This window comes from Lichenostomus cassidix, chromosome 4 (assembly GCF_008360975.1).
Source record: "Lichenostomus cassidix isolate B80296 chromosome 4, HeHo_3.0, whole genome shotgun sequence".
In the NCBI taxonomy this organism is placed as follows: Eukaryota; Metazoa; Chordata; class Aves; order Passeriformes; family Meliphagidae; genus Lichenostomus; species Lichenostomus cassidix.
The window spans coordinates 6,256,745-6,509,212 of NC_139484.1; the positions used below are offsets into that span (position 1 = coordinate 6,256,745).

Below are 252,468 nucleotides of genomic sequence, written 5' to 3' on the forward strand. Positions count from 1 at the left end.
AATCCACAGCAAACTTTTCTTTTGAGTGGGTCAATATTATAAATAATTTTAAGGTACTTTTGTGTTCTATGAGATATAAAGCAATAGAGGAAAACAAAAATATTATTGATGTGAATAGTTTCATGTGCACAAACATAGTAAAGCTCTGAAAACAACAGTTTTCTCCACAAATAATATAGGGGCTAAAAGTAAAATGGATGTTTTCTCTTAGTCATCAACAGCATTTTCAGTCAATTACAACTAAAAATCAGTGAACTTCTAAAAAATAAACTATTTACTTTCTGCAAGTATATGATTTTTCTTCCCATAGATCGCTTTCCCCCTATGTATAGTACTTTTTTTTGATAAATCTTCAGTTTTCAGATTGCATACATCATAAAATTCCATCAAAACTGTACTTTTAGAAAGCATCACCACAAAGTCTCTTGCATTTTAGTCTAGGCATAAAAATGAATTGTCTCCTGAAAACACTTAGTATTGTAGATACCCATTTTGAATGTTGCCAATTTATACGATATACATGCTGCAATGAAAAGGAAAGAGTATTTAGTGTTTGTTTCTTAGGTTTCAGTTAAAGTTTTTAACCTCTAGCTGCAATCACCAGTATTTTGCTGTTGCTGACATTAAATTCTAACCCACAAAAATTTTTATTTGGCTCAAGTCAGAATTCCAAAAATGGCATCAAATAATAAATCATTACAATTGCAAAAGTAAATGCTTAGCAGATATTACTGAAATGCTCTGAAGAGGTTTCTTAGTCCTAAATTGTGTATAATCTATTTTGAACTGTCAAAAATGTATTTGTTTTCACCACAGTTATGTGAATCCCAGAGATGTGAACAAATTTTCTTTGCTGAGCATGCAAATTTTAGATGACTGAAGGTTACTTAACACATTAAGTAATTTTTCACTCCAGCATACAAGCCTTTATTAGCCAAAAGCCTGGGGGCTTCACACTCCACAAGCAAAGATGTGAAACACAAAAGCAAACATGATCAGTTATGGGATAAGTACATGCACAATATCCAGAGGCTGATGTCAGCTTTCAAACTCAAGGAAATTTGTACTGCAGATTGAACAGCAACTTGTTCATTTAGGCTTTTTTTCCCCCTAGTATTCGAATACACAAAGCAGTTGTCAAATACAGCTTCATAAACCCAGCACATTAAACTCTTCAGGCTTGTAATCCTAATTCCCTAATTACCTGCACTGGAATTGTCAGCAGTGTGAGATGTGTAGCATCCCTACTAGTCTGTACATATTGCTCCTGTTCCAAGTTGGACACTCCTGGAGTTCCTCCCATGGACCTCTGCACATGGAGCATAGGGTGAAATGGAAAAAGGGCTTGTGAGATGGTGCAGGAAATCCAATTAAACCACAGAAGCAGCAAAATTTTGAACAGATTGAAGTATTATTTCACATATTTCAGGAAAAAAAATGCATTGGTAGAACTCTACTAGTGTTTTGCACCTTGAAGTTTTGTTATTTGCTGTTTCAAAATTAGGACTCTAAAGTTTAATTGCCTTACAAAATCTCTCTAGCCACACTTGGAACAGCAACTACACTGAGGACTGGTCTGCTATAGCTCAATTTGTTTTAACTGCTGGAGCATCCTTCTATTTGTCTGACTATACATCGGTTCTTCTTTATGGAAGGATACCAAATCTGATTTCACCTTTCCAAATGAGACAAAATAATTTTTTTAGCATCTGTCCTCCAGGTGTCTGGTTTTAGAGCATGACACGAGGGATCAATATTCTTAGTTTTCCTGATGATTCAATTGAAACATAATGCATGAGTCACTGAAGATGTGTTCTATTAAGTAAGTGCCCCAAGGTGAAGCAGACAGGTCAGATCTTTGGAGGTTTTGGTAACTGTGTTCGTGGTATCAACATAGTTTAATAAAGCTCATGTTAATTGATATATTTTCTCTGTAATTATTCCTTCCAGTCATAGGACAAGCAGTTTACCCTCAGAGAGTGTCACACACTGGTATCAAAATAAAGTATTTTACCCACTACATAAATTAATTAGTAGCAACAAAAGCCATAGCCTATCTAGAATAAATGGCATTAGGTGTAATTACAAAGTAAACAAAGCTTGTCCCTAAATTCTTTGAGCCTATGTACACTTGCATTACAACAACTCTATTGGGCAGTAACCTATTTGCCTAGTAATTGTGACTCATGCAAGCACTATAACTACACTGATTAATTTTCCTTACAAGCTCTGTGGTAGGCTAATTAAATGATCCATTCTAAATAATGACAGCCTTTTACAAGTAGCCCTGCAGGAACTGAACTGTTACTTCAAAAGGCATGAGCCAAAGAGAAAGTAATGAAGGTGAACCATAGAAAAACCTCTTGGAAATATGTATTTATACAGAGAATACATAGAAACTCATTTTAATTTTTAAAATGTCATACTAGTAAGTATTTGCATGTGTTGGTTACTGATATACTGTCTCATGCAGTAAAACAGCTACCGAAACATTAAGGTCAAATGAAATGTGCCTGATATTCCATGGTAAAGCACCAAAAGGTTGTGGCACTGCAATATCTTGCTAAATAACTCAGTTTGCAATTGGGGAATTCATAAATGAACTTTAAGCAAGTTACCCAAACTCATCTCTATGTACTTCCTTGGCAAGGTGACTGCAAACTCAAATGCAAACACTCCTGCTTATGAACTGCTCTACAGCTTCTTTCTCTAACATTTGGCCCTTCAGACTCAGAGGCTCTTGATTTGCAAATAAGATTTTAAAAGTACTTTACTTCATCAAAATCACAAATACCTCAGCTAAAAGTGATTTAGAATAATACACATGAGATTGATTCATATTGCCAAACATTCTGCTGCTAGAGACAAAACATGAACTGGTAGACAGCTTAGGTAATAGGAAACAGGGTCAAGAGAAAAAATTTTGAAACCTCATTTGAGACCATCATTGTGAAAAAGTCAAGAGAAGGGTCAGTTTTAGTAAACTCTTCTTCAGTGCCAAATAAGAATATAGAAAGAAAAGAAAGAAAGAAAAGGGGAAGCTCTTAGGCAATGGTGAATCCAAGTGAATCAACTAGCAGTCAATAATGAGACCATGTCATCTTCAGGACGTACATGAGAGGTACCAAATGATCTTCTTCCTTTATTTCTACTGTCCTGTGATGTTGGCAATAAGGATAACTGAACATACAAAGGAGCATTTCACACTGAATAAAATACTTCCGTAGGTTGTTGGGAAATAGGTTGTTAGTCATGCACCCCTTGGCCATTATGAAAGGTATTTTTCAGATGACTCAGGACTGTGCTTCCTGAGGGTAGCTGAAGCCTCACACAGCCCCCATCAGAACATTCAAGATCCTGCTTTTCACTTATTTTCCCTGCAATGTGGAGTGACTGTGACGTTATCATGACGTAAACCAGATGCAGAGGTGAGGGCATGCACTCCATGACATCCAGCCTTCACCCCTCCATTGCTTTATTCTTATGATTTATGTGGGTGAAGTACATTTCACCCTCATCCAATAAAATTTGTATTCAACCTGAATAAAACCACCTGCTCAAATTTGTATGCATCTGGCTAACCATGGAAAGCATCTATCGAAGTTTGGTGCCTTCCACTTGATGAGTCCTACTGTCCAATGAGTGATCTCTGAATATTACTGAATTGTTATTTAAAATTTAAAAATCTAAAAACCATTCTAAACCACAGTTCCTTAAAATACTCTTGTGCCAGTCAGTGTTTTTGGCACACTAGGAAGTGTCATCATCCTCTGAAAAATCTCAAATATAGAAAAGTCTAATTAAGGTAACCCAATTCTTTACACAGTTTGAAAAGTTTCGAATATAGGAGCTGATACTGGAGACAGCAGTATGGAAAATGAAGATGAAACTTTTAAAATTTGAAAAGTTATTTCTCCAGTAGTTGAGATGTTATCAATGACTCTGTGAGCACACGTAATATAATTACATGAGAGCCAAACTAGCTTTATTCAAACAGATTTTAACTAGAACTTCTGCTATTGCAAGATATCTAGCTTCAATATGAGGATAATACAGATATATGAAGTAGCAGAACTTTACACACCTAACTGTGTAGAAAGAAATGGATTTGTATTTTATCAGTATTTAAATATTTTGGCTTGGCTTTTTTTTCCCCTATCAGGCTACAGCAGTTGAGTGTCTATTTTAATTTTCTATCTGAAATCTTTATTTGTCCCTTAGCTGATTTCTCGTTCTCCTTCTCTTCCAGATTAGTAGTTATGCAGTGAAGTATCATAAAATACTTGTTTCAGCCTAGCTCTTCTCTCATTGCTTTTTCTCTCTTACTTTTTTCACCACACAACTAATTTGGACTCAGAAAATTTCTACTGTTATTTCAGACTTATGAGAGTGATTAACTCCTACTCAACCCAAATGAGCAGTGAGAACCACGATATCATCTCATTTCCACCTGAGACAAACCACCATATCATCTCATTTCCACCTGGGACAGTCTTCAAAGGAAAACACGGGTAGTGTATATCCAGACAGAGAAAGGAAATTAATTAAAGAAATAGATAATTAAAGTGGCATTTGCTGTTCTGGCAATTGGCATTTTAGGGCTATGTAAAAAATAAATAACCGGAAACTACGTGCACTTATTACATTAATCAGATACTTTGGGAAATATATAGATATTGAATTTACTCTATCCAATCACAATATGCTAATTGAGAAAGTGTAAGAATCAGGGAACAGATACTAGAAAGCCTTCTGTAGCATTGCTTGTGACATGGATTTCCACAGAAGTCATATTGTATCCTCTGCGGGGAAAGGGTGAATGAATATCAGAATAAATTATATTCTTGTTTTCCCTAGCTACAAAAGCAATACAGACCTTTAAACCTCAGTGAAAACAGTGTTTTGACTTTTATGATGCAATTTCTTTGGTCTTATGTTAGACAAAATGTATATTATGTAGTCTCAACCCGAATGCAGTGTTAGCTGAGTACATGGGGGAATTCTGGGGGAATTTCATCTGAAACACAGGCATCTCCACACATCTAAAACTAAATTAAGTTATTCCTGTTAGTCAAAGAGAATTTCTATTCTAGAGCAAGCTTCCTGAGAAACATGTCCCTTGTTATACATTCATGTCACTCAAATACAGACACAAAAAATTCAACAGGCTTCTCACTTTCACCAGTTTTCTATCAGTTTTCATATTTGGACTAACTGCTACTAATTCAATTAACTGAAGATAAGAAAAAAAGAAAGCATAATGGGATTTAAAAGTAATTCCTTATTTACGATTAAGGTCTGGTATGATTCTGAGTGCTACACAAAGCTGAGCCCAAAGTTAGAAAGATGTCCTCTGTAAATGAAGGTATTTCAGTGACAAAAGCCTGCTGTGAGTAAATGGGATGATAGTCACACTCTTTCTGTGCCATCATTAGAGACCAGCACAGGTACTGACTGGCAAAGGAACTAGAAAACCAAAGCCAGAATAGAACATTTCTGACAGGTCAAAACCAAAACGTCCTGTCCTGGATTTTGATCTGAAAAATCATTTCATCTTTCCTTTTTCCTATGTATAAAAAATAAATAATCTCCAGTTATTTCTAACTGGGGCAGTGTTGATGCACCATCACTTTCAAATAGCACTCACCATCACAAATGGCTCAACTATGAGTGTGGGGAGACCTCATCCTTTCTAAACATGATTAGCCAAGGTCACTGTAGAAAAAACAGTATTGCTCTAAGGGCAAAGATGAGAGGAGTTTTAGTCTGAAAAAATTTAGTGCATGTTTTACTGCCATGGAAATCATGGAGCCACTGCTCCCCACTGTGCCATTCCGTGATTTAGAAATCCTTCAACCAGACAAAACCTGCCAAAAATATATCCATAGCTAAAACCCCCATGCCACATTTCCTGGACGCCAGGAAGAAAGAGAAGATCTGTTTACCATCCTTGCTGAAAGGGTAACATCTCGTTTATGTCCTGAAGTTTGCTATCTCAAAAGCCAACAATAATTGACCATGTGTGGGACTGAAATACAGAGCCTGTGTTGCTTGAGAGATCCCAGTGATGAATTATCAGCCCTTAAAAACTCTAGTGCAGGCCTTTACAGACAGCCTTCTGAACAGCAGAGATTTACCTTGAATTCTGGGTGTTAATTTTTAACATTTTTATAAAAAAAAAAAACAGTCTTCATTTTCATTCTATTTGTTTCTTTGTTATTGGAAAGATTTACATTTACCTTTCCTGTGGTGAAGGTCACAAATGATGGATTAAGCATTAAAAATAACCAGAAAGCATAGCTGAAAGACAGAAAACATATTGAAATAATGGATCTTTTTTGTGTTGATTTTAAGATGAACATTTTATATTCATGATGAGTATTTCTTAAAAAGTAAATTCAAAGTCACATCATTACACGCAAAGAGAGCATTTAAATGAAATTTGTGGTACTTTGGCTAATGTACTAGGTATTTATAATTCCAGGCAAAATAAATTTTTAAATATAAGTTTCTTGGACCACTATTTGAATGTAATAGTAGTTATCTGAAAAGAAAAACAGAAAAAAGAAAAGAAAAGAAATCAAACATATATCCATGGTATTTCCAAGTTAAGTTGTAAGCAAGGCCTTATTCACTTGGTCATATTCAGCTTGAGCAATATCAATTTATGCAATCAGTAGGGAAAAAGAAATTAATCATGTTTAGAGTGAAGGCAATAGGAAAAGAATTTACATTTTAGGTCATTATCAAAAAGGCTAGGTAAGCTCTGACTTTTTCAGAAGATTGGCAATCAGTAGCTCTCCTAAACCATCAGATTTTCAGTATGTAGAGTTAGGCACTTCTGCATGTAACACAAATTTCAAATCTTATTTGCCCCTTCCCATACATGCTCTATTTTAGCTGCACTTTTCATGCTCTGCTGGGTCAAACCAACAATTCCCTGTGGTGCATGCAAGAATGAAGACACAGGCATGATGCAAACAGGGCCTTGAGAGTGGCAGATACACTTGAACATCTCAAATATCTCATCCACAAATGAGATGTCATCCTCAAACAACAGTCCCTCAGCAAGAAAACAGTGCCCAGAGGGAGTCATGGTTGTCACCATGCTGAAAGAGTTTTTGGGCACTGTGGCCTCAACCAGCTGCTTCACCAAAACACTCCTGGAGAATGAGAGACAAGGCAAGGGAGCAGGAAAGGGGGGCATAGTAACAATAGTAACTGAAACATTGCTCATGGTTCCTAAAATATCTCAGAAATGGAGGGATAGGATGCACAGGAGGCAGGAGGAGATGGGGGTTGATGCCTAGGTAGCCAGCAGTGCTGATGCAGCACAGCAAGGGATGTAGCTCTGTGCACAGAGTGACCAAACAAGAGGTGGTTGGGGCTCAAGGGCAGCAGAGGCAAATACTTGTAGCTCCATGAACAGTGGCTGAAGGGCTTTCTGTCAGAAAAGCTTCCAATAAACAACTTATCTAATGTGCAGAAAAACATGATTCTGAATTCCTTTTCAGGCAAAGAATGTGTGAAAAGACATTCAGCTGTGAACAGTCCCTCCACCTCAGCTCTTTAATCGTGTCACTGTAGTGCCTCAGGTTAACCAAATTATATTGCATGCCTGTGTCACTGAGTACACTTCCAGTGCTGTTTCAAAATCCCCACACATACTTATCACTTCAATCATACATCCTCCCAATAAGCAAATAACCCTGAAAAAGTATTCTGTCTTCCTGTTTTTTTCTCCCAGCGATTTTTTCTTTCTTACTGATAATACCACTGCACAGCTGGAGCCCATTAAATTGAACAGCAACACAGCCATTTGCAGACACCTTAGAAGTCCTCCTGCAATAAACAAACAAAAAAATTATAAAGGTATAAAAGCACTTCCACATAATGAGATTATAATGGGAAAAGATGAATAAACTCACTTATTTTTGTTCCTCTGGAATTAGCCAAGAATTGTTCATTCATGAATATTTGAATGTGATGTGATCCATCCACTCTTTTGTACATAAAAAGTTTTGTTTCAATTCCCCCTAGCAGCTAATGTTTGAGAGATCCAAAGCTTCCTATTAATGCTTTGTTCCAATCATTTGAATTAAAACAGTGTGGGCAGCTTTTTAGCACCTAGCCATCCTAACTAAATGTTGACTTCATTGGGCTATCAAATACCAAATTCATCATTAGATGTTTAGTACTCAATAATGAGCACAAAGAGAAGAAAAACCTTTTGTTTTTACCTAATGTTCATTTATTCTATAGGTTACTTTCCTTATGTACTTCAAAATTCTGTTTCCAGCAATTTGCCAATGGTAGGATTATAGGAAAAAGAGCACTTTTTGAATTTCTTTTTGTAAAGATTTCAGGCAAGGAAAATTTTATAAGCAATTTGTGGTATTATCATTAGCTTGTAAATTCTTCAAGGTTTACTCTAATGGGATCCTGATTTAGAAGAAGCTTTGAAGTAGAGCATTTTTTGGAAAGAGACATATCAAAAAGCTTCAAAATTCTATAACATGTTGGTTTTTCAAATTACAGAAAGAAATAAGAAAATTGATCAACACAGGCTTTTTAAACACAGACTATTCAAAAGCTGATTGACAGGAGACAACTAAAGAAAACAAATCTATTCTCTCCCAGTCATTTCTTTTTAAAGTGGTATTGTTTTCTGCTTTAGCAACTGCTTTTCAGAGGCATGCTGAAAGAAGAAAACTCTGCATGACTTTCTCTATGTCCCTAGGAGTTTCACCCTTTCATACCCTTCTATCCTTCCACCCATCCAAATGATCCAAATCAGGGAGTTTCAAACTTGAAAAGGGTTGAAAGAGTTGATCTGGCTCTTTGAGCATCACTTATTATGATGAATGCTTAATGGAGGATGGTCACAAATTTGAAAATGTAACTGTGTCATAATACACACAAATTCTGCAAAATAACCTTACATTGCAAAGAGAGAGCTGATTCTGACCAGGCATATGGAGAAATTGTGGATAATGAGTTTATTTCATTTTCCACTGTTTTCTTACTGTTGAAGTCAACAGGTTTATAGCATTTCTGGTGTTATTTACCAAAAATACAAGAGATCAATCAGAATGCACTCAACATAGACTTTCCTGGACAGCCTTATTTCTCAGGGTCAGCTTAGGTCAAGAGGAGAAAAGGCCAGAAAAGAAAAGATCAGGAGTCAGATATAGAGCTGAACCAGGAATTCTCTTATGAGTGACTGTGGCTAACCTTAAATACCTCTGGTTCTAGCACTGTACTTCTAATAAAGATACACAATTTTCATTGACATTGACGCATTCATAACATTTAAAGTATAGAGTTCTTCTGAAAAAATTTCAGAAAGCACAAAGGCTCAATTTGATGGTCTTGTGCTATTAGATACAGTAACCACCAAAGGAAAAGGGGAAAAGAGATTAGAGTGTTTTGCTCATTAATCATATCAAATTTACTTTTATTATTTTCTCATTTGCATTTTATATGGACATGGAATCTCAACTGAGCTTTTCAAACTGCATTTACATTAAAGTATCAGTAACAACTCTGTAAAGGCAGTCCTGATTCAGATAGAAGTGAAAATTATGTGTTTCAAGTGCAGTTCCCAGATGCATGACAGTGTTTATAGCTTGTGGCTAAATTATCATGTAAATAATATTTTAGATTCTCTTATTTTCAATAGGTCTATGATTTTCCCAATTCTGGCACTGCAGTTATTAAATCTGCCATTGTTATAATAATTTTGTCTTTGCATAAGCTTCCATATTGCTAAGCAAGATGCTTTTGCCATCTTTGTGGCCAGTGATTTTCATTCCATATGCTAGGTAAATCATGGGTTTTCCCAGCTGATCTTCACTTGAAAGGAAAAACTGTAAAGTTGTAACAGTAGGAGTAAAAAATAATTCATTCTCCTTTAAAAAAGAGATGAAAACAAAATAACTGAATAATTTTTTCAAACTATGGGCAGTGTTACACAGGGAAATGGAGAGAGCCTTATAAAGAATAGGAGAAGAAATCTTTCAGAATTTAACATACAGAAAGCTCCTCCTTTGGTTATTTATCATAAATGCACTATTCCTTCTGGCTTCACTTTCCAACCAAACAGCAGTTTGTTGTCTGGAGAGATGTGCTTTTCAAGGAAAAAAATCACAAAATCCTCCACGATTAGTAAAACGTTTAAAAAACCCCATTAAAATAACACTAATAATGATGTAAGTTTATAACAGAAACCCTGGTATTCATAACTACTTCTCCAGTTGATTAAACAACTCATTGATTAGGTGTTTCTGCTGCATGTTGCTTCATTTAAAATCCTGAAAGGTAATCCATTCTTGTGCCTTGTTCAAAGCTGAAATCACTTATCCCTCCAGATAAAACATCCCAGCAGAAGTTCTGCTTGGATATTTTAAGGTTCATCTGTACAGCAATTAAATTATGAGGAAAATCACACCATATTTCAAGGTCCAAAACTCTCTAAAGATTTCTAGACCTAGAGGAGAGTCTCTAAAAGACTAGGAAACAAAACGAAATTCAGCAGTAATATTAAAATTAGAACTATAAATTTAAGCATCAGTTGAGAAAACTCTACCAAGTGCAAGACGCTAACTTAGGAATGATTTGACAAATACAAGTAGAGAAACCATAAATGTTGCAGTAATTAAAACAAAAATTCATTAAAATATGAATTACCATTTTTATTACTTTCTTTTTGTCACGGTGTTTGAAATTGTTTTTAAAAGTGTCAAACTGCAAGGGATTTGCTAAACATTCCCTCCACCACAAGTGAAGTTACAGGTGATATGGGACTGGGATTGATGCTTCTGTGCTCTCACCTGCCACTGTCACTCAGATGGTGATGAAAGACAGCAGGAGCAGGGAAGACATCGGGGAAGGGAGAAACTAAGCATGACAAAGTGTCACACTAAATGTGACATTCGGAGAGGCCAAGTTGATACAGCTTGATGAGGTGGTGCTTGATATCTCAGTCACCCATACCAGGGACTAGGTGAGGAGCTGCTGCAGCTCCTCTGTAGCCTGCATGCCCACAGCTTTCCTGTGTGGAGAAAAAAAAAGGAGGAAAAAAGTGGAATGATGTTTGTCACCAGCTTTCAGTATGGGACATTTGTTACCTGGGACATTCTGGCCACTGGGCAGAGTTCAGCCACAGCCAAAGGGCAGTGGGACTGGGATGTATCCCATTTTAACTGGAGACCACATGAGAAGTCCTGCAGTTTCACCTCACCATGGGACAGGCTGCTTTATCTGACCTATTTCATGAGTTCGCAAGACTGCAATCAAAAAGTTTGCAAAAAGAACCTCCATCAGTGTGAGAGGCACTGAGGTAAAGTTCCTGACCTATATTCCCATAAGAATGGAACACAACAGCTAGGTTGATGTGCTATAAAACCCTTTCAGCAAAAGCATGGAAGTGCAAGTTTTACTTTGGCAAAGTATTCTTGTGCTTCCTAATTATGATATAATTTTTTTCAGTTAGATCTTGCATGGGAAGCATATTAAGTTGCCATTATAGGCTACAATTTATCATGATTGTTAAAAATGAGATATTCAGATTGTGTTTGGTCATTAATCATGGTCAGTAGTATAACAAATAAATAGAGTGTAATGCATCTTGAGAATCTATGAAGAATAATTAATCTGAATTGCCAGAAAAAAAGTACAGATGAACAATTAAATAGAAAAGCAAAACATAAACAGATAAATACCATAAACCCTATGAAATATATTTCTGAAATATTGATTGATGTCGGTGTATCCTTGCTTTTGCCCAGAACATTTACAGATATATTATTGAAAACTCTCCCAAGAAAAGAATACCAAATAAGATATCTAACATTGCATTCAGGCATTTGTACTTGAATTCCTTGTGCAAATTTCACTGAAGGCTTATTTTATCTTCTCTAGACTTGAAATAAAAGTATGTGGTGTGTTTAAGTAATACTTATTAAAGTACTTTAACGTCTTCTGCTGAAAGACTGCAACAGGTTGGGCATGAAGACACTGAGCCTCTAGGTTGGCAGAATAGGTAAACGAGGATGTTACTGCTTCCTTAACATTTAACTGAACTATAAAGTGAGTAAGAAAACTTCCCACAACACTGAGGAAACCACTGGATTGGGAATATTGGGAAAGTTTCCTTGAAAATTTCTCAGCCTCCTCCTCTGGTAACTGGATAAGTAGAGAAGTTAGATATCCATATACTTACCTGGGGAAAGAGACAATGGAAGTAGGATTTACTCCATTTTGGCTAAAAAAAGGTTTCATCTTAAAAAGGAGACCAAACCCCAGTAAAAACACCTTTTTTCCATCTTCCAAGGAATCCAATCAGTGCCTGCAATAAAAACAATTCACCACAGCTTAAAAGAGCTCCTCCATGGTCTGAGGCAAAAATCCCAAGGGTCCCCACATTTTCCATGCCCACTAAATAGACATTCCACAAAAGCCTGGAGGACATCCAAGGTCTGACTGACAACATATTGATTATTGCAATGGGCTGAAGATCACAGGAGGAAACTTCCAGAATGCAGAGGACAGTGTGGTTATTTAAAGCTCAATATATTGGGAAGTAGAGGCTGATTCAAGAGGGTTCTCTTCTCTCATTTTGAAAATGAGAAAAACAGTAAATATTCTGAGGTTCAAATCTTCCTTCTCAAAGTTTGGTAGTTATTATCTCATCTAGAAAAAACTATGCTACTCCAATTTTAAACTTTAAGCACTGTTGCCTTTGGTAAAAGGTATATTTCCAAAGGCAGAGCCCATTCTCAGATGATTTTTACTATTGCACTGCAATATTTATAAAATAAAATTCTCAGGCAATCTGAAAAAAATCTGAGTAAAATGATCACTAAAGGAATGGGGGCCTCTTACAATTTTGTCTTCCATATTCATTTAAAGTAGGAGTATGCTGTACAAATTCCTGTTAGTTTTATTCAAGGGAGGAGGGAAGAGGCAGGGAAACATGGTGCTGAGAACAAAGAGGAACTACAGAATTTGTCACCTAAACTGCAGTTTATATATATGTGTGAGAAAAATTAATGGAATTGTTCACTTAGGGCTAATTCACTGCAAAATTCAGATTTCTCACATGTGTGCACGAGGCAAAATAAGAATTAGCAAAAACATATAGCTCTTATTTGTCTACAGCTTTGCCTATAGCTTGCTAAGGTTTAACTTTCTGTGAAAGCTCATTTCAAAAGACACAAAAAATACTATGCAGAATGATATATATATGTATATATATATGTACACACTATATATATATATAAAATATATGTACACACTATCTATAGCTCTTCAGTGTGCAAGGTTTTTTTTTAAACATATTCTCAATAACATGAAAACTGCTTACCCTTTGAAAACTGTAATTATCTTCCAAACAATTACTGAAACTTTGTTCAAAAGCCAGTGTTAACTGGTGACAGCTATTTCTTTGGACCAAGAGAAAAAGTTGCTATATACATCAAGGTTTTCTAGTCTATTTTTTGATATATACATTCTCATTTTGGTCCTCATTGCTAGAAAAAAAGCAAGCATAGGTGGGTCCCTTAAAACTCAAGGTTCTGGGGGTACTAGAAAAAACTCCAACCACCCAATATTTGTGAATAGTTGCAGACTACACTTTTGTGACCAATTTAAGTGAATGCAGCTACCGTGGGAAGTTGACATCTTGATTTAAAGAAATAACATAGCGCCTGAAAGTACAATTCCCTACAAAGGAAGCAAAGTCCATCCCTTTAAGAAGAGAATTTGCTCCAGACTTCTGTTTAGGAGATTTTGCACTGAAACATATTTTTGTAGCTACCATACAAGCACAAACATGAATCTGCTTTCTAAATGGTGATGAAATCTCTTTTTAAAGCATGTTTGTCTTTTTAAATTGTACCCAATGGGAAACAATGCCAGGTAGAAGAAAAGAGAAGAGGGCATCAGCTAAGTATCAGGTGTTAATAAGTGGTGCTTTGCAGCAGCAGCTGTACCCCCATGAAAAAGTTGATGATAAAATGGCCAGCATTTCCAGTGAGAGAGAAAAAAAAGTTATCACCCCTCCAAGAATTGGGGGCCAGATGCTCAAATGCAGCACAATGTTTTTATTTCAGAAGAGAGTGTTGTAAAAACTGCTAATCAGGTGGGCTTATGCAGTTTAGGTTGTGCTATTGACTGTTTTATTGATGGATGTTATTAGTATGAACTTGTTCCACTGTAAATAAAGTCAGCCTGATAAAGATCAATACCAAAGGAATGGCTATCAATACAGGGGGAAATTCTTAAAGGAAGTAGGAGGCTACTGTGAGTTTCACATTTATACAGCGTGTTATAAATATAGACTTAACAGGGAAGAAAACAAAGGGAAAAATTGTAATCCAGAATCAATATGGTTCCACGTATTCCCAGAACTCATTCTTTGAAAAATGTTTGGAGTTCATGGAGAGAAACATCCTGAAAGAACACAGAATCACCATAACCTGCACAAGCAACAGATGGGAGAAAATCCACCAAGTCAGCTTTGTACAGCAAGAGAAATCAAAAGGAATCCAAATTTAAGTGTGACTTTAATGAGTATCTGCAAACACAGCTCGGGGCAAGATTCAGAAGCCCCACATTCTCACTGGACATGAGAACAAGAGAAGCCACCTGGCACCCAAGCAATGCTCTTCTGCTCTCATTTCTCTTAAGAAAATTGCTTTGGGCAGAACTGATTGGGTTGGTCAGTAGTGGGAATATTCTGGACAAAAAGCAAGTTCCACTTGGTAGCCCAGACAAGAGAGTATAAATATGCAAAATCCATGTTCAGAAAAGGTAGGGCTAGCAGGGATGTGTGAAGGGATTGAGCACCCAGCCCAGGCAGCCCCTCCTTGTGGGACAACATGTTTTTAAGGTCACAGAGCCTGGGCAAGAATCTCACAGGGTTCCCTTCCACTCAGACTGTGATCAGTGACAGAAGCTTTCCAACACTTCAGTGCTGTTTTAGCCCAGCTCTTTCAGTCCAGCTCTATCCTTCACCTACACTCAGAAGTACTGATGTTAACACACGTGTTTGAAACGCCAGAACTTTTGACTGCAAGCGGTGAAAAGAAATATGAACTAACTCTAGTTTAAAACAAAAAGCAAAACACAATGAGCTTGAATGCATCATTCCTCCAAAATATCTTCAGAAAAACAGAGTTTAGGATGGATTTGTGTGCTTTACTTCTTCTGATTCCGGTTTATTTTTTTCCTTTTAACCTTGTGGTAACATTTGCCAAAGATATTCAAAGCAGATGATTTTACAGATGCTCCTGACAGAGCATAGGCCAACAAATAATATGGTTTACTGAAGCTACAAGCAGATACAGACATCTGTCATACACAGGACACTTTTCCTGCAACATTTTGCCAATAGCTGAAATATTGATTTTTCAGAAATATTCACCTATTCCCCCTCATATTTTGAAAGTGTCAGGGTGCTAGCAGCTGTTAAGATATTATTTTTAATATAAGCTGTGTCCTTGAACTGACAGATTCATTTGATAAGAACTCTTTCATTTCACTAGCTGATTTTTGCTATTAATGCTGTGAGAACAAAATGTTGGTGAATGAACAACAAAAACAGTAAAACTACCATCTGAACTAAACTATTCTTTGTCAGACATTCTGAGATATTGATCTGTCTGCCTTATAAGTAATTCATGCAGTTTAGTGCTGAACGAAATGTACAGTCTTAAGAAAATGTGCTGTAGGGCAGAACTTGCAGAATAATTAAAAACTTAAAATTACTTCCTTTAACACCTTCACTTTATCTTTAAAATAATGTTACATAACTTAATATTATCAAAACAAGAAATTTATATATAAAATTAGGAATGGGGACTTTTTGCATTAGAATTAGAACTGTGATAATTTCTCTTTATATCCTGAGTGATACTCTGCCTCTCCCTTTGACTTTCATATACAGCAGATAATTTAAAATAAGTAGACATAAAAGTAATAATGTAAAGACTGGTCCATTTCAATGTTCAAACACATCTGTGTTCAGAAAATGAGGACTCAGTTATTAATCTCATGAAATATGAGATTTTTCTATAAGCATGACATAGTCTGTTAAAAGTGTCCCTTTTCATACTAGCAGTCATTCAAATTCTTGTGTTGGATTTAAATATAACTGTAATCTCATCATTATGGACAGGAGGGGTGGAGCGGTCAAAGATGAAGATTGATGGAAAATTACCTTAGTGAGCTTTACAGATTGTTTAATCTCAGGAAAAAAATAGGTTAGAAGCTAAAGATCTGACAGAAATACATCTAATTTTTGGTTCAACCCCGCCCTTGACATTAACTTGGTTTTACCAATTCCTTAATTCTTCTGGTCTTCCAGTCAAAATACCTTTTAATTAAAAAACTATAAATGTGCCCTTTTGGCCATCTCTTAAATCTGCAATCCTCTTAGACTTCCCCTTAAAGGCCTAATCCCCTTAATTCCTTAGAGGAAAATGCTGTCTGGGAGAGCCTGTGGCGCAGTGCCCAGCAGAGCTGAGCTGCCTGCATGGACTCAGTGCCAGGTGGGCAGGAAGGAACTTTCTGATCCTTCCTCACCCAGGAGCAGCTGAGGGAAGCTGAAGGAGGTCCAGAATTCAGGAGCAGAAGCCTGGGCAGAGTGAGATTGCTGCTTTTTTGTGCAGCATGAGCAGCTCCTCTCCACCTTAGTGCAATTATTAAACACAGTTATGTGACTCAGGCAGGGGACAAGGATAGGTTGATCAATTGCTGGAGTATAAAACAACAGATCTTTTCTCTCATGCACCACCTTTTTAGTAACAATTATACCAGCTGGATCCTTCACACAGACAGACATATGAATCTCCAATAGCTGAGTCTTTGGATTTTAATTTTCATTACAAACTTTTAGTATCAATAGAAAACAAAAAGAGCCAAAAATCGTTGTTCAAAAGAACTGAGACAAAATATCTATGAGATATGCAAGACAAAACTGGATTTTCCTGAGAAGATTTCTTTTTTCCTGGCTTTGAAGAAAACACATTTGTACTTAACAGGGAGGGAAAAGGTTTTATACTGTGCCAAATAATTGTTCTTTCACAAAATTAAAAATCAAGATTACCAGCCAACCATATTTCTCAAACATGACATGTTCTCTACACCATATGCTCTGAAGAGAAATTCATTTAATTGTTTGGAACAAGGCCATATAGTTGTCAAATTCCAGAACTCCACCCAAAGTCATGTTATAGGTTTCTCCAAGGTGTGTGGCATTGCATTATGCTGTTTTCCATATTTGAATTACATTCCTTCTGCATCTCAGGATAGTCATTACCTAATCTCAGGAATCAATGAGAGCCAGAGAAGTGCTTCAGGGCTAAAAAAATGACAACACAGAATAAGGTCCTTAAATCATCCACATTAAATACTGAGAATTATTAAGAGGGTTGTTCACAATAGCCAGCCTGCTGGGATACCAAACCCAGCCAGAGTAAGGGAAATTATCTTTTAAAAGGTAATAGCTAAATTGCATGTTACAGAACACAAATAATTTCCTTGAGAATCCACATCCAAGCAGGGAGCCTGATGTCCAAAACTGAGCAACCACTTCTGAGCAAATCACCAGCCAATGAAGCAAAAATTTCTTTGCACTCTCAGAAGCATTCTAACCTGACCTTCTTGTTCCCAAGCAGCACAAGCATTTGGGACATACAGCAGACACCTAAACACTTGCCAAAGACACCTGAAGGAGCTTCAGCTTTTAAATGTGGACAGACAAAGCACAGTCAATGGGACAAAACAGAAGATAGTGGCCTCTGTGGAAATTCAGTTCACCTTTCACATGGCAGTCCAGGGATGCTGTCATGGCCATAGGTGCTAGGATACATTTATGAGTGATGGGAAAGGGCCTGTGGGCTTTTTTGCCCAGGCTGCTGACCGACTACTGCACAGTATCTGCCCGAAACAAGAACTTTCCCAGCTCTTTCAAGTGCTCACCATCTCTTTTTCTTCTCTTTTCACAATGACAATGAAATAACTATATTTTCAACCTTCAATCAAATGCTCACTAATCATCCTTTTGTCTTGTTGCCTTAGATAACAACCTTATTTGGATACAAGTGTGCTATTTAAAGAACAGAACAGCACTTTAAAAGCCTAGCAGCAATTCCTAGCACTCATGCTGCCTTTATCAAGGAATATCATGTACTAAGTTTTGCTCTGAGCTAGGCTGAAGTGAGATATATTTCAGTTCCAGACTTCTCTTTATATATTCAGGGATATTGCTGTCAGGGATACACTGCTGAAATTTAACAATATATATACTAAGTTAATTTACCTAGGCTTTAATTTGCTAGCACTATCTGCTAATGAAAAAATTCTCAAAAGAAACCCATGAATCTTTCAAAATATGTGCTTCTGCAAATCAACATACTGATAGTTACTGATATTTTTCTGAAAGAGAAGCTCAGGATTTAACTGTATGCCTTACATAATTGCTGCATAATTTGGCTCCTTTATCAAAACTCTATTTGTGTTGTAAAAAGTTTACACATAAACACATCAGAGGATATGTTTTCTCTGCCCAAATGACCTTTTGTGAATTACAGACCAGCACTATTCTTCTCTTCTCTGCTCATTGTATAGAAGCTTTTAAAAGCATTATAAATCATTAAAAGCTAATGGCTCCCATCAAGCTTTTTACCTTCAACACAGCTCTAAAAAAGGAAATTACACTATACTTTCTACTTATGATTGTCAGTTGAGATGCATTCATCTCTCTTTGTACCTTGTAGGTACTTCCAATAATTGCAACATCCAGCTTTCACTACCTTCAATATCTCTAAATATAATACATATTTGTGTTTATCTTAAAAATCTATGATTTTGAATGCTCATATTACCAAAACCAACTTCCTCACTGTACTCAGTACACCTCAAAGTAAGCCTACATAAATTCGGAGAAGGCAAGTTTCACTTGTAGCAACTGTGGGTCATTGCATCACAGCCACGAGATAGGCTCTTTACAAGAAAAGAGAAAAAGGGAATGGTGAGGACTAAGACAGGATAAAGATACATGATGTTACAGAGAAACTTTGCATTAAACAACACTGACAAGTTAACATTCCTTTACTGTCATAGAAGACTGTCCCTCTACTCTTGACTCCTTGCCAGCACTGTACATAAAGTCAATGACTGATGCCAGATAAATTACAGGTTTTCTAAGAAGAGACTGAATTCTGTTGTGTGTTTTCACAATTTCAAAAGGCTTCCAAAGAGTAGCTTTTCCTAGAGCTGTTGGTACTCTCAAGTACATACACATAAAAATACAAGAGTATATGTACTTCTGTGTATATACAAGAAATTTAGGAATGAAAGTGTCAATCACACCACTCATTTAAATTTGTATTCACATTTATACACATTGAACAGCATAATCAACCCTAAGACATTATTTTCCACTGTATTGAGTAACTCTCTTCTATGCTACAGCAATATAGAATTCTGTTCTCTGTCCAAAATGCCATGTTTTTTATAGGCAATTCCTGAAGAAATTCTGCATTAAGGATATCATTTGTGCTAATTCATTTACAATGACAACATCGAGAGAGAAGAGCAAGCTGGAAGGGAGATGTGCATCTTCAGCTGCCTATCAGCACAGCCACAGTTCTCTTTGGCATCACTACTGCTTTGATCACATGTAGGGATTTGTTTAGGCTCAAAACTGAAGAGAGAAAAACATTTTTGGCAGATTTAGTGTCTCTCCTCAGAGACAACGCAGCTACTATATATCACTGGCTAGAGGACCCATGTTATAATATTGATTTGGCTTAGGTAAATTAGTTATATTTGCATCAGAATGATCTGGATGAACACCTCTGTATTTTCTGGGGCTAAGAGATGTTAATTGCCATGAACTTCATAAACTGCAGTGCTCTTGGAGGTTGCACAGTCCAAACTATTTCCCTCCTCTCTCACTGTCCCAGAAATGCTCTCATTGAAACACTATTTCTAGGACAAAATACATTATAAATACAAACACATTTATCACTTAACATTAACTGCCTTAAATATGAATTCTAAAGGAACTGAAATACCGTGGAGATTTTAGTGTGTAGCTCTCTCTGCATGGGTCTCTGCTAGGAGGTTCTCAAGCCTTCCACTTTTTGCTCTTTGGGCTGGAAACACAGCACCTGATGCATAAACAGTGTCTGGGGCCATGAATTGTACCAAAAACTGATTAAAATATATAACAGCATGTCATGGCAGATCAGGGGCCTCTTAATTTCTTTTGATGTTCCAAGTCCCCAGAAAACATATGTGCTGGTGATTTGGACAACTGAAAGGATTCAAGGTTTAGAGGGTATCACAGAGGAAGAACAAGGAAGGGAACTAAATTTATGTATTTTAGGCAATAAGAGATTAAGGACACATAAAACTATATAAATAGTCTTCAAAGATCCAAGAAAATAATATCAAGGTAGGAAAAAAATGGGTACATTACCCAAGAGAGGTTAGCAAATATACTATCCCAAAACTATTAAGTCTAGGGTAGAGAGCAGAAAACAATGGCTAAATGAGATAGAAGAATGAAATACTCAAGTAGAGAAGACATGTAGCTGCACCAAAACCATAAGGAAAGAATGTAAAAAATTGCTTACAGATCCTCAATACAAATAAAATTTATATCAATACCAAGCTTTTATTCTCTTAAGGTGTTTAGGGTTGGGATCTTGTGGACCTAAGAAAGTTTTCCTGGCTTGCTGAGAGGTTCATATTCCTTATGTGAGATATGCAGAAGCCAGAAGTGCCAACAGTTATTTTTAATAATGTTTTCCTCTATCTTAAAGTTCCTGTATGTGACTACCTGGCAGCCTCTTTTGCTGGTTCACCTTTATGAGCAAATGTGGAAAATACTATCGAAGCATTTTAGAAGGAGGTGCAGAACAGAAATAAAATTAGAAAGGCAAAATCAAAATAATTTCACATTTGAATTCTGTGGTGATTGGACAGGTTAGAAGATGGGATTTTGTGGAAGATCCTCTGTAGGAGTGTGGTAGGAAGCTGGCTGCATCACAACTGAGTACAGAGAGGACATGAAACATGTGGGGAACTTAAAAGACAGAATGTATTTCATTGAAAACTGGGTCATGCATGAGACCAAAATTATTTCAATTCATTTCTGTTAGGTACTGAGACTCTATGTAAACTCTCTGGAGCCTGTTTTCTTTAATCTAGAACCTTCTAACCCACTTTAAAAAATTAAGGACCTGTATGATATTGATCTTTCTGTTTAGTTCTGTGATTTTACTAATACATCACAGAAGTGGCAACACTTCTATGATATGTTGGTGTCATACATCATAACTAGCACCACTGCTCTGGTGATGGATTATCCACACTGTGGCACGAACCAGAAAGATAAATGCTGATCTATGGACAGCAACACACACCTCTTGTGAAACAGGGATTAAGACAGATTAATTTATATGCAAGCTGCAATCCAGAAATAAACAAAATTTCTATCTGATACAGACAGCATACTACTTTGGGCAGGATGTATATATTTTTTTACAAAAGAAGACGCTAGAAAGTCATATATTTGCTTTGAAGTCAAAGATCCTGCAAATAAATCTTGATTCTGTGAGTGAAAAGAGCTCCAGCAAGAGGGTAAAGACTCAGCACCCTTCCCTCATGGACAGGAGAAGCAGAAGGATGGATCATTCCACATGGTTTTCAGTGTCTTGTCCCATTTTCAAGAAGCAATCCCTTATGCTGAAATGTTTTCAGGATTACCACATCCATGGTATCCACTGAAGTCCCTCTCTGCCACCTTTTTTTACCCATTGTACTGGTGCTAGTAGTTAATTTCTGTACAATGTGTTATACTCTTCTGCCTTTGATTTTCTTCTTCTCTCAGAAGAGCCTGAGTTGTTCTCTCATTCCTATCACAACAACCAAAGGCCATTATTTGCCTCTAAACATACTGGTTTTTTTCAGCTGCCTGACACATTAGCTGAGCTCCCTCACAGTCCTGCACAGAAGGGTATTTTGTGCAAGATGCCCTTTCCTTTCCAAGATACTCACTCAGGAGTATCCACTGATCACTCTAGTTTTCTGTGAAATAATTTTTATTCCCAGCATCCATAACCTCGAGTTTGGGAGATGCACTGTGCAGAGCAGCTATGGCTCACACTGGGATATCACAGAAGACCCCTAAACCCTACTGACCACCCCACCAGTGCCTGCAGTGGAGCTCCCTGCACAAAACCACCCCTTGACAGAGGCTTTGAACTATTACTGTCATTTTATCTGTTCCTTCTTTGTTTTGCAAAACAAACACAGGAATTGGGAAGGGAAGTATTCATCTTTATGACATTTGAGACTTATTTGTCAGATAAAATAACTGGAAAATGTTTCTCCTTTCCACCTGTATAAATAGAGTTGAATAGCTAAGCAAAGGCTGCAACAGACAATATTTAATTAGCTCAAAAACCACAGTGGTTATTCCAGATTCTGTTGTCTATGAGTGAATTGTATTAATTTGAGCAGGATGAATCAGCTCGGGACTAATGGACTTGACACCATGACCATCCTCTGAGCAGAGCGAAACCCAAAGCTTTTCTGGGGCTTAAATTCTTTGTTAGCTTTTATTAATTAATCAGTCAGGACTGGACATGAAAATAACTCTCGAAAGACTTTAATTTTTCTAAATTATTCAAAACTTAGTCACTACTGTAAGTAATGGTTATAGGACAAGAACATCAGTTCCTCTGAGATTTCAAGCCCGATTTTCTGCATTTATGCCTGAGGATAATTTTATTCTCTTGGCTTCTAGCTTGTCTCCTTACCGTGAAATCACACTTAGGAAATGCAAAAGAGAATCAGCTATGTGAAGGAAAAAAAAAAAAAAAGCCTGTACACAAACATATCCTTCAGCCAGCTCCTGACTACTGGAATATTAATATTTTGGAGTAAAACTAGTGCTAACAATTGATTTCTCAAAAGTCTGCATGCAGTATCTAATGCTAACAAGTTGGTCTGTCAAGTCTCTTGGCAACACTAAATCAGTCAGGCAGATGATAAGAGTGATAAGACAAGCCATATGATAATGGAATTTTCCAGATTTGCTACACTCGCTGGGTTTCATCTTCCTTTGTAGCACAACCCCTTCCTTCCTACATGACTAAAACAACACAGCCCCTGGCTACCTCCCCGTCTGGAAAAGGCTAAATACCTGCTTTTTTGCCCAGCAATTAGGAAGTGAAGATGGGCTGGAATACTGTAGATCGATTAACCAAGTGCCAACGGCAGACTTTGGTGGCTGCACATGTCTGTTGCAGATTTAACAGAGTGTGTGCTGGAAATATCTGCCAGGTGCTTTGCATGAAGCAATCAGCATGCACAAGTTGTAAGTTCTAATGCTTAATTACAGCAACTGTAGCATCAGCACAGGTTAAACACAGCGGCTTTCATTTCACAGTATTAATCAGAAGAAAACAATGAAACACTGTACAGTGTGCTTTCAATTCCCTGCCTTTGTATTGTGGTTTCATCATTTTCTTCTCTGAAAAGGTTTCATTCAGCCTCTGTCTTTTTGTATCAAGCCCTGTGAATCATCTGAAGTGAAATACAAACATGGTAATTTGTTATAAAGCTGAGACTGCATGTACATCATCAGTTCTGCTGCAAAATTATGTTGTAAAAGCAGCCAATGATGCTAGTTGCATTTGTTATTTTTTCTTTCTCTTTATGCTTTTGTATATCTGTCCCCAGAAAATCATAAAATTATTCTAATTAGGGATGTCAACTTCTGCCTGAGAAGCTGAGGGGGTAATTACATCATTTATATGCAAAATGGGTAATTTTCTCCCTGCTCTTCACCATTCCCTTCTTTCCATTTATTCCCGCATATCTCCACTCTTCAGAGCTGAGCTATTTAATTTTATTCTACTCCATCTGGAATATCTCTGCCTCTCTTCCATGGAGTGTCAGACACAAAAGTAGGAGTTACCTTTAGACAAAATCCTCACAGCTCTTTTTCTCCATGTACTCCTGACTGTATTTAATATTCTTAAGGAGTTTAAGGTCCATCACAGACAAAGTGAGTTCTGCCATTTTGTACATCAGTAACATTTTACTAAAGGAGAAAACATGCAGAAATGTGAAATTAATTAATTTTTCAGGTTTAAGGGAAGGCTTTCAATATGGGGGGAATTAGTTCCTAGTAAGAAACCAAAGACTCACTGGTATCCAGGACAATATAGCTAGACTAATAAAATATTCACTAACAATATTTGAGTTAAAACTATTACCATACCGTCACCCAACCCAAACTGCCAGTTTTCATACCCCAAATCTTACACTGCATCTAAGTAAGACACAAAAAGAGGCCTAACTCATCTGAAAAGTAATTCAACATGGACAAAAAGGATGATCATTTATTCTGAGGATTTTTTTTTCCAAAGAAGCGAAGGATGCCTATGGTAGAAGAAGATTTAGCCATTAGTCTGGATGCAAAAGCTTAGTTAAATCTTCAAGTTTGTTGGACCCTGGGGCATAATCCAAAGATGTGGAAGAAACATTGTAAAGCCACAACAGTAGACAGTAAATGGTGAAAGTCAGGACTGCATATGCATACATAAGAGTTAAATAAATCAGTTAAATAAAATCCTTATATTTACATGTTTTATCTTTATATAAATATTGACTTTGGCAAATGGTCTTGTTTGCACCTTAATTCAGGCAGAGGCATCTCTTTTAATAATTGGTTCCTAACAATCATTACCTCAGTCTTTATTTTCTTGACTTTTTATTTCAGTAAGCTGTGACAATAATTCACAATAAATACCTTTCACTTTAAGCTATTTCCAACGTTATTTAATCTGTTTTCATTTCTGCCTTATTAATTTTTGGCATATGTTTTAAAATCCATTTTCAACAAATATTGTACCTTAGGGGGCTATTACCCATTTTTTTTTTCTATATTTCCCTAACGGTGGTGGGCACTCACAAAAATTTCGGTAAGAGTTTTGAATAAGTGATTGAACAATGATATTTAGAGCCAATAGATACAATAGACAAATAGAAATAATAGACAAATTACTCCTTAATAGCATTCAATTCCTATATTAATTTTCTATGTTTTCCTAATGTTGAATGTAGAGTCTGTAATTTAAATTTAGTATTCATAACTTGGATCATTTGGGTATCTTGCTTAGTAATTCACTAAGATTTTCTTCAGGGAAGACATGTTTGTAAATATTACTAAGTGGTTGATGCTTTCTGCCCAGGCCTCACTGGAATTATATAGGGGTTTTATTTGGATCAATGAAAGACTGTGATGATAAAGAGAATTCTGACTTAAACAATGATGACTTCTGCATACATATGCAGATTTTTACTTTCTTTGTACTCACTGCTTTTTACTTTTCCACACATGAAAAATAAAACAATTTCTTTTGCCACATTGGTAAACCATTTAGAACTGGCTAAGGTATAGTTTAAAAATATCTTGAGTATAGCACTTCCTTCCTTCATTAGTTAATTCCTCTAAGTTATGTGTCTCTACTTTGCTTTTAAGACTGGAAGGAAAATCATAGGCCAAATATCCCTGACTGCCAGAAAAAAGAGAGATTGTGTTCTGATACTTTAGTATCTAGAGCTTCAGGCAATTTGGGAGGCCTGAACAATCTAGACAAGGTTACCATAAAAATGCAAAAACTATCACAATTGTTCCAGTTGGGCTGTGTGTGCTTTCTTTTTCTTCTTCTTTTCCCACTGCACCTTACTTTTTCTTCTATATCCAGAAAATTGAAGATATTATAGAGCAGATTGACTGCAGTGGGCCATAGTGTGCTAGAGGAGGAATTCTAGTTGCTTACTCAAAACAGCTTTATATTTTCACAACACCAGAGAGAATATCTACACTGTAATCTACTAAGGTGGTTTTGCAGTAGCACTTTTGTTTGCATTGTGCTGAATTCCTCACAGCGTTGGGAGGCCTCTTTCTCCTTTTCACTTGCACTGAACCCTTTCTCCTTTTCACTTGCACTGAGGGACATGAGCTTTGCTCATGTTGCTTTGACATGAGCAAATCTCATGTCCCTCAGAGGCAGCAGAACTGATAAAGCAGGGATTTTAGTGGTATATCTAATAACATCATAAATAATGGTATTTTGTTGCAGTTGTTACGCTCTATTCTTTACACGTTCTAGTTAGAGAAGCCTCTCATCAAGCTCAGATTTTAGAATCTTGCAGTATAATTTTTTGCCTATGTATATCTCAGAATACAGTGATGATGACACTTTTGGCAAATAAGGAAGAAAAGATGTTACATCCTATTTGCAGCCATTTTTTGGGTTTACTCGTGGTTTTCTAGAGTGACAAGAACTTTTCCTAATGTGATATAAATCAAGGGCATTATGTCTGTTTTTTTCAGCCTACAAGAGTGCTCTGATCTTCTGAAAGAAATGGATCACTCCAGACCTTGTCTTGCACTCTTTGCAATAGTGCTTCTGCTATCTATTTTAAATGGTGTGACCCATGACCCTAGTTATAGACTATCACTCTTTCTTTTGAGAACTTGTTTTTATTTCAGTCACTTTGAGCTCTTCATTTCTTGTTTTTCAGTGAAGGGGCACAGCTGATGGAATTGGTGTAATACATGACCTCCTGCACTTTGGAAGTCAGTGAATTCTTCACTGTTGAATCTTTTTTAAGAGGTATTTCCAGGGCTCATTTTAAATCTAATTTTGATTCTGTTAGCAGTCACCTCTGTGTGACAGTTTCATTTATTTCATATGCCATCAGATAACATGGCATCTTTTGCTGCCCCTGAATTCACAGCATTCATTTATTAGCTTTTCATTGCAACAAATGCAAAAATAGATTCACCTTATTGCAAAATTTTGCCATTTGCATTTCAGCCTCAACCAACAGTTTGGGGTGATACTACTCTTTTTTTTAAAGAGACCTATAATCTCTGGAAGTAATTATCATTGAGTCATTCAGGAACAATTTGGTTAAATGTTTGAGAACATTTAAAACAGTCTTCTGTTTTTGTGCTATGCATAATGTGACTTGCATGAAAACAACATCTGCATATTTTTGTGAGCAGTTTTTCAGAGTTTACACATCATTCTCCCTGTGCTGCATTAAAAGCAACATTAAGTGATGCTGTCATGAGAATAGCACGTCTGATGTCTGCTAGTCTTCAATACCTTATAAAAGCACTAATTATGATTCTCATCACTAGACATGGAAGTATTTTATAAGGAATCAAACCCCAAAATTGATCAGACATTTCTTATTGATCTATTTTCTGTTGATGGAGGGTGGTGGGGTGCACACATGTGGGCTGTTTTGGGAGGTTTGGGGTTTTTTTGGGTTTTGGGGTATTTTAATTTTGTTTGCAGGGTTTTTTGTGTGGGAGTGAACAAGCTACTTTCTTTCAGGCTAATGCAACCCTTTTTTTCCCCTTTATTTTTCTCCAAAGCCATACAGAGAAGTATTGTGCCTATAACACAGAATTGGCTTAAGTGAGCTGTGCAGATTGGTTCTCCCTTTTTCTTCACATCACTGTGGTGTTTTGCAAATTGAAATAGGTGATATTTGGTTGAAGATGTGCTTCATCTCTGGAGATCAACCCATCTATTAGGCTATATGAGAATGTGAGATGTTTAAACTCTGTGCCAAAGAGTAGTTCAAAGGATCATGTAAATATTTTCCCATTTCAAAGATAGGAGAGGCAAATTGTCTGCTGTTATGAATCAAGCCATTAATTGGCCTAGGACAAAAGTCACACCTCTTTAATCCCAAATGAGTGTTCTGACTATTCCACTTTCTCATTTTGCAGCATCAGGGAGAAGACTCACCGTAGATTTCCCTTTGGAACACAAATTAGCTAAACAAGCCATGATAAATTTTAGAAAAATATATCCTTCATTTCTCTCAGAACTTGGCTAGTGCTATATACAATTAATTGGAAAAGAGAGACAGAGAAATTATTAATATTGATAACTATTTGGCTGCTGATACCTCAGACATTCAGATGCCTTTTAGCAATGCAGATGCTGGAAACTATTTTGAAATTACTATTTCCGTAATTAAACTACTTTAAATTTATTGCATACTCTTTTGCCAACATGGTGCATGGTTCCAAAGGAAATATAATTTAATGACGCATCTGTAGAAATTTTGCTTTTACAAAATAGTAAAGTAACATAGTTCCATACAGTGATGAAAAGCACCTGCTTCTGTCACTATTGTCATCCTGCCAGACCTACTGAATATTTGGCACAGTGGTGCTTGCCTTGTAGCTGTTTGTTTAGTATCAGGAAGTTTTGGAATTACTCATGGATTTGAGAGGTCAATAAAACTAATTTTCAGGGAGATACTCCTAGTCATGTCTTTACCAGTGCCATGTCATCTTCAGTTGTCAGAGTTGTTAATATTTTAGAATTTTGCCCTAATTTTGTGTGTGTATCTCTGTATGCATGGCATAATGCTGGCAGCTGGGACAGAGTATATGTATCTGCAAAAACACTGGATGATTGCCAGTATGTACCAACAATTGTTGTTAGGTACTCTTTGTTTTTTCTCACCTACTGTGTTAACACTGTATGAAGGCTTAGGTATCAGCTAATGCTATAGGCTGTAACACTGTGCAGTAAGGAATAGGTGCTGAATATCATATTTTTGCATGAACCATGTTCCTCTTGAAATACACAAATTGTGAACCAAGGAAGAGAGCTGACACAGGGAATGGGATATCAGTAATTGACCTCAGTAGAGCAGAAACAGAGACCTTTATGAGAAACAGAAGGCTTTAAGAGAAACAAAGTCACATAGTAGCTTTTGAAATGTGAAAAAGCACTTTGATATTGGAAAGGTACTGGATCTGTGATATTGGATAGAAACAAACAAATAAATAGCAGCTATTTAGCTGCTATTAGTAGTAAGACCTACAGCTTTTGGGTACTGGCAACCATGGAGATTTCTCTACAGAAATGAAAATCTCCTCAGATCACACTGCTGCCCTGTCACTAGTGGGGCTGGGCAGGGCCTAACACTCTTCAAAATCTTCATAAATGGCTTGGACACAGGACTGGAAGGGATACTTGAGAAGGTTCACAGATGGTACAAAACTGGGAGGAGCTGTTGACTCCCTTGAAGAGACAGATGCCCTGTAGAGAAACCTCAGCAAATCAGAGGACTGAACAATCACCAACCAAATGAAGCTCAAAAAGGGAAAGGGTCAGATTCTGCACCTGGGATGGGCCATCCTGGATGTACTTACAGACTGGGGAATGAGAGGCTGGAGAGGAGTGCTGCAGAAAGGGACCTGCAGGCTCCTGATGGATGGCAATTTGAATGTGAGTTGGCAGCGTGCCCTGGCAGCGAGGAGGGCCAATTGTGTCCTGGGGAGTATCAGGCACAGCATTGCCAGCCAGGCAAAGGAGAAGATTGTGTCACCATGCTCTGCTCTGGTGCAGCCTCACCTGGAATATTTTGTGCACTTTGGGTCACTAAAATACAAGAAAGCTATTAAACAATTAGGTATTGTCCAGAGGAGGGCCATGAGGATGGTGAAAAGTCTGGAGGGGAAGGTGGGGCTGAGATCACCAGGTCTGCTCAGCCTGGAGAAGAGACGACTGAGGGGAGACCTCATTGCAGTTAAAACTTCCTCATGAGGCGAAGAGGAGGGGCAGGCACTGATCTCCTCTCTGGTGGCCTGTGAGAGGATCTGAGGGAATGGTCTACAGTTGTGTCAGGGGAAGTTTAGATTGGATATTGGGGAAAGGTTCTTCCCCAGGACATTGTCAGGGGCTGGAATGGTCTTCCCAGGGTAGTGGTCACAGCACCAAGCCTGACAGAGCTCAACAAGTGTTTGAACAATGCTCTTGGGCACATAGTGTGGCTCTTGGGGATGTCCTGTGCAGAGCCAGGAGCTGGACTCAGTGATCCATATGGATCACTTCCAACTCAGCAAATTCTGTGATTCTGTGAAAATGCTCCATAACAGTGATGTAGAAGACCTTGTGACACATCGAAAATTATGGCACTCTTAACAAATACTAGCTCTTAGTGGTAGATGGACAAGGAATACTACTGGAATCTGTCCAGAAATATTCCCAAGAGCTAGCTTATACAATACAAAGCAACACATTTTAAAAGTTATTTGCACACGTTTGCCTGGTGTACGTGGGAAGATTACATCTGAGATTTGATCTGTATTGCATCTGTTTTTTCACTCAAAGTAAGATTAAACCCCATCGGATAGTCTGATCCTAACAAAAGTCATTTTAAGAATAGAATCATTATTCCTTAAAAGTTTGCTATCTGTGTGGAAAGTTAATAAAACCTCCTTCACATATGCTCTATTTTATATACTGGCAGACTACTTTCTTTATCTGCAAGCTACTTTCTTGGAAATTAGGACTCTTGATTTAGAACTTGGACCCAGGAACATGAGGAACTTGATGCCATTTACATTTTTAAGTTCAGAAGTTTTACTTCTACAAAAGCAATAGCTTTCTCCTTTATATGAAAAGAAGTTTCAACAGCAGAGGTATTTCTCTTCATGTAGGCTGATATGAGGAGCTGATTTGCTTGAATATTACTTTTTTTTTTGCTTGATTGGTCTGTTTTTCAGCTGGATCTCTCCATCTCAGTGGATACTTATGCTGGCATAATAAAAGGGCTTGTGTGGAGCATGAGAGAATAGGAAAACAAGAACTGTGTTGCTTTGGCTGCCAGTGCCTAATTGTGCTCATAGAGGAGATAATGTGAAATCAGTTGTCTGCAGTGCTATTAAAACACAACTGCACATTGTAAGTTGTGTTTTCCTACAGTGACAAACTGTTGAGAGTCTTTTACTTTTCATTCTCAACCCCTTTATTTTTACAGAATCTAAAATGTAAATTCTACAATTACTAGTATGATTATTATGGCATTTAAGAGCTTAGAATTGTGAACATCCCCTTTGTGCTTACAGCCGTTATTGGAGAATGGAAGCACTAAGTGCAAATATAATCTGAAAACTTCGCTCTCTCAGCAAAAAGTCCCATGCTACACCATTTTCATACTCTGGATATTTAATGCTTGTTGTGGTTTAGGAATGGTATTCTTCAATTTAGTGCTCCCACTGAAACCACTCCAAACCATGCACTGCTCAATCATTCCCCTGCCTTCCTCCCCTCTGGCAGGGTGGAGAGAAGAACTGGAGACACGAAAGGTAAAGGTCACAGTTTGAGATAAGATCAATTTTCTGGAAACAGCAATGAAATAAGGAAATGAACAGTAAGCATATTCTTATTTATAAGAAACAAAAGCATACATGAGAGGTGAGCGATTCACTTGCAAATGCTTCCCACTATACCACAGGATCCCAACAACACCCAACCATCCATGCTGGCCACCCTGACCTGAAGGAACCATGCCCCAAATCCCATTAAATAACATAAGGTGGTTTAGAAAAACCTATGGATCTTAGCCATGTCGCCTCCTAGCTACTGCAAGAATTAACTAATTTGTAGTCAGAACCAGGACAATGTGATAAAAACCTAATTTAATATCATAAAAATACTGTAATTTAAAGTTATTATTCTTGTTTTGCTTTAGGCTATAGGCATGAATGGTGCTATAAGTGGAAAATGTGTGAGCTGCTGCTCTCCATCGGAGGAAGTCATTAAATTCACGGATAGGAAAAACATAGTTCTAGTTTCCCTTTGTTTTTATATTTGTCTGACTGCTTTATTTCTCAATCTCCATTAGGAACGCTTTTGAATAATTTGTAAATTAAGCCTGCTTTGTATGTATGTTAGGTGAACCTCAAGCACTTGTCATGTTAGTCATGGCATACAGCTATTAGCTGATCCTGATAACAGGCCTGTGAGTGTTCTGTGATGCCTGTAAGCATTCTGTTGAAAAGTTTAGATGTCCAAACTTACCAAATGCCTCAGCAGTGAAGGAGAAATACAGTTCAGCTTGCCAGCTCTCTCCTTGAGACCATGTCTCCAATGGGAATGATAGACTTGTATGCGATACTGAGATGTAATAGAACACGAAATACTTCAAAAAATGAAGCATGGCACAGCATCTCTCTTGCAACCTACAATAAATGTGAAATGGGAATATAAATAGAAATAAGATGGATTTTGTATGGTTTACCTTAGAGAAAGCCAAGTTGGATCTCCACGGAAATTCATTTGAATATGCAAAATATTTATATATAAACACTGAACTTTCTTTCAGCACCTTGTTCAAGCCCAGCTGCTTTGTCTCAGGCCTCCTAGCACTTGGAGTTGCATATATTTTCCTTTTTATCCAGATAGGTTTCCATGAGTGTCTTTCAAGCCTTCATTAGAAAACTCTGTAGGAAGCAAAAAGGAATTTTCAGATTATTTCCAAATAACTGTTAGCCAGAGAGCAATATTCTAGTCAGACAAAAAAACAAAAGAAAAAATGTTTAATCTCCTGCTGTTCCAGTAGATGCTACTGCTGTTTGCTATGAAGATGACAGAGAACTATTATTTTGCTAGCCACTTTTCATTTTGCAATTCTACTGAGCAATGAAGGAAAGTAAAGGTTGTCCCAAGTGCTTTTCTTTTTCCTTTTTAAAAAACAAAAATGCCTGTGCTCATTTAGATGGATTTCACGTCATAGTAGCAGCACTTACCTTTGACTATTTTACACCCTCTTGGGAGGATTGATGATGCTAGTGAAAACTGCTTAATTTATTTTTTTAAATTCAGAAATCAAGTGACAGGAGAGTGATCTTATTTGAAGAAAAAGATTACTGATATGTTCAAACTCAGAACTGATTTGAATATGATATAAAAATTGGCATATGCCTATCTCTGGAAGTGAGAATGCTGCTCTAAATTTTTGACAAAGTTCTCTGACTTTCTGAAGTTGACAGTAAATTTTTTTGTGGTTTTGATCTCCTGGGAATATCTTCTCAGTATTTCCCCTATGCGTCTAACTCAGAGTACTTCAAAAATCTCATAAGCCCTTTTAAGAAGCTTGTCAAGTCCATTTTTGGGGCTTACAGTCTGTCATTAGAACAGTAAGTGTAAACTCTGCACAAAGTCTGAGAAAGGGGAAGATGGTGACTCCAACCCCACATTAAGTTCTTCAGGGTGAAGAAGTATCAGAGGGATGTCACAGGATTCCATGTGGTGATGTCTTTGCCTAATCTCTCTCTTGCTCTCTTTCTCTTCCCCTGTCCCCACTCCTATTTTCCATATTTACTGTTAAATAAAATCCATACTTTTGACTTTGGCACATGGTCTCATTTGCACCCTAATTCAGGAAGAGGCATCTCTTAATAATTGGTTCCTAACATTGAGAAACAATAGAAAAGATGAAATGGACGACTGCATGTCTAAACTTCTCTCTCAGTTTTCCTCTCTCAGTTTTATCTTCTAGGTATTTATTAAGGTGATGAGTATTATAACAATTTCATTAAACTGCTCTCTGCTGAAATTGCAGCGAGATGTTGTTATTTTGTGGGATTCAAGTTCTGCGCTCTGGTGTTCCAGCTGGCTGCTTGTACAGAGCCATAACTAAGATTTGCACACTTTACAGCCTGTGGACTAAGGGACCAGGGTGTCTTGCTGATTTGCTTCACTTTTAAACAAAATATGGTAACCCTGTTGGCAAACTTGTCCAGGATTTTCTGATACTAGCCTTGCTGAGCTGATCTGGGCATGCTTGTACTCCCAGCTTCATGTCATTTACCTCTTTTTTCCTGCACTTCAGATTCAGAGAAAATATGTCTAATATTTCCATCAGCCCTGCCCTGAGTAATAAAAAAAACCTCTTATACTACTCAGCACAGATACTAATCATCCAGTCTCCAAGGTTAATTTCAATGTGGAGCTGTAAATAAAGTAGTACACTGTGTTCAAGTAAAGAAAACATTTACAGAAAAATCACCATATGGAGCCTATTTAGACAGATGATCTAATTATCATAATGGCCAACGAGCTGATGCAGGAAAAGTTTCAGAGCAGGATGCTTCTTTCTGGTGTTTGCCCTCCTGTCCACAGTAGAGGTGAAGTTGTTCTTTGAAACCCTGCAACTGATACCTTCTCGCTGTACACAACAAAGTTTGCCATTTGTAATAAGTAAGACATGTCCCTTAATTATAAATGAACTTTAAGTCCCAAGGAAAGTTGGATTAAACCACAAGAAATAGAAGATTGGTATTGTAGAATGAAGAGGCAATTTTTTGGAAGAAGCTGTTTTAAGAGAGAAGGAAGTGGAATGATTCTAATATTACAAGTGACAGCCAGATGTATGTCAATATGCCTGATTTTTAACTAATCACTTTAAATCTGTACCTAAATTGTGTTTGCACTTCTTTTCAGGCACTCTCACCCCTCTTTTTATTCTTACAAAATTTGCTTACAACTAACCTTCTTACCTGGACAACAAAAAATATATGACAGATACACAGTTATTTTTTGTGTGAGGCTAAATTATACAGCTCTCTAGGAAACATGATTTACAATCCTTGCAAAGCACAGAATCACAGAATTTTCTGAGATGGAAGGGATCAACAAGAACCATCAAGTCCAACTCTTAAGTTAATGACATTTTTAGCACCATTCTTTAACCAAGTAAAAAAGTTTTATCATCACAATGCACTGAATTATAAGAAACCCTGCTAGTGCAGCCAAACCCATAACCCTGATATACAGAAAATTAACGTGTAAACATTCACAGCGCCCTTAACCTTACCATCCCCAGTTCATTTCACCCCACAACATCTGTGCACAAGCATCTTCACCATCATTCAAGTGTAGTGACCCAGAGAGAGCCAAGATACAATCTGCCTAATAATCAGCTGTTTAATCCCTGTTATAGAGGGATTACCTCTATAACAGGGATTACCCTGTTACAGAGGGATTACACCTTACTCAGTGAGTATGCATACAGATAGAGCCCAGAGCTTCCTGCAGGGCTGTTCTCAACTGTAATTGAGGATTTCCTTTAGAAATCTCACTAAACTTAGTAATTGCTGGACTACCAAAGCACCATATCTGGAATATGTCAATTGTGAATGCAGTAACATTAGGTGAAGAGGAGAAATATCAGTTCAAATCCATAACTATCTTAAGTTACTTCCCTTTGCCAATGAGTGGCAAATTCAGAGTACAAGTTCTCAGCTAACTGGGTTTTTTGCCTTTTGACTCCAAATTCTCTGCTTTTATCGTGGATCACAGCCTTCAGCTAATACACTCAAGCACCCAAATATGCTGCTTTACAGAACATATCAGGATAAAGGACATGGAAGATTTTAAAGGCTATAAAATAGCTTTCAACAGCAACCAACACAAATTCTATCCATCACTGTAACCTCTCTGTTTTAGCAGTCCATTTTACTCTAAGACCTATGTAAGGTTATTTATTAACTATTAGCCAACAAACTGAGTTTCAGTCCAAAGGAGAACAGCCTTGATTTCAGGAGTACTTCTGAATATGAGTGATCTGTGGGTGGAACAATCTGTCTTCAGGAGATGAAGCTTTCAAGTTAGATAAGATTCTGCAGAGGTAATTAAATGAATCATCGAGAATACTCTCAGCTCTCACTTGGAATTGTCAAGATAAAGATGTAACATCAATATCCATTTTTTGTTCGTTGGAATTCTTTCCAGTCTTATTGGCAATCTTGGAAAGCAATCTGGGTCAACATTTGATGAAAAGTATACATTTTAGTAGATGTGTCCACCAAAAGTGAATGAAAGAAAGCAAGTAAAATTAATGATGGGAAGGGCACAGCTATCTTTTTTATACATGGAAACTATCTTAAGGATATTAACACATATGGCAAAAAGTAGTCTAATATCCACAAAATCACAAAAGGAGCAAAAGTTACTAGCATAATACAATAAAGCTTTTAGTACTGAAAAAGGGATTTTCCAGCACTGAGGAATTTTAGGCTATACAACCTTTGCCCTGGGTGGTCTTAGTTAGGTATGACAAATCAAAAAAATCTGCTTTCTCTATGCTTAAGAATTCTTAAACACTCTTTTCCTACTATATACAATTATGGAAGAAAAAATAACACATCTCTACAATTTTGTAACAATCCTGTTTCAAATCACTGCCTTTTTTTCTTTTTTGAAACATGTAAATATTAATGCTTCAGTAATAGCAGCTGTTATTGATAGATGAAAACATTTACAAGAAACATTCTTAAGCACGGTCAGTATATTACAGGCTATATCTCTAATTTGCATTTACTACTATAGTTTTTTTTTAAGGAAAACATTTAATTGGTTGGGCAAGTAATTTGTTTTTATAGCAACATAGAGAAGTGCTTTGAGATATTTGGATTTTATATTATAACTAAAAAGGGAATAAAACATTGGCAAGAGATGCACAAAATTGCTTTAATCTTTTATTTCCATATTTTCCAGCTTGCTGTGCCCTTTGCAGAGATCACAGTACCCAAATGCTATTTCTCATGTTGGGATGATTCACAGTAGGGAAGCACTTCCCTATATTATTTTCATCAAAAGAAGCTTACATCTGAATATTATCATTAGGCTGCTAATTTACACTTTGGTGAAAGGGTCAGAGGTATTTCATTTTTTTGATGATTTGATATTAGCTTGAAAGAGAATTTTTCATCGTTCTTGTAATTTACCACTGTAGTTTTGCCATCCAGTGCCACTAAATTATATATGTCTTATAAAACAAAACTCTGAAAGAATTAATTTTTCAAGGCATCAAGACTTTCAGATTTCAGAATAGCCTTTGTAACCATCACCAAAATGGAAAGTCTCATATCTCATATTGCATATCAAGCAATATCACCTTGGTATACTTGGCATTCAATGTTTATTCCAAATAGAAATGAAAGTAATCATACTTTCTATGTTAACATTCAAAAGCATTCAGTCTCTGTACCATAAAGGTAGCCTTCAGCCCTGTTCCTCCCTCCAAAATAAACTGAAATTCCTAACGGGGTGCATACCAGCAGTGGTTTTCCAAAAACCTGTAAAATATTACTGCTGAGAGCTACAAGTGACATAAGAATCATCATTCTGCTGAATTTTGACACTCTCTCATGAAGAAACCTATTCAATAAGGGGCTCTCATAAACTAAGGGTCAAATCCTTTTACTTGATGAATTGATTGATGATGGCAGCTGGTCATCCATGATCCAGCTCAAGCAAAGAGAGGATCTGAGTAAATATTTGCTGTGTGCTAAGGGAATTGTATCACACAAAAGTGCCATATGTGCTGACACTGAGCATAATGAGAATAAAGTATCATTTTACCCATCTAATTGACTTCAGGTCAAATCTCCCACCCTTGTAAATTGTCCTAGCTCTACTGGCTGTAAGAAAGGTATGGACAATGAGACCACTGCAGATAATCTGGTCCACAAATTCTCTAATACCGAAGAATGTTTATAGTCCAAATGGGGGTAATATCCTAATTGGGAATTTCAAGACTTTTGTTTGTTTCACTCAGGTAATTAATAATAGAAGAGAGGTAAGACAACAGTCTTTATAATCTGAACTTTTCAATATACTTTCACAGGTAAAGAGCTTAATGATATAGTTAAATATAACTGCTATTATGTCTAATACTCATTTATATTGCTAAGTGACATGAGAGATTGTCTGTTTAGAGTCCCCTAAGGTTTTACTAGGTTTGGGTGGATTCTGCCATGAGTTTTCTTTTTCCTCTTCTAAAACCAAGATGGAGTAAGAATGAGGATGAAAAGTGATATTTAATCAAAAATACAGGATTAATTCCCAGACAGATATCTTTCTTACTTACACAGTTATAGGAAGAGAAATGCAGTCAAACAAGAGAAAAAGCTCCTGAAGTACACAAAAGGTACTTCTGCTACCAGAAGCAAATATGACCCTCTGCTTAAACTGCAGGTAGCCCGAGCTTGGTACATTTCTCAAATGATCTTGCAAAGATTGTTTCAGCCCATGTCCTGTTAGCTCTCTTCCCACAAGGACCACATCTGGACTGAAGAGCCATGGGCCACTTGTCTTTTGGACGAGCATGTTTTTTCCTACCATATCTGGCTGATGTGAAGATGAACCCCTCACAGAGAACAGAAAGGGAGACAAAAGTGCCAAAGGATTTTATATTTTTCTTATTGTGAATGATTCAATATAAAAGAAAAAGAGCTGGCAAAGCCTCCGGGCTAGAATTCATGCTAGTTTTAAAACTGGTTTACCTCGCTTTTATTTTTTTTCTAAGTGGGAGATGTAGGGGGACATGGCTGGGTGTGCATATCTATGCCTGCCAATCATGACCATCATTCTTTTATCTCTGGGTCTTCCTTGGTTCATTTAAATGATCCCTTAGCTCAATCCCAGTGCTTCATTTCTTACAATCTCTGATTTCCTTCCTCCATTGCCTTCAATTTCTTCATCTTTCTTTCTGTAGCCTTGACCATGTGTTATTCTTCTTCCCTCACCTCCCACTCATCCCAAAATAAAGATTAACCCTATGACCCTAATCCTAGTGCCTGGCCCATGGAGAAAAGGTGGCATGTATTGACTGTTGGATATGTGTCATTTCTTTAATCTTGCCTTCAGGTCTGTACTTTTGCTGATGACATTGCAGTCCACTGTTAAGCCATTATATGTGATTAAAAAGCATATAATGCTGTGAGGGACAGCATTATTTGGATTTTCAGACAGTGGCTGCAGGTGCACTTTTTTCTTTCATTACACAGAATTGCTCAGTGCTGAAGTGGGACAATCAGCCAAGGAAAAGGGTACTTGTCTGGCTTGCCACTGTAAATAACATTGCAGCTCAAGGGGAAATCATACCAGTGAGAATGAGAGTATTCAGAAAGATAATTTTTGGGAGGAGTTCTAGGTGATAACTGGATCCCATAATTATATATTAAGGGATATGCACAAGCAAATTTAATCTCCTTTCTAGACATTAAAAAAATGCACTGCTTGCTTTTCATGTATTAAACTTGTCCCTCTGTTCACCTCCTCAGGAAGGCACAAGATAACCAGACATGCTTCTGGGTGCCAGAGACTGAAATGGCTATAGCTACGGTTCATGGCTTCAACATGCTTATGAAAGACTTTGTGACTACTGTGGCAAAACTGCAAGAAGAAGCTGTGACAACCTAAGCCCATGCATCCATCTATCCCCAAATATGGCTCCTGACTGGAACCTTGGATTGGGACTTAGGCCACCTGCCTGAGGCAGCTTGAGCCAAGAGCAAGGTGACACTGCTGAGATCAATTCCCTCAGGCCCAGGGACAAGGAAGCAAGGCTGAGGGAGAACAATGGATCCCCAAGCAAGCCGAGGGCAGCAGCTGTGCTGGAAATCAGCTCTGGCTGCCTTCAGGCTGGGGGAGGCCACAGCCCACAGCTCATCTGCTGAGGCCACGTTTGCTCACACTGCCCACAGCCAAGCAAGGGAGCAGCAGAGTTTGGGGCTGTGGGGAACCTCTGCTCAGAGGCACTGAACACCATCCTCCCTGACACCAACCGGCTCAGCTCCCAATGCCCCAGGCCAGGGAGGTCACATCCAGGGACATTGCCCTCAGGGGCAGCTGAGCAGAGTGACAATCCATCCCAGAGCCACATCCACAGGACATTGCCACCAGGGGCAGCTGAGCAGAGTGACAATCCATCCCAGAGCCACATCCAGGGGACATTGCCATCAGGGGCAGCTGAGCAGGGTGACAATCCATCCCAGAGCCCCAAAGCTGCCCACACTCTGCCAGGCCTTGCAGCAGAGCACTGCAGTGACACAAAGGGATGCAGCAGGTGACAGTCTGTGCTCAGAGCCTGTGGCCAGCTTGCTCCCTGCCAGGGGAGCTCCCTGGGCCTTCCCAGCTGCCCCAGTGGCTGTCACTGCACTGAGCTCCATGTTTGGGGGGACCTCAGCACCCTGAGGATCTGATGGAGAGAGAGAGAGCATCCATGGAACAGCACTGCGATCCTGCAGTACTGAGCTTTTCTACCTCATCTGTCCCTGTTACTGTCTTTCTCTCCCCCATCTCTTTATTTCTTTCTCTCTCTCCCTCTTTCTCTCTCTCTCTCTCTCTCTTTTATTGTTTAATAAAATCCATACCATTGACTTTCACTTATGGTCTTGTTTGCACCTTAATTGAGGCAGAGGCATTTCTATAAAAACAGTAATAGTTGGATCTTAACCCTGGGACACTGTAAATTCTGAAGAAAATGCAGACACATGCTTCATGTATCCAGAGCCTTGATTCATGGCAATGGCACTTCACCAGAATTGCCATATGTAAGATCAGAAATCTTTATGAATGTATCTGTGCCCTGTGTCAGAGAAGACTGGAAAAGCTTTTCCTTGGCCATAACAACCCAATGCAGAAACTCTTGCAAAAAAAAAAAAAGGCTTCTGGAAAATTTTAAGCTTGTTAAAGAGTATAGGATCTGGTTTAAGTGAGAGTTTAGTGACTATTTTGGAAGAAGTCAGTAAAGACTATGCTTGATGGCATGCATTAAAAAATATATTTGTATTTGTGCATTAAGATAAATAGCAGGAGAAAGATTTACAGGAATTTATACCCATAGGTTTAAATGACCCTGAGATTGTCTTATAGAACCAAAGACAACTGGAGCCAGAAAGACATTTGTCTATCTGATGTATGTGGTCATTTAAAACACCTATCATATTTGAAATGTTATATCTGACAAGTCTACTTGATCAAATGACTGTGTAAAAAAACTCACCTCAAATTGCTGACAGCATTCAAAATAAAGATGTCTGGATAAGGGTTAATAATAAACTGCTTCTTACCTGACATATAAGAAACTCTTTTTTAATATCCATCCTATTTGACAGGCTACAACTTTTCTGTCCCCTTACTCCCTAACTCTTCAAATTCCACTTTGTTCAAAAGCTAACACTGCTGCAATCACAGACTTGCTTTGTGTCTCTAGTGGTCAAATTCTTTTCCTTTATTGCATATTATGCCTGTTTCTTTACAGCATGAATTTGGCAGAGGATAATTTTGTTATCCAGTAGACAATCATGTTTCCTGAACATGCTCTCTGCAGTACAATATTACAAATATCCCTGTTAAGGAAAACCTTACACTCACCTTTGGTCCATTTTGTTAAATGAATTAAATAGGAATAAAGGCTCCAACTCCCCTCTGGAGAGCTATGATGGCTTTAACAGTTAGCAGTTAAAATATTTCATTAAACTAGTCTTGAACCTTTCAAGCTCATCTTAAAATAAGCCATTGTTATAAATACTAATTAAGTAATATATTTTGAGAGAAGGCTTTGGAAATGAGTATACAATTACCACAGAAGATAAATGGACAATTTACATTCAGCAGGAGGTGATGCTTGATGTTCCATTAAGAGACATTAAACTTCTTGGCTAATTGTGGGAATCAAGTGAAGGAAGAAAAATTTTTGTGAGCTCAATGGGACATTGATTAAGCCAAAATACTAAGATCTCCATTCCCAGTGTGGGTGAAGTATTTAATTTCAAGAAAAAGAGAGATTCTTTGCTTTATTCAGCTGGACTCCAATAGATTTAGCTGAATTTCAATAGATTAGAGTGAAAATATTCATTCTGATAAAGCTTCAAATTTAAATATAATTTCTTTTGTCCGTCTATATATTTTTAATAAATAGGAATAAAAAATACCCATAATCAGGAGCACTTTTTCTATTAAAAACTATGACATCAAACTTCTGCGCATGAGAGACATCATGTTGTTTTGTTTAATATAGAATCCTCTTTGTATTTTGTTGGTTGTATTTCTATACAAACACTTTACTGTAGTTTACTCTGAAGATATTTAGATACTAGAAATTCAATGCCTCTTTATACATGGCCACTGCATGAATGCTTCAAAATATATCTAGAAGACAGGACAATAGGAAATGTCCAGAAATGCCAATTTTCTAGTGTTTTCTTCTAACTGGGATATGTGAAATCAAGTATTCCAACCCCCAGAACATGGGGAATTGAATGAAAGGTAGAGCAGACATTATATCTTCAACTAGAAAAGAATATTTGTAGTGTCTTTAACTTCATCTGTCATTATATTTATACTTCGGGAAAACATTTTGTCTCCAAAATTTTAAGACCAGTTTCAAATTTAAGTCCTTAAATTGTTCTATTGTGGATGTTATGAGAAGCACGAATGAAAGTTTCATCTCCTTTGGAATGACTTTTCTTTCCACATCTTAAATAGTGGAAGAAAAACCAAACACTACAGAAAAGTACCTTGCTGAAAGGATGAGCAGAAAGCTTTTACAACTGGTAACAAAATGACTACAAGTTTGGTTTTTTGGATGAAATGTCAGAGAGGTCAAATTTATTTTGTAGAAGAAAGAGTGGATTGATGAAAAAGGAGTTCTTGCTTTCAACAAGTTTTCACCAAATGGATGCCCAAATGATACATTAGCATGACACCAGCAATAGTGGTGTCCATTTTAGAATAAGGTGTACATTAACTTTTTTTTTTGCCTTCTAGACTTCTCTTAAATTTCTGTGTGTGGGTAGATATATAACTCAAATATTTGAGCATGAAAAAGGCATCCAAGCATCATCCTTTTTTCTTAAATACATAGAGACAGAGCCCCACAAAATTTAGATTGTGAGTCAAGTAGAATGAGACATCAGAAACACCAGTCTTATTAGTACAATGCAAATTTTAGCTCCTTAAAATCAGGGAGGATCATTGGGTTTATTTCCCATACTAGGTACAGGAAACAGTCTGCAACTTGCAATTATAATAATGCCATAGCACCAATAGAAAAATAAAAAGACAGGAAAGGCCTGCACAGCCTGCACCTTTATTTTGACTTTCACTATCTGTGAAGATTGAAATTAGATGACCTCTTTCAAATCAAAAATCTCTCCTCTAGTGGGAATATTTTGCTCATTATATTGTTCTCATCATTTTTGAATTTCTGTATTTAACCAATACTGGTTGATGGCTGCCATAAATGTTACAAGAACTTCTTTTCATGTGAAATTTTACTTTCATCTTGAACGTGTTTAGATAATCCTTCCAAGAATCCCAGAAACACCCCAAATGGACACAAATATCAAAGACATAAATCTTCTTTGTCTCTAATTGAGGGAATATGCTGACCACAAACAAATCATATTCTGACAATCTATTAACTTGACAGAAATAATATTTTTTGAGGAAGATGTTCAAAACAGAATGACTTTGAAGATTCTGTCTCTGACCTCATTATATGAAAACAGCATATATTTCTCTGAGAGATTTTATCTTTCTGCCTGGTAATCATTCAGAATTACAATTTGCACTATCCACAGAAATGTAAATAGTGGAAAGCCTTGCTGCTCACAAAGCCAAGGATGTACAGTTTGACATTTTATTCCTTCTTAACTTGAAAAACTCCTGGAATATGACTTAGCAAGACTCACTTTTAAATGCTCAATACCTGAAACTTCCTGCAGTAGAAAATGCAGAGCTGGGAGAGCCTTTAACAGATCTATAGAGTGAAACAAGCTGTATGTCTTGGAGAAGCAAGAAAGATGGATTAATAATTACTTATTTTGGATACCTCACTGGTACAGAAAAGCAGAACTAAGACTGGAAGATTCTGGTGCTAATGGTGATGGTGGAAGCATTAATTGGTGTCAGTTGAGAGATGTAAATAAAGGATGCCAGAAAGAAATGCATTAGATTTGACTATTATCCTCATTTTAATTTATTAAATTGACTCAATTGTTGAGATTTTTGCCTTTTGAAGAAAACCCTAACAATAGCAATTTCCCTTTAAGGAGAGGAAAGCACTGCTATCACAATAAATGTTCATGTTACAGAAATAATGAGTTATAATATCTTTGTCTAAAATGCCTTCTTACTAACGAGTGACTGATCAAAAAAATATCTGAACCATGCTAGTTCCCTCTTTTGCTACTAAATTATTTGTTGCAGACATCATGTTCATTACAGAAGTTCTAATTTTTATAAAATCCTTCCCTAGGACATTCTCCTCATTACAGAAAACTCTTGTGGTAGCCATGTGGTTTAGTTATTTTTATGTTCTACAAAGACGAAGTATTTTCTCACACAAATATTTACTTTATTTATTTATTTTATTTTATTCATTTATTTACAAGTAAAGCAATTTATTTATATTCTATTTATTTTGGTTTTTTTTAGTTTCAATACACATAATTTCTTTCAAGAACATGAATTAATTACCCTTTCAAATCTCATTAAAATCCTTGTCGTGCCCAGTTTATGTACCAATAGTGGTTCTGTGGATTATATTCATAATGATTTACTAATTTTCTAAATACTTATATCACATGTGCTGCTGTAGATCTACTTCTATTTCTTTTTCAGGTACTTCTGTTTTAATCAGTGAATAAAAGACAGATTTTAAAACATGTCAATTTGGACACAAAACTATTATCAAAAAAATGGCAATTTCATTAATAGAAGAAAAAATAGCATTAAGGTTAAAGATACGTAAAATATACATAACAAATTTAAAATTAATTGCATATAAGATGTGAAATTATAGAATTTTTATTTTTTACCTAACAGATAAATGGTTTATTCCCATGAAAATTCAACATTGCAGCTTCCTTCTGAATGAAGAAGAGCAGCACTACAGCTTTTTTAAAAAAATATTTGGGACTCTTAAAATCAGTTAGCTATCATTACACAAGCAATTCAATTAAAGTAATCTTTTGAGATTTAATAACTATTTTCTGTAATGATCATAACTGTGAGAGAGGAAGACGCAAAGTGTTCAATTTTATTGCAGTGTTTACACTCCGGTTCACTCTGCTGCCCCATTAATTTATAAGCTGTATTTTCAAGACAGAAAAAAGGAAGCAAACTCAATTATAAACTATGCAGCACGAGGCATATTCTGTTTTATATTTATTCGGGTCTAATTTCAAATATAGAAAATGGGTTTTATATTCTTAAATATATCACACTAACCATTTAGGGTCAGAAAAAGCTATTTTATGTAAAGACTGAGATTAGATTTAGACCTATATTTCAACTACACTTCTTTGTGGACACTGTTGCAAGATCAGCACCCCAAGAAATCAGCTTGAGGAGAACCCATGTGTGAAAAGTATCCCCTGCAATCCTTAATACAGAGGTACAGAGCCTTTATGACAGACAAAGGTGGACTCTGGAGTAGTTCTGGCTCATTCTCCAGGAGGAAAGATGAAAATATTCATCTTATCTGTAGCAACTAATAGTTAGTGACCGGTTCATATGTCATCTAGTCCAGAGTCAACATCTTCCACGTGTTTGGGATGTATTTTTTCTCACAACTATATATGTAGAATAGCTACAGTTAGTAAAGAAAAATTTCCTTGCAGTCTCAATACTGTTCACAGCTTCCTATGAAGCACTGCTACCTGAATTTGCCTTTCCACCCCTCCTGCTATGCCCTTCTTTCCTCACCCTCTCGCTTTTCTTGTGCCTCCTTAAGCACAATACTCAAGTTCTCTACCATTTCTCTCTCCAGCCTTCACTTTCCCCCAGTGCTCTGTGCAGAGGTCAGATGGTGCTGATTGCTGAGGAGCCACTTGTGCTAAAGGTTATCCCAACCACACAAATCCACCCTCACTGGACACACAGCACCTGCTCTAGGCACTCTTGCAAGCAACTGCAGCAGCATCACAGGGCAAAGGCATCCCACAGACTGGCAGGCACCTCTGAGGCAGCCTCATCTTACTTTTGACAAACACCACAGTATGGACTAGACAGAGTCTGTGCTGCACAGAGACCTCTGGAACAGCATCATCCATCCCCAGAATGGTTTCAGGAAAGATGAGGAGGAAGGCTGATGAGAAGAACTGATAATTCATTCAGACAGGGAAAAAGCTCAAGAGGTTTGAATTCAGTAAAATATTTGAAAATCAGTTCCTACGCACTGGTCTGTGCAGCTGCAAGCTGGAACAGAGGGTCCAAAGCATGATGCACTCATATCAGGAAGCTCTGTGAGAGATCATCAATAAAAGCCTTTGATGTGATGCCTATTGCCAGGAGCTCACTTAAGTGACTCACTTTCATTCCAAATATCCAATAAAGGCTAGATTAGAGTTAGATGTAGATACAAGAAATTACAGCAATGATTTTTGAGTGCCTGCCAAACAAGAAATAACTGTAACTCAGAGAGGAGGCAACAGCAAAGAAATGTAAAATAAAGACTTCTCTCTATATTTTCTCATAGAAAAAATGGGAGGTGTGAAAAAACATGGTGTATGTTGAAAACAAACAAAACGAGCTGTTTCATCAGGCAGCATGTATTGCAGTGTAGAGCTCAATGCAGTTTTAGAAGCTGGCAGAGATTTAAAAAGCAGTTAGACAAACCAGCAGAACATTTCTCTAGAAAAGGGTGGTTAGGACAAAGCTGTCCTCTCTAGCTCCAGAAGCCTCAAAGAGGAGAGGCTATCCCATGAACATCATTGTGTGCTTGGCTTGTCCTTACAGGCTTCCTTAAACTTCTTGAACATTTGCTGTAGGAAACAGAATAGCCTAGAAGAAAGTCATTGATCCCATGTGCTGTTCTCGTGCTTTCAAAGTCAGTGAAATGAACTTCCTATGTTTTACACATTTGACAGTAACAACCTTATCATACAGCAAACAAGTCCAACAAGTAGTTAATAGCTCCTTGCCTATTTATATCACATTTTCTGAATGGACATTTTGGAGCACAGTGATATCCTGTGAGCAAATCACCCAGTTTAGCTGTCTGAGCTTATATAGTTTATGTAAAATCAGGGTTGATTTGGTGTCTTTATGGGACTGCTGATTTGCTTTTCATTTCAGAGCTATGATGGTACACAGTTTGCAAGGAAGGGAGACTCAAGACATCTTGTGCCTCATCCCTGCAGAAGAATGATCTGCAAAGGTAATAATAATCCTACCATCAAAAGAAAGGCAAAGGTACCAAAGAAGATCACAGGAGGATATCATCTTTATCACTAGGAAAAATATCTCATCTCCTATCATAGCAAGTGTAAGTCTAATACAATCCATGTGATTTCACTATCATTACCACAACAAAAACAAAACCAAGGAGTAGTAAGGAAATCTGATGTTTGCCAATTTTGCTAAAGTTGTCTTTCCCCCTAGACAACTCTTCAAACCTGTCAGCAAATAGCTAACAGCCCGTTTGAAGGACTCCAAATGCCTCACATGGGAGGGACTGGCAACCCCCTCAAAGCAGGCTGACTTCTATTGTATTGGCTTTCTTCACTTCTGAGAGAAAAAAAATGCAGCCTGTAGCCTTTGTAGAAATCAAAGGGGCATTGAATATCAGGGGTGCAACCCCAGCTAAATGGAAAGCAAAAGACATTGCATCTTGCCTTCTCAAACTAAGGGCAGGGAAGTCTTGCTCTTCTAATCATTATTTTCTAATAAGTCAACAATTTTTTGCTTGTTGACTTCTTTTAGAAGTTTCCTGAGTACCTCAGCTGGTTGTGTGAGCACTCACACAGTCCTTACAGACCCATGTGGCACATCAGGAAAGCAGATGAGAACCAAAATGGGCAGAAGATTGAGGCAAATCACCAGTAATGAATCTTGAGCATGCAATTTTACTTATCAAAGTTATCAAATCCTGGTGCTCCTGCATGGGGACAGAATGAAACAGTGCTCCTCACAATGGCAAAGGACATAAATGTGGCCTGGTGTGAGGCTTTGGGTTCTCTCAACAGTTACGTAGAATATCAGTGCCTCTAAGGAACCAATTATCAATCTTCTTAGTGTTCTTTAATGATTCATCTAAATAATATAATTTGTAATTTAATATTTCTTTTAATTTTGTGATCAAGTTACATAATGCACCCATCAAATCACAGTCAGGTGATTCTTCATTGATTTATGTACGTATTTTTCTATTCAAATTCTTGTTCATATGATAGCTCAATTAGTATATTTTAATATGAGGATGCATAAAACTCTGTTTTGCAAATTTTAGTTGTGAAGATCTATGTTTTGTTGATCCATTTTTTCTTTTAAGAGTTTCAATGGACTACAGCTTACAGGATGAGTTAACTGCTGACATTTTGCAAACCTTTATTTAACAGAATGCTTATTTCAGGATCTGGATGTCTCATGTTCTTGCTGAGCTGCATCTCTCACCAGCTGAACATACTTCACCAGGGGAGGTTTCCAGGACAAAGTTTCCTGTACTTTACCACACAAATGCATGCTCCAGATTAAATTGTATCTAGCTCTGATGAGGACAGACTTTGTAAAGCAAGACTGAGCTGAAAATTTAAACGCTAGCTCACAAATTCATAGATCACAAAATAGTTCTCATTAGAGCAGTTTCATTTTGTTCATTAGAAATGGATTCTACCATCCCTAAACCTGTAAAACCAAGAGAGATTTTACTTTTTGGTGCCTTTTTTCTTTTTTAATTTGTGGATGAGAATTTGTCTGTTAATGAAGACACTTTTTGCTTAGGGAACACATGAGACAGACCAACATGGTAGGAACAGCTACCAATACTTCAGTTCCATGTGCCATACAACTGGAAATAATTTCTTTCTCACATGACCTTTGTTTACACATAAGAAACTATTGCCTTTGCCCAGAACATGGAAAACAAAAAATCTGAAGTTGGAATGTCTTAACACCCCACACTCATCAGAAAGACCATTGCATCTGGTTCAGGACAAGCTTACATCTTCCAATTTTTAAGTAAATTATGAAGAATCACTGCAATAGAAAACTATGATTTCAAATGACAGTATCAATAGGTTTCAGGCACTTTCAGATTTCTGTAGTTTATTCATTTGGCTGAAATACTGATTCATAGTGTTCAAGAGATACTTTCTAAACTGTTGTCATGATCCAATTATTAAGGTTATTAGAAATGCCTCTGCCCAAATTCAGGTACAAACAAGGCCATATGCCAGTCAATAGCATGGGTTTTACTTGTTAGTAAATAAGAGAGAGAAAGAGGAGGGAGCAAAAAGAGAAGAGAGACAAAAGAAGAGAAAGAAATAGAAAACAGGTGGAGGGGACAGGAGAGTGAGAGACAGAATAAGGAAAATATCACCACTCCATGGATCCCAAAGATGTTCCCTTTATCCTCTCCAGCTGGTGTTATTGGTGGTCATGGTCCCCCCAAAAAGCATAAATCCCATAGGTTAATATACACTCAGGCCAGGTAGGAAAAACCCAGGCACCTCCCTGAGACACCCCCTCAGCTGCTCCTCACCTGAATGTGACCTTCTCTGGGCTGGGGTTTCTGTTTATATACTGTTTTATGTACATGGTGAAAAGCTGAATTTCTTAGAACAAATAGAAATGGCCTAATAGGAGCAAGCACTAGCAAGCACAAAGAGAAAAGGAGGATACTCCAAGAGGAAAATCCTCACTGTGTGACAAGTCTCCTTAGTAGAGATGATCTAATAAATAATTTCCAGAGGGAGGAACAGCTTCCACCTCTGAAGGAAGTCTGCAGAGCCTCAATTGGTACTTTATCAGATCAGAGAAAAGGCTCTGACTGACTTCTGTAACATATTTTGGAGTGCCTGTGGTTTTCTTTCCACATTCTAAATGAAGAGTCAGGAAATCTCTCTGCTTTTACCTTAACACTGGGACCAGACATGATCTCATGGAGACAGCACTTCTCTTTCTTGTGTGAGTACTATGCCTTGTATAATAGTGTAATTTAAAAAGGAAGCAAACTGTAAAATACCACCTTGCCTGTTCCTCCACCACGTCCCAAATCATCCTCATTCAGAGCCCCTGCAAGTGACTGCAGCTGGTTTGTGCATTTGGCAGACAACACTCTTACACAAGTCTCTGCACAGCCCTGCAGTGTACCTTCAGCTGGAACTGAACTTGGCTGTGACACTCACATGGGCTTATTCATATTTTGTAATTGTTCATATCAGTTGAACTGGGTAATTCAAAACTGCTAAACTTGTCAAGACAAAATCCTTTAAAAAATACATTGATATAAATTGTGCAGATATCTGTATGTATCTTCACAACATAGCTCTAGTTTCCAGTTCTACTAAATTCATCCCATTATTCTTTAGATAAAATTTATTACTGTCTTTTACTTTTGTTCAATAACCCTTGTGAGCAAAGTGTTTTCAAAACTGCTGAATTTTTACTCCACCCCAAAATCCTCATAATTGCAGAATATAAGAGAATAACCTAGAAACAAAGTCACAACACATGCTTACCCAAGCAAAGGTTCTGTCTTTTGACTTTGTTCTCTTAAACTCACGGTACTTCGAAATGCATCATAGAAATCTGAAACTAAAAGAATAAAAACGTAAGCCTTTTAAAGGTTGCCAATATCTTTGTGGTTCTATCTTTAAAACATATGCAATCTTTAAAGTGTCAGATTATCCTCCATCCCCCAGGCCCCAATTTATTTTATGCTTTTAACACAAGCTTCAAGAAGTGGATGATAACTCTTGTGTCAGTGCAAAAATCACATAGACAATTAGCAGGCAGATGACTTCACAACTTGTATCTTTTTTGGAGTTATTTTTAATTAGGTGATGCTCAGATGATGAAGTAGCACCATTTAATTAATTAGGCTTATATATCTTCCCCTAAACTATTTGTCTGCACGTCGAGAGAGCTATTAAGGCTCTTCAACAGCCCACCCCATCATTCCATGTTGAGGGGAGAAGGAGAGCAAGCCTTCCCGACAGAAGCAATTGGATGACGATATATTAAATGTAAATGGAATTCCATTTTTAGCACGCGGTCAGTGATGTATGAGCTCAGAACTCAACTCATGCTGCGTGAAAAACAGGAATGGCTGCAAATCAGCTGCACTACCAAATGGAAAATCTCAGAAGCAAGCACCACTACTGCTCGGCTCAGCTGATTTACATAAGGAAGAAAACACCTTTTCCTTTAGCAACTTGCATCTGTTTTGCTCAGCCTAACAGTAAAAATATTTCAACATTAAATATTTCAACCTTGGTGCCAAAGTCACTTGAAATAAAAACCACAGATGATGAAACAACAAAAGGAAATGGAAAGACTAAGGTCAAAAGAGGAGCCTACCCCATTTAAATAAATCAAACCACCATCTGGAAATAAAAGTCTCAGATAACACAGGGTTGATTTTAGAAAAGCTGAAAGGATAACTTATCTTGGTCAGAAAATTATAACCTAGATTCTGATCTTTAATAACTCAGCCTGAAAAAGTCATGTGCCCATATTTATTGTAATTTTTGTTCCAAATGGGCTAGAATCAGTTCATAACCTTTTTTTCTCTCAACAAATGAAGATTATTTTAAACCTTTAGGCAAAAGAATACTCATAATTCTTTATAATACTCAGTGTGAAGGCCTCCTTATTACCATTTCTCATTTTACTCTATGAAAGCTAATGATAATACCAAGTTTTCTCTTTTCTTTAAAGGTTACAAAACACAATGTCTAATGAATCCCCTTGGCTATTTTATATTTGACTATACCTAAATTTATCCCTATTTCAATGCAAAGCTTGAAAGATCCAAACGGAAATTCTCTCAAGTCAATTTTTAACTGAATTGCTGTCTTGCTTTTTCAGTGTAAAATGGATATCTTCACTCATCTTCAGAACAAAAAGTTTTTTCTCTCATCTTCTCCTAGTGCCTCCCCAAGATTCTACTAGAATCCAACCTCTAAATGAAGTTTATGGCCTTTGTATTTTCCTGTCATAAGTCATAATGTCCTATTTTTATTACTCTAATGTTGAATTACCTCACGACCTTTAATAGAGGGCATTGAGATGTCACATGGCCCATGAATAAGTATGAATTCAGAGTTTATTTTAGCACCTTGGAAAGGCAGAATGTCTCAAAATACTGGGCTGATGTAGGATATATGTCCCTGTGCAGTTCCCCAACAAGAAGATCATCACTTCCAGGCACTTGCAGTAATCAGTAACTTGCAGCACCAGTGATTGCTTAGTATTCAGAAGACATAATATGAGAGGAGCTAAAAGCCAACAATGGCAGCAATTGGAACATGAAAGTGCAAGTGAGACATTTTTTTTAGTATTTTCTAGGCTTTTACAAGGACTAGCTGTCATCTGGCACGATTTTCAAATTAAGTGATCAGGTTCTCTGTTGAAAATGCCACAGAGGAGGCAGACAATACTTGAAAATTGTTTTTTAAAGGAGCAGAAATAAGGTACCCACCTTTCAAAAATCTAGAAAGGAAAACGATTGAGGAAGGAGAACCCCCGTTGTACTGAGTGTTCTTACATCACTTTCTACAATTATATTGCAGCAGTCTGTTTCCATTACACCTCTTTTATGGGTTAAGGCACTGTGCAAACAAAAGCTTTATTGGAGGGCATCTATTTTAACATTTTTAAAGGGCTTTGCTATCTTTGTAGACCATCATTTTTGCTATCTGCACAGACTGAGAGCCCATTTTTCAGTTATACATGGTGCTTTCAATGTCATAAAAATGACTCATGCTGAGTCATGAGAAGTAACACAAAGAAATGTTGCACAGCAAAAAAAGGGGATACTAGAAAAAATGTTGATTTCTGAATTCTTACACTGCTTGACAAATAAAGCCCTATACTAAATGTAAGAAAGAAAAAAATTCTGTATTAAAATATCTTAAATTACTTAGGATAAATTGCTCGATGGAAAGTAGAAGTCAAATTTGAAGAAACTTTGTAAAAGCTGTGGAATATTCAGAACAAAATAGACTGTAATGGGTTGCATTCTGTTACATATAGGATTATCTAGAATTATTAGAAAATCAATTCTAAACTTGGTGAACAGCAAGAGATGGAGTCAGATCAAGAAAAATCTGAAATAGTTAAAGTTCTGATTTATTTAAAAATTATCCTTCCAATATCTGAATCAAATCTTTTATCTGTAAATTATAACATTAAAATAATCTCAGCTCAGACAGAATATTCTGTAACAGGAAGTTTTATATCTCCATAATTTATACTATATTTGTAGTTGTTGTGTACTTCATTTCACAAATTTAGTAGCTGTAGTTTCTCAGTTTTCATTTTTCTCTCCCTTTATATAATTTCACATTTTTTCCCCAGTTCAGTTCTCTGATCTGTGCCTTTCCATCCCTGCTTTCCTCTCTTCAATAATTAAATTCCTGCCTTCATGACTGAAGCATGACTATGCTTTTCATTAGTGCAACACTTTTAACTTTGCTTTTGTTGCAGATTCGTGAAATGCCTTTTGAAACCTCTCAAGATGACACACACTTGAAGAACAGATTAAAAGCAGAGGAAAATGAACAGTAATGAGCTCATTTTCAGAGAAAAGCTCTCATTAGCATGAGGTCTTTTTGATTTCTGAAAAAAACCCAAAGCAGTCCTGGCTGCAGCTCCTTCCCTTGCACTCAGGAAATGCCCTGGTTTTGGGGAGCAGCATGGAGACATGGGGAGGAAGAGGATCCAGTATTTTTTATTAGAATATCACTTTATCACTGAAAACCTCATTTAGCAGTGAATTAGGGAAAAGAGTTTTAGTGCTCCTGCTTTTCTTTGTTCCTTCCTGTTTTCAGAATTTGTTTTGAAGAATGGCATGGCAGAGGTTTGATTTTTGAGTTTGTTTTTTTTTTGAATCAACATTCACAGCAGGACAAAGAAGAGCTAATGTTTCTAGCCTGCTTGTGGAAAAGTCATGATCTCTCAAAAATTTCATTTGTGTGTTACTTCAGATCAGCCAAGGGTCTCATAGGTATTTTCCTTAATTTGGATGCAAGTGCAGTGCCTGCAGGATGTAGGTTGATTTTGGGTGCCTCCTTTATTTTTCATTTAGTTGAGAAATTATATCTTGGATTTAAAAAAAGCTTTCCAGTGAAAGCTGTTCCAAGACATACATTTTTATTATTTGGCAAAAAAAGAAGAAAAAGAAAACAAATAATATGGTGAAGTAGTTTTCACCCACATTTCCATTCAACCAGCTTTTCCAGACTTTGCATGGAAGATTATTCAGTTGTCTTTCAATATATGTCTAAAGACACGTATAAACTACATTCATAACATTTTAATGACAAAGAAAAGTGTTGAATCTTATCTCCCACTCATTTACATTGCTAAAACCCAGGAATTACCCCAGTTTGGGGAAAAAAATGTGACTGAAATGTCTCTTTAATTAAATTAATTAGATTACAGTTTTTCATTAAAAGATCATGTATATCATAAACAACAACAATGTGAAATTTTTCCCTGATTATGATTAAAATTATGATTCCTGGCATTGTGAACAAATTATGGACCACAGTATGAATTCATACAAGTTGAGAGGATTAGTCTCAAGCATATGAAAAGAAGCTGCCATATTTTCCTCTCAGCTTGCCTACACAATCCCTGTTAGACTGCTAATTATTGCAAAATTAGTGCATCACTCCTAAAACAGCCACCTAAAACTGCTGAAAAAGAATCACATCAGAAGTAAAATAACATTGACAAATGCACACTTTCCTTTTACCCACGTAGTAGCACATCCAAAAAATGCACTAATTTGCACTTTTGTGGGCTATTCTCTGAAATAATTATTGCATCTACCACTTTTTCTTCTATTATCCAAACTCACTGTCCTAAGAGGCAGTGAAGGTTGATTACCTTACTCTTATTCTTGTTTATTATCAAATAATTTACTGTTTGTTCATTATTATATGCTTCTTAAAAATACCACTGGATGTATAGTATACAACAAATAAAAACGTGCAATTTTTATTTTCTGAGAACACAAGTGGCAGACATTTGCAAAACTAGCTTTATTAGTCCCCAAAAAGTACTATTTTACAAATTCCAGTTATTTCTTATTAACATTGCTCTCAATATTTAACCATGCAACCAAAGCATGAAAATTCATAAAATAGAAAGTTAATGTAAAGGTCAGTAGGCTATCAGAAGAAAGAGTGACCTTTGATACTGGAAATCACTGGAGGTTTATCCTACTCTGCATAGATACATTATGCAGTGGTGTACTCAAGACATTTTAATTCTAAGTACGTGGGGGTTTTAAAAAAAGAGAAGGCACATGTGAAAGTACATATCCATATAAATCTTTTATATCATTGTGAAACTACTGAAATGAAACACACTGATGAACAAGACTAAATTTTCCAACAGAAGAAGGAATTGCAAAAATGAAGTTTAATGTTTTATGAAATATAGTGAATATTTTTCTACCATTTTATCAGTCTCCTATGGAAAGCTGACTTGAAGAAAGAGAATCTTCAGGATTTTGCCCCAAGCACAACATCTTCAAGAACCAAATGAAGAATAGGATTTTACTATATATCACTGCAAATATACACTTTGTTCACTTGTTAATTACTTCCCCTTATCTTCATTCTCACTTAAATTAAAATGAAACATTTTTATAAAGCACAAAATTGAAGTAACATCATGTGTTACTCAGTTGAGGTCAGTGTAATTTCCCACACCAGTTTATTACCAGTAGCTTCCCATTGCTTAGTCAAGAAGCAGAGATAGAATATATCATTTTGTGTCTCCACTGCCCCGATTTTGAAAGACAAGGTGACTAGGAAAACCTCCAGCTACATCACTAGGTATATCTAAATAGTTGTGTGTTGTCCGAAATCACAATTTTTTAGGAATCCTTGGTTTCTATGCATTTTTTTTTGTAATGTGTATTTTTACATTGTTATGATGGTACACATATTTAAAGAGGTTTCAAAATATGTTTTCAATTTTGACATATCATATAAATAGGGATTGCATATTACTAACTATTGCTGACAGTGACAGCACAGCAATCAAATTATGTTTTATGAAATGTTAAGATAAAAAGAGTATTGGGAAGATAAAAAGAGTATTGGTGAGATAAAAAGGGTATTGGTACAGTTTCTTTAAAAATACAAGTGAGTCCTTCAAACCTCCTACCTCATTCATTCCAAGCCATAGAAAGCAGAATTCAATTATTCAGATTTAGTCAACCCCTTTTTGGCTTTCAGCAGGTATGTGGAGTTTAGAAAACAAAGCAACTATGGATGGATATATAGGACAACAAAATACTCTTAGGAAGAGCAGAAAAAGATTTGCTCCCTCAGAAATGTTCATGCAACTTCTTTGTGGAAAATACAGTAAATCATCAAATTAACTTCCATTATCATCATAAGAACCAGCACTTCAATTTTTTCCTTAAGATTTTCAAAATGTGAATGAACTTGAAGGACAACATGAAAACCATGAATGGAGTGGCTGGAATAAAACTCATGCCAGTGCATCCTACAGTACCAAGGAGTCCTGACCTAACCTTTAATCTTTTATATAAAATGAACCTGATCATCAGTTGCCTTCAGTGAATAATTCACACATTCTGCAGTTCTTTCAGAGGAAGGAAAGGTTTTTCTCAGAAATTATTCTAACATGTAAAAATCAGTGAATTCAATTACAGAGCAATCAAGTCCTTTCAAAACTGCACTCAAAACTTCCGTGAAGAAACATGTCAGATCAATCTGCCCATGTTCAAACAAGGTCAAGAAATTCAGTATCACGAGACTGCTATTTCCTGACTGCTGGTTCAGGTTAAAAAAAAAAAAAAACATTTTACCAAAGCAGTGACACCAGGACTAGCCAGACTCAGGTTATGGAAACTGTTAGTTTGCTGGCCACTTTCACTATGCATTTTTGCTGCACCACATCAGTGAGTCTTCTTGGGTGCTGAACATATCACAAGGTCCATTTGTTTTACTCTGAGTGCTCTCTCCCTGTCCATCTTTTCTCAAATCTCTGCCATTTCTCCTGGTTCAATCAAATTTAGTACCTAAATGTGAGTGGGGGAATTTTGAAGATTTTACCATGCACGTATCAAAAATTTCATTCCTGCCTCATTTTAAGATATGAATACATATAAAAAAGATTTATTGCTGCCATTGACTTCAGTAGCATAAATTATGCATTGAAGCTTTAATCAGAAAAATTATTTGAGTGAAACCCTGGAAAATAATTTTTAAAAATCCTAACACATTTCAATGGGGGAATGTTTTTTTTTTTCTTTTTTTTTGTTTTTTTTTTACTCAATGGGTGTATTCATTTTGAATGGAAAAAACAAACAAACAAAAACACCAAACAAAAATAATCTATAGCACCAGACCCCAGCAGACCATTTTTCTCTTAAGGAAGGGAACATCCCTTTTGCAGGAAAAAAGAAATCCCAAGCACCCTATTTTGATTCCAAACCCAGAAACATCCTGTTAAATTCTTCTACCAGATCTTATGCCAGATGGATATTTTTTTCTCCAGGCTTTAGACATCAGACTGCAATCTTTTCTCTTACCAGCAGAGAGCAATGTAATTAAGCTGTTTATAAAAGGCTTTTCAAGGCAATTGCTGCCTAAGGTCCTCCAGAATGCCTCAAGTTTTGTTGCTGCTTTGGCCTTGGGTGCCCATGCTGACTGTTTTAATATTAAAACTCCTATTGATCTTATAAAGGTTCACACTGTTTATTTCTGTTTTACTGCCCAAAATGCATGGGTACATTCTCAATGCCTGAAAATATGCCTCTGGAAAAGCAAGACAAAACTCTCTTTGCTGCCATACCTTTCTTGGCCTCAGTCCCCTGTCTGAACATAAGTTTAGTTATGGTATGCCTCACACCCATTAAAAATCTGCACATTAATAAATAGTTTTAAAAAGAGTCTCAGAGGTACCTCTTGAATTAATGGGCAAATTGGAAGGAAATCAATTGAAAGTACATGATAAATGTAATTTAGTTCTCTTTATGGCTTTGCTATTCACTCACATTCATCTGTGCAGTCAGACACTCGCATGCATATGAAATGAAACCTCACTTTAGCAGTAACTGCAGGGAAAGCTGCACTGAGAACACACAGAAAACATTATTTTACAGTATGCAACTTTATGTGTCACGAGAGCCCCTTAAATGTTTGTACAGATTATCCCAACGATAAGGCAGCATGGTTTTATTTGCTGAAGTCTAGATAAATTCAGACACCTAGGAGTTTTTAGAAAGATAACCAAGGCTCAGAAGAACAGAACAGCCATCTGTCAGATTTCATAAAATCTCACAATACTACAAACTGTATTAGTTTCATAATTCATGAAGGAGCAATATCCCCTGCTGAGATTATAACCAGTCAAGACAACACCAAAACCAACTAGTAAATCTGTCAGTGGGAGTTCCCTCTCCTTCTTGACTGTAAGGAGAAAAAAGTACAAAACAGTTGGAAAATAAATTGAAAGTATGATCGGCACAGAATAAAAGATTCCATAAGCTGATTGCAAAAAAGTAGCTTTATTTATTTTTTGTCTCATTTACAAGAGTTACATGTGTATGGAAACAGTAAACACAAAGTGACAATTCATTTCTCTGCACCTATACACAGATTCCATAAAGGCAAGAAGAGGAGTCACGCCAAAAACAATTCATTGCAGTGCTAAAAGGGAAATATAAATGTTTGAGTCTCTTTTCCTCATTGTTTTTCTGGCAAAGCATTTGGTGTCTTCACTGTGTAGGAAATGGTAACAGCATTTTCTGTGCACCTGAATAGTTGTTGATGGTTTGGCCAGGAAGAGGAGATTGCAAGTTCTGCCATGAGTCAAATGTTCACAATAAAAGGCACTCCTTGCCTGCTTATTCTGCAGAGAAAAAGTAGCTTATGCCTTATTAATATATCCATAGCTATATGCAGATGTATATACTGTAATAAACAGAATTCACAGTTCAGCTGAGAGTTTTCAATGGTAGTGTAATATAACCAATAAACAGGAAAATACATCAGGAAACCAACATTATTAGAAAACAGAAAAACCTTTTGCACAAAAAGCATGTTTTCTAGTAGACTACAAAAATCCGAGGGTGAGCATACTGGTACATTACAGGACACATGAAACCACACAGGAAACAGCATCCTCTGTCTCTTTGCATTTCCAATTCATTTCCTCCTAAGCCTCAGGAGAAAGGCTTAGAAAGAAAAGACTGCTATCATCTGCTTCTGTTTCACTCCTTTGCAGCTCACAGAGTCTAACTTCCCCTTGCAACTAGAAAATAGCTTCTTTATTTCCACAGAAATAGCTATTATAGGAGGCAAGAATTCTTCCATACCCCTTTTATCTGTCATGTACTGCTGGCTTTTGTTCACAGGAAGTCAGAAAGGATCAGTTAACTTGGTACCTTAGAAGTTCATAGTGGGGAAAAAAATTCATTTTCTTTTACTGGAGAGTGACTGACAAGAAGACAAAATTACCAAAATGTTTATCAGAGTACCTCTATACAACAGGAGTAATGATGCCTGAGAGTTAAAAAGTTTTTGTCATTTGAGAAATAGTGAAGCACAGGATGGAATGGTTAAGTTTCTATTCTTGCAGGCTGTGTAAAGGTGCCACAGCTTAAACAAATAACTGAGAGAAAGAAAACCAAGATTGATTTAAATCATCCTTTTTGTGGACAAGAAGAAGAGCTTGTTCTATACAGGTCCAGTTATATCCCTCCCATAGATAAAATTCCCATAGATCTGTGTCTTCCAGCTGGATTCTTCCTAGGTGAGATGCTAATTGAATGAAAATTTTTGGTTTACTCCTGTTACTGGACTCACAGTTTCTTTCTTTCACATAGAAAAATATTCCAGGGTGGGACCTGAGACAGCAGCTTAGCCCAAATCAAGGCTGTTAATTTTCTGGAAATGCAGTAATAGTTCAGACTTTGGATACAACCGTGTTCAGGCAGCAGAGCCTCACATTTTTAAGTGTCATTTCTTTACGAAATAGGACCAATTATTTTTTAGACAAAATATTTTAGATTTCAGTGGACTTGACCCTTTTGTATCTAACATTTACTCTATGCTATCAGATGCTGTAAAAACTAGTGTTAAATTTGGTTTTGTAATACACAGGCTCCACATAGAGATGATTAATGACTTCTGCTCATGTGGCATTGCCAAAACTCCACTTTTCTGTGCAGTGCAGCAGCAAAACAATGATATATTGCAAGGAGTTCAGAGTTCAGAGAATGCCATCTAAATTAATTACCACTTTGGAGGGACTGATTCATCAAAAAAATTAGAAATAATTACATGTGTACAGCTTTGCCTAAACAAGAACTACTACAAGAGGATATGTGAACAATCAAACACATATAAACATTTTAGCATTTATAAAGTGATTCCAATTAAAAAGTCGATGCTTGCATATCTTGACCACATCGATTGTGACGTGATTACAGTGGGATCCAACTGCAGCTAAAGGCTAGAGCTATACAGAAATGGGCTGAAAAAACATCATTTTAGCATTAAAGAAATGCTGGTGTGGTTCTGACTGGTAGCAACTTGGAGCTGTTCAGCATCAACAGTCACACAGCATCTGCCTGTGCTTGCAAAAAGCAATGGCTTCAGCTGAATTTCAGAAACATTAGGAACAAAATTCTCTCTCCCTTCCCACAAAGCAGCACGGGGTATGTTTTAAAAAGTCATCCATTTTCAACATTTTAAAAAACACTTTGTATAACAAGGTAGAAAATTCACCAGCAATTTAGTGTGGAAATGGGCAAAACCAAAAATATACCTCAAGGTGGATGCCAAAAAAACACCCAAACTCCAAACTTTAAAGAGCTACTTAAAGGTAACTTTTTTCTCCAGGTATGAAACGCTGCTCCAAACTCAGAAATACAACAGATGATGAAAACATTTTTGCTTTTATATTCAGTGATTTGCTTTTTTTGGGTTTTTTTTTCCCTGAAATAAAGTTTCAGATATTCCTGCTACAGTTTACTTTTTATTGGCCTTAAAAAGTCACCTATTTGTACACTGACCCAGTATGAGACCTTACATCTGATAAAACCATCAATAACAGTAATAAGAACTAAATACACACCCAGACCCATCCTTTTGGTACCACAGGAAACCATCCAACAGCATCCAAGACAATTAAGTGTTTATCTGATTTGCTGCTTCATTGCATTTTTTTTCCCTTCCTGACATAAAATGTTTTTTACTCATGTTCATTTAAGTGATCCAGAAAACATCATTCTGTTTTCTGCTCCCAAAATGACCTAGGTAACTAGTGATTTTGTTTCATCAAAACCATTTATTTCAGAGCAGTAGGTTTTGTATAGTTTCCAGTTAAACCCATCATTGCATTTGATGTCCATAAATTTTCATTTTAAAGGAGCACAAGTTGATAATTTTTTCATGTTTTAACTAATTAATGTAACGTGCTGAAATTTTATGGTTTGTGGTTTTTTGCATAAAACAAGTTTGGGTTTTTTGAAGAAAGTTCTATCCTAAGTATTATAGAGACATATAGAAACAAGAATACTACTGTAGTTTTGAACAGAAACTTGAATAGGATTTTGAATATTAGAGTAGCAAGATTTGGCTGCCTAATTACAGAGGTACAGGGTAGCACTGAAGTATTTAATCAGGAACGTTATATGACTTATTTTAGAGGATAACTGATGTAACCCCAGCTGTCTAAAGCAGTATCAAGTTATTCAGGTGTCCAGATATATTGTTCCAATATATCCCCCATGGCATTGTTCATAATTGTTAATGCATTACCTAGAGAGAAAATAAACTCTATGTTTCATATATGTGTGCACAAAGACATGGAATGCCACCTGCTGACAGCAAGAGTTTGAACTCAACAATCATAAACATCAGGAGCTTTTACTCATTTGCCCAAGTGTTCTCCAAAATGCCTGATAAGAGACACCTTTTAAACAGCATTCATCTCCCTCCTAAAATAATAAAGCTTTGTTTCCCTCTCAAACAATTTTGATATTTATAGAATGCAGTTCATGCTGTGAATTTCCCTTCTGCATCAATTATCCACTGGAATGAAACAATCTACTGGAGGGAAAGAAAAGAACACACTTCAGAGTATTCTCCCACCATCTGGTCTTTCATAGAGATGCTGTCAAATCACCTCCACTGAAGTACTGAGATAAACAGCAAAAGTAGTTGTTTTTTTTTTTAATCTTCACCTAGATTAGAATGAGGAAATCACAGAGGGTTCATCAATGGATAACTCATCTCACAGAACTCCTTTGAGTGCATGGGTTTTCTTTTCTTTTCCCACAACTGAAGAATGGTTTATTTGTTGAGATCATTGTCCTCATGACAGTTACATGACTGAAACTCATAACACCACTTAAATAATAACAGTAGTGCTTTGGCTGTAATTCTGTTAAACACCCAGAATATGGAGAACTGGGCCAGAGCAGGAAAAGCAAAAATTGCTCTTAAAGATTAAGACTACAAAATGTCATTGTTTTAATGTGTTTCCAAATGGACAGTTAATTAAGTATCTCTCATAAAGGCCAGAAAAATATTGGGAAGACAGGAAATCTGAGGAAGAACAACTGCTGACAGTACAAAATCATTCAGAATGCTGAAGACAAGGCAATATTATATGAAACACTCTGAGACAATGTCGTTGTAAGCTGCAAGAATTAAATAAAATGTAGAACAAACAAGTACAAGGCAAGGAACACCTACAGAACTATTCCAGCTGTTTCAACACATTAAATTAGGTGAAGCAACTGCCTATGGCACATGGAACAAAATGGTACTTTATTAACAATCAATGAGTGTTATCTACCAAGTAACAACAGGATTCCACTAAATGGTCAAATTCATATCCAAATTATAATTCTCTAAATCTGGGGTGAACTTCATAAATCAAATAACCCCTATAATTGTGATTATATTTAATTGAGTCACAATTGACCATAAGCATTTAATCAGCACTGATAGCTGCTTGCCAACATACAGCAAGAGTTATAGTGGATAATAAGGTGATTCAAATGTTACTGAGAAGAGATTAGGGACATGAATGCACCAATTAAATTAATTTTACGTGCCACATCCATTAATTACTATAACTGAAAAGACAATTGTACAGGACATTAATTTTTTGGGGGACCTTTAGCTGTTATTTTTGGAATTGCAAAAACATGGTATTGCTACCATTCTTAAGGAGGCTTGGTAGCAAATACATTAACTTTGGCAATAAAATCTACAGGGGACAGGAAGAAGAGGAGTTCAAGGAAATCTTCCCACTCCAAAAATTACTTTCCAAGCTCCCCACTCAAAACCAATAGTCAAATACGTAATTCTGCCTTATTCAGTGTTTCTCTTTTGATTGCCACACATCTTTTCTCTCCTAGGTAGGAAAACCCATAAGTGGATTCCAGACCATCACATTCCAGTAACTCTGTCACACAGCCACTTATCATTTCACAGCCTGCTTTGGCATTAAAGTTCCATTCTTATTTCTGTGACAGAAACTGTAAGAAGAAGACGATTGGTAAACCAGGAAACTGTTATGATGGTGATTATAATGAGGAAGGCAAAAAAAAAAAAAAAGCAGCAATTTTCCCCTATTCTTATACTCTAAAAATTACACTTGTGCTCCTGCACTGAAATCAGTGATGTGGGTAAGAAGCAGAAATGTCTCAGAATAATAATTTATAAAACTATCAGACTTCTCTTGAACAGATATACGTATGCAACCAAACTGATTTTTAATTAACACATTATATCAGAACTCATCAGAACAGTCAAAGTGTTAGTAATGTTAAACTTTCTCCAAGGAAAATTCAAAGCAAAGCATCATCTGTGAAAATGTTGCAATGGAGCAGAAACAGGTTGGGTATTTTCTCCTCAGTGCAATTTTCTGCCTTAGTGAAGAAGCACACATTAAAAGCTGGTTCATAGCATTCCAATATCCTTTGTAATATTGTAAGATCTTTTAAAGTTGGTGTGATAGTTCTTATGTCTTTTTTTCCAGTGTTAACAGAAATTATTTTCAGCCAAAATGGCAATTTGATATTATCTCTGTCCTGTGGCTTTTCACTTGAACTAGTGGGCTAAGACAACATACTAACAAAAATCAACTTGTAAGAGAATCAAAGAAGCATGTGTGATAACCAACTTTGTTACAAGTTGGACCACCTCATGTAGCATGGAGTTTTCCCTCTGTTAATGAACAACGAACCATTTTCACTCAACGCATCTGATTTCCTTGGCGGTTCTTTCTCACTTTTTCAGTTTATAGAACTCCATACACTGCAGTTCCTCCCTTGAAACAGCGCAGTGGATCAAATCAAGCGTGACTAAGTGTTTTCTAAATTTAAGAAACAGATCGTGAACACCTGAATTACCAGCAAAGCAGTTTCATTCACTTATTGTCAAAAGTTAGAAACATCCATTCTCCGTCAGGTAATTAGCAGCATGAGGATCAGAGAGCTGTCAGCTGCACTTCAAAAATGCAACCACCCCTTTAGGTATCTGCAGGAGCCTGTGAGCCTCGTGAAATGGGAGATGTACATAAAAACTTTACAAAACACCAAATACAATTACCACCTTTTCATTAATTACCATAGGCAGGTTATTTTATACTTCTCTTGCCAGATTCCTGAAAAGGATTCAAAAGAGCAGGAGTCATCAGAGAATCCAGCTCAGCAACATGGAGAAGGTCAAGATGCATTGCTCATGCATTAAAGCCCTGTGTTCTGAAGGAGGATGCCTACAGCACTGATTCTGTTCATGCAACTCCAGTTTGTGCCTGAATTCTGCTGGGTTTCCTGAATTAAAAGCTGTTCTCCCTAGGAGCTTGATCAAACACATACCTCTGTAACCCATCTCCACCACTCCACAGAAACAGAATCATCTAAAAAGGGGTTTGAGCTAATCTCTGCCCACCTCCATAGCTTTGCTGCTGATTTCTCAGATGATGGATATAAGTGTACCCTGAAGTCTGGATACACCAGATCCCATGTCTGCAGGAGGCATCCTATTTCCTACCAAAGATCTAAGGCAGAGAGTCTGCAAGTAGAGCCTGCACAGAATTATTAAAACACATGGAAATCTGGGAATAAATTTGGGTTGTTTTCATCTGAGGCCATGGGATTAGTTAACACTGTTGACAAACCACGCAAAAAAATTAAGACATAAAAAAATAATGTCTGGGTTTTACCTTCATGCCATATTACCAAATTAAATAATTTGACTCTGTGGTATCACAAGTTGGAAGAAGGTTTTTTTTTTAATATTGAAATGATCCATTAGATATCTCCTAAAACTTCCAAAACTGTTATATTAACTACTCGCACCTTTTTTTTTCATTGTCAATGCATAATACTTCTTGCTAAAACAGACAGAGAAAAAAAACCAGTGGTTTCAAAACATTAACTCTGAAAGAGCCTCCAAAGTTTTTGAATTCTGTCACCCTCCCTCAATGGCCTAGAGCAATTTATTTTGAACATGGCATCTGTAAGAAGTGTGAGAAAAAACAGAATGGATTCCACTGGCCTTATTTTGGAAATTACAACAATAGAGCAGTGGGGAAACTTTGAAAGTGTTCTAAATGATATTTAAGATGGATGATCACATTTTTACCCTCTTGTCTCTTTATTTTCCCTTCCTCAGGTATATTCCCCAGAGCTTTTTTGAAAGTCCAGACACAGAGCATGCAATATTTCATCCCAGTATCTACCATAAAAATGAATTTTTTTTTAATTTTATTATACATTATGATCTGTTGTGTGTACAACATGAAAGTCTTTTAGAACAGATTTTACCTCTCCTGAAGTTACATGTTACCTCTCTTAACCTTAGTAAAGTTATATGCATGTATCTCAGAGCAACTCAGAATATATGACTTTGGAAGCACTGTAATTAGAAAATTACAGTATTTTTAAACCCAGAGGCACTATAACTAATTACTGTTCTCTACATGTTTGAAAGTTGTATTAACTTTTTGGTTAAAAGTGAATAAATGCATGGGTTTTACCATTTCAAAGCTATATGAAAGTATCTTAATTTTTGAATAATTAGTTATCTTACCCAGAAATGGCAAAATTTTCTAGGATAAACATACTTTGTGCAGGTGTATGATAAAAGTGAACCTTAAATATTTCAGTTCAGATGGAGACTGAGGGAAAGATATTTGAAAAAAGATATACTTCACATGGAAGATCAGCAACGTTTTGCAGTGCTTGTTTACAGAGAAATAATTTTTCCATTATATAATGCTAATGAGGTTAATAACTGGCTTATTATATATAGATTTTTATTTCTTGCTATATTTTTCATTAGAGTGTGATTTTCAAGGGTTATAGGAAAACATAAGCCTTGCAGAAGCTCTCCTGAAACCTGAGTTGTGTTACACCTAGAGACAAGAAGAAAGCAAAATAAATGCCAGAAAGTAGGTTTCCCACTCTTCTGTATACTGAGCTATTTGATTCTAAGGACTTTCAGTAAGAAGACAAAATTTCATTGAATGGAGCAAGTAATTAACCAATGAAGATATATTACCAGAAAACTTCTGTATCTTCACAAATGCTGTTTCACACTAGTCTGCCAATTTGGTGCTCTGCAATTATTTAAATTAAAAAAAGAAGTGATTAAAACTGGTTTGGTGGGTGAGCTGAAGCACTAAGGAGGAATACATCTGTCAGACCTGTTGCTTCTAAGGCTTTTTGACCAATATCAGATATCAAGATTGCAAATACTGGCCCTCCTCTAAATATAATTCTTTTTCAGTACACTATTCAATCAAATAAACACAGGCTTTAATTCTTCTTCTTGTCTCAGGAGAGTTAGAAAATTGAGATATAGAAATTTAAATCAGAAGTTTAATTGAACTTTCAAGTTTACATTGGCATTTTAATATTCACCTCAGTGCATCTCCATGTCAAGACAAATGGGAATTTTCACCTACTACACCACTTTACTGGTGTGTTTTTAACCCTTTCCCATGCTTGATATGCCTCAGCCTTTTCCATTCACATGACTTCTACAAGATTTTAAAAATAAGTATTGCAATTCAGAGATAAAACTGTCCTAGAGAAAAAGGACAGAACTTGACAGACTGCTGGACAAAGATACTTTTCTACAAGTATATTCTGAATGTAAGAAAAATCCAAAATAAAAATGATCTGTTTATTGCTGAAAAAAATGTTTTATAAAAAAATATAAAATATTTATAAAATCTTTTCTTATGCTGAGACACTTAGAATATTACCAGATGGTCATGACCTCTTCTAGTCCCCTCTCAGCTGTAAAAAGAACCACTCAGAGAAAATAAGTGGATGCTGGATGAAAAGTTTTTCAGTTAATGAGCCTAACTTCCAAAACTGAGTATCATGGCCTCCTTGCAAATAAATTAGTAAATTATTTAAGAATTTTTTCAAGGCAAGGCATGGAAAAGAACAATTGCATAATTCAAATAATTATTCAAATTGCATTTAATCTTATTTTCATTTGGGAGCACAAACAGAACAAGTCCTATTTCATAAAAGGCTGCAGGGCAAATCAGTGGGATATTTAGAAAATCATATCAGGGAAAAAGATTTTATATGTTGCTCTTTTAGCTTCTGAGTAACAACAACATTACAATATTTATTTTGTAAAATAGATGAACCAGGATGGGCATTAGAATGCCTGCTGACACCCAGTCTTACTGAGAAAGAAAAATCCAGGTATATCTTTCCTTTATTATGGGCGTTATTTCAATATTTCTTTTACATGCACCTTTGGTTAGAGAGAGAAATATCCTGTGAGTTTATAGGCTTTACAAAGAGCCAGACAATATCCTCAGGTGGTTCTAAAAAATACATAGCAACTCAATCAACAGTATTTTTCTCCTAAAAGGCTAAGTAAATAGAAAAATTTATCCAAACAGACAGACACAAATTCACATTTGAGAATGAAGGTTTTACTTGACAAGGGAAAAAAGAAACTTTTCAAGTACTTACTACTCTGACTTCTCTCTGAAGCATATTGGTTTATCAGAAATTTTACCCACAAGGTATTTTTAATGAGCTACTCAGAAGATTTTTGTGCAAGAGAAGTTTAAGACAAATGCAATTTGTCTTAGAAATTCACATCTGTTTTCTATACACTAAGACTGCATTCACTTAAATATTTATGCGTCTTTTATATTTCCTTCTGGCTAGAAATAAAGTGGGTTAAACTTATGTAAAATGCAACTTTACTCAAAATCTGGGTTAAAACTCTACAAAAATTTCCTCTTTCAATATCTGTTCAGAAATGGTTGCCTAACTTAAGGGTTGTGTCCCTCGCTGTGAGGGAGCATATAAAAGATAAATTTAAAAAATAATAGTGGAATCAAGACAAGGGGACAAAATGCAGTAGGAAAATCAGCCCAGAAGATATTTCTGGCTCCCAGAACACTGTTGAGCAGATTCTCAAAGAAAACACTTAAATTTTTAATATTAATGCAGATGCAGAAATGGGGCCATCTGGAGTAAAAGCAGGAAGTAAAAGGATGTGATCTTTATTTTTTCACTGTAGAGCTTGTAAGACAGAATGAGTAAAAACATATATACTGACCAACAGAGAAGCTTGTTATTTTATCCTGTTCTTTTGCCAAAAAGTTTGAGACAAAAAAGGCACACTGAGGCAATTTAACATCTTTCTATTGCTCTGGTATTGCTCTGATCAAGATCAATTGGCTATAACACCACAGAGCATTTCAGAGAACCATAGGAGACAACTGAATTTGCTTCTGTTTTCAGCTGAGAATAATTCACAGGACTCTGACCAGCATAAAAAGAAAAGATTTGCCTAAATATTATCAGAAAGAAGCCTCCTTCAGTAGACATAGGGATCTACTGCACATAAAACTAAAAAAGAAAAACCATCAAGCTCATGGCATTAGAAGAATATTTCGGAAGCATTATTTATCAAGCAGTAAAGTGCATATTAAGCAAATTTACCAAGCTGTAAAAATTAAGAAAAAAACCCCAGATCATGCTGATTCATTAAGCTTTGTGAATGTCCATGACAATTTAATTATGAGAGACTGAAGGAAGTTGTCATACTAAAACAAAACAAGTCATACAGATAAATTGCTATCAAATTAACATGTATAAACACATTTAGAATTTATTCTATAGGCTCATTCAGTTTCAAGTTTACCCAAGGGAAACTCTTGAAATTTTGAAGCCTGAAGAGAAGATAACAATTTTCAATGCATGTGCACTGTGAAATTTTCAAAGATAAGGTGTTAGTTTTGCTTCAAGCTTTGCTTTATTTTGTGTTTTGGAATTTAAAAGACAAAAAGTAATTTGTCTTTAAAATTCAGTAATCCATAAACATGAATGGCCTAATGTTTGCCGTGCTAAGAGGAAAAAGCCTGCAGTTCATCTTTCAACAAAACTTGCAATAATAGTCAATCAGCAGGATTAGTTTTGCATGCAAGATTATTTTAGGAAACTAAAAAAGTTTAATTAAAATTCTTAAACTCTACTAGATAAAACTGGTAACATTACTGAGGTATAATCAAGATACATCATTTAATAAAGAGCCAACGGGAAATGTATTTTTTCCTTATTTTTTAACAAATAATAATTTATCCTCTGCAGTTTTTCAAGTTTAGAACATGTGGACACCACAAAAAGTAGAAATAAAATCAATCTTTATATGTTGGATTTTTGTAGTAAATAGAAACAACCAGAAACATGATGTATAATCCTATATTTTGGGTCTGATAAAGTACTCAGCGTTTCATTTGAGCAGCATGGATTTGAAAATATTACTAAAATTTTACAGATTAACACATTAACAAAGTGTCTTTATAAACCATTACCACAACCACAACATCTGAAACTCCTTAAAATGACAAAAATTATTATGACCATATGCAGGCAGGCAATGTATTCTAGAAAAAAGCATTCCAGGGAGTATGAGAACATCATCTCTGGTAAACAGAGGACTAGAAGTATGTGCAAAAGCACATCCACAGATGTGTTTGAAATTACTAATTTGCCAAGAAGCTGATTATCATGAAGAATGAAATGAACTGAACCCAGTGCTAATCAGTTAGATACTCCAATTATATGACAACAATACCCCAGAAAAGCAGACCCATAATGAAAGACTTTTTAAAAAGATGCACTGCTAAAAAGACTACAGCCTGTGCAAGAAAGCGTACTTGACCCAGGTAAAGAATGTCAAAGATACTGAAAGGTTTTAAGGGAATTATAAAAGATCTGCCAAATGCCACAGGAAAAAGCCAACTTCTAGCTGTGCATCAACACCACCTAATTTTGAAGGTGGTGGCAGACATGTAAAAATTCTACCTGCAACCCTTCATGTTAATATCAGTATCCAAATAACCCAGACCCTTTGCAGTCTGCCCACAAGCTGACATTTGATATTTATACCCCCAGATCCAATCTTGTAAAATAATACATATGTTTCATCCACACATTTTAATGTAAATAAAAGTAATAAATATCTTACAGTGAAGAAAATAATAAACTAAGCTAAATCCCTATGGATTAGCAATAAAGATATAATTTTCATCTCTGGAGAGAGATGTTAAGATATTTATGGCATTTAGAATGCAACTGACTGTGCACTCAAGTACCCCAAACCAACCTGATCAAGCTGCTCTATTGATTTTTTTTTTCTCATCTTCAGATAAGGTTTGCTTCACTGACTTTGTTCCATGTCATTAAAAATTATTGGGCGATAGAATGGTTTTTTTCATCATCATGGTTATCAGCCAGCAGTTCCACCGAGCTGGGATCAATCAATACCCCAGTTTCTATTAGATCCTGAAGTAGGTTACTGTTCCCAGCTAGAGCTAGAGCTGGGCTTACATACCTCAGAGACCTTCCTAATGCACATCTAATGAAAATAGTGCTGCTCACAATTTTAGCCTTGCGATGCTCATTGGTGCTGATGAAGCCAAGAGCAGATGATATTCCTGAACTCGAGCCAGAGAGCTAACACAGCCCTTTGCTTCCTCTGACCCATGGGCTGGCTTAGCAAAATGCATCAAACAATTCTTTTATTGACTTTATCTGTATGATTTGAGACTTCACCAACTCTGTCTCTTCACTACCTTGCAGTGCACATATCTTTGTCTTATCTTCTCCTTTTCTGACCCTTTGAACATTTGATAAAGAAATACTACATTATTTTCCTTTTTTTTTTCCAATAAGGCACCACCTTCTTTTGCTGCTTTTCCTACCTACTGCAAGGTCTTGACTAAGCTTAACACACCTCTCTCACCAGCTCTAGGATGTGACCATTTTATCAGCCTTGGAACTCTCTGAACCCAACACATTCACAAAGAGAAATTACCTAGAATTGGCTTCAACCTCTTTTGTAACTCATAAGCTCTACACTGGAATTATCTACTAGGTCGTATTTCTCTCAGGCATTGTGTATCAGCAGGGCAAAAAGCACTTTACATTGTGTTTAACACTTGTGCTCCTTTTAACACAAGTTTTTGTGATCAGTAGAATGCAATTAACTGTCCATGCAGCATTTGAAACTGAAAAATTCACTATGCAGAAGCTAATTGGTAGATATAATGTGACCTTGTAGCTAGTGCAGACTAGATTGCTGAACTAACAAATTAACCAACTTTGCTTTACAGACCACTTTATCTGCCAACTGCAAACTGCTGGTTTGAGTTTTGCTCATGTCCATGGAGATTATTGACTTCCAGTGTCAATTTCCAGCCTACAAGTGATATGAGTTTGCTTATTAACATGTATCACCTTGACTAGCTAACACCTTAAGTACATGTTGAGGACTAGGAAGGACTGTTTTTTTACTCACTTTCTCAATGCAGACAGACTGCTATGTGAATAAGCTATCTCTTCCAACTCTCTTCTAGTAATACATGGCACAGTATATTGTATTTTCTCCACTATTTAAAAATTTTGGTGTTTTCACTGTCCTTTGCTTATATGAGTGCAACACCTTTAAAAGATGGAACTTCTGTAAAATTAGCTGCAGCTGAGCCCTGCTTTCAGTTCCACTGTACTCACCATACAGTAAGCACACAAGGTAACAAAAATCCTGAAGCTTGATACGTTTCCACAGATCATAAATCAGAGTCTGGGGAGGTTTAGGTTGTTTATCAGGAAACGTGTTTTCACCCAGAGGGGTCCAAATTCCTGGGGCCCAAAACACAGTACAGGAGAGTCTGTGTGCAGTAAAAGACAGAAAAAGTTTCTTTCTCCCTCTACACCAAATGCCTTAGAAATGTGAATGTGGTATCTACTCTTTTTGAATCGAGCTGATGGCTTGATAGTCAGAAGCATTCCTCTAACTGATACAAACAAATCAGACAAAAAACTGATCTTGCATGTAGATCTTTTACCCTGAAGCATAATTAAAGATGATCACAATGAAACTGGATGTCCCCCTCTGCTTCTGATGCTCTCTTCTTGGATGAACCATTGCAATTCTTTGGCAAAAAGCAGTAGTGGAACCCAAGCATATTTATCCAGCACCTCTCACAAGCATTACAGACATTCAAAACATAGGTCAGTATCTCTGCTTTTCAAGAAATGTATCTTATGCAATAGGTTTTTTATTATGCCATTTCTTGTTCTTATTATCACAGCAAATGGAATATTTAGCTCACAATTTATGTAAACTGGTACTGAAAAATTAAATACTACATGACTAAAGTCTTTTCTTTCAGGCTATCTCAATTTACAGTAGAAGAACTGAAAAGTGAGAAAAAATAAAACATAGTGTCATCCACAAAGTGGAAACAAAACACAAGACTAATATAAACATTAGAATACTCATGACTTCAATAGCTAGCAGTTTACTGAAGCCTTCATTTCACCAGAGCTGGCAGTTGATTCTAAAGCAAATTTTTATTCACATTTTGTTTCCATTGCTTATCTTACAAGATACTTTTGGTAAATATCGCAAAGGCATTGAAGCAGTTCTGAATTCTTCACTGTATTGTTTACTGGTTTTGGTAACAAAAGTTTAAAGATAAAAACACCCCTAATGCTAGGCTCAAGGTCAACAGCATTATACTCCATAGGAAACATGTGTAAGAGAAAATTTCAATTATTCTCTGTCATCTGACAAAATATACAAGAATGACAATAGATTTTTCAATCTCTCAGTCTCAAACAGATGGAAATGTTGAAGCATTTCCCATTGCATGGGCATTTCTCTATGCTACAGATGAAAATAGCTCTTTGCCTCCCTCACAGAGATTAGATCCTTTAAGAATGATAAACTTGAAGAGATGCACAGAGACTGAATACAGATTGTACTTCTCAAGTCTTATAGTTTAATTTATACTTAGTCCTAAATTTAAAAATTATATGAATCACACCTTGCAAACATAGTAAATATTAAACCATAACTTAAGTGAAAGAAGTAATGATTAATTAGTTGGTCAGATATAATTTCTACCAAAGAGAAGAACAAATGATATGGGAGAAGTTTTCATTCATTCATTATGTGTTTCCTTTCAAAAACCTCACATCAGTTATTGACTTCAGCAAACAAAACTATCTGACTGACACTTTGAAAATAAAAAGAGTCATTCCTTAGGAAACTGTAATTTTAAGGAAGATTTTAAACTTGACAAAATCTAAAGCTAATGAGAATTACTACAACAGAAACATGAATACTGGGAAAGCTGATGAGTGTCCATGCTTCCCACTGCAAAATAATTTAATGTCCTTCCTTCTAATTTAGTGGGCCATTTTCTCAAAGTTTGTACTATTAATTACAACCAGTCTTCTCCAAACATCCCCACACCAGTCTATATTTGTTAGCACTGTGTTTTAACCCAAAATTATTCTCTGTTTTTCATTTAAAAGAAATACTTATGCTGATTTCAAAAAACTGAACAGATATGGAAGCCCATTTCACGATCACTGAATAGCTATGTTATTTCTCTCTTGAAGGAACACAAAGAAATTTACAACCTTTGCCCTTTGCCTGTTCTTCATGGATCCCAGCATGCTGTGAATTCAGCTGTACATTTATTGTGAAATACAAAAGTCTTCTGCAGTATTGCTTCCAGGCATCTTTCAATAACTGAAGGATTTTTCTGGAGAGGCACTGTGCCACAAACAGTCCTATCCCTTCCCCTTATTACTTAAATTATGCTTTTCAACCTTAACCTATATGAAGTTTGGTTTAATGCTAAAGATATACATGAGCTCTAAGGAAATAATTGTCCTAAGAGAAACAAGATTTCATTTTAAGAGTTAGTATCTATGCGAGTTTTATAAACAAAATCAAACTTACTAGCTAAACACTGCGCTGTTCTAAGAATGGGGTGGCAACACAGACCTCTGAATTCCTTTCCAAATATCGACAATGGTCCCATCAAACATACTTTATACTAGCTAAGTAGTTGAAATTAAAAAATATATTACCATTTCTCTATCTTATAAAAGTATTGTGAAGTTTCCCTGATTGATACTTACATAGAAATTATTTCCAATGACCATTTTCTAGCATCTTAACGTAGAGAACTTCATTCATAATTTATGTTCATTCCTATTCTTCCAATAGGAGTTTTAGTGCCATTTATAGGTATGTTTTATTTTAAACACTATTAATAAATACAACCATACAGAAATATTTTTTTCAGAAGCCAAAAAAAAAGTTATTAAGATTATTTTAGACTTATTTTTTCCTTAACATTCTGCAGTACAGTAATTAAAGTTCTTCAATCTCTAGTTATAGCTACAGCCATTCTGGACAGCTGGAATGAATTTTGGGAACTTTTAAGAGAAAATATATAGATGTTGTACCTCTAAATCACTATGAAAAAGGTCATTCCATACAATGTATCCTATCATGTATCTACACAATGCATCCTATAATGTAAGGGAGGGTTTTGGACAGGGATGGGTGAGAGGTGTCAAACCTTTCCCATAATTTGTTTTTCTTTGAGATGTTCCCACTGACTGGTTTCTACTTTACAGTAGGTACTCTGAGAGATGTTCTTTGTAAGCTCTATTCCCTAACTGGAAGTTAGACATCCAGAAACAAAACTAATTCAGTGAAACACCCCATTCATCTCTCTGTTTTTAACATACTGATGCTTAAGATTTGTTTGGTTGGTTTTAAGTTTTGGGTTTACAACTGGATGTTCAAAAACCCCCACATCTCAATGGTAGGGTTTTTTCATGGACACATAAGAAAAAGCACAGAATGTGTTTACCACTTCTAGTCAAGATGCATTACAGTGTTTATGTTATTAGAGGCTTAATTGGGACTTTTCTATCCTAATCCTAAATAGATTGTATGACATTTCTAGGGTGATGAAGGTGGAGACAGATACTTGGCTATATGGCTGTATGTATCTTACAACTGCATTTTTTTTAAATTGTCTATAATACCTAGAAATAAAATATTTAATATTACTAGAAAAAAATATTTGTGAATATATGTTTCAAAATAACAAAGTTTCAGAAGAAATACTTTCAGACAAACCACAGAAGAAAACTGTGTCAAATCAACACATAGAGTCCATTAGACAAAAAAGTTAATGATACACTTTCTGACTTGCCGCAAATATCTGACCAGATAGATCTATGATACACTAAGTTATAAATTTAAAGCCAGAATAGACCTTCAGCTGAAGATACCACTTTGCTAAAGGCATCAAAACAACATAACTGGCAGAAAGATTTGAAGGGGAGATTTTTTTTTTTTTTTGTGGAGAGACTGTTCTTTTGATTTTTTATCCTGCTAATAGCATCTTCATGTAGTGAACTATGACTTTGTTTATTTGTACCAAATGTCTATCTGGTGTCACATTTGACCTCAAATTTATTGCAAATTGTACCTACTAGTTTTTAATCTTTAAAATGAAAAGCTACAAAAGGTTCATTTTTTAAAGCTGGATTTGTACATCAGAAGTTATTGAAACTATTGGTAAGGAAAAATGAAAACTTCTTATCAACGTAGCCTTCCGCTGTCATCACAAACCCAAGGAGGGTGTTTAGATTATTCAGAGCAAAACAGAACTCTCAGAATATATATTGATTTCTTCCTCTTTAATGCTCCCATAAATCATAATCATCAAGTGCCATGCCTATGTGCCCTTGATTCTGCCAGCCATAATCTAATCTTAGAACTCAAGCTCCCCAGAAAAGAACATTTTTCTTATATTTTTTTCTTCTTACATATGCATTTTCCTGCCGCTCTCCAGGAATATAGCTGATTGGAGTCAGGGTGATAGGGTCATTTCAAGGTCATCCAAGTGGGTTGATAAATAGCAGGATTTGTGTGAACTCGGGTGCCTATATGTGTATTCACGGGACTTTTAAAAAAGGTGGTTAGAAATACTTTTTTAAAAGATGATTTTTTTTTAATTAACCTACTAAAGTCTTTGCACCCTTTAGAGTGAACAAGCCAATTAACAATCTGCACCTCGGACTATTGAACATTATTTCTTATAGCCTGCACCTAACATGTTTCAACTACACAACTCCACAAGAGAGATTTCTTCTTCTTTTGTTTCAATATATTCCATTGTTTTGACATGGATGGCGATTGGAACTCTTTCAGCAATACCATGACCTTCCTCATGTTCCTTGCCTAAAGAGAAGCTCAAAACAGAAGTGCTCTATTGAGAAAATCTGACTCTCAGTAAGGTGGGGGCTAGACTATTTAGCAGCCTTACTGCAGAGAAGGTTTTTATATTGTATATTTAGGAGTACAAAAAAGAGAAAAGCAGGACAAGCTTAACCAAGAACAGACCACGAGTGTGACTTCTTGAATGAGTACTTTTCTGACCACCTAGCTCACTTTCCCCCAAAAAATATTTATGCTAAAATTTCTTTCTTTCACTTACATGCTCAACTCCTTCCCAAGAGCTACTGCAATCACTTCCTCTTCATCAGCCACCAGCAGCAGATCTTGCATTTGGAGTAAATGGAATCACAGTTTACTCTGACTGCAGGTACTCTGGACAAACAGCTTTGCCCCTGGATCCTGCACCTTACTTTATTCACTAACCCCCCTTAGAGTGCTTGAGGAATCTGCCAAACCACAGGCTCATTGCTGTAACTCATCTCCACTGAATTTCATCAACAGCTTGACACATTTCCTCTCACCGACTTTGAATTCTTTAATGGAAATATCATGACATTATTCAAAAAGCATTCGCTAGCTGAGCTGAATGAAATAGATGGAAGCCAAAGACAGCAACCCCACAGGAATTTGAACAGAGTAAAGGCTTCTAATTTATGCAGAGATTAAAGCATGACTTGCTAGCAAGTCAAATTCACCAAAACAATTAGGATTTGATTTTATTCTACTCTGCAGTGGTACCATTACCTTTCCATCAGGCTACAGAGATGTTCAGCAGAGAATTGCTTTTTATTTTCCCTCAGAATAACAATTGTTGCATTATGAGTTGCTTAAATATTCATTGAGGTTCAAGAGGTAGGAAAAGTTCCCAGACTTAAAATACAATCTGATGAGGCTCCTTTCATTTTTGTGGCAGGGTAATCAAAGATGTAGAAAGAAAAAAAATAACAACCTGACTGCTAAAGAAGGGCTAAGCCAACACTGTGAGCTGACACAGATCCATAAGCTGAAAAAACAGAAATAGGGATGGAATGAAAAATAATCTCTGACTTGTTCATATCATTGCTTCATTTTCAAAAAATGCTGAAACAATTATGTGTCTCTAGTTTTCCTATTAATTATAGAACATTAAACTAAATGGTGTATTTTCTACTGTCCTATGTTTAGAAACTTTATATTTACTGTTGAAATGTACCTTTTCTTGAAGACTAAGGAGGCATGCTTCTGAAATACATTTAGTATTTCAGGTTTGAGTCTCCCATTGCCTAATATTTTCTGTGGCTGATCGCTTCAGCTGAGCCTAATATTATTCAGATTCAGTAACATTTTCAGCTTGCTCTCCACTGCTAAAAAACTCCACTCAAGAACCTGCACAAGACTTACCGAAAAGAGAATGAGAATGCTTATGAACAAAAAAAAACCCCAAATTGTTCTGACAATAAAAATCCAGGTCACACATTTAGAAATATTTCATTCTTGGTGTGCATGAGAGATCTCTAACACTGAAGTGGTTTAAGGATGAAACCAGTTTCTGTGCACATTTAGCTCCGTCTGGCAATTTTTCCCATGATGTACTCCAACTTGTACAAAAGGTATTTGCACAGACAAGAAACATGATGAGTTACAGAGGGAATTCAAAGCAGCCATCTATGTCACACCCTTTCTCAGGTTTATCTCATCACAGCTACTGACAGGACAAAAAAAGCAATTCCAGAACAACACTAAGCACACCAGAACACCTGAAAGGAGTAGCAATCTACACAGTTATGGTGCCAGTGAGGAAAATTACACTCTTGATTTTCCCTCTATTCCTTTTTTATTCTTTTTCCTTCCCCCACATCCAAAGGGCAAAGGGGAAGGGGAAGAGGAAGAAGTAAAACTGATTGCAAGGAAGAGAAAGCATGTAAGCAGGATTAGTCTCCAGGCTGAAAGGACTGGAAAATTTTCTCTTTCTTCCACTCACATTCTCTTCCTTTTCTTCTTCCCTGAGTTTTCCTTTGCTCCTCTTTCCCCTTCACTCAATCCAGTTCCAGTATACATCACTAACACTGTCAGCTCCCATTACCTCCCTTTTTGCCTCAGTAACACTTCCCTCATCAATTTTCATTTCTATCATCTTTATCTCAGGAACAGAGAAATGGAACAGCACACAGCTGGAGTACAGTCTCACCCAAGTGAGGAGGCTCCCTAAAAATCAAAACTAAACTAGCAGATAAACATCTTCACATGATATTCTCAGAACCATTTAAAACAGGGCTGGGGTAGAGCACCTCATGCCATCTATGAAAGACAACAGATTAAATCACTGCTTTGCTTTGAATAATTTGAGGTTTGATTGGTCCCATTATACTTAGCAATTAGGAAAGTTATAAACTAAAGAAATATAACATGGATAGATCAATCAAAATTCAGGATGTAAACAAAGTGGGAGTACTTAGGCTATAATTTACAGAGTATTCAGGACATTATAATGTTGACAATTCATTCAAATGGCGAGGAATATAACAAAATGTGAAAACAGCAAAACATCAATCAAGTTTCTTGAAAAGACTGCAGCTGAATAAAGGGAAACCCATTAATTTAATCTCATTTGGCCAGTTTTCTGCTCTCTGAAGGAAAACCAGAGATCTACTCAATGACTTCACAGGACACAGCAGTTGAAAGAGAAAGAGGGAATTAGCCAAAATAAGCCTCCCAGAGAATCTTTGAAATAGATGATTCCATTTGATTCCTTAATTTCTTCAAATTAAGCATGGTACACCTCAGTATCTGGGGATACTTTTAAAAACCGAGAATATTTAAAAGGGAAGATCAGATAGCAGTATTCCTTTTTTACACCAAAAATTAAAGACAGCCTTATAGATCCAACCAGGTGTTTACACAGACATGATGTCAAGGCTAGAAACAGAGCCCACATCTTTTTTCACAATATGAGCTAAAATACATGAGCTAAAATGCACTGGTGACATTTTTTTCATCTAAAATCTTCAGCACAAAAAATTGTCTCAAGTAAACTTCTAAAAAAGTATCCATATAAAGTTTGGAAATCAAAGATTGTTAATTCAGGAAACAGGAGAACTGATGTTGGCAGTTTCTCTGTGTTTCCATCTGTATTTTATGATTTTAAATGAACAATTTGTACTATTTTTGCTCCTCAGTCGTGACTGTGTTTGAGATGTAGAACTTAATCAGTACCTACTCACAAGGTGGAGCAGATGTTCTTTTTGAAAAAAGTCTGTTATAATATGAAATGAAACAAATATAAAGTACACTTAAAATTATTGCTGGAAGTAACTCGAAGGTCTGCATCACCACCCTGAGATACAGAGGAGAATGGAGGCTTCTGGGAATTAGTGTCATCACAAAATTCAAGATTGTACTCAAGAGCTTTTTTGTCTGGTTTGCACAAGTTTCTTTGGTCTGGTTTGTGTAGGTCAGCCAGAAATTTTCCTTAATTAATACACCACACTTTGATATCAATTACCCCTACCTGGATGAAGATTTTTCTGGGAAACCACTAAAGAAACTTTGGCTCTGAAGTCACTCTTAAGACAATGCCATTAACAAGCAATTAAAAGCTTTCAAGTGATTTTTGTCAACCAGGATAAAATAACTTCCTCAGTTTTCACTTTTGCCTCACTATTTTAGCATCAGAATACTCTATGGTCTTTCACATGATTTTATTGATGCTTAAGCACTTATGCCTGTGGAGCATCCCAAACACAAGTGTGTAACTCAGCCTAAGAAGAACTCAATTTATTTGAAGTGAGATTTCTAAAGTCACAAGCATTTTATCCAGCTAACACTCCCTTCACCTCCACTTTTTAGCCATGAAATTTTACCCTGGAGCTACAAAGATGGCAACTAATTACAGCTCTATTGTGAGGTTTGACTTGGGAGAACTTACTACCCTTTGGCATAATTTCTCATATATTTCAGGTGGCTATAAGAGCTTTTTAAGGCATAAGGGATATCTAATTTCAATGGAAACTGATGCCAGATGAGGAATTTTCACTGATTCTCAAACATTGTTGCTAATAGAAAGGATAGCAGTGCTACCATGGCTATTCCTGAAGGATGAAAATTAAAGGTTAGGCAAAACTAACTGAGCTTATCATATGCAATTATATTCTTCCCCATTTCTGCACCTTTTAAATGGATCAACCAGATCACTGGCCCTGTGTGCCAGCAGAGAGTCCTGCCCAGGAGAGCCTGACTGGGCAAAACAAACCTCATCAGCTGTGCAACTACTACTCACTAATTCTGCAGAAAGTCAGAAATCATCCCTTTGCTCTTGCAATATTAAAAGAGATCATTCATTGCATCCACTTAACATTAATGAACTAGCTGCCATAATGTTCATATGTTTGAAAAGAATTTCCAAATTATTTTCCTCAATAATAATATTATTCCTTATACTTAAATTTTTTACATGACACTTATTTTCTTATGGGTTCAAATAAGAACTGAGAGCTTAGGAGTATGTGAGTTTAGAAGAATTCTTTTAACAGAGGAGCAGATGACCCTGCTGTGGTATCAGATGCACAGTAAGACACTTGCAGTGGTGTCTGTGTAAAAGGTATTTTACTATATTCTTGGAGTTACAGGGTTTCATAGAATAAACACTGACCCACTGTGGATTTCAACATTTTGTTCTCATTGAACTTCTTAAAAATTTGCAAGCATTTAAAGTACTACAGGAGACTTAGCTGAATTAAATGCAAACGACACTGCTATTTCATTTCCTAGTTCTGAAAACCAACATTGGGTTTGCAGCATTTTTATCATTTTCCTGTTGACTGGCACTGGGAAACACCCACTTCTTTCCTAGCAGCTTCACTCACTGAATCATTTTCAACTGAGTTGAAGAAAAGTGCAGTGCAAGTCCATAGATGAAAAATCTTATCTGACTACTGTGTGACTCTTTTTTCTTTTTTCCTGTTCTTTTTTTAACAATTTTTTTAATCCATTTCCTGCACTTCTGTCAGACTCAGACGGAATGGTTTTTTAAGCAGAATGTGCAATCTCTTTCTAGTAATAATTGTGAAATGTATAAGGTAATTTCAATGTAGTTTGATTTCTATTCTAAGAACAATTCTTAGTGTGCCAATCTACATGCAAAAACCTACATGTTCATAGTTTTCATTGTCTAAACTCATACTTTAAAGTAAACTAGAAATGAAGTGGCTTTCTGCAACAGATTTTTTTTTTAATAGCAAATGCAACATATGCCAAACCCTCAACAAACACAATTATCCAAAATTGTTACATTCAATGTTACTTTTCCATACTCAGTGCCAGAAATATGTTTGGATTTTTCTCTCCACATTTGTGTATATATAAAGCATGGGAAAAGAAATGTTTTCGCTGCTCAGAAATTTTTATCTGATTTTAGTTCAGTCTTTACATCCTAGTTTCAGAAATCATTATAAATAATGATTAGTTTGAGTGTGCATTCTTTGTGCTTTGTGATCGTGAGAGTTAATGGGAGTTGGAGTTATTTAGTTCCTATTATCTTGCTTATCCTAGATGTTTCTGTCCTCAGGCAATCCCGATAAAGAGCTATTTTGGTGCTCAGATGGCATTGCTCCTGCAAAAAGGAAGCTGTCAGTGATGAGATGATATGGCAAACATGCACACAACCCCTCTCACCATGGCTGGGCCTGGTTTTCAAAACTTCAAACGCAAACACTGTGTTTTCACATTTGAAGCCTGACTAACAGCTTTACTCCTTCACTTTGGCGTTACCTTTGGATAATTATCATCAATATTCCTTATGAGTGAAAACAGAGACAAACTCATTGAGCCTTTCCTGTGGGGATTTGCCAAGAAATGGTGTTGGACATGTTATATTCTGAGTGCTGAACAACAGCCAGCATGGAAAGATTAAAAAAAAGATGAAAGAGATGCTTGCCATTTTCTTCTGATGGCAGTCAGAAGACTAGTTGATGTGTAACATTAAGCTTCAGACTAATCTACATGTTTAAGCCACAGAGATGCTCTTTTACAGATTGTGTCTGCCAGAGAAAACCATCAGCAGATGTGGAACAAAGCCACATTTCAGAACTGCAATATTTTTGACTAGGTGATAGTAAAAGAGAAGAAATAAATCTCTTTTTGCAATAACTGATGTCCTTAAGTTTCTTCACCACAGTGACAAGTTTCTCTTGTTTTATAAAACTTTGCCAGCCATTTCAAATATTGCTCTTTGGCAATTAACACATGTTCTTGTTCATCAAAGGTTAATTTAAAATGAGAAAAATACCATGAATAACAAATATCTGAAAGTCATTGGGCATGGCTTAATCCTAGCAATCAATTATATCTCAATAACTCCTAAAGTAATAGCTTAAAGAAAATAAGGAATAACATGTTTGGACAAGCTGGAAAAGAATTGAAGCCTTTACACACAAACAAGAAAAACTGTCCATTATTAACCAGTCATCTATGTATCCATGCATTTGAGCAAAATACATCCCATGAGAACTGCACAAGAGAAGGAAAAATATAACTTCAAAGAACACAAAGCTGGTAGTTATAGTGCTGTCCAATTTTCCCTCTGAGAGCTACAGGAGAAGCTCTCATTTATTGGTTTTCAGCCTTGTCCCTTCAGCACACACCCTCTTCCCATACAACCTGTCTTCCCTTTGAAGCCATTTCTGATATCTCAGCTTCTCTGGGATACCTGCAAGATGGTGCCAATACATTACAACAAAACACTCTTAACTGATTTTTAAGCCTTCTTTTTTCCAAGATACAAAACTTGTGCTGGATGGATACACTCTTGATCAAGGGAGCATTTTGATGGTACTGTATTTAGTTACATATATACATAGTTCATGTACTAAAACACTGAATCTGCCCTTCCAAGCCCTTTCCAAACTAACAATTTCTTTTTTTTTGTTTTAATATTAAGAGCAGCATCTGACCAAAGAATACATTGTCAGTTTACATGGGTGTCCCAGGAAACTGGAGAAAATTTATTCCTATGACATTTCTCACAAACATTTTATCTGCCTTTCCAATTACTGTTGTTTTCACAACACTGGCACTACGGCTGCTTCTGTCTAGTATAAACATCATGGAACAGGGAGTAGATATTAATGGTATCAAAACCAATCAAAGTGAAATAATTTGCCAGGTTTTAGAGCTGCATTAGAATGTATAATAGACTTTTTAATAACACAAAATGAGACCGATTTAGAAATCTCTAGAATGACATCTGAGAAGAACCTAGAGAAGCTGGTAAAACAAATGACAACTAATGTATCTTTCACAGTGGCTGTGGCAGTGATTTAGTATATTGTCTGCAATGCTAAATATACATCATAAATCCCTCCAGCAGAAGGGTTATTATATTCATCCATCTCTACCCTATGAGCCAATAATTTCTTCTTTCATAAGCTTTATTGTATAAAAAGGAACTCATTATAGAAAATAAAATGTAGGCTACAGCCAGTGATCTTACATTAACCTAATGAGGATTTTATCTCAAGAAAGCATCCTGGACAGACCCTGTGGTCATGTTTTACAGTTAAAGACTATTTATTGAGTGACAGTGGGCAAGCTCTTTTGTGGAAGATAAAATGATGGAGCAGTCTTTATAAGCCTACATCAAATGATCACTTTTCTCCTTCAGCATAAGCTACTGCATACAGTTTATTAGCAACATGAATTGGAAACAAAGCCCTCAACAGTTTGTAAAGAAACACAGCTACAAGGAGCCATCATTTGACTGCTTGAGACTATATGAAATAACTGAAAGAGAAAAGGAAATCTTAACAGAAAATTAGTGCCGTGTGAAGAGGGTCTCCTTCCAGTCAGCTGACGATGAAAATTCAGACAATTGGAACAATTTGGTGTTCTTGAATCGCCTAGTCCACTGTTGAGCACCTTGGCAATGGCAATAAAGGACCACGGTGGGGTCATAAAGCACCATGGTGGGGTCATGCTCTCTACCTGTATCTTCACATGACTTCAGGATTTAGCCTGAGAATAATTCACAGGGCGAAGCACTACCCTGAGGATCAGTATGAAGAATGCTACATATCTGAAAAATACAACTGTCCATCACAAGAGTAAAAGTCAGTGGGCAAGATTCAAAGTTTATAGCTTCATATGTGGTGGGGTTTTTTTTCTTGACAGTCATGGTATTTGAATCTAGTTATTTAATGATTAGCAGCCACTGAAATGTCTCTGTACTTATGGAGATGTTTAAGAAACTGTCATGATAAAGAGTACAACTAAAAGAGGCAAAATTCCAGGTTTTGAGGGATTTGCAAAGCCAGCTTTAACAAAAAACAGGGCATTCCCCATGAAAAGCTTTACAGTGGAGATAAAACACCATTTTCTAATGAGAAATTTGAAACTTTTACTCAGCTTTACTGACATCTGGTAGAAAACGTTTTAGAATAGCTGTTAAACCATCCTTGTTTCAAGTACATAAGTTAGAAATGAAGAAATAAAAAACTGTTAGACAGCTGGAGGGAATGAAAGTTTTGCAATTCTGTATTTCACTTATTCAATTAACAATGTATTGTGATTTATCTTTTGTAGCAGATATATAGACACCTTTGAATGCACTTTAAGATTATATAATTTATCAACACTTAGTTATTTGAATAACAAAGCCAACTGATTGGTTTCAGTAGAACATCGATTATATGTCACTCCCAAAATCTGAGTTTTGAGAAATGTTGTCTTCTATTCCAAAGCATGAGCATGTCTTTGATTTCATGATCATTTCTTTGGCAAGATCAATGAACCTGGGAAAGCCTACAGAATGTTGGTACTGAAGGAAAGTCCACCTTACGTCATTTTGCAAGAGTTAATCATCAATTCAAGACAAGCACCTTTCTGTGCCAGAGGAACACATATTTCCTACATGGTAGTGGCATGGGCAGCTGTCTTCACAAGGGTTTTCAGAATGATTTCTATTATTTTCAGAATGATTTTTTCTATTTCAGCTGATGGTATGTGTGTTTACTGTTGTCACACAATTCTGCGCAATGTCACACAACACACCTCAAAAATAAGGACAAGAGGTTTTGCTTACGTGATTCCCACTAAAAACTTACAGACCATCAGACTTCTTACCATCAGACTTGTTTAGATGATCCTTTACACCACAGAAGTCAGCTAAAAACCAGCAAGGTTCTCCACATTTTGTGCCTTCTGTTTACTGAAGAATTGTTTTTATCATTCAGTCAGATGACCTGAGTGTCAGGGATCCCCACACCTGCATGATTTTAATTTTCAGAGTAGCAGCTTGCATTAGCAGGACATGGGGGAATTCTCCAAGATTTAGACCAGAGTACCTGAGACTACTCTCACTGTTACACACCTCTGTTTTGGGACCATAGCAGTGAAATTCTGCAAAGAACAGGAAGGAATTTGGCAGCCAAAGCGAATTCCAAACTAATTACAACCACCCGCTATGTGGGAACTTTGCTCATGTACTAAGAGAGGTGAAAAAATGTGCTGTCTTTTTGAATACAGTCAGCAATAATGGGATTTTACTTGCTGGCCTGTACTAATAAATTGACAAAAGCAAGTTTTTGGGGATTTTTTTTTGATAGAGAAAAAGAAAACTAACATTGCTCACATGAAAAAAAAATCCTTAAGAAAATCAATGCAATAAATTAAATTAATGCCAATGAAGTAAAGATTTTGCATCAGAAAAGAGAAAAAGTAAAAAGGTTAAGAATGCAAGCCAGCAGCACAAAAAAAAATTTAAAAAAATCCTGAAACAGCAGTGCACAAGCTCAGCTTCTTTAAATCATGTAGAAAGGCTTCTATTTCATGTTTGCAATGCTGATGGCCAAGCTTTTTCACTCATGCTCTGGCTGTGCATTCCAGTATTTAGCTGCTACATTACTTCACCCCAAAGCTGTTAAAAGCATGTAGACATCTGTGTGGTCCTGCAGACACCTTGGCAGATTTCCAGAATAATTAGAATCAAAAAAACATAATTTGGAGAAAGAAACACGAACATTGCAGCTATTCATTTTAGGTCTTGCCTCATGCATGTTGGAATATACAACAGAACAGGTTATTATGACATGAAAGCAGAAAGTGGAAGTTTGTAAAACAAACCACACTAATTTGGGTTCAGTGAACAGGCTGTACACACCACAGTCCGTCAGCTGTCGGTCAGACAGTCAAGTTACACCAAACAAATCCCTCTTGCTTTGCAAGGTGATGCTCCTGCCATTTCCTCAGTGGGATCCCTCTCTGCATGACTGGAGCTGTCTCCTAAGCCCACAGCCATGAGTGACCCTGCAAAAAGCTCGACAAAAAGATGATACAAATATCAACTGAGGCTAAGGCATTTTGAGAAACCCCTGGGGCATCAAATTAGGCAACATATTTGGAGTTTCAAGACGTTTTCACTGTGATGCCCTGTAGAGTAGTGGATTCCACAACAAAACCTCAGAAATGTTGATATATCTGAAAGATATAGATGCAGAAATTACACCCTTTTGCATCTATTTTTTCTCTCCTTTTTCACTGTAATATATGAGTTCAAAACAAATGATTACACTAACCAAAGAACAAGTGCATTAAACAGATGCACACTGAAATCTCCATATTTTATAATATTTGTAGAATAAAGAATTTTTTAACAACACAAGAAATATCCCATTAAGAACACTGGTTTATCAAGACAAGAGTTCTGACAGAAGCCATAGAAGAGTCTGTTTAGGAATAGTGCACATTCTCAGCTGCTTTCTCTCCCTTTGTACTTTCCTGGTATCCACAGCTGCTGGATTTGGGATGCAACAGGGTTTGGAGGTACCTATTGACCTTAGTATCTGCTGAATACGAATTTGCAAAATCCCCTTTTAAACCTCCTCATTCATTGAACCTCCTCATTCCTGCTTTAAAATTTACTGACTCTAAATACATATCTCTCAGAATAACCTGATATATATTGCTTTTAAAAATGGTATTTAATTCTACAGATGAAGATCAAACTTTGTTTTAATGAATTCCTTCATGGTTAGTGAGAAAAAAGTATTACCCCACCCAAGTATTAGAAATTTAAAGCTAGAAATGAAGGGTGAGGTCTTTCTTAAGCATTCATAATCTTTGGGAAATAAAATGTAAATGGCCATTCCATTCCAGTCTCTTCTGGTTAATTTAAGGTTGGGTTTTTTTTCAGATTAATTTTAATACATTCATTCAAACAGATTTTACTCCATTCACTTTGTACCAAAAATGGGTAAGCCTATGTTTGATTTTCAATGAGGAGAAATTTGTTAGCTATTTTTCATGGAGGGCTGTGACTAATTTTATATTATAGCCTTGGCTAATAGATAATTAAGTGTTTCACTCAAATTAGCTCTACGCAGCTTGAGGCAAAGTGGGAGGAAGCAAAAAGTTGGATTTTGCTATAAATTTTGTACTACCAGCTTCTGAACACCTCTGTGAAGCAGCTGATAGGAAATGCTATACTGGACATGCATAACCTACCTTTGCATTTTGTTATAGCAGTCTCAGAAGCTTAATTAAAAACATAAGAGAAGCTTAATTAAAAAAAAAGAAAGGCAGAGAAGGAGAGTCTTCTGTAGAGATCACTGACGCTGTACAGGTTTTAACACAAATTTCCTGGGTCAGGTAATTCCTCAGGTTTACACTCTGCTGTGTTGCTGTCATGACTTTACCAAAATCCCCCACAAGCCAGCAGTGTAACCTGTGCCTTGCCCCAGTCCTTCTCCCTCGAGATCAGCGGAATTCTAGTATATAATTTCATATTCATGCAGAAGATTATATATTGTGCTTATTTATAGTGCATTTTCTGTCACAGCCTAGTAGCTTCTTCACTAATTCTTTACTGGTCTTCTGCAACTCATTATTCTTTTCTTATAATGGTTAAAGTGAAAATGTGGTTTGTTTCCTAGTAAATACAATAGATATTTTAAAATTGAATAGGAAATCAATACATAAAAAAAAGACACAGAAAGAACACAAAGTAAAACAGAGGCAAATAATCATCAAGTGTACACTAATACCTAATTGGGAGAGACAGACATGAGGAATGTGAAACTATATGTGTTTCACTCAGTTTTGGCAACCTGGTAATGTCTGCCTGCTCGAAAGGGCAGCAATAGCACAGAAGCCTCTCTTCCACAATAGGTGTTGCTCCAGGTACAGAATTCGCAAAACAGTCAGTATATTATGGAAATTGCTGTAAAGTTTCTATGTGGTCAAGGTCAGAGTCGTGTCTGTATTTAACCAGCAAAATGTTTTCCGAATCTCTTTTTGCTTTCTGTACTTTTATTTGCAGTAAGGAGGTTCCCATTTTGCAAATGCCTCTTTGTCAGCTCTGTTCATGTGTATTCCTCTTCCACCTTATCCTGCTTTGCTCATTTGCAGAGCCAGAAATTTTCTATCAGAAATATCTCAAAACTTACAGCAATGCCATCATTCACTGCATGCAACACTAATGCTGTGGGAAAAGTGCTTCTCTTTGAATTGTGCATTATACAAGACAGAATAAGAAATCTCAGCTGTCCAATGTATGTGTCCAACGTTGGTATTGTGATCACTTATTGCCACTGATCCCACAGGGTGTAGCCTGAAGGGACTTTAATCAGGAAAACACAGTTTTCTAGCAAGCCCACTGAAGTCAACCTGACCATACTTTTTTTCTCAGCTACAATTATTACACAAAATGAAAAATATCAAAGTATTAAACTCCCATTAGTATGAATAATAACAACAGGATTTTAAAAGCTTTCTGTTATGTTTTACCAGAACTCTGTATGTTAAACTGTAAATGTTCAGTGCAAGATTAGTTTATGTTGAAAAGCCATATAATGCTCAGATTCTGAACATTCAGATATAATAAACACAGGAAGGACCACAAGTAATTTAAGGGGAATCACCTGAAATCACATGTTAGCTTCGTTAAAGATGAGCATTGACTCACACACTCAACTGGGCATGAAGAAACACACTTCAGTGAATAAGCCCAAAAGTGCTTTCTCTGTTTTCTGTTACACCATTGAACTACCAGCTGCAATAAAATGCAGCAGTACTAAGGAAGGATAACAGAATCTTGGAGGGCCTCAGGTTGGAAGGGACCTAATCCAGCCCCACTGCTCAAATCAGGGCCAGCTCAAGCAGGCTTCCTCAGGATCATGTCCAGGGATGTTCTGAATCTTCAAGGAGGAAACTCCCCAGCCAGCCTGGCAATGTTGCTTCAGTGTCTGACAGCCCTCACAGGAATTTTTCTAAGTTTAAACGGCTTTTATATCTCAGTTTGTGGACTTTGCCCCTTTTTGTCCTTTTCCTGGATACCACTCTTCTAACTCCAACATTTTAGCAGTTGTTACGAGAATTAAGGAGATGTGATTTCACATGCACAATCATTTATTTACAGTGTGAGAAAGAACTGAGAATATTAACCTAGAAAATGATCTTTATCACGTCCATAGAGCTGAGTCAAAAATCTCACAATATACACAGAGAACACTGCTGGGCTGATGTGAGCAAACACTATCATCGTTCTCATTAACAATAAATGTATAAGGAAAGTGCATTGAGGGATCTATTCAGTAAGAGCCTGACAAATTAATGGCATGAAATTCAACCATAAGCAACCAGAGAATTTGATTAGACTCCTCATATATATTGCTTCTTGTGTCACCATAATTAAGCTTAAAGCAGTTGCATCTATGAGCTTTAATAATTTCTCTGAGATATATAAAAATGGATAAAATACACTGCAGTTAGAATTTTCAATTCCATACATAGATGAAGTGAATCCAAACCACAATACCAGGATTTGTATTATTTCACAGACATTTCAGGACTATCAGCCTGCCTTGATGAAAGAACCTTAAGATCTGCATTTGGGTAGTGCATGAAAATGCCATTTGTATTCTAAGCATGGACTTTGACCAGAAACACACAAAGAGCTGTCTCCAGATGCCAACTGGCACAATCAAGAACCACTAGCAACCTGTGGAGACTTCAATCATTGAAGCAATTGACAGGTTAGCTGGATTCTGACTGTTTCTGAAGCTAGTATAAATTTTTGCAGCTTAAAATGAAAGATGCTGGTATTTTTAAAAAGAAAAAACTATCTAGATAGAATTAGGAAATTGTTCATATTTATCCAGGAATCATTCCTAATTAATAGGGTGACATCAGACTGGTGACCTGTCATTAGTGGGGTTCCACAGAACTCCACCTCAGGCCTTTTGCTCTTCACCATGTGCATAAATGACTCAGACTGAAAGGGACACTGAGCAAGTTTGCAGGTGATACAAAAATGGGAGGAGATGCTGACTCCCTCGAAGGCAGGGAGACCTTGACAAATTAGAGGACTGAACAATCACCAAACAAATGAAGTCCGACAAGGGAAAATGCTGAATTCTATGACTGGGATGGGACAACCCTGGGGAATTACAGACTGGGGAATGAGAGGCTGGAGAGCAGCTGTGGAAAGGGAGCTGGGGCTCCTGGTCCATGGCAAGTTGGACATGAGTCAGCAGTGCCCTGGAGCCAGGAGGGGACAGCTGTGTCCTGGGGGGCATCAGGCACAGCATGGCCAGCCAGGCAAGGGAGAGATTGTCCTGCTCTGCTCTGCACTGGGGCAGCCTCACCTTGAATATTGTGTGTAGTTTTGGGTGCCACAATATAAGAAAGGCATTAAAGTGTCCAAAGGAGGGCAAGGAACATTGTGAAGGGCCTTGAGGGCAAGTGGTCAACACAAACAACCTGATTGAGGTACTTATTTCTCTAACCAATGCTCTTGATACTGCTACTGCATTCATCCCTGAGGCTCAGATTTTTTCACCTTCCAGCTCTAAGTTTTCTGCTCTCATTGAGCTAAAGAGGAAAATCCAAGAATTGCTCCCAGACAAAAGCTGCCAGGAAAAGAAGCCTGGCTGGCCTTTACCTGCCCTGGGCAGCCTCTCCTCTGCACCTGAAACACTGGGGCTTTCCTTCCTATGGAAAAGAACTGCCATTCTCTTCCAGCAGCCCACTGTCAAAATGTGGATTGCAACTCAAAAATTCCACACATCCAAAGATTGTTCCCAGACAGAAGATGCCAGGGCAGACTCCTGAAGGAAGGAAAGCACACGGCCCCGGTGTTTGAGGTGCAGGTGAGAGGCATCCATGTGATTTCACAAGAAACATACTTGCAACTTTGAAAGAAGCCTGAGCACAACTCTGTGATCACACACAAGACTGAAGAAGCAGTTCCACTTCTTTTACCAAGTCATTAGAGCTCCTTCAAGCCTTTTTGTAGTTGAGCTATCTCTCATTAAAACTTAGTGTCCTCTCAAAAATGACTGATAGATGCAGACCATGGAGGAATATACTTGACAAACAGAAGTACAGTCTCAGCAAATCCGTAAGAACATAGATGTGCCATGAGGAGTAATAGCAAAAATGGGAATCCAATTATCCATCTTGTCTGCAATTTTCTTTTCAGTTTTCCAAACCACCAGATTAAAGTACCACAAAAAGAAATTAGTGATGAGAAAAATCTTATTAGATCATATTCTATTTGTCCTTGGCAATATAAAATTGCTCCCTACAACAGGTATCTCAGTGCTTAATTCTGAATGACCAAGGAGAAAGATGTTACTGATCTACTGTGAAAGAAAAAAAAATTATTTAAATAAAAGAAAGAGTTGTGACTTTATATGTCATCTAATATTTCCTTTGCTCAGTTTAATCCTATCTTTCACATCTCCTCTGACCTTCCAAAATATTAGTCTTGCTTTTGGCTGGCATTTATCTGAAACAAATAGTTCTCATCCGACCCTCTTATCAGATGAAAGAATTGAATAATTAAGCATGGAAGGGGGCGCTTTTTTTTGGGTATCTTTTGGTTTTTAGGCACAGATGGATCTGCAGTAAGTATAACGGCAAATGCAATTTTTTCTATTATCTTAACATTTTAACAGGGGACAAGTTATTAATTTGGAATTAATACCCACCAATACCTGTGAGAATTATAATTTCCTCAATATGCGTTTGACTTTTTTGTGATCACATCGCAGTGGTGATTCACAGTCATTTTCATCCAAGCCTCTATTTTCCTAAGGTACTGATTGCATTCAGTCAAGCCCACAGAATGTTATCTGATCTTCCTTCAAGTTATTATTTTTCCATTAAAAATCACTTCTTTAGGCTTGCATAATACTAAAATCAGACCACCAAGCATGCAGTTACTGAAACCTCATTGATTCTTTCATAGACTTAAAAAGGTTAGCAACATGGACAGTATTTTTACAGTTTGAAGTTGTCAGATTTTTTAAGGTGGTTTTTAATTCTACAATTAAAATATAGATCATGTTATGAACACAAAGTAAGGCTGGCAAATTTTTATAATGACCACATAAATCATATGCATAATCACATTATGTTTCTATAACTAGTATATAATTACTTTTTTACATAAATTTCCACTGGTTGCAAACCATTTACTGAAATAGTTCTTGAATTTTAACAATCCAATAAAACACACAGATTTTATTGCTCATCCAATTTTACCCTAGAGAAGCTTGGCTCAAGGAAAATACGTTATTTCCTCAAAGCAGAAATATTTTCCCGGTGAGCACTATTTTTAAGATGGGGCAATACGATCAACCTGCTTTTAAAAAGAACCATTAGCCTGTGACTATCCTTATGGCGAAGGGTTTTCCCTTCTGAATCCTCAAAATGAAGGTTAACTGAGATGATTTTTTGGCAGTGATCACCTAAGTCCCCATCAGATGCTGGATAAAGCATTTTTAACCCCAGTCCCCCAGAAGGGTGTGTCTAAATCCCTTGCACAGATTTTGTCTCCCAACTGCATGTCCAGGTCAAAGACAGCAAGAGAATTTTATATTGAGCATGTCTTTCATCTGTCCTTCATTAAAGAGCTTTATCCTGGTCTTAAACACCAATTAAGAGGTTTTTTCCTGTAATATTTATAAGTGGAATGAAAGATTTTTAATGGCATGCTGTTGAAACTAAGAATACTCAGTACTTTGAATACTATTTAAAAGAAAAGTCATTCGAATTACAGAAATATCAGTAATATTGATGAATTGCCTACATTTTATAGCCAAATAAACAAACTGTAGAAGCTGAATAACAGTTCTTTAAGCACCAGTGCAATTAACAATTTTTGTAGTTATTTTCCTGACTAAGATTGCTTCTGTTTTCCAATTTTACATGAAGTTAGGCTAAGAGAAGCATTAGGGAAGTAAGAGAATTCTAAGAACTCTGTAGGACAAAAGTTGTACATTCTTGGAACAGCTGGATTCTAGTGGAAATAATTGTGCCACTATCTACACAAGTATATCTTCAGTCTGACCTGCTTCTCCCATGTCCTGGGTGTTCTGCAATATAAAATATCTTCCATTTGCTCACACAACATTGTCTGACATTTTAGGTAATATGAAACTTGGCATACATACACCAAACCCTACTTTGTGTCTCCTGCCTATATCCAAGCTGCCTCTGACAAATCTGACCTGTGGGAAGTTTTAGCTATCATCCAAATAATAGAGAAAGAAAATAAAAAGAGTCTATTGGAAAAAAAAAAGGAAAATTTTTTCTTCCCTCTTCAAATACGGAAACACCATTCTACACAACTATGGCAAGAATAGGCATCACTTTGCCAGCATTCTCCCATTACCTGGGAAAAGACAAAAAATTTCCCATCATGGAATATGGGAGGTCTTTCATCCTGAGAAAGAGTAACCTAATTCAACTGTGACACAGCTTCTGTCTTCATGAAAATCTCACATCAGAGCACTCAGCTGGACAACCCTCGAAAACAGATACAACTCTCACCAGCAATCTGCCAATAACATGATCACTCTGACAATTTTTACAACAGTAAATATACAGTATAAAACCACAAAATTATTTGGAGGCTTTACTAAAGCATCAGTTCCATGAGATCCATGTTTTGTGAGGCCCTTAGCTTATATTTTCATGCTAAGTTTTCATATCTCACAACTCACAGAGTGAAAACCAGAAGGGACCGATATAATCATTTGTACTTCTCACATATCGTTATAGGATTTCCCTTCCTTTAGTCAAACTTGAACCTGAGAATTATTTTTGAAGTGAAAATTTCTGTGATAAAAATTCCATCACTGCACAATTTCAGAGACAAGGTTGAGAAGATTGAGTTCATCTGCCCAATTAAGAAATAACAAAACTAAAGATGAACATGCAATTTCAAAAAACAGAGGGCTTTTTAATTTTTCATATATATTTTTGGTTTCAGACGTATATATATTTAGGGAGATTTTATTCATAATTTCTTAATGTTGCTAATGTTTTGGGGTGAGAACAGTATGCCAGTAAAGTTTTAAGCAACATATACAAAAGTTTGCCCTGTGTATTTGTTCCTTTCACTAATATAGGTAAGAGGTGTAGAAAAAATAAAGATTTGTTTGAAGTCACAATCTTTTGTCACCTTTCTGCTTTTATGGATTATCACATTGGCTACTCCGGTATTAAAAAGCAAGTATTTGATTAATGAAATTATTTCCAGATGATTGACAGAAAATGGAAGAAATTTTAGAAAGCATAATTTAGTTTTCCTCATTCAAATCTAACAGGTTATGATAATGAAGAAATACTTTCTACACAGGTATATGTGTTAAAAGCTTAAAAGTAATTGACAAATATTTGTTAAGTAAAGATTTTGCAAACTATTTTTGCAGCTTCATTTCAGGTTAAAGGAAGAGATGTTAAAAGAAATCAAAACTTGCATGTAATTAAATTCTTGCATGACTTCACATGCTTCAGAGTTCTCATTGACTTCTGGCATGAATGAGATTCAGGGAAAATTTTCTCTTCCTCTTGGTGCAAAATATGCTTGATGGATTTATTATATATATTTTTAACTCCCCTTCTTCTAGTTACTGAAAAACAGTTGACACCAGGGTTGACACACGGCATGTGCAGACAGGTATTTATAATCTTTAACGTGCAGAGACATTTTAGGTTTATCAACATCACTGGTTTATCATTATTCTACACTAAGGTTGAGTCAATAAATGGGTTATTTGATGTGAGCTTATCTAAAGACAGGAAAACACAAATGAAGCATTTGGTTTTTTCTCTATATTTTGATCAATATTAGGACTATGCCAAAGCCTTACTTAACAATTCTCAAACTGATCCAAGGATCTAGAACACTAAACAGTTTCTTGATAACTTTAGATCTCTTCCTATATAGGTTCCAATCTGTTTTTTGGTCTGAACTATTGTATATAAGTCTAGAAGTGTTCTTAGACTGGCAACTCGGGGAGCTTCCTGACTAACTGCCTTGTTTTCTGGGATGACAGCAGATTAGATTCTAAAACACCTTTTTATCTCCACCAGTCCAATCTCATTAATGCAGACAGCAGTATTGGGATAATGAAGGTCCTATTTTTAATGGCTACTGAAGAAGATTTTTTTTTCCAGTTTGTAATTAACTGTGAACAAATGTTGGTATGGATTACCCTTTCCTGCATAATTTGTCATTCATTTGTAGCAGGTTTTCCTTACACCATACTTTTCATCGCAAACTCTGACAATCCTTCAAAGCACAAAATCTTCATGCACTGAAAATCCTTTGGATATTTTACCCAATACAATCTTTCCCTCTGTGTTCTGGGCATCCTTCTCAATAGACTAACCTGAAATTAAAATTAATGCTGTACAGGTACATGAAAATGCTGTTCAAACAGAAGGCAATGGTTGTTTTGCCAGATTACAGCAAAGGTAGGATTTCAACTTGTGTAAGTACTGCAGGGCTAAAAGGTAACTCACTGATTTCTGGTACTGATAACCTCTCACATTTAGAGTTAAATTAAGAAGAAACCACAAGAGGAAAATATATATTTTCCCTGTTAATTTTGTAACTACTCAAACATGAAAAATGACTTTTCGTCACACTAGACTTTACTATATCAGCTCCTTCCAATTTGTGCTCATTAAAAAGATACAATTTAGTATTTAACAGCACATTCCACTCCCTTCTTTGACACAAAACCTTTTGTAAAAATAGGAGGACAAAAATTTGAAGATAATAAGGTGATGCATCAGGTGTTTCTCTCTTGGAGAGAACAGGATGCAATTCTTCACATACACTGGACACTTCCAATATCTAAAAGCTTCAGAAAGTGGTGTTTCATACAAGAAAATGTGAGTAATTTAAGCAAGTAATAATCCATTTCAATTAACAAGAACTTTAAATAATATTTAATAAAGTCCACACCCTTGATGGCTTAACTAGGTCTTCTGCACCTTTTCTGTAACAATTAGTTTGCCATGACAGTGATTAGAGTACCAGCAGTTCTGTTCTTCTGCTATATAATTGTAAGGCATTTGTGAAAGTCGTGCTCCTCAAATGTATAATCTAAGGGCACATAATTTAATTAAAAGTCAGATTTAGGCTGAAGGAACAACTTAACACACAAGCCAAGCAAACTGTGCAATATCTGCAAATGTCATGTAAATATTAAGAATTATTGATCTCGGCTTTCCTTGTGAAGTATTTTCTACGTATAATGTTTCATTCAAAGGTATTAGGAGAATTACACCTTCCTAAAGGCACACATAACCACTGACTTTGTTTCCATGTTGTCACTCCACTTTTCCTCTGATAAAAAAATAGTACTCTTCAGATCAAAATGACTGAAAAGGGCTTCATGCTACAGGCTGGTTTTTAGGCTTTTAAGTCACTGGAATTATGTCTAGTTCGTTAAAAAGCAGTTTCCGTAATTTGTTCTGTAGAGCTCTGTTATATACACACAGCATATACTGTCCCATGTTTCTTGCTTTTTGTTTTTCCTTCATTCCTGAAATTTGATCGAAATAATATAAAACAAGTCCTCTTTATTCACCTGAATGCAGGAATACCCGAAGTATTGAATAGGACATTGTTTTCTTTATTCCATAAAATCACAGAGCTCCATCATCAGTCAACAGTCTCAAATAAAACAGCTACTTCTCCTCACTCTGAAAAGAATGTCTGAAAAAAAAACAGTGTTTGATGCTAACACCTTTCATCTCGAACCATGGGCTGCTGGGAAAACAAAACTTACAGCAGTTTCCTTGAATCCCTTAACGCAGATTCTCTTAAGTCTAAAGGAATTCTCCTGCTCCTCCTTTCAGCATTACGAGCTTTAACGATGCCTAGCACAGCGGTGTAATTAACAGTGCCATTGATAGATCACAATTCCAGGCTTTCCAGGGGCAGAAACAGAAGGCTAATGCCAGATTGCTTATTAAAGGTACACCCAGCTGCAAAAGTGCACCAGATGAAACAAACCCCAGCAGCCATGTAATGAGGTAAAGACATCTGTAAGATTATTTTGGAACTCTGAACGTGAAGATTAAAATCTGGTGATGCTGCAGATGTTTTTAGCATCTTTCCTGCAGCCGTTCTCACTGAAAATAGATCAGCCCTCCAATGAGGCTGGGATGCAAATGGCTCAAACCTTGTTTTTTCCTGAAATGCCTTAGTGCATGGCCATTCCTAAATTACTCAAAGAAGTTCAGACTAAGATAATAGAAAATAAAACATTTTGCGAAACCATTCAGAAATGTTTTAGACCTGAAAAATCTGCTAGAAGTGAGCATTTTTGGCTGTGTTTCTTTCTGGCAGTATCAAACCTTAATGTATTGGCAGAGGAAGAGAAGAATCTATTTCTCATTTGAAAAATAATAAAATAATAATAAAAATAAAACTGACACCTTGTGTCAGTTGTGGTAGAATAACTTCTGCCCTCCTTCAGACCTCTTTATATTGGCACTGTGATGTAAAGTAGTCACAATGGAAGCACGGAACAGGGATAAAAAAAATGTTAGGCAGGAAGGTAGGGAAGTTTTACAGGAATGTATAGAAAGCCAAACAGTATCTGACAAAAAATGAAGTTCCTGAATTCCTGAAGTTCCTGATTCTGTGCTCTCAATTCCTTCTCACACAGGTGAGGTAGTTTTCAGCTAAATGAAGTGTTGACTCTTTAATACTGTAATGAAACATAAGAAACAAGATCTTTTCTAAGGAAACCACTGAACTCTTTTCATCCTGCACAAAGACAAAAATGGACCTTGTTTGCAGTCCAGCCCCTTCACATTATTTCCTCTGATTGCATATCCCACGTGCATCAGCTGAAAGTAATGAAACAGCCTCAGATAGTTAAAAGCAGGAAAACACTTGTGATTGCCTTGAGCTACTCCTTTGTTGAGGCATGAGCAAAGAGACCCTTCAATTGCCAGTGCCAGGAGCAATCTGAACAATCACACCATAAATTTAGGGGCTTTCACTTGGTAACCCATTGTGCATGCTAGCCCAGGCACTACTTTGAGTGATTCAGGACTTAATTCCTGAGACAGTTAAAATGTTTAACTCTATTTTAAGGTTTGCTCAATGCAGAGAATTACTTGTTGGACATGAAATGAGGTGAGCTGGGGAATCTCACCTCCTCCTGGCAGCATCTCCTGGCCACCTGAGGGAGATTTGGTTGAAGTTGCTGGAGTTTCATGCAATTTTGCTATTACCCTCTAATTGATTCTTTTAGTCAGGCCAAACTCTGTGTGATGTAATTAACGTAAAATGAATATCAGCTGATTGAGAAAATAATCCCAAAGCCAATGGTAAGACTACAACATGGTTATCTAAACGTCTTTATTAGGAATATATTGTTTTCACACTAACAAAAATATTTTGTGAATATTTATAAAAGAAAACCTTTTCATGACAGTCCCTACAAAAGGACTCTAATAAAAGTTTTATCATCTCAAACATGAAAATTTGGAAGAAACAACTCTAACAAACCCCCAACCTAGCAGGATACTGTTTTAAATAACTAAGATATGGTCCTTCATAGAAGCAGCTGCTTTGTTTTTTTAAGGGGAAGGGGAGAGAACAGCAATTTATTACCTTCTATAAAATACTAAAATTGTTACCTAACTCTGATATTTTCCCTGTAATTATTTTTGCATTACACCCATCTCCTATAGTATCTTCTCATCTGTATTCACAATCTTTCAATTACTTTGACAGAATTTTCTCCTCCAGTGCAAATTTCAGTTTGCAGAAGAAAAATATAAAAAGTATTCAAAGTGGTACTGTATCAATGTTTCTGTATTTTCAGGGGACTGCTTCCTCATAAAAATTTTCAAAATTGTCCATATATTACAAGTTTTGCACAGAACATTACATAATGAAATAAATAAAAGCCACCAAAAAAAAATCAATATAAGCTTGCTGTTGTTCATCTCCATCCTGGATGTTACATTTTATTTGTTAATGTTCTGAGACCTGATCAAACCTCATCATTTTTTACAGCTGGGGAAATCATGTGGCTTGAATATTTCCTTATTCCTCAACAAAAGAGCAATAATGCAAGTGAAACTCAAAATACAATCCACTTTCTTGAAATAAAACATTCTAAAAGTTCTATATTGATTTTCTGAGAGAGACATTTTCCGTCTGTAAACATGCTGAAATATTTTTGTCTAAATCTACAATTATATTTTACCTTTTGTAAGAGTATCCCCTCTCAAGAGGGAAAGATAAGCAGTAAAACTCAAAAACAAGTTGGCAAATGAGTAGAATCCCATATGGCTACACACTGCAACATTCACCAGGGAGTTATATTTTGGTGTCAGAGGAAGAGAAAATGATCAGATAGCCTACCCCACATTTCAGTGCTGTGAAATTCTTGCTTCTGGAACAACCACAATGAAATACTTTCTTATTTCATCGGGACTAGATCAGGTCTAACCACACCACCAAGACACATTTACTTATACCTCCTGGCCCACACATCAGTCTTGGTTTATTTAGATCTAACTAGCACAGCAAATAAAATAAACTCTAGAGAAAGGAATTTTCCTAAGCTGGACTGAGGACTCAAGTTCAAAAGAGTTTCACAAAGTCTTTCTCACAAAGTCCTTAATATATTTATTTCTTCTATAGTTTATTGTTCAGTCAAGAAATTTCTTTGATGCAAAGTCCTATATGGAAAAAATGAATATCAATGTTCATAACTCATTTCCTATATGGAAAACACAAGCATCAACATTCATATACAGCATTCTGAGTGTTCACAGAATTCATCAGTACCCTTGAGGACACCCCATTTCCATCTGATCTATTGTTGCACTAGGAATAAACCTGTAAGACTAAAAAGCCAAGCTAGAGAAGTGACTGTGATAAACAGATTTCCCTTTGCAAAGGATTTGAGGTTTTAGGGTTTTTTCTATTGTCATGTGTGGTTTTTTTTTAATAAAGAAACACTCTTACAGGGCCAGATGTCATGGGATTGATGCAGGAATTGAGAAGGAAAGTAATTTGGCATGTTCTAAATATGAGGTCAAACCAAACAAAATGGTTCTCTCTACACTTAAAACATGTGGGCGAAGCACTTTTAAAATTTATATTATTATTTGATAAAAAAAAAATCTTTAAATAGGTATGTATTTCACAGTCATTATTTTCTTTTTATCTCCATCTCCTCTGACTCCTTATCCCCAGTACCCATTTGGTATGTTTTGCCTTTTAGACAACAAGCTGTGTGAAGCAGAGCTGTCGTGTTTTACAAGAGGGGCTGATCTAGTTAACTCCCAATCAACAGAGCAACACAGATGTCAAATAATTATCAAAGGACTGTTTTAAATCTCACCACGCTGTCCAGCTCACTTTGAAACCCTGTTGCAAGACAAGGGTACATCTCTTTTACAGAAGACAAAGCCAAGAAAACCCCCCTGAGTTGTCCGTGTGTCAGAGACTGGACTTTCATGGGTTAATGACACAAAACATTCTCAGTTTTGTCAGGTGTCAGGATGCTTTGCTGGAGCTGTGTTTGGAGGTGAGCTTTTTCATATCATTATTCTAATATAGATAATAATGAAAATGGCTGCATACCTGTTTTTCTTTGCAACCAAATTATTCTAAAACAAATCCTATATACATGTATTTACACACAGCAATCATTCACTGTCGTTTCCCCCTAATCCACACCAAGGGATCTATTAATAAGAACCTGGGCTCTTCTCAGTTTGGAATGCTGTGCTTGGGAAAACCTGATGTTAGACATGGATAAAGCTCACAAGGAATGAGGTAGAGATTTATAAACATGGTCCTTCCACTTTGCTCAAACTCAGCTGCACTGAAACCAAACTTCGATTTCAGGTGTTTTTATTCAAAGCAATTAAAGCTCTACTGCACTTCTGAGAGCAAACACGTACATATCAAAATACTTACAACTGGAAAGAAAACTTTTCACAATAGCAATCACTTTTAAATTGCTTTGCCATTTAATGCTATCTCAGTTGCACACAGAAATTAAGAAACCTGCTTTCAGACATCCTTGTTATTTTCCATAACAATCCCAAAGTTGTCTCAGTGAAACTAGATTTAAAGCATGTTAAGTGCTTTACAGGAAACCTGTTCCCAAACACACAGTCCAATTAAGTGCCAAATGATGCCTTCTGCTCTCACCCATGTAAATCATAAAAGGCCATGGAGATTTTTGCAGTTGAAATTTAATTTTATTGTGGGATTAAACAGACAGAAAAATATCAAGTCATTCCAAAACAAGGTGTGCTCTAGATTCAGAATGCCTTTCCTGAGACTTCATTTTGTGTCTCTGTCAGCTACTGTTTTGATAAATTTCCTTAACACATCCAGATTTAGATACAAACACAGCAAGAGTGGTATTGTGCCTCTAGTTTTTTAATTCATCAGGGATTCTTAAATATTTGCTGCCCACAGAACCAGTATTGAATTAGAGAACGCAACAGAATTTCTGCTTAAATGTTGAGTGATCATCAAATAAAGATTGTGCACAATAAAAGTTACATTCTAAAATGCTAAAACCCAGCAAACTAGAGCTTCCTAGTCATCCTCTCTGTGGCATTTCTAGTCTAGACACCTCTTCTAAACTGCTTTTCAAACACATCCTTTTGAAATTAAGAATTCCTGAACTGTTTAGTCTTCCATGGGGTACCAGCTGTATCCCAGCTCTGACCATCCATGTTGCCTTTGTTTTTTTGAAAGAGATTCTTCCAAATGCTGTAATGAGCATCGAGCTACTCCCAACATGGTTAAACCCTTTTCCAGAATATTCTACTCTCCCTGTTCAGAATCTGATCTCTCAAGAAGCACGAATCTTGGACCTGGACAGCATGGAAGAGTTTCAGTGACACTTGACGTACTTCAGCTCAGGATTTCTAGGATTTCACTTGGAATTTGTCATGTAGACCATCACATAAAGATTAAACACAACTTGGAAAACTGTTTAAAAGGCTACCTGACCTGACCTGTTAAAGCTCTGTGAGAAAACAAAAAAACCTGCTTTGCTCTTCACTAGGTTATTATGGAGCAAGCATATAAAAACACTATATGAAGGTGTTAGAAAAACTCCCAAGAAGTGTTATTCTACCAAAACAAAACCAGAAGAGTGTTCACAATGAAGTCTGCCCTTACAAAAATTCCAGGTTAATTTCCAGGCTGCAGAAGTCTGAGTAGTTTTTAGTAAGTAATGATACCCTCAAGGCACCATCGTTAAGTGGGTGCTACGGAAAGCTGTCTCACTGCAATTTCCAGCAATTTCCAAGTGTCATACTTCCTCACTTTTATGGGCAGAGGACATATTTAGATCACAAAAGCACCTTTTAGAATTCAAATGCTGGTCTCCTGGAAATTTTTTGTGTCCTGTGTTTCTTTGGTTTGATTTTGGTTTGCTTTAAAGAGGCCACATTTCAAAATAAGCCAAATATCAGAGAAAAATATTTATTTTAGGAAGTGCTACAAAGCCCATGAAGACTACTCTTGAAGAGATCTACACCTTACAGCAAGTAGGAGTAGATTTTCATACCCTTATTCAACTTCAACTGCATTTCACTGTATGAGTAAAAAGAAAGTAGACTGGACCCTTTACATTGAGGAGATTATTTTAGAAATTAAACACATCCTCAGTAATCCAGAGTAACAGTACAACCTAATGGGATTCTGAAGCCAGCACTAAGTTTTGTTCCAAAGGCACCTTAGAATTTTTGCAGCCTTTTATTACTGTCCTCTTTTTTTTTTTTTTCTTTTTTTTTTTCTAATTCAACTTAGTCTGCACCAGGCTTTTGTAACCCAATGAGTAAAATCCATATGATGTGCTGGAGTGCACCTGCTTTATTCCTATTGATACCTGGAAAGAACAGTCCCTATTAACAGTACATCCACTTCTGTGGACAGGAAAGAAGTTCACCACTGAGTCAACTAAGATACAGAACTTTCACTGAAAAAGCAGGCATTTGAATGATAGTTAGTGTACACTCATTGGCCCACATTAAAAAAGATATTAAAATCTCAGTACACAGGTTAGGCATGCTGGAATTAAACTGTAGGATTAATCTGTTAAAAAAATGATAAAATTTTGGTCTCTGCTTCTGAGATTGCATAAGAAAATTGAAATCCATTTATGCTAACTAAATAGACTCTTCATTTTGTTGTTTTATCTCAGTTCAAAGCCTGTGTGATAAGGCACAGGCTTTAAAATAAACCACTTTCTCCATGCAGAGATTATTTAGTTTTTTGTTCCTCTATTTTCTTTTCCCTTTTCTATCCTATCCCTTTTTAACTGCAGGAAAGATGAATCATATCAAGCATTTTGCACCTCTGTCTAAAAACAGAGGTGCCCATTCTCACCTCCTCAGCACTCAAACCCGTGACTGGTTGCAGGGAAAAATCACTCTTTGCAGAGTTGTCCCTTTGAGGTTAATAGTCCTAATTCCTAGGGAACACAATAGCTTGATGAAGTCACAGTCATTAAAAGGGACCACAATTATTTTAGGTCACTTCCATAGAGAGCTAAAGGATTTTAATGTCCATAATATAAAAGCTCAATTTCATTAGCATAATCAAATAGGCTAGTTCAAGTAATTACTGTTCAAAGACCATCATAACAATCCTTTAACTAACCCTTAATGCCTCTGTACCCCACACAGCCACAACTGTGGCTTTTTGTCCTGTTGTGGCTGGACCATAAAAGTCTTTCATGGGTCTTTTGCTGCACACAAAGCATGAAATTACAAGCTGAGCCTCCAAAACAAAGTTCTTTAGACCAAACAGTAAGAGTTCTACAATGCCTTCATAATCTGAAGCCATGATTTCCAGCTCACAGTAGTGTACACAGTGAATAAACATGATGGATTAGTTGAGGCACTGGAAATTAGCTGCAGAAATCTCCATCGCTGTCAGCCAAATTCACTTGAAATTGCAAGGCAATGTATGAGTTAAAAAATTCACCTCATTATTGTACACAAACCTTCTCCACACTCCAGACTTTAGGGACAAATACAAGCTATACCTCATGCAATAGATAAAAGTCCAGTATTGTTTTTAGATTTGAAGGAGGCACTGGAAGAATATCACGTTGCTCAACAGAAGACAATAAATACACGCTTGAATGATGGATTCTTTTACCAACTCCCAGGCTATATTTGGTTGGATTTTCTAACTCCCAATTCATTGAAACAAAAGTATACATCCATAGAACAAAAGTAAAAGCTTTTCCCACACCATTTTTTTCTATTAAAAAAGCCTAAAAACTTTTAAAAAATCAAACCAATGATACATAGAATGCTTTGTCTTATATAATCCTACTAACATTTGGTCTCCCAACAAGTTGCTCTCAATGGACACAAAACCAAATCAGAAATATTAATAACTGATAATAAAATCAATTATGGGGCAGTTAAAAGTTCCATCTGTTTCTTGTTAGCAGCTTCCAGTGAAAGAATAGTGAAAATTCAGAGTGTTGATTCCGTTCCCAGGTGTAACATGAAAGTAGCCAAAAGTTACAAAGTACTTAGGGAAGAAATGATTATCACATGTTTCTGGCTGTTTTCTGGGAGTTTTCTCATGTAAATCTGCTGGCAGCTTCCCCAGCTGGAACGCGTTCCTTTGATCATCAGTGGTGGGGATGCTGGCACTCCTGGAAAAAGCACTAGCTTCCCTAGCAAGTTATGTTTTAGTGATTCAAATTGTTTAACAATTTGGGCTAAATATTTCTCAGGTGGCATCCCAACTTTTATTTTATTTTATTAAATGCTTGCCCTGCTGCTGTTACTTCTCCTGTTTTTTCCCAGGGGGCTTTCCTCTGGTTTAATTTCACGATCAGAGTCAGTGAAACTGGAAAAGTTTGGCAAGCTCAGCATCTGACTCCTGCAGTAGTTAGTTAAACATGCATGGAATCATAAAAGACATTTTTTTTTACATCTAGGGTAGCTATCCACGAGTGGGAAGCTCTCTGAATTTTAGTTACCAGTTCCACCAAACTTAGCACAGCAGTTTTTAAGGGAAAAATATTGTTATTTGATTGCCTGTAATAAACTGGCCGGATAAGAGAATCAGAAGGGAAGTGTAAGACCATCCTAAAGGGATGATCTGAAGCCCATGTGTGTTAGGATCAGAAATTCTAACGTTGGCTCTGCAATCCTTCATACTGCAGCTGTCAGTAGATCCAAATTAGCCGTAACTTCGGAAATTCTATCTTGTGTTGCAGCAAATATCCAGCACTGTGATAGTGTAGTCTCTGGGTTTGCTTTAGGGCTAAGATCAGCAGATTTCCATTTCTCACTTGTGAGCCATAAATTGACCTCAGCAGTTTGTCAAATAACCCTTGCTCTGGTGATTTTAACTCTTTGCTGCCTGGGAAGCACAAACAGTCTTTCAATACTCCACTAAAACATTACTACTGACTGGATTTCAGTCTCACCCAATTCATGTCCACATTTTGCTATTTTGGTAGCTGTGGCACAGCATGGCTTTCAGTAGCAGTTTGCTGACTCTGGCAATCAATTAGGGTTTCAATTTTAATTAAGGTTTGTAATGCTACTTCTTCATCATCAGATGCCAATGTAAACACCACATCTCATCCTTTATTAGTACAGGTTAGCTCACTGTCTCCCAACTCCTCCACACAAAAGGTCTGAGTGAAAAGAACTTATTTCTGAGAATGTTACTAGTCCTACATCCCACAACTTTTCCTGTACAATTCTCTTTCTTTCATGCACTGTCCAAAGCTCTGTTTGAGACTCCCTAAAACACTTATGTTCAGCAGCAAGCAGCCTCTCTGCCTGCAGTCTTTTTTTCATTTTCCTCATTTTGTTGATACTACAATTCTTTCACCAAAACTTGTAAAGATAGTATTTCATTTTCAGATTCTGAGTAACCAATGTCTCATTATCCCTATTTTCTTAATGCCAACTCCACCCTGCAGGGGGGGAGAGGGATGACTAACAAATTTTTCAAGAAAGGAAAACAAAATATTTGCTTTACACTGGCCACCCAGGATAGCAATTTTCAAAAAAAATTCCCACAGACGGAACTATACAGCCTCAGTCACAAATTGCCTCAGAAGGGGAGGATATGAGAAAGTTGCCAAAAATTTCTACAGATGGAATACTCAAGGTTTCCCTGAGAGGGAAAGGTAGTGTCCAAAGGCATTTCAGGACAGAGGACAGCATCCCACTTCTGACAGCAGCAAGGCAATAGAACCATTCATTAGAGCACCACAAAAGCTTTAGAGAACTGCAAACATTGAGAAGAAACATGGGAAAAAACATCAGTGACCTTAGGTAGATGACTTATGTAGATGACTTAGGCACATTCTCAGGAACATAAAAATGGAACAAAGATCAAGACTCAGTTTTTTAGATACATAAAGTTATAAAAGTTTGAACTTTTTAAGTTTCCTGTTCTCTCCTGATGACTGAATACTCATTACAAGGTTATATTTACAATACATCTCAAGAAAAAGAACAAAGCAGTCATGCTGTTGACATCTGCTTGGATCTCACTTGGTAGAGATGTGAGCCTCTCCAGGAAAGGCACAGCCACCATTTCAGAATTCCTGGGTGCTAAGGTTAACTGTACTGAGCACAACAGTTCCTTACAACAGGCAAACACATTGTGCTCTGATGATGCATTCAGGACAAAAGAACTGGATTTTTACTGGTCAAAGCCCTGATCTTAAACCTCTTAAGCGAAAAGATGAATGAAGTACTGACAATTACATGAGTGTAGGTTTTGTTCTAAACACCAGGACTCAAAACCACATCCTAGGCTTTCTCTCACCCCTCACCAGAGCCCTATCATTCTTCTTCTTATGTGATTACTTACATAACTCTTGCATAAACATCTCTCCCTCTAATGTTATCAAACCTTACAGATCTCCCTGCAATAGACATCAGGCTGATGAATGCATATTACAGCATCTCCCTGCTATGTCAATTTACAGAAGATACAAACCATGACAGCTCCCGGCTACAAGGTGCTGTAGCTCAAAATGCACCTCTTTAGCTCTTTTCTCCAGAGTCATCTCGTTTAAACTCCAGAATGTCATTCCAGAATGAGGCTGATGCACGCACTGAGGAGTGTATAAATGTCTTTTGTTTGCATTCTCTTTTCCCTAGGGCAGTAGCTCAGTTACAAACCAATTCTCCCCTCTAGTCAAATAGAAATCCCTCACCAAACAGAACAGATGTTTTCTGTAAATAGCCCTCCCCACACAATCCTTATATACTATAGAAGCATTTCCTTCACCTTGGAGGCAATTGCATAGTTCAATCCAAGGGCTAAAATTTGAATTCTATGAGGCTAATAAATTAAAATAGCAATTTATTTAGGAAGGTGATTAGAAATAAAATCTCAACATATTTTTTTTAATGTACACTCTTCTGCAAAATGCTTCCTTGAAAAGTTTTGGTGCTTACTGTGGAAAAAAAATCTTGGGAGAGAAAAATGTATTCTTGATTTTTTTCCATTCTTAAACAAATGTGGGCATATGGGATTCTGATCAAAATAGTATTAGGGATAATTACCACCAAACTTGGTCCATTACCAAATTCAAACCCAGCAGTAAAAAAAACTCAGGGAAGTTCTAAAATTGCAGAATATACATTTCTCACAAATTCCTGCGCAACAAGTCAATAGCACAACTTTATACTTCCTCCCCATCCCCCAAAGACTGAGAAATTCCAGGTAAGAGAAAGGCATTCCATCCCTCTTCAATACAAAATGAGTCAAACCTGCAATCTGTTGCCACATTTTTACTTTGGACAAAAATTTCAATGCTAATTGATTTAAATAACACAAACTATGATCTTAATAAGATGCATCTTCTTTACTAAAGCCAGGTCAGAATATGCCAAGAAGATCTCTATTATCCTATACCAGAAACCAAATTAATTTTTTTCTTTGTCTGTGTAGAACATTGTGCTTGTTAGAATGCCTAAGCATTCATATGCACATTTGAATAATTACAGGCACAAACTGTTCTCAAGACAGCAAGCAAGATGCACTATTGCTATTAAGGTTCATTCTGGTCTCCTTACTGAGCTTGGCAGGCAGAAGCTGCACCACTTTCACAATATCAACAGCATTTGTGCCTACAGACACAATCTTTCCAAGTGCCATGCAATTACACAGAAAAATGTTTACAGCTTCCTTTGTGTTTAGTTACAGCTCTCCTGGTGTGTGCAATTGTTTTTAATCAGAACAACACTTCCTCTCGTGGATAATGTAGGTCTTCAGCACAGAGCCAAACACAGGAAATAAGCAGCAGCTTATCCAGGGTGATGATAGGAGAATGATGAAGCATGGAGCTCTTAAGACTATGATAGGAAATGATTGTTGGAATGCAACAGAGCTGATGAGGTGAGGCAGCCTAAAGCCTGGGCTGGAATGTGTTCAGGCATGTCCTGGGAATGTGCATTCAGGAGTGCAGTGCCTTTCCCATTCCCAGCTTCTGGTGGAACAGGAGCAATGCATCTGCAGTCTCATCATGCTAAAATGATAGAGCTAAGATAAAACAAACAAGGATCCAGAGCTCCAAACACCTCACTTTTGACAAGGAAGGTAGATGCAAACTGACACAGATTTCTCTTGTCAACAGATCAGACACTGCCCTCACCTGAGAAGAGCTGTGCTGCAGCTGCTGTTGTTTCAAGGAATAAGATTAAGAGAATCAGGAACATAAATATCTTGTTTAGTAAGCAAATACAGGAATAATAGAGATTGGGAAAATAGAACCTGTTAATCAGTGTCAGCAGAAACCCATTCTGTAGTTTCCATTTCATCATCTTAATCTGCCCCAGTAGGAACATTTGCCTGTCCATTTAAACACTTCACATGTTTTCTTTGCCACAGCAATCTAAAGAAACTGGGCTGTAGCTTGCAATGATTCATGGATACATTTAGTATTCAGATTGCATTCAGCATTATTATGGTTTCCATAATAAAGAAACAGTATGTTTAAATTTTAGTTTTGTGAATTCTGCTGCTGAAACCAAATTAAAAAAATCTATGAATGGTGTCTTTTCCCTTAGAGGAGCCAGAAATAGCACATGGCCATCCAACAAGGAAACACCTCCCACACCCTGTATGGAGCCTGAGCCATCCAACCAGGACTCCATGACCATTTTTAACAGATCCAAGACAAAATCTCACCTTTTTCTAACAAGCTATGTGTTAAAGATGATGGTTGACATAAGTGGCAAAAAGAAAGAATATGTTTAAAATATCCTATGATAATGTTTTTATACATAGGCCACAACCTCATCAACTTTATTTCAATAAAATATCCTAATGCCACGATAGTTTTATGTTCAAGGCAAGAACTGATTAGGCAAAATCAGTATATAACATGGACTTTAAAGAAAAATGAGAAAGAAAATGTCATGAGGAACAAGTTTTCTTGATGTACATTTGCACTGGGCTAGATGACCCACTCCTTGTAAATATCTAGTTTACCACCAGTTATGAATGAATCTTAGTGTTCAGATGAGGCTTTGCTGTTTGCTAAAAAAGACTTTTCAGAAAAGTCAGCAGGGTGGAAAAAAAAAATCCCGATAAGCAGGAATTTTCCTATAAATCCTACGGTGTTCTGTATTTATCAAAAGCTTACATAACCTAAAAGAAATGCTAGCAGAGTGTAACACTATTTGGAGAGTACTGCACAGTAGAGTAGGATGTTTTCTTTGTTCATGCAGTGCTAAGAGACAGAAGGCAGATTATTCCTCATGAATATTTGCAGAGATATTTCCATAACTAAAGGCTACTTTTATTTCTATCCTCCACCTCACATTTTCAGTATAAACCCAATTTCACCACTCATCTGCAGAGTATTTTAACCTCTGCTCTTGGCCTTTTTTTTACAGAAACACCTTTGGACACCTCTAGTTGTCTGCTGCCTGCCTATTTTTATTTGATGAGGACAGTGTAGACTGAGACCCTGGGTCTGAATGTTACCTTTCATTTAGCTAATTGGCAATCAAGTATTTGTACTAGAAATGTCTCTGTGATACTGAAGCTAAGAAGTGATGATATTTCCCTGAGTTTTCTTCCTCTTCAGCATATCCTCTTCAGACAGGGTGAAGTTACTGGGCCAAACAAGTCTAGTCACATTGCCTCAGATCCAGGAAGAATCTCATGATATTTGGGGACAGTAAATTTTGCAGAAAGTAGTTACTACTTCATTCCCCTTTAAAAAAATATGGCATATGGTCTATCTAATCCTTGAGCTCCATTTGAAAAGTGTAAATTGCACCCAGCATGCTTATTTACCATTCTTAAACCATTCATCTTAAACTCCTTAATCCATAGAATTACAAAGAAGAAATAAGGAGCAAAGGAAATCAAGTATTTTAGCAGCCTATATATAGATCAGAATTTATTTTTATTTTGGTTTTTTTTTAATCTAGTAACCTAATGGCTTTATATTTGTATATTATAGTCACAATAACAGAGGTTTGCAGTCATCAACCCCTCAGCTTTCATTCTGTGTTTAATCAATCTCAAAAGCTGTTTAACACTTCTTACCCTCTTTCTGCCATGAGCATTATAAAACTCATAGAACACAAGTGAGAGTTCAGCTTTCTGCACTCTACTTCCTAGCTATCTGAAAGCCTGATTTAAAAATGTAAAGAAAAATCTTACTAGCTCTTGAAATAATTTTGAGTTGCTTTATTTGTTGTTTTCTTTGCATTTACCTATAAATTCCCTGTACTACTGCCTAACTCTATCATCACAGTTCGAAGTTGTGCTTGGTTTTGGGGTTGGTTTTCAGTTGTCTTTGGGGTTTCTTTTCCCCCCACGTCACCCACAGTGTACAGGAACACCACTGCATGCTGTGGGAAACTCACCAGCAGATTTGTTCCCTACAGACTTAAGGTTTTGGTGCACATATGCATGGCAACCAAACTACAATGGATAAGGTTGGTGGGGCTGATGCAATGTGAACTACAGCTCTCATTCCAGTAAAAGTTCATTTCATACAAAAAATATACAGAGTTGTTGTAATATTTTGAAACCAACATGAAAAGTATTTCAGGATGACAAAGGCATCTGTGATTAGGTGTGCAGTCCAGCAATTTTAAGATTCTGAGTTTCTCTGAGAGTCTGACAATGTCTTCTCAAAACAAGAGTTGCCAAAATTCCAATGAGTTTGTCTTAGCATGACAATATGTGAGAGCCGAAACAACAATCTCTCATTAATTTTCAAACTTTTTTTTTTTAATTGAGAGACCTATCTAAATTTTTTTCCTGATTCCTGCAAAGTTGGACTCAGGGAGCTAAAGCAGATGAGGTCAGCCTTTCATTCTCATTTTTCAACCAAAAGAATGTAATGTGTTGAGTTCCACTGCATAGCAAGCACTGTACAATGGCTCTACAATTTACATAAAGAAATAAGTGAAATTGAGTCATGTGTAGAACAACTCAAAATAAGTTTTGAAATTGGAATAAAAACATAATAAATTCAGCTTTCTACTCAACAAAAGCAAATATTTAGTGAGGCCTTCCTGCTGTGCGTTTCTAAAGGAGCAGGTTCCCTTCAGCTATGATGAAAATCAAACCTAGGACAAGTCTTTGATAATGCCATTCTTCTCAGAGAAGGACAGGCTGATGTCTAAAGAAATTTTGAGACTTCTTTTTTCATCACTAGAATTTTTTTTTTTGTTTGCTTCTAATGTGCTACCCAGCTATTGTATTCCTTCAAAACAAAGCACTTATGCTGTTTTATCTCTGCAATACCACAGAGGCTTTCAGCAAGCAGAATGGAAAACAAGTCAGATGAATTTATCCCAAGCGTGCTTATTCACTGTAAATAAGGCTTTCTACAAGGTTTTTGTCACATATTTAGAAATAGGCTTATAGCATCAATTGCATTATATAATGTACAATAAAACACTTTCCATATAAAGCTACAACACCACATAGGAAAGATGGATAAAAGACAAATAACTTATGATAATGAGAAAACATATGTCTAATGGAGTTCAAAACAATATACTTTTAAAGAATGATTATTTTAATATGTAAATTTCCTACCACCCACAATTTTAATTGAAATTGCACTCAAGCTTTTATAAGTCATTATCATGCCATCCCTGAAAAGTGCCAGAATTAAATTAATCATAAAATTGACATTTCTTTCCTTAAAAAATGCAGTTCTTGTGGTGATAAACTAATCACCACCAAGTATCAACTACCCTTAAACACATGGTGCTAATAATCCCATAAAGTCCTTTATCTTGCCTTTTTACCCACCAATCCAGCATTCTTGCATCAGTCTGTTCCATTTTGGTTTAGTGTAATGCATACAGCACCTGACAATTTTTGCCTTTGCATAACTGCTTTGATTTTTGTGCTGTGGCCTGCACTGGCTGGTTTTTGTTTCTAGGCACACAGAGCAGACTGGTTCAGTTTTGTTTCCGTCAGGCGCTGCAGCAGCCTGCAGTGGGCAGGAGTTACATCCCCTGCTCTTGTTCTCCACTTCTAGCTGGGAAATGCCTTCAGGCTCTCTTTCAACTCAATCTGCAGCTGTCAAACCTGCAGAGCACAGCTCCACCAGCCATTCTGCACTCTGACCTTTATTAGAAACATTTCCATCCATCTCAGTCATCTTTTACTGTCTTCAACTCTTTCTTGCTCCCAAGTAGAATTCTCCCTCCCATCAAAGGCAGACTGAATATTCAGTTTGAAATGTCCAAATCTGAATAAACTTATGTAAGGACTATATCTTATATATTGCTAAGCTGATTTTCTAATTTTAATATCAAATCAACATCTCCCATACTTTAGAAGGGAAAATAAACTAGAGAAAAATCTCGCCTAATGATTTTCTCTTGCTTTACTAATTGAGTACAGCTTTCACTTTTATAATCTTCTGGAAAGAAGATTAAATTTGAGTAACATGCTGTACATGGCCAAAATTATGGAATAACTCACAAACCTCTGACTGACTTGCTGGCAAAGGAATTCTCCTTTTTGCCTTCCTCTATGGAAATTCTAAGGCTACAAGTGGCTTGAAGGAAGAAAAAGTACTCTGGGCTCTCACTTCTGCAGTTCTGTGAAATTTCAACCATCACAAACTCTGAAAGCAAGGGGTTTGGAGAAAACAGAAGAGGTTGCTGCAGCAAAACCCAGGAGAAAGAATAAAAAAAAGATGAGAGCAACAAAGCTACAGGAAAACTTCAATCAAATTGTGCAACATTGCTCTTAAGTTTTGTTCTTTTTCTATTTTCCTCAATAACTAATTGGTCAGAAAAAAACTTGATCAAAGCTAGCACATGCTGCTCTCACTTGAAAGGGTTACTCAAAGATCTAACCCATTTGACAGTGATCACTTCAATAATGAATTCACTGAAATGTGGTTTGCACACAATTAAATTGGTCAATACAGCAAGCAAAACTAACCTGTGATGTGAAACCTCAACTGCTATCCAAAATTCACAGCGGATGTTTGGTTTTGAGAGTTTTAGTGCCCCACTGTTTTTTTAAATGTATATTTATAAATTGGAACAGAATCCTTTTCATTAATGCCATGTCAGGATGAACAATTATTAGCATTGACTGAGTACAACATTTCCTTTACCCACTGGAGCACAGCTCCTTATAAAACTGATAGATCAGCATAAAATGATCCAAAGAAAGTGTGAACCTTGCAGATTTATTAAACTGATGTTAAATGAAACCAAAGAAAGCACACATTTTATATTGTAGGCTGTTTCAACAGAAGTATAATTATTTATGTTTTAGTTTTGTATGTCAAGGCATAATTTTTCCTCACCTGCTATTCTGTTCCAGTTTTTAACATATATCTTGATCACAGCACACAATCTTACCAAGGTCCCTTTGAAAACAGAAAAAAAACACTTCTATCTAATGGTAATTTATAGAGGAGCACTCTCACTTTTCCATCTCAGGCAGCAAAAGTTCTTTAAAATATTGGTAAGTTTCTTGGTTAAATTTTTCAGCCAGAATTTCACAGCATATATTGAGTTTTGTTATATTTTTGATACATGCCTGAAGAATTCTGTAAAGGTTTGCAACAACCCCTAACAGCCACACCATGCAGCAGGATCTGACAAAGCTGGTTTGTTATTATCTGGGGTCAGGATTTTGTCATCAGAGGTAACAGAGTTCTAAACCTTTTAGTAAATATCATTCTCCATAAGTGAAGGTCCTTCCAGAAGTATGAACAGACAGGTTCAAAGCTTTTAAACAGCCAATGTAATTTTGTAATTTTTCTCCCATGCTGCAATAGAAGTGAGGAAAGACAGCATCATGGGGAATCCACTGTTTCAAATGTGCACTGACTAAGCACAACTGAAGAGCAATGCTTTAAAAATGTCTCAGTCATTTCAAGCTAAATACTAAATAAAACAGAACTATGGGTTTGGGCAAAGAAAAGATTGTCATGTTTTGCCCTTATCCCAATATCTCTGGAAAGGCTTCTGCACAATGGTACCAGCAATACTTTTCTCAGTCCTACATGTTTGTATTGGAGACCTAATTTGCTTCCACTTTGAAACAAAGCCAGAAAGATGTGAATTTGTAAATGATACAATTCAGTGTACTCAAGGGGAAAAAATTACTTTAAATTGAGATTAGCATATTATCACATTTGACTGTTCTGTTTTCTCCCACAGCCCAAGCTTATAAATATCAGCCACTGCAATCAAGTAAGGTTAACTCACAAGGTTGATCTTTAATTGTTCTGACTCAGCTGCACGACAAAGTGCTATTAGAAATCACACTCCTCCTTAACTAAAGAGTAGATACAAAGTGTTTTTCTTATTAAGAAAGTGGGATAAGGAAAAAACATCTGGCTTATTCTGTGGTAATGTAGGAGATACAAGTAACAATATGCACCCAAAAGAGATTAAATTTTAAGAAGCCAAGTTTTGTAGAATTTGAGCTTCTAAAACATAAAACTAAAAGACAACCAAACAAAACAAAACAAAACCTCAAACAATAAAACCAAACATGCCCATATAAAAACTTTTAAAGAACTAGTTAGGAGAAAGTAAAGAGTTTATGAAAGCAAAGAAGAAGAAACGTTTGTTCATAGGGTATTTCTGCATAATATGTTCAGTCTTTCTGCATTTCATTTGGCTGAATAGGAGCAAAAGGAAAGAGGATCCCAGCCTGGATGAAATCAGACCTGCATAATGCAATCAAGAATAGGAAGGCATTACATATTAGATACAACATAAAACAGGTAGAAGTTGAAAGGAGGAAAGATAAGTCAAATATGGAAAATGGACATAAACTGTACAGGAAGCTCAGACTTCTCCCCAGGTACATTAAAAACATTGTGAAGAAGACAGATCAACGGGATTCAGAGAGATGGCAAAAATGATGTGCTGACAGCAGAGATGTGAATGAAAGTAAATGCATTCATCAGTTCCATAATCACAGGAGGCCAGGGTCATTAACAGGTGTCATTTGTGGAGGATGAAAAGTTGGTATTGGGAATGATATCACACCAGAGAGTGTTAAAGGAACCCCAAGACATACAATGACAAAAAAAGCTACAAGGCATCAATAGAAAACTAAGTATGGCCTCTAATCTTTAATTCATCCAGAGACTTTTCAGTAATATACTGAAAATAAAAGGAAATTGCCTTGAAAATCCAGTCTTGATATAAATAAATGAAAGTGTACATTTAAATTAAGGTTTTCCTTTAGGAAATCAAGTGAACCAAAGCTATAATAGTGACCATTAGGATCTCAGCATTTGTTACACTGGATTTTTTTAACAGAAGATGGTTATTCTTTGTAATGTATGTATCCATACTATGCCAGGTTTTATGAGCAATGCCTTAAAAATAAATACAAATTAATTGAGGATTGCTATCATGTGCATTAAATATGAAATAAGGATATAAAGATTAATGAAGCACTAAAATAGTATTGTATCTGGAGTTAAGAAACACCACCCATCAAATCAATTCAAGATTCCAACACTACAGGAGCACTCCATCTGCCCACTGCTATGATTATTCACACAGAAATCCTAACATTGAACAACACAGCTTCACATAAATCACGACAACTGCAAAGGGAAAGCCTCCCCAGTACTTTTCCCTGATTTGAATTAGGAACCTCACCCTCTAAAATGCACAATTAGTGTCAACCTACTTAAATACCCAGCAATGTTTTTTCCTACTATTTTCTGAGGTAATTCCTGATGTGCTTTTGTTGGTTTTTAAGACACATTCACAGTCAGAAAGAACTACAACTCTTGACTGAGTAACTGCATAATAAATTACAGTTTCTCCTCTAATTCTAAAACAAATCAGAACCTAAGTCTGGCAGTTCTGTGGGTTGCAGAATTTACCAGGAATGCTGCAGGCCCTGGGCACACATTTCAGTGAAAAGCCCCCAAATCGGTGAAGGACTAAGCATGTGCTTAATTATACTTACGCATGTGCTTAAGCATTCCTTAAATTGGCATTGTAATTATGATTAAATTTCCTAGGATATGAGTTTGACACTAATTGTAATCAATGCAAATTTATTCTCTCCGGGATTTGCTCACAGAGCAATCCTGATTTAAATTGAATGCATCTATTGCTCTCATAACACAACTCAGATATTTTGTTTGTGGGTTGAAATGAGCAGTTACTGCTCGTGAGCATTTCTGGATTGCTTACATCTCATGGAATTATTTTGTTCTGCTGCAAAACAAAGAATTTAAAGCATTCAGCTGGTCATGTGGTATGAATACTTAGAGAAAACATTTCTCTAAAAGTAAAGACATGACTAATAAACTGCAATTCTACCAAAACTACACCAATCAACAGCTTTGAAGTGGAAGTCTCTGTGCTGTATTTGTGCTACAGATACTTGAACCTGTCTCCACTCTCAGCTGCCTGGATAGCTTAGCTGAAATAATTTCACTGCTCAGAGACAGATGTTGAAAAGCAACTTTTCTTCTCTCTGACTTGGTGCTATAGACAATGCAAAACCCAGGGATCACTCAGTGATTTTTTCCTCCTTCCTACTGTGTGCAGCTGAGTGACAATGGCTCCCTGAACACCTCACCAGAGTCTGAGGGTTTGTCCTTCCATGAGTAAAATGCCACAGTAGGGAGTTAAAAATGGGGGGAATTGGGCTCCCCTGAGAGAACAATGATTGTCTATCATGCACCACAGGAGAGCTGCTTGCACCCACCTCCAGCATGCTGATGTTCTAAGAGAGGGAATTTGCATTTTCTAGCATCATCTTTAATAGTTCACTAAATGTGAAGTGTCAAGTAGTTTTGCCTGCAACAGCTTGCAGTTAGCTGAATTAAGTTATTTCCTGCATGACAAATCAAAGAGCCTATGTGTGTGTGTGTGTGTGCATATACATATAAACATATATAATTAGTCCAACTCTTTGGTTTACAACTTAGCATTGGAAAGACATCCAGTTTTAAACGTACAGACTTGAAATAATTAAATAAATCCAGAGACTTCACCACATCCTCATTCTTTCAATAGCTGCAGTACTTTAAGTTTAAAAGAACTATTTAATTCTAATTTTAATTTAAACCTAGCTTCAGCTGCAAACTGGGTCTTGCATTACTTTTTCCTGGACCATGAAGAAGAATTATTTGCTGCTTTGGATCATCCCCAAAAACATACCTGTAATGAGTATTCAATATGTTTCTCTACCCTCATTTCAATAACTTAGATTTTCTTACTTAGCCAAAACTCCTTCTTTCCATAAAGAGTCATTCTTGTATCTTTTTTTCTGAAATTTTACTCGACTTTTGCACAAATCTTTCAAAGTTCTGGGCTGAAAACAGAATCTGAAAATGGTAGTCTAGCACTATGCTCAATAATATCAAATAGCAAACTCAGACTTCCTATTCTGAGCTTATTTCATATACCACACCACTTTTAGCTTCCAGGCTTTAGTGAAGCTCATATTCATTTGGCTAAGATAGGCTTTAAAATCCAAATCCATACATTAAGTCTGAAAGTGAGACTTACAGATGGCTCAAAAATTTAAAATTTTAATCTCCATACAGTTACATCAGCCTAGAAAGATAAAAACTTCAGAGGCCTATCAGCTTCCAAAACTCCAATTCTCCTTATGATTACCAAAATTCTGGTGGACAAGACTAATAATGGTTTATGTCTTGACACAGGTGAGTAATTTGGCATTTATTTTATGCTTACCTCACAGCACAGTCAAAAAACTAATCTATATACATATAAACTAAAACTAAACTGTACATGCAGCCTTGAATGCATCAGAATTCTGATTCCTCACAAATATGTGTGTTCCTGACAAAGATGTAGCATTCCCTTTTAACTATAGTTCAGCTAACCCACCAAAGATGTGACACATTTAGACTTGATTCTCCCTCCTTGAAGGAAATATTTGAATATGCCTCTAAAACCACTCCAAAAAGGTTATGTACTTTTAGTCTACTGGTGGTTAACCTCTAATTATAGATATGTATATGAATTATAGAGGGCCTGAAGCACTGCTCTACAAACACCTCCAGGAAATGCTCCATTTGCTACCTGTGGGTTTCCTTTCTTAAGGATCAGAAAATGGACCTAATTCTTGCCTGACTCCTACTCCAAGGACTCTGAGATACTTTATAGATTACCTTGTTCCTAATTTCTGGAATTAGGAAGAGATACCCAAGACAGCTTTCAGCTGGATTTTCTAATTTAGAGATACATGCTGATGCCCACTTTCTCTAGACCAATGAATCTGCCATTCTACCATGCTGCATCCCAGAAACCAGGGAACAGAGAATGTTTTCCTGATGTCACTGAACAATTCCTCTCAATCTCCAGCAGCTGGAATAATTTAAAATGTACACAGCACATGACAACTCTTAGGAAACTTTTTGCACAGCAGTTATACACAACTTGCAGTCAAATCTTTTGTTCCTCTTTTAACACAGCTTCTCGTGGGAACCATGAATTTCACCTTCACTCAGCTTCAACTGCAAGAACATCCCCTTCCTAAGACAACATCACCACATTGTTATGCTCATACTAAAAAAAAAAACCTTCATGTTTCAGAACATATTGTTTTAACTTTCCTATAACAATGATCTTTAAATGATTCTGATAATATATTTAAAATTCCACCTTTTTTTCTCCATCTGCATTACATGCTAGAAGTGCCCGTGGAAATGCAAAGAAACATCCCTGCTGATGCACCCTTTTTCTCAGTATCTTGAGATGCACTACTTTGCTTCTGAGACACTCACAAAGTGAAGTTTAGCCACAGGTATTTCCCCCCACCAATTTGCATTACCACAATTTCAGTGCAGAACATTTTAAACCAGTATTGCCTCTACTGGGTGACTGTCACTGTCATTCATTTGCTAGTACTCTATAATGTGAATAGATTCAGATTTCTCGTAAGTTCTTTCATACAAAGCTACTCATTAGGACTGTCACAGCTACGTGAAAATAAAACATTCTTCTCACTTCTAAGAGATATTCCTTCAGCATCAGGGACACCAGAAGGGTAGCGTTGGACAGGAGCAGGATCAGTCTCCAGAAATAACGATTGAACACCTTTCCCAAGCACTAAATTCCGTTGAATAAAAGCTAAAAAGCAGAAAATAGACTAACTTGAATTGCAAATGTAATCACTGATGCCAGACACTAACCTTAAAGCTTTGAAGGTGAAATGCACCCACCCCTGCATCACGCTGAGGGCTGAGTGCAGTGCCCTGAGTAGGCATTGTGAGGATGCAAGTCATCGACCCCAGGTGTGCACATGACAAAGACTTGCCTCAAAGCCCTTCTCACTCCAATTCTATTCAGAAACAGAGAGAAAAGCTGCATTCTTCTCCTTCCTCCTATGTGGCCAGAAACACAGGATCTTCATAATAGTGGAAATGGAGGCCTCTCTTTCCTCCCATCGGGGTAACTCTCAGTTGTATAGCCAGCTTGGCTGAGTGGCATGAAAAGTCAGGAGTCAAAACCCTCATATCAGGGTTGCACCTTATCTTGTGGCAGATATATTGTGCTCTAAAGAATAAACAGGTTGGCTCTTCAGTCATTCAGAAACAGAGAAAATAAACCATTTTACTTCCAGCATGGGAAGCCACTTGTTTCAAGTAATGAACCCCAATAGCCTCTTTCTTGTTTTTCCTTTTTTTTTCCTCAATTTTACTCATATCTACTTGAGTGGCTCAAGCTGACTGCAGTGCAGCTAAGGATCAAACACTTAAACTTTACTTTCAAGCATCAGACACTAGGCACGTTTATTAATATTCGCCAGATAATTTCCTACTTTGCTGATAAAAGTTCTCTCAAAAGACATCTCTTTGGTGAAAAAAAAATAATCCCTATACAGCAAATGAGCAAGCAAACACTATGAATTATTTGAAGGCAATCATATGCAACAATGACCTTGAGAACCAAGAGACTAAGCATTCAACATCCAAATAGTTTAATCCTGCTCTTTCTACAGCCAGCATTCAGTGGCTGCTGCTCATCTACAACATAGGAAATAAGGCTGAATCATCAACCTTTCCTATGCAGGCAGGGGCATGTGAGTGCATCTGCCAGGAGACCACAGCTTTCCATGGGAGATGCAAGGTTCTGAACAAGGCTGGAGAATGCTCTCCGACCATAAGGAATATTCTTCCCCAAACTGGGGCCTGAAGACTGAAATATTTGGTAGATAACACACTGTTGAACAAAAAGTGGAACTTATTCACAGGTTAATGCCATATCCAATCCAAGCACCCTTCCAGCTGTACACCATTCCCTCCCAAAAAACCCCAGAGTTACTCCCTGACTTGTGATAACAGACTTGATATGTGGAAGCAGATTTTTGGCATTACCTTTGCAGTTTTCAAACAGTTCCGTTGACAAAAGTATTTTAAATCATTTTTGCATATACAGGTTCAGAATAAATGTTCTGGGGTTGGGGAAGGTTCTGACTAAGCATCCAGCTGTAAGCAATAGAGACTTGTCTCTCTCCAAGATAATAAAATATTTCACTTGTCAGTGACTGGACAATAGTCACATATATCAAATAAAAAACCAGAAAAGTAAGAAATAATGTCTTTTACTTCTGCTGTCCTCTTTTTATTAAATACCACGTAGTTAAACATCAGAATTAGATAATGGACAAGTTGATGAGCAAGAGAACAAGGATTAAACACCATAAAAAGGAAGAACACATAAAACACCAGAACCACACCATATCTCACACATAGTTACAAATCTTGTACTTTACTCTTGGTAAATATTAAAGCTATGTAAAGTAAAATTACCTTCCCCTTTTTGCCAAAGGGTACGTGTTATAACAGCCACAGCAAGTAGTCCTTTCGCTGAAGAGGTTAATTTTGTAACATTAGTTTAAAAAATATATTTAGTAATGCAGCTATGAGGAAATACACATAAAGCTGCAAACAAAAAGAAAGAAACTAAGGATGTTTGGACATCATTTGTTTAGTTCCATATGTTGTGTTACGACATTTATGTGAAGTGTGCAGAAGCTAAAATTATGTAGGACATTTAAAAGTATGTCGTGGTTGAAAACTAAAGGTGAAAGATGTGGCTTTACTCAGAAATTTTGCTGCATTTTCTGTAATGGCTTTTCTTCTCTGAAATAGTACAGCAGATTAGTATGGCAGAGAGTATAAAGTAGTAATTCTAAATCCCTCATTAATAATGACAAATTGTTAAGAGAAATTGCCTTTATCTATTAATGATTATGTGATGTGTTAGATAAGTCATGAGAAAATCATTGTACCTAACTACGTTTTTCATTTTATACGTGGGTTTTACATTGGGAGAGAAGGAAAGTAGATCTTCTCTCAATATGTGATTATGAACAAAATTACCCCAAGAGGAAAAAAGGGTTTAGAAACTAGAAAGCTAAACACAGATGCATGAATAAGAGCACCACAGAAAGCTGGAAGAGAGGTTAGAGGGAATATCCTTGTGCTCCAAATGATCTGGCAAGTTTGGATATAAGTGTAGCAGAGAATCAGGAGAAAAAAAAAATTCGGGGAAAAAGAAAAGTCAATTGTACTAAAAATGACTTAGAGGTCATGGAGGACCCAACTTGACTAGGAAGGAGGTAAAGATGACTTAAGGAAAAGTTAACCTGAGGAAATGAAACCAATGAATAGAGAGGGTCAAGAATAAAGTCTGAGGAAAAGTGCTTCAGAGCACAGACTGAGTTCTGTTCAAACTTAGGAGGGAGAAACATGGATGCTGGGGATAGAGTTAACTGGAATAAAGGAAAATTCTGTTGTCCTTAAAGGTTGGTGTTTAATTCCTTGTGACTGAAACAAGAGCAAAAAAGTAGACATTGACAATAAAAGAGAAGAGGCAAAGAGAGCAAAATTAATGGTATCAGAAAGCACATGGAGCATGAGAGAAATTTAATTTACTGAGGAAAAACAGTGAAATAAAGAGAACATACAAAAATCTGCAGTAGTTTCACCAACAAAAAAATCAGAGCTCTGAGAGCGAGGAAGTTCATATCAGACTTTGTGTGTAAAATTATTGGCACTCACTTTCAAAGCTTTGGTATCAAGAAGAGATAAAAGTGGTCTATAGAAGTCTGTTACAGCAATAGATATTGCTACAAAAAATGACTGCCAGCAAGTAAACTTAACAGCATCACCTGAACTTAAGAACAAATTATATAATGAAGTGTTTGAGAATTCTTTTTTAGGCAGAACTCTTCCCTGAGAAGAGCAGTGTTACATAATCCCTACAGAGAAAACTGGCATGATTTCCTCTACCAGTATCAGCAGACAGATGCTCTTCTATTCTGCAACACCATCAAGAATTTCACCATTGTTAACATTTTTATTGTTTACATTTCTTTATTTAAGCATCTAGCAGCCTTAATTCCTGTTGTTAGTTAGGAATGGTATGCTCTGGTTTAGTACTGCCACTAAAACCACGTGCTGCTTCCCCTTCCTCCTCCAGCTGGAGACACAAAAGGCAAAGATCATGAGTCAAGAGAAAAACAATTTGCTGGAAAGAGCAATGAGATGAGAAAATAATTTGCAACATCAACAACACTAATTACAGAGGATCTAAAAATTAAATTATTTCAATGGAAAAACCCACCCTCCTCCCATGCCCCCAATAACCATCAATACCACATGCCTTCCTCCACCACATTTTCTCAACCAGAAGGAGGCCCAGCAAATTACGTGAGGTGGTACAGAATATGTCCTATCCTGGCCCTCTCCCAGCTACTGCAAAATATTAACCCTGTTCTGGCCAGAACCCGGACAGCTCCTTGTCACTGGAACAGTCTGAGCACAATTGACCTCTCCCAAAAACTTTGATTTGTGACATTGAATAGAAAACAAGGAATGGCTGTCAAAGAATAAAAGCAAAAGAGAGGCAAAAGAAAGCATAGGGTGTACAGAACCCTCTTCCATTTGTCTGTCAGTTTTCAATTTACCAGGAATATCTTGGAAAGACACACATTTGAAGTAGCAGTGGAAAGAATATAAGATGGTTTCTTGGTGACTCCACCTTTTCTCAAGGAATGTAGAAGCTGCAGGACAATGTAGTTCAGTCAGAGGACCAAAGTAATTCACCAAAAAACTACATTTAGTCCCAGGTGTACAGGAATTCCATTCAGTAATACCAGCCAAGCATTGTTTGGAGCTGGATTCAGTCAGTGTTCTAAAAACAAAGATGACCAGTTGGTCAAGCAATATATTAGTGTTTCGCCAGAGCAAATGTGTCCTTAGCACAGGACTCCTCAGCTGATTGTTGAAGTTGTAGGGTCCGGAGGGGTCCGGCCGCCTCAGTCCCAATGGCTTCCGGGGCTTCGGGAGACCTCGGGGGCCTCACCTGGCCCAAGCTCTCAGCCCTCCCGGCTGTTCGGCTCTGTCCAGAGGCGGCTGCGGTCAGCCTCGGTGTTCCCAGGGTCGCTCCTTGGAGCGGCAGGGACCACGCGGCGGAGGCGGGTGCCTCCCGGGCAGGAACGCTGTGGAGTCGCTGGTCGCTTCCCGTGATAAAGAGAGTGCTACGAGTTGAGAGTCAGCAGTGTGCAGTTTATTCAGGAGAAGCGGCGCGGGGGAGGCACACTGGGGGCTCTCGGGTGGGGCGGTCCACGCAGCTACCGGGCGCAGAACCCGGCGGGGCTGGGGTCGCGGCCACACCACCGAGAGAACAAAGGGAAGGGGTTTTTAGGGGGAAATACGGGGTTTCCCGGGGAGGAACAACAGGGGCGGAGCCAACGGGGCTCCGGGACAACATGAGGGACAAGCGGGGGAGCAAATGAAATATAAGTAGGGAGGGGATTACAAGCAACTCATGGGGGAAGCCCGGCAACAGAACATTCTAGTGAGGGCAAGCAGCGGGGGCGGTGCTAGGGGCGGGGAAGCGGACTTTAAACCAATAAGCTTAGGAAAAACTTTCCAGGGGAGGGAGAGAGCGGTTTACGGCCCGGCCTCCTCCGAGTCCCAGGCGATGGCATCCTCGGCAGCGTCCCCGTGGATTACGCCGACCGCCGGCCTCGGGGACTCGGGATCCGCAGCATCGGGCCGCCGCACCCCCACAGATTGTAGCAATGGAGAAATAATGCAGCATTTGAGAATTAAATCCCGAATAAACCAAGAAGTAGGAATAAATTTGTGTACAACAGCATGTCAATCCTTTGAAACAGCAAAAAAGAATCATAGCTTTGCACATCCTAGAGTACTGAGATGGCATGTTTTCTTCTTATATGTACTGTAGTAGCTGAAGGCTACACAAAGTCACTCAAGCAATTTCACTGAGCCCAAAGTACTTAAGTTCCCTAACTGTATTTTAAGTTGACTTGTTATTTAGAAGAACTTTTCTCTTTTTTTCTTTTACAAGGCTCATACAGAAGACTGGACAAAAATATTTAAAATATTGCAATATAATGCAAAAAGCAGAGTGAAAGTAATTCCAGATGAAAAGATGATGAAAAGCTCCTCCTTTTCATAGATATAATTTTGTCACAAAAATTTCTTCAAATGTAGGGAAAATTGATTTTGTTCAGCCTTTGAAATTTTTTCCCTGGTAAAAGTGAAGTAATTCACAAAAGATTCCCAGTGAAGTCAACAAAGAGTAGGGATTAACAGTTTGTTCTAGGTCCAGAAGTTCCTCATGGATCCATCTTAGCACCTATTCTGTGAAATAGATTTATCAATAAGTTCAAGAGGCAAACTGCACTCTCACTGTCAGATCCCTTACTAACAATTCAGCTGCCCCAAGGCCAGCACTGATAAGGTGCAGCCATGTAACCTTCTGAAAAAGCAGGTTTTTCTGTGAGAAAAAAAGCCATAAGAAGACTCCCCCTCCACTCTTCACAGGAGAGAAATTAAATTAGAAATGCTCTCATAAAGATTAAAATTTCAGATATATATTTATCTTTCTCTAAGTAGTCAAATAGTTTTTTTTAAAAAAACAGAAATTAAAAGCTTGTTAAATTGATAAAAAGTCATAATATCAGCAGAGTTTATCACAGGCTATGTCACTGTAGAAAAAATTAAAGAGGGAGAGACTAGAATAGTTATGCATTCAAACATGTCTTCTGAGACACTATATAAAGTGCAAATACCATATGATTGTATGTGTGGGGATCTTGCTCTCAAGATTAACAAAAAGGTCTCAGGCAGGTAAAGAAATCCTCACTACAGCAGGGTTCAGTAGTGCTAAAAAAATTATCATCAGGATGAATTAACTAAGCAGTTAGAGTGTAAAAAAATACTCAGGCACCTCACATATTCACTGAACCCGAGAGTCAAAGAACATGGCAACCCATCAGTCACCAATTACGTCATCTATAGCTTTTCTGTCACCAGTGCATATCACATACTTGCAATTTATTATAAATACCAACAAAACACCGAAGGAACTGTTTAAGCATTACTTAAAAAATATATAATCTCTTCAAGTTTAGCTACACTTTGGAACAAAAACTATTTGGAAGTCATCATATGTGATACTAACAAGAGCGACAGGACTCAAAGTCATCCTCAGAGACATTACAGTACATGGCAAGGGTAGAAAATAGAATGACAAAAGCCAAATGAAACAAGAGCAAAACCTGAAAATTTTCATGCAAAATGTCCATCAGTATACACCAAGCAAGTTACTTTGGTCACATCTTCAAAAGAGGAGACATCAAATTTGATGGGAGAAAAAGGCATCAGTTACAGTCTACCAAGCTCTGCAGAAATAAAAGAGAAAGACAGAAGTGTGACAACTGATCCTGCAGGCACTATAGTAAGGTATACTTCAACTGCTGCACCATCTCTCTAGGTGGTACAGAAAGACAATTTCCCTTCTGGATTTTCATTTTGCTGAGCACTCGAAATTGTTACAAAGGAAATAAATTATTTGATCAAGATTGTAAAGGAAGAGCACAGAAGAACACATGGAACCCAAACCTTGGCCAGAGACCCAAGAATTGGTTTCTTCCTTTTGGCAATGCTCAAACTGAGAATGGCAATCAACATAATACTCCACAGATAAAAACTCAACAAGACTAAATTACACAAGTGGCCAAGAGGCCATCATTTGCCCAAAACCCACAAATTCCTTTGTTGTAGAGAGCAAGGAGGAACTTAGAAATGCAAATTGCAGGTACACAGTTAAAAGTCTTAACCAAGAAGCAGTTGCATGTTCCACTGGTGTGCTCAGGAATAGCCTCATCATTTGACCCTGTCTTCGCTTCTTAAAAAAATTTGCATCTCAAAGCCAGTGAATCCTTGTCACTAGTTAGCAGATAAAAATACCTTGCAAGCAGGCAGCTCTTCTTATTGACCTTTTATACTACTTCCCACTTCCTGATCTCTCCATTAGAAACATAATAAAATAGGCTTTTAAGGGGAAGAGTGTAAAGCTTTAGATGCAGTAGATAATCTCTCTTTTTGTTTTTCCTAATGATCATAAAAAGAGCTCTGCAAATGCTATAAAGGTAAAGGTTTGCTCACAGGTAATCCTTTCTATGAATAACAGAAGCCTCATGTGATTTTTCTTTCAATGTAACTACAACATGTACATTTTACTGCACCAGCAACATCATTTAACACTTACTCTGTACTGGGTGATTAAGACCATCAGAAGTTTTCATCTATCTCTAAACATCCCAAGTCACATTTGTTCAGGTATTCAAGGCCTGATCATCTGTATGCAAAGTTCAGGCTGACTGCCAAAATCGTGAATACAGAGGCACAATTTATGAGCATGAATACTCATATTCAAAACAATGCAACCAGACATACATTCCTGATATTGTATATCATAGGAAACTTTGGCTAAGGATGCCAGATTTGGCTCCTTTCTGATCTCAATGAACAGTGAAGCTTCCCTGTGTGTAAGCAGGAGTACAAAAATGCTCTAAGATCCTTAAATCTGTGAGTTTATAAAAAAAATTAAAATCGCATCTTTGCATTCTGCAAATAAATAGAATATACCAACCTGTAGAAGCTCTAAAACCTCTAGGCTGCAATACCCTTCCCTTGTTATGTTTTGATGAAAATATATTTTTCCCAATTAAAAATTTTAAAAGGACATACTACCTTGTTTGTATATTGCATCCTACAAGGTTTGCCTCAGAAGTGTTTATCAAACAACATGTCATACATTTCTGAAGCAATTCTTCTGGCATATGAAAATCTGCCTCGTTTCTAGTCTTTGAAGTGAACCCTAAGGGAATATTCACATACCTATCCTAATGCTGATTATTTTATCAGCCAACAGAGCAAAAAATGCTTTATCACAAAGACACCAATTAATACAAAAACAAAAAGCCCTTCACTTTTATGTCTGATGCTGAAAGAAACTCAGTTACAAAATAATTAATGAGAAATGTAACTTCTGTAACACACATTGTGAATACGTACTCCCTGGTGCTTAGTTTAAAAAAGTAATCTATTAGGATTACAAAGGAAGTATGTATTTTGTTTTTCTTTTCTGCTGCTGAAGTATTGTAGACATATTATTATCCTTTCATGTGCCATACTCAGCTGCACAGAAATTTTATGAAACACAAAACCTATGGAATAAATGATATTGCAAGTGAAATATGAGCAGAGGTTAATAAAAGGCTGTTGTAACACCGTACCAATTATTCAAAATTTTGTTCTAGAGACCCATATTAACATTATGCTGTTTGTCTATAAGACTCAACAATTATCTTAAAACAGGCAAAGTCTTATATATATATATATATATATAAAGAAACATTTTCAAGTTCCTGAGAAGTCAGTGTAATTTCTATTTTATTTACTGCTGCTCAACTTTTCCTGATGACTGCTTGAACTGTCCTCACTGAGTATTTTTCTGGAGTATGATCTGTCCTGAAAGCATCAGCCCAAGGACAGTGAACTGCTGTGAATTGAAAATTAGATGCATATAACACAGTCCAGCCAAACCACCGACTCACAAGTTTGTCAGGGGAATGCTGTGTCACACTGCTCAGTTTGTGGGGAAGAATCCACCATGCGTGTAACAAAGTGATAATTTGAATAGTCTTTCACAATGTCTTGGGAAAACAGAAGGCTAGTGAAAGTGCTGGAAGCTCACTCCACCTTTCCTGCTGGAAATCAGTATGTGCACAAGTCTTTGCCTCATGTACATCAAGTGGCAGTGACCAACTCTGGGAAACTTCATCGAGTTTTTCTGGTTTTGATCATCCTGAGGTGCCAAACAGGTCAAAGTCCCTTGTGCCTCAGTCTGCACATCCCAGTCTTGCTCCACAAATCTCACAGCCTGAGAGTTTGCCTTGCCCCTTTGAAACCCTTCTCTTTTTGCTGCCAGTGACACTGCTCAGACTGCAAAAAAATGAATGTCTCCTGCCCCAGGCTGCTTCAACAGCTAGAAATACGAGAGGTGTGCCTGCATGGTAGAGGGAGAACAGCAGAAGGCATTTTGTAGAGAGCTCTTAGTAGTATCTGTGTCAGACCTACTGCCCTCCACATCTGCAAGCTGGGGGAAGCCAGGTTGGGTTTCTGAACCAGCATGCCCCTTGATGATTTACAAATATGCCAGCCAAATTCTTGACAATGCTGAGGAGAATATGGATGCTGTCAGAGCATTTATATTTCCAATTTCTCTCAGCCATTTCCATATGAATCAATTTTCTAACTCTAGGCAACAGCAATGCATAATGTTGTGAATATAAATATACAACATTTGCTTGATAAACAGCTAGGGAACATAAATAAGTTTCATATGTTTACACAAACATACAGCCTAGTACACCCATTAGTTCAAGACATCAGATGACCTTTATGTTATGCTGTAAAGGTCAAGGAAGGATAAAAAGTGGAAAAAAATAAAAAAAGAAAAACCCAACCAAAAATCAGACAGATTTCATATAGCTTGCTAACTAGGACTGCACAGGTCAGAACGGGAAAACCCATTGGATTAGCCTCCTGGCAAAGAGGTACCACCCTAAAGCTGTCACCCCAAATCCTTTTCTTTCTTCCTAATAACTCACTTTTCTTTTGTGCAATTTCACTTCCTTTCCACCTCCCACCATTTCACCCAGCATGTAATCACATGCCTCCCTCAGCCTCTCTGGACCTGCATTTGTTTCTATGGAAGGAGTTGATGAAGGGTTGATGAGAAACTCATTGAAGCACTTGAATTCACCTTTATTCCTTAATGTTATTAAAAGACATGCCTTCTACCTGTTGGGTTTTTTACCAAAAAGAATTATTTTTCAAGCTCACAATCGCATGGCCACATACATGTAAGAAAACCAAAATGAAGTAGGTTTCATCTTTCTCAGATATGTAAGTAATAACATTGACTTTTTGCTGTTGATCAATGATATACAGAAAATTCAATCATCACCAGATGGAGGGAAGAAACAATATGAAATTGTTTTATTATTATTTCAAGACGATTTAATGAGTAAAGTTACAGTATTTTAATCAGAGCAGAATAGCATTCCAGATCAGATTAAATTAAATAATTTCTATTGCTGATACAGACACTTAACTCTGTAGAACTTTTACTGAATTGAATAATCATTTATACCACCGTAAGTGCTTACAAGAATCAGAGGCAAAAAACAAGACATCATATTAATCTATTATGTTGCATTAGAAAATAAATCAAATGCCAAGTGAAAGTCTGTTTAGCACAGTACACAGAGTAATAAAATATTATGATTATTTTGCATTTACAGTCTTGCAGTGACAGTGCTATCTTTCCTTAGTTAGAATACATTTAAAGTTTCAGATTGAGATAAAAGCCTCAATTGTTATGAAGCCATTGCAGCACTTTCTTCTCTACTTTTGCAAAACTTTCTATATGTCTCATGTTGCAGAACGAATTTTGCAGCCATCAGTAGATTTCTCTGAAATCTACTTCTATCTATTTCTGCTGAATAAAAAAAAAAAAAAGTAACTTCCAATAAGCTTCCTATATCAAAGAATAAATTACCTCTGAGTGGTTAGCCTTGACTGGCTGATTGCTTGAGAAGAATATGCTATTAGTCTGCAACAGAAATATTCAAATAAATGAGCTCAACCACAAAACTAGTTTAAATTCTAGAGGAACAGCATTTCAATGCTTTGTTGGTAATATTTGACCATCAGGAGCTCCAGTCACGGACATTGCTAGAAAAAAATATGACAGCTTTTGCCTCAGAGACTTCAAACCTTAGTTCAGGCTAAGGCATTATAAACTAAGATACTATAAAGAAAGGAAATATTGTGGCTTTTATAGATCATCTTGAGCTGCCACCTTATGAAAAAGGATTGGCGAAAGGATCTGGGGTGCTCCAAAGGTGGCTAGATATTTCAGGAATGAACATCTGTAGATGTTTCCATTCTGGCCACTTGAGACACTTGATTTTTATTATTGTAGACTTGCCATTCTGTTTTAATGAATGTGTCTGTGAAGCTTGATTTATCATCAAAGCTTCACATCCATCAAACTTAGCCATGGATCTATTTCAGAGCAAATTATTGTCTAAAAGAAAAAAAAAAAAAAAAAAGATGAGCTAAAGGGGGATGGAAAGGCACTGGTCACCCAAACTGCTTCCAAGGCATATTCAGTCAGACACAATTATGTAAGCAGAAGACCATGCAAGTGTCTGAGCACAAATATCTTCACCCTCATAAAAATAAAGGTGCACAATCAGGAACCTTAGTTTTGCAAAATTACTGCTTTCCTTTGATTAGTCAGAACTGCATTGCTGGCACATTTAACGTGATTCTTCATTCAGATAAATTACCATTAATTTGAAAGCATAAGAGATTTAAATTCCATGAAGGAGGCTATAGGTCAAAATTAAATATGTATTGGCCTATTTCTGTTGATTTCTTTATACTCAAATTGCTTAAGCACCTACAAGTAATCACAGGGAAAGGAGAAATAAAATAAGTGAAGTATAAAGAACCACAGTGATATAAAGAAATTGAGTCCATTTCCATTACTTTTTGATGGTCATTAGTTCAAGTGAAGACATCTATATTCTTGTAAGGGACTAAATGATACTGACACATTAATTAAACACACATGATGTCAGAATGACAAAGCAGTTGACACAAATGTGATGCCAAATTTGCTTTTTCTTTTGTATTAATAATGTAATTACTAAAAGTAAGTTAATGCAATTCTGTCTGTTCTAATGTTAATCAGGTTTTACTGATATTACAGTCTGGGGTGTATTGCTCATGCTTTCCAGCTAATCCTTCAGGAAACTTTCGCTAAATATTGCAAAGGTACTTTTGGAGCTAGAATAATCCAAACCAAACAATTTAAGGCTTTTTGAAAAGTACCTGATAACATTTCCTACAGCAAGTTTATCCATGTGCCACCTGGACAGTAATGCTTAAGGCTTGTGACTACAAGAAATATAATTAAAAATGTGAATGTGGGAACAGAGTCAAGATCTAATGAGCTTTAGACATTGGTACTTTGCAGCTCTGAACTAAGCTGTGGCTGGCAGGCAGAAATGGAAATCCAGCTACAGAAATTGTGCACCTTGATTTGTGCACCTATTCTGTGTGTATTCAAAACCCATCTTTTGGAGCTTGAAATAAACTGCTGATTAAGTGAAACTAAAGTGGGAACTATAGGTGGAACAAGACTTCTGCTCAAGGTGCTGTGAAATCGAGACTCAAAGGAATGAAAAACATACTTCCCAAAATACTGTAACCACAACAAAAAGCAGCACCGAGTATACATCTCAAGAGACTTCTCTGAATAGGAGTGGGTAGGTGAAAATAATATTTCACCTGCCACAGTTGCAGACATTCAAATTAAATGACTCCCAATTCCCTCAATGGGAAAATAAAATAAAAAGGAAAAAGCAGTATCTAACTTCAGGTTCTTCCAATAACTTTTTCGCTTTTTGAAAAGTCACACATTTATACACAATATATATTTCGTTTTCATCTTTCGTTAATGGAATTTTCTCTGAAAGCTAGTGGAGCTGGAAAATAGAAGCAATTTCCATAAATTTACTTCTGCTTCTTTTGAAAACAAACAAAGCAGTATTTTTTCTTATTATTGCATATAATTTTCACTTTTGGCTATCTAATTTAATTTATAAAAGTAGTTATATAAGTTCTTTTTTTCTCCACATTGTAATAAAATGGAAAATCTATTGTTTTTCTATATAGCCTCACTGAAAAGCTCTTACTGTTGTGTTTAATCCATGTGTATTGAGGCTAATCTGTGTAAGTGGATTTTTTCTCTCTTGTGTTCCTATCCTTTTTCTCTCCCTCTGTCACAGCTCATTGAAAACTTCATGTTGAGAAAGGTAAAGAGAACACAGCCTTGTGCACTCAGCACCCCAAGATTTTCACACAAGCACTATGCAGAGACAGAGCACAGAACATGCCCTTCTTATTATTGGCAAGAATACTTTTATCAGCCCAAGGCCAAGACGTGCTTGCTTGAAAGGGCAATCTGGAATAGCAAACAGCAAAAGTCTAGGAAGTCTGTCTCAGTTAAGACCTGATGGAGAGTTTAAAAGACTAAGAAGGGACCAAAGGAGTTGACCCATCTGGGATGGAGCACAGTCTCTTGCACGCTTGCCATTCCTGCTGCTGATTTTTACGTTCTTTACACTCCCGTTATGTGAGCCCATCTGCTCACACACCCCCAACCACCAGCACCTCACAGACTTCTAAGCCCCATTCTTCCTTCTGCAAAAGAAAGCCCTGAAAGCAAACCATCTGGGAAAAACCAAAAACACTAGCACTACTGAAAGGGGAAAGGTAGACATGGTGTTTGGCATGTTAAAAGACAATTGTTATGGAAATGGGTGTTCTATCATCCCAGTAATTCCATTTGGTTTTTGTTTATGAAACAGGGACATAATAGCCTTGAAAACAGAGAACACCTATGATTTGCATTTACAAACAGTGGGAAAGAAACAGATGTTAGAGAAGACAGCTTTCCAAACTTGTACAACATTAAAATAGCATTTAATAATAATAATTATTTAATAATAACAACATTTAAAATGGCAAAACTAAGTGGAGTGGAAATGAAGTACCCAATGCACTGTAACTCAGCAGTACTACATATTGCCATCAGAGGGGATGAAGGGTCCTGGTTTAGTCCTTCTCAGAATGAATTTGTTAATCTAGCCAAAAAAAACACATAGGCAAGGAAAGGTCTGTCTTTACCTTATCCTAAAGTGTTTTTAGTTTTTATCATAAAGAAATTGGTCATATATGCCTTAGGTTCAAAAAGGTGCTATGATGTGTCAATTTATATCCATAAGTGAATAAATACAAAAAAATAAATATAATGAGAATAAATAAAAAGTGAATAACAACATGTGTTCAGAATTATGAGCATGTTCAAATATTTTGCTAAACCAGTTTCTTAAATATTCAACCAGTGTTTTCTACAGCCCACTGCTGATCTCAAATTATTCATATTTATAATACTGAATGCATTAAGTACATTCACACTTCCCAGTCAATGTCTATCAGCAACTTTTCTAGAAGGCTCTAGAGAATATTTAAGTAGATCTCACATGAACATTAAAAAAAAAAAAGCAATATTTAATATTTAAGAGGAAATCCTAACAAAGCATAATTAAAGGGATTAGATACTATTTATCCAAAGGCTTGTGTTATTTATTTCAATAACAGATATTCAGTGTAATTCACCTTATTATGTCTATAAGGTTATTTAACTATCTTAAATTAGGGATTAAATTAATGCCATATTCTATAATACAAAGACTTAATTAAATCATTAAGAGTTAAGTCTTCCAAACTGATTAACAGCCCTGAAGAAGAAAGAGTTTGACAACTGAAAAATATGCTTTGGGGGCAGCAAAATAGGGAGAATATATATATTGGTTGATTAATTGCAGTTCAGGGATATAAATATTTATGACTGCTCTGGGAATGACACCAGTATTGAGAATTGTCAAACACCTACAAAATAACTTAAATGTGCTCATTAAAACAAAATGCTTAATAAGCAATCTTGAAAATGCAAACAATAACTTCCCTTATTTCCATTCACTTTCATCCCCCTTGGATTTCAATATAGGTAGCTACATCACTGTGGATGTTAAAACCCCCTACTTTATGCAGATATACTTTTCCGTAGTTCAAATTACCTTCATAATTTTTCCTCTACTTTTTATGGAATAGAAGAAATCAAAAGAATAGTGAAGAATACTGGTCATCATTATGGCCAGTAAGGAAACTTCTATTAAGATAATTTTAAAAAGATTATTAAGATTATTTAAAAACAAAGCCTTGTTTGGTAGGGTTCAGGTAGTATGGATATTATTATTATAAATGAATGTCATAAGAATTTTTGACCAATATTTGTCTAAAATGACAAGTTCTTTTTTTACCAGATAAACCAACTCCTTGTATGTAATATTCACCCAGTATGGGAATATTATTAAACTAGTGGATATAAATATACATAAATAAAAACTGCTTTAACAACCTTAATCATGAGCAAGATTACTACCTTGGTGCTTAGCAGATTTATCTAAATATTGATAAGCTGTTGCAACCAGCCCTGGTTCATTCTTAATGGGTGAAGAGAAAAAAAAAAAGGAAAAAGCCCCAAAACCCAACCAAAAACCCCTACATCCTATCACTTCCCCCTGCCAAAACCCAAGGAAATGGGCCACTTCATAGAAGGACAAATAGTTCTTTTACACCAATTTGCAAATGCAATTTCTTTTAAAGACAAAACTAAGAAAGAGCACGTACAGCTGAAAGATGAAATAATATTCCGTAGCAAACTAAAAACCTGCAAACGACCTGAAGACAAGATATGCAATTACACATTTCTGTTTTAAGCAGAAAAATGTCCCATTAACTATGTCTCCACTGCCCTCCTGTCTCCTCCTTGTGTCTTCCTTTCTCAGCCCTACCCAAATTACTCTCTCATGTTCCCTTGGAATTCTTGGCTCTGTGCTGTCCAAAATCTACTCTGCTGTTATTTCAAGCTAATACTTTAAGAAGGAAAGTTAAGCTGGGTAGCAAAACTACTGATGTCCAATTGACAGAAACATCATCTGGCTGTGAAGCAGTAAAGAAAACATCTTTACAGAAAAGTCTCACTAAGCCCCACTTCCAAACAGCAACAAAAAAAGAAATCCACTGAGCTCTAATGAAGACTGGTATCTTGTAGATCTGTGACCCGTGGCTGATTGACCTTGATGAGTATTGAAGATGTAAGCTCCAAGGAAACCTCTCCCCAGCCTAGGACATTTATCACATTTTTACTGGATAACCAAGTAATACAGCATCTCTCTCATTTGGGCATGTAATCCATCTGATTGTTTCAATGTGATTTTGCTTTGACACTTTAATGTACTATCAAATATCGTCAAAATAAGTTCCTATGACCAAAATCTGTCTAGAAATTATTAGAGACAGAAATATCATGTAACTGCAAAAATCTTGTTCCTCTGGCAAAATGGAAAAATTACAAAGCAAACATTGTTTCCACAAATAAAATAGCATCTCTTGAGCAGGTAAGAAGTCATCTTGAGTTCTTTCTGATTCTCCCAACAATTTGCTCCATTAAATATATTCCACATCTTAATAATCCTCCAAAATTCATATAATTAGCTCTTCAACTCAAACTACACCTCCCACACACCCTATTTTTACGTTTAACTATACCATAGTTTACATCTACACAAAATGTCACAGAACCACTAAGGTCAGAAAAGTCCTCCAAGGTGATGGAGTCCACCCTTCGACAGATCACCACCATGTCAACCAAACCATGGCACTAAGTGCCACATCCAGCTGTTTCTTGCACACTTCCAGGAATGGTGACTTCATAACCTCCCTAGGCAGCTCGCTCCAATGATTAACAACTCTTTCCATGCAGAAATTTTTCCTGATGTCCAACCTCAACCACCCCTGGTGCAGCTTGAGGTCATTTCCTCTTGTCCTGTTGCTTGTTACTTGGAGAAGAGTGACCCCTGCCTCATTAAAACCTCATTTCAGGTGGGTGAAGAGAACTATAATGTCTCCCTTAAGAAAAGATATCCCCATATATGCCAAATAATACATGCTAGTTCTTCTGTGATTGCTACAGTTCTTAACACTTTTATGAGTTATGGAAATATTTTCTAAAAAAAAACTTAGGCAGTATATTCAAGAAGGTATTTAAAACCTTTAAGAAGTCTTAGCTACAACAATGCTGAGCATGATCTACTAAGCAAGAAATAAAAGACAAATAACTACTACCCTTGTGTACAATCTGCATAATTTTAGTCCCAGCCTGATAAAGCCTGACTGACAACTTTTTCCTCATTTTCACAAAGCACCAACTGTAGCTAAATAAATGAGATCAAATTAAAATGTTAACCACATAGCAAGATTTTGAAACAGAAAATCAGCAAATCTCCATTTGTCTGAAAATAGTCATAGCACATTTTAAAATTATCTACTGGAACAGGAAAAAAATGTGCAGTAGAAAAACATACACAATTGTCAATGAATAGGGAAAACTTGTCACAGCTTCATGAGACAGAACTCTAGGGAATGCTTTCTCAGTAAACACGAGTAGCAAGTAAACACTATTGAAGCTATTTGAAGCTACCTACATTGGTCTTTAACATAAATACTGAAAAACAACAAAAATCTCAGAGAATCTATTATCCTTCATTTAAGAAAAGCAAGGAAAAATTTAAAGGAGACAAATAGGTATGTTGATTTTTTCATGAAAGCTGGGAAAACTAACTTTATGATGCATTTCCAGCTATTGAGACTGTTTTGTCTCCTCACAGTTGTACAGAGTATTCTGTTTTCTGTCTTAAAAACTTTTCTTTTGTTTTCAGATGAAAATCCTTGTATCTCAAGAAACACAGGACTGTAAATCCAGTTCTCCATGGGCGCCTAAATACACAGTTCAGGAAAAAGTTACATATCCAGTGACAGCTAGAAGTACAGAATATCCCATCACTCCCTTTCCAGAGATAGTGTAACATATGGTTATCATGGGGCTTTTCTCATCAGCTCAGACTGAGACAGAAAGATCCAGTTAGACTCAATTTGCATGTATAATATCAGAGCAGAGTGTCTACAGATCTGTAAGCCAAAAGAAAAAGTATTCACAACTTTGGGAAATTAAAACTTGGAGTTGCAGACAGCTTTAGCTGATCTTAAGTCTCATGCAGCTACTAAATAATTCTCAGTGAGGCACACAGGGAATTAAAGATGCAACTCTCATCATTATCAAAGATTGCAGTTACTCAGAGTCTTTATATGCTGAAAACCCTGCAGTGTTTCTAATAGCATCCATTTAGTACCGCAGGTGAAATGCTGATTGCTTAATTTATTTCTTAGTCATTTGAAAAACTCCCACTGCATTTATTTAACATACCCTGCTTTTCTTCACCGGTGGCTGAAGGCTACTGAAAACCTTCTGAGGGATACAACAGGACTATGGCACAACAAATGAGCATCACAGTATGAATGCATTACAGGGTGTCGGTGCAACAGAAAAATCTTCTCAACAGTCCATTTATGCACTGTCAACTAAATTCAGTCACTGTATTTGTGTATGAAACTTCCACCTACACCTGCAGGGCTAATACATGCATGTTCAACACTACACTTCAGCCTTCCACTGATTCAGTGTCTAGTTTGCAATTTCACCCATACAAAAATACACCATTCAGATATTTAAGAAGCATGACATGAAGGAGAGGGACAGAGAAATAACTCAACACATCAAGTTTTAGAAAGTGGCTTTCCTGAACAGGGGCCAGATCCTGCACATTCTCTGTACCTGACTGAGAAAGCAATGTCAATTTGTTACTAGGGAAACTAAAAAATCTAAGTTATGCATTATTTCATGCATTTCTGGCTCATGCCAACTCTTGAGAGCTGCTTTCCTATTTTCTTACTAATGTTTAGAGACCACCAGCATTTTCAAGAATACCTATCAATCACCATTTCCACAAATAATGAATAAATTGACCTACAGAGACAAAGGAAAAGTGATGTTGCCAGTTAGATGTTATCTCTTTCAATGCTGACTTACACTAAAGTAAAGAGAAAGGAATTCCTTATGCATGGAATGCAATTGTTAATTCATTCTGCTTTATGGATACAGAAGTGCAGTGCCCAAGAAAAAAAAAAATGCAAATTTAAACACTGGAATTTTCCAATAGTACTCATCAGTATATTACCTTAAGTTCCTCTCAGTTACGACTTTTAGGGAATTTACATAGTGTCTGGTCCTCCTTTCATTTCCTTGATTCTAAACAGCTAAATTAAATTACTTGTAGCTCTACACATCTTTCTCAAAGGCAAATCTCTTCCTACAGAAAAGCTTTTAAATTTTTTTAAGCATTTGCTACATACTGCCAAGTTCCCAACCAAAAATCTTACAGCTTACTTGAAGCAAATGGTTTTACTAATAGATGCTGTGGCACAACTCAGATATAGAATTCCTTCTTTCTTCTCTTCCTGAAGAATTTAATCATCTTTTTCCACCTCCACTATCTCCACACAGTTGTTAGTCTTATAATTAGGTGGGAAAGATCTGCTTACCTATTAAACAGCTATTTTGCAGCCTGGCATGGAGCATAACAGAGGTTGCTTAGCAGACTTCTGTCCTTCCTGTTCTCTGATGGCTAAAATATAACCACAGGCTTTGCTAAGCAGCGCAGGAATGATGTAAAAAAAAAAAAAGATGTGATCAGATGAATACCTTTCAGGGACCATTTGCCACCAAATTTATTTTATAATTCATCTATTCTCTTATACTAGGAGTTACACCATGCTGTAAGGTACAACTGTACTTCCAATGCACTGCTGAAATGTTAATGGAGTGAAATTGCTCCCATCCATATTTTAACAAGCTTAAGTACATCAGCTCACTCATTTCTGTAACGAAACTCAAGAGAAGTCTACCAGAGAAATTCAATGAGGAAGTCAACTCTGAACAAATTATACAAGATTGCCTCAACTTTTAAGGCTGGAGGTGAGGTTTGGGATTTTGTTTTTTTTGGAGGGGTGTGCATTTAAATACATGGTCATATTATGACACACTTCTTACTTTAGCTCTTAACAGTCAAGTAGTACCTTGAGAAAATGTATGGTTTTGAAAACTGTTTCTGTTATGGGCTACAAGATAGTTTTTCTCCCCCTCTAAAGCCTCTGGCATATATACACACATACATACATATATATATATACATGCCTATTCTTTAGCTTCCAGTTGACTTAACTAAACAAGACAACTTCAATCAAACAATGGTGTAATTCATGTGACATTTTGACGCAACTTGCTCACGTTGGGCTTTCAGAGAGAAAAGAACTGAGAGACTTGGGGATGTTGAAGATCCTAAATGCCTATGTATATATTTACATAAATATGCAACATAAAAGTCTGAGGCAGCCAAACTCAATCAAAACTTGGGCAAACACTTTTCAAACCCCTCAATACCATCAACCACAAACAAGTGTGATGTCAGTGGTAAAATCAGATCAGGAAGAAGCTAATGCAAACAATGGGTATGACAAAGAACTTGAGGCAAATTTACCTATAAAAACAAAAGCAAACCAAACTTGCAGTGATGCTAAAGCTTCTCAGTTTTGTCATCCCCCAAAAGAAACTAAACTGTCCTCTCCAAAAAGCCCCAAACAAACAAGTCTACAGTCCATTGCATCCAGAAGAGGGCAACAAAGCTGAGAAAGGGCTTGAAGGAATCCCTACGAGGAGGAGCTGAGCAGGTTTATCTAGTCTGGAGAAGAGCGCAGTGTTTAAGGAGCATTTGGACAACATGTCCTTACAGCATTTCAACTTCTGTTCAGCCCTGAAATGAACAGGCAGTTGTACTGGATGATCATTTTATGACCTTTCCCTGTTCTACTCTGTTCTATAGAGGCATTAGTTAATAGGCAACTAAAGATAGGAATCTCTGATTTTGCTAAGGAACAGAATAACACTAAAGGTGTGGGTGGGACAGGCAATCCTCTTCTCGATAAATATTGCAATTTTCTGAACCATCTAATTTCATCATCTTGGTTAGATTCCTTATTTTCTTGTTTGCTAAGCCAAGTATTCCCCTGATTCAGTGGAAATGGAATACAATTAGCTATCCACACGGATGAGAGGGATTTGAGATGTTGTTTTGAACCACTGCTATTGCATGCAAGAAGACAACATAAAATGGACATGAAATAATTCTGCAAGCAGAGTCACCTGGCATTGCATGTTCTCTTGGATGCAACACAGGTTCTGACAGTCTCTGCTGACAGTGCATCAAATGTGGTGTTCATTAAAATAGATCTGGGAAACAAGTGATGGGCCAAGAGTCTCAGAAATTCACATTTAGAAGAAAGAAAATGATACAGTAAGACCTGCCATCCAATTAAGATGTTAAGCAACCATAAAAAAATGGCAGTGAGTGGTCACCTGGACAAAGCAATTCAGAACATGAGAAAAATAAAGACTATAAAATCAGGTGGCTGACCAAAGAATGCAATAAGTCCTCTCAACCTTCCTGTGTAACAGTTCAGTGAGTTTTAAACTCTGTATAGCACAAGGGCAAAATTAACATTTTTAATCTAGATTATGCTGATACAAAGCTCAGATCATCTATGTTCTTTGGAGCATACATGACTGTTGCTGAAACTGTTGAAGAATATAAGAAAGAGATTAAAATAGTGGAATAACCATGATAACAACAAAGAATTACAATGCTCCATACAGCCAAAGCAAGAAAATATAAAGAATGTGATTTTTACACACAGCACTCAGCTGAATTACTTGCTCAGTTCTTTAAAGAATTGCTTCTTTATTCAGTACCAAAAATCAATTTCTCTCCAAGGACCAAAGAATTCCTATAATATGTATAATGAGGGACAAATGGTAAAGGATACATATTTTAAAAAAAAGTATTAGGGTATTAGTTTTTACTGGGGAAAAATATATTTTGAAATACCAGAACAGCCCCTTCTAAGAAGAGCTTGGGTGATACATAGACGTATGGACAGAAATTGCTACAAGGATACCAATGAAAGGATATGCTTGCAGAAAAATTCCAAATTCAAGCAGACTCATCCCATAAAATCAAAGAAAAAACTCATTACTTTCAAGCATAACGTATTATTACTTTGGAATATTTCCCCATAAGAAACTGTGGAGTTAATTTTGCAGCTGTTTTCTCCTTAGTTACTTTGTTCCACAACAGAAAGGAATAACTTTCCACACAGAAATCTGTGTCATGAACTTTGCTGCAATTTAAAGAATGACCAGGTGCTTACATGTAAACAAACATACCCTTGGTTCATGATTTTTAAATCCATATATTTCGGTCTACAATAGAGACAAGTCTGAGCAATGAGCTCCTTAGAGTTTTTGAGTCATTGAGGGATTCTTTGATGATGAGTACTTTGAAAATAATGAGAGAGCAGAATTTGCATTTAGTGTTGTTTCCTCAAGACAAACACATTCCACATCCAGCTTGAAGCACTTTAAATGTCGACCTCAGTTCAGCTACTATAAAGTCACAGAGCTGAAAGGGGGAAAACAAGGAGCATTTCTTGAGATTTTGACAAATTTTCACCTAGGATGTTTGGGTCAGACTTCAAAAGGCACTTAGCTATCTAATTCCCATTACTTTCAAAGTGAGGAAAATATATAAACAACTTTCATACTCTGGCCTTTTACATATACCAAATAATCAGGGTTTTCTTGCTTTGTACTTTTTAAACAAGATATACTTTTAAACAAGTTTCACAGTCTATTTCCAAAACTTTTTCTTTCATCTTCAGTGAAAAATCTTTTAGATTTTGCAGTTTTTGCTCCAAGGTGTTTAAGGCAATAAAAATATGTCCTTTTCCCCCCCTTCAACTGCAGAGGGCAAAGAAAAAATGAAAGATATCAACAGCTGTTATATATGTGTTGATTAATCACACATGAGAAATTATGAAAAGTATGTATCACAGATTTAAAAAAAATCTCTATTACAATTACAGATAAAATAAATAAACAGCAGGATACCAAAAGAGCAGGTGTCATACCAAAACATTTTGAATTTTGTATGTGGTACACTAAGGGGCTACATACACCATATTTAATAATTCCTCCTTCCAAAGGCAATGGCACATTTCTCACAGCTATTTTTGAAGTAGAACTGCATATCCTACCTGTCTTCATCTTTTTTTTCCACTTATCATGCAACAGATGAACTGCATCCATAGTTCTACTTACTGTATATAAAGGAACATACACTCAGCAGAAATATTTAGACATATTCTGGCTGTAACATAACACATTTTTCCCAAACACACCTTTAGGCATCCACAAGTGGCCATTCCCCTCAAAAACATTTAACCTAGCCTCATATCTGCCAACACAGCTTCAAAATACTGTTAACCAGTGAGAGGTATCCCACACAAGATCCAGGAGTAAAAGCTTCACTTGAAACCTTTTGACTCACAGAAAACTCACCTCACAACAACCCATCCATGTGAATGTCAGTTTCCTATATTATTTTTCAATTTAATTACCTTTTTTCCCCATGACAAATAATTTCCACTGTATGGAAATTTAGTCATACTTTAATCAGATCAAAGAAGGATTAAAGAAATATATCTTTGTCAGTATGAATAAGCTGGGTTTTTATTAATGCATATTTCAAAGATCTGAAAGTTCTACTGTAGTCACTAGTCCATATTGTCTCCCATTGTGGCTGTGATTTCCAACTGGATAACCTAAGGTAATGATGACTTTGGATGGCTAAAAACAAATTGCTACAAGAATTCTTTAATTAATAAAATTAACAGTCACAAAATTAATTTGATTAGAACAAAGAAAAATTCTTAACTGGTCTAAAGTAATACTAATTTATTACAATCAGCATCTCAGTTATTCCAAAGAAATAAATTAATAATAAAAGCCATGAGGGCTCCAACTACCCTACAAGATTAAGTTGTCAACTTGTTTCACTATTTGTATTTGTTTGTTTTTATTTTGCAGTAATGATCTTGAACGTAATTTAAAACTTCAAGCTGTGCAAACTAACAGTATAATTTAATGGGTATTAATTTAGACAAGTAAAGCTCCCTCAGCCTAATTTTTAAAGTTTCATCCTGCTTTGTAACTGCTACAGGCTTGAGCAGAAGAGACATGTCTTTTTTCTGGGGGACTGACCTGATAAAACAGCAATAGATTATGTTATATTAGTTTTAGTTTAAGCTCATTGCATTAATGCATTCATAAATTAAACACAAAGGTAAACAGAAAAGCAATGCCCTGAAGAATGGCTTCTATGGAGAGGCCAGGCTGATGAGTAGGAACAGTCTGGGAGATATATTTTCAGAAGCTAATATTGTTTACATAATAAACCTGAGATCCTTACAGAAAAAATATCCTTCAAGAAAAAGAAACTCATTATAGCTTTCAATGATGAAAAGTATTTCATAATTTCCGATGAGGTGGCTGAGCCCAGTGGTTTGGGTACTCCTCTCTACTACTCCTCTCTGTAGCTAAACCACTGTGGAAAAAATTGCCCCTTACAAAATTCATTCAAAAACCTTTGTATTACCTGCTAAAAGTTCATTTTTTCTTCCTACAGTGTGTATTTATGAAAATTTACAGTACTTAAGAAAATTAACAATCTTGTTTGTCTTTTTTTGGGGTAATTCACACATAGGAAGAATGCATAACCGTTTTCTGGAGCACTGAACAACAGATCAGTCTTTATGAGGCCCTTTCAGAACCCACAGAAGTAAGTGCTGGAAACACTCAGCACCTTCAGGCAGCAGCCCCAAAGAATACTTAATAGCTCAGCGAAATCACTATTTCAGCTGTTTATAATTTCTTTAACCCACACTGACTGCAGGAAAAATTGTCACGTGGAAGTACCTGATCAGCCCTACACTGAAAATAAACACATCATATATATTACAGTGTAGAGAAACAAATACCTGTTTGTCTGCCAGCTGACAGCACATCTAACTAACAGAAGAGCAAGTTGTTCAGATGCTGAATTTGAGCTCCAGTGAGACCAACAACCCCAAATTCAAGAGGGGTTTTGGAAGGAGGACTCATTCTCCACTACATGGCAAGCGACCAAACTAAAAGCTGCTAGACAGATGTTGATCCAAAGGGAAGCAAACAAACACAGCACTCAAGTGGCTGAATGGCAAATACTTATTGCCTAGGAAAAAATCCCCTTCCAAAATGCATTTTCTTCAGAACTGGGGAGGGGGAAAGGGGAAAGACACACACAAAACCAAACAACACGAAGCCTGGATGTTAAATATATTTTTGTAAGAATCATGAGACCAGCAAAACAAAACAATGTTTAAAACACTGGGCATGGCAACAGGTACAGGACTTTGTACCTAACACATGGTACAGGACTTTGTACCTAAAATTAGAATGGAAAGAGTGCCACTTCATCTCTGAACTCATTTGTTACTACCCTGCTTTCAGCTGGGGTAAATTTCCTCTCGGTAGCTTTTACAGTGCCGTGGTTTGGGTCTGGAATGAAAATGTGTTCACAGCACACCAGTGGTTAGTTTTCTGCCAAGTTGTGTTTATCCTAAGACAAGGACGTTTTCCTTACTTGTCTCACGCTCTGCCAGTAAGGAAGCATGAAAAAAAAACCAACCCAAGAACAAAACCAAAAATCTGTGAGGAAGCATAGCTGGGACAGGTGACCCAAACTGCCAACAGGGTATTCCACCAAGCCCTTTATATATATATATATCAGTTAATAGGTGGTCAGCAATTGCCTTGTGAATCACCTGGGGTTTTTTTCCCCTTTTTTATCATTATTATTCATCATTATATTTTACTTTATTTTACTTTTATTATTTACTGTTAGTATTAAACTGTTTTTATCTCAACATACAGGTTTTACTTCAATTCTCCTCCCCATTCCACTGGAGTTGGAGGGGGAAAATGCAGGAAAGCAGTGAGATCTGTGTAGTGTTTCATCTCCAGCTGGGCTTAAAACAATGACAGGCACTTTTCACCATTTTACAAGAAATTGTAAAGCCGAAGCCACACTATACATTACTGCTATTGGCATATCACAGTGAGACTACATCAGTTCAGACATCTGATTTATCCTCCTTATCATGCTCTTGATAACCCTAAAAAGTTTTATTAAGGCTTTAGAAAAAAAAGAGAAATATGAATATACAACAAAAATTTCCTGCATATTTACACTTCATTCACTTTTAACAGTTGCATTGTGAAAGCAACTGATTTTTATCTAAAACAGTGACCCTGTGAACATTTAACATATTCTGTATTAAGTGTATTTCCCCAACTGATTTTTTCCCTTCTGCCTCCCTGAACATGGCATGCCTTTGCATCAACAGAAAAATCCTCCCTTTGCTCTTTCTTATAAAAGTTCTCACTTTTAAAAGTCTGAATTTCATGTAAATGCTGGCACTGACTCTGGCACGGTCACTTGGCTGTGAGCTCAATCCTCGGACTCAGAATCCTTCTGCTTTCAGAAAATCTGCTGCTCCTTACTACAAAGAAACCTTAGCAGAAATCACAGAAACATTAAAAGCACTCAGCAGCATTAACCTACAGAAATCATGGAGCTCTTTCATGAGTAAAAGGTAGTGTGAACTCTTCTGAGCAGTGAATATACAGAATTGTCAGAACACATCTACCTATCTCTAACATCTGTCAGGTTATGCTTATCCCCATTATAGGAATCTCTAACATCTGGCAAGTTGTTAAACTCATCCCCACTACAGGATGTGTTAAGACTGTTGCAAATAATCAGAAGGCCTGGGGGACTGGGCACTGTGAAAGAGGCAGTGAAATTAAAACTTAAAAAATAACAGAGTCACAACAAAGAGAGTCTGTGCGACCAAACCAAGGTCAAAAGATGCCTTTTCCAGCTCCCTCACTCATGGCTTGCACAAGCCCTCTGGGGATGTGTGACATGGGATTCTCACCCTCCCTCAGCCAAATCTGTCAGTGTTCTGCAAGGCTGGATGGGCACACAGTGTAGTACATTCAGTAGTCAATCAAAAAAAAATTCTCATGAAGCCATAAGGAAGAATCTTCTGATTTCAGAAAATTAGCATTTCCAAGGGAAAACTTAAAAACTCTTTAACAAAATTGATTCAGCTGCAGAGAATGAATGGAAAAAGCAGTGAACTGCAAGAAGCAATGGAAATTACTAGTTTCCATTCTGTCAACACAGCAAAGGTAACTGAATTACAATACACATTAGCAAGATAGGTGAAATTCTTCCTCAGTCAATACAGATTTTAGAGACATTTTAGATACAGATACATACACACAGCACACAGTTTATTTCCTTCTCTCTTATTCTATGTACACATACTTCTCAAAGATAAACCTGAAGCTTTCCGATACAGAAAGGGTTCCCTGATGCTGTACACTACAATGGAGAATTCACCTTATGTAAAAGGTTCATGCAAATTTTCATGTCATGCCTTTCAACTCTGAGGCATGCATTTTCACATTTTATCCTCTCAAAGCTTTTTATTACTCATATATCAGCCATGAATGCAGAAATCATGGAAATAAGCTCTCATGAATAGGTTTTATGAGCAGAAAAAATTCCTTATGATTTGGGAGAGTCAAAGTTGCCAAAGTACTTTCTGCATATTTATCCATTAGTTAGCCATGAGTTAGCCAAAACATTTTGCAGCCATTCTTTGGTTTTGTATCAAACACAAAAACATTCATGTATGCATCTCACATGGCTTACAGGTGAAAGCGTGTGAAAGAAAAGTGACATTGAAGGAAGACTTTCCTCTGACACAACACTGAATGCACAAACATACACATCTTTCATCAGTAATAAAATCCAACTGCTTGGACAATGTGACTTGGACAATTAGAGCATTTGCTGACAGCATGCATCAAACATTTTTAAATAGTTAATAAAACACTACATACAGCTGGCTATTAATTTTCAATGGGTTTCTTAAATCATGTCTTATTACCCTGTTTATAGCCCTCCAAAAGCCAATGAGTGGTGAGTAGTTAATTCACACAGCAGCATCATCCAGAGGCACCCTGATGCATGATTACTGGGTTAGTTAAACCTCTAAAGATGGCTTGAGTGTCATTTAAAGACCCTTTGCAATGCCAGGTGTTTATTAGCCCCTAACAACTCCAGCCATCCTTGGGAAATTGAGTTAAAGTTTGAGAGAATACCTAATATCTGTTTTTGCTGTGAAAATGCCAAGGACACTGATTGAACAAAGATTAAAAAACACACAAAATTACCAATTTGTATGTTTTGGCAAATACAGGTGACAGGGAGAGCTACCAGGCAACGCACTTTAAACATCCATGTTCAAGTATATGTTTTTGTATTTATATATATATACACAGTAGAAATGGGTGTACATATGTGCACATATATATATATATATATAAAATACCTAGTATAATATAGTCAAGCAGATGCTTATCCCTACAGTCTGTCAAAGAGTCAGCTTGGTTATGTTTTAAATGTAAAGCTATAAAAACACCACCTCTAAATACTATTTTTTGATATACTGTTATAATTTTTTTGGGCTGCCCTGCTGATAGAGGACTTGAGTTTGCCCACACTGAAGCAGCACGGGTGGCTTAAGCTCAGATCAAGTAATTGACTTAGAAGATCTGCCCATAGAGCATTTTTCTGAAATGACGATATATATTTGCAAAATATAAATTCTAACACTAAGTTGTATATAAACATTTTAATCATATATAATTATAGGTTATAACATTTTATTTACATTTGTAAATAGATATCAACTGTAATCCACTAGTACATTGAGCAACAGGAATTCTCTGTGTTTACCATCAGCTATTCAGTACCGAAAGTACTCTGAACTCATAACAGGGCTCACAAACCTCCTCTGAGCATTGAAACACACAAGACTGTATAAATTAGAGCTTAATTTATTAAAAGACCCAAATCTTCAGGGTCATTTGTGTCACTTAAGCGTGCACAGCTGGAATTTACAATTTGTTCAAAGACTACAAATAGAGTTTACTGTCAAACAGGAACTTCATCATTTATGTGCCTTTTTAGGTATAGAAATTATGGATTCCTTGGATGTTTTAGTGAGGAATTTGGGGACAAATACCTTTTTTCAATGGAAAACAAAGATTTTTTGAAACGCAAAATTTATCAAAAAACCAGACAAATTCCATTTTTAGCTGAAGTCTAAAATTAATTTTTAAAAAGACACTCAAATGACATTTGTAACAACAGAAAGAACAACTTTTTTGGTTAAATTTTGAAAACCTAAACACTGCTCCAAAATAACTAATAATTTATGATATATTGAATCTCTATATGATAGAGCAACTCCCTTTGGGTAGCCCATATTTCAGAATGACTCCTGGCTCTCCTGGAACAGCAACATATTGCTGACTTGGACTGTTGTGCTCTGTTATTTTTTCAGCAGCACTGTTGCATAGCTAATTAGTCCCCATTTTATCACTTGCATTTGTCCTCACTGATCTCCTCCATCACAAAATTTGATTTAAACCATGGCCGCTTTGAATTTCCAGCCTGGATTCCAAGCACTTGCAGCCCTTGCCCTAGAAGAGCCATAAGTTTTATCTTTTCCATCACAGAGGGAACTAAAAAATCCCAAACTTGGACTCAGCCCATAATGAGCACCCTTTCACCTTCATCATGAACAACAAACTTTCATTTAAGAATGGTGGGCATTTAATTCTGAAATGTACAGAGATCAGTGGAACAAAGCTGTCTGAAGCCAAAGTGTATCACAGCTGCTCCTTGTCACCTAATTTCACAATTTCACAAACAATGTACACCTGTTTAACGTGACTTCTTGAATACCCATGTTGGGTCTACCTAAAATCCTTGTTAATCCCCACATTAGATGAATGCTAGAATGTTAAGATCCAGTTATTGAGAGATGCCTCTTCCCTAATTAAGGTGCAGAAGAGGCCACATGCTGAAGTCAATAGTATGGATTTTATTTAACAATGAAATGTGAAGTAGAGAGAAAAAAATACAAAAGAGAGGAAGAGAGAGAGAGAGGTTAAGCAGAAGCTAGTCACCACATGTGGATCCACTAGTTCGTCCTTCACCCTAGGCCTCTTGGTGGTGGTGGTTCCTGAAGTTCTTCAAAACTTTTCACTATTTATACATTTTTGCAAACAAAAAATTTAATGCTGATTAGCTACACAGTTCTCTTATCATATAGGTTAAATTATTCCCTTGCTTCTAATGCTAATTAGTCTGCAAGCTCAGTCTTTCTCTCCCTTTGAGTCAATGCTTTTCTTGAGTTGTGGTCATGCTCGTGATCTTCCCCTGCCAAAATCACCTTTCACCTAGTCCAAATGGGTTTCAGCAGTTGCTGAGCTGCCTTTCCTTGTGGCCCACAAATTGTCCTTTATCAGTGATACATTCTTCTGCCCCAGCTTTGTTAACCTCCCTCTAGGTCTGAGACAACAAAAGTACTTTGTTTTATCTCAAGTTCCTCTCATCCCCTGGCAGAGTCCTCCTGTGTTCTAAACAGTGTTTGAGACAGCTGCCTGTCATTCTTAAATGTCTGTAAAAGCAATTACGGAACTCATACATCTATAGTCCACTTTTTATTGGGACTGATCAAACAAAATGTTTTCTAATCAAATGTTTGGTTTCCTTTCACATTTTGCAGCTTGTCTTTACCTTTCTTGACCTTCCTCTTTAAGGGAAATTAAAGTAACCTATTTTATGTGAGAGGTCTGCATTTCATCCCATAAGCTTACACTATTCCTTTACACTTTTGCACCATAGGTAGACACCAAGCCTCAAGACTGCACCCAGTTGGATCCAAACCAATTCAAATTATCCACACCTTACTTTAAAACTCATATCTCTGAAAATCAATATTCACAGCACTGTGATGAGGTTTCTAAGTAGGTAGCATCAATGAAAGCTAGTCACATCAACTACGCAATTCTGAAAGCTGGAAGCACTATGCAAATATAAAGGACATCTAAATGAAAAAAATATCATATGCAGCCTTTAATGAATACACCCCTTAATGTTACACAATCATTTCAAAGTATGGTATGTTTAGGCTAGATAGTGTAATAAGATTTTATTTCTTCAACTGCTGTAATTTCATTTTATGGAAAATTATCTCCAAAGCCAGCACCCATTAAAAAAATTTAGCATACAAAAAGTTCTAGATAACCAGAATAAACCAGCAATTATTTTAATAGTTCAACTTCACTGTGCACAGGACCATGTGAGTTGTTTCGTTTGTGTATTTCCTGAGTGGCAGAGAGTGGCATGGGGGCCAAAGCACAGCAGGACTGAGCTGTGACTCACAGTAAATTTGATCCTTGTTTTCCCAGCCCCTCATCTTCAATAAATTGAACTAAATTAAACCTCCTCTGTGAGGAAGGTGACAGTGAACTGACTACAAACAAACTCACTGATCCCACTTCTTTCACACAAAGAAAAACTTTTCTTATCCCTTTTAGTTCTCAGGCAAGATGTAGTCTTGACCTGACCTAGTGAGAGCACAAAATTAACATCTTTGCTGTTTGAAATTAATTGTTTCCTTCTCTTTTTGATTGATACAAATAGAATATATTCTGGGATTTTTAACCAAGAAAGAATTAGAAGAAAAGGTGAATGGCAATGGAATGACTGCATAAAAAACTTGACTCTCTATAAATGCTACATATATATGAAAAAGAAACAAAATAATTATAACATCCGTACTTTCCTCATAATTTTTCCAAAAGCTAAACATGGAAAAGAAACAAAAAGCTGCAGTATTATCCAAGCTAAAACTTTTTTTTTTTCAGTGAGAAAGGTTTCAGAAAAGATATTCCACACAATTTTTCAGAGATACATCCCTCAAATGAACATTTCATTTGCTCTGATCATCAAAATATCTGCATGCTTAATGCACTGCTCAAAACAGCAGATTGGTTTCTGAAAGTTGAACAGTAATGCCTACAAAGTGAATGCATTCAAATCCCTTGCCACTAAAAATCAATAAACTGACCCATTTTGAAGCTGAGCTGTTTTATTACACAGTAATGAAACTTAGAATTTTGTCAAGCAACATGTAGTGCTGAGACCTAACAAGGTGTTAAGGGCAAGGAGAGAATATATCATATGTATTAGAATTCCAGCATTCATTACTGTTGGACTTTTCAGTGTTGACACCCAGCACGTCACTCAATAAGCAGAGAGGTTGCCTCTTCCTCCTCCCATGAAAAAGGCCTGAAGGTAACTTTCTGTTGGCTATGACAAAACATCAACAAATTCATTCTATCCCATGGCAACAGAAAAATAATTAAGGTGTGCTTCCATTTGATGGAAGATAAAGGTTTCTGCAGGAAGACACAGAAGACAGATGTGTAAAACTGCTTAAAATATCAGAATGAAGTCAACAGCCCGTCTGTGATGCGCATTCTGATAGTGCTCTGGGAAACAGTAGGTTATTTATTCAATCTGGAAAATTTGTTTCCTGAAACTGTACAATTTACAGATCCATTTGTCTTGTATTTCTTCAATGCTTTTATTCAAGTCTCCACTTTCAGGTTTGTCACAGAGAAAAGAGAGAAAACACCTAATGTTCCTGTCTCTCACAACACTCAGGCTTTTCCCAAATTTAGTTGCTGCTGCTTGCTTTGCCTCATTAATTTCTGATATCTGCTGCATGGCTTATTGAACAATAACATATGCTCTCTGATATCCCACTTTCTCCTGCAACCTTTTCAAGTAGACTTAAAAAGAAAGCTATTTTGCTTGTGGGCTACTTCTGGAAGAATTCCATTACATTTGGCAGGAGTGTGAATACTCACTCAAGGCCAAACATTATTTGTGGAATACATCGAAATTGAGTTCCACCTGATTTGACGGTGCATCTGTAAAGTTTAGATGTATTTTGATCACTATATATAAATATATATATACATATGTAGTATACTTTTCAATTACTGTTTTTACATGTTCAAAGATTGCAGTGACTCTCTCAGCTATCCCACCACTTTCATTTAGTGTCTCTGATGCTCTATACTTTCACACATCCACTATCAGTCTTGCACGTGCAGATTTGTGCATTTTTGAGCTTCTGTCTTGAAAAGACTTTAAAAAAAAAAAACCATGAGAGGCCCAGAGAGTTTAGCAACAATACGAAATGTTCTGAGAAACACACAGGTGTGTTATCACTTAGGAAGCTGTGGGTGAGACACAGGAATCTGCTTGTGTGTTCAGCAGCCAAATTCCTAAACTGGAAGGGAAAATCTTCAGTACCACTAAATTTTATGCTTTGTCAGTGAAAAAGAGTTTTCTTACTTATACATCTTGAATAAATGTGTCATTAAATCACAAAATCTTTTTTTAAAAAATAATAAATATATGGACACGCAGACAAGGCTTCACTGTAAGCCCTTGTTGGACAACTGAACTTTCAATTTCAGTAACTTCAGTAATGCACACAAAATACCCTGGGTTTTCTACAATCATGGAAAATAAAAGATAGTTACACTTACCTACCTTTTCCTGTGAGAGATTCTTGATGTTAAACAAGGGTTTACAGCCGCAACCTACAGATAGTACTCACCTCTCATGGTCAGTTTGCAGTCTGTATACATTTGCTGTGCTTCCACAGCTTCTGCCCAAAATTTTATTCAGGGCTGAACACTTCTAAAATATTTGAATTTTATCTAATAATTTCAGTGGTTTGTTATTGCTAGAAATTATACAATACTGTTCTTCTAAAAAATTAAATACATATTTTGTGTTAGATGTAAAAAAAAAAAAAAAACCCAAACACCCACCCAAACAAAATCCCTCTGAAACAGAAGATTTTGAGGATTTGGGGGGTTTTTAAGTAATGTTTTGCACAATGTTAATACAGAAAAGATGGTCATGAATTTTTTTATCATTTTTGACCATTAGAGTAGAAAGAGACCACGGCCTTTTCCATGATCATGTCCTGTGTGAACCAGCATTTGAATTCTTAGAGAGTAGGCTAAAAAGCTTCACAGTGCTGCCCACACCTCTCCTTAGAAGATTTAGCTGAAACCAACAAACTAACTTCCTCCCTGGCTAAGAATCACATTCAAACCTTAAAAACCTGCTTCAGGTAAAGTATTCTTTCCCTCTATGGGAGGGAAACCCTGTTCATCCTCACACAAAGTTGAAGCCTGATTATGATGATATTCCACTATGATCAATTTTCTCAGGATGGCACGCATGACTTTTCTAGTCACGCATGTGACTAGATGAGCAGGACACTACTTCTATTCTGGCTGTTCATAAGGTCCAAACCATGACTTCATTATCTGTGTTCCTTCTGGGTCCACACAGAGCCCAGACTAGACCAATGCTGATTACTGGTATGAAAAAATATATGCAGCTTTGGCTGGGCTTTCTCCTTATTCAACTCCAAGACAAGGCAAAATGTTCAGCAATCTATCTGTACCCATAGAAAACCACTTATGATTTAGAAATGGTTTAAATTTAACATTTCTTGCACTTTGTAGTAGCGGAGGGGTTTTTAAATCTTTTTTTACACTGAAAAACCTCATGAACAGCAAAAGGGAACATGCCATACACATGAAGGAAATAATTCATTGCACTAAATAAAGTCCTAATCATATAATCAAAATAGCTATTATTAGCTCAGTTACCACAATACATCATCTCATACAGAACCTACCTTAAGTGCCAAGCAAAGAGAAAGCCTCTATAGTAATTAAGTAAGAAGATTTGTAGAGAAACATTTAATGGTACCTACCAAGTTTTCCGTACGGTTTCTCTGGCTCATCCCATGATCTCCCAGGTGATGAGGCTGAAGCTGCCAACCTTCTGCAGGTGTGGGTAGAAGAATCACCAACACCTCTGTATGTTGCCAGCAGGGGACAGCACACAAGGACCTCCTGCTCAGTCTGAGTTTATCCAAATACGACTTCTTAACACATCCTGTTTTCTTTTCACTGATTTCCAGTTAAACTCTGAAAAAAAAAAAGGTGGTATCCTATTTCCACTTGCAATACAAAGCTTTATAATAAGCAGATCACTTAACGTGACTTTCCATTCCTTGACTGCCAAATGACATTAAAACACCATGTCTTGGTTTAAGACAAAATAAGAGGTGGACACTCTGAAAAGAGTTATCTCCCCCTGTAGCTTTAAACATTTCCACCAATAAGGAGAAATACAAGTAGATGTAAGTGATATAAATAGATATAAGCCTGCTTCCCATGCTGCCTCAGATCTCCCAGTGGCAGTGACAGGAAAAGGTAAAAGACAAGAAAGAAGAAGACAGAAAAAAAACCCCCACACCATAAAGCAGAGTCCCTGCCTTACAGCAAAAGCCCCAAGGCAAAGGAGGGTCTGCTTGGTAAGCATCTGAGTTGCATGCAGGATGCACAGTCACATCTCACACACACATACAGAAATACCTATGTAGTCTAGAAGAAAATATTAACTCAGGTGTCTGTGGGTTTATTTCCTACCTTTCAAGACACAGCTTATGAACACATTTCTCTACAGAAATAAAAACCATCAAGGTAAGCTGGTTTATCAAAGAGTCAAAGACTAAGACTGTAGAAACAGAAAGCCTGAGATAAACAGCATGTGAATCCTCACTTTGTAATTCACACCCAAAATTTGACTTAGATTTTAGATTATACAGAGACTACAAATGTGATCTTTCCAACATGCTCTGTGCACCTGCAGGCAAGAGTGATTTTCTACTTCTTTCTACCTGACAAAAATGTATTTGACAAGCTCTGAAAGGGCTCACAATAGTCTTTGAAAAGGTGGACTAAAAAAAAGCAAAAGGGTGTCAGATCTCTGCACAGGATACCAACTGATGCATATACAAGGTGGGAAGCTGCGAATTCTTGGTTGAAAAAATTTACATTGGCAACATTTTTTGTATACTTTGTGCATAGTTACAGAAGCATTGCTGATGCTTCTCCACAGTATACTTGCATTCTTTTAAGTTTTGCTGGATTTATAACAGTGATCAGAGAACCTTCAGAACTTAACTTCCGATAATAATCTCAACATGAAGGTGCTTATGAAAAACATCACACCTTTTGCTGCTCTCTGTGAGCTGTATGTTTCTTGTTTACCCATTTGCTGTGATCACTGTTCCAACGCCCTCCTTCCCTCCTCACTATTCTCTGCCAGAGAGAGCAGCAGCATTTCCCTCAAGATCTGACAGTTCTCTGGTCTGCTCTCCTCCCTCATTCCTTCCTTCCACCTCCTCCTCACCCCTGCAATTTACACAGCTAGATGCATAACCCACTTCAGTCCCCTGTTTATTTCCCTTCCTCACAAGTCTCTGGTTTAAATTTTCAAGTATTCTGGCATCTAAGCAAGACAAATCCTCAAAAATGTCAGATTATCTTGCTTAGTTTATGAGACACTGAATAGCTCAAGGGATTCCTGATGGCTAGGGAGCCTTTTGTTGACAGGCTGTGGTTTCAACACCAAATCATGTCCACGATGGCCTTGAGTCAGCTTTATCTGATGCTTGTTTCATGAGGATACATAATACGAGTTGTTGAGCTCAACATCCGTTTTTATAATAGAAGAGGATCACAGCCAGCACTGCTGTTCTCAGTCTCAGGGGGAAGAAAAAAAAAAAAAGGCTGAGTGTAGAAATGGAAATAAGGGAATGCTTTACAGGTGCAAATGTCCCTGCAGCACTAAACACACACATTGCTCATACTACATGATGCAGCACACTCTGCTGCCATACAAAGCTGCCAGCTTGGTCCCAGAAGAGATACACAGCTGTAAGTACAGCAAACTGGATTTATTAACCCAGGCATACATCTCCCTAACAAAGGTGTGTGTACTTCTTCAGAAGCTTATCTGGACCCTAAGGCTGTGTATTCCTCTAGAAAGCACAGGCACAGTGGCCGGTGTAAGTCACTGCAGGGACTGCTGTCCTTATTTTGGGAGGATATGCCTTTGGATATGCTCTGATTACCCCCACAGCAGCCTGGGGCTCTGTCATCACCAGCACTCAATTCACCCCACACAAACAGTACTATCTTCTATTGAATAGCTAACTTTATCCTTAAGACACATGAAAGAAAAAATAAATACGTTCTCTTAAATGTTACCCACAGCCAGGTTGCTGAGAGGTCCATTTGCTTGTGTAGGAATGCACTGGATCGAAACAAAGCTCTGCCAAACTCACCATCAGACCTGCAACAGTGTTTAGTGCAACATCAGTGCTAGGGAGGAGGACAGGCCAAAAAAATATAGATGGATGCTTCCCTTGCTAATGTTCCCAGCTACAATAGTTTGCCCTTCCTGAACTTGTGCACCTGAAGATTGCATCTGAGCACTGGGCTGAACAGCCACAGATGTGGCTGTACAAGCACCTGCAACAACCCTCTTTTTAAAATTTAATTATATCAAAAGGCACAAGTGGCTACGCCAGGAGATTTATATAAGATTTATATCCGTGTATTAAACTGTAAATAAAGAATGCCATCTAGGAAACAATAAATCCCCATCCAGCATAGCTCCCTAAGTTTGAAACAGAACCAAATCAAGAAACTGGCTATATCCCACAGGCTCTTCCCAATCCAGATCCCTTCAGCTCTAAGAGACTGCCCAACAAAAGGGGGAACTGAATTAGTGTGCTAAAGCAGTCATGGTCTTGTCACTGGGCCAGAGTCAATTAAACATGGGGGTAGGGGAAAGGTGTGTACAGCTGTCAGGATTTTTTTTAATACTTTTTCCCCAGTTAGAGTTAACTGGAAGAAGGCACTGTATTCAAAACAGAAACTTTTAGATCTCTCCTGAGGAGCGAGTATGAATAGCTCACAGCTGCCTAAAACCTTCCTGTGATATGCATAAACTACACTTTTATTAGAACTGGATTATCCTAGCTGCTATCCAGGAGGTTCAAATGCTTAAGCACTGGAGACAATCAGAAGCACAGAAAGATCTCTACATAATGAACATAAATATCCTTTCAAACAGAAAATCATAATCTACTCTGCTGTAATCAAGTCTATATTGTTGTATAAAGAATTTTAAGAAGAAGAGCAATAGAAAGGACAAGAAAGAAGAGGAGCAAAAGAAACTTGAATTTTTCTTCATGATCACTTTGTTTTAATATTTTTTCATTAAAATTGCTATATATGATAATATATTATTAGATAGTTTCATCTCAAAAGTGTGATTCTAGAACTAAAAAGGCTGTCTTTCATCCTTATGTATTAAATTAAAACTTCTCTCAAAAGCTTCAAAGTGGGATTTCAGCCTCCATTTTTGAGGCTAACCAGGGCCTGCAAAGCATACAGATAGTCACTGCCTATTGCCAGCACTGTGGGAACTGCTTTAAACAAATTACAATCCTTTCAAAAAAAGACAAGCCCAGTGCCCAATGTCAGCCCAGGTGAAGATTTGGCTATCAAGGATATCTCAAGCAGTTCTATATTTCCTCTTCCATTTCCTGCTCCCCTTTTCTGCCGTATGACAATTTATCAGGTGGTAGAATTTGTCAAATGACATTCCAACTGTAGAATAATAATATCACCATTTTGAATTCTATATGCCTGCTTTGCAGTGTGCAGAAAAGAGGATCATACAGCAAGTCTGGAACCAACCCAGAAAAGGCAGAACAAAATCATTTCCCTGAAAAAATTCAGAAAACTCATATCCTGAATATTCTGAGGCACGGAAAGCATATTCAGTTACATTAATACAGAACAGATGCCAACGTGGTTTCTTGGCAGCATAATCATTTTAGAGGTTCTCTTTACTGGATGCTCTGAGCAGGAATTAAATAAAATGGAATAGAGTGAACAAAAGCATCTGCATTTGTTCCTAGAAAGAGTCCTGCTTCAGAAAGACAGCATTGATCGTTGCAATTGAATGTACTGTAAAAGAGCCAGAAGAGCAGCTGGTAACTTTTATTACAAAGCCTTGTCTACAATCACCCTAAATATTTTCAAATAAATCAATTTATTGAATGACTATCTCACGTTTACTACTTATGCCTATGAAGTACATATCTCCAGTAAGTTAATTAAATTTACTTCTTTTTCCCAACATTCCTGAATAGCACCTCTAAAGTATGCAAACAATTTTTACTACAACACACAGCCTTTTTTAGGACAGGTAGAGATAAAGATGACTGAATGCAGAAGTGACTATTTAGGCAATCAATAAAAGTAGCAATGATCTCTTCCCACTTATATTTAATACTACAGTTGTGGAAATTATCAAACCTTTCATTAAGGGATTAAAATCATTCCAGTGTAGAAACCAGAAACCTATTAGCAATCTTCGTTAAGAACTTATTTCTACAGAAAATGTAAAAATAAAGACATTTTAGAAAGTGTGTGCAAAAAAAATTCAAAATACAAACAGGAAAGAAATGTAAGCTAAAATTGAAATTCAGGTCAAGCGAGCAAGGCATGTAAGTCTAAGTTATATACTAAATAAATAGGCTGCACTGCAAACTCCTGAATAATCCTTAGTCATCCCTCCATCCTGCAAGTATGGCAATATTTCCCCTATCCTATTCCCCTATCCCCTAAAAACCAAATTTAAAACAATGAGGTGTAACTCTACACAGCTTATGGATTTTAAGAGCATGCTGGACATGCTCCTTAAAGGAAACTTTGCAGAAAAAATTGAGAGGGGAGAGAGAAAGAGAGAGAGAAGAGAAATTTAGGCACAAAATAAAAATATAACAATAGTGGGACCCACTGGGCTCTGGATTACGTTTCCCCAAGATAAATTCTGAAACACTCATCACTTGATTAGTTAAGAAAAAGCACTGAGAAATACACATCATAAATATATCAAGGCAATCTTGCAGTGGACGAGACTGAACTGAATGGCATAATACATATTTTTCCAATTCTAATTTCTGCAACTGTGAAAATACTGCATTTAAAATAGAAATTAATGGCATATACAAAGCTTAATAATTCACTATCAATTTCTATGTTGCCTAAACAACCTAGTATATCATTTTATTAGTATATGCAGATCCTGCCAGAAACTAATCAACAGGGGAAAGGGAAAAATGTTTTTAAAAAAATCACTTGGTTCTTCAATAATATAATAGATATTGACAGTCATAGGACACAAGCAGAGAGGAATAAGGAACAGCAGGTTCTACAGCTTGTAAGGAAAGAGCAGAACTCAACTTGGAGAAGGGGAGGAGGGGAAAAGATCAGTAGAATTGCTTCAAGATTTAAAAAAAAAGCAGTCTTAGGTGACAAACTCAAGCAACATTAATTGATTCATGTCCGATGTCTTTGAAATGGGAGCTTTAGCTCTATAAATGCAATAGCATACTGCATATGCAATCAGTAGAATCTAATTTGCAGTCATCTAATCCATCTAGTGCTGATGTCCATATCACTGAGGGAAATCCCCTAGACAACTCAATATCTCGCACAGACATTCAGGGGAAAAAAAAAAAGAAAAATATAAGGAAGAAAACTCTTCTTTCTTGAATTGACACAGAAAAGAAGAAAAGCAAAGATGAATTTAGCACAGTCACAAGCTAAAAGGGATCATTTTAAACTACCTAGTACTACTACCAAGAGACAAGAGGATGCAAGCACCCCTTAGCTGCACTAACACCCTAAACATTAAAAAAATAAAAAAGTCAATGAGATAAAGACTGGATACAACCACCCAGCAGCTGCTACCCAACACCCAACATTATTACCATTAATACAAAAGAGAAAATCACTTCTTAAATAATATACTGGTGCATTTACAGCTTGAACCTGTGACGGGACCCAGTATGTTTTAAGCACTCACCACCTCTATATTCACATATATAAGGCTGTTCAATCATGCTCCACGTCAGATTCCTTGGCAGAAAGGAGTTAAGCCCACTGCTTCATGTCTGCCTCTCAACCAGAAAATATCTTTCTTTAATCACTTAGACAATTATATGGGGTGGGGATTCGAAAATGAGCCAGTTTTAACCACTCTCCTTTCATCAACAAGGAGAAATGAATGTGAGATGTAAATCCCACCTCTGGGAACCAGGGCAAAACACTGCAGTTCTGTTTCCCTAGCTTGCCAGGTCTAGAAGTGACAGTAACACAGACTGCTTGGATTAATGTAGACAAAATTTGGACTACAATACCCATTTTTTGGGTCGCCTAGGTCAATCACAAAATTTGATGTTTAAAGCCATGCAACTTTTCTAAAGGCAGAACTCTAGAAATATCACTTGCAAAGCAGGAAATTACTGACTTTATGCATAACATGTTTTATTAGTTTGTGTTGGGCTGCTCCATAACATCAGCTTTTCATGGCTGCAGGCACCAGGAGCCCATATTGCAAAAAAGAGAAAAACCCCAAAACAAACCCAAACACAGAAACAAAAACAGCAAAAAAGGGAGAGTCTTGCTTCTCAGAGTGACAAAATCCAAAAGACCAGCTCAGTGGCATCTCTGTCTCTGAGGTCTTCCTACAGCAGCCTTGCAGAAAGCACTGAATCTTTAATGTTGGCAAATCATTTGCATTTAAACCAAATATTTCCTTATAATTCAGTAGCCTTTCTGCATAAAGTAGTCCAGTGGGACAATTACATAAAGGCATCCTCTCTGTTTTGATGCTTCTTTTTATAGAAAGAATATACAAATATATGAAAAAACCCCATAGTTTAAAAATCAGCAAGGAGCATTAACCAACGCCAGAATTTGTACAATTTCACTCTAAAAACACTGCACTTCTCAACTGAGTACATTTCTGTCCTCATTCAACGCAGTGGGCAGAGTTTATTATCCCATGTTTCAAAGATAAATGCTGCCAATGAAGTGGAACAATGCCATATTGTCAAATACCTGTTTAGATTACATAAATTACACCTCCCTCCCTCCTTCTCATAAAGGGAGTGTTGTACATTCTGGAAAGGATGCCTGTGATGATATTTTGCACAAATGGAGCACGTTCAGGCTTCCTGCTTCACACCCCAGCAGTTTGATTAACTAAAGTGACTTCAGATGTCATCCTTCAGCCCTCAGCTCTCATATCCTGAAGAGCCATTTTCAGGCTCTCTTTCTACCCTTTCTAACCTCATTTCCCTTTGCACACAGACACGTTACTGCAGGGACTGGAGGACAAGGACAAAAGCCCCAAGCATGCATTCAATTAGCTCATTTTAAATTTAGAGTTGCATGGACACACCAAACTATACGAGACCTGGTCTCAGGGGCAACACTTTGCTCTGTCAAAATGTTCCATTCTCGCTGTAGCAGATCTCCAAATGGCAGTTCTAGCTCTAAACTGATACCATGCACTTATAATGAAAGGAAAATATTTGAAGTAAGATGCAGAATGTATTTTTTTTTAATAGTGAAATGGGGATACCTTGAGATGGGTGTTATTATGTAAGGGAACTCCTATCAAACCACTTGACAGACAAAAACTTTACTTTTTTTTTTTTTTAAAGTCAGGATTATACTTCAGGTAAGTGTATCCCATTGGAAGGCATGGGATGTTCCAATACTACTCCCCTAAAAAAGAGAAGCTAGAGATTTCAAATGGTTAAACACAAATATACATATCTAACATACATAGATACCAAAAGTAAACACTTTTCTATGCAAAGCTGATTTTTTCCTCCAGACTTCTGTAGCTACTGAGTTGCCAGAACTGCAAACGGTCCCCAGCAAGCAAAATGCGAAGAAACAATCTGTCTGATTCAGAAAATTTTAAGTCTGCCATGTTGTAATTTTAAAACTGTTCCCACAGACAAAAGTAAGCTTAAAAAATGCAGTGTTGCAGTTGTGGCAACATTCAAATTGGGGCTGAATTGGTGCTTCCATTTTTTTGTGATGTTGTCAGAAAACAACACTCGGACCAAAACTTCTTACGCTTTATCTCTTTGCAGCTATTTGTATTTATAGATTTCTATTTGAAGGAAAAGGGAGAATTTGGAAGGGCAGAAGGGTAAAAAGGAAAAAATAAAAAATAAAATGAAAACCGTACAGTGAAAATGCAGCTTTTAACTTTAGGACTAATAATCCCAGAGTTTTTAAGCCTAGAGAAGGTAAAATTCATTTCTGGTCACATTTTAGCCTCATTGTTATTCCTACTATGTTTCTCTGGTCAGAATTCAGACTTCTAATTTCAAAACTGGAAAGTGGCTTTTGTTTTTAATGTGACACTGAGTTTTTACCTTATTTTGATAAGCAAACCCAAACTTTAGAAAGCATCATACTACTTACAAAAATTTACCATAATTTAGCATCACAATTTTTAATGTAATTTTAGAAATCACGCATCAGTGCAAATCTATGACTAGAAGTAATGAATGTTTAGCTGCCAATCACCTGAGTTTCATGTAGCTTCCCTCAATTTCTTCAGCCAACCTGCTTGGGAGAGACAGGAAGGATTGTTGTCTCAAACCATTTTATGTGTGTGTTTAGGGGAAGGGGCAGTCAATATCTTTTCTGTCTTTCTTTCTCCTTCTAATTCCATCTGCTCAGAATTTTTGAGTAACTTAAAATCAAATGGGCTTAGAGTTCACTAAGTTGAATAGGCTAAGTTAGTGTTTTGGGAAGTGTTTTAAGTTGATTGAATGCTGCTCTACACCTTGTGCCAAAGTTCTCTGATTTTCTGGTGTTGCCAGTAAAGTTTTTGGTTGTTTTGAGCCCTTCAAAATATCTTGTTGGTATTTCTCCATGCATCTAACTCTGAGTACATGAACAACAGTAAAAACCTTTTAAAAAAAGCTTTGCCAAGGGAGTTTTTTGGGCATTACACTGCTATTGACAAGTTAAAATGGAGAAGTAAACTACTTACTTGCCATATTAGGAAAATATTAACATTTTCTAATATACATATGGTAATATTCATGACTTCTAAACATCACCACAATGCAATTCCTCCACACTTCTCATGAAGTCCACTGATTCAGGGGCTCCTGAATGGCAATATTTATTACCATGCATACTTTTCAACACAATTAAGACAGAGTAGTCTCTCTAATATGATAGAGCAATGGGCAACAAAAACTCAGCTTCCCATTGACACAGGAATGTTCATACTCTATTAAAGTGTTTAATAGTTAATTTTTTTGCTTGTTTGTACCATTGTGCCTTAAGCTAAGGCACCCAGCAGAGCTACTCTGTAAATAATCTTGTAAATACAACTCTTTTTTTTTAATATTTATGTATTCATGTGGTGTAATTGTAAAATAAAGTCCTTCATTATAGTGAATACACTCCGGGGGGTGAAGATAAGGTTGTAGTTGGAAATTTAGCTGCAAATTTCTTGACTTGTGTAAAATAAAATACCAATTTATATTTAATTCTATTATTGTTTTAATTGAATAAGACAAATTACTGGGGGAGAAAGTGCCTATTAGTGCACAGTAAAAATAGATATAAGCACTTAATTTTTTAAAGATGTCTCTGCTGATTTTCATTAAGATTTCCACTTAGGGAGAGTACTGATGTTTTCAATCTGCTTTTTGGAAACTGAAGAAGTTTTCATCAATCATACCACAAAACTTGAAGAACATTCATGGCTCTCTAATTTAAGTCAAGTTCCATCTTTGTAAGAAGGTGAGAAATTCAAAAAGAACCCATTGCTGATTTTGCTTCATTGCTATTTCATTTAGCCTCTGGTAACTCACTGAGCAAGCTATTAGGAAAAAGCAAACGATTACAGAGAGAGGTGGCACAATTATGTGAACAAGCACTTTAAAAATCTTGTCATGTATTTTGCTCTCCCACTTGTCTTTTCTTCAGTGGAGGGAAAAGAACAATAGCAAAACCTTGCCTGGGACTCAGTTTTAAAAGCTAGAATTATATTCTTGGCAATAATTGATATTATAATTCAGGGTTACTTTCAGTGTACTTTCATTTACATATGGACTTAACCCACACACATTTTCCCCTATTAACTCTAATGGTGTTTTTACTGCAAACAAGTGGAAAAGCATCTATCCTGCACGAAATATAGGGAAAAAGCATAACTTTTTGAGAAAAGAATTACCCATCCCGTAAGTTTATGAAGACCACAAAGAACTATGCTACTAATGCCCTGAGCACAAGGATTAATATTACTGTAGTCTTTTCCAGCATCTTCAAAGTAACTTTCTATCATTGATTATTTGGACTTTTTAATAACACCATGATTTTTATATCGAAGAAGAAAAATGAAACAAAACAAACAAACAATCAAACATACCACACCAAAAAACAAACACAGAGTTAAAAATGCATAAGAGCCATTTTGGTCAACAGTTGCATCACAGGAATATGTGAACAGAAAAGTAAAGCTTGAGGAAGACATTTGAGAGTCACAAAAACCCAATTGTCCCAAGCTAATTTCTGACAACTTTAAAAGGCCATGACTGGCTAATTAGTAATGCCAAAACCAGCTGGATGAAGCTGTGACAGGCTAACATCACAGCCCTTACTTCACAGTATGGGCAAATAGCCACTTATAAAACCTGTCCATTACTCTCCCCTAGATCCACCAACTTTCCATGCCTTCACTCTAAGGCACCTTCCAAACGAGTGCAAGCTCTTGATGGCATTTATGTGGAAAAAGACATTGTTTTTAACAGTGAAGTTTGTTCACAAAGATGGGCTGCTTACTTGGAAGAGGTAGCAAGCAAAGCAGACTATAATTTTTTTTTTAAATAGAAATATTTTAGTATTAAATGCAAGTGCTTAATGTTTTAAAATAGTAACAAGTATCCTGCTGCACTTCCTTGTGTGTCACAATTGATCTTGTATCTTAAAGTGATCACTTGGTGTGAAAATTTTATCAAGAGAGAAGGGAGACTGGCTGTTAGAGAGGTTCTCTTACATTGGCTTGAGTTGTTTCCTTTATTAAAATATGCTCTGGTTTTTATTTAAGAGAGTCTCCTGAAATATGGCAGTCAGTGTGTGGGGTGACACTGTGCAACTGACAACACTGAAAAAACACCTTAAAGAATACTAATAGAGAAAACATTTCTTAACAAGAAATAACTAACTTGAAAAAACAATGAAGAAAAGGATGACTTGATAATGGGATAATGATATATGCTGTATCAAATCTGTTAATTGAAGGTTTGCCGTGACCAGTGAACAGCATCCATTGGAAATATCTTCAGACGTTCAGACAGCTGAAACTAGAAAATTATCAAGAGGAAAGAAAATTGTAAAGGAATGAAAATCAGTAGACTGTACATACTAAAATATAATGCTGGTTCTCACCGTCTAGAATGGCAGGCTAATTTTGCAAATTAGGCTGGTTAGTTAATTGTGCACTTCAATGTGCCAAGCATTTCTGAATAATATTAAGAATGATCACAAGTTTGCTGGGAATAAAAATCATCTAAGAATTAGACTAGCTTAAAGACACACATACACAAAACACAGATGACAGAAGCACTCTTTCAAAAACAGATGTTTACTGTCTACATAACAAATCATCTGTTGTTCAAATCTGACCACAGGTTTAAAAATAACAATTTTATTTTTAAGTGCCGTATATCATACAATAAAATCTGACCTGTAAAAAATGAAAAGCAGCGAACACAGTTATGGCATTGAATAATGAGCAAATGTCAATTTGGGGAAAAATATAGATATATATGTATATTCACGCATATATATAACATATGACATACAGCACTGTAAAAATTAAACCATATATACACATTTCCTTGAATTTGATTGGAGCTACTTGCAAATGTAGCCTTCACAATGAGATACAAACATGATCTTAAGTCATACTGCAAAATTTACTATCTTTGTTTTGGGCTAAGTTGCTAGGGACAGAAAATATTTTAATTCTTAGTGACTGGTATTTGGAAATGCTAGTGAAAAAAGATAATGATGTATTTTAAATGTTATTAAAGAATAACATATGCACCAAACCCACAGATTTAAAGCATTTTCGAAGTTTCTTACATTTAAACAACCCTGGCATCTGCTCATTACCACAGAAGAATGAAAGGCTGCTTTTCTGCAATGCCCTATAGTACAGAGAAAACTGTATTTCAGAACAAAGAACGGAGCAGAGCATATTTCTGAATAAAAACAGTGTTTTGAGAAATGATGTGCCTGTGACCACTTGGGAACCTTCAAGATGGACAAACTAATCAGATCTGGATATAGCAAAATCAAAAAGGGTTTCATATAAATGCTGAAAACCTGTTTAGAATTAAACAGGCAGGAGAATAACTGCATAAGTGATAGGCTCTACAGGACTGTCCATATATGGCAGAAGATATGCAAAAGATGAGAAATTAGCAAACGGCTCTAAATAAACCAATTCCAAATTTCTGACCACCAGAAGGTGCTTTCAGTGAAACCAAAAAAAACCCCAAAACCAAAAAACCACAGTATTAAAAGAAAGAGCTTACCAACCTTTTGGCAATCTTTCTCACAAGGCATAACTGAGGTCAAGAGCTTAAAAGGATTAAGAATATTAATGTAAATGCATAGAGATAATTGAGGAATGCAGGATTACAATAGCAGCTTAATTCATAAGTGTTTATTTCATAAGTTCAAGGAATTTTTGTCTTTTAAAACTATAATAGTATAATTTCTACATGTATGGGAAAGCCAACTCTTTCCCCTGTGTTGATGCATTGCTAAATGCACCAATTAAAAAAAATTATTGCTGAGAGTATGCTTTGAAATAAGAGGAGCAAGATATGAACTGAACATGGAACAAAAGAAAAATGTCACATGCCTTAGCATGAACTGCTAAAATTTCCAGACAGATTCTGATGCAGAGATTCCTGGACAGGAGGAGATTGATCCAGAGATTCCTGAACAAGATACCTGATATCTGCAATGCACGAGATCAGATTAAATTAACCAAGGCATTCCTCTCTGTCTTTAAAAACTATCAATACCATTAATGTTATGGTCCACTGGGGTTTCATTGATGCATACTGGAGGAAGACATCAAGGATTTTGCTTTCCCTACTCCGGTGGCATAAGGCATCTGTATGACAGGGAATTAAGCACCAATTTCTCCCAATACTGAGGAAGTGACAGCAGGATGAACTCTCGAGGTTGATTCTGCCCTGGTCTAGTCAAAGCATTTCTCATGATGAGGATGCTAAGATGATCTAGGCAGTATAACAACCATCCCAGGAACCCAAACTATGACCACATTCCCAGTTCATGCCCACTCAAGAACTATTGAGCTTCTTCCCCTCATTCTGATTTCTAATAGTTGCAGCCAGCTATCTAGGTTGGAGTTGGATACTATGGAGAGAATTGCTCTGATATCAGCTAACAATCTGCTGTTAAAACGTGTTATATGCTGATTGTTATACAGTTGTTTCTAAACTGGATATCTATATGAGGATCTGAAGGTCAAGTTTTTCAAAGGCCAAAATTCTCAAAAGCACCTTAATGGTTTCAAAGCACACAAACGTGTTTAGGCATCTAAATAAAATTATTTAGTTTTTATACGGGAAGAGAAAAAGCAGATCACTACTCCTTAGAAAATGCATGCTAGAGAACAGGAAATGAAAAAAAACAAGGACAATTATCACAAAGTGAAAGATCATTGTTTATGTATTTTATTCAAGCTAATTCATCATGAAATCAAAAACTATCTGCAACCTACTATAGGTTAAGACTTGGGGTGTGGTGAAGCAGTTGGTGGGGGGAAGAATGGGGAAGAATAAGTTTCAGAACTTTTGTTTTTTTAGTCTGAAGCTCAGGTTTGGTTTTAGGTTACCTGAAGTATTGTGAAGAACAGAGTTTAAGATAGCTGAGATTAGCAAGACATTAAATAGTACATAAATTTAGTTTTAAATGCATACAGTTCTTGCAGTCCCTAGTAAAAACAGCTCAACAGCAAACCAGACTAACGTGACTTATGACTGCTGTTTGTGAAACTCTCTACATTCAGAATGGAAATACTTTGGGGAAGGAAAAGGCTTACGTAAAGTACTTATATAATTAATCCAGCATCCATTAAAGACAAGTTCCCCACAGTGTATTATTCATTAGCATGTTGTCTAGCCTCAATCCTACACATATCAGCCGCTCAGTTCCCAAGCATTTCCCCTATAGGGATCTTTCAGACTAACTATGAAACCATTACGAAGCTTCTCTTCATCACATTATAAGGCAGTTTTAAGTAATTGTAGTACACATTCTGATATATAGTCTAGTTATATTCTTTCAGTTTCATGACTTTCCTTACTCCGTGTGATTTTTATCCACCAGAAATCACACTACAAATCTATGAGAGAGGGCAGGGGGGACAGTCTGTGATATTTTCACAGTCTTAAATCTACATTTAAACTTACATTTAGAGAGAGGAAAATTCAGATAAATTAGCCTAGAAGGCCATCTATTGTGTTTCTTAGATATGACTGTGACTCTTCAGGGACTTCCAGATTTGAAAAAAAAAATATGATCATAACTAGATAGGTGGAATAGGTACAGAGACACTTAAATTCCTTTTATAAACTCAGTTTAAACCGATAAGTGACAGAAGAGCTTTCCTTGGAATTTTTTCTTGTTTGGTTTTAACCATAGCATTTACTAGCACTTTTGGGAAGATACTAAAAATTGGAAAATATTAAAAAAAATACTCCACAATTTTTTTAATAGCTCTTACAAAAAAGGGTAGGGCTATATGCTAAAATAGGCATTTCCCAGGAAGTAAGGTAACATGAAACAACCCTTTGTTCGTCACTACCCACGCAACAACATTAATTACTATTAAAATCTTATATCAATTCAACCCACAAATACAGCATAGAGGTCTCAACCAAATAGAAGCCACAGAAAATGTCAGGAGGCAGCATGAGCTGCAGTCAGCGCTGATCAGGTAAGGATTTCTCTGCCCAACAATATGCACGCTCCTTAGCAATGCACCACGTACAAATCTCCCTTGGCTTTCTGAGGAGAATCATAAGGAACTTGTACAAACTCTTGGCCTGATGTCAGCTGATACTGAGTGAACTCATTTCCATCCTTCAGCAGCTGCTGATAAAATCTGATACTATCATGCACAAGGTAGGAGATGTGTCTTATCTGAGAGGTGATGAGAGCTGAGGTATTCATCAGAAAGGATTCAGCTCTTGGTCAGACCTTTAACAAACAACTATTGACAGCAAACTCTGTGTTCATCACCGGCTCGGTCCTTTCTGAAGGACTAAAGTAACAGTGCATACTGGTGATTTTTAGCGTGGTCAGGCAATCACCCAGTGGGCTGATCAGAAACATTTTAAGTACCACAAATCCCTGCTTCAAAAAAGGCACATCTCACTGATGTTGCTCTCTCTAGAACACACTGCTGAACTAAAACCACCATGCAACCAAAAACTGCATGTTTAAATAACATGATGCACACACTTGCTCTTTTGGAGTGGAAAAAAAGAAATAATAGAAATAATAATAGAAAAAAATAAATAGACGATACAGTGATGCACAAATGAAAGCTACCTGGATAATATAGGGATAAATGAAATACAAAATTTAATCTTCCTACTATTTTGATGCCTGTCCTCCAGTATCTCTCAAAATTACCAATCTTTCCCCCCAGAAATATCAAGTGTATTAATGGATGAGCCATCCTTTATGACATTGCTATAGTAAAAGCGCAGAACATGGCACAGGCACAGTCTCTGGAGCTTCCCAGAGAATAACTAACTTTTTTTTTTATAGGAAAAAACATTTAATCTGATAAACTACAGTAAAGGAAAAAGGGTAATCTATGTCTACATCTTTCTTTAAAAAACAAATTAAACAATTATACATCCTGAGTCTATATTTTCTTCTAACATAAAAGAAAAACCCCATTTGAAAAACGTTGGTCAGGCAAGGGAAACCTCTCAATGACACACTAATTTCAACAAAATTCTACCAAGAAAGATTTACTTCGACTTACTGGTCAAAGGCAACTAGAGAGGGACAAAGAATAGGTGTCTCCTTTTTGAATGGAAAAACTGGCAAATCTGAAATGATGCAGAAAGGCTCAGAGGGAAGATTTTCTGTTCAATTCGCTAGTTTACATATTGGACTTGGAAGTAAGTTTACAGCTAGGCAATACTTTTTAACTTGAAATGACCAGTCATGCAATAACATTTAAGAGTAATAACAATTAAGAGTAATAAAGAAAATGCACTGGCATTGAAGAGTAAACAGATCTCCTTGTATGGCAAATAAAAAAGAAGGGCAGAGGAGCTGCGAGATCTGGAGTAGAGAGATTTGCTCTAATTTGCTTATCGAGATAATTCAAATAGCAGGAGTTTGACGTCTTGTCCCTCCTCAAACTAAAAACTTTAATAATAGTAATATTATCAATAAAAACAAAGTCAGCTGCAGCCAGAAAGCAAGGATTGTATGTATGGTGGAAATCAGTGCATCAGAACCTCAGACAGAAGGTAGAACAGCTTCTCTTCTTTTCCAAGAATATGCTACTCTGTGCCCCGAAGCACTGAAAATCAAGACGGGAAGAACTCGTTAGCTCTCAGCTCGCTGTGTTTCCCCTGATCTGATTGCCTTCTTGTCTAACACAGCAGAGAGCTTGCAGCTATTGCCAGCCTTAAGTGCTGTTCATGAACTCTTCTCCCCTTTCCCTCCACGATTTCTCTCTCACACACCTCCTCGCTGTGAGAGGTGGCTCTGATGAGCTAAAGCCCAGGAAATGTGCTATGAAAAGCTTTGTGAGTTTTGTTCCTGTCTCTCATCACCCTGCACCTCCCCAGCACATTTGCCAAAGTTAATCACAGTGTTGAGCAAGCATACATTCAATAGTTTATTGGCTGATGCCTGAATATTGAAATTTCAAAGTAATTTGTTTGTCAACAAGACGACATAGTATCTTAGGTAATCACAGGCTCACTTCTCAGACTAAAATTAAGAGGCAAACAGTACAGTAAGAAAGCACTTTTAGAGAGCAAGTTATAGAAAATCTGTACATCTAAATACTGTATAATTCCCACAATAACCTCTAAGGTTTACAGTACTGAATATTTATTCAGCTCTGCTTTCAGATTTGCTTGACCCAGGTTCTGTTACCCTCACAAGCAAAGTGCTAGTCTTAATTTATGTTCTTGATGCTCTAAAAACAGAATGAGGGTTCTGTCAAATAAAATTACATATTTAAGATTTTTTGCTGAAATTACTATATTGGGATTGAGAAATACGTCTGTGTATAGATGTTTTAATCTTTTTCAAGTATATATTTAGTAATAAAATGTAGTCTTAAAGTCCGTCCCATCCGTGGCTTCCTCCTTGCTAGTTTAAAGCAGAAATAGGGAGTGAACTTGAAAAAACCACAGCAGAACAACATTTGCTTGGATAATAACTTTCTGCTAAGGTAATTTACATTAACCCTAAATGGCTAAGTATCTTAGGTCAGTCTCCTGAAGAACTATGCTGCCATCTTTTGGCACTGAAAACACACTTCAGCTATTTAAAAAGCTTTGGAAAGCTAACGTTCTATTTAAAAACAACTCTCCTGCGTTTTTACATCATTCAAGACAATAACTCTCCTCCCCTTTCTCTTTGTGGCTAAGCACATAAGTAATTTGGATGGAATCATTTGTCCAATATATCAACAATGAAAGTGTCACAACATTTAACACCTGCACGAAGATTGTCTCACTCTGCTTGTCTACATTTACATGCATACAGCCAAGGCAAGTTTTTTTTTATAGATGTGATCCTGTCCAGATATTTTCAGTACTAAGGTGTAATGAAAAGGTCATTGTGAAACAGGTGAATAATCACAGCAATCAGTCAAACAAATACATGCACATAAGAATAAGTGTCTAATGAAAACGAGGCATCAATATAATTTATTTCAGTAGTTGTTAAGTGCTCACCAAGAAAAGTATGAAGCCAGGGAGCTCCTATCTGATTTACCCTTCCATGATAAATCTGCAGTGCCTGAGCATCCATCAACACTTAGAAATTCTGTGAATTTCAGTAAAATCCTGACACTGGCTGCCATATTCTTCATGCTAATAATTATCTAATGGATAAAGATGCAGTGAGCTATTTGAAACTAGTAACTGCTCAAAGGAAAAAAAAAGGAAGTTAAATTGTTATTTCTATTATTTGTATAGCAACTCATTTGCCAAGTTTTGCCTTGGTCTGGTTTTGGGGTTTATTTTTATTTAGACCAGATGCATTTAGAGAGAGCAAGACCAGCAGCTGGCAGCAGGGATCCCACCAGAACACTTAGAAAACATGGAAGCTACATGCTCAATTCCTTTTTATCCTAGAACCAATATGTTCTTAAAATCTTATTTCAGGACACAAAATTAACATCAGACATTATTCCTGAGCAGCTAAGATACTGGATTACTTACAGTCACCTTTGCTAAAGAAAGCATTGGAAATTATTTTCAACTTAAAAAATTTTTCTTGGTTTTAACCATGACATTTGTTGGGGAAAAAAACCACAATGCATCATTCAGGATAATTAGCCTTTGACTTCCAAACTTGACTTTACAAGGCTGTGTCTGGTTAAGTTACATTTCCAATAGGAGCAAAATTTTTGCCTTTAATTTGCTTTTCTTACTTTGATCAGCTTTGAAAGGCCGAGTTATGAGCACAGCTCAACAAGGGAATGAAGGAAAAGCCTGGAAGGGAAGAAGGTCAAAATAAGAAACATGATATAAAATGCATTCCAGGATCCCCATGTCAGAAGGTAACACTTATTACTCTCCTTACAGCTGATAACCAATGTTGTGCATGAGAAATGCACATTATTTCACTGATGCAGACCTGTTCTGCTGCTGTGTGCCCAACTGGTTTTAATAAGATCATGCAAGTGTGGATATAATCACCTGAAGAAAGAGGAAACATGCAATCAGACACATAAAATGTAAGGGCGTTTAATGAGATTTTAGTAACGTATTTTCTCAACCTTAGGAGGCCAAGGTTCTTTAAAGTCATTTTTCACCCTTTGAATGTACATACTGCAACTTATTATTAGAAAGCAAGATAGGGGAATCTTATTTGATACACTTCATTGTACTTTATATTAAAATTCAGGAATTCTAAGCCTTTTTAATGCATAGAAATGTGAAAGAATTTACATCTTCTACTTAGTAATCAGCCATGTTATTGTCTGTTACCCTTAGCTGAATCTGATGTCAGAAGCAATACTTTTATCAATGAATCACTGGGGATGAAACCAGCAGTTTTTACTCATGCAAAACCACCACTGACTCCAATGGCTAGAAACTGCTGCACAAGAAATATGCAAAGCTACACAATGATCAAAGACCTTCGGCAAAATTATGCTCAAGAACAATACTTATTTTTTAATATACATGATAACCTCACTATTTTTAAATACATTTAAGATATTAAATCCTTTGTTATCAACATTAAAAGGATCTTCACTTAAGTAAAATTGTTCTCTTCATACTGACTTTCTAATCCCATTTAAGTACTTTCTTCAATGAGCTTTCTATTCCTAGACTTTTATGAGATAATAATTGATATCACCACAGCATTTGGCACAGTTTAGCACCGTTTCCCCAAAAATCCTCATCTTGAAAGAATGAAAGAACTGGCTTAATTTACAGCAGATTGGAACTGAAGTACATGAGAAATATAAGCAGCACGTGAGAAATATAAATAATTACTTTTTGTTTTGTGTCTCATTCTAGAAAGTGCTATTAGTCCTCCATCATTTATACTACTTAATTTTTTTAGACAAATATTTGTCTGCAGCTAAAAAATGGCAAATCCTGGCCACAGAAACAAGAAAGAAACACATAACACACAGAAATCACCAAAATAAGTAGAGTTTAGAAGGCCAAGGCACATGCTCCAACCCATGGAAGAAGAAAGGATGGTCATTGTTACTGATGCAGGTATGCTTCTTTTCAGTGCAGGTCAAGGGAAGTTTTATTTCCAAAAATGCTTTTAAAAGAAGAGATCAAATGGACATATTTTCAAAGCAATATATGTGGAGGATTAAGGGAGACCACAGAGCTTTGAAAATGTTCCTAACTCACAGATTCTATTTCTGATACAATGATTTTATTTCCTTCTTTCTCATGTCTGAGCCTTCCTTCTCCCTGTTGTTCCAACCCCTCCTTTATCTGGATTCTCTTGCTGTACATTTTTCTCCCCTACACCAATTTGGAGTTACTTATGTCCCTGTTGCCTCTTTTCTCTCTGTTTAATCTACCCACTGGCAGCCATGCTGTACTTGCTAAATTGTCTGTGTTGTTCAGCATTTAAAAGCACTTCCAGATTCATGTTTCATACAGGGGGGTCCAGTAGCTGGAGCCAAAATGAAATCCCCCTGAGAAGGTCAGACATTTCCAAACTAGTTTATCTCTAGTGACTTCCAATACTCTGCAGGGTGGCTCCAGCTGGCTGCCACAGTGCAAGTTGTTAGCACTGAACACCATTACAACAAAGGAATACAACAGAGGATTTTTTTTCCCTCCCACTGAGGTAAAAAGAATACATCTCAATTGTATTTTGGAAACTTCATAAAGCAAGTAGCAAAATTCCCACTACTCATAATCTTTCAGGTTGGTTGGCTGCCTTGTGACAACCAGACTTTAAGTTTCTGTTGTTATCAATACGTCTCATATGGAATGTTGATTCGAGCTATTTTTTAAACTTTAAAAAGTTATTTCTGGAGTTAATTATCACACTCAAGCGGCCAGACACAAAAGCATCAGAATTAGAATCTCAGCAAAGCTTTGTATGTGCAAATGTGCTAGGCTTGAAGGTTGCTTCAAAACTACATGACAGAATTGCAAGGCATCCAGCACCCTAAACCATGATCTCTCAGTTCAGAAAGTTGCTTCTCTTCCCGAGCTTTTTGGGAGAGATGACTCCCTGTGCACTTCAAAAAATTACATTTCCCCACAGCAGAAACCAAGGTGAAAGGATGAACAAGCTGGAGCAGGGAGAATTTAAATCGAGCATCAAAGTCTATTTCAAAAGGCTTTTAAATCAAAATAGTTTCAGTGCAAAATGGGGCTTTGCATAAAGCTTTGGTGAACATCTGAATATTGCAGTAGGTTGCCTACCCAAAAAAGAAATGGGTAAACTGAAGCTTTCACAGGAGTTTTAATTCAAATGTTTCATACCCCATTTTCTAGAGGCTAGACTGCACAGCAAGGTTACTCAGTGCTTCTTTTCCCCACTTCCTGCAACAGATAAAACCTGTCATGCTGTAATTAAGTAGTCATGCTCCATCCATGGAGGTTTTAACTCACCATACCAACGCTTTCTGCTTTAAAACTCTGGATGGACAACATGGCAGAGCTCTGCTTGGTCAGCATCCCAGCTGACAGAATCATATTTTAATTGGCAAGAACAATCTCTGGTATGCTCTACCTTTCTTCTAAAAGGCTATGACTAAACAAAAGTATCATTTTTACTCTAGTTTAAGCATGTCCACTGACAGTTTTAGATTCTTCCACCTTCTCCATTAAGATCTGCTGTTGCCTTCACAGAAAAGGCAGAATCTGAACAGATCCACACTTTCTCCTTTCCACTGTTCCTCTCCATGCACTAGGAACAGGCAGTTTTATACAGAATTTTGAAACAGAAACACTTTTGAAGCATTCTACAGTTGGTGAGGCTCTGAACTGAAAACATGGAACAATTTCTGAGGAAACCACCCATCTCTTCCAATTAAGATTCAGCAACAATTCATTTTGGAACAATGCCAAAGACCCAAACTGATAGGTTTTCTCCATCTGTAGACAGCATGAACACAACATAAATCTGTTTATTTGGCTGACTCTAGAGCTCTCTTTTTAAAAACTATATATTTTTTTTTTAACTTAGTCCTTCCTTTCTTGCCTTCCTTTACCTTAAAATGGTGCTGTGTTATATCACCAGACTGATGGAATGTAAAAACACTCACTGTAGCCAAGAACTTCTAGAAATTTAAATTCCTTTAAAAGGAATAAGGAATCAGGCTTCATAAAATAGGAACTTCAAGTTTTATTATAGATCTAATTTTATCTGCAAATCACATTTTCATTTCTACTTATTTAAAAATTTTTTAGGTATTTAGACCATGTATATTTTCCCAATTATCACACATCAGTCAGATACAGGGAGACAAGAAAAAGGTTAGGTGACATCCAGATTAAAGTTGTGTAAATAATTCATTCTGAAAATTGGTGCTTGATCAACTCAAAAGCATCATTTGATCTTCTCAGGGAACTAAACAACAGAAAAGTAATTTTAACACTAAATTAGTTTAAGTATTTCTGAAGTTGTAATCTTTTCAAAGAAAACTTCACAGGAAAAATAATGTCATGTATCATCTCAAATACCTCAGAATATTTAAACTTTCAGGAGAGAGGAACAAAGAATTATTTTGCATATGAACCTGAAAATCAAATACCTGCTTAACTCTAAAGCATTTTTTTACAGAATGATCCTCTAAAAAAAAAATAAATAAATTACTTCGTTCCAACAGGGAAAGTTCACAAATCAGGATCAGTTCACAAACATACATATTAGAATTTCAGAATTGAAAAATAATGGGACATGAAGACTTAAAATAAAAACAAACAGCTACTGAATGAGATCAGGAGCTGTTCCTATACCATCAAGTTATGTTTTTCAAGCATGTTTTTAAAATTTAAGTCATATTAATAATTGAGGGAAATTATAAACAAATACTTGACTGCAGATTGCATATAAAGAGTTCACTCAGTATATCTCCACAAAAACCAAACAATATTTGTGCAATTTCCAGACCACAATTATCTATGTCTACAGCTGCATCCAAAATATATTAACTATAACAAACATTTATAAAGTTCTGAAGCTCATTTCATTCACAGGAATATTTTCCAAAACCCACTTTCAGAATCCTGTCAAAGTGAAGATACATAAATATAAACCGTAATTAATTTGTATTTAGCTTTAAATATTTAAATATAAATATTTTATAGTGCAGCAGGTGTACAGTATAGTAAAGCAGGTCCTCTAAATTGAATATGTTTTAATACAGTCAAAGGTATACATCTAGCGTAAAAAATGCAGATTGTTCTTTAGCAAAGAGTTTCATGTACATACTAAGGAGTGAAAGGTCATTTTATCTTCAAATACATGATCACTTGGGTCAATGCTGGAGCACAACTTCTCCTGATACCTTGAAAAGCACAATGAAAAATTGAAAGGAGTGTTAAAGGAGCATCAAAAATATTCAAGGATTCAACAGAACATCTTAAAGTGAGAGAGTGAAATAGCCCAATCTGTTTAGCTTATCAAAACGAAGCCTGAGCAGTAACTTGATTACAATGTGCAAGAACATTCATGAGCAGAAAGCATTGGGTACTGAAGTGCTCTTCAGATGTAGCAAAAACTCAGCATTAAAAAAAAACAAAAACAAATACCCTTGAAATTAAATCCAGACAAATTCAAATTAAGAACACCTCATAAATGTTTAACAGTGACGCTGATGAGCCACTGGTATTACTGACGCCATTGTTTTTTTCTCAGTATGAAAAGTTTAAACCTGGGTTTAAACCTGGTGCCATTTAGAGAATACACTTCCCTCAGACAAATCCCTGGTTTCCAAGTGGAGACATCTGGGTGAAATCTATGCAATAAGAAAGGACAAACTGAACTTGCTTGCCTTAAGATCAGCAAAACATTCTGGTGTTCATCCTAAGGGCTCTGTCAGATGTTAATACAGCTTTCTAAACAGCCTCTAACAGAACATGTTCATTTCAAACATTTCATTTCACTGTCAAAATCAAGTTCAATTTTCCACTTCTGCAGGAGAGCTCTGTGAAACCTTCTGGCATTCGCTAGAACATACATGGGCAGTCGTACCTGAAACCTAATGGCATGAATTCAAACAAAACATCAGACAGACACACCTTGCACAACAAGCCAACTCCAGCTCTGCAGTTACTGCTCAGCAACAGCCAGAACACTGGTTTAGTCACAAATCTGAAACACAGCACCATATGGGACTGCTAGGAAGAGAATGAACTCCATCTCTGACAGATGCATTTAGTCTTCAGCAGGCAAGAGCTGGAAATCACCACTCCAGCTGCTGAGAGCTCACCAAGAGACACAGCTGAACTGCACTGAAAGCAAGAAATAGGCCAGAAGAGAAATAAAAGTTATAAAATAAAATAATAACAGGAATTATCCAGAAGAAAATCTTTCTCTTGACCTTCCCAACAACAAATCAGTCACTCTTGTTCTGCAATAGCTTTGAATTGAAAAAAGGCGCAGAAGGGAAGATGAAAGTAACTGAAATTCCATACATTTTTCATCTCTGTCATATCTGCACACAGCAACTCCTGATTTTCTCCCACATGAAACAGACCATGAAATTTTACTTTCCCTCAAACTCCTGCAACCACTTATGGCAGGTTTTAAAACAAATCCATATGGCCAAAATACATTACTGCTGTTCATCAGATCTGAGACCATTAAAATTATTCTCCCATAAATAAGAATAAAGACTCCCTAGACAGGACAGGAACATCCTTCTTGTCTGTGCTATGTGCCTTTTGCAGACTGAGAAAGGATTTCACTTCTCCTCTAGCTGTCAATCTGGTTCTCTTCACAAGCATTAACATTCACTGTAAAGACTGAATAATAAGGATTGCTGACCCTTCCACGCCGATAAAAACAAATAAACGTCAGTCAGACACCAGTTTAGTCACACAGGTACAGTAAACTTTTTTCTAAACACACTACAAAGATTTACTCTTCAAGCTAATCTGAATTCAAACAGAACAGAAATCAAATGTCACTCTGCTACACTAACATCCATCAACCACAATGATTACATCTACATCAATCATTTGATACAATAGAAGTGAAGTCATTATAACACAACGTTGTCAAAAGATCTGGATTTGGTCTTCTGTTTAGCATTCCGTCATATAACAGCTACAAGATTATTTCAAAACCAGCAGTGTCTGCTTTGAAAATATAAGAGTTTGCTTCAGCATTTTCCTGGCAGCAGGCTGTTAATCAATGACAACATGCTCTGTGAAGAAGTAACGTTACTGATTTGAGTTTTATAAAGGAGGGGGCATCACACTTTCTGTTCCATCTATTTTAAAAGTAGAGTTGAAAGTCCAACAGTTGCATGACTTTTACATGTACAACCTGCAACTTAGCTGAAAGCAACCCTATCACTCAACAGAAGTGTTGGTTACATCACAAAGTTCCATAACTTCACTCCTTTACTTTGGAAGTCCCATTGCCTTTGTCTCCTCCTGTGTCTAATTTTGCCTCAAACACCTCACTGTTCATTGCCAAGCAATGGCACTCTGAAAAGGGAAGTGCTGCTTGAAGGTTGCGTTAATGAAAATAGCACAAGCTAGTAATTCAAAATGTAGAGTTCTACTGTATTGGACCATGCATTTTCATTTCCAGACTGGACCAGCAACTGATGTCTGGTAATGCTTTGTAGTGCGAAAAGACAGTCAAAAATTCTGCATAAAGGCTGCATTTGTCACACTCCATACTGCAGACAGACAGTGAGGAGCAAAGACCACACCACAGGCAAGAGAGTACAAACACAGAAAGTGTTCCTTTCTGGACATCATGGATAATGTCACTAAGACATTTTGCCATTGCAACTTCAATCAAAGGAAGCTCTTACTTAGAGTGACCTTTCTGTGCATTGATCACTGAATCCCATAACCACAGCTAAAATTATGCTTCCTTTGCATGATAGGTATTGCATGAAAAATTATGAAGGACTGAAAAACAATACTTTAGATCCACCACTATAAGGAATGAAGATGACAGAGACCTTATTCCACTTGTCTTGGAAAGCAGAAGTATAAAGATAAATATAACCATTTAAGGTTAAGACAAAACTAACAGGTCAGAGCAGAGGTGCAGAATCTGACTTAATCAGTCTAATGAAGTTTTTTGCAAATACTACTGCAAGCAGTAATAGCTTTAGTCAGGTGCAGTTGTTCATAAAATCAATTAATACACTTCCAAGAGATTTTGAAAGAACTTATCACCTGGCTTCCTCACTTATTACCTTTACCCCCACTGGTCACTGTTTTGTAAATACATAAAAAAATACATAAATATATTTTTCAGACACGATACTTTAAAAGGATACTAGTCACATTTCCTAGGTACATGTTTAGCTGGCTTATAAATAAATGACAATTCCTTTAGTGTGAGTTCATATTTGCAATAAGTACACTGCATTACTCGCTTAGGAATAATAATAAAAAAATCCATCACAGAAACACCCCCACTAATTTAAAATGCAAATAAAACCGTTTTTGCTAAAGGCCATGATACTACTAAATAAATGATCATAATTTCCAAAATTATCAAATCGCATTTTAATAGCTGTGCTTCCATTATTGAACAAAGTGAATATTTGCAAATTGTTTTACATATTTATTATGACAGTCATATTTTGCACGTAAACAGCAATGGAAATATTATACATAATTCCAGAGAATTACCAAGATTTAAATGGCAACCACCATATATTTACTTGGCATTTCAGTGAACATTAAGGTTTATAGTTCTGAGGAAAAAATTGACTTTGGCTTTACTTCAGTCAATATTTATTTCTCTATTCGATAAACATTGATGTTTGCCTCAAGAGAAGTCAATAGCCTGTTAATGTACATTACTTGAAGAACATTTGGGAATTACTAAACAAATGACTCAAATTCAGGGGATCAAAGATAGTGGGACCAAGAAAGACTTACATGGTGTTTGTTTAAACCTGCAGTCTTAGCAGAACTAGCAGTACATGATGTGAAACAGCCCTATGAACAATCCCTCCTTTAATCTTCAGCACACTGGTATTGCAGTCAAATCCACCTTCGGTACAATCCACTTCTGAAATGTTTATGTGCAAATACTTCAGCCCCTTTGTGCCCTTCTTCAATGCTTCCCCAGCCAGCCCATCCTTGCAACATATTTGGCTTCAATCACACAGATTGTAAACACATATTCTTATATTTTCCTTATTTAACCTCATTTTCCCAGTTTGTCATTCATGTTTTATAGCGGAATCTTCAAAAGTTCTTAAACTTTTGAAAACTTCAGAAGTTAAGAACTTTTGAAAAGCTCTCAAACTTTTATAAACCCCGTTTACAATACTCAGAATTTTGACTGGAAGTTCACACTATCAGACATTCTAGGTAGGGCTACTTTCCCACATGGCCACAATATTTTAATACTAATAAATTTTATCATACTTTGCTACTCACATGAGGTAACAGCAAAAAGAATCACCCAGTTTCAGGTGGAAAAGAGTGAAAATATTTGCTGCTTGTCTCAGGTCTTGGCAAACCTGTCCTTTAATGGACAAAATAATATGAATAGTAAAATGTATGAAATTTTGTCATCATATGAAATATGAAAAGGCCCACTGTAATGATAAACCTTAGCAACCTGTCATAAAGGGAGTGATGTTAGCAAGCCTATGTAACAAGATGCAAGCAGACTCTAGAGTATGAACTTTCCATTATCTGTATCTTTTTTCCTGCTTGAGGACATCAGCCACAGTTGCATGGCAGATGACTAAATCAGCAGAGAGAAAAATACAGCATTATCACATTGCATCAAGTTAGTAATGAAAGGCCACTTCAGATGAAAAACCCTGAACATGTCTAAAAACCTTACAAAGCTCCTGCTAGTGCTTTTTGTGAGTGTACTCATTTCATATGCAGCACTCTCATCTGCTAGTGACAAAGTGGGACCTAAAGATAAAGACTGAAAAAAGTAATATTAAATTACATAACTCCATAATTTTTTTTAATTTAGGAGTATTCCAGTCCAAGAGTGGGGGAAAAATAGATTTTTCTTTCTGTTCATTTAAGTCCACAGAGAAACATCTTATTTCCTGAGGTCCAAATTTTATGAGAAAAAAATACCAAAGACTTTAGCTACTGCATTATACTTGCACATACCATTAATATAAGCTGCAGGAAATACTGTTTAAAGGTCAGGTTATTCAGAGCAAAATTATCATAAATAGGATCAAAGATTATAATATCTTTCTGAAAATTATCATTGGAAAGGAAACATGTACAAAAAAGACGTACAACCTTGAACAATTAGCTGCCAATTTATGGTTGTTAGCTTCCTTGGATGTTTTCAAACAACCCTTTCTTAACAGACAGATGGGGAAATAGATCTCATCTTGGATATCAAAACAGTTCAAGGGCACCCTTGCCACTTTTGAAGGAAGAACTTCACTGGAGTCTGAATTTGAATGTTCACCCTGATAGCTGTAACAAGTTTTTAGCACTTCAGACAAACAAAAAAAAAGGATCATTTTGCTGAACTTTTAGTGCTTTGAGCCTTCTCACACAAAAAGGATCAGCTGGCAAGAGAGACACAGCTATCATTGTATTCTTGTGCAAGTAAACTTAGCAAAAATGGCAGGATTTGAAGGATTACATCGCAGAGGTGCAGATGAACTCTGGATAAAAGCAGGAGCATCACTGGTAAGGGATGGGGCAGTGAGACAACGATGGCAGCAGCACTGGCTGGGCTGTTTTGGTTCTCTGTGCAGCTGTTGTCAGATTCTCAGAGCTGTCAATCCACAAGTACCAAACCTTTCACAAGTCAACCCTTAACCTCATCTTTCACCTACCAACCTTTCTCAAATACTGAATTCACATTAAGTACATTAGGAATGACAATAACCCTCTATTCTAATAACAAGAAACTGCCAATTAAACCCATAATGTATGGACATCTTCCCCTTACTTGCCCTTTTTATGCAAAATAACAATGTAGAGGTTGCATGCAATACCAACATGTCCATCATTTTAATTATTTCTGGATATTTGTCCACACTGCATTAGATTAAAAGAGTCCAAACACTGATTTATTCACTCACTTGTAGATTGCATATTAATACATTCACAACTTGTTAACATTCATAAACAAAAGACTTAACTTAGAGTTCTTTCCCAGTAAAAATAGGCTATCTTCAGAAATTATGGAGACGTACAGTTAAATGCAATTTCTAAATATTTATTCCGTATGCATGCATGTGTTCTGCAAGATTGTAAAAATGTTAGTGAAAGCTGTCCAAACCTCCTACAGTGCAGCCTTTTGCACTTTCTAAATAACTACCTCCTAGTAGTATTTTGGTGCTCACTGCAAGCTGGTGACATGCTTGTGATTAAAGGCAATTAAAAAAATCAAAATACACAAAACGCTTAAAGATACAGATTTAATAATTGGTAATTTTATATGATGCTGAAGACTTACTTTATGCATTTGTCAAGAATTTCTACCTGTCTGAAAAAAAAAAAAAAAAAAATCAGTCTAGTACAAAAAATTTTTGAAGGAAAATATTTTTGACCTTTAAGACTGTCAGCTATTGCATTTCTTCTCACGGTGGTTCCATAAATGGACAACTATCAGGTGAAACAAATCTGCTTGAAAAACCTGCAGTAACAAATGCTTAAAACCCAAATAAGTCCTCTTATTCTGTCCTCATTTAACTCAGGCAAGGACTTTAATATACGTGGCTTTGGTGAAAGGAGATCAGCATCAAGTCCACTGAAACTGGAAAGTTGTATTTTAGCTTTTCATATCTGCCAAATCACCATTCCTTTTCCTTTTGGTTGTTCACTGTGTAGCATCTCCATAAAAGACACGACCAGACACAGGGGAGTGAAGAGCAATATTCACAGAAATGACCAGTTGATTGTTGATTGATTGTTATTCACATTTACACAAACATTTCTTATGATATGAAGCAATTTTCTTTCTTCCAGAGAACAAGGCCTATGCCTGGTGTCCCCAAATAGGAGACAAAATCATCTGCTTCTCAGACTTGGAATTTGTACTTCCAGATTTCCACATTATTTAAAAGCCTAAATAGTTGGTTATGCGACACAAGACCTGGATCAACATGCTATCATCAGGGTACACCATGCATGTGTGATAAATCTTTCATAAAGGCATCAGATCCAGTTCTCTCACTACTGATGAATTATTAGAGAAAATGTTTTTCTTTCAGATAAATAATAGCTAATACAATACATGCATCAATTACCTATTACAAAAGGGTGAAATATGGTGCTACTTTTTTAAAAGTTTGGCAGTCACCTAACAATCCAAAAATCTGTCAGAAGTTTTATTTAATTGCTTTTCACTATAAAATGCTGTAGTTTCACAATGAAAAGCTACTCTCCAGTTGCGTAAGGCTTGATGCTCTCATACAGCACTCCTGTACTATCTGAATGCCTGAATTTAGGGAATAAAGGGATAGGAATAGAAGTCACAACCCTGAGTATTGTTAGAGTCACGTGTGGGTGATCTGCTCATTATACAGAGAGAGCTAAACTCCTTAGATAAAAAAGCAGGCTGGGAAAACATGCCTCTGACTGCCTTAGTTCCTGCCATGGAATGCCTTATTCATGGCTAAGGACACATTTTCCTCTCCTCACATTACCGAGGTCAGGCACCTGGGGCTTCAAGGAGGTTTCACTCATTAACATATCAAAACATTTGTATTTGCGTACAAACACACACACACGTGGGCTACAAATCGATTCGTTCTGAGAGCCTGGCAGAGCTCCCTGCAAGGAAGCTGCGGCTGGAAGCTGCCACTGCACAGCAGGCACAGAGATCCCTTCAATGCTCTGCTCGGCTCAATCCTGGGCTCAGGAGGGACTGAGGCTGCTTGGAACTCACAGCAGGCAGAGCTCACGGTGAAACTTCAGGTTTTCACAGACTATATATCATGAAGGAAAAGGATTAATCGGCTTCCTTTATTTCCCTAAGAATCCACATAACTGATGCTTCCACATGAATGAGGGAAGGAATTCTTCGGAAATTACCTAAATTGCACAATTGCCATGACTTGCAAAGGATCAGACATAAGAGATAAATGGGAAAAATTCTGGTTTATAGCTTACCAGGGCCACCACTAGAACTAAGATTTCCTGGCTGCTAGGAATTTTGGTATTGTTTTCCATTCAATTCAAAATACTGTATGAGGTTGCAAGAGAATCTTACCTACCACATTCCCAACAGGAAAGAGAGCAGCCCTGACTTAGAAAATCTTGCTCTAAACTACAAAAATGCTACAGAGTTTGCTGATATGGAAGAGACAACAGCAGGGTATTAGAGTCTGGTAAAGAATAATGCTCCTGAAAAGGAAAAGGACAAGCTGAGAAAGAGCACTTAGTGCTGCTTTTTCTTTGACTTTCACTCTTTTTTGTATTTCTGTGGGTAAGTAGTTAATGCAGAGTGTTTCTAGCCCTTCACTGTGATTCACTGACCTTTAAACTCCCAGGACTGGGCAAGAACCCAGGAGGTGCAGCTCCACCACAGAACACAGCAAAATTAGATCTAGCTGGTTTAGATTTACACGTGGTATCCATAAGGCAGGACAGCAGCATTAGACTTACTTTGCCACTTATCAAAACTCAGTTTTGACAGGAAAAGCTCTCTCCCATCTGCATTCACCCATACTTACCATAACATTATCATTTTCAGGAAAAATGAAGCCAAGAGTAGAAAACAAATGCAAAATCACAAACTACTGAATAACCAACAGTATAAATAATAATTATGTTGACTACATTTCCTATAACATATAAATAGTGTTATTTCAGTGAAGTACATTCTCCTTACTGAGAATGGAACATTTATGAAAAGCAGTAAATCAATGAATTATTAGTTTAAGTATACAGAGAAAGATTACTCAGACATTATGTAGGGTTTTTTCCCAGCCTTCTTGAATATCACAATATGCAATATTTTCTACACTTCACCAGAGATGTGTATTCAATTAAGGCTGTACCCTTCCCATGCTTCCAGCCTTCTGCTTAGTGGTTTAAAAGACACTCAGTAGCTTTCATGTTCAAGGACCCACATTACCTCTTAGAAGTGAATTTTAAGATAACCACTGGCAATAATAGTTGCACAAAGATGTTAGTTGTACCATTAATCTTGTCAAATACCCTGCATCGACAGCCATGAGTAATCAGACAATGAAATAGAAGGCAGAATTAAATACTGGTTACAGCTTTACTTGTGGTGATAAATGGAAGATTCTCAACTGGGAATATGTGGGAGGACAGAGACAAGGAACACTTGGTTTTTTAAGGGGCTTTTTTAAGTGTGATAATATTTAGCTAGCTGATGGCATCAAAGACAGTGTTTTAAGATAATGTGTGCTCATCATAATATAAGGTACAAACATCTACTATGCATGCATAACATAAAACTCACAAACCAATCACTCACAAAACATGAGAATATTCCAGACATCATGATGCTGCAGCTACCCCTGCAGAGCTTCAGTACTTCTCTTTTAAATCCAGAAACAGTAACTTACTGAAGTAAATCCACATACCTGATTGCAAACTACACAGGAGTTTTAAATGGGCAATGATCAGTCCTTTACATGACCCATCAAAACCCAAACTTGCTGAGGTCATCTTGATCACTGCTATTTGCCTAGCTATGAGGAATTAGTAAGAATTCTAAGGCAGCTCCTTATTAATCAAACTGACCACTTACAATGATTAACACTTCGGCAGAGCATTTGCTTTAGCAAGTATCACAACTACCTGTTTCTTCTGTTTACACTGAGCCAAGCCGTGTTGAGATTTAAACCAGAATTATTTTATCAGGTGTTCTATATTTCCTTACAACAAGCGATTTGCTTCTCCCTGGTGTTTTATGATTTCCTTTATGTCCATTGCCTTAATCAAGCAAATCAGGAATATCCAGCTACAACCTCTTTTCACAGTTCTAAGCTATTGTCCTCAAGCTCCCTGACATGCGACAAGAAATAAAGTTTTGGTATTTTTAAACGAAAAGTAAGTAAATGAGGTTAATCAAAGGGCTCACTGATGAAATAAGCTGATTGGAACATTCCATTAAACATTGCAGTTATAGAAATACAAGATATGCATTCAGACCTCCGTGTTGAGCAAATAACTGACTTGCTCCATTCTGACAAGCAATTTGTGCACAAACTACACTTGTCAATCAGACTGACTTCCTTAACATTTCTAACACTTTACAGAAGGTACCATTCCTCAGAGCCTATTCATGACCGTGTTTTGAGCAAGACCTGCAGGAAGTTATCCACGCTTATGGTGGAATATTAAACTGTTCATTCTGCTTTGAAACAGTGAGTTTGATCAGTTAATATAAATACTGTGCTTCTTTTCAGCTAAGCATTCATTTGAAGATCCAGTTGAAACAACAAACCAAAACAATATCTGACCCCATCTCTAACTTCAGTTCCATCTACTCACTGATATTAAGATTGACAGTTTTTCTCTTACGCCCATCTGATCATAGCAAATAACAGCACTATTTTCTAATATGGATAATAGTATGATGGTGTACAAAGACTGCAGTCATATATATCCCTACACTGGTCTGAGCTCTGGGAATTTTAAGGTTTAGAGGGGGTGGGTTATGTAGGCAACACCTTACTAATGTTCCCCTCTCTAGGACTATTCACTTGTCTTTAAATGTGAGCTAGAACTACAAGGCAAGCATTCCAAAAATCCACAGTTGCCACACAGGAGTAGGAAAGGAACTCTGCTTCTGTTTCAGTCTAAAGAAGTGCTATAATGTTTTAGAGCCCACAACAGTAAATACAGGTGCCTGAGGCTGTCTGCTCCACATAAAAGCCTCCTCCCCACTGCTTACAAACATATTGATGTTGAAAAACATTTTCCTCCTGTTAGAGCAGCAATCTTATTTGTATGAAAACATACCCATAAGTATGATTTCCTGTTTCAAGTCTGGGTTTTATTTCAACTTGCTTTATTTCCATTCACAATACTGTTTTCCAACATATTCAGAATTTCTTGCTGCATTGTGAATTTCTTTTAAATAAACTGAGAGGATGTGAAATTTCCTATGATGCCACTAGAGTATCATATATAGTGACACTTGCAGTGTTTGACTGCGCTGCCCCTTTCAGCACAAAGCCAAGTAGAAAGCCTTATTTCACCAGTTTTGGGATGCTATTACAGCTTGAAAACACAAAAACCAATTGCCTGATGATTTGCTCAGCTGAAAACGCTCAAGAGAACTGCATTCAGAAATATTGTATCAGTATCTTATAAAGTCAGTGTATGTCTATAGAAGCAAAGAATTTACTTAGCTCCTTGAAATCAAGTTTCCTTTGCAGTACAGATGAACACCAAATGCCTGGACATTAATCAAAACCTGAAAAATAGTTTCCTGACAGACTCACCACAGTCAAAAAATCTGATTATTGTCAGGGAATCTGAGGAAAAGAGAGAGGGGGACACAGGACATGAAAAACATCCATTTGTGTATCAAAATGCCCCATAAAAACAGATCTCAGACCCATATCTTGGAGATATTATTTTTGCATGATTTCAACATGTGGATTTCTCTACTACACAAAGCATTGACCTCTTCACCGCTGTTTCTTCTAGCAGAACTGCTATTCTATTCATGGGGACTATTTAATGAAGTAGCAAACACAGGAAGAAAAATAAACATCCAACATACTCCTGCTCACTATTGCCTTCTACTACCTAAATATTTTTTAATGGTAATCAAAGTACAGTACCTTGTCCCACTTCCTTTTTGGTTTCATTATTTTAAAAAAGCATTTGTCTATTGAGGAGTTTTATTAATAGTCTCTCTGGAAGCAAGTACGAGTTGCTAATAAAACCTGGTTACACATTTTAAAACACAAATAGCATCATGTTGCTCTCACCTACTGCTTTCAGGAAAACCATAATTAGAACTATGGAGAAATAAATTCCTTCTCATAATTTTTAGACTTGCCTTGCAGCTTTTGATTGTCTGGTATTGACGTAAATTAACCTTAACCCAGAAACATAGTTGAGCAAGATTTGTGGACCCTTGCTTTTCTGTAATTCCATTCCCCATAATAACAAAACCTATAGATCCTATTTCGAGTAACAGGGGGTATTACAATGTGTATTCCATATTACAGTATCTACAACATGCAGTACACACAGATAGGAGCTCAGTTTTATGCATTTCCTTGTTTTTCACTGCTTCACCATACTGTTCATTTTTCTCTCCTGGTCTTATACTTCCCTTCCCAAACTAACATGTAAAAACTCCATTATGTAGATGCAGTTATCTTAACAGATAGAAAAATAACTGAAGCATAAAGATGGACCCTGCAGAGACTGAAGTGATTTGGGACTCCTTCAGCTTTCTTGCAACCACACAGGCGCATTGCCTTGTCCCCACTGTGACAAAATCTGCTTCCACATGGTAAAATCAGGTTTCATGCTGTTAAGAACAGTTAGGAAGGCAGGCTGCTGAAGCTGCTCCACAGGAGAACCAGCAAGGATATTTTCATAGAAACCAGCCGCTCTCAGAACTGCGAATTTAATTTTGTACAAATTTATACTCTCCTGCCTTTTCAAATGGCCAAGAGCAAAACTAAAATAAATAAGTAATGATACAGTAGAAATGCTACCTTCTGTTCTGCAACTTCACCCTTCTTTGGCAGAAACAAAATCAGGCAGCACCACCATCCTCCAGTCCCTCTTCTCTTATCCAGTACTATTGATGGTACTTATTCCATGGCAAAGACCAGGTTTTGCACTTATTTTTCACATTGAAGATAAGACATATTACCTAAGTTGTCAGAAGAAAGCTGGAAGTTGTGGCATCTGAAAAAGGGACAGATGAGACTTACAGAACCTAGACAAGATATTGACACTGGTAGTTATTTCATGTACCCAAGAGACAGTTAAATTTCTTCCCCTTGAAGAAAGCATATATTTACAGTTAACAGCAGAAATTCAGGGAGTTAATTCTGGGAAAACTGAATTTTAAAGTTGCTAGCCAAGCACCACATCCCAACACAAATCTTTCCCATATTACCAGCAGGGTGAACACAATAGCTTCAAGAATTTGCACAAGTGGTTGAAGTTTCTCTCAGTTTTCAAAACAAAGCTGCTCTGACCAGTATCAGAGAAATCATTTTGTATTATTATAAGGTTTCCATATGACATCAAAATTTATTTTATTATTCACATGAACTTTTCTTGTCTAGAGAAAGCCTTCATATCACTCAAAATCAGATAAATGGAAACACTTGCCATGAACAAAGCATCAAACAATTCCTGAGTAATATGGAACACAGCAAATGTCAGCACAACTGTGAAATGAATTACAGGTTTTCTTCCTAAGTAGAATATATGACATGTTGTTTGAAGGATTCCACAGAGAAGTAAGCAAGCCTTTGACCTGTGAGTTCTTTAAAATAAAACAAAAAAAACCCCAAACCTTCAATTCATATAGGAGCTTTAGTATTCAAAAACGGTATTTTTTCAAAAACCCTTTGCTTAGGGATGATGAGGATAGAACCAAAAAGAAAAACATGCAGAAGAGAGTACTTGTTTCTGGAATATATTATCAATGCTCATTTTTCCCACTTGTTACCAGAGCACTTGTAGACATTACACAATGAACTGTACAGTACAGCGTTTCAGTAAGGCAGGCTCTGAGGCAATGTACAAAACCAAAAACACAATTTGAAACTTGATCATAGTGGAAAAGCATTACATAAATGTTGCTTGTGAAAGGACAGGACCACATTCCATGATCCAGAAGATCTGTGCTACTCCTTTGTGTTTGGAACAAGCACTACCTATGCAAAACACTCGGTTGTATGGACGCATTTCATTTTTAGCATTTGACCTACTCAGGCATTTGGAGAGTAAAACATATCTTCAATCCATGTATTCAAAAATCAATAATACATAATCAACATTACTTACACTGAAAACAGTGAAGAGTCTGTTTTGTAAATGACAAAGGGTTACAGTGGTTTGAAATTCTTCACATTAGGAATTAATACTAAACAGGCCACATAGACAGTTATGTTAAAACAAAACCAGGTTCTTGCCAATAAAATCAACGTCAATTATATACTATTTTATTTTTCTTTGTTCAGCACTTTACCTTTTGATTCAGACTAAGAATCTTCAAAACAAATGGTTTTATTCTCAGAGAGAAAAGAAGCACTCAGAAGGACTGTATCTGGCCCTCCACATCCAATTTGCTCTCATATTCCATAAATGATATATTAGCAGACATACATATTTAAAATACTTAATTTAAGAAAACCAGGGCCAGAACCACTTAGGCTATAATTATAATTCTCTGTCTGAACACTTTTCTAGCAAAACACTTTTTAAAAGAAATGAATGTGCATGGTGAATTTCAAATACTAAAACATTATGCACAATTATTTTCCAATTATCCATATCCTCTTCTTTACCACTGTCAATGTTTTCAATGTCCATTATGAAACCTTAGAGTCACTGTAAAGCAGTCCAAACGCAAATCCACCTTTAGTCACAAAAGAACTTCTCTAGGGAAACAGCAAATCTAACTACAGACAAAGTTAACTTTGCAACATAAACAAGTCTGATTACAAACCATTAAGAGGAGCAAGAGGGTTTGCTGTGTTTTGATAATTTTTTGTGGAAAAACATTTCCTGCAGAAGCTTAACATTAAACTTTATGCCTGTCAGCCTGTTACATTACCAATAACCAAAGCTACCACTGACAATGGAAGCATCTCAGACAAAAAAAGGTATGAAAAAATCTCTAAACAGCATTTCAGGATCAAATAGTTTCCTCCAATATGAGTTAGGAATGCATTCCTGTCCTTAGCACAGCTACTCCTTTCCTTCCATCCCCTTGTACTAGTTATCTGTGTTTTTTACTTTAACTGTAGTTTGTAACTTTCAGGTTGTCAGTGGCATTATTAAACCTCACTCTAGTAAAAAAACTAAAAATTCACACCACAGAAACAGGAATCCCACATTCCTCTTTTACTTGGGAAATTAAAAAAAAAGCATTTTACTGCATAATGATGTCAATCATTATAACTCAATTCACAAATGAAATCAAACATCAGTCAAAAGTTACAAAATCCATATTCAAGTGTATCTGTTAAAGACTATGAACTACTAAGACATGCCTGAGAGTGAATGCTATATCCTAAAGGTTATTAATTGCCAGGAGAGCAGAAAGATGGTTGTGTTTATGCCAGATTGGTGAATGATGGCTGCACAGATTATAAATCTTCAACTCCAAATATGCAGCACTCAAAGCCACAGTCCCCAACCACATGAAAACCAAGAAGAGTTCTCAAAGGGCTAAAATAACTGGGTTTGGACCCATTGTTTACTTTAATCTACAGAGCATGTCTTCAGATAGAATAAAATTAAGAGAAATCAGTAAAGAAAACAAGACATTTATAATACACTGTGAAAAATCTGAAAAAAAAAAAAAATCACTAAAACAATAGCTTTTGGAAAACTTGCATCTGCAGAAAGCCTTCCGGGCCTAAATCCAATATAAAGCTGTCAGAAAATATTGATGAAAAATGTGCATTTACAATTGTAAATAAGACATGAATATGGAACTTAATGCTAAACTCAATTATTCCAGAAGGGAAAGGTTCGGTTGGGGTTTTTTTACTGTGTTTAGTTAGTTGATTTAATTAGACAGTTGTTTTGGTAAACAAAATTACTTCAGAATGAAACTCCTCCAATAATTATTGACAAATCAAATGGACATCAAAGACTGTCAGTGTGCTTATCTGCTTCATTCATAGTAGCTTACTGTAAACACCTGTGGGAGTCCAGTATTATAAAAACCACCTTTCCAGAAAAGAAATGTGATCAAAGGAATTGTCAGATGGCATAAGGCGAGCCTTTCATATCCTGCTCAAGGGATTCTTTCAACTTTGCCTTGAAATGCCCTCTGCTGCTCCATTCCAGGTTCTAATTCAACTCTGCAAGTGAAAGGTTCATGGAATGCATCCTTAACACACAGGCACATCTTAACATACACTAACCAAATAAAAATATATTTTCATGAAGGGTGGGTGCTCTTTCAACCGGTCAAAATAACAGCCCTTCTGCCATTCCCCAAATGCACTACAATCAAGCTGCTGCTCAACATGGATAAGCCTCAAGAAAACCTTCCTGATTAAACTTATTACATCAAATGCTCAGCTGACACAGGCTAGCAAACATATTCACTTGATGTTTTGGTGCTAGAATGAAGGGTCAAAAAGAAGCCCAAACCCCTGAAACAGCCCAACACAGAAAATAAGATGCCAGAATCGCATAAGGAGGGAGAAAACTTTGTAAAGAGATTGCCACAGCACTCAAGCACCTGCAAGTCAGCTCAGTCTCCTTGAAGTCTACTGCTTGACAGCAACTCAGAAGCTGCTCAGGTTTCAGCACGAAAAAATTAAAGCAAGAAGAAAAATTAAGTTCCACTGCAAAATAGTTCAGAAATACGGTCTGTGAACTTCATGCAGCTGAATCAATAGTAAATCATGTTTAGCCCAGTCAGCACTAGAGGCAGGACAAGTCACTGGAATGGGTAACTGTATAAATAAGGCTACAAACACTTTTAATGAGAAAACTCCACTGCCTTGCTAGTGAATATCTCAGTATTTAAACACTTCAGTTAGATACAGAGGAAAGAGACCAGCAAAATGCAGAAATAAAACACACTCAGTTTCACTTTAGATTGTAGTAACCAGCATCTAAGCTACCCAAATAGGCTGCTCCACTGCACTTTTCAGAAGGTTGTTCAGGTTTGTACTAAAAATGAGAAGTAGCAACATGAAAAAACCCCAATTCTTTTAATTCCACATACCCTATCATTAAAAAGATCATGAACCTTTCTGCATGTAAACTTGGAGAACTGAAATGCAAGAAGCCTCCAGCCTCTGTCTCAATATCTGACTTACCATTATCACATACAAACAACTGTGAGCCTCTGCAACTTGAACTGACACTCCAGGTTGACCCCTCAGAATTACCACATCAAACTAAATGTGCCAAGGGCTGACCTTGAGACTAAAATCAACAGGAGTCACATTTATGCATCCACCAGGACATGGAAAGATAAATTTCTGAGTTGTAAACAAATGCCTCAGAAAGCATTCACTTCTTAGGATTACAGGACAGGAAGGACCACCAAATCTCAGTCCAATCCCCAGCCATGGAAAGTACTGCATATTTTAATGCTTTTCGTAAAGCAGTCAAACTCCTTCCTAAGAGTGCTTATGATTTTGCTTTTATTGAAACACCATTGCAGAACCTCACTGCTCTAAGAATTAGGAATCTGCTTTTAATTCCCAGCTTGAATTTATTCATAGCCAGCCTACACCCATTAGTTCTTGTGCCAATATTGTCCTTTAGTCTAAATAGCTCTTCTCCTTCCCTGGTGTTTACCTCCCTCGAGAATTTAATCTCATTCAATTACATTTCTTAGGACTAATTGTTTTAAAATGAGAGGACACACCTTATAAAACTATCAATGACACATTCCATAAGGAGAAAAATTAATTTCTCTAGCAATTAAATATTCACAGAAGTTAAAAAGTGCACAGTAAAGCAGTTATAAGCCCATGGAAAAGCTTGTGTTATTCCAGGATGTAAGGGAGAAATGATGACTAAAAATGAAGATATTACAATCTGTAAGATGAGAAGCTTTGTAAGCATACTGGAAAGAAAAGGAATTCTTATGAAAAAATGAATTTATTGTTCAGCACTCTTGCAGAAGGACTTGCAGTTGACAAATCCTTTTAATGCTCATTTCTCTTGCCAGTCAGCAAAATTAGGGGAAAAAAAACCAAACACAGCAAAACTCACAAAACAGTAAAATAAAATACTCAGGAACCATGGGGAAAAGTGCAGTATTCTGTATGCTTTTTAAAGGTTAAAGGTGATTTTAATTTCCCTGGGTCAACTTCAAGTGTCATTTTATTTGCTCTTGATAGTTTCTAAAAAGGTCAAGACAAAGTGACCTTAATCATGACAGAACCACATAATCTTGTTAGAAAATAAATACATATTTTGCATAGCAGTTGGACTCATGTTTAGTTATTCCTAGGCTAAGCTACATTATTGAAGGCAACAGCATTTATGTCAGTATTTCAGAACCACACACCTTTTAATTTCAGGAAATTTCATGTTAGCAAATAGTTTGGCATATATTGTAGCTTGATGGAACTAAAAATAAAAGGCTTTTATTTTGTATTCTTAATTTCCACTTTGTGCAAACAATATTCAGTGAGAAAATAAGAGTGATGTAAATTCAAATGTAACTTTCATACTAATTATATGACAAAGTAAAATAACTAATATTTGTTTGAACCCCTTAATTTATACTTGTTAAGAGGCAGAAAGTAATACTAACCACAGACATTAGGCAGACGAATTACAGAGAAAAGCCAGAGAGTTTCACTTCATGATACTAAACAAGAGTTATCTATTTCCTCAAGTGAGAGGAGCACACAGCCAATGGATTAACAAGGAGCTTCCCTACCATTTTTGTGAGATGAAAATTAGCTTTTTCTTATGCTTTCTTCCCACTTAATGAAGCAAGCACATGTCCTCTCTCTTGCGTCTGAAGAGTGGCTTCCTTCAGTAAGTCCAAGATTGTGCACTTAAAAAGTCTTCCAGACCACCCAACTAACTCTTTAGAGCAAGTCAGTGTTTTTGTATTTCTCTAAGCCCAGTTCTTCAAGGGCTATTCAGACTATACTAATAGTATTCAAAATCAAGAAATGTCAATCTGAAAGTCTGAAGAAAAAAAAAAAAACAAAACTTGGATTGCTTTTTGATTTTCTTATCTCAAAAAAACCCAACATACACTAGTACATGTTTCATACAACAGTAAAAATGAACCTAAATCATATGTATCACTGATGCTGATAAGTATAAAAAAATAAGTGCCATGATATCACCTCCAGAAAACCACTGAGTCAAAATACTTCAATATTTCACTATAATAAAGGAGTACTTCACTCAAACCAGAAGAAACAGTGAAGTATCAACCTATTTCTAATCACGGCAGTTAGAAACACCTCCACTCACTGCATGATGAAGTGCTGGTTGCTGATTTTTATTTTGTGAATTTCCTAGTAAAATTTCAATAATCACAGCTGGGGAAAAAAAACCAAAAAAACCTCTTTTCTGTTAGGATACGAACTTTTGGTTGCTCATAGTTTCCAGTGAATATTCTAAACAGTTCTCAGTTCTAGCACATACAGGAAAATCATGATGATTTTGCAAAGGAAGACTATAATAATTAATTATTCCCTACAGACAGTGTATAAGCATTCAAAATACATTAAAAAAATCTTTCAAGTTACTACTACTTTGTAAGGACTACAAGATGTAAATTATTCAACTTTTTGCCACTGCAAAAAAGATTATGGAAATATGGGAAAAAATAATGATGCTTCTGCCCATATTACTGCAGAAATCCAACTCATGAAGATCAGACCCATACAGGATACAGGTTCATTCAACTGAACTTTGTGAGGATGAAGACTTGATTTCCCTGTACCTTAACATACTTTCACATTAAAAGAAAACTTCTGTTATCAATACTCTATCCAGCACAAACCATGGCTCACAATGAAACAACTGCCATGTCTTGATTTTGGCATTAATAATTCTTTTTAGCCACACACCAATCCTTGCTTTTCTTAATTAAGCAAACAAAACTCTGCTGCTTTGTCTTCTATTTCAACGCATTATTGTAAAGACACTGCCAACCATTTTAATCTCAATGGATAGCAACACTAATTTCACATATCTCTTCAATCCTTCCCAAAATTACACATCACATAACATAAAGCATCTTCACCCATTCAGTCCATGGACTAAGAGACCAACATTCAACACCAAAAGACTTGGTAATAGGAAACTAAAAAAGCCACCACCTGTTAACTTCTTTTGATATCACCAAAGGGAAAAAAAAAAAAAAAAAAAAAAAAAAAAAAAAAAGGTGTTTACCTACCCAGAAAGAAAAGACCTTCTAAAACCTGTGCACATACCTTTTAACTTCCCCTTCTAGTTGAGGGGGGAAGGGGTGGTAGGGAAAGAAAAAGGAAAGAAAAGTGAGTAAAACATTGGTAATTTGTTTAGCTAGTGATGCAGGCTGTTCTCCAATCAAATTTTGTTTCCCAAAGGAAGGTATCAGTTATAAATTACACAGCAAGAAGGCAAAAGAAAGGAAGCAAACAATCAAAACCTTCCCAGGAGGGGTAAGAATAAGGCGAGAACTCCAGAGATCCTATTTAATAAATAAACACCTTCATTTCTGTAAGTTAATTTCACCACAGGAAATAAGTTTAGTTTTAATTATATTGCCTTGTGTCATGTTTTATAAAAGGTACATGAGGCTCATTGACTTTCTCTTATTATTAAAGCCTTTATGCTGCAGAGATGGTGCATGTAGATGAAGTCTCAGTAGAGCCCTAGCTCAGTGCAAAATGTCAGATGCAATACTTTTATTGTTATCCCATACATATGACAACTACTGAGATTTAAAAAAAAAAAAAAATGTAGTCACAGATGACTTTTTTTTTCAAAAAAACCAATTGGACACAAAGAAAACATCAAAAAGATATCTGTATGCAACAATGTCAAAACATGCCATCCAGTCAAAGCCTTTGCTTACACACATATGAGAGACACAGGATTTCACAAATCCAGAAGCCTAAAAGCTTATGAAGTAATAAAGAAAGTTTTAAAAATTATTTTCCCAAAAGAGAAATTCCAGAGGAAAATAAATTTGCTTCCAAAGTTTAGACACAACAAGTGAGACATATTCTAAGAGCTTAGAATAGCCTTTCTTGACCTTTTGCCACCACTCCATATCTAAGTATGACAATTTTAGGGGGCAGAGACTCTAAAATAAGTTATCTCCCCTAAGTTTTTAAGGTCTCCCCTTCACCAATAAAGGGAGAGAAATGCAAAGAGAATATAAGTGAAAAAAAAAATCCAAAAAAAAACAACAAAAACAGAAAAACAAGGAAATCAACACAGCCACACAGCCTCTACAGTTCCAGAAGTTCTCTTCCCCCAAAAAACAACAGGACCAAGCAAAAACAAAACCCAGGAAAAAAATTATTTCTGTCCAAAAGTCTGCAATGCTGCTGAAATGCTGGGAAAAGCTTCCTGGCAGTTGTAGGGCTGAACCCTCCTAGCATGGCTGGAGTTTGGGGCAATGGCTGGATACTTGTGGATTGGGCTCCAATGCCACAGAAAAAAACCAGAGCTTGATGTCTGTCCAGTCCGGTTTTTAAAGGGCCCCAGCACTCCCTCCCTTCCATAAGCCTGGGGTAACACCCAAGTTTCACTTCCTGGGTAACTGGATCTTGGAGACAGCAAAACAGACAGCAGAGATGGATGTAGAAAAAATATGGGAGACACAAGTCTTGGGTTGCCTGGGACAATGTCCTATGGCATCAAGTCCCTGAATGCAGCAATCTGTGGGAACCTGTGAGTTCTATTCTGAATGCTTTAAGAGGCAATAAATACATTTCATACCATTGCCTTTTTTGTTTTGGGCAAAGCAGAGCTGTGATACCACCAACACTCTTTTTTTCCTTCCCAGTCTCAGAAAATTGCACTTAAGATAGCAGTTCCCATCCTGCTACTTCTAGTTGAGTATCAAATATTTGGAAGCACTACCAGATACTTCCAGATACCTGCTGTGACCAACAGGTAGCTTGTTCTGCAGCCTGCTGAGGAAAAATAACGTATACTAATGATGAATTTGAGAGGATTATTCTAGTTTTCCACTAATTCACAATGACTATTCAATAGCTGGTGCCACAGAACCACGCAGCAGTTTCTTTGGCTTCCAGAAAGAAGATAACAGAATCCTGTAACCAAGATCACAGAGCAGATGAGAAGTCTATTTATACTCCAGTTTGTTTTTTACTTAAGCAAAGAGGGCACAAACTTCTTTTGCTATCAGCCTAACACCTTTCAGGAATAAACAACTATTTTGGGAAGGGGTGAAGCTCTTACACAGCCCCAACAACCTTTTAAATACTGAAAAACACTTTTCATACATTGCTCTTTACATTGCTGCATAGGATTTTTCACCTCAGTTCCCATTATCAACATTCACAGTACCATGGAACAGGTTAGAAAGTTTTTTAAAAGGTTTGCTAGAATCTCGAACAATCATTATCTAACACATCTCCTCCCAGATGCTCACCCATCTCTAATTCCCATGTGCAAAGTTTGCAACTGAAAATTAAATACATTAAGTATTTCTTTGCCAAGCTGTCTGACACTCATTCCTCAAGCTGTTTGCCCTTCATATAATTCAGAGAATCAAGGCTTTGATTCAATTCTTTATACAAAAAAACATTAAAAATTCCCTTTAAATGCTTTTCCTCATATTCATTAATAATCGCCAATTAGTTCTGGTGCCTGAATGACAAGAAGCAAGGCAATGTTTTAAGAGAGTTTGGCATGAGCTAATACGTAATTATCAACAATATCATATTTTCAAAACTTCAAAGGAACTCTTCTTTTATAAATGGCAGATGGAAGAAATAAAGGGACCCAGACATTTATTAGAGCCATTCTCATGCTGATGTCAAAGAGGAAATTCCAAGATTCAAGTCTGGAATTTTGAATGCTACACTTGACACACCTTTGAAATTTTCAAACCCTAATGCTCCTTACAGTAAATCAGTTATCTTTTATGATCCATGGGGGTGCTCTTAAGAGGTACAGAGTAAACTTTTTTAAAAAATAGGAATATAGCCAGAGCTGTCAAAATACAGTGAACTTTGAATCCATAATTGACAACTTCAAACATTCAAGCATGCTGTCTGTACTGCAACATTAATCCCAGTAAGTTAAGAACTCAAGGTTTTTAAAGAGTACAGAGAATAAGCCAGCTGTAGTTGTACAGGTGGCCTAATCCAAGTTGCATCAAACAATAGAGCTCCTTTTTCTAAACCTTTCAGTCATTATTCTGTTGCTACATTCCTCCTTATTCAGTCATCTTTAGTCAATGACTCTTTTCAAAACTATCATAAAAATCTTCACTAAATGACAAGGCCTCAAGAACAACCAAAAGCCAAATAAACAAAAAACCACACACTAAACCAAAAAAGCCCACACAAAACCCAAATGCTTCTCCAGGAGTAGTGAGTAAGACATACCCTTCATCCATTCAGTGTAAAGTAGTTAGACAACACCACGGCTGAGGGATTTGTTCATTTACCAGAGCAGTTAATGGGAGAGAAAAAATACTGTTACTAGGGAACATGTATTAACTAGGGGTTATTCACTGTCTGTACTTAAGTTTTGAGAACTAGTTTTCAGCTTGCAAAATTCTTATTACTTCTTTCTTTATACCCTTTACAACATCTGCCAAAAACTGATTTGGTATGGTTTTTTCCTCCTATACTTTAAAACTTGTTTGTTAAAGATTATATGAATAGATACCCAGCCAAAAATGTTCAGGGAAATTCTGCATTGCTTAAGGCAAGAGACTGCATATAAATAACTGTAAAACACTGTTTTGTGTTTGAAGAATAAGTTGTAAGGGAAGGCTTGCAAGGAACAATGTTTTATTTTACCATTGCAAGATCACTACATATGAAGAAATATGGAAGAGGTCTACAGATGAAGCTGGCTTTTTATCTTCCCTGCTTATTACTGTGTAGGCAGGTAAATAAGAACAGAATTAAGATTCAAGTTTCATGTCTGTTTATCCTTACAAACAAGTCTATACAATCTGATAATGCTACATTAACCTTCACAGTAAACATGAGACAGAAAGAGATAAATATGAGAGGGAGAGGAAGAGAGAGAAGGTAAAAGCTCCTAAAATTGAACTGCTTGTCCAATAGCACAAGATCACCAGCTGGTATTAGACTAATGTCTCTGCAGTTGTACCTACTTTCAATTAGGCCATTTAACAGGATATAAGAGGTTAGCTCACCATTTAGCTCTTCCCTAGCTAAACAAAAGCATCACTTCAGTAATAGCTCCTCACTCAGTCTTATGCCAGCATGCACTGGCAGAACCTCTTCCAGCATGAGGAATCTGGGCAGTAAGCAGGTTGCTTTATAATCATTGAAGATTCTCACAACAACTAGTGCAGGAAATTCCAATTTGCACACAATTTTCTGGTGGAAACTTTTGAATGAGGCTGCATTTTGAAAACTGTACATTTCAATAGCTTTTCTAACTAAACAGCCAATACATATTTTTAACAAGCGCCAGGAAAACTTGGAGTTTCTAAAAGAAATCTAGTCATTTTAAAATCCCCAAATATATTAATATTTAAAAATTGAACAACTAATTACTGTGGAAAAGTAGCATTCCAAGCCTCCTTTACTTCTTCTAGGGGAATAGGTTTTATGAAGGGCTACATCTGGGGAAAAAAAACCTAAAAGACTGGCCTAAAGCAGACTAAGACAGTGAGAGGCTTTCTGGAGACAATTATAGTTTACAAGTTAGAGTTAAATGCAAGTAGAAAATGTAAATATACTGTTAAAACTAAGTTTTGTTAAAAAAACAAAGAAAAAACAACAACATACATCTTTCAAAATCAATCAATAAACATGTGCTTTGTGTTTTCTTTCCCCAGAGATACTAACACTAACAGGAATAAAAAAAACACCAAACAAAAAACCAAGACTGCTGGCTTATACGGATGTTTCAATCTAAAAAAGATACAAAGCTCATTCATTCATACACTTGTTTTTTTTTGTTTTGGGGGGCTGTGATTTTTTTTATGGTTTTGACTAAAGTTATGTTAGAAGGCCTTATTCTGTATCTTTTCAGCATTTTTAACAGGTACACCAGTGGAGTACCTACCTCATCTCTTAGATAAATAAAGCATCTTTTTCTGATGTGGACACAGAAATCAACTCCCTAAATAGAAATCTTCATACTTACATATATACAATATGTAACACACCTGAAGTAATTTCAGTTTTGTAGCAGCAAGTATTTTTTAATTCAAGTGGCTATATTAATTAAATTCTACTCATATGACAACAATGTTCTCCATAAAGTTATGTGGAGGGCAAGGTGTTTTGCCATTAATGTGTAACATAAACAGTATTTCTTCAGTGCTGTCAGCACGATTCAACCAGACTTTAATCTAGAAGTCTCTATTTTTAACCTACTCCAGTGTGTATTGTGACCTGATGTAACAAACTAACCTCAGCACTTCCTCTCTTGGTGGGCTTTACTCTTTGTGTGGAGCACTTCTCTGGAAACTCTTTGAAGACGTTGAAACTGGTATCCTGAAAAATCATTAGAAAGAAAGTGATTAGCACTCAGATACTCTGGGGAAGCTGCCCTCAAGCATTCTATAAAGTCTACAGCTAAATTGACCGGAATTTGCCCCAAGAAGTTAATGGGAGAAAATTCTGGATGCCACATGTCCACAACAAGAAGCATACACAGAAAGGAGTGTGAAGACCATAGACTAAATACTCTGATAACTTCAGTAAAAGTACCACCGAATACAGCCTGTTTTCTACCTTGAAATTTGATCTATAAGCATAAATTCAATGTTTAAATTTTTTTTTCTCCTCACCATCAAGGAACAGCTATCTTACTTCACCCAATCGCCATACAGTTATACATTTAACGTTTTTGTATCCTGGAAGGAAAATTAGAGCTTTAAAAGTCATACATTAAATGAAAAAAAATTAAAAATTCAGTAACTACCCCCAAGAATCCAATAAGTCAGTGGTTAGAACATGAGAACAGAAAATTACAATGGATGCCTTAAAAAAAAATCCTTTACACTTAATTTTCCTTGGTAATTTAACCTCTAGGCATCCTCTACTCTGAGAAAGGTGGGTAAGGCAACCTGGTACATGCATGGAATTGTTTATTCTCCCAACAAAAACTCCACACCTCATCTGACAAATATTCATCATGGAAACAAAAACAAAGAAAAAAAGCAAGCTTCTATCAAACACAGAATCTCAATGGAATAGTTATTCATCAACAGTATCCAAACTATCATATTAACACCTGATTAATCTCTATTTTCACTCTAAACTGACCCCTGTTCCACATAACACAAATACTTTCTGGAATCATGTGTTTCATCCATGTATGCTTTGCAAATGCTCCGCATTCTCAAATGAATAGCAATAACGTTTTATAACATTCCTACACTGTCCTCCATTTTGCTATGCCAGCTATTTTTGGTTTATTATTGTTATTCAAACTGCTATTGCCTCCTTTGAAGTGAACCAGTTACTATAGAAACAGTTGTATATGCAAACCTGGGTTGAATCCCCTAGCATGTTAAAAAATACATAATTTGATTGAATAGTTTGAATTGCTGGAATAACAAAATGTGAAAATACACGTGTTGGATAAACCTTGCCTTGCCTAGATTCAATATGCAGTGTAAATAGTGAAATGGTACAGGTTGATAATAAAGAAACAAGTAGCAATGTTTTAAGCATGCTTAATCCCATCTAATATTATCTCTGAGTTATGTATTTTAATGAAATGCTCTTCCAGTGAAAGGATTTAAATGTAATGATTTATTTCACAGCAAAACTCCAGGTGATTCATCATTCCAGTAATTTGGATTAATTTAAAGCTACTGAATCAATTTACTACACTAAATTGTCTTGTGTTGATAAAAAAGAAATAGATTAGGTCAAAGTTACCAACATTAGGATGTCTAAATTTTCTTTCAGTGCTTTATATAAGTTAAAACAAGACCAAGTTGAGACTTAACTTATTTTTCACCAATTCCTTCCCTGATTAATACATTAGATTTATTTTTCATTTTTTTTTTTAAGAAATAAGAGTAGCTATGAGCAAATATAAAGCATGCATACACACACAACGAAATTTCCATGCTTTTGTAAACTATGCCTTATCTTTCAGGATTATAAAAATCCACAATTAATTGGCTTCCATAACATGCTATAGTTGGCTTAAATAGGAATTGTACTGAGTGCTACCTTAGCTAGTTCTGCTTTAACAGCTAATTACTACAACACCAAACTAAGGATCCTAGGAGCTTGTTCCAGCCTAAACACCCATCATGGTTTCTACAGGTGACAGCAGCCTTTCAGACAGCCCAAATCAGAGCTGACAGCTCACCTTCCATCAAGAGCCATGCTAATGAGCCTTTGATGTCATTTCTGGGTGCACTGCAGACCTCAGCTCCTCCAAAAGCTGCTGCACCAAGCCTCCTGTTCTGCTCTCCTCAGCTTCTGGCCAGTGCTGTTCTACCATTTATGTATTTAAGACAAGTTGAAGTCTTTCAATCATATTTGATTATTTGTTTCACTCAGGAGCTACTCATAGTGAGACTATTAATTACTATTATTTGTGCTGAACTCAAAGAAAAATATCCCAGTGGCTTCAAAGAGCTTTGAATCAGGCCCAAAGGGCTTAAATCGGATCTAATTTATTTCTGGACTTCACTGACCCTCTGCACAGTGATGAATTTAACCTATCTTGAAATTACTAATTAAATAGGCCAAGAATATATTTTTAATGGCTTTTTTCAATTTGAAATACACTGAAAAATGGCATCTATAACACTTGGAAAGTTTTCTGAAAGCTTTTCTGGATCTATATCACAGTCCATGTATTTTTAAATTATTTTTATTTTTTGCATCAGTCAGTTATTTCTGAAGCAGTAGACGGTATTGAGTATCATATTCTGATTAAAAAATACACATGCATGACAATGACTTTAAGGTAAGGCAAACTGATAAAAACAGAAGGGCATAATTCAGGGAACAATTATCCACCTCAGGTGAAGGAGTTCTACAGACTTAATTACAAAAATGTACAGAATGCATTACTGTCAATTAGAGCACACCCTGTGCAATTCATTAAAACCCTCTCCCCAGTGCAGAAGAGACAAATACTTCATTATGCCCTGAAGAAATCAGGAAGAACACAAAGGGGTAATGTCAAATGAAAAAGGGACTGATCTGCTCATAACACAGAGCTATGTTATATACATTATACATATATATTAAGGAATCTGAACAAAATGGACGAAACTAGAAGTGGAAAAACTGCCTAAGTAGAGGTCTAATTTTGTTTACAGAGCAGTTAGGATGGAGATTTACCATGGTAATTAAGCTATTATTCAATGACAAAATTCAATGGAAAAAAAAAAAGAATCAATTACTAAAGAAACTCCACTGACACTTGGCCTAAAAAGACACATTCCTTGCCAAGAAAGGAAAAGGTAAAAAAGAACACAGAATCGCTTAAAAATGGTTTGATTTAACAACAAATGAACCAAGTTAGACCTGCCATCATGTCATTGTCACTTTCCTGATTCTTCTCCTCCCAGACTGAGTTGTGTCTCACAGTTCCCATGCACAGACACAGAGACACCTTGACAGTTTGGAAATACTCTCCTCTTTTCTTCATCACTCTTTGACTACATAGTTTCACTTACTAGTACTATTTTAAAATATAAATTAGAAAAATTAATATTTGAGGTCACATTCATGTTGTTCTAATCTGCAGTTGTGCCCTCATTAACATTTCTGAGGTTCTTGGTTCAGGGACAGAAACCTTAAATTTGCAATGGAGCCTTTTCTTCAGTACATATCTTTCACATACCTTAGCAAAATTCCAAGTAATCAGCCAATTCCAGTAAAAAGTAGTCTGTTATTAGTAAGATGAGATTTTGCGCTCATTCTAAAATATGTCCAAAGTCACTGCAGAGTTAATCTAGGAAACTTGAACACAGCATCTTCCAAGTCAAACAGCAGGCACTCATCCAGCCCAGCACTGAAGTGATACTGTATCAGACAGAGGTGAGGCCCATGTGAAAACCATGATCCAGTGTAGGAAACTCCTGATCTAAAGCTCTACTGCTTTAAGCCTATCTTGAGAGTTATAGACCCTACCGTCTCTTACAAAAGTTAAAAATTAGTATTGATTGCTTATAACCATTTGCCTGTTTTCACTTAAACCTTTAGAAGATTATTTTGGCAATTTCCCCTCCTTTTGCATCTCAATTTTTTTCTCCCAAAGCTATACTATGCTTTGCAATACCCTACTCAGAAAAGTGTTAATTATTTACTATAGACAGATTTACACATAACCTACTTAATTTTACTCATTAACCTCAATACTTGCTATGCGAGTAAAGGATGAACAGAACGAAAATTTCCTAACTTGCTTGTTACAAGCAAACATGTCAGTTAAATCCCAATTAAAGGCTCAGTTTAATTAGACAGGGGATGGCATGTGAGTATCTAACTGCTATGACACCATGAAGAAACTCAGTCTCCTTTTGCATACTTCAGAATATATCAAAATGCAAATCAAAACAAATCACGTGTATGGCAGAGGTTTAGATCCACTCAAATGCACTCCTTAGCAGAGGGAGGGAGAGGCTGAAGTTGATCAGTTCCATTATGTTCCTAGTTGAGATAAAAAGTCCTCTGCACTATGCAAAAAAGCTTCTCCACAGGTCATGTAGTCAGGGACAATGAGCTGCAAACTGGCACAGGAGAGAAAAGCACCTTCCCTTCAGACTTCTCTCAAAACAAAAGGGATTATCTTTAAATAAATAAACTCAGCAACTGGCCAAGTTCACATGAAATAACACTGGAGTTCTGCACAACATTCTGCTCCTGAATCCTCATGTCATATTTCATGACCGATAAGGACAGACAGATTTATCAAAACCATTTCCAATACTGCAACAAAACCAGGTCAAGTATAAATCCATGTTATCTGCACCACCATAGCAAGGATTTTGACCATGCAACAAGTCAGGATTCAGCATCCCACCTTCAACAGAACTTCTGTGGCAACAGCACTGCAGGCCTGCATGTGGGTATTGGAAGTGACCTGAGTACAGACCACGGCTGGAAACTCTGTCTTTAGCTTGTCTCACCTTCCCACTGCACAGAGGAAATGGATGCGTTTGAACCAGAAGCATAGCAGTGATCTTTATTTTCAACTTTACTGATTCTAACACAGATACATAAACAGTCTTTAAGGCTAATGAACACACAGAAAGCTAAACTAAAAATAAAAAAAGGCGGGGTCACATCACTTTTCTTAGGTGACTATTATGAATGCATTCACGTAAGTACAATTATATTTTTCCTCTTTATACTTTTTTTTTTCTGATCTAGGTATGACTCAGATTTACCGGGAGCATTGTAAAACCACAGTTGATTCTTGCATTGCAAGAAAAGCTGAGACTAAGCTACTTAATTAGCTCACGATAAGTAAGAACTTAATAAAAAGGAATGAGCACAAATGTCTGACAGAGAAGAAATACATCACTGAATTTAGAGTATATCAAGAGTATCATTTATTTTATCACAGCACAAGTTCTGCTGCAATATTGTGGGAGATGTCATTTCAGCATGATCAATGAACAATTCAAAATAAGAGCAATCAGTTCCTTTATCTGCCACAGTTCTGTCATTTCACATTCTAGGGCCACATACAGCACTTCTAGCAAAAGCTGTCTCCTGTAAAATCAACACTCAGATCTATTTTAATTGGCAACAATTTAGGAACAACTTGAATTGTTTCTCTCTAGTGAAACTCCACTAAACTCAGAGTGGCTTGGTTTTACTACCATCTTCCAAGAACAACTGTATCACTAAAAAGCTGCAAATTTAGGTCTACTCAAATACTATTTAATCATTTATTCCAGGCAAATTTAAATAATGTTTTTTTAAACAAAGTGCTATAAGAGATAAATTATGTGTAAACTTAAGAATGATCAAAACCTACTCAGAGTCTCATTTGTTTATATTTACTGAAATTTAAATGCATAAGGATTACAAAAACTAATGTGTTGTGTGTTAATCTGTAACAGTTTTGTTGATGCAGTGCTCCACAACAATTAGACTGGGGATTTAATTCTGAAATTAGTATATATTTAGAGGTCTGATGCTAGCTCAAGTAATTTTTCTTTTTAATTGAGAGTATATTTCCTTCTGGGAAACACAGACTGGGAAATTCTATGTTTTAAAAAAAAATCATATATACTCTTCCCCCCCCCGCCCCTTGTTCAAATATGCTGTTTATTGCTTTTAACAACAATTATAGATATACACAACTATGAGTCTTAGAAGACCTAGAAAGTTAGGTGAATTTGTAGGAGCATTTGTTGTGATACATATAACTGTGGAACTTTGGGCAGTTGATCAAAGTGGCTCATCTTTTACCTATAACACATAGTCGTTGCTAGCTGAGAAAGTGATCACATTTGGAGCAACCTAGTTTCTTAGCTTGAAATGCCGCTCTAGCTCAAGAGAGGTCAGGCTCTTTATATTGTCTTAGTCTTGCCAAGCCAGATAGGTTATTATACAACCATTTGATTTGGTTAGAATAATAATCTTATATTAATAATAAAACATACTATTTCCATCTGTGAACCACACAGTATTTCCTGTATCAAAGTCAGTCACTCTCATGCGAGTGTTTAGTACAGGCAGTTTTAAAGCAATTTTAGGTAATACCTGCTGTGATTAATTCCTAATAGGTACTATTTCTCAACTTATTAGTTAATGCAGTAATATCAGGGTGTGGGAAGGGAAGGGAAGGGACGGGACAGGGACATGATGATATGAGACCACACACATACATTTCAAATAAAGTACACTTAAGGTCTATACTTGAGATGTTAAATACAAGTGTCTAACAGCTGACATCAAAAACATAATTTCAGGGCTGAAGAAATATTAGGAGAGAGAAAGAGGTGCAAAAATGGTTGGTGTTGCCAGTACAGGAATAGGAATTCTCGATCTAATGAAGGCAAAAGGCATCATGATTTTCATACAGGGTCTCATGTACCCCTAGAGAAGACTATCATTTTCAGTGAAGATTTATCTTCAAAGTGATGCAAAAGCAGAGGCCATCTGAAATTTTTTGTTTATATCCAATATAGTTATGAAAATCCTTCAGATTACCCCTCAGAATTATTTCTGGTTTATCATGTTGCTGATCATAGTCTGCCAAAGAATCTAAGCAGTGAAGCTCAATATTCTAAATTTGTACTGTAAGTATACAGCTAGGAAGGCATGTAATTTTTACTCATTACAAAGAAAAACAACCAAATTGCTAAGATGCTATTAAATCACTCAGGCATATTACAAATAATCATGCCAGTAATGTGTTTTTATGTGGCAAAGAATAGCACTAAGCAATAGCTATGCTGAGCTATGGTTTGTTCATTAAACAATAGACCTTGTTCTATTAATTACATGAAACATTCTCTAGACAGATTTGTTATTCAGTCTGGTTAACAGTGATAATTTTTATTTAAAAAGTAATACAATTCGACTTGCAGAATGTATTTGACCAGGTTAAATTTATTCAGAAACTAAAATATGCTTCCCTTTCTTGTGTGTAGTTTGACCTATTTTACGTTAAATTGAGAATGTTTAGACTTCACAAAGGACACAGAATAGGACCCTAAAACAGTACAATATGCAAAAAAAAAAAAAAAAATCACATTGAATATTTATCAGGGAAAATTATTTCTTCCCCTGATGAACACAGAATTTCTAAAGGGGATTAGGAAGCGTTATGGGAGAAATATTGCAAATGCATTAATTGAACACAAATGTGCCCTTTACTTCTTGACACTTCATTTGGAAAACACCAAGTAGGTATTAATTAAGATAACAAGTGACCCATACTTTTAATCTTTTGCTTTAATGACTGATGAAAATTTATAAACTTTAATGCTACTTCTTCACTGATGCAGAGCCAAATATACAAGAGAATAGCACAGACCTAATTTAAGTAGTAAAAAATTAAGCCTCACTTTTGATTTCAATGTATACCTCAGAAACATAAGCAAAAAAAAAAAAAATCAAATATTCCTTGATTCCCTTCCTCTGGGAAATCTCACTGGGAAGCAGAAGACAATTTGTCAGTTTTACAGAAGAATGGTCAGCTGGTGCCAGGTTATTGGTAAGAGTGCTCTGAACAAAAGGCAGGAATGTTCTGCACTGTTCAGAAGCTAGTATGCCTAAGAAGATCTGTACCAAAATGAAGTCTCTACATTTATCTGGTTAAAGTTTCCTTTAGAAAGCTGGGTCTTACCTCCCTTCCAATCCCTAAATTAATAACAAAAATGAACATTTGCTTATCATCTAAAAGGGATGTGCCAGCTATTTCTATACATAACCATTATTCCCTTGTCATTGACATAAATGTATTTACCCCAAGGACCAAGGGGAATATATTACCCCTCCTGCAATCCCAGTAATTAAGTTGTCCGCTTCCTCTAAACAATAAAGTAAGACTTACATTGATAACAGATATTCCTATTTTTACCAAATGTCTACTTCAAACAGATAATACCAAGTATTTTTCCAGCATTTGTATTGTGGCATCAGCTACATTTCTAAGGACTAAAGTTTCTTAAATGTAGCAGAGCACTGGTAAGCAAGCCATTTTGGGAGCAGATCAGCATAAAATTATTCAAAAATAAGCTTTGTTTCTTGGATAATATAGTTTAGTAGACATCAGTTTGAGAATTATCACTGGCTATCTAGATAACTAGTTCCCAGCATAGCTCTCCACATCAAAACTCACTACTTAAGCTCCCACTGACCTTGACCCTCAAAATACATCCTACTTTGCATTCACCTTTTTACTAAAAGCCATGGAACAACATTTGGGTTCCACCTTAGTGCTAAAATGTTTGAGTACTGTAACACTGTCCAACTGCATCAGAAAAACTCTAAACTTCTGCTCTGTTTTTTGATATGGGGAATTTTTTTCATCTTGTATTTATTTAAGGAAGGTATCAGCAGATGAGAAATTGAAAATAAATTCTGTAATATTTTTGTAAACCCCAGTTACTTAACTGTTACTAGAAATGGTGTCTTATCAGTAAGAGGCTCTTAGACATTGCTGAGCATGGAATGGCTGAAACAAGTGAACATTAACATTTCCCACTGCCCTTTTCATCATGTCCACTATCAGGATTTGCTCCAGGAAAGCAGTCACATACCACATTAAACCAACACGGGCTACATTTGTAAGTAATTTGGCAAACAGCTGGTCTCTGTAGACCTTTGCCTGAATTTCTCTGTGATTTGCATATTGCTAATAATTATATTCAGCACAGAACTTTTCTTTGTAATTAGTTCTTTTAAGTGCATCAGAGCTTTAGAAGACATACATTCATTTGACAGTTTTCTAATTGCTTTTTATGTTGTCATCTTTATGGCAAAGGAGCTTTATGATCCTAAACCTCTAAAACATTTTAATTTTTCCTAGAACTTGATACTAAAGGGCTTAGAACTGTGGTCAGATTAAACCAGCGTAACTAATTTGACAGCACATGAAGTCTTCCCAATGCATCAGTTCTGTTAGTCAGGCATTTTTAACTCTTTCTATGAGACTACACAAAAACATGACAAACCACATCTTGTTCCGTGAGAGTAAAGATTTGATTCATACTTAGTATCTTTCATGCTTACTGTCTCCAACAGGCCAGCCAGATTGCTATAGGAAATTTGTTACACATACTAGCAAAACTCACTGTCAAGTAGACTGTTCTCTCTACATCCATATTAAATGGCTGTGAGAGGCAAAGTTATGGTTAATGATTTAAACAATTTAATGAAGGAGTTTTGCCCATGAGGACAAAACTGTAGAAAGAAGCTGCAGCCACCCACGCCCAGCTTCACCTCCTCCACCTGACTGCAGCTTTGGACTGGGACTTGAGCCACCTGCCTGAGGCAGCTTGAGCCAAGAGCAAGGTGACACTGCTGAGATCAATTCCCTCAGGCCCAGGGACAAGGAAGCAAGGCTGAGGGAGAACAATGGATCCCCAAGCAAGCCGAGGGCAGCAGCTGTGCTGGAAATCAGCTCTGGCTGCCTTCAGGCTGGGGGAGGCCACAGCCCACAGCTCATCTGCTGAGGCCATGTTTGCACACACTGCCAGCTTGCTCCCTGCCAGGGGAGTTCCCTGGCCTTCCCAGCTGCCCCAGTGGCTGTCACTGCACTGAGCTCCATGTCTGGGGGGACCTCAGCACCCTGAGGATCTGATGGGGAGAGAGAGAGAGAGAGAGCATCCATGGAACAGCACTGCGATCCTGCAGCACTGAGCTTTTCTACTTTATCTGGCTCTCTGTTCCTCACTCTCTCTCTCTCATTTCCTGTGAAATAAATCCCATACTATTGACTTTGGTTTATGGTCTCCTTTGCACCTTAATCTGGGCAGAGGCATCTCTCTAACAGTTTTAATAACCAGATCATAACAATGACCTTTGCTCTTATTTGCCCGACAAGATTTTCTTCTTCCCTCTAAGGCATTTGCTCAGTTATCTGTGAGTTCTTCCCTCCATTAGTACTCAGTAGGGTCCTAGTGTTCAATCTTAATAAAAGGCTCCACAAGGCTTCTGCTCCAGGAGCACTAATCACTTTTGCCACTCTACTCTCAACCTTTTTATTAACAAAGGCTGGGCTGACATTAACAATTCAGCAGAACAGGAGATCAGTAGATCAAAGCAGATCAAAGCAGGTGGTGCTAAGTGCACTCCATTGCCAACCCTGCTTTGAAAGTTTCAGAGTTAGACTTTGCACTACGTGTCTTATGGACCAGGTATCCCAAACACACTGTTCAAGGCTGTCCAAAGGAGCAATGAGTTTGGACACTCACAGTTCCACCATGGAAGAGCAGTCGGTGAGCTACCAGTCTGACATTCAAAAAAAAAAAAAAAAAAAAAAAAATCTTCTAGTTTATATGCTTGGTATAAATCAACACCTGCCAGGAGATCATGCTTCAAAAAACAATTTGTCCAAACTGAAGCACTAACAAACGTGCAGGCAAACACTCACATGATAGCAATGAAAGGAAAGAAAAAACCTCCAAGACTATAAGCACCACAGCCTTAGCAAAGAGAGAGCTGCAGTACTATAACACATTAGTTTTTAACATGGATTTTTGTTTTGGACATTTAGCTTGATGCAATAAACTCTTTATTTTCTAACCTCCATGTGTGATTTTCTTTTAGTTCAGTCAATCAAAAAAGAATTCAGTACTAGTAAATGCCATTTTTGCTGGCCATTTCAAGATTTCAGTGATAGTTGTATTACACAAGTTCTGAACAGAGTGTTCATTCAAGTTTGACCTGTCCAAACTTGTACTTCCATTAGTGTATCTCCTATTTTACTAGACCAGTTATTTACAGTGAAAGGAAAAAAAAAATCCAGAAAAAAACCCCATAAAACCACCAAACCTCCTCAGAACTCAAATCACAATCACATTTCGCAAAAAAAAGGTGGGCTTTTTTCTCTTTTTGTTAGGAAATTATTATTTTCTTTTAATCCATTTACTGAAGGACAGGGTAACAAAAAACCTCCAGATTTATATGAAGCCACAGAATTAAAGAATTGCAGATTTTCAGCAACCAACTGTTCAATCTCTCAGTATTAGCTTAAGAGAAGAAAAAAAAAGTCAACAACAACATAAAGTGTTTAATGTGCAAGTAAGCACTGTATGATATGAACCTTTTTTTGAGAGGCATTTAACTGAGACCCAAGGCCAAGTTAAGTTTGATGCTCTTTTATAACTGGGAAATTTCACTTTCAAGTTGTAAACCAAGGCTTTCCCTGGTTCACAGGGAGAATCTATCACAACTGGTTAGTTCACGTTTTTTGTGACATTTTCAAGATAGACTTAGAGAACATTTAAAGCAGCATTTAATTTTTTTCTTTTATTTTGTGGCAGATGTACCCCAAGTGGGAAGTGGGTTTTATTCAGACAACTAATGCAAACCTGCAACTCATCAAGTCTCATTAGTTCTAGTGACTTCATGTTTGCTAAATAATCATCTCAAAAACTAAAAGTCTTTGGAATTTACTACAAAACATTTTCTCGTACACAAAGAGACAAAGGAGATCTCAACAACTGTTTAATGAATTACTTTAGAACAGTAATGCTATTACTGAAATAATTCCCATCATGAAAGGTGATTTAAGTGTGAAAGAAATCTTCAGAATGGCTTTGGACCCTATAACTTGGGATCTTTTCAGTGAAATCAAATGTAAACTGAAACAGATCCCCTAGATCGCACATAAACACATTTTGGTTTTCTTTTTCTGATTTGTATACAGAAGGATGCTTCAATTGCATGTCTACCATAATAATATAAAAAGCCAACTTAGTCACAAAAGACTATTGGATTAAAACGTCCATGATTTACTAATGTACAGCAAAAACTAGCATCCAGCTCATTAATCAGTGTTAATCAGCATACTTCCATTGAGGTCCAATTTATGCCAGCTAAGAATCCAGCCTTAGATTTAATGATCTAATTGGCAATGAAGCAGAAAGATAGGTTTACAAAATCCACAGTGAGGAAACAGAAGAAAAATAGAAAGAAAGAAATATTCTGGCAGCAATCCAGCATTTATAACTGAACTAATGTTCAATTACTGTGAAATGCTTTATGGAAATAAATGTTAGTTCTACATGAATCCCAAATGAGTTCATTACAATCAATGCTATTAAAACAAAGTGCTACTAATATGCCAAACAACTGTGATTGCAGTTTCATAAACTAGTGCTTAATATCCATCAGAGATTAAAAAAAATTCTGTAATAACTAAACATAATGATGTGTCTAATTCAAAATTATGACATGGATGATAATGTTAATTAGCCTTGCACACATAGCGCAATGTGCAAAAAACATTAGAATACCTAAAGGTTACTGAAGGATCACAAAACTACTCTATGTTTTACATCATCAGAAGAGGAAAATCATAGGCTCATTACATCACATAATCATTCACTTGTTTTCATTTATTTTTTTCCCAAGGCCTAAGTGTTTATGAACATGCTCTTTTTGTTAGAAATTTATAGTTAGTATAGTACATAAAACATGGAATTCAATCACCATTTTCAGATCCCTAAATGACAGCTAAAAAACCCCAACAATTAAGTACTTACACAAATACACGCTATTAATAAATATCAGTCCCCCATAATGGGGGAAAACCATTAAATTCTGTGAACCTGGTCAGTCTGAATGTTTCCAAGGGTCTTTCCCAAAGGAGAATAACACATTTTTGTTAGAGTATAATGGGTGATTTTATTTGAAAATATATTTACAAGGCAACTGTACAGGCACCACTGTCAGTACTGGAATTTCCCTAATAGAAAAGGTTTCACTTAAAACACCCACACACAACCTAGGCACAGATTTTAAACATAGAATATATGTGGAGTTAAGTTGTTGAAGCAGCATCAAAGGGATAATATCTAAGTAGGAAATGGTGCCACTCATACTGTACATTCTAAGGTCTGTTGTTAAATCTGACAATTTCCTATCTCATTTGGAACTATGTAAATTTAAATAACACCCATGCAGTTTGAGTGGAAAATTACCAGTGAGCATTTAGGACATATATATGTGTGCATGCACTGGTCAGAATTAAGTATCTACACAGTCACCTTGAGAAAGAATAATTTTTATAAAATGTGTGATAAACCACAGTTTACTGGCTACTAGCAATAGTAATAAACTATTCCCGTTAATTACTTCTTTTTTTGTTGGTTTCAGCTTTAGTTAGTCAAAATACTCCAAGTGCTCTGACAAAGACATGCATCTATTTCCACCCTTCCCCAACCACCTGATGGATGCATTACCTGACATAACGGCGAGAGGGAAACTCACAGCACTCTCAATATGAGATATAAAGTAAGCTCCATTTTATTTCACCAAACGAGAAACTTATATACTGTTACAGAAGTTACTATTCGTAGCTACACACGCACCTGCAGTCTGTTCTCACACATTCAGGGATCCTCCTGTTAACTCCCTTATTCTTTTCTCATAACACTTCTGACTCCCTAATCTTTCTCATGACATTCTTCCCACAGAACATTCTCAGGTAAACAAGCCACTGTAGCTTGTTGGAATTTTACTGAGGCCTGAGAATGCTGAAGCCTTGCTCAGGCCTGCTCAGTTAGCATGAGTTTTGCTGGAAAACTGCGTTTTCCAACAATTACCCTTTACAGATATCTCTAGTGGAACAAAGTTTTCTAGTTCTATGGTCCAATATTAGAACCACTGCTCACAAGATTACTTTCTTGCAGCTTTTACTCCTCTAATTGTTTTAACAAGTACTGTAGCTTTTTCACCTTTTTTTATTCTTAATATGGTTTCTTTTGAAAATACCACATTAGCATGGACCCTCTTCCCTTTTGCTGAAATGTCTAAAACTCAGATGAACATGTGACAAATAGCAGAATTATAACCTTTTTAGACAGGTTTTCTGGAAGAAAAAATGTCTTACATGAGTCTACTAAAATCACAAAAACAAAAGCAACATTAGACAAATACTCCTCTTTCAGCAAAACACACTTCCCAGTCCATGAAGAGGTCAAGTGTTGCCTTTAATAGTCACGAGCCAATATTCGCTACTGCAAAACAAGAGATGCGAATCTCCACTTCCTTGGACAGGGAAGTTAATTGAATAGTGATTCCATTAGAATTAACTTTCTACCTTCTTTGGCACCATAGCGGGTGTGTGCGGCAAGGTTTTAGTGAGGGAATGGCTACCAGGATAATTTTTCCAGAAGCTGCTAGAAGCAGCAGTTCCTGTGGAACCAATGCCAGCCAGCTCAAGAGACCTGCTCCTGGCCAAAGCTGAGCCCATCAGCAGCAGTGGTAGGGCCTCTGGGATAACAGATTTTAGAGGGGTTAAAAAATGACCCTACAAAATTCAGTAACCTCATCCAGTGATTTCTTCTCCTCTTTGGAATGTTGCTGTGACTCAACTTCCAAGACAATAGGAGAGTGAAGTTAGTTGATATACTGGGAACCCCAGGTCAAATCAGCAATCTGGGGCTTTCCTGCACCAAGCTTTATTATCCCATTAAATGGGACCAGGCACTGGGTTATCCTATTTCAAACCTACACTCAAAGGGCAGAGCACTTAGAGTATCTCTGTCAAACAAGGTTCCCCTCCTTTGATCAGAACTCATTCAGAGACAATTCAAGAGAATAACCAAGATAATTGTAAATTCTCTTGACTTACATCCCTCTTAGAAGTTAGCGGACTTTCACTGGATGTTGGAACATTTTTGTATCTCAAAACAGATCTCTTTTTATAAAAGGACTGAAAGAACAAAACAAAAAAGACATGAGATAAGATTCCTTTAGAGTGTAAGTGTTCTTATAAGTAATTAGTGGTGCACTTAATTGTCTAGAGCAGCTGATGCTGCCTGTAGCTTTTATCATCTTAGTTGCAGAAAGCAGTGAAAACTCCTCCAATCAATACAATTACAAAATCGTAGGAGATAGTTTCCCAATGTGTTTCTACAGCCCTGGATTTTGTGTCCTTTCATTAGGTTTTTATGTGCTACCTTTCATAATGACATAATGCAGAAGGAACACTAAAACTGAGCTAACCAGAGCACAGTACATTTGACCTCCACTCCCTGTGCCAATCTTTGTTGGAGCTAAATAATTCTGTTTCCAGACAACGTTCAGATCTGACCAGGACAAGCTATTTGTAAATGCAGAACACACATAACTTTTCTCCCTCGCTTGATGCTCTTCAGGTTTAAAATTGCCTTATGCAACAAACATAGTATACTGAGTGATTGAAAATTGCCAGAAGACTCCAAGTACACTTCAAGAGCTGTTCAGATATACCAAAAGCTTTGAAAACTGCTTTTCTCAGATCTTAGACTGTACACAATTGTTCCAATTTATATTCTAGGAATTGCTTCTGAGAAATTTAGAGTACGTATTTTCTAGTCAAAAACATAATTAGCACTGTATAATGACCAAACTTTTGCAAAGGACTGGGATGCAGAAAGTGACTTTGCAAATTGAAAAGGATTTTAGTGATTCAAAATATCCTCTAAATAGTCTTTTCATAATAGTCATTCACAACATAAGCAGGGATAACAGTACCATTTAAAATGGCTAGTAGTTAGAATAAAGCCAAAATGTCTCATTCTGGGAATCTGATGTAAAAAAATGGAACATTCTGTAGTGTTGAAAATCCTCTTTTCCTCTGCCATCTCTACAGTTTTTGTTCAAAATTTTATTTGAAGACGATGTTTCATGAACGACAACTTTTCCCCAATCCCATTAGCCACTCTGTCAACACCAGCATTTTTGCAGCTGTGATTTTGATGAGGTTTTAAATCACAACTCTGTTACTGAGATCATTCATATGAAAGGCCACCATTCCACAAAATATTTTTGCCAATCTTAAAACACCATTGACATTTAAAAACAAACACTAATTTCAAAACTTCTTTCAAATTCTGTCAGACAACTGTTGCTATTCCTTGAAATATCAGCACTACCATCCTCATGTGAGGACATGACAAGAGTGACCCGGAAAAACAAGGTGTCTTGCCTTTTGCCAGCAGTATTTTCAGTGCAACACTTCCTTTTTTCCCCCCCTACATTTTCTCTTGACCAAAATTTATTTATACTTCAACTGAGGTTTATCTTTTGAACTATGAGGCCTGAAAACAACTTCAGCTAAAACAGCTATTAAGGGATAATATTCTTTTGCATCCTCTAGTTTTTGATCACAAATAATATTCTGTACCAAAGTCACCCAGTTAGTAGGAAGAAAAAAAAAAATCTATTTTTATTCCATTTTTCTGATGGAAAAACATATAGCAGAATTTCCACTTGTATCTGATTGCAAATGTAAATTAAAACAATTTCATAAAATTAGATTACTAAGGAAGGCAAAAGTCTCTATTCTTTAGAACACTAAACAAATTTGCAACAATTACCTGGAGAAAAAATTGACTTATTTAATTTCTGTTGACACTCTTGCACTTATGAGAAACCAGCAATAATACAGCAAAATTTTAGGGGGAATAAATCTGTTTAAAAAAAAGATTGACAGGAAAGTTGTTAAAAAGTAGGAAGCTTAGAAGAAACATCTAAAAAAACCCTTTTAAAATGCTATTTAAGTTTTTACGTACCATTAGCAAAATTATGATTCCTAAACTGAGACAAGAATAAACACAGAAACATAACCACAGAGTATTTCTGAAGACAAAAAAAAAAAAAAAAAAAATTCCTGGCCTTCCACAATCATGGAATACTTTTAAGAAAAAAATGGTAGGCACAAAATAAGTGCCTGTAATTATAATAAGTTTCTCTGCTGTGGAAACTGCTACTCAGCAGTAAATAGAAGTAAAAATTATTTTCTGCCAAAAAAAATTCAACTTTACATTTTATCATTCCAACAGTTTTATTAACAAGATAACAATATTTTGTTCTCACAACTTTGAAAGCAGAACCATGTGAATTAATAGCTAATTCCGATTTAAAATTAATGAGCTTTACCGCGTTGCTTTCTTTCCAATTTTCTTGAATAGAATTTCCTTTAAATAGTCTTTCACATAATGCATAATCTTCTAAGTCCCAATTGAGCAACAATGAAGTCTCGTTAGTCTTTGTCACCTCATAATCATTCATGCTGCATTTTAAACAATCAACATAAATTGCTGCCTTGGGAAATTATTTTGGAGTTATGGAAGAAATATGTGCCAGTTTAAGTTGTAGTTTGTTCTTGTAAAGCATTTTATACTAAAGAAGTCTTACTGGGCATACGAGAGTGTTTTCTTATTAAATTACTTTTTTTTTTCTGCTATGTGTGGATTACTTCTGACATATGTTAAATCCTAACTGCCTGCCCACTTCATAACAGGTCTATTTAAAAGCAGCATTTTTCACAGAGGTGATAATGTAGATTTATATATTTTAAAGGAGCACTTCAAAGCAATTCAAAAGAGGAGAAAGAAAACCAAAACAAAACATGCAGGAGTATTTTTTCACAAGGAAGGAATTTCACAGCACAAATGCTTATTTCAAGGGATTTCTTTAATTTCCCCTATACCTCATTGTCAAGTCATCTGTTTCTGGCATTTTGACAGAATTTATAATGGAACCAGCCCCTTGTTTGTTGACCTGACAATTAAGCAATGCTTACAATTAAATCAGAATCCACCTCTGGGCAGTGGGCCAGCACACATCTCACCTACCACTTAGCTGCTGGTTTTGACTCACTTTGAGACTAGATGGCAGCTAGGTATGTCATTAATGGATGTTTTCATTTTACACTAAGATTCAATTTGTGTCTCATCCTTCAGTACCACACACTCAATATCTTGTTTCATGTCACTCAATATTTTGGCAATAGTTTTAGTGCTACAGGATCAGAACATGTTTTCCAGATCTGGTCAATGTCCATCATTAAATGCAGAAAGAGAATTGTTACCATATTGCAGTATGAACTCCCTGTAAATGGGCAAGGTGCTCACTTCAGATTTGGAGGGAGTGCAGACAGCAAGCAAATTTTACAGAGACAAAGCCAGGAGATTAATTACTCTTTGGTTTACCAGAGAAGTTTTGCTGTCAGGGAAGAGAAGGGGAAATGTTGGAAATTCACAAAGCTTTTGAGCAAAAGAAGCTTTTAATTAAGGCTTCCACATTCTTGCAGATCATCTAAGACACACTTATATCTTTGCAAAGGTGTAGGCACCCTTAAGTTACATATCACATGAAGAGGGAGACTGAGACATGGTGCTGTCAGGAGGGTCCCATTAAGATCCTTTTCTCTCCTTTCCTTAGGGGTTTCCTTTCCCATACCTTAGGAGGGTATGAACAGACCAGTCCATTAAAAATATGGGACTTCGGTCTTAAAAGTTTTGACTTAATTATGAAATAGAATTTTCTGTAACCTCAAATACAGAACCAGGTTTTCCAACCAAATAATATTTAGCCCATGCAAAAACACATCTACTTTAACACACAACAGAAAGTCTCCTGTACTTTAAACCCACTAATTAGCTTATTCCTGAGCAAAATGACAAAGCTGAGATAGATACCACACAAGTTCTTAATGCCCTGCATCCTTCATCCTAAGAGCTCTGCAAGGATTCAGTCTCTCAGGAGAAACACCTTGTTCAGGCACACGGTCTTCAGACAGAAGTCCAAACTATGTGTTTTCCATGGAAGGACATGCCTCACTATAGTCTAGAAGAACAGAATCCTACCTATCTGTGCTTGCATAATTTTCTTTTGTGGACCCTAGATAGCTCTCACCTTAGCATGCAGACTTCTGGGCATTTCAGTCTTCAGGAGCTCACTCCAAACATAGAATCACCAGCTGAGATTACCTCAAAAGCATGGTATTGCATTAAAAAGTAAAGAGTTTAGAAGCCAGACTGAATTTTTAAATTTTGGATTTACTGACTTAGAGATTATTAGACGTTGAGAGGAAAAAAAAAAGACCTTTATTTATTTCATAGTTTAAGATTAGTAAAGTAGAGCGAAGACATTATTAAGTTTGAAATTCACAGTTCACAGATCTCTCAGTCACCTTTAAGACTTTATTCTTCCCTCACAAAATTTGTAGGTCCCCAGCTCTCTCTCTGTCCCTAAATCTTAAAAAGCAGAAGTTGAAGCTTCAAGATAAGAGCTCCCAGTTCCACACAGGAGATCTGGAAATACAGAGACTTCAAGCTCCCTAGAGAATAGTGTGGAAACCTGACCCATGATTACACACCCAAGATCATCAGACCTGTGACGGGGACCTGAGAGGTTCAGGCAACCCCAGCTCTTGGCTCAACTTGCTTGCATTGCCATGTTAGGGAACTTGATCTATAGAGGACATAGGAGAGCTGCATGACCCCAGCTTTCTTCTGAAAAGACTGCCTAAAGCTTTAAAAGCACAGATTTCCAACAGAACAAACACGAGAATGGTTAAGAAACCAGCAGGCTTTGCTTTATTTTTAAATAGTCATGGTTTTGCATGGCATTTAAAGTAAAAGTAATAAAGATATTTCACAACATAAGTCTTGTTTTGCTGCGTAGTTCCCTAACCAGCTGTAGATTAAACTCTTCCTGAATAGAGTTTCATCAGTTCTGTCATTCTCACACCCTTAAACACTTGCAGAAGAAAGTTTTCAAAGAGCCAGGACCCCTTATTGAAATGTCTTGTGAAAAAAGGAAAAAATCTTTATACAAGGGCTTGCAATTATTAATAGGCTTCACTTTTAGTTAGTTAATGATCCAATTCAGCTGTGATCAAAGCACAACAGCTAGATAATTCAGGATAGAAAATGGAGTTAATTTACTTAGATATGATAGTACTTTCCTAATGACTTTATTTCAGTGGAGTTTCAATTAGTTATTAAGTTATTTTACTCATTAGTCCAACAAGATGTCTGCAGGCAATTAACATGTCACTCCTCATGAAAACAGAGCATCTATTTCTTTTACAGAGAGATATTTTTAAGATTTATATTACTGAGACTTTTTTAAAAGTTCAGTGAAAAAGTAATTAAACACTGAAGCTCAACGAATTGGCCCTTTATTTTTGTTTATTTAGGGGACTGAATGACTAATGAAAAAAAGTTACCATTATTAAGGCCCATTTATCAGTGCTTCATCTAGTTTTCAGTTCTGCTTGCCAAACATGGATTTTCCTTACCTCATCAGACATAGACCATACACACTTGAAGAACAGACCACAAATTCAAAGCCACCAGTTTTTGTAACAAAGTCATTCTCTCAAACTGCTAAACCGTATATCTGAGCACTGCTAAAGTCCTAGGAATAGTTAAAAAACATGAGCTACAGCAATTAATATATAAGGTTTTATCAGTTTGTATTCTAATATCAGTCACTTCATATTGTAACATAAGGATGTCATAGCTTTAGACAATTTACAGGGCAAAAACTCCAAGATGGGTTACATCCCCTTAGTTTCCAGCCTCTTCCCCCACCAATAAGGAGACAAATGGGAAGAGATATGAGTGGAAAAGTAACAGTTTACTAAAAGAAAAACAGCAACAGCCAATCTAACAGCAACAACCACAGGATACAAAAGTTCTGAGTCAGAGAAACAAAGCAAACAGGGTGGCAGCTGCTGTGTGAGCCCTGTGGCCCAGAGGATAAAGACAAGATGGCAGAGAAGGCCCTTGCTCTAGGCCGCACGGCTGAGAGAGAACACAGGAAACAACACAGCAACCCAGCCCCCATGGCTCCAGAACTCCCTTGCCCAAACAAAACCAAAACCTGGAAAAACGTTTTTAAATGTTTTGTCCAGAAGGAGTTAAGGCAGAAATGCTGGCAGAAACTTGCCGGCAGTTGCAAGGCATACCTCCCTGGGTGGCTGGACCTCATGGAGCAGAGTCTCTCTCCCAGCGTGGATGGACTGGGGACAGCTGCACTTGTGTTCATGAGCTGCAAACTCCTCTCCTCAAACCTGCACATTGCATCAGCTGCTGGAGGATTTTTTTATTTTACTTTTTAAATCAAGGACAATAGGCCTTCTAGACTTGTCTCGCTTTAGCTGTCCTCTGGTTCCCAGGCTCTTAAGTACTCATCCTTCAAGCCAAAATGCAGTGGTAGAAAGCAGGGTAAGTAGAGAAAGGGGAAGGTTTCTGCTGTGGCCTTGCAAACCTCATCACCTGCAGGATAAGCAATTTGGACTACTCAGACATACTGGCCCTGGGGAAGTCAGGCAGAAACGCTTACTGGAGAGAAGCAGAATTAACTTATCCTTCTAAATGTATTTCCCAAGAGACAAGATCCCACAAACTTTAACAGCCTAGCAGAAGTGCACAAGAGTGGGTCAAACCAGCTCGGAGGAAGAATAATGAGCTTGACAGCCAGCGCTGCTGGGAAAGGCATGCAGACAGCTGTGGAGACAGCCAGGCTGACAGGCTTTTTATTGTTTTGTTTCTAATGGCACTCCGATAAAATAGGATGATCAAACAGAAATGCACATTCATAAAGTGACTCTCTGAACCCTCTTCTCTGTTATTTATGGCAAGATAGGAGGTCAAATCAGAGGGGTTTTAGCTGATGAAGAAAAGCTGCAGGAAGGATTTGCTTAATTCCAAGAAAGGGCAAGTTTCTTCTTCTTAAAAGAAAATTACTAGGCACATCCTTCTTAAGAGCTAAGAAGTTCCCAAAAAATTTGATTTCCAAATGCAATTTTGCATAGGCAATTATTTTTTATCCAACTCAATATTTGACTTTTTGTTTTATTCTTTAAAATAAGTATTTTGAAGGAATCCTTTCCTTTTAGCACAAATAGTAACACCACACCTCATTCTGTGGTTGAAGAAGACTAAGTTTGAATTATCCAATGGGAGACTTATGGCAGTATAACCCTTCTGCAGAAAAAATACTTCAGAAGAACTTCAGAAATTTTCAGAAAGGTATACTCAAATTGAGAGTCTTTCAAGTATCACAATATTTAACTTTTTCCCGCAGGTGCCCAGTTCAGATGCAAATGCCATATGACCACTGCTGTTAGAATTTACAAGATGCTAATTCTGATTTTCAGGTTTGGCTTAGAGTCATATTAACCTTCTCCCATGAAATTCTTAATAATGATATGCCCAAATAAATGTTTCACATCATTGTTATGTTGTCATCAAGCTTGACAGCATGAGGTATTTACCACATTTTGCAAGCAGTGTTTAGCATCTTACAGGACAGAAGTGAAATTTTAGCTTTTGGGATAAAAAGAAATGGAGTGCAAATGATCAGCTGGGGGAAAAAAAAATAAAAAATCTAGTACCATAACAGATTAACCACCATTGGGAAAAAAGAATCCAATTCCTTGCTATCCTAAATACTTCTGTAGAAACTTCAATATTTTAAGAACAGATGATGTATTACTATCCCCAGCTTTTAGGCTCAACAATCCTGTATCAAGTGCTTCATTTCTCCACGGCACAAGACAAGTGTCACATTCCCAATTCTTTTTATACATCAAACCACTGTTATATTGCCATGCCAGAAATATTTGTTCCACAGGCAGAGCTTAAAAACTTATTCCCATCATCCTCCGAACTGGTCCCATAAAACCAGTAAGGGCAAAAGGTCAATTAGTGACTGAGGTTAGCTGAAAACAGAAAGGGACAGGGGGAGGGAAATTAAAAAGAAAGCTATTTCAGTGCTGTGCTGAAACCAATTTACTTGTATCCAAACACTGGCTTTCTCTTTCCCACTCAAACCCAAAATAAAACACTTCAGTCAGTCCTACAGATTCTCTAAAGATAGAGAAATAGAAGCAGGCTCTTTGAACCTGGGCCTCCCAAACACTGAATTAATGCATTAGCCAGTTTCCCCCCAGCTAAGGAGGGTCAGATCTAAATCATTCCCTTTCTAGAATTGCTTATTCATTCTGCTACAGCCACTTTGAGGAAATCAGACAAGTCACAAAGGTTTTCTCTTTGGAGAGGAGTCCTTACTCTTTGGAGTGCTCAACTATATTATCTTGAAAACACACTAAATAAGTATGCACAGAGTCCCAACAAAACCCAAACCAGATTGGAAGTGGTTGTCTTCACAAAGGGATCAGGTAACACCATTTATCTGTCAAGACTAGATAATAAATGAAACATTCTCTCTTGCCTCTGAGCTGTTTTCTGAACAGCACCTGGTGTCATGAATATAGTAAACAAAAAAGCTTTAAGGAGAAAATTCATTCCAATATTAAAATCTCCATTATTACGAACTCTTTGGAAAACAGAAAAAGCTAAAGGCTTTCCTTCTTTATTTTTTGCATGGGGAAAATAAGTTACTAGCAACAGCGAATACAACCAGCCAGCAGTATCATTTTGGACAGTTTCCGGTTCTGTAGTGTTTTATATGCTTAATAGCTCTCAATTAACTCAGCAGAGGAAACCAATTATGAAATTACTATAGCAAATAGAATGCAGTACTCCATGCAAAAATTAAACTATATGAATATATTTGCCAATTCCAAACATTAAAAAGTTTTTTATTCAGAAATGGATAAACCAAGGCTGAACCAACTGTGTTTTGAGACAGGTAGGGGAGAAGAGGAATATATTTTCAGGTAAGATGAGACTCAGTTTGGCATCTCAGACAAAACTTGTCAAAGTAACACAGTGAATACCAACAAATGAGTTGCAATTGCTAAGCAACTAGAGTAACTAAATTGCTCTAGTTTGTCCTGAAAGTTCTGGATGGTAGATAGAATTCTCTGATCATCACAGCAGTCAGAAAGGGAAAAAAAGTATACTTCTAGAAATCCATGGATTTCAGTATCAAAGCAACTTCAAGTTCTCAAAAGCACAGCAAAAAACCAGCACATTTCTGACTATAAGTTTTTATAGGGTGAGGAAGCATCAGGATGGTCCATGCTTACCTCTACCATGCTCACCTCTCTACCTTACTTTCATATTTCATGACTGTGCAGACAGGCGATATACTGACCAAAGCTAACTTACATTTTCCATGCTCAGGATTGCTTTGGAGAAAAATTTATTCAATAAATTTCAGAGAAGCAGCCATTGCACAAATGCTACGTGAATATCTCTAGCAATGTTGAAGTCCCCAGCAATTAGACATGTTCAAACTACTCGGTGAACTAGTTAACCGAATTCATCTGCCATTTATTAACCTTTTCTAATTAATGTTCTATCAAGTAATAAAATACAGAGCAAAGTCACCCTAGGGAAGTATAACCAAACAACTGGTAGAGGGACAGCATCAAGAGTAAAAGAAAAAGTGTGTTACAAAGTTAATAATCATCTCTTGTCAATACAAACCTGGGTGAAATAGTTGATATCAAAGAGGTTGGATGCCAGCTGGTCACAACCACAGCTCGGCTGGTCATCACAAAGGCACAGCCTGTGGCTCCATTTTGAAATAATTTCCAAGTTAATTGGAAATGAGTAATTATTCACTGCTACTAAAAATTTACAGTCTTTCTGATGTTCTCCTTTATGTATGTTGATTCTCTCCCAGATGGGGAGTAGCTTTTCATTTCTAGGATATATTTTTTTGTGTGACTTCAGGGTAACTCTGAATATTGTTCTGAAGCAAGTCAGAGGAAGCATGCTGTGCTATTAAGATATTGCTGCATAGTTGCTACTCTGCAGAGATGGACGATGAAAAGCACACACCTCTACTCTTACCCAGCAGGAGCAAGAACTGAACTGGCCTCAATCACAACTACAGCAAAGCTCAAAGCTTTGTTTGGTCACTCAATTTATTTCTTTGGTGAGACAGGAGTTAGAAAATAGGAACAAAAAAGCTCAGAGCCTGACAAAGACAGGAAAATCCCTTAACAACCACTATCATGGGCTAAATAAACTGGACTGCAAGAAATTAAATTATTACAAGTTACGGTAGGTTTTTTTTTTCCTGATAAGGGTAGTGGTATACCAACACATAAAAGGATCAAACATATATAAACTTTAGTAAAACAACTTTACACCCCATGTTCCAAGCTCAGCTTCAACCCAGGAGTGAACATCTGACAGTGTAGTCTTACCTGGAACTACAGGTCCTTTGGGGAAACACTTTCTCTGAGGTGAGTATATCCATTGCCTGCGTGGCTTCAGGGAGCTGGGGTTGCCTTCTCATTGCTTCTTCCCTTGCCCTTTCAGACACTAGAAGATAACTAGACAGCAAACTGGAAGCTCATTTTCTAGCTTTGCTGAAAATATTTAGAAATTTTCTCCCTAGAGGCAACTACTTAAAACAACTTTTAGATAACCTCCACCCTCAGCGATCCTTCTTCCACTCCCCCCTCAGCTGTTTTCTGCCCTCAGAAGCGTTTCCACAGAGGCTTCACCACCTTCCCTAACGAGCTCAGCTGTGTCCTCAGGTGCATCTCCTTTAGAGCTGATTGGAACCAGCTGGTTTGAATAACCCTGACCTCTCCGGGGCCAAACCTGCAGCCTCTTTGCCCTCATCCTGCAAAAAAAAACCACCCTAACTTTACCACATAATTCAGACAGCAATGTTCCTTAATAAAAGAGAATTTTAGGAAGAATTTTCTAGAAAAATGCATTTCATGCAAATGGTGCAGGCTAGTGTAAATTTAGCAATTGTGAAACAAGGAAATCCATTGGGCTTTACACGCAAAAGCTTTGGAAAATACTCAACAGGTGTGAGAATTATTTTCCCTGGGTCACAGTTAGTGTCTAAAATAATGCAGTAATCCATTCATAAATGATAACACTTACCTGAGGTTTTTTTGAGCTCTGAACCAATGTACACAATGAACACATTTGTGCTCTGCCTGTCTATGAATGCACAGGTAATCATCCTGCTCCCCCATTTCTGCTGGGGAATACTGGGAGGAGAATGCAACATGAAAGCTGTTTGAACCAAATACTGCCATTTATCAGACCTCCAATGCAGAGCAATTCTTACTCCATGGGTAACTCACAACTGCACAGCACTGGAACTGTGTGCAATTGCATAACCTTGATTAGGGGAAAAAAATCAAGATACAGAATCTAACTGCACAGTTCAGATAAACCTTTGCTTTACATCTCTGTACATTCTCTAGACTGTTTCAGGTTTTATTATTCAATGATGTTTACTCTATATTTTAAAAATGCTCCCTTCATACCTCCAAGTCAGCAGTTACTATGTTATGGGAAGTGTTAGGGGTTTGCCTGGAAGAACAAAAAAAATTAAAGTTGTGAAGCTGGGGGAAAAAGAGAAAACTTATTTTTTGTCACTTCTCTGAGCTGGTCACAGATTTCAGTGAGGAACTCCACAAGCAAAATGATTCCCTGTGCTCACTCCAGTTGCAGGATTAGAACCTCATTTCTCGTCAGTGAAACTTCATGAATAAAAATGACGCTGAGCCTCTGCCCTTTATCCTCTACAAAGACATCTATGAAGCTCTTTTATCCTGTACAACCCATCAAAAGTATGCTCAAAAAATTTGACTAAATCTGCCAACAAACCGAGTTCTGTAATAAAATATAAATCTAGTTACTTTAAAATAAGGGATCACAAGCCTTCAAAGGAAAATCATTAGGCAGCCTTATGAAAAAATCACTAAGGTTACTGATACCAAAATTCCAACCAGAACTCAGAAAAAACACAGATTTCTTTATAGCAACAGTTGCTTTGAAACATAAGTTATGGAATAATACAGCCACAAGGGGAATATAAACTACAGAAAAAATGCAAAGGGTCTGAAATCACACCATCTTTACAAAGCTGTGTTCTGAAAGTGGATTTACATTCACATGAAATAAGAAACTGCAAAATAGATACAACACACAAGTCTTTATGTTACTCATTCTCACTCTTGCACTTTCCCTGTCAAATCATCTTTCATTTTACTGTTTAAAGTCTTGAATTGGCAGCTCTCTGAAGAGGCAGCTGTGTTTGCCAGGGGGCTGGATACAGACTCAGAGATGAAAGTTATTATTAATAAGAATTCACCCAGAAAAATTAATCACATTAATTGAAGTGTAGGACAGAGTAAATTTCCTAGTCAGATGCCTCTACCTGTGGAACCAGATAGTTTTAATTTATTAGGGGGAGGAGAAAAAACCAGACAAACAATAAAAGCATAACTGAGAAAGAAACAAATTCTTCTCTCACTCTCATCATTAGTCACTTTCACATGTATCCTGTAATTGTAGGCCTGCTTATCCAGCTGGTCTTGATTTTCTTTCAATAGAGTGATTTTTAAACTAAGACATAAACTTCGTTAATCTTAAGAATTATGCCAGTGCATTTGATATGTCTGTGCTTCATTAAATATTGTACTATGACACGTGGGAGATGTTTACTTATGTTACCAAGGAGTTACTAATGCAATGCTGGCAGAGGAACAGGTTTTTTTTTAATATATATATGTGTCTATATATATATATATATATATATAGATAATTAGATACTTCCCAAATATCAGAACTGGAGTTTCTGTGCCAGCCTTTCTATTTACAAACAGAAAGATCAGAAAGCATTGCTAGCTTTCAGCTGGAACTTGTTCATTTTGTTCATGGAGGGATATGGTGTCATTGCCTACAACAGAAGAAGATTAACTTCAAGAGCCCTGACCCTAATTTTACAGCATTCTGCAGGAAATATTTGTTGTTCAGGTGGATATAAAGGACTTTTCAACCATGACAACAAAATCCAATGACTATCTACACCAGCTAATTTAAGAGTGTGTGGGTGTGCATATGTGCCAAAAAAAAATAAATTAATTGCTGATTTTGGGCAAGAAATCCCGAGGTGTATTGTGCTGAGGTCTGAGTGTAAAGATCTTTGACCACAATACTTGTGTGTATCTTAGGAAGGAAAGTGGAAGAGAAAGGATGAGGTGTCACTCTTCTCCTTTTTAATCCTCATTCTGCATGGGAGGCTTGGGACTACTGTTGCAGTAGCCCTTGCGGAGCTGTCTGTCCCAGGACTGTCAGCAAGCGCACAGGCTCCAGAGGAGTCCTGGGACTGGGAGAACATTTAACTGATGGTGACTTCGTGCATCACTCCCAGGATGTTCCAAAGCCAAAGTCATGAATATGCACCTTGGTGGCACCTGATTGGCTACCCACCTCTCCTCCTCCCCAGTTCCTTATTTGGTTAGTTTCTAGAATGTTCGTCTTTGTTCTGAGGTTAAGTTAACTGTAATTGGTTCAGTCTAATGTTCTCCCCTCCCCTGGGTAAAGTTCATTAGTTGCTACGGTTGTCAATCTCCCCTACTAGTAACCCTATTGGCCTGCGAGCCAAAACTCCTCCCCTCTCAGTGTCCCTTATAACCCGTTACACAGCCCTTCTTGAGGCTCTTTGGTAGATGCCTCCAGCCTTCTTCATCCCCTCGTCACTCTCCCTACCCTCTAATAAACCTGCTGGAGTCTTCACTCAAGTGCCTGCGTCTCCTGTTTTACCGCGCTTGTGCCTTCTACTGCTGCGTCCCACCCGAGAGGCTTCATGCTTCCTGCGGACTTCCCCGTGAGCTCCCTGCAGGGCCAGCCAGGACTGAGCTTCTGCGAACCCAGGATGCGGCTGAGCCTGCTACCGCTCGCCTATCATGCTTCTGCGGCAGAAGTGGAAAAGTGGAAGAGAGAGGATGAGGTGTCACTCTTCTCCTTTTTAATCCTCATTCTGCATGGGAGGCTTGGGACTACAGGACATCAAGGTGAGTTAGAACAACTTCAAAGTTTACTCACTGCTCACAGGCTAGAGGTACCCACAGTTAATAGCAGTCTTGACACTTCTGTCTTAAACAAGTATGCTAGAGCTAATCCTCAAAACCTTGAGACTATTGTAAATAAATATATATTAGAGAAAGAGGGCATTAAAAAGACCTTCAGTAAGGTAAATGTGACACATCATGGAACACAGCCTAGAGCTCCACCATTACATTTGGTTTAAGATCAAGCTACATCCACCATTTAGCAGCACTTTGCTAAACTGATGTACATTTTACTGAAATGGCCTTAAAAAGCAACAAGGCTTTTGAAAAGGTTTTGCTTTTGTTATGCATGTTTGCAACTTGTTTATAGTTAGAATAATAACATTTTTAGTACATAAATACTTCTGTCTTATAATTCTTCTAGAAAAAAACAACTTTCATTCTTGAATGAAATGTATTTATATAGTCATTGCAGGAATATCTAATGACTCTCCAGGAAGGCTCCCAGAGTTAACTTTTCCAATAAAGAAACATGTTAATGTCACACTTTAGCTATTGGCAGTTCCTATTCTTGCTTTTGGATGCTATATCCATATAACTCTATTATTCCCTCCACATCAGCTCAATTCTTTGTTAGGGCACAAGACAGAGTATTATCCCTTCAAAAATTACTGCCGAGCTTTAAATTTCATGGCTGTCACATGCAATATCATGAATGCCGGGATAAATAATGCTTCCCAGTGAATTTCAGAGACAATATCATGCAATTTTTATCAATAAAGATTTAATACAGCATTTGAAATCTTTCTTAAATTTGCTTTCAAATAAAGGTAATAAATTTAATGGGGTTTCCTCACATATTAGAGGAAAAATGAGGAGACTTTATTTTTCTAAATTGAGTTCCAACACAAAATTAAAATGTGACTATGCCTTATGATACAGCAGTAAACATCTTTGTTTCTACTTTTCTTTTTTTCCAGAGATTATTTATTATTCTCCCTAATGTGGCCCTAAAAGATACCAAATTCTGCAGCATTTGACAAGAACAATCACTTCTTCAGGCTTTTTCACTCCAGAAAGTTGGCACAGGGACAGCTGGGGCAGGGCAGTAAAGAGCACTGACTGCACACACGAAGGTAGTTTAGAATAGGTGGTGAATTTCAAATCTGCCCCACAGCTGACTGTACTAACAAGAAATGATGCATTAGTTCTTCCCACAAAGGGAAAACCTTTCTGGATCTTGCAGAACAAGGCTTGCGGTTAGCACTATTCCAGTCCAGGGGTTGAAACCTGGAGGGAAATAACTTTTGACAAGAAGGCAAAGCAGTCTGTATTCAAATGCAGCTCTTGCATTCAGGAGTGCCCACAACACTGACTCACTTTTCACTCACAGACTGTAGCCTCTCCTTGTCTCTGACATCAGGCAGCCTCATTCTTTCTGGAGGTTTTCTGTGCAGCTTTGGACACCAATGCTGAGCACAGCGAATTGTCACTACTGCTTCTTTTCCCTGGGTCATTTTCCATCTTTACTACGTTGTTCTTCTAAGTCTCCATATTTATACAGAATCTATACAACTTATTTTCTCCCCTTCCTTTGGAACTTAAAAATGAAATGGTGCAACCCAGAGTACAAGAGTAAGGGCTACTTCTTTCGAGAAGTCCTCAAAATTCTGAAATTAAGATTCTTCCATTCTGTGATTCCAAAGCCACTTCAAGCATTAAGCAGATGGCACTACACACTCAGAGTTTACATAACTGCATTTCCTGAGATGCAGGCAGCTTCTTCCCTTCACTACTCACTAGTCCCTTTTCCTTTCTTGTATAGGAAGTATGTGAATCTGACTGCTTGATGACCTCTAGTTATCTTTCTGGCTCTAACAATTAACTCTTTTCTACCTGGTATCTTCAGTTTTCTAGAGCTCTAGAAAGGGATTTACTGTCTGTAGGCTGCCCCAGCCCGATGTTCAAAGGTTGGAAACAAAAGTTTCTCATTGCATCACAAAGAAGAATTTAGACTTTTAAATCAGTTGCTAGAGATGATGATGGCACAAACACTGAGGCATGGAGCTGAGTTGTTTACAGAGGTTACATGAAATTTGGATTATCAGTTAAGTCATGACAAGGGGTAGAGGCTGGGTAGAATCCTAGGATTTTCAGAAACACATAAAAATGCCATGTCTTCAAATATATGCTCTCATATGCTTCTTTCTCTATGAACTTTTCTCTCATTTATATAAAAGTATGCTTTGAATGACAGAGGACTTGTAAGAGCATCACTTAAGCAGATAGCAAAAAAATCTTCAAAAGAAGCTTTTCCGGTTTTAACATTTCTGTGTTTTTTTATATATTCTACTGTTTCACTGTCTCTGGGTGGTATTAGATTATCATTCCAAAAGAGAAGCACCTCAAATAATTTGCAGTGGACAATGAAATATAATTATACTGAAATATATCATGGTAACCTGATAATTGAATCTTTTAAAACATGATTCTTCTCATGCCAGTTAGAAAAACTGATGAGAAAAAGAAAAGAGTGATGGATATGTGCTGTTCAAATGAATGAAATTTGGATCAATTTTAGTGAACACCACTGCAATAACAGATTATTCACCTTCACATACTTCAGACCTTCAGACCACAGGACTGAAGGGGTTAGGAAAGGTATGTGAGACAGCTGTAGGCTGTGTTACTGGTCAGTGTTCAAGAGAATTATTACACACTAAACCATTTAAAATTTTTGTTAATATTGACCAATAATTGTGATTCCAAGCTAAATGTTCATGGCCCATCCTAGAGAAAGAAAAACACTACAACAATGCGCTATTTTAAGACATACCGATGTGCAGCTCAATTTTGAATTTGTGGAAGCTGCTTCAGCTGGCACAATTGTTTCACAGGTAAGGGGTAGCTTGAAAAGAGAAGCAAACCCCCTTGCTAAGTCCTATGTCTAGGGTGATTTCTGTCATAGTTTACTGCCAGAATCAGAGACTGTCTACCTTTAACAAATATGATAACACAATCACAGGGTAGCAAAATCAAAAGGTTTTGATTTCCTATCTGATGGACCTTCCCATCCTGACAGACAATGGTTAGACAATCAAAACAGGAGATATCCCAGCACCAGTCCCTCGAGCAGTCTTAAAGAATATGATTGCAGAAGAGGTCCTGTCCTTAGACACAAACTTAAGCAGGGTGTTCAGCCAATGTTTAGCTCTAAGCACAGCTTTACATTCACCCCTGTGCAGCAAAGCCTTTAAACATATCTGTATTTAAATATGCTCCTGAATCAGAGCCATAGCTAGCTACCAGAAAGCATCTGTTCTGTGATGCTGCCTCAACCTGGTTTAGCTCCCAGATTTAACTCCATGCCAAGATTTGTTTTCCAGAGTTACTTGTCACCAGGATGCAGGTGGATAATGCTGCAATTTGTAATTCATTTGAGTTAACATCCCACCCACTGCATTTCTTAAACTGCAGGTGCTTTACATCAGATTTTTACCTAGGCTGAGAGAGCTTTGAGCCTGGCTGGGGCTGGGAAAAAACCCTATGGGCTGAAGATTAAATATTAATGGGAAATAGACATTGGTACTACCAGCATGTTATCATGGCATGTGTGCTGACAACATACTCATCAAGTATGTTGGGAACCCAACAAGTCTGTGGGGACTAGTCATATAAATGATGCCAACTAAATGGAATTCTTTATTTTATATTTAATTGTAAAAGAAGACAAAGGTGATAAAAAGAACTCTGAGAGGCAAACGTCTGAGAGCATAATGAAAGATTACTGTACAACGTCAGATTGGCAGATGAGTTATAAATTGTCATTGATGGAGCTGTGAAAATTTCCTCTGCTGAGAACTTGTCCCATATAAGTTCATGATTTTAAGATCAGAAGAATTAGAACTATTAGGTTTAGTTTTAAACTGAGGCACCAAGTGTTATGATATTCGTGGTGTGTCCTCCATACAGACCTTTTTATATCTTAAAAATTTTATGCATTATATGCAGATAAGTATTGCCAGAAGCACTTTCTATTACCAGATACTACTGTAATGAAAGATAGGGATGGAACTTGGAAGGAGACATTCATCATATTTCTTTCTTGAATTAGTTAATAAAAATTCTTTTAATAAAGCACTGAATACCAAGAGGGCTAAGCTTTTACATTAGCAGCATTGGTACTTTCTATCAGGACCTGTTTAAGAAAAGGTATTATTTCTTCATAATTATTTCCTATTAACACTGCTAATATCATTGCACAGTATTTTACCAGAACTCTCTTTGATGAATTTTAAAAGTAGGAATGAAACTGCAGGCTAAAGTTGTTCTTTCTAGCTAGCTCTCATTTGAAGTGGAAATGAGGGATTTTCGTTGACCTCATTCTCTTTGTTCTTGTGGTGCTGGATAGCCACTTCTGAGGAGTGCATGAAATACAGCCGTTGCTTTTGGCCCAAGACCACTATCTCTACATTGATACTATTCATTTGCACAATTAATTACAAAGAAGTGCTGGGATTTATAACAGAAATGAGGTGACAATGAAAGGCTAGGAGAATTAAGCCCTGTGGAGCTTTCAAGTAGCAAGAAGTCTAGGTCCCTGAGCTTACTTAGTAAAGCCTTTCGAAGACGCTTAAGCCATGTTAAAGCCAGTTGCTAGCCATCATCCCTTTCTTTTGGAAACTGGAATGTTTTGAAGTTGAAACCAAAATCTTCATTTCAAGTTTTAGGATCTGTACGAGAAGGAAACACACAGCTGAAACAGCCCTGTATTCAAAGCAGCAAAGAAAGCATTTTGCATGTCTTTCCCTGAAAATGATACATTAGGAAGTTACAGAAGTGCAGGTAACAAGGCTTCTAAAATATTTCTTGTAGGTCAGGAGGCTAAAGGAGCTCTGCAAGATTTCATTTGAGAATGCTTTTTAAGGAATTTAATTTGCCAGAAGTTACAAATCAGAATAAACATGCTGATCTTTGCAAATAGCCAAAATTATTGAAGTCTCGAGACACCAGACAGAGTAGCAAAACTCATGTTTCCATATTCTTCCTGCAAGTATTCCTTAATTACTAATTATTAATTTGTGCAATAAGCTAGCTTTAGCCACCTGTCCTTGTAGCCCAATTAATTATCTCTTTTTGCACCTCTACATTTTTTATGTAGTTGCCATAAACAAGACTGGATACAGAGGTCCAGATTACACACATTATCCTTTACTGTGTATGATCCATGGAGTCCTGGAGATAAAACTGGAGTTGACCTCTTTACATGAACAAGAAACAAATTATTTGTGAAATCTTCGTATTCAGATCAGTAGGAGTATTGTCCAAGTATTTGGGCTTTTAGTCCAAATTTAAGCTTAAATTTTCCCTTGAGCTGTTATTTTATATAAATATTGCTGGCATCAGAGGTAATTCTACTCTTCCATGCAATATTTACTTTGCAGTTTGTAGTACAGCACTGACTGTAGGTGTTTGCCACTAAGTTCAAGTCAGTCAGTTGTTCTCAACACTGTTTAGGTAACTAAAGTTTCTTGCTGCCTACCACAATGCTCATTATCTAATCCAAATGAGAGCTGGGGGGATGTTTGTACTGATTTACTAATATGTCAATCAGAAACACCACAACTACCCTACATTACTTCTAACATATATTTAAGCCACTGCCATGTGTCAGTGAGCTTATCAAGTATATAATGCTCAACAAAACTTTCCTATTGTGTTTGTACAACATTGAAGTGTAATTATAAAAGCCTAGAATTTCTTTGTATTGCAGAATTATACATATTACCATATTACTAATAATGCCTCATTACTCATCAGTTCTTTACTTTATAAGAGAAGAGAGAAAGCAGGCCCTTATCTTCAGGGTGTTAATGACTACTTTTAAGTAGAAAAGGAAGATTTAAGTGGTTATGTATTTTACTTTTTCACAGGGACAAAAAAATTATATATTAATCTTGAAAAAGCATGACTTAAAATTGGGAAATACCATAAATAAAGCTGACTGTTTAATATTAACTCAGTGTTTTTTTCTATAGGCATTATAATAAAGTCATTAATTATATTGTCCTAACCTGCATTTGTATGTTCAGACAGGGAACAAGATGCCCAGAATATAGTTGTGGACGTTAACTTAGTCATAATATGACTAAGACCTTCTCTTTACTTTTTCTAGCTATAAAATTAAAAAATGTGGGACTCGAGGCAATTATAAGGCCAAACTACTTACAATTATTGGGTAGAATTGCCTTGCACAAAAATGTTTTACTTGACAAAAGATATTTTTTGTAAGATCATTACCTTTATGGAACACTTGGATAATAAATTCGAGGAGTGCTTTTTCTTTCTGATGTAGTTGAAATCTTTTGTTCTGAGCCACTCAGCAATTCATCACGCAAGTTTATAATTTCAGTTTTATAGCAACACTGAAGCAGCAATCTGTTTTTTCAATGGGCTTTATGCCTACAGTTAAGGCAATGTAATACCAGCTTAGAAAATGCATTTTGTATCATCATCTGTCACAAGATTATCGTATGATTCAAAAGAAAGTCACTTAAACCAGACTTTTGAGAGGCAAGATGTTCCTCATTTTTTTTCATGCTTATCTTGTCATAGCAAAGTTTTCATTTGCAAAAATGCAGCTCCAACTGAAACTAATAGAAGTTGGGTTGGGAAAAAAATAAAGCAGAAAAACTGTGGAAATCTTTATATATAGATGATTCAAAATGGGCAAAGAGAATCTTAAATCTGTCTTTTTCTAAAAGTTATACATCCCAAATCGGTTTTATTTAAAAACAAATAAAATAGAAAATGCAAATATCCTCATGTTGAGCCAATAGAAAACATTAAAATCAGAGAATGCCAGAAATCAAGGAACAATTACATTCTAATTACTATTTATGTTTAAAATGGTTGATGGCTAAGTCCTAGAGGGGAAAATCAGTCTCCAGTGATTTGTCTGAGGGTTAAAGGGAGCACAGGTGATAGCCTTCAGAACCACATTATTTTGGCATTAGAATCTGGTAATTCAACAATCAATTTGCATTTCTTCCTATGAATTGTACTTTTAGGGAATTCGGGCATTTTATCCCAATGCAAATCTTCAGTATTATTTTGTCTCTTATTTTCCTCAGGTTCTGGCATTTTTTCCCCATTTTTCCCATTCTGCTACAGCCTTGGTAGTTGTATTTTAATGAGAGAGGAGATAGAGGCCATGTCACTGATGCCTGCTCACATGATTTAATAAAGATAAGGGAAGAGGAATATTTCTATCTCTCTCTCTCTCTGTATCCTGTCCCTTTGAAAACAACAAAATTTGATCATTTTTACTAAATTACAGGACTTTTAACCAGTGGTTTAAACTATTTTGCTGTGCAGATTTGCTCCCTTCAGCAATGAATTGAGCTGAAACAATGATTTACAGCCTACTTAGATCCTACCTGAAAGTACCGCTTTTCAACAATCTTGACAGCTGGGGGGGGAAAAAGCGTCATTTATAAAATTATCACTTTCTAACTTTGTTCTTACCTGTTGGTTCTTACTTTGAGATGCCTCCTTTTTTTTCAGCAAAATAAAGAGGTAAAATGTTTGCGGATAAGAAGTGAATTTTAGATTTTGCAGTTCTACAATTTGTCCAGTAGCTATAGATCCTTCTTGCCTGGAAGCACCATCCATGGTCCAGTTCATGTTCTGCTGATCCAGAAGTTGTAGCTCTCTGCTCTGAGCATTTCTGGTGCTTCTTTTCTGTGCAGGGAATGGACAGTAAATGTCTCTCCACTGAAAACCCTGAAAAAAAGAAGAAACAAGGTGTTCTGGGCTTCATGCCCACAGAATGGTAACCAATGTTTTCTTGAAGTAGCCATGAATATCTGTGGCTATATTTTGAAATGCTCTTGCAAAACTGGTCTGTGGCATTTTAAATTTCTTCCTGTTAGTTGAGCCCTGTGTTTTTGTTCATTTTTGTTCCCACTCTGATACACAGGTGTTTGTGAGAAAAAACAGAGATAATAGCATAGTTTTTAAAAGGATTTTCTGTACAGTAACAGTAAGCTATTATGTGTAACTGGAGATTGTCCTTCTTTAAGTCTGAAGAGTTCTTGTTAACAGATATCAGCAACAGTTAAACAAACCCTTCTACCAAAGTAACATTCCTGATGGATTTTGTTGGCAGGTTTCTTTCCTGTTGTCCACTATGTGTCTGAGTGACCAATACCCAGCAATTAGAAGTGACAGCTGATGAATGACACTGTGTATTACAAAAATAAAAAAGGTTGATGATCTGAGCCTGAATTTTCAGTGCTGTTTGATGCCTACTATGAAAATCACGTTGAAATAAGTAGCACACAGGCAGTAAACCCAATTAGCAGGAATTCACTCTTCTGTGTTAACTCACACAAAAGTCTGTTCCTGCATTTCACATCTTCTGGTATTTGTTATCACCACCCACTATCCAAAAATCTTGTTATAAAATGCTCACTTCCAATTAAACTGAGCTAGTGGGGCAGGTAAACAGCTTTGTTTCACTTACTGTTTCACTAAAAATTACAGGATGAATTAAGGACCTTTTATGATACATGCTTAATAGCAGGGACACTGATATTCAGCTACATTATCTGATAGCTATGGAGATCTCCTGAAAACAAAAGACAAGAATAACACAAAGAGACCCTTTTGTGTAGCAACAGGCTTTTCTGTGATGGTTGAGCTTAGATGACTCATCAATGACAAGTAAATATGATAGAGGAATTACTTTCACATTATATATACATATATATATAGATGAGAAAATAAATAAAAGTATGAAGAACTTAAGCAAATCTCTTGTGCTGATATAGCCAAGAATGCTACTTCCCTTATCAGCTTTTTCTGGAAGTGATTCACTTTTACTGATAGCTTTGGTGAGCTGACTCAGGCTCAGCTGTGCAGCCCAACCAGTAGGGTGGAAGAAGGCAGAATGCTAGTACTGCAAACAGGAGAGGAAGAAAAAGGAAGGGGGAAAGCAGGATTTTGCCTTTAACTGGAAGGGCTGTTAGATTCGATCAGCTTTCCTGTAGAAATAAAATTTTAAATACATATTACCTGAAAGGCATGAAGAACTCCTCTTAAAGCCAGATGGGAGATAGCTACACATTTCACCAATTCATTTGTCAGCCTCCATCTACAGAGACAACAGCTGCTTCCTTAAGCTTTGCATTTTACTGTTCCAAACCCTTTTTTACCATAAGGTTTGCCTGGAGTTTAGAAACATTTTAGCAGTGAATCCATCACAGGCTTTTATTTTGCTCACAGTGGTGGTGCTGAACTCTGGAATAATAAGGGCATAGGCCCCTGGTGATGTTCCTCCTTCTGCCCTGCAAAGCTGCAGAGGCACATCTTGAGGTCAGTGCCATCATGTCCATGATGGGTGACCCTGGCTGGATGCCAGCCACCCACCAAAGCCTCTCTGTCACTTCAGAGTTGTTCCCACATCCGTCTTTGCAGCTGCCACACATGGAGGAATCTTCCAGCACCCCTGTAAAAGGTTTTGAAAAAAATTATGTAAATAGCAGTTGGTATGTATGATATGTGAACAGAAAAGGTAGGGCTTTTTGAGGTCCAGAAATACCTTTTGTGTGCAGTATTTCTTCTCATGGAGCTACAGATATATTTAAATGTTGCATTTACTGGAAAACACGTAAGGACAGACAGAGCAGTATCAGCATCCACTCATCCACTTTTTTTTTTTTTCTGCTGCAAATGCTTTCTCAGCAATATAAGCTATCACTCTCATGCCCTCAGAGAGGCAAATTTAATCCACTGTTCTCAGACTGCTTGTTTTCAAATATTGTGGTCATAGCAAAAGCAAGTGATTATGATTAGGAAAACTGATTAATCGATTGGTACTTATTTATGGTTAGACTCATTTAAGCTGGCACTCTGGGAGTGCTGTATGCTAGCTGGATTACAGGTTTCAGAGCTCAGGGAGCAATATAAACATAAAGTGAATGAAGCAGCTTGTTTGCTTGTGTCCACAGTAAAGTAATTTTATTAGGAATAGTTAACGGTGCTTCAAAAATAATGATCATAAAATAACAGTTTTCAGCCATATAAGTCATTAATTTTCTACTAAGCAAGGAGTGTGTGGCAAAAAGCCTAACACATTATTACATTCCTCCAGCATTGTAGTTTCCATCATTTCTTTGAAATCCATACCTTTCATGTACAGTTCATTAACACTGATCAAAGCACATATCCTTCTAATAAAGTCAATTTTTCCTTGTAATCATTTGTAGATGTTTCACTTCATGTGATATTTTGGATGTTCTTTATTCTGAAATCTCATTTCTAATGTAAGGCTATGGTCAGAGAAGTGGCATTAGAGAAATGATATCTTGTTTTCTCATTTCAGAAGTCAAAACAAAATTTTTATTACAGCCAGTACTGTATTTTCTAACTGGTACCTGCAAAATCAGTTGTTTGACTGCAATGTCTGCTAAAACACAGCGTTTCTTCACTCTATATGAGATTAACTTGCAAAACTTTTCTAAACTTAAAATTAACGTATTGCATCTGTAAGTCTCAATAATGACTGAAGAGTTACACCTATTGCTAAGCAGCAAGGTATATGGTGTCCTGGATTTTATGTAGGAAAAATCTGCTTTGCACATCAGAAACACTGAAATCCGGCTCTTCAGCCCCTCCATCTGGCTCTGATTCATCTCTGATTCTTGATGAAGGTGGTAGATCAGTAAATACACATCTTTTAGTTTGGAATTTCCGTGGGGTTTGAGGATATGACCAATGTCCTGAACTAACATCTCTAGAGTTGGAAAGTCAAATATACTTTATCTGGCTAAGATGAGGCTGAAAGTGATGGCAGAATCAGCAGACAACACCCTGGAGGTTAAGTAGATGATGATTAGGAAAAAAAATAAAGACAACTGAAAAACATGCAGTCAAATGGGGATTCCTGCTATTCCAAAAATTTCTTTGCTAAAGACTTTTTTTTGTCATATTCTCTGGTAGGTATCCCTCTTGATCTCCTTTTCCCGCAGATTTTCACTTAATTTCAGTGGTACTGCTGGGATGCATAGCACTGCAGCTTATCATTAGAAAAGATAAGCATAGGCTTGATTCCTTATCACTTCTATTATTAAAAATTATTTAAACTTTCAGTACTAAGAGAGAGGAAAAAGCTGTCCATGCAGAGACTGCAAAATCCAATAATTATTTACTAGAGGTAGAAGAACAATGAATTCATTTTGAAATGGCAGCATTTGCTGACAGAAGTAACGAAGAAATGTTTCAGTCCATGCTGAAGAAGCTGTTATTTTTTCAGGAAGTCTCTTTTTGTTATGCTTTATATGCCTTAACAGCAGCCTTAGAAGTCAACATTTTTTTGTCTAATAATAACCTTCCTCATTCCAGATTATTGTTCTGTTCTTAAACTATACACCAAGTAATTGACTGGCATCACATAGGTTTCTCTGCTACTTCTCTTTGTTGTTTTTGTAAATAATAGTGTTTATTTGTCATTCTAAGGTGAAGCTGAAATCCTCTGCTTTATGAGTGATAAAAACAGACTGAGATTTCTTGAGAGGTTGTTCAATATTTCCACCAACTTCACCTGTAAAATTTTGCACTCGTGAAAAAGTATGAAACAAAGACTTATTGTGGTGTGCAGTTGGGTACCTTATCTCATTAAAGAATTTGTAATATTTAAAATGCAGAATGTACAAAATGTGTATCTATTTAACATATATACTTATATGGCTAAATAATTATGTCTTATAAGCCTGGAGTTATGAAGAAATACAAAGACAGAAACAGTAATAGGATGCATTCAACAGCATTAATTATATAAGGGCTGACAATATTTCAGTCATATCCTCTGTTTTACTATGCTAATAACCTGAATGCTCATCAGAAAGATTTTCCATGCATGCTTTCTGCCTGAAGAAATGTGCTAGTAATTATTACTGTTTGTTTGGGGGGAAAAAAATTGTCTTCTTTGAGCTTAAGTGGGATCCATTCCTTAAAAGAAATATTTAATTCCATTTTCAAATCAGGTTAAAAAAGCAAACAAACAACAACAAAAAAACCCTGAAGTCTGGGACTTTATAACTGAGCTGAACATAATCTTATTTGTAGAAGTTAGAGATGGAAAATAGCAAGTCAAGCAGACCAGCATGATTCCAGAAAAACATATAGGTTGGGCAAGCATATTTTTAGGTTTTTGAAGATCTACAAAGTGGTGTTCTACCAGATATCATCCCAACACTAGGAGGTTCTGCCACACCTTTGAGAAAGGACTCTTGAATCCTTCCTGTAGACAGTTGGATGTCTCAGGAATTCTTTTCTTTCTTGTGCCATTCCTCTTACATTGAAGGGAATGAAGGCAAGGGATTGCCCAGACTTCAAAATTAGAGCTATCATGGTATCTACGCATCCAGGCACTTGATTTATGCCTCCAGAAACTGCTGTACTTTTCCTATAGCTGTATCATGACTTTTAGTATTTTTTGGACAGACCAGTCTGGTGTAACAAATAGTGGTGATTTTCAGAGGACTGAACAGATTTCTTCTTTCTATCAGTGACTCCCTGCACAGTCAAGCAAGAGCAACACTGTGCTTTGCTGGAAGCCCATTTTAGATTTCCAGCACTGAAGGAAGGGCCACATGTACTGATCATTCTGCTGAAACATGGAAAGTGACTGACCTGTTCTCTATGACTGAAGAGTCTGCAGTAGAGTCAGAAAAAGGAAAATTCCACTGGCTGATTTTTTAAAACTCTATTTTCTCCATTTCTGATGCAATGACACATCATGTTGCTGACAGGACATTAATCCAATATGAAGCAGGATGCTTTCCATTTTAAGTTCTCTGGGTCTTTTTCCCTCTGAATTTAGTATGCAACTTGGCTTCTTCTGTCCATCATAGGAGAAACCCACACCAGAAAATTATTTTTGTATGTGAGACGTTGAATTCCCAATGTCAGAAGCAGTGAGTTCAGCAAACTCAAGTCAAAGACAGTCAGAATTGCTCACTGGACAAGACAGATGGCTGTGGGCCCCTGCTGTTCCTGATTTGCCAGATGTGCTTTTTGAAATCACAGTACCTTTTCATAACCTGGGTTCTACTTGTTTTTAGAGTTTTTTGGGTAAGCTGCCACATGACAGTTCAGAAAAACATCCCTTTTAAAGAACTGGGTAGATGCCTAGAAACTTTTTAACATGGGAAGGTAGTCATAAAATCATTAATGCTTTTGTAAGTCTATATTCACACTTCAGTAAAGCCAATGCTGTGCTGTATCACACAACTTCTACATCCAAACAAATACACAGAGATAAAAAGACCATACTTTAAAAAAGAATCCACCTCTCAGAGATCCTGACAGTTTATATAATGTAAAAATTTTCACAGAGAACTTAAAAGGGCCCCCATGATGCGGCAGATGATTCTGCCTTCCCGATTTCCCTGGAGTGAAAGCCTGCCCCTCTTGATGTGTGACACAGACTAGGAGTTTTCAGTAGTTCCTACTTAACAGGGAAATGACAGATGTGAGTTTTAACCTCAAAATAATAAAATCAAGAGAGAAAAGTAGCTGCATGCAGAACCTCATTCGCAAACCCTGCCCTGAAAAGAGATATGTAAAGAGCAGTCACAGCCCTATCAGCAGTGCATTGACCAGCAGGCCACACCATCAGGCAGAAGAAAAGAAACTCTACTTGTGCTCATCTGCTGAGCTTTCCTATTGCTATGGTGTATATCCTTCCACAGAATCAGGAGACCCAGCCAGAGCACTGGAGCCCACTGTGCTTCAATGGAAAGCACATCAGACAGATCCACATCTCCTCCTCTGCCATTTGTAGGAACAGCTGGGGAAAGAATGGCACATGAATTTCATTACCACTCCAGATGACTTGTAGAGAAATAAATGCAATTTAATACCCTGTTTTAATAATCCTCATAAATGTGCAGACAAATGCTGAAAAACAAAATAATGGTATTGGGATTTATTACCAGCCTTTCTGTGTGCCATCACAGATTATCTCTTATTATACACACAAGTCTCTTTAGAGCACTGTTTCCATATTTCTTGCAAATGGGAGACAGCTCCTTCTACATTATTGCTTTATTGATGTAGTGCCATAAGTGCACAGAGCAAATGTCCATAAAGACTTTTTTCAATAGACTTTTTTAGTATGGGCTTTTTCTCATGTTATTTCCTAGCTTCATGCTTACCTAATTGCATTTTCTCTGATCATAAGCTTTTGATAATCAAGACATCAAGAACTATGTGCTTAACTTGTGTCTTTTTTTCTTGAAACATAATTCTTTCAAGATGCATCGAGGAAAGTTAAGTGTTCATTCCTCTGCTGCTTTGCCGTTTATTGACCCCTGACCCACTGAGTTCAATCAAAGTCTGTCCACAGCCTTCATAAGAAATCCAAGGAGGACCCCTAAGGAGAAGGAATGAGTTGCTTTTGGCAGAATCTTTTGTGCCCTTCAATATTTTATGAAGCAAAATGATTACTCTCAACACACTTTGGCATTCTGCCCATTTCAGTCCAGCCACAGCAAAGATAAGCTACTTGCCAAGTCATTATCAATGTGTTTTCATGACCATGATGACCCATCAGACAATAAAAGCAGTCTCAAGAGACAGGACTTTAGCAGCATCGTGACCTAAGCAAAAGCTCTTGCAGCTTCCAGAGCTACCAAGTGTGGCTCAATAATCTAAAGATTTCAGTCTGTGGAAAAAGAGCAGAAGGTAAGTCAGAAAGCATCTATCAATAATTTAGGAGAGCACCACAAAAGAAAGCACAAACCAGTTCACACTACGGGAGAAGGTTTGAGTTAATACGTAGAATTTATAGTAATAACAGACCACTAGAAAATGAATTAATAAGACTAGGAATAAAGTTACAAAACATGCTAACAAATTCACTATTAACAGGGTGGTTGGGGTGAGTGGATTTGTGATGAATTTGGTATACTTGCATTGTTTGATGTCAATTCTTCTTTCCTCTAGAAACAAAGTCTATATTCTATCCTGGTGTCATTATATGTGCAGAGCCAGGAGTTGAACTTGATGATCCTTGTGGAACCCTTCCAATTCAGAATATTCTATGATTCTTCTGTCCTCCCCTCTCTGAGGAATCTACTTTCACTCTGAACATCTCAGGAAGTTGTGAAACTTATTTGGTAAATACTCCCAGATGCCTTTGTGCATTGCCATCAGCTCACAGCCACCAAACATGAAAATACCTGCTGTGAATTCTCTAAGAAGCTTCATAACTTCAGAGGGAGTTTGTTGCTTTTTCCACAACTCTCTGCTTTAATGCCTAATAACTTAATGTCATCAGGTGTATGGGCACAGCTTCCACTGGCTTCAAAAGCAAATAAAGAAAGGAAATTTAACTTCATCTGTGTAAATGAGGCCTTGTCATGCTATGCAATGATGCAGAAAGTAAGGAAGTTGTGCTACCAGAGTTCTTTATAAGTGGCAATTTTTGCTTGATGCAAGAGAAAAATGAAAGAAATTGTGAAGAAGGGAATATGAGGAATATGAATGTACATTTACCCTTTTAAAAGGTTGCAGCCCATAAAAGCAGTGCTTAATTCAAAACCTATATCCTAAGAGCAGTATGCTGCATATTAAAATAAAATTTTTTGGCAGTAAACTGATGAACTTTAAGAGTGCGGTGAACTGTGTGCCTTATATATACATATTAATCAAAAAGCCTTTTGGTTAAACTAATGTTCAAGGTGTGAATTAGAGACTCAAAAGCAAGAAAATGACCAGGATAGTCCAGAATTAATGTTTTTTGAGTACTAAACCTCGGGGTTCATAACATTACATCTTGTTCCTGGACTTTTTCATTACCAGCAGTGTCTGCTAAAGACTGACTAAAATAGTTTGACTCATAAAAGAGACTTTCTATTAAAAACATTATATTGTAAAGTTATTAATTAAAGTTAGTATTTTCACTGTTTCTAACCTCCAAAGTAGCATCTCCACAACAAAGGCTTTGATTTCAGATTATTCGTTGTCTGAGCAGGTTGAAAAAAGGATGCTTACCATAACCATTGTGTTTACCAGAGAAGAAAAACCTTCACTTGCTTTAGTTTATCAAAAGACCAAAGAGATGATGACATTTAATGTGTGTTTACTCTCTTGCCTTTCCCATACACCCTCATGTCTTGTTCCTGAATATTTAAATATGTTGTTTCATGTACTTTCCCACAGACACTCATCCGTGATCTCTGCTAGAGAAAGGCTATCAGAGGAGATTGCTCCTTGGTTTGTCCCAGTCTGACCATTCATATAGTCCTTTGGATGTGCAAGCACTGAATTAAGGTGCTGATGCCATTTCCTGCCTATCTCTTCTTGTGGGTTAAGCCTTGCCTCTGGAAGGAAGTGGACAGAGTACTGAGATGGCTTAAGCAAAGCTGTATCTTGCTCTCTCATCTTTTTTTTCCCAATAATGCCCTGTCTCAGCTAGAAAAACAAACAGGATTGTTCTCCTCAGATAGACAGGAACCATGACATTTTCTCTTTAAAATGCTGGAAGACATTTATTCTTAGAGACTTCTCAGTGCACAAATGTACTCAACTGGTAGTTGTAACAGAATAATTTACATGTGTTCAGAGGCAGTGAAGCACGTGGGTGAGCATTCCTTTCAAAGTTCGTGTCAGCTGATAGACAAATATCTTCAATGGTTTTCTTTGATTTCTCTGAAAGCATTTACAATTAATTGCTGCTTCTTGATAATTGTTGCACTTGGCAGAAAGGTTTCTAGAGTAGATGTCTCCTAATTGAGCAGAGGGGATTTTAACGTGGCATAAACATACTGACGTATCAGATTGTAATTTAAGCATCAGTAAATTTGGGAATAGTCAGCAATTAGTAAATATATGTCTAATTAGACAGCGGTAAGAAGCAGTTTGAAGAAAAATTTTAATCATTTCCTTATTATTCCTTATATTCTAGTCTTCTCTGCCTGTACCAGGAATACTCTAACTTGATTCTCCATCTCAAGTTTAGAAGATTCAGTACTTTACAGTTATCAAAAAAATTGATAGAATTATCTTTTTTTTCTGATAAGTTTCTGATAAGTTTTTAACCAAACATCACTTTTGAAGGAAGATGACAAGACATCTTTCTGTAGAATTTTCAGTGTTTGGAACTGGGAAAAATCAAGGAGTCCCTTCCTCCTGCACTCCACAATGACAGGGTGCTGAAAAACCTCCCTGTCCCAGCTAAATCCCCTCTCAGCTACTGCAAATAATTAACTGCATCCTGACCAGAATCAGGACAGTTGTCCAAGCCAATGTGATTAATAATATCCTGTTGTTTGGGGATCCCAAAACATTCTGTAATCAAGGAAGGATAAGTACTGAGAAGAAATAGATTGGCTGTCTTTTGTGTGAGTAAATCATCTTTTATAATAAACTCTAGATGTCACCCAGATAAATGGGTTCCAAAAGAGAAGAGATTTTCAGTGCAGACACAGATTTTATTGGATCCTGACATTTCCAAGTGCGCTCCAACTCCAAATCTTTTTCTTTGTACTGTATTCCCATCAAAACTTTGACAGTTATAATTTTCCTTCACATTTTTAGTTCCCTGGGTCTAAACAATTGTAGGTCGTCATAAACTGAGCTGACAGAGTCCTAAAATGAGCTCTTATTTGAGTAATCTTTTTCTTTTACTAATTTAAAACCCCAAATTGCCGCCTATCATCCTATGCAAATTACATCATGTATGGAAAAAAATTGGTGTTAAGAGGCAGTTAGAGTGACTGCTAGTGATTAATGAGTCAAACATTGGGCCATTTGCTGTAAGAGACTGGAATATTGGGGCTGATGGCTCCCTGGGCTCAGTGCTTCACTAGTGAGGCCCGTGAGAGTGGCCTCTGAGGTGCAGGAGGGACCTGGTGCACTCCTGAAGCTGCAAACTGGGCTCCCAGAAAAGGCTGGTAAGAGCCAAATCCTGTGAGCTGGGTAAGTCCTTTTTATTGTGCCATTGTCCTCCTTTATCTAATGGTTCCAGCTGTGAAAACTCCCCTCCAAAACACAGGACAGTCATTCATGCAAAGGACAAGGGAGTTAATCTCATGGGCCATGATTGATTCAACTTAGTCAGTTTTGCGCACACTAAGAACCAGCTGTGGCATCTCAGAAGGTGTCCCATGATCCACTCGTGTCTCCTGGTTAACAACATTACATTATTCAGTGTGAAGTTCCCCTTCCCTGGGCATTCCCACCTTAGCCTGAGTGGCTATAAACCCAACAGAGTTTGTATTCTTTGGACTTGCTCTCCCACCTCGTGATGGATACAGTCTGCAACTGCTGAGACAACCTTTAGAGAAGCACTGACAGGATGTCATTGGAATCTACAAAGTGGTGGTACTTTTCTGCCGCTTTCTTTCTCTCCACACACTTCTTCCCCTGATCTCTTCCTCTCTACCTCACATTTACTGCTAAATAGAAATCCATTCTATCGACTTCAGCATATGGTCTCATTTGTGCTTTAATTTGGGCAGTGGCATCTCTCTAATAATTTTAATAATTGGATCTCAACAGAGGCCCTGTTGTTATTACATTAAGACAGTCACAAATTAGCAACATTTTCTACCAGCCAATAGCACAAAAATTCCAGTATACAATTGAAAATTATAAACTACAGAACTTTTCATATCATTCTTGCTTTAGCAGTCATCCACTACAAAATGCAAAACTATTAATGAAGTGAGAACTAAATTTATTAAAATAGTTTAATTTAAAATAACTCCACATCCAAGCTGTACAAAGGAAAATCTCTTTTATCCCTTGCTTTGATGAATCAGGCTTGTGATCTTCTGCACTTCTAAAGATGATCAAATTGAGCAAAGAACCCCATGAATCCTAACACAGCAGTCTGAGTGATGTTCTTAATGAACACAGCGTGAGATATTTAGGCTATCTTGAGGACAGCTGCTTCCATCTAGCTACTTGTGTCTTCAAACAGCTATTTAGTCAAGATGCACTGGGTCAGCTATTGAAGCACTCATCTAGTAGTGGCTCCTATGAAGCAAATTAAATTTGCACATTTTGTCATGTCTGACAGTGTTTTTGTCACCAGAAAGGGTTTAGTTTATTTGTTTTAAGATTAGTTTATTTTACTATTTATTCTGTTTGTGACTACTATTATTATCACATTTTTTTTGGAAGAAAACTGGTAGAAAAGAAGGAAGAAGCAAAACAAAAATGTTTCCTGTCCCTTCATTCAAAACTTGACTCACTTGGACTAACACAGGATCTGTGCCTTTGGCTGATGATTAATAGGTATTCCCTGGCCAAAAATGGAAATGTGATGGTATGATAATATGATTATGCAAATGGCACTTTGCAATCCTTTCTGTCTTGATTTTACAATGAAATTAACGTTTTGACATGAACTTTGGTTTCCAGTAAAATGTAGCAATAACATTTCAGAGGTACCAGAGAATCATAAAAAATAGAGACAAGTTCTATTGCTTGAAATTCCCTCTGAAGTTGCCTGAGTTTTAAGCAAGCCTACAGCTCAGTTGAGTCCAGCAGTCAGCTGAAGATCGTTATCATATTGGAGCAAGTTTTGTGCTGATATTGAGTTTCACACATACAACTGAATTCTCTTTCTTGGGAAGCTACCATGGCACATTATGGGAAATCAATATTTAATTTAACACATTCAGTAAGATATCCTGTATATCTTTGTGCTGCCTCCTTTCTTTTTTTTTTTGTTTTTTTTTGGTAATGCCACCCTTTTCTTTTTCTTCAGAGAGAAAAATATTCAGTCTTTCTTTCAACAAGCTCAGAGAAAGAGTCTTCCATTTATCCAGAGGAGACCTATGCAAAATCCCTTTGCAGAATCCACAGAAATGACATGGTGTGAGATCAGTTCATTAAACTATAAAAAAAGTGCAACAGGTGATATATTCCCTGGCATGCCACTTTGTGCTGAAGCACACAAGTACCTCCAGATGGGTCAAAGCTGTTGGCAGCCACAACCACCTGAACTGTGATGTGGTCAGATGGGAATGCCAGGGAGTAAGCATGGGAACCCACAGGATGCTGCTGGCAGAAGATTTTTGAGACACAGCCACAGCAACACCTCAGCTGCCAGGCTTGGTTCATCCTCTGGCAAGCTGAAAACTTAGAACACCTACAGACTTTTTCTGTTAAGAGAAATGGAAATGTACAATGAAAATGTAAGCTTTTTATTAGTTTGGAAGTGCTGCTAGAAATCAACAGGTAACAAAATGCGGTATTGTATGCAGCTTTTCAACTAATTTCCTGATTATTATAAGAGAATTCTACTGATGGCTCTTGGCAGGTTTATTAGTTATGGAATACTAGAAGCATTAATGTTGGAAAAAGACCTCTAAGGTCACGGAATCTAATTCTCAAACTATCACCACTCTGTTCCCCACTAAAGTGTATCCCTAAGGGATACATCCACACATTATTTTAAACACTCCAGGGATGATGATTCTACCACTGCCCTGGGCAGCCTGTTCAAATCCCTGACCACCCTTTTAGTGAAGAAATTTTTCCCAATATCTTACAGTTCTAAGTAGCTATGAAGTTATATTTCAGGGCAGGATATAATGCTTATTAGCAAGAAAAATGTCGTTGTCACATCTTGCTACTAAATTTCCTGTTAAAAGAGATGATAAACACTCTGGTGCATTTCACTTTAGTTAGTGCACTTCACAAATCTATTATTTGCTTAAGATATGCTTATTTAGGCTTTTTTTTCTCAAAATAAGTGTTAATCTTTCA

At 36.8% G+C, this 252,468-nt stretch overlaps 1 long non-coding RNA gene across 1 annotated transcript; it reads right to left on the minus strand.

Moving 5' to 3' along the window:
• Positions 1 to 441: 441 nt before the first annotated feature.
• LOC146437740 (uncharacterized) lies at positions 442 to 228,303 on the minus strand. Its single transcript, XR_014851970.1, has 9 exons — positions 228,058 to 228,303; positions 202,944 to 203,027; positions 173,705 to 173,766; positions 154,762 to 154,978; positions 12,224 to 12,349; positions 7,669 to 7,842; positions 6,240 to 6,300; positions 1,205 to 1,309; positions 442 to 523 (listed from the first exon to the last, which is right to left on the minus strand). It is a non-coding gene; the product is annotated as an uncharacterized LOC146437740 (long non-coding RNA).
• Positions 228,304 to 252,468: the final 24,165 nt, after the last annotated feature.